Genomic DNA, 288,358 nt, shown 5'->3' on the forward strand with positions numbered 1-288,358 from the left:
ATCTCACCCCAGATGAACAGAGGTTAGCTGGGATTTATATGATTCAACAACTCATTATACTATATCGGAGTCAGCATTCGGACCCTGGTCCCTTACCTGACATATTGACTGAATTGCTTATGAATAAGTGGAGAGGTTCAGGTACTAAATTAATTAAAGAAATTCTAGAATCAAGAAAGCAGTATATTCTTTTTGTATGCTCAGAGCATGTCTCATTGCCCGTCAAGGAAAGAACCACGTATCACATGGATAGACAGAATCCCTTACGAGAAGTGCACCCAATAAAAGGCGAGGACAACGAGTTTAAGCGCGTATTTGTATATACGCCCATATCGAAAATAGAATTGCTACAAATGAAGAAAGTGGTACCCAGTCATGACAAAGATCCAGCGGGTTTTCACCGAGAAATTAAAGACATGTTACTCATGGGAGAGTATACCTATCCCGACATTATGACAATATTAAAGGTATTGATGCCTGCTGGTATTTATGAGAAACTCAGGGAAAAAGAGTGGGAGGTAGGAGACCAAAAGATAGAATGGTCAGTGTTAGAAGCGGAAGAAAAGGCCCGAACTGCAGGAGCAGGACTTGGGGATAAAACTAAAGCACTACCAGGTTTACTAGTACAGGTACTGCCACGCTTATTAACTACGAAAAAGGAAGATTGGGGTACAATTTCAGCCTGTAAGCAGAAGCAAGATGAAGACACTAGTGATTACTATGCCCGATTTGAAAAATGTTTTGGTATAAATAGTGGCATAAAAGCAAGTAGCGAATCATACCCGCATCTGTTTGTAACAAAATTAGTAGAAAATGCCCTGCCCCAAGTAAAGAATAGAGTATTAAAATTCGAGAGTACCTGGCAAGGTAACACTCCATCACAAATGTTACAAATGTTACAGTACCATCACAATAGAATTAGAGAGGAACAAGAACATGAACACAGACGAATGAAAGACACGAAAATGAAAATGCTATTTTCCCAGACAGTTCCAGCTGAAGGACATAAAAAGGGTATGACACATTCCGATTCAGCAGGACCTGTAAAAGGGACATGCAATTATTGTAAAAAGCCAGGTCATTACGTACACGATTGTCCAGTTTTAAAACATAATATCGCCATAGGTAAAACACAAGAAAGACCACGGCCATTCAGACAAGATCAGAATGAACAAGGAGCTCCGCAGCATGCACAGGCCATGCCAGCCGCACAACAGCCAATACAGTTTGTGCCAGCTGCACCACCATTGCCTGTTGCTGCCACACAGACAACAACACGACAAATGTATCAGACCGCACAGTATGAATATCCTGAGTATCAGCGTTACGCATGAAAAAGCCTAGAGAGGGAAGTTGACTTACCCCTTATTGAAATCCCAGTAGATCAAGAAGGACCTTATGTACATAGTGAATTATTAGGCCAAGATAGAAAATTTTTACTTGATACAGGGGCAAGTCGAACAACTATAAAACGTAGTGAAGTTCCAGGGGCACCCCTCTCAGGCTCTCAGAATATTTCCCTTGGTTTTTCAGGAAAACCTATTGTTAATGAAGTGTCACAGCCTCTTCCACTTACAATAGGACCTTTGACCCGAACTACAGATTTATTGCTTACTAAATCATGTCCAGAAAACTTGTTAGGAATAAAAACACTGAAAGCTCTAGGAGCCATAATATGTTGTTCTCCGGAAGGAGTAAGGTTGTTTTTACGTGATTTTAAAGGGCACTATGTGTCTAGAGACATGGATCCCCGACTGCAGACTTTACCTACACATCTATGGGCACAAGGCCCTACTGATGTTGGTTGCATGAATATTACACCATATCGAGTCACATTAAAGGCAGGAGTGGTGCTACCACGAATGCGACAATACAAGTTACCACCAGATGCTGTAGTGGCTTTACTACAAATCATTGACGAGCTCATTGCCCAAGGAGTAGTTGTGGAAACAGACTCCAATGTATGTAATTCACCGATAATTCCGATTCTTAAACGAACAGATCCAACGGCCCCGCCAGTATATCGATTGGTTATTGATCTGCGCGAGTTAAACAAATGCATTGTGCCACAATTTCCTGTGGTCCCAGATATCTCGTCATTACTGACAGCTATTGATTCCGAAGCGACATTCTTTACTGTAATCGATCTCAAGAATGCCTTTTTCAGCGTCCCAATAGATCCGGAAAGCCAATATTTGTTCGGATTTAGTTTAAATGGACGTAGCTTTAAATTCTCACGCGCACCTCAAGGATTTACAGAAAGCCCCAGCATCTATAGTCAAGCACTGAAACGAGAACTAGACAGTATCCACATGCCAGTTAACACTGCTCTGCTTCAATATGTCGATGATCTGCTGATCACCGCGAGAAGCGAACCCGAATGTGAGAAAGCATCACTGACAGTTTTACAATTTCTAGCCGAAAAGGGGCACAAGGTGTCCCCTTCTAAGCTGCAATTCTGTGTCCAGCGAGTTGTTTATCTTGGTCACTCGCTGTCCAAGGAGGGAAGGCAGCTTACACCCGACCGCATTCAGTTAATAGCTAACATGCCAATACCCAAGACACAAAAGGAGGTGCGGGCTTTCATAGGCCTCACTTCATATTGTAGGCAGTGGATCCCTCAGTACGCATTTCTAGCAAAACCACTAATTCAGTTAACAACACAGGAGGCAGCCACATCGACTGTTCTCCCTTGGACTCCGGAACATACACAAGCTTTTGAAAGCCTAAAGAAAGCTTTATGTCAAGCACCTGTTTTAGCAACGCCATGTTACAGAAAACAGTTTACACTCTTTGTTACAGAACGCGAAGGTACTGCCTTGTCAGTACTCACACAGGAACAAGCAGGAGCACACAAACCATGTGCTTATTTTTCTAGTACATTAGATCCCGTAGCTCAGGCTCTGCCTGCGTGCCTGAAATCAGTGGCAGCAACAGCTTTAGCAATCAGACAAAGCGATGCCATAGTGTTAGGACATCCATTGACAGTTCAAGTACCACACGCAGTAGAGGTTCTTGTAAATAGAACGCAAACACAACACTTGACTATAGCGCGACTTACAGGGTACGAACTTACATTGTTTCAGCCACATATAGAAATCAGACGCTGTAACACATTGAATCCTGCCACACTGTTGCCAGTAACCGGAACAGACCCACTAGCTCATGACTGTATTGAAGTTATTACTATAACGACAAAACCCAGACAAGACTTAACCGATGTCCCATTGTCAGATCCAGACCTGACGTTGTATGTAGATGGTTCATGTATGAGAACAAGTACAGGAGAGTTAGTGGCTGCTTACGCAGTCACAACAGATACTGAAGTCATTGAAACTAATCGTATAAATACTTTGTCAGCTCAAGCCGCAGAGCTTATCGCTCTGACACAAGCCTGTATTCAAGCCACGAATAAAAAGGTCAACATATACACTGATTCACGTTATGCATTCGGAGTTGTACATGACTTCGGCGTGCTGTGGCGAGAGAGAGGTTATTTAACTTCCCACGGTGCCCACATTCAGCACGGACCCCTCATTCATGCCTTATTAGATGCAATACATCTACCCACTGCAATATCAATTATGAAATGTAAGGCTCATACGAAGGTTACTGATATCATTTCCCAAGGCAATGATCTAGCCGACAGAACAGCTAAACAGACTGCTCAAACTCAAACCCCCGACATGACAAAGACAATAGTCCCGACACCGACACATTGTATGACAGTTAAAGATCCTACTCTTGACGTAATTGACATACAGACACATGCTACACCAGATGAAATAAAGAAATGGACTGAATTAGGAGGGATCCAAACGGACCAAGGATGGATGATGAAGGAAAAGTCTGTATGGTTCCTTCCTGATTCAATGGTCCAAGTTATAGTTAACACTATACATAGTCCAGCACATCTAGGAGAAAAAGCTATGCTAGACAGCATCCAACACATTTGGTTCAATAAACATTTACGAGCAGCAGCCAAACAAAAGGTCCGTACCTGTATGATCTGTTGTCAGTTTAACCCAGGAAAAAGCGTTCCCGTAGAACAGGGTGGATTTCATCCTCCTAATCACCCTTTTGAAGCCCTCCAGATGGACTATATCCAGATGGAACGATGTCGAGGATTCAAATATGTTCTCGTAGTTGTCTGCGCTCTGTCCCGTTGGACAGAGGCATACCCGGTTTCAGATTACACTGCCCCGACTACTGCCAAACAGTTGGTTCGAGAATTCTTCCCACGATACGGTTTACCACGTGTTGTCCACTCAGATAACGGCCAGCCGTTCTCATCCGAATTAATGAAACATGTTTCACTTCTGTTAGGATATCAGTGGAAATTCCACTGTGTCCGACACCCCGAGGCAGCAGGTCTCGTAGAAAGACATAACCAGATACTGAAAATCAGATTGTCCAAAATATGCAGAGAGAAAGGTGTCGACTGGGTAGTAGCATTACCAGTTGCACTCTTCTACATGAGAATGGTAGCACACTCTCGAACAGGGCTATCCCCGTATGAGGTGATCTTCGGCAGACCACCAAATATGTGGGGGACGCCTATACCACGCAAAATAACTGATATTGACTGTAATATGCTGACAGATTACTTGGCTTCCTTGATGTCTGCACTACAATCTTGTCGTTCACAGGTAGCTGCAGCCTTTCCCGACAACACTGAGGTGAAACCCCATGACGTAGTTCCGGGGGATCTCGTACTTGTGAGGAATTTCGACCGAAAGACTCAGCTGGAGCCCAGGTGGAAGTCACCCAAGTTGGTCTTGCTGACCACAAGAACAGCCGTGAAGATTGAAGGCAGGAAAGGCTGGATTCATTCAAGTCATATCAAGAAATTTCATGGACTTCCTGCAGATGTAAACAGCCCACCTCGTGTGTCTTCACCCATTGACTCAAAACTTCCTTTTGTTGAACAGAGTAACTCTGAACACTATAAACTAAAGCTTAGGCCCAACCAGTCGAGCAATTTGATTGTTTAAGTCCTCTCCAAGGTGAAGCGGTTGAATTGTCTCTGACATGTATCCCTTGGACCTGAGTAGAGAAAACACCCGGAAAATGTTGAAACGACAGGCGTATTGTAAATCACTGCGTAGCCACTGCATAGTGACATTATTAATCTTGTTTTTCTTGAGTCTTTTGATAATTACTGCAAGTATATTGTTGCACATATATTACCCTATTTCTAGACATGTTTATAATGTTACTGCTGAACATTCTTTTAGTGACTTACCTCCGCATGAATTGTCTTATAGACTTGCGCTGCGCAATAACACTTTCATTAGTATGTTACATCATTCCCATCAGACTAGTAATGCCACTAATTGTTGGGTGTGTGGCCGGCTCCCTCCCTATCAGAATTATGAAGGAGTCCTGCCTTTCTTTCCACATCCGTTTACACATAATGGCTCCTGTGGAGCATGGTTTAGTTTAATAAATTCCATAGACTCAGACACAGCAGTTTACCAAGATCATTGGGTATGGGGAAACCTGAACCTAGTTTTACTCAAGGTCTGCTACCCTGACAAGGAGGGTCGCCCCAAAAGAACAGGAACTGATCTAGAAAATGAAGTATATGGATTAGGTAATTTTACACCTAATCTCATGATTCTGAATGTCGAATCCGAAGTTGAACTAATTTTGCCCACCATGTCAGTATTCCCAGTAAAGGGTGAATTGTGTGTAAGAAAGGTTGGTTCCATACATATGGGCCATAGTAAATGCACTACTATAGTAGAATTCAGTGATCAAGGCAAATCTTCATTTAGAGCTTATCGCCACTCCTACTTTATATGTGGTCAGACTGCATATATGCGTCTACCTCTAGATTGGGATGGTACCTGCTATATTGCATTCCTTTTGCCACCTGTTTTCCTAGCTCCTCCTGATTATTACAGAAATATTCATTTAGTACACAATAGAGAGCGGAGAGATCTCCCAATTGTCGATTATACTGAGACGGCATGGGACAAGTATGTAGATTTTAATAAAGGCATCTTTCCCTATATAGGTACTGTTACTAATAGTAAGCTGATACGTAGATTAACTAGAACCCTTGAAGCAGTAGTGAAAGAGACTATTTCCGCCTTAGGCAATTTAACAGAAGAGCAGTCTGCTATGCGGATTGTTGTGCTTCAAAATCGTCTTGTCCTTGACGTCATCCTGGCTGATAGGGGCGGAGCTTGTAGGGTCATCGGACCAAGGTGCTGCGTATTCATACCAGAAAATTCGCCATCTGTATATAAAGCCATCACTCGCCTTCATAAGATTGTAAACCAGATACACCAGAACCCAGGCACTTGGACTTGGTCCAGTTGGTTTTGGAGTGTGGTATCAGCCTGGGGATGGAGAGTTTTATCCTTCCTAGGTATTGGCCTTCTCATACTATTCAGTTGCTGTCTATGTCTACAATGTGGACCAGCGATTTGTGGTCTGTGTGCCACATCGTGTATTCCACCACCAAGATTTCATTCGTCACGGAAGAAGAAAGAAGAACAAATGATGTTATATGAACAGATCAATGGATTGATGAAGATTGATATCTCTTAACGGGCAAGTAGGGGACAAGGAGGGAATGTGGAAATATGGATTTTTCTGATCAGTTATGTCCCCTATCTTGGACCCCAACGGTTCTATGTGCATGTCACAAGTACATGTATGTCCCTCCAGTTCCAGTTATGAAGACGCAAATACATGTGCGTCCACCGTCAACATGTCCTCTGTCAGATCCGCCATGAATAGGCCGGATATTCCATTCCTAAATATGAAAGGCCACCGGCTTTGTATGGTTCACTTATGCCATTTTACAGTCCAGGCAAGTAGGCCCTGATTCTGTCATCAAACTCCTCTTGCCTTCTGCCTCTGAAAACTCGAGTCTGAGCCTGCATCTGTGACCATGAACTTTGTCTCATTCTCTGCGCGGCTCACGAAGCCTGACATCAGCCTATTCTCTGCCAAGAACTGTATTTCGCCTTCGAATTATCTGTTTCACTCCTTAGCCGATGCATTCCTGTCTAGCAGTTTAAGTAAACATTCTTCCAGCTACTGAGCAAAGGCTCGGCTTCTCTGTCCTCATGCAAGTAATTCATAGCCCCGTTACCATGGAATATTCCTACCCCCTCGCATTCAGTGTAGACACTTAGACGCTTGTACACGCACGCACAGTCAGTATAGAATAGATTCTGTCCGAGAGTCCTTCTTTTGTGGATAACATAGTTCTTTAAACATAGGATGTTAGATATGATTTGGGATTAGGTTGACTTGACCCCCAGACTTTTTGTCTCCACATGTAGAGCTAAATGTCAAGTCCCCTTCACCCCCTAGTTGCACGTCAATTACACGTCATGCTGCTGCGCGCGCATCTATGCCAAGTATTATCTTATAGATCCACCTATATGTGACATCATAGCCAATTATGTTCCTTTTTACTCCTTATTACACCCATTTTCGGTTACGCATGTAAATCGTCATTTTCCTTATCAATTGTTACGCCTACTGCATTTGCTTCATTGTAATGTATGTGCTATAAAAATCATTTCTTGTCAATAAAGTATGTACTTCACTTCCTGAACCCCCGTGGTGATGGAACTTGGAGCAACCGATTATAATCGATCATTGGAATAAAGCCCATTCCGAACCTCTAATACCACGGATTCTGCCTCTTATTTTACTGAGCTATTTTATTATGTTTCTGTATCAAATTAAGTCCCGGTAAAGGAATTTTATTTACAACACTGGGGGAGCGCATGCACCACCAGGGCCCCCAGCCATGCTGGCTGTCACCTTACATCCCTCTCTGGCCTGCTCTTCTGGGACCCACACCCATTGCCCTTTAACTCCTTGCTCACTGGTCCTACCTTCCTTTCCCTTGGCTTCCTTAGATTTGGGACCCCCCACCATAGGTGGGAAAGCAGCCGTCCCCTCCCTGGCCTCGCACATGTGTCCCCACCTCTCCTCTTTCTCCTGTATGAGGTGGCACTGTTCCCGTATCCATGCCTCCAGGTCAATGCCCTGCTATCAACTTCTCTGGGTATCCCTGGGGGCAGCCGTCCTCACCCCCCACTGTGTCCTCTGCCTCGACAACTAGATACCTCATAGGGGCCCCCTCCCCAACCAGCAATCCCAGCACTTGCCCTGACATGGCCCATTTTGGCTTTTTTATTGCAGGGCCTAGTGGGCCATTTCTTTGTCTCTCAGTACTCCCGGGGAAGGGGTGCCTCACAGAGAGATCCATTTACAGGTTCCCCTCTGGTAGCTCCACTTTTTCTGGGCACTTTCCAGTGCCTGCACGAGGCAGCGCTGGCTCGGCGGTGGCAGGCCCCACCCCGCCCTCCTCTATGCTACATTCATTACCAAGGGGAGCCACGACGGGAAGCTTTTCCTCCTGTCCCCGTGCTTCATTCCCCCTGGCTCGTGTTAGCGCCACGCCCACAGACTCCTGGTGACCTCCCTGCAAGTGGCAGCTCAGGAAGGCAAGCCGCCACCGCTGCAGTGACCTCGCCTGATGTGGAAGGCATTGGGTGACACATCCTGACCCAGGCCTGGCCGAGGACGCCAGGCTGCAGTAGGTCAGCCCTACAAGGCTCGCCTAAAGTGATTAAAGGAGCAAGGACCGCATCCTCATGCCAATCTCTTTCCCACGACATGCAGCACTAAGGTAGGCCAGAGCAATAAAAAACTTTGACTAATTTTCTAAAACCCCTCCTGGTGGTCCTTGGTGTCAGCAAGAGACCAGATATTCATCTCCTGACACCAATATAGCCCTACGTAACAAACTCTCTGTAGTATCTTCATGTAAGGTTATTACTGTTCTTCTGTATCTTTTAACTAGTTACTCAGCCAGTGTGAGAGTTCCATGTGGAATGTTGATGTGACTGGAATGTTGGAGGTTGGTGTGGTGTGAGACAGTTGAGAGGATGGGCTGAGCAGCTAGCAGGCTGCTCCAGGTGGGGCTATTCTATGGACTTAATTGACTTAATAAATACGCTTAAGATCTATCCTGGCTACGTCTGCTGTGTCACATCAACCTATGGAACCAGGTCACTTCAATGGGCGGCGAGTTGGACTAAAGAAACCGTGCGTGTAACCTGAACAGATTGGTGTGTAACTAAACTGGTGTGACTTGAAGAAATTTGACTTAAAGAAAAGAAACTCCTCATTTGGCGATTCTACCTGGCAACGTGTGTCCCACCAGTGACCACAACACCGGCCGCCCAAACCTCTGTGTGCCAGGTGGAGTGAGTTGTGGAGCTGCAAGTTGTTCCCCAGTGCAGCACAGAGGTTTGCCTCAGTCCTGTGTCTACTTCGAAGTGTCGTGTCCCTGAGCTGTTTGCTGGATGTCTTCGCTACCAAGATCGGTGTTTTTGGAAGGATGCTGGCCCCTGTGACAGTCGCGTAAGAGAAATGCTAGCTGTCTCTTTGTGTTGGACTGTGGAGGGCCACTTGACGGTCGTGAGGTGAGCGTTTGGGGAGCTGTCACCGAAGAGGTGTTTCTGGTGAGGAGTGCTACTAACCCCAGATCCCTGTGGGGTACTATTAATCAACTTTTCAGCGTGTCTCTTTGCTGTGGGCGCTGTGGTATCTGCACACAACTTTATGGTGCCATTTCGTGAGCGTAAGCGGGACCATCTGCCAAGAATTCGTTATAGGTGCAACAACCAACTTCAAGGTTTCAAGTTCTAAAGGACAATGTGCCTTTGTAAATAAGGTAATTGGTGACTGCCTGTGTTTTGGGAACAAGTGCGAAGTTATTGACTCTGAACTACATAGGATGTTTGGATTCTCTGCTGACGCTTTGACTGTTGGTGCGGTTCGGTTCGCAGAGTCTCTGCAAGATGAGGTGGTCACTTGCACTGTGACCATGGAGAGTTTTAAAGACATTTTCAATGGTTTTGAGGTTGGTTGCGGGGTCAGTTGCCATGACGGTTGTGCATTGTTTAAAGATTCAAACACGGCTCGCGCACCTTACCGTGTCATTGGTGTCACGTGGAGCTGCTCGAGAAACCTTCGTGCTGAGATTTTCAATGTTGCCCATGACTTTTTGCAGCAGGAGCGCGCCGAGAGCCACTCGGCGCGCGTCTCCTGAGCGTGCCACCATTTTTGAGTTGGCGGATCCAGGCATTTTACTTTGCATATTAGTGTCTGCTTATGGTGTCCTACAGCAACCTGCCAACCATTGTTCATTTGTTCGCTCAATAAAGTTATGTCTGCGTCGCAACGTGAGAATCTCTTCCTCAAGTGTCCGCTTCTTCAATTCATTGTTCATTCAGTCAACCCAAGTCAACGGACATTCGACGCTGGGTTTTTTTGGGAGATATTGTAGTATCTTCATGTAAGGTTATTACTGGTCTTCTGTATCTTGTAACTAGTTGCTCAGTCAGTGTGAGAGTTCCATGTGGAATGTTGATGTGACTGGAATGTTGGAGGTTGGTGTGGTGTGAGACAGATGAGAGGATGGGCTGAGCAGCTAGCAGGCTGCTCCTGGTGGGGCTATTCTATGGACTTAATTGACTTAATAAATATGCTTAAGATCTATCCTGGCTATGTCTGCTGTGTCACATCAACCTATGGAACCAGGTCACTTCACTCTCCTTCCCCTAACTCGCCCTATCCCCACCTTGTACTTACGGCCCCACATGAAGCACCTCGGGGGAAGACTGTTCTGTGACCTTCACTTACCCCGGGGGCCAGCATTAAGTTGCTGTTCAGAGCAAGACATGCTGGTCTTGGTAGTCCTTCATTTTCCATAACTCCCTCCAGTAGGTACCTTTCAAATTTTATTTGTTACAGCATGCATTTGCACACAGGTCACTCTTATTTATGATATTAGAAAGCATTACCTTGTGTGTCAATGTGCCCTTCAGAGGACTAACACCCTTAATTGCTGAACTCCTTGTACCAATAAAATACTGCAACGTTACAAGCTTCTTGACTTTCAATGCAGACAGGACCAAGTGACCTTAAGTTTAGTCGGAGGCAGCAGCTCACTCACAATTATTTACTTTCAAACACAGTTTGCCATATGCAGGAATAGTAGCGTGCTTAATCGTAGTGGTATGAACTTCTTGCTGCAGGACCATGCTGCTTAACGTTCCCCAGACTCTATCACTGCAGTGACAAGACATAGAGCTGCAAACTCGTTGCATGTGCCAATATTTAATTGTTGATTGGACCGGCAGCAATTAAACCCTGCGTATTTCTGTCAACATTGGACCTTGAACACGGGTATGACTGACCCTTTTTTTTCTTTCCGTGACCATTTACTTGTGATGATTGTCAGATAATCCATTCATTTGTTGTTCAGAGCAAGGTATGCTGGTGATTTTCCATCACTTCACCCAGTGTGTAATTTTCAAATTGTATTTGTTACAGCATGCTGTTTTACACAGGTCACGTCCCTGATAAAAAAGCTACGGCCTTCTTTTTGAAAATTTGCCAGATTTTTGGGGGAAAATGACTGGTGACCACGATATAAGCCTTAAAGATAAAAAACAGAGATTGTGATAAGCTACATTAAAGTTGTACTGAATGGGAGAATACTTGTTTTCCTGAGGAAGGTGGTCAAATTTGGATTTCCACCGAAACGCTTTGAAGCTCTGTATTTACCAACTTACTGTAACGCCTAGATACAATAGATGTCAACTGAGACAACGCATCATGTATCAGGCATAATATATTGAGCAGAGTGGTACTGACTAAATAGACAAGTGTTTGTGGTCTTATGTTTCTCCTGTTTTGTATTTGTTTAGGGTATGTTTTTCCTAATATGTTTTATGCTGTATTTCAATATGCCATTATACAATGATGTTCTAATGATTTTAATTAGATTGTGAGGTTTTATTTCTTCATTTTAATCTGTGTGGGATTGAAGAAGTTATCTATGTATGGTGTCCATGGAATATCCTATTAAGAACTGAAGGTTACCATACTATAGTGGTACTACTCGGACTATTGTTTTTTGCCCCTTCCTTAGGTGCATCTAGCAAAAGGGGTAAATATGTCTATACTGATACTTAACAGGGCCCTGCCCCCCGTCTCAAAATTTTATAACACCAATCAGAAACTGCACACAGGGGACCCAACATGTGGAGCCTAAGCCCCCTATAAGTAGCAGTTTGAAAGACTTAAAGGCCTTTTTTGTTTGTCTCAATGGGTCATAGGACAGTTGCATTATAAAGCGAGATGTAAATGTCCAGATAGATATTGTAGCCCTGGGCTTCTATTACTGCTCTCTCAAACACAAAACTGCACTTTGAAGTATAATGTTGAATGGGGGAGTGCTATGACTGCAATGCATTCCTCACAATTGCCCTCCTCCCATCTGTGCTGCTGCAGAGAAAATAAACATTGTAAATTGTATGGTAGTCTGTGACAATTTAAACGTATTCCAATGTCATGTGCCCATAAGAATTCAAGCTCAGGCAGTCAAACTGCTTCTGGCTCAGGCAGCTAGATAAATAAACAAAAATACTCTCACCTCCATTGAGGAGAAACATTTATTTTTTCTGTGGAAGCACACAGCTTCTGCCTATTCAGAACATGTTCTCCTTGTTCCAGTTTGTAGGTGGAGTCCAAACACCTCTCTGTGCTACTTCTGCAAGCTATTTTTTAAATTCATCATGTCTGCTGACAACTACAATGTCAAACCAGATCTGAAAAGACACTGAACAACAGAGGTAGTATTACTTATAGTGCCACGATGTCGAAATGGGCATGTGTGCCTGTTTTCTGCGCAGACGCTTGTGTGGCCCATTCTGTAATACAGATAGCACCAGAGTACATATAACACTGACATTATCTTAAATGGGCATTCCCTCAGTTTGATTGGGTGCAGAAGCAAAGAGGGTGTCACAAGTCGCACGGACTGTGCCCCATCAAGAGATGACCAACAGTGAGTGCAGCCCTCAAGGGGCGAGTGCAGTCACTCACTGCACTGAACTGCAGGGGAATCTCTGCCTTTCCTCCCCTCAGAAGTGCAGGGCAGGCACTGCCTGCACTGTGAAAGAGGGATAAGCTGCTTCAAGCAGCTGCTCCACATTTTACTAATGCAAAAAGAAGTATTGATGGACGGAATGCAGAACAAATCAAAACATTCACCCCCAGTCAAGAGATCTGGGTTAAATCCATCATTCTTTTGCTCACCATGCCACCCCAGTTTAGACCTGGCCATATGCAAATCATTCTTGACCCTGTGCCTCATGGGAACAGTCCAGCCTGAACTGCCAAGCCAGGTCCTCCCTGGACCGAAAACAAGCATCCTAGGACCGGTTTCGGGGTTTCACCCCTCTTCAGCCAGGATAGCTTGATTCCAGTGGCATGGAGAGCACGGGACTCACGTCTGAGCATACCCGTCCCACTCGGGGTGACGAATGCAAAAAGAAGTATTGATGAACAGAATGCAGAACAAATCAAATCATTCACCCCCAGTCATGAGATCTGGGTAAAATCCATCATTCTTTTGCTCGCAATGCCACCTCAGTTTAGACCTGGCCATATGCAAATCAGTCTTGACCCTGTGCCTCATGGGAACGGTCCAGCCCGAACTACCAAGCCAGGTCCTCCCTGGACCGGAAACAAGCAACCTAGGACCGGTTTCGGGGTTTCACCCCTCTTCAGCCAGGATAGCTTGATTCCAGTGGCATGGAGAGCATGGGACTCACGTCTGAGCATACCCGTCCCACTCAGGGTGACAAATGCAAAAAGAATTATTGATGGACGGAATGCAGAACAAATCAAAACATTCACCCCCATTCAACAGATTTGGGTTAAATCCATCATTCTTTTGCTCACCGTGCCACCCCAGTTTAAACCTGGCCATATGCAAATCAGTCTTGACCCTGTGCCTCATGGGAACAGTCGAGCCCGAACTGCCAAGCCAGGTCCTCCCTGGACCGGAAACAAGCATCCTGGACCGGTTTCGGGGTTTCACCCCTCTTCAGCCAGGATAGCTTGATTCCAGTGGCATGGAGAGCACGGGACTCGCTTCTGAGCATACCCGTCCCACTCGGGGTGACAAATGCAAAAAGAAGTAAAACCTCGAAACTGTTGTTTTTGCATTTGCCACATTTTACTAATGCACGTTATATGTAATAGAGCGCACTGTCTTACTTGCGCCCAGCACCCCTCATTAAAGATGTGCTGCGGTGCAAACAAGAACAGTACAGTCTAAGAATAACATGGTCATGGGTGTTATCACCCATTTAATAGTACTCTCATTATTGAGTATCATTGACCTTGGATAGATTAAAGGCTGAGTTGGCTATCCCTGGACTGAAACACATGAAGACATACAAGATTTCAAAAGTGAACACTGAACCTTCTTCTCAAATTTAAGTCTCTCCATTAGTTTATGCTTACATTGGTTCGACCCCCTACTCTGTTCTTTGTGTAAAGTGACAAAAATAGAGGTGGGAGATGTAGGAGAGTAGGATCTGCTTCACATGGGTACCCCCACTTTTTGTTGGTGTTTCACTTTTTTTTTTACCTTAGTCTGGCTGTGGCCCTGCTAATCCAGACCACAGCCCAGCTGCTTCCTCTCTAAAATGGTTTGCATGTACATTAGGAACATGTCTAATTGGATTCTGGAGTGCCTTATAAGCCCCTGGTATATGGTATACTATGTACCTAGGCCATAGGTACCTCAGAGGTCTACCAGGGGCTGCAGCATATATTATGCCACCCCTGGGAAGCACACCAAAATGGCACCACAGGTCTGTCACTGCAGCCTGGGTAAGGGTGTGCTTGCACCCCTTACAGTGGTATAGGCTACCTATAGCCACACATATATACAGACACATATAAACCTATAAGCCACTCCTATGGCAGGCCTTGACAATCCTGAAGGCAGAGTGCTTGGTTTTATGTGAGAGGGTGCCCAAGCATGAGCTGACCCCTTCAGCAGCTTTCGGAAATACTTCCTTATGGCTGTTCTGTGATATAGCCATACCATATACTCTTAAGTGCATTATAACCTCGCTGTAAATGCTAACTTTGGAATGGCTGCATCAAAACATGTCATGTTTGGTGTCAAACGCTTTGGAATACTACCCCCCACCAGTTCTGGCGGTAGGGGTAGCATTCCACCCTTCTGGAGGGAAAGACATGTTCACACTGGCTAAACCCGGTAGGACTTTCCTGAGCCCTGGCATCACAAAATGGATGCCTCTGATACAAACACGGGTCTGTCCTCCAGCTGCTGACTGAAACTCCGGCAGGGGAGGCCTGGACAATAGGTTTCCTGTCAAAGGGAGGTGTTACCACCGCCCCAGACAGGCAGATGTGTATTGGGCAGGGCGGGAGCACTCTCTGGTGTTTTAAAGTCCTGCACTGGGGGCACGTTTGCTGTCCCTGTGCATATCCCAGTTCAAACCGGTTGCAGGGGCTACCTGCCCCTGCTCTGGCATGAAACTGGACAAAGGAAATGGTGTAACCACGCCTCTTTCCAAGCCCATACGTGGGGCCTTAGAGTTAGTCCATCCCCTAAACTTACTATATGTATAGGAATCCAGTCCCTAGGACTTTAGATTACCCTGGACGAAACTGTGCAACATATATCCTGGACCTTAAATGTTTTATCCTGACTAGAAGACTGAAGAAATCTCCCTTGGGGTCAAGGAGTGACTTGCCTGATTGGCAGGCACCAAAGAAGCAACTGATCATCTGCATCGCTGAAGCTCCCGCCGGACGCTGAAGTCTTTGCATCACCAGAGGGGGATTTCCAGACTTTCCCGAGGCTACCCTGAGTCCACAGCAAAGCTGAGGCCCGTGGCTATCATGGGTGACGTGGAACCGTGACCCATGGACACTGGGAACTTTTGCGGCAACACTATCTTCCTGGTCCTCCTCAAAGTTGTGTTTTGGGCTCCCAGTATCCCCAGCCTTGAGCATCTCCTACACCGAAGATTGTTGGCCTGCATTCCACGAGTGACCAGTGGGCCGGCTTCAAGTACGACCACTCAAGGCTCCTTCGTGATCACTAGCCCGTTGGCTAGCAGGTCCCCACGAAGGCAACTTCTTTTCTAATTGGGCTTACCTGGTTGCTTCAGATGTGCCCTGACTTACCCTTGCTGGGTGAGACCCTCAGACCTTGCTGGTCTGCACCGTAGTCCTTTCTCTGAATCCAGTGACTTGCCGTTGCCAAGGCTTGTTGGGTCCATCCTAGTCGCCGACACCGCAGCACTCAACAAACTTTGTGGGACAGCTCAAATCCGGCTCGTGGACTTCATCAACGCCTCCTGGACCTCGTGGCTAAAGAGTCAAGACACCCATCAACTCACCTGAAGCACCCAACATCTGTGGGCATTGGTCCATCCTGCCCTTGTCACTGGCTAGTGACCCAGACTCTGTCCCCTCTGCTTTCAGGTTCCTTCCATCCTTAATCCAGGGTTGGATCTCTTCGGATACTTCTCCTCTTCACGGGAGCAGCAGTTCTTTTCAGGCTCCCATTGAAATCGACGACGCAACCTAACACCAAAAGACACCTACGCACCCGGCTTCCTTTGGTGAGGTAACTCGAGTACTCCGGTGCTCTCATGGGTGCTAGCCCTAGAACTTCTTAAGTCCAAAAGGGTTTGGTCCTGACTCGATTAGAAGTGTCCCTAATCTTTAAATTTCTAACCGTGAAATTGCCCATAGAAGATAACGGGAACCCGTGGTTGTGTTTTCACACTGCATACAGTCCCCGTGGGTCCCCTGTGTCACTACCTTGTGTGGTTCCTTGGGGTCCAAGCGATTGTACAGGCTATAGGCCTAGTGTCTATTCCAGTCGTGGTTCTTATACAACATTTTTGGTATATGGTTTCGTACGCCCCAGGGCCCAAACGTGTATTTGTTCTATTACTGATAATTGCTGACTTTTAAACAAAGTACTTCGAACTCCAGTGTCATAAAGAGACTAGAGGGGTGTGTTTTTATCTTAAATACATATATTTTGAAAATATACCTGGTGTGGTTGTCTTTTCATTTGATCATTCAAGAGATTATAGACTGGTAAAACAATCTGCTTTACATTCCTTCAGCCTGACGGCTGCTCTCCATAGCTACCACTAGGATAGCTTTCAATAAAGGTTGTCTTTAACCTATCACCATAAGGGGTTGTTTGGACTGATACAAGGTGCCCACTAGAACTAGTGGACAGCATACATCAGGCCACCTTCTCACAGGAGAAACACTCTTTGGACAGGTAAAGAAGAACTGTGAAGCACGACATTTTGCCTCACATATGTCATTAAAGCAATCTAGAAAAAGCAATGGGCAACAACAAATCCTTCCTTGCATACACAGATAAGGCTCAAATAATGCATCAGTAGAGATCCTGGGTCATAATCAGGCTTGTATGACGTTAAGCACACATGCATTTACAACGCCGGCTCTAGAACGAATGCGACATTATGATGCGTTCCTTTAGCATGCAAGTCATTACAACGATTTGGCTTAGGGGGCGCTGGACTATGGAATAGTATCATCTACTCTTCAAAATCAAGTCTACTCAACAGTAGAGAAGGTGTAGGACATATAATCCAACACCACTCCACCTATGCACCCCCTTAAAGCAAGCCGTTGAAAGGACTTGCGTGCTAAATTAATGCATGCTAACTACGGGTTTGTTCTATTTATGGCATTGTGAAGGCATAGCGTGATTCCGGCTTCGGTCTAAACGGTGCTTCCCCGTAATCATGGAGCTATTTACATGTTATTCCTGACAGCTATCAAAAAAATGCATACATGAAAGTGTAAGTGGTTTTCGTGCTTTGTAATTATCCACCACAAATGCACAGAATTACTTAGCAGGAAATCCCACAAAAGGGGTGGAGAGTGTGAGTGCCAAAGAGCAGCTAGGAGTGGCAGTTTGTGAATGTTCACAAACTTAAAAGTCTGTGAGCATTCACAAAGTCCTATCTGACCATGTCCAAACCTGGATATGGTCTGAGTTTTACTTCAGGAAACAGTTGGTTTAACTCCTTTTTCAGAATGAGAATGGGAATGGATCAACCACAAACGTGGTGGGGTTGTAGAAAGGGACAAATATTATCCACTTTGAGAAAACATGTGCATATTCAAATCAGCCAGTCTTTCTGTAGTACAACTATACACTACATGAAACCCATATGGCGTTCCAGTGCCTTGCTTTTGTTTGTGAATTTGCAAAAAGTGTAAACGTATGGCAAGTGGCAGCGTCTCTTTTTTGTGAAATACGCTCTCTGTAGAAATAAGTATGCTTCTCCATTTTAATATCTTCTTCAACAGAATCCATCTACTTTAAATAAACAGTGCAACTTCTACATAGTCTAGTTCATATTTTAATAGGAATACCATAAAAAACTTTAAATGTATAAGAATATAATTCTCCCATAAACATATTTAAACATATTTTAAGTTCCTTTTACTCATTTGTTATGATAATATCTCTGTTTCCTATATTTTTCATTACAAATAACAATAAAACATTGAACTGCACTGTGTTTCTAATGATACAATGGCATCATGCATCACTTCACGTATGTTTCCCACTTTACATGAATGCCTTTGTATACAAATCTCCGTGTAATCCGGATCTGTTGGCTTTGTATGTTTAATCCTGTAAATGAATCGGTTTCCCAACTCGCTAGTCTGTGTCTTGGTTAAGACTATCAAATCTTTGTCTCATGTTCAACTGCTCACAGCCATTAACAGCCTAAGCAATGATATACATGCAGCACTGGCTAAATCATGTTCTGGATAAATATTGTAGACTTATAGGATAAAAGAAGAAAGTCCACGAGTACTAATGAAGTCAGACATTAATGTATTCTTTAAGAAGGTGCTCCTAGTGGAGAGCCGTACTCATGACCATGGCTTACATGTGGGCGTTCTGCATAGAAGAACCCATACCTCTTGGGGCTAACAAATGTTGCCTCTGAAGTTAAACCCTAAAAAGTAAAATAGTGTGCTCAGTGTTTGCTGTTCTGCTCCCGTCGTCTTTCCTCCTCCTTAAAATGCTAGGGGATAGGTTCTGTAATGAGGTGTCTGTGGCAAGTGACATGTTAATGAAAGAGTGCTCTCAATGGTTCCTTCAAGTAGTTTTCCTGTCGTCTGGAGTCTGCAGGCTTCTGCAGGCCTTAATCTCACGTGCTGACACTGTCGGTGCTGTGAAGGAATCAGAGGAGGAATTTTATTAGGAACATGGTAAGCTCAAGTGGAACACAAATTACAAGGATAACCTTTTAATTATGATTATTCTAATAATGCTTTTTTCGTCCCTGCATAGCCTCTACCTGGAATGATGCTTCTGCTATTTTTCCACACAAACCTTCAGGACCTGCTTGACAGTTTACTGATAATATGGAATCTGCAGATTGCTGGAGTATGTGCCAAAACCAGAGGTGAGTCCATCAGTGGACTTTCCGATAACATGTGCATAGTCTGGTGGAGGACAAACTTTCCCTTACCATGCAACTCTAAATAGGTAAAATTAGTAGAAGGGTCTCATGCTTTAAATACTAATTAATAAATTAGGTTGGCCATAATAAAGTGCAACAACCACCTCAAAAGGCATCTCAGTGCTAAAATCAGTTTAAGAGAAAGAAAGCCTGTCCCGCCGAGAAATGAACACAAGGCTGAGTGAAAAGCCAGGTTTTAAGATGCTTTCAAGGTAAGCCTTCATGTGAAGTTCTAACACTACACAACTCGTTTTGTGCTATATAAATGGTAGTATGACTTTCGAATGCATGTTTACCTACAATGCATACCTTTACCATATGTCCTTTACCACATATTGCCTTTACCACGCAAGCTTTCACCATGCATGTACCTTTAAAATCGATGCCTTTACAATGCAAGGTGAGCATATAAAGTGAAACCACTACTATATAGTAGTGGTCGTCTAGCTTACATTATACTTGTGGCTTTATATATATATATATATATATATATATATATATATATATATATATATATCCAACATCCAGGAAGCACCAACGAGAGAGGCCACAGGAAACAGGTATCGTTCAATTATTTTATTGATCGTCAACTTGCCAGCAGTCACCACACTAGGATAGAGCATCAAAGTACAGCCAGACGCGTTTCAGGATTATTTCCTTTCTTCAGTGGCTCATCGTAAGGGGTAAGAAGACGCGCTGCTCACGCGCAGTTTTAAAGATCGCAACCACCCGCCCCAGTGGGCGTGGCTGTCACCACAGCTTCATGGTGGTTGTAGTCCATTCACAGTATAACCTCAGTGGGTGTTCCCTTGCGCTACACAATTTAACCCCAGTGGGTGCGCATTCAGTCCTCCTTCAATAACGAAAATAAAACCCATGTGGGTTGAAGCTTTCTCGAAGCGTTGTGGCTGCCCTGCTTTGCAGTCGTAGATCTTGAACTTTGTGCAGGCTGCAACCCTGTAATGCCGCCTGACACAGATTCCTCCCGATGTGTGTAGCTCTGAGTTTGAGCCAAACCGGACCCGCAAGATTAGCAGTGGGCGTCTCTCAGCGGCTGTGCAAAGCCGTAACATATCCAACATCCAGGAAGCACCAACGAGAGAGGCCACAGGAAACAGGTATCGTTCAATTATTTTATTGATCGTCAACTTGCCAGCAGTCACCACACTAGGATAGAGCATCAAAGTACAGCCAGACGCGTTTCAGGATTATTTCCTTTCTTCAGTGGCTCATCGTAAGGGGTAAGAAGACGCGCTGCTCACGCGCAGTTTTAAAGATCGCAACCACCCGCCCCAGTGGGCGTGGCTGTCACCACAGCTTCATGGTGGTTGTAGTCCATTCACAGTATAACCTCAGTGGGTGTTCCCTTGCGCTACACAATTTAACCCCAGTGGGTGCGCATTCAGTCCTCCTTCAATAACGAAAATAAAACCCATGTGGGTTGAAGCTTTCTCGAAGCGTTGTGGCTGCCCTGCTTTGCAGTCGTAGATCTTGAACTTTGTGCAGGCTGCAACCCTGTAATGCCGCCTGACACAGATTCCTCCCGATGTGTGTAGCTCTGAGTTTGAGCCAAACCGGACCCGCAAGATTAGCAGTGGGCGTCTCTCAGCGGCTGTGCAAAGCCGTAACATATCCAACATCCAGGAAGCACCAACGAGAGAGGCCACAGGAAACAGGTATCGTTCAATTATTTTATTGATCGTCAACTTGCCAGCAGTCACCACACTAGGATAGAGCATCAAAGTACAGCCAGACGCGTTTCAGGATTATTTCCTTTCTTCAGTGGCTCATCGTAAGGGGTAAGAAGACGCGCTGCTCACGCGCAGTTTTAAAGATCGCAACCACCCGCCCCAGTGGGCGTGGCTGTCACCACAGCTTCATGGTGGTTGTAGTCCATTCACAGTATAACCTCAGTGGGTGTTCCCTTGCGCTACACAATTTAACCCCAGTGGGTGCGCATTCAGTCCTCCTTCAATAACGAAAATAAAACCCATGTGGGTTGAAGCTTTCTCGAAGCGTTGTGGCTGCCCTGCTTTGCAGTCGTAGATCTTGAACTTTGTGCAGGCTGCAACCCTGTAATGCCGCCTGACACAGATTCCTCCCGATGTGTGTAGCTCTGAGTTTGAGCCAAACCGGACCCGCAAGATTAGCAGTGGGCGTCTCTCAGCGGCTGTGCAAAGCCGTAACATATCCAACATCCAGGAAGCACCAACGAGAGAGGCCACAGGAAACAGGTATCGTTCAATTATTTTATTGATCGTCAACTTGCCAGCAGTCACCACACTAGGATAGAGCATCAAAGTACAGCCAGACGCGTTTCAGGATTATTTCCTTTCTTCAGTGGCTCATCGTAAGGGGTAAGAAGACGCGCTGCTCACGCGCAGTTTTAAAGATCGCAACCACCCGCCCCAGTGGGCGTGGCTGTCACCACAGCTTCATGGTGGTTGTAGTCCATTCACAGTATAACCTCAGTGGGTGTTCCCTTGCGCTACACAATTTAACCCCAGTGGGTGCGCATTCAGTCCTCCTTCAATAACGAAAATAAAACCCATGTGGGTTGAAGCTTTCTCGAAGCGTTGTGGCTGCCCTGCTTTGCAGTCGTAGATCTTGAACTTTGTGCAGGCTGCAACCCTGTAATGCCGCCTGACACAGATTCCTCCCGATGTGTGTAGCTCTGAGTTTGAGCCAAACCGGACCCGCAAGATTAGCAGTGGGCGTCTCTCAGCGGCTGTGCAAAGCCGTAACATATCCAACATCCAGGAAGCACCAACGAGAGAGGCCACAGGAAACAGGTATCGTTCAATTATTTTATTGATCGTCAACTTGCCAGCAGTCACCACACTAGGATAGAGCATCAAAGTACAGCCAGACGCGTTTCAGGATTATTTCCTTTCTTCAGTGGCTCATCGTAAGGGGTAAGAAGACGCGCTGCTCACGCGCAGTTTTAAAGATCGCAACCACCCGCCCCAGTGGGCGTGGCTGTCACCACAGCTTCATGGTGGTTGTAGTCCATTCACAGTATAACCTCAGTGGGTGTTCCCTTGCGCTACACAATTTAACCCCAGTGGGTGCGCATTCAGTCCTCCTTCAATAACGAAAATAAAACCCATGTGGGTTGAAGCTTTCTCGAAGCGTTGTGGCTGCCCTGCTTTGCAGTCGTAGATCTTGAACTTTGTGCAGGCTGCAACCCTGTAATGCCGCCTGACACAGATTCCTCCCGATGTGTGTAGCTCTGAGTTTGAGCCAAACCGGACCCGCAAGATTAGCAGTGGGCGTCTCTCAGCGGCTGTGCAAAGCCGTAACATATCCAACATCCAGGAAGCACCAACGAGAGAGGCCACAGGAAACAGGTATCGTTCAATTATTTTATTGATCGTCAACTTGCCAGCAGTCACCACACTAGGATAGAGCATCAAAGTACAGCCAGACGCGTTTCAGGATTATTTCCTTTCTTCAGTGGCTCATCGTAAGGGGTAAGAAGACGCGCTGCTATATATATATATATATACATATATATATATATATATCATCTTGTATGAGTCGCTCAGCCCGAGCTTCTTTTTTTTCGGCGAGCCAGCGGCAGGGTAGCGAACCCCTAAACAACAAACACGAACCTGTTCTTTATGGCTGAATTTAACTTCTTAACAGTCAAAGAAAACCAGTACTGTGGCTTCAATTTTCACCATGATTTATTTAATGTGCAGCCTGCACCAACCCAACGCGTTTCGGAGCCTCAATGCTCCTTGATCACGGGTGAGTTAAATGTTACTTCCTGCTCTAAAAAAGAACTTGCCATGTGATATGTGCTCATCATAAACAAAGAAAAAAGACTTTTGTCCATATTGTGTATCAATTCATTTTGCACCTTTCTTAGGATGTACTATTCCAGATTTACACATTAAAGTAGTATTGTTGATTTGGCTGCAACAAACGGGTGCATTAACAAAATAAACTACAATAAACAGCAATCACCGATTTGCTAAATTATCTGAACTTGCACCCATTGATAATTCAACCCCAGTGGGTTTATACTCATGTCATATTATTTTACTGTACTTGTCAGCCTCTAACACATGATAATATATATATGTTTTCTAGAAACCCGTCTAGAAACCCCTGCGCAGCCATGACCAAATAATTACCTGCTGCCACTGGAGTGTCTACCAGTGGACACTCCACATGCCCGTCAAAGTTCCGTGGGCCGGCAAATCACACATATGTCGCTGAGTCCTGAGTCATGAATGGCAGAGACCACATCAGCTTCTCCGCGGCCCGGCAGATCTCACACATATCGCTGAGTCACGAGTCATCAATGGCGGAGACCACATCAGCTTTTGGGGCCGCTAACCCGGTGCAACGCAAGTCAGCGCCACGTGGTGGTAGGCGGCTGACGGCCATACAACTTAGGGTGCGACTAACCCTGTGCAACTCAAGTCGGCGCAAAGTGGTGGTAGGCCCCTGATGACCACATCAGCTTCGGGTGGCACTAACCCTGTGCAAGTCAAGTCCGCACCACGTGGAAGTAGGTCCCTGACGGCCACGCAGCTCAGGGTGCAACTAACCCTCTACGCAACTCTTCACGGACTCTTTATGATTCAGACCCGTGGAGCGTCTGCCATCCAGTCACCACCGGCAATAAAGGATGTGACGTTGTCGATGCATTATATTTGCGTGGTCACATGGCCTGTGACGCATGTGCCGGATGGGTGTGGTGTGTGTGCAAACCTGCCCTCAGGGAGTGGCCGTGAGATGTTGACAACTAGACCACTGACCTGCACACCAACAGCGAGTACGCCTGCGACAGGTAACTATGTGGGGGGTGTGAATGGATTTCCCATAGGAAACTTTAGACAAGGCTACAGGTCAAACTGCTGAACGGAATTACGCCAAATTTGACAGGGAGAAAGGTCTTGGTCCAGAAAGCGTGCTTTTTCACATTGAGTGAAAATATAAAAGATAGGTCCCGGGGGCAATTTAATATACTGGAGCTCTGTCTGTTCGAGATAACCCTTTCACGCTCCCTCTGCCCAACATCACCACTTCGCAGCTATGTCCTTAGAAGCCAGTCCGTCGGCTTGCAGCACTCTACCTTTGCGAGCTAGTATGCTGCTTTGCCTGTAACTCTGCCAGCTACTACGCTGCTGTTCCTTTGGGAGCGGATGGTTCGTAGTACGGCATCTGTGAGTTGAGCGGACGGGCCGCAGTTGTCCCTCTGCAAGCCTGGGTGCGAACTGTTCATAAGTCACACTACATAAGCATTGAAAAGCCATTTTGTGATTCAGTCCGTCAGCTGGAATCTGTCCAAGGCATTTCTGAAAACATACCGGAGTTATTTATGTGAAAGATACCCCTTTCACGCTGCCTCTCCCCACATCAGCAGGTAACGCACCCTCTTCCCACATTACCAACATACCCCCAACAACCTTCTTGGGCCCAGAATTATCGCTGTGCAGTTGGACAAACAAGAATTTTAGTCATGTATAGATTTACATATAAAATATTTGATCTAAACATAACAGCAACAAATAAAACTGAAGGGAGTCTGGTGCTGTGGTCACTGCCACAAAGTTGGGGTTACTGTCATTCAGGACTCAGGACACAGTTCCACATGTGGGATTGGCTTGTATTGAACAGGGTTAGTGGCACCACGTGTCGCGCCTTGTGTTGTACAGGGTTAGTGGCACCACATGTCGCCGGCCTTGAATATGCAAATATGCCTGACTGTGTCATCTGCAATCGTGACTGTATCTGAATTGTGAGTCCTGCTGACCGCTGTGTAGGCCAGAGGTTGTGGTGAGCAAGGGCCCAGAGCCACATGCATAGGTTGGTGGTTGCTGCCATGAACTTGGGGTCACTGCCATTCAGGACTCAGGACACAGTTACACATGTGGGATCGGCTTGTGTTGAACAGGGTTAGTGGCACCACGTGCCACTGCCCTTGCATATGGAAATATGCCTAACTGATCAAAGGGAGTATGCTGCTGTGGTCACTGCCACAGACTTGGGGTCAGTGTCATTTAGGACTCATGACACAGTTACACATGTGGGATCGGCTTGTGTTGAACAGGGTTAGTGGCACCATGTGTTGCCGGCCTTGCATATGGAAATATGCCAAACTAATCAGAGGAAGTATGCTGCTGTGGTCGCTGCCACAGACTTGGGGTCACTGCCATTCAGGACTCAGGACACAGTTACACATATGGGATTGGCTTGTGTTGAACAGGGATAGTGGCACCATGTGTCACGGGCTTGTGTTGAACAGGGTTAGTGGCACCATGTGTTGCTGCTGGCGTTGAATTGTGCCTGAATAAGTCCACGTGGTGATGACTTATGTTGCAGTGAGTTAGTGGCACCTGAAGCACTCAGCATGTGCGCACCCTGCGATGATGCGTGGTCTGGGCGGGCCTCACTGGTAGCAATGTCTGTACATGCTTTGAAAGAATCTTCACAGCAGTCCAAAGTTCCAAGTAGTTCCATTTCACTCCTCCAAGGTTTGAAGAGTTGGAGAAGAGCTAAATACAAAAACTCTCTCTTATCTGGAGTATCACAACTAAATTTCCTGTGATTAATCACATTTCCTTTTGCATTCTTTAAGAAACATCCATCAGATCCAATTACAGCATATTTAACTTTATTTATTTTGTCTGTAACATTTTTTCTAAAACTATAATGTTGCAATATTTCATATAGACATACGTTTTCCAGGTATGGACTTCTATTTGGATAGTATGCTAGGAACAGGAATTAAGTTATCTGCAACATATTGTATGTCCATATTTGTATTCCAGATCTTCAAAATTACTGGATTGTAATCATTAATGTACTTTGATTCTTCTGTTCTTTTTATATTATAAGTATTTTTGGGTGATTTGTGAGTGATAGTATGTCCAACTATAGTTAGTTGGACATTGGACTCATATAAAACCAGAGAAATTTGCCTGTTATACTTAGTTGAGCTAACTATAACTCACGTGCCCACAATGCACTGGTGATGACATCACATATTACATCACTCATGACATGGTCAGTGACATCACTCATGACATCACTGATGACATCTCTGATGACATCATTCAGTGAATGTGTGTTTCTGTAAAGTTTAAATATTTTTCATATATATCTATGCCAAGGTCTATTGAAGAATGAGTGGATGTAGAAGTGCCTGAATGGATTATTTAGTAGATGCATGACTGACTGTATAAGTCACTGATTGAACACATGTTACTGAATGCATGGGTTAGTGACTAAACTGTGTGAATGTCTACATTAGTCTCTCAGTTGGTGTGTAAGCAGGTGCATGGGTTGGCGAGTAGCTACATCAGTGTCTATAGGGGCTATTGATTGATTGTATGAGTATCTGTATGGGTGTCTGAGTGTCTATGTGGGTGGGTGGGGGGTGTCTGACTCTGTGCATACATGTCTGAATGGCTGATTCACTGGTTGTATAGATTCAAAAGTGCATCTCGGAAGGGCTGTATGAGTAGCTGACTGTGTGTACAGGTATGTTGATTAGTGAATTGATGTCTCAGTTGTATATATGTGAGTAACTATATATGTTTTAGACAGTATATGTGAGTGTTGGGGTATATCATTGACTATACGTGATAGAGAGTGATTGCAAGAGTGTCTACATACATGAATGTGTACTTGTATTAGTGATTGTATAAGAGAGTAAGTATGTGTTAGCATCTATATAAGTAAGGGAGGTGGTGTGTGTATAAATAAGTCAGGTGGTGTGTATATATCTGAATAAGTGAGTACATGGGTGTATGATTGATGTTTGGCATGACTGGGTAGATGTGTTAGTAACTCTATGGATCAGTAGCACTGTGTGAGTGTATGTATAGGTGTATGAGTGGATATTATACTGATGTAATGATGAGTGACAGCATGCATGAGTGACTGTATGAGTGTATGTCTGGCTCACAATATATAGATAGGAATCAGTGGATGGGTATCTAGTATCTGCTATTGGTGTGTCTATGGTTTCGAAAATGGTAGTCTGTATTTTAGAGTACGTGTTTTAAAGGTTATGTTAGAGTGTGAGGAGGTGTGTCAGCCTATCATGTGAATGATGTCATCAGTGATGTTATTTGAGATGTCATCAGTGATGTCATGAGTGATGTCACTGGCCATGTCATGACTGATGTAATATGTGATGTCATCACCAGTGCATTGCGGGGGCACGAGTTATAGTTAACTCAACTAACTATAATGGGCAAATTTCTCTAGTTTTATATGAGTGCAATTTCCAACTAACTATAACGTCCCTGAAACCTATGGTTTTTTCAGTGAATTCCTAAGGTTTTTTAAATGCTAGTTTGTAAATATAACATGGCTGAAACCTATGGATTTTTCAGTGAATTTCTAAGGTTTTGTGAATGCTAATTTCTAACTATAACATCCCTGAAACCTATGGTTTTAACAGTGAATTTCTAAGGTTTTTTAAATGCTAATTTCTAACTATAACGTCCCTGAAACCTATAGTTTTTTCAGTAAATTTCAAAGGTTTTTTAAATGCCAATTTCTAACTATGCCTACAAAGGTAGGACATGTGAAGAAAGAGGAAGAAAAGCGCAGAAAGAAGCAAGACAAATGCAGAAAGAGGCAACAGAAGTTCATAAAGATGAAGAAAAGTGCAGGAAGAAGCAAGAGATGTGCAGGAAGAACCAACAGAGGAGCAGAAAGTCCTCCTGTGCCCCCAACTTTTTGCTGACGGGTACTGGTGGTAACTGACTCTGACTAACCATCCTAGAGCCAGTGCTATGCTAAAAAGACACTTAGAATACAGTGAAAACACCTACATACACTAGGGAACATTATGCATTGGGGTACGCCTGGGATTAGCATGACCTCCTCTGTATTTGCCATGAGTTAATGCCTGGGTCATTGCATGAGTACATGGGTAGTGACTGGATGATTAAAGTACTGCAAGGAAAGTGCATGGTGAAATTATAAGTGCTTATGTTTTGGTGCAGTGATTAGATAAGAACATGGAACTGGCTGGGTGATTGGTGGAGTGCATGGGTAGTGACAAGGAGATGGCTGGACTGCATCAGTAGTTCTCAGGGGATTGTAGCAGTGCATGTGTTAGTGCCTGGGCCTTTGCATGAGTACATGGGTAGTGACTGGATGATTACAGTACTACAAGGAGAGTGCATGGTGAATTTATAAGTGCTTGGGTTTTGGCGGAGTGATTGGATAAGGACATGGAACTGGCTGAGTGATTGGAGGAGTGCATGGGTAGTGACACGGAGATGGGTAGACTGCATCAGAAGTGCTCAGGGGATTGTAACAGGGCATGTGTTAGTGCCTGGGCTATTGCTTGAATACATGGGTAGACACCACAGAGCTGCGTTGCAGAGAGGTGGTCCGAGGCCACATCCCTTATTACACTTCTCTGCAACGCAACACTTTTGCACTTACTGAAGGTACCTGGTGGGCTAGTTGGCCCCCAGGGACCCTCAGGATGCAAGGAGACTTAATCCCTCAACTTAAAACATGCCAGGGAGGATGTTTGCACACTTGTCACATGAGGCCCGGCCCCCTCCCTTCACCACTGTGCAAATGTGCCCAGTGATGCCTTTTAAGTTGGGGATTAAGTCCCCTTGAATCCTGAGGGCCGCTGGGGTCCAACTAGCCCACCAGGTACCTCCAGTAAGTGCCACAGAGCTGCATTGCAGAGAGGTGTAAAAGAGGGCACAGCCTCGGACCACCTCTCTGCAAGGCAGCCATGTGGCGCTTCCTGGAGGTACCTGGTGGGCTAGTGGGCCCCCAGGGACCCTCAGGATTAAAGGCGGAATTAATTTCCCAACTTAAAATGTGGCACAGGGCGTGTTTGCAGAGTGTTGCTGGGAGGGGGCGGGGCCTCTGGCACAATGCAGGCTTTTTAAAAAAATATATATATATTTTAGAAGGGGGGCTGTGTGGCCACCCTTCCTTTCCTATTTTGTGGGCCCTGGGGACCCCATCTCCCAGGGTCTGACCCCTATTTTGTTAATTTAAAAAAAACGAAAAGAGGGGACGCGTTGCCCCACTCCCAAGGCCAATTTCGGCCTGAGGACCCCATCCCCCAGGCCATGGCCAGTATTTATTTAGTTTTTTCATCATATTTGGAGGATACTAAGTCCTAACTATAACTAACTACTGGTGAACGCCAGTAGGTAATATATATATATATATAGCATATTTTTATAAATTGTGTTATTTAATGAAATTTGCACTTTAGCACTTTCAAATCATTTAACGCAGGTGCCCTTGTTGCCAGCTCCCCGTTCCTATCCTTGCTCCAATGTATGTATATAACCTTTCTATGTCTATTGATGCAATGTTTGAATTAGCCAATGATGTCATCTTATCAATTAGCATTGTGCACTTTAAAATGCGGGATCACAACTCCCATGGCGTCATGTGATCAAGGCCTCTGGGAAGGCTGTGAAACGCGTCATGCAGGCGGTGCTGTGAACTAAATAAAGAAAAGCAACTCACTCGCTAACAGGGTCGGTCTCCGTTTGTTCCTGCTCTCCTCTTGGATTGTTGGCGTGCAGGTGTGCTCCAGGCGGATTCCCGTCATATATATATATATATATATATATATATATATATATATATATATATATATATATATATGTATTATCTACTGGCGGTCGCCAGTAGATAGTTATAGTTAGGACCATGTTTCCATAGGAAATCTGAAAATTCTTTTTTGAATAACTTTGGCACCGGTTGACGAATCCTCGCGAAATTTTCAAAAGTAATGAGGCGCTACGCTCCGCTCCTACCCTGAAAGTCTCGGGGTGATTCGTCAAGCGGGGGCTGAGAAAAAAGGGCGGTCCCAAAACGCGTTTTCCCCATGCATTTTTCCATAGGACCTTTAGACACAGCTACAGCCCGAACGGCTGAACAGAATTACTTGTAATTTGGCAGAGAGGTAGCCATAAGGTCAAGGAAGTGCCTTTTGTAGGTCTGGTGTAAATCTGTTCAGTGGTTCCTGAGAAAATAGCATTTAAATCAATATATATATCTGTGGCAGCGCTCCGTGCGCTTACCGTGCGCTTATGGTAAGCTTACCGTACGCGTACGGTGCCGTGCGCGAGCGCGTTTCTGATTGGTTGTTAGATCAAAGTAAACATTCGAATCGGTCGAAACCAGGAAGTATCGGCCGCCATTTTCTGTCTCTCGCACTGAGAAAAAAAGGTTGATAACACGAAAAGGGGGCCATGAAGAGAGTTGCAGACCCCCTAGCGTTCGTCAGGGGGTTCATGAAGGACCAAGCGCGCAAAAATTAAAAATAAATACATAACTTAGCATTTAAAAAACCGTACAAATTCACTGAAAAAACCATAGGTTTCACACACGTTATAGTTAGGAATTAGCATTTAAAAAACCTTGCAAATTCACTGAAAAAACCATAGGTTTCACACATGTTATAGTTAGCTGTACATTTTACTCATAAAAAACCAATGAAATTCCACGTTATAGTTAGATCAGGTAACTATAACTTGCGCGCCCGCAATCCACTGCTGATGACGTCAAATAATACATCACTCATGACATGGTCAGTGGCATCACTCATGACATTACTGATGACATCATCCTTGTGATAGAGTGGCGGTCGCGCAAGTTATAGTTACCTGATCTAACTATAACGTGGAATTTCATTGGTTTTTTACGAGTTCTATTTTGAATAACTTTGGCGCCGGTTGACGAATCTTTGCGAAATTGTCAAAACTAATGGGGCGCTCCTCTCAGCTCCTACCCTGAAAGTCTCGGGGGATTCGTCAAGCGGGGGCCGAGAAAAAAGGGGGGTCCCAAAATGCGTTTTCCCCATGCATTTTCCCATAGGACCTTTAGTCGAAGGTACAGCCCGAACGGCTGAACAGAATTACTTGAAATTTGGCAAAGAGGTAGTCCTCAGGTCAGGGAAGTGCCTTTTGCATATATGGAGTCAATCTGTTCAGTAGTTCCTGAGAAAATTGCAGTTAAATGCATATAAATATCTATAGCCGCGCACCGTGCACGCTCCGTGCGCGCACCGTGCGCGCACCCTAACATGCGCGAGCGTAATTCTGATTGGTAGTTACATGTCAGTCAACGTTCGAATCGGTCGAAATCAAGTGTCGGCCGCCATTTTGTTTGCTTTAAGTGCGAGAGTGAAAAAGGAAGGTGGCGAACATGAAGAGGGGGCAGGGTAGAGAGTTCTTGACCCCCTAGCCTTTGTCAGGGGGTCCCTGAAGGACCCCGAAGGCAGATAAAAACATTTTAATTTTTTTTAAAAAAATTGCGGGATGCACGCACGGTGAAAAACCATTAAAAAAAATAATAATTTTAAGACTTAGTTTATTGGAAAATAAATAAATAAAAAATATAATAATAAATACATAACTTAGCATTTAAAAAACCGTACAAATTCACTGTAAAAACCATAGGTTTCACACATGTTATAGTTAGGAATTAGCATTTAAAAAACCTTGCAAATTCACTTAAAAAACCATAGGTTTTACACATGTTATAGTTAGGTGGACATTTCACTCGTAAAAAACCAATGAAATTCCCCCGTTATAGTTAGTTGAGATAACTATAACTCGCGCGACCGCCACTCTATCACAAGGATGATGTCATCAGTGATGTCATGAGTGATGCCACTGACCATGTCATGAGTTATGTAATATGTGACGTCATGAGCAGAGGATTGCGGGTGCGCGAGTTATAGTTATCTCAAATAACTTTAACGGGGGAATTTCATTGGTTTTTTATGAGTGAAATGTCCACCTAACTATAACATGTGTGAAACCTATGGTTTTTTAAGTGAATATATATATATATATATATATATATATATATATATATGAAAGAAAAAGGTACCCTCGATTGAGGCGCACTCGCGGGAGGGTTCTTAAAAAGTCAGGGAAGATCTGTGGTTGCTGCGTCACCTGACGCGTTTCGGGCTCCGCCCTTTTTCATAGGTATACTCATCACAATTGGCCAGCATAACAAATTCCAGTACATCCCCTCACTTATTTTGTAGGATTACACTCAGGTGAGTTTTATTGCTTCGGCATTCTGGGACTGGAAGTCCTATATTACACCCGTGTGGGCTGCTGGTCAGCTGTTAAAGCACAGTTTTTAAAAACACAGCATCCGATCATATAATCTCCTCCGCTTGCCCTCCTGCTCCATGTGCCACAGTTCGCACTGCAGCGGATCCGTTACCTCACGGCGGTGCACCTCCCGACCTGGGTTTGGCCGTATTATGTGAAAGAAAAAGGTACCCTCGATTGAGGCGCACTCGCGGGAGGGTTCTTAAAAAGTCAGGGAAGATCTGTGGTTGCTGCGTCACCTGACGCATTTCGGGCTCCGCCCTTTTTCAAAGGTATGCTCATCACAATTGGCCAGCATAACGAATTCCTTTCCTATTTTGTGGGCCCTGGGGACCCCATCTCCCAGGGTCTGACCCCTATTTTGTTAATTTAAAAAAACAGAAAGAGGGGACGCGTTGCCCCACTCCCAAGGCCAATTTCGGCCTGAGGACCTGAGGACCCCATCCCCCAGGCCATGGCCAGTATTTATTTAGTTTTTTTATCATATTTGGAGGATACTAAGTCCTAACTATAACTAACTACTGGTGAACGCCAGTAGGTAATATATATATATATATATATATCCAGTACATCCCCTCACTTATTTTGCAGGATTACACTAAGGTGAGTTTTATTCCTTCGGCATTCTGGGACTGGAAGTCCTACATTACACCCGTGTGGGCTGCTGGTCAGTTGTTAAAGCACAGTTTTTAAAAACACAGCATCCAATCATATAATCTCTTCCGCTTGCCCTCCTGCTCCATGTGCCACAGTTCGCACTGCAGCGTATCCGTTACCTCACGGCGGTGCACCTCCCGACCTGGGTTTGGCCGTATTATGTGAAAGAAAAAGGTACCCTCGATTGAGGCGCACTCGCGGGAGGGTTCTTAAAAAGTCAGGGAAGATCTGTGGTTGCTGCGTCACCTGACGCATTTCCGGCTCTGCCCTTTTTCAAAGGTATGCTCATCACAATTGGCCAGCATAACGAATTCCAGTACATCCACTCACTTATTTTGCAGGATTACACTCAGGTGAGTTTTATTCCTTCGGCATTCTGGGACTGGAAGTCCTACATTACACCCGTGTGGGCTGCTGGTCAGTTGTTAAAGCACAGTTTTTAAAAACACAGCATCCGATCATATAATCTCCTCCGCTTGCCCTCCTGCTCCATGTGCCACAGTTCGCACTGCAGCGGATCCGTTACTTCACGGCGGTGCACCTCCCGACCTGGCTTTGGCCGTATTATGTGAAAGAAAAAGGTACCCTCGATTGAGGCGCACTCACGGGAGGGTTCTTAAAAAGTCAGGGAAGATCTGTGGTTGCTGCGTCACCTGATGCGTTTTGGGCTCCGCCCTTTTTCAAAGGTATGCTCATCACAATTGGCCAGCATAACGAATTCCAGTACATCCTCTCACTTATTTTGCAGGATTACACTCAGGTGAGTTTTATTCCTTCGGCATTCTGGGACTGGAAGTCCTACATTACATATATATCTTCCAAATTGTACTGCCATTAACGCCGTTCCCCTGCCCAAAGCGTCGGTGCCAGCCGTGGCGGCAGACAGCCACAAAATTTCAAACAAGGGTTGACTTCCACAAAATCCGGAAGAAAGCGGCACAACCATCCGTACTTTCTGGTACTTTTTATTAAGCTTTTTATTAGGCGAGCGGCCTTCGTCAAGTTTACTCTACTTCCCTCTAGTCGCCATTTTTAAACAACGTAATTATAGAAATAAACAAAATACTTTCCGTGATTACGTTTGGTTCCATAAATGCTCGCTTTGTGATATAATTTCTAATCATCCAATATCATTAGTTGTTGTGACATTTTCATACACTGTTGAAAATGAATAGTGACACAAACAAAACACAATTAATAAACATAAAAGAATGATGCCGATCTCATGGCTTAATGTAAGGTAAATATCGCATGTTAGTACAAATGTACGTCAAATTTCATCACTATAATCAATATCGATTCTAAGTAGTAGAAAATACTGTCCCACAATTGTGTTTATTTTTACAGTTGATTGAAATCAATCAATTCATTCCGGCTACCCATACAGAAAATTTCATATGTATGTAAAAGGAACTGTTCCTTTTCGAAGCTATTCATATGTACTGAAATACAATTTACCAATTACAATGTTATATGTCAAAAATAGAGAATTTTTTATATGGCTGCTAACGAGAAATAATTAAAGATAAAGGTGTTGATTCCCCCCTATTCATATCAAGTGAAATTTATATTCATTGTTTTAGATTTCTTTTCATTTTTCTTTATCATTCCTACATGAGTACAGACGGGCTCATATCGAATTGGAAGCATATGGTCACAATTTTGGCTACTCTATAATCCGTAAAATTGTGTTTATACCTACTAGGATGAACTACTGACCCGTAGTGGTGTGAAAGTTCTGGGTACGGAAAATATGTGAGGTATTGTCTAGAGTCTCATGGAAGGAGGAAGTGTTGGCTGCCATTTTGTTATTCCCTTGAAGCAACTAAGGGGAAAAAAGGGCGAAAAAAGCGGGAAATAGGATGGTGGGAGCACTGTAACCTCTGTGGGGTGTTTAGGGTGTGCTATAGAGGGGGTGCGAAGTGAACTAATCATACCTGCCGGTGTGAAAGTGCTAGGCTACGAAAATTAAGTGAGGTATTGCCTAGAGTGTGATACTGCTAAGGTGAAGTGGTGCGGGACTTGGGGATTAAAGCGTGAGTCTAAATTGTGTGTCTTATGCTGTGAAGTCATGTGCCGTCGCTGCTGCAGTACAGCTGTGGAAGTAGTGTCAGCATGTGTTTATAACTACTAGGACGAACTACTGACCCGTACTGGTCTGAAAGTTCTGGGGTATGGAAAGTATGTGAGGTAGTGTGTAGAGTCTCATGCTGCTAAGCTGAGCTGCTGCCGGACTCAGGGATGAAAGCGTGAGCCTAAACTGTGTGTCATATGCTGTGAAGTCATGTGCTCTGGCCGCTGTGCCACATCTGTGCAAGTAGTGTCAGCATGTAGTTATAGCTACTTGGAGTTACTTTTGTTTCAAACATTGTAACTTGTGTATGGTGCTTAGGGGGTGTTATATAGAGAGTGCAAAGGTAAATACATGTGTATGAAATTAATTTGGTATTTGGAAAGTGAAAAGCACTGACTCCTACGGGTCTGATGGCGCTGGGGGTGTAAGGTGAGGTGCTGCTGGAGTTGGGAATGAAGCTGATGAACTACTGACCCCTATTGTGAACTTTTAACGTGCACGTGACGATGAATGTTCGATAAAATGTTGCAAAAGTATATTGTTAGGTTAAAAAATAAATGATGAACTTTTAACCTGCAGGTGTCGTAGAAGGATCCTGTAAGTGTGGTGATAAAATAGGTTGAACTTGTGACCTGTATGTGGCGTGGAATATTATGTAGCTTTTCAGGAGGAAAATTCAAAATTAACCAATGGAGGTAGGTTTTGGAATGTCGTTGAAGGAATGAAGTATTCTGATTTGTTCTTTACATGAATTTATGTGTGGAGCTACAGAGAAAATGTGCCATTCCTAGTTTCATTCTTGATGAAGTCGGAGCTTTACATGTACTATGAGAGAAAGAGAGAATTGTATGCGTGTCATTTGAAATCTGGATAAGAACTACAAAGGTGAGTTAGAAATGAACAAGGTGTGTTATGTGTTTTATAGTATTGATTAAGTATTTGAGGTGATGTTTTTAATTTTGAAAGCATTTTTTATTTCAAAGTACTATAGTGTTAGTAAAGTGTGGTGTTTGATATTGGTTATGAAATATGCATAACATTTTAGCTGTTGTTATATAAGTATTTTATATATGTTTAGAAATTTTTCACAGAGAAGAAGTGTAGTTTGTCATCTTTATAGGACTGTATTTTTAAAAAAATGAGGTACAGAGTTAATTTGAGTTTGTAATGTATTTGGGGAGATAAAGAAAATGTTGCATGTTTGCAACTGATACTTTTTGAGGAAATAGTGGGGTGGGGATGGTGGTAGGAGACATATGTGTTATTAAGTTAAAAGCGATAAAACGAAATGCAGAAATATTATGTGGGCAGGTTGTGGTATTATTTTTGACACTAAGATGTAGGTTTGAATGTAAGTCAGGGTAGGTTGTTGTACAGTGGGGCCGTGTACAGTGTTTGGAGATTACATGGAGAGGACATGGACATAGGAAAAGTGATACATTCCTTTTATATGTACGCATAGTTTGAATCATGTGATCCTAATTTGAGATAAATATGAATATGGTTTCAGGTTTGAATTTGGGTATAGTGAATAGTTTTTGTAGTTTCTGACTAGTTAATAATAAAAAGATAGATATACTAAAATATATGGTAGTAAGCGTATTAATTATTATCTGTTATTATAGAATAGAAGTAGTTGGGGAGTGCTTCTTTAGAAGAGATGTTTTATAAATGTGTGAGAGATAAAAAAAATGTAAATGTGCGGTATATTTTCTGTATAACTTTGTTGACATTAGAGAACTACATGTGACTATAAGTGATACTATTTGTCAGGCTGTGTCGCTGTGGCGGATATATGTAGGTGTTGAAGTGGTTCGTGTTTTACTGATGGTGAGCTTCTCTATCACTTTTGAGACACTCATCAATGTATTCATTCCATTTAATATCTTTAATATAGAGACAGTAAAGGGACTGTATATCAAAAGTTTGGGAATTAGAACTTTGTTTACTCTCCTCATACCCTGCTATACACTCTACAGAGTGTTTAAATGACTTTCGTAACATATAGATGTCTAGCTAGTAAAGGTGGTGTAGTTCGACTGGGCCAATTTATAAACCATGCTATGGGATGGTTTATGTTTTACCCGCCAAATGTTTGAATACTTTTTGCTGATAAGTGTTCTGGCAGACACCTGTTAAAATTAACATCGCATATGGGTATAGGGGCGCTACTGGAAATGGTGGGGGTTTCTGTTTGATTTTGTACGGTTAAGCAAGGGCGGGGGTGGGAGTGGAGGAGGTGGTTAAGTTGCTGATTGAAACACAGAATACAGTAACGTGCAGATGTCGAGCTACTAAAGGTGATCTAGTACCACTGGGAGCACTTATAAAGCGCCCTATGGCATGGGATATGTTTTAGTCACAAATTTGCATGTTTTAAAACGTTTTGCTGATGAGCGTTTCAGGAGACATCTTTTGAAATTAAGCCTCTGTTTGGCTATAGTGGCGCTTCTACGTTTGCTGGGGCTCTTTCTTTTATTGCGTAAAGTTAAGCAAGGGCGGGTGTGGAGGTGGTGTTGTGGTACTGTGACTATTTATAAACCATCTTATGGTATGGTGTATGTTTGAGTTACAAAATTGCAGGTTTTAATAGGTTGTGCAGATGAGCGTTCTGGCAGACACCTGTTGACATTAAGTCTATGTATGGCTATAGTGGCGGTAACGGGAGTGCTGGGGCTTGTTGTTTCATTTCGGAAGGTTAAGCAAGGGATGGGTGGGGGTGAGGGGGGTGCGTATGTTGCTGATTATAAGACAGATATTTGTAACATGGGCATGTGTAGTTACTAAAGATAATGTAGTTTCACTTGGCCCATTTATAAACAGTGCTATGGGATGGTTTATGTTTTAGCTGCCAATTTGCATGTTTGAATAGTTTTTGCTGATAAGTGTTCCGGTAGACACATGTTAAAATTAAGCCTGTGTATGGGTATAGTGGCGCTACTAGTAATGGGGGGTTGCAGTTTGATTTCGTACTGTTAACCAAGGGCGGGGGTGGGTGTGGGGAAGGCAGTTATGTTGCTGTTTGATATACAGAATATAGTAACGTGGAGATGTGGAGCTACTAAAGTTGATGTAGTACCACTGGGAGCACTTACAAAGCACCCTAATGCATAGTATAAGTTTTACCTGCCAATGTGTATGTTTTAATACGGGGTGCTGATGAGCTTTTCAGGAGACATCTGTTGAAGTTAAGGCTGTTTATGGCTCTAGTGGCGCTTCTACATTTGCTTGGGCTCTTTCCTTTATTGCGTAAAGTTAAGCAAGGGCGGGTGTTGAGGTGGTGTAGTGGTACTGTGACTATTTATAAACTGTCTTATGGTATGGTGTATGTTTGAGTTGCAAATTGTCAGTTTTAATAGCTTTTGCTGATGAGCGTTCCGGCAGACACCTATTGACATTAAGTCTATCTATGGCTATAGTGGCGGTAACAGGACTGCATTGGCTCGTTGTTTGATTTTGTAAGGCTAAGCATGGGTATGGGTGGGGGTGGGGTATATGCGTATGTTGCTGATTATAAGACGGACATTTGTAGGCATGTGTATTTAGTAAAGGTAATGCAGTTTGAGTGGGCTTATTCATTAACCTTTCTATGGTATTGTTTATGTTTTTCCTGTGAATTTGCATGTTTGAATACTTTTTGTTGATAAGTGTTCTGGCACACACCTGTTAAAATTAAGGCTGTGTATGGGTATAGTGGCGCTACTAGGAATGGTGGGGGTTTCTGTTTGATTTCGTACGGTTAAGGAAGGGCGGGGGTGGGAGTGGGAGAGGTGGGTATGTTTCTGATTAAAACACAGAATTTAGTAATGTGCAGATATCGAGCTACTGAAGGTGATGTAGTACCACTGGGAGCACTTATAAAGTTCCCTATGGCATGGTATATGTTTTACCCACTAATTTGTATGTTTTAATACGCTTTGCTCATGAGCGTTCCGGTAGACGGTTGTTGAAATTAAGTTCTTGAATTGGTATAGTGTGTTTTCTAGGTTTGGTGTGGCTCTTTCTTTAATTTTGTGAAGTTAAGAAAGGATGGGCAAGAGGGTGGTGCAGTGGCAGTGTGCCCATTTATTAATCAGTTTATGGTACGGTACATGTTTTTCTGGCAAATTCCCATGTTTTAATACGTTTTGGTGATGAGTGTTCCAGCAGACAGGTACAGAAATTACACAACATTTCTGTGGATAAGACATCTTTGTGCTGATAGACACTCTTGTACTGTGGTAGAAGGCTGATAGCGTTGATGGAAAATTATGAAACTTGGCGCCATTGTAGATTTTAATGGAAGGTTACACTGTTTGTTTGTTACTATGGTGTAGTTAGGGTTCTAAGTGGGGGAAAAAAGTGGGGGTGCTCTAAAAGGGGGGGTAAAGCTCTTAAAGGGGTGTGGGCTATGCAAGTTAGGGCGTAGTCTAAATCAAGATAAGTATCATTGTGTGCTTTAGAAAATCCTCTCTAATTATTGTAGGTTCGGGAAAAAACATTGTTTAAAGGATTTCCCTTTCTTCTACAACGTGGGTAACCTAGCGTGATGTCACCAGTTCTCAGTAGTGAGCAAAAGAAGCATGCGTACATCGATGTGCATGCTGTCTGTGCAGTGTAATAAAAAAAGTAAAGATTGACTATCTTTGAGAGGGCCGAAAATAGAGCCTGGTAGAGAGTCGTTTGGAGGCTGTCTGAAAATAAGTGTCGGTCCCCAGACCCGGCCCAATTAAAGCGCAGTATCCATGCATCCTAAGCACTGCGCCATTCAACTATCTTGTAATTGATGCTTATATTCCTACTTATATATATATACATAAATCTGTTCATCCGCTTATCTTAAGCATCTATGAGCGCACTCGCCTATAGTAAGCACTGTGCCATCCATGCAGCGATACGCCTATATATGCATAGATATATCTGTCCCAGATTCAATTCTACGCATTTATCAGCCCACCCGTCTATCGTAAGTACTGGTCTTTGCATTCATTCATTCTTCCATCCATCCATCCATACATTGATACATATATCTATGTATCTATCCATTAATGGATCTGGCCATGCATCCACTCGCCCTTTATTCATTTAAACGTTCTTATTTCCGTGCATCGTACGCCCCCGATCTTAAATAAGACATATTATACTCATCCATCTACCATCTTAAGGCGTTGAAAAGGCTTGCGAAAAGCATTGACAGGCACATCTTTTAATAAAGAATAACAAAACTTTGAGTTACTCTTTGTGGAGCATACTTCAACACCCTTCTCTGGTGGTGTTTTAAACAAAGGTACATCTAGCGAAAGAAATGTAAAGGAGCTTTTAAGTGTAATACATTAATTTAGAAATATAACGGATTGTCGAGTTGTTTATAGGTACCCTGTTTTAAAGTGGCCATGACTGACAGATAATGAATACCTGTACTTCTTATATTTGAGAAAGCATATCAGAGAGCTAATTTGGGGTGGTGAGAACCTTGAGTTCTATATTTCCATGTGAAGTATAGCATAGAAATATAAAAGTAATTGGAAAGCTTTTATGTTCATATTAAAGAGGGGGTGTGAGAACTTAGTGAGGCAGGCAAAGTGTGTGTTTTTGTAGGACTAAAACAAGACCGTGTGTAAGGTGAGAGCAGGTTCGTGCTGGAGTTGCCTTGTTGTGGTCATTTGCAGAGGCACAACCAGAGGGAAATTTCGGGGGAGCCTAATTCTTTCAGCAATAGGCAGAGTGGGCATGTAGGGCTTGTAAAAAGGGGTGAAAAATAGCAGAGTCTGCTTTACAAAAAAATGATGTTTTGAAGACCGGCTAAGTACTCGGGTGCGGCTCTGTGTGTGCGCCCGGGAAGCTGTGTCAGAGAGTCCGGGGCAATGCGCGTTGCGCGCCTGGTGGTCTGTCTGCTAATCACCTCACGATGATGTTGCTGGTGCGTTGCAAAAAGAGAAAGGAAATACTGAGAGAAAATGGCTCTCTTTAAAGGATTTCCCTTCTCCTACAATGCGAGTCACTTGGCATGATGTTTGCAGTTCTAAGTAGTGTGCAGTGTCACTGCAGTGCAATAAAGAAAAAAAAACGGATTACGTTTGTGAGGTCGGAAAATAGAGCCCTATAAAGACCCGTTTCGAGGCTCCCGAAAATAAAGTGCTGGTGGTCACATCCCCACAGACACCCTTTCCAGTTAAAGCCCTGGGTGCAGTGTTATGTTTGGGAAGTTGTTGATAAAATTGTTAGGTAATAATGGAAATTTTTATGTGTTCTGTTTGGTTGATAATATCATTCTAAGTACATAGATTAAAATGTTTAAAAATACTATTCATAAAGTTGTGTGCGGTGGGTTGCAGAGAAAGTGGTGTGGGGTGAGGTGTGGCGGAGAGGTGAAAAGTATGAGGTAGTGCAGTTATATATAAATTGTAAAGGAGTATGTAAATAATTAAATAAATACTTGCTGTATGTTCTATGGCACTATTTGTCATCCTAGTGCTCATCTGTCGTGCTCCATCACATTGCAGCACTGGGTCTGGAAGTTGTTAGGAGAAGTTTTGCAATTGTATGTTATTATTTTACCATAGTGAAGAAATGTGAAAAATAATTGAATCTATTTTTTGTTTTTCAGAAAATTATTTTGTTTCGATTGAAATTTGGAAAGGCCTAGAAGAAAAGTGAAAAAAAAGAAAAGAGGAGAAAAATATATATTTGACGAAAAGGAAAGATCTTGAAGTAGACAAAAATGTGAGTAGTAGAGAAATTGTTTGTTTGAGTAAAAGCAAAAGACAATTTTGGAAAAAAATATTACGAACATTAATGAGAAAAACATCACACAAAGCAAAAAGAAGAAGTTTTCAACTAAGGTGAAGCAGAGCTCAATTTTAAATACGAGGAAAAGGAAAGATGATAAAGAAATAGTATCTGGTACTCTGATACAAAAACAAATTCAAGAAATTCGTCAGAAACTTTTTCGATCTAGAGTAATTCAGAATTTATTGAAAACATGCTGCAAATATAAAAGAAGAATGTTCCAAATCAAAGAGAAGCAGCGTATTGAAAGTATAGTGGATACTGCTTTCAATTTGAAACAGAAGTTGTTCATTTTGATTTTAAAGAGAATGAAAGTATTGGATAAAAAAGCCAAACTATTGAAAGACAAAAGACTTGTGAACAGGATGAGGAAAATTACTTTCAGGAAAATAGTTTATCATTTGCAGTTGATACTGGAGGTCGTTGCTGCGAAGTTCAGGATGGTGTTCCTCTTCCAAAGGAGGAAATGGTTGGTAAAAGTGCAGAAGAGTTAATAGCTGAAGAAGTGCAAGGGAAACGTCCACGAACTCCTGTGTATAAGGGGAGTTGTAGTAGCATTTGTAGTATTCGACAGGAATCCATTGATATAATGCGAAATTTGCTACGAGGATATACTCAGAAAAGTATAAAACAGAAGATCAAGGGGCATATTTACAAGCTGGCGATAAAAAATTATCACCGCTTTTGCGGCTGTTTTCGGCCGAAAAGCGGCGATAATTTTATCGCCTAATTAGCAAAGCCACGCTGACGCGTGAAGCCTTGCTTTAGCGTGGGGATTCCTAACGCCCAGCTTTGCATCTCTAATGAGATGCAAAGTGGGCGTTCCTGACCTAACCTGACAGGAGAAATGTCGCCAAGCGACATTTCTCCTATCATCAAGCCCCACGCCATGAAGCATAGCGTCAGGAAAAGTAGCGATAACCCCTGTTATCGCTACTTTCCTTACGCCTGCTTCAGGACTGACTTAGCCATGATATCCTATGGAAGGTGGATTTCATGGCTACGTTTGTGAGTCCCTATCAGCAAGCTAACGCCACATTTTGTGAGATTATCGCTGGGTTTCCAGCGATAATCTCACATTAGGCAGTTAGCGTGAGTATTTTTATCGCTGAGGAGATAAGCGTTGCTAATTGCACACTATCTCAGCGATAAAAATCCACGTTACCCGGCGATAATTATCCTCACGCTAAGAGTGCTGAGTAATCTTTGTCGCCGGTTGTTGCTGGCATGCCCCCAAGTTGTTACAAGGACTAAATCCATGTAATGTAAGAAAATATACTGAGAAGTATGGGCATTCTCTGACTTGTCTTTCAAAAAAAGTTTGTAAAAGTGTCTTTCATCATTTGAGGATGTTAGCAGTACACCATTCAGAAATGCAGAACTTTGTAAACAAACTGTACTATGTCAAAAGTCCTGCATTAGGTTTAGGTGAACTGAATGTAAGTCTTTTATATGGTTCTTTATCAGATGTTCAAAAAAAGTGTGATGATATTGACATGCAATATTTTTGTTCAGAAGAGCAGTTCATCGAAAGTGAAAGTTTGACAATTACAGATGTTGGAGAAGATGAGAAAGTGATTAGCACTAATCAGTTTGAAGAAGAAATTGGAAAGTTTATTGTAGTGTGCTCTGAAATACCAAACTATGTTTGTGTTTGTTGTCGACGTACTCATTATAAAAGTCAAAGTAGGAATGTTGATTTGTATTTGAAAAGTGAAAAGGAGAACAATGGTAAGTGGGAAGAATTTGCAACTTACTTGTTTGTTGGGTCGATTTGAGTTAGGTGATGATCAACGTATATGTAAATATTGTTACAACAAATTAGAAGAGAACAAAATGCCTGCTAGAGCAGTGCATAATAAGTTGGAGTTAGTAGCTATTCCGCAGGAGCTGGCCAAATTGAATACATATGAGTCAGTTCTAATTCAATCTGTTGATCCTTTTCAAACTATAATTCCGATGGAGCCTAAAACAGGTAAACTGCCACCAACAGACTTGCAAAGAGGGCTGAAAGGAAGAGTGGTGTACTTACCTTTAGATTTTAAGAAAAACATTGAAACTATTGCTGGAGAGAAAGAGGAAAATGTGGCAGTAGTTATTTTTGCATTCAAAAGATGTGTTAGGAAGTAGCATTGAGTTATTTCAAATGGAAAAAGCACAGGGAACTCCAATGAGTGTATGGGAGAAAAGCTTGGAAGTTCGTTGTTTTCCACAATTGTTTCCTCCTGGAGAAGGTGGACGATAGGATGACCGACCTGTGCGGATTCCAGCTTCAGAATATCGGTCAACAAGATTATATTCTGAAGATCCTAGATTTCGACAGTGCATTCCATACATATTTCACCTTTTGTTTGAAAGTGATCTGTCTTCTCTCTTGTATGCAGTGAATCATATACTTAAAACTGGAGCTCATGACTCACTTCTTTCTGCGAAAGAATTTGTGGGGAAAGTTCAAGAAACAGATGAAAATTTAGAAGCACAGTTAATCAATTTGATGGCATGTCAACGTGGAACAAATGAGTATTGGTATCGTCGTCATGGAGAACTCAAGTGTATGTTACGGAACTTAGGTACACCAACATGGTTTGTCACACTTAGCTGTGCAGAGTATGCATGGGAAGATTTGCTTGAGTTTTTAAGAGAAGCGAATTCTGATATAAAAAATGTTGAAATAAAGACTCCTGGTGAACTGTGTTCATTGGATCCTGTAAATGTGTGCAGATATTTTAATCATGTGTTTCAAGGTATGATGTCATTTATCTGTAATAAAAAGAATCCACCTCTTGGAAAAATTACCGATTTCTTTTGGAGAAAGGAGTTTCAAGCAAAAGGTGCACCTCATATACATATGCTATTATGGATCAAGGATGCACCTTAATTTGGAAATGATTCTGATGAAACAGTATTGTCTTTCATCGAACAGTATGTGACGTGAGATTCTAAGAGAAGGAGGAGAAGGAAGCTTGAGACAGCAAGTTTTACGTTTCCAAAGTCACCGTTGTGGAAAGTATTGCAGAAGAAAATACAAGTCTAAAGGAAACTTTTACACCAAATGTCGGTTTGGTTTTCCCCGTCCAGTCTTTTGTAAAGGAAGAGTAAATACTTTTCTTTCTTCTCTGAGCCACACAATAACTCGGAAATCTCCAAAGAATACCTACAACTTAAAAAGAACAGAAGTGTCAAAGTATATCAATGACTACTATCCAGTCATTTTAAAAATGTGGAATGCGAAAATGGACATCCAGTATGTTGTGTATAAATAAATTGCTGTTGCACGTTATGTTACATCGTACATAACAAAATCTGAAAAAACAGAGATGAAACAAATGTGGGAAGAAATTGCACAAGAGAATAGTCTTAGCAAAAAATGATACAGCTTTAGTTTGAAAATGCTTTCACTTTTTTATTTTTTTTTATTTATATTTTAATTTTATTCAGCAGTGTCAGCAATACATAAATATTACATATGAGCCACAATTCATACAACTCAAAACCACAGAAGATCATTTCATGGCATTACAGATATTGTCTCTATTCCCCACCAGACAGCCACTCAGTTATCGGTGCCCATAATTGCTCACCAAATTGCTTTCTACTATATCCCTTTAATTTGTATAAAGCAACTTCCATGTGGTATAGAGCGAGAATCCTGGATCTCCATTCAAAGAAGGAGGGTGAGTCCGGACTTAACCACTTCGTGGTAATACAAAGACGAATCACAGCCATACTCAAAAATAAGAGGCCCCTTTGTGGTGCCGGCCTTCTATTATTTAACCGTTCAGGCTCGGTACCAAATAACACTAAACCCGGATTAAGGATTACCGGAATTTCTAGAGAGGAGTTCAGAAAAAATTGCACTTCACCGAGAAAATGGGTCAATGAAGGGCACAAAAAGAACATTTGTACAGCCTCCGCTGCACTCTCACCACAGCGCGCACATTTGTCCCCTATTCCCACCTTCCATTTTGCAAGCTTGGCTGGAGTGTAATAGAGATCGAAAACTGACATAAAGCACTGGCTCTTTAAACTCCCTGAAAACAGGATAGTGCTTGCCATTTCTAGCGATTCCTGCAAATCTAGATTCTGAATCCCTATCTTTCTATTCCATTTAAGTTCCTGGATTTGGAGATCATCTTGCTGGCCGCGACTGGCTTCTTTGTATAGTTATGAGAGATTCGCCTTACAGCTTAACACCTTGAGTATCGGGACTCCCTCAAGTGAGCATGTACCCTCTATGATAGCTCTGTCTACATAGCTGCGTAGCTGTAGGTATTTGAAAAAATCCCCCCTTTCCAAATTAAATTTTTCACTCACAGAGGCATAAGACATTAATTGGCCATGTTCACATATATCCCCCAAAGTCCTGATGCCGGCCAGCCGCCACTTTCGAGCGACGGAGTCCATAAGAACTGTGGATACAGTCCCGGGGAGCCCGATCGGTGTATAACCATTTACTTTATTTATCCCGCACATCAAGCATATCTTTTTCCAAACAAAAATAGCTGCAGCCAAAACTTTAAATCTAGTTTTTTTGTAATAGCTAGGTTCAATAACCCTAACTAATAAGTACCGTGCTTCCGTGCCCAGGACCATTTCAAAAATAGAAGGGGTTACAGCCGGATCCAGGACAGCCCTTTCACCATAAATCAAAATACGACAGTATTGGAGCATCGAGACATAATAATACAAATGAAAATTTGGAATAGCCCACCCCCCTCGGCTAAGTGGCATAATAAGCCATTTCATGGCTCTTCTTGACCTTTTGTAGCTCCAAAGGAACCGAGAGCAAAGTCTATCTATCTTCACAAATAAGGAGTTTGGAAAAATTAACAGAATCGCCCTAAATATATACAAAAACTTTGGGAAAATCAACATTTTAATAACGTTGCTTCTTCCGTAAAGTGATAGATGCAAATGGTCCAGCCTCTCCAGGGTCCTATCAGACTCTAATACAACAGGGTCAGCATTCAGGGCTGGTATTTCCTCGACTTTCGCTGAAATTCTAATGCCCAAATATACAGCCTGATCAACCATTAGTTTAAGATCAGATGGGCGTCCCTTTTCTGAGTGCAAGACCTGAGTCTTGGTTAGATTTAACTTATATCCTGAATACCTAGCAAAATCACTCGTCAAGATCTCAATTCTATCTAGCGCTTGAACAGCATCACTAGTCAAGACTGCTATGTCGTCAGCATAGGCTAACACTTTCACATCGTGTAGCTGGGGTTTGACAGGGGCAAATAGCGAGTCACATTCCAATCTATGAATCAAAGGTTCTATATAGAGGGCGAAGAGCAAAGGCGAACAGGGACACCCTTGACGTGTGCCCCTCCACACCTTGAACTCCTCTGTTTCCACCCCTAAAACCCTTACAGCCGCCACCGGCTTTTTATACATAGTCTGTATGGCCTTCATAAATTCAGGAGGGAAGCCCTTCCATCTGAGCACTGCCCACAGGTAGGCCCAGGAGACCCTGTCAAACGCCTTCTCGGCATCCAGCAGGGCCACCCCGACCCGTTACCCAATCACCTGCGCCCAGTCTAGAAGAGATATGACCCGACTAACATGATCTGTGGTACCTCGTCCCGCGATAAACCCATGCTGACGCGGTGAGACAATTGACATATTAATTTTCGACATTCTCACAGCAAGAAGTTTTGAGTAGATCTTGCTGTCTGCATTAATCAATGAGATAGGTCGATATGAACCTAGTTGAAGCCCATCTTTCCCTTTTTTCTTAAAGACCATGATAATTGTTTTGGACCAGGACTCCGGCGGAAAGCCATTAAAAGCATTTTGCAGCAACTTCAACAGCTCTAGCCCCAGCTCGCTCCAGAACCTCCTATACAGTTCGAAAGGTATTCTATCCGTGCCCATCGCCTTGCCACAGGGAAGTGAGAAAATAGCAGTCTGTACTTCTTCTAGCGTTATTGGAGCCATCAAACTATTTCTCTGTTCTTCTGACAGAGAAGAAGAGTCAATCCCTGCTAAAAAACTCTCCGCCTTTTCAGTACCCTCATTTCGGTACAGATTCTCATAAAATATTTGAAAGGCTTTCCTCACACCATAAGGTGTTGCCTGAGTTGTTCCCTGCATGTCTTTGATCTTCAAAATTTTATTCTGAGACTCCCTTTGTCGGAGTCGATTGGCTAGGACCTTGCCCGACTGCTCGCCATGCTCATAGCATTCCCTTTTGTGGGTCTGGAACTTAGCAGCCACCTCCTCAGCAAACTGTTGATATATAACTGATCTATTAATGGCTAACTTTCTCAATATCTCCGATAGATCCCGACCTTCTTTGATATGTTTATCCAACTCGCATTCAGTATTGTTTAGATCCCTTATACGTTTATCTAGAGCAGATTTATTATTTTTACGCTTATGAGCCACAAAGCTAAGGGTCTCGCCCCTAAGTGCCGCCTTAAATGCATCCCAGACAGTTCCTACAGAGGCAGTGTTTCTATTAATCTCAAAGAAGCTGGAGATCCAGACCTTAATATGACTACAATACTCCGGATCAAGCAATACTTTCCTGTCGAAAGTCCACTCAAAATTTCGTGGGGTGACCATATCGAGCTCAATTTTATAAACTACAGGGTTATGGTCGGAAATAAACCTAGGCAAGGTAAAAACCCTCGCATTTCCAAGAAGGGAGTATGAGACGAAAAAATAGTCCAGCCGCACCAATTTTTTATGAGGGGCTGAGAAATACGTATACCCCGGCTGATTAGCATTTAATTCTATCCAGGCATCAGCTAATCCTTGATCCAAGACCAGGCTGCGCAAGCTTCTGAAAACTCTAGGTTTCCTGCCATAATAGGCCTGGCAACCTTTAGCATCAAATCCCTCATTTAAATGTATGTTCATATCCCCGCAAATTATAAACGGCTGCGCCCAAGTAGACATTTCTAGGTTAATTTTATCGAAAAATTCAGATTCGTCCAAATTTGGACCATAAACAGTACATATTGTAAGCTTTTTACTATTAACAACAACTTCGACCATTGCCCAGCGTCCCCAATTATCCTCTTTATGTTTCCTGACCATTAATACCCCCTTCTTAGATAAGATAGCCAGCCCTCTAAGGTTTACTGACTGGCGTGAGCAGGCGACCAAGTCCATTCCCAGACCCCTAAGCCACCCTCTATTCTCCCATGCTATATGCGTCTCTTGTAGACACAAAACATCCCAAGACATAGCCTGGGTTATCTTAGCTAGAACCCTTCTCTTATTAGGGTCATTTAAACCACATATGTTAAGAGAGCAAACTGTGAATTTACTCTTTTATATTACTATAGACTGCCTCATCTGAATCACTTCTCTCTCCCCGATCCTCCCAGCCCTTTACAAGCAACATAGCTTCTCTATCCAGGCTCATCATTGCATATACCTTGCAATTCCTACAAAAATAAGTTAATGAGCTCGCTCCAAACCAAAACAAAGAATATACCATCACTGCTGAAATTTTAACCCCAAGCCTACACCTACTACCCCCAAACCCCCCCACCCTGTACATACCGCCCCACCACCCCCACCCCTCCACCCCCCCCTCCCCAACACCCTACCAACCCCATGAGGCATAAGGGATCAAGTCCCTTGCGATGTAGAGTCGGGCTCCAATACCTCCCGCTCCCCTCGTCTTCTATCTCCAAACCAGACTGACTCTGCTTGACCACAAAAGGATCTAGTAATCTCAGCACAGTCACACCATAAATTACTTTAGAGTCTGCAAATACTCCTTAGCAGACAACTCATCGAAGAACATCATTGTCCGACCTTTATCAACAATCTTCAACCTTGAAGGGTTCTGTAAATATACTTGTACACCTTTGGCCTGAAACTGTGGGATCAGCTGTCGCATCCTCCAACGAAGATCAACTGTAGGCTGACAGAAGTCCGGCCTCACAAAGAAGTCACAATCCTTGGCATGACCTTTCTTGTTGGGACGCGCAATATCATAAAGGACTTCTCGAGCCAGAAAATTATTTCGCGATATAAGAATAGCACGAGGATGAAGACTCTCACTCATCTTCCTTCTCTGAACGGCTGGAAAACGATGGGCTCGCTGTAGCTCTACTCGCCAATCCCATTGTGGGAGACCTGGAAAAGCCTCCTCAAATAATTCGGCTACAAATTTTCGCACGTCCACTCCCTCTTTGCCCTCAGGGACCCCCAAAATTCTTAGATTGTTGCGCCTTACACGGTTTTCTAAATCCGTCAATTTCCAAAGTACATCATCTCGGTGAGCTTTTATGGATCCCGTAATTTCTCTCTGCTTTATAAGATCATCCTCCAAGACGGATATGCGAGTCTCAGCCTCACTGATCCTGTTGGACATATCTGTGCATGTCTTCACTACCCTCCGAATTGAATTTTGGATTTTCTTAGACGAATTTTGCATACGAATACTCTCAGCCTGTGTTTCTGCCCTATGCGCCACGATCAGGTCATAAATAGTAGCCAGTGTTACTTCACCCTTCTCTGCACTTGTGACAGCATCTCCGGCCAGAGATAATAGCTGGGTCTCTGTAGAAGGCATAGCTGTATTGGGGGAGCCCTCATAATCCCAGGAAGGTGATGCGTCTAACCCAGGTGAACTCTCAACCCCTTCTAATGCATCCACAGCGTTGCTTGTATTCTCTAGCATCTCTCGTTCCCCCTGGTTCTGGAGTTTCTGGAGTTTCTGTTGCTTGAAAGAGCTCATCATTTTATCCCCACCAGCACCTAAGCCGGATACTTCCAACCCCTCATCTAGAAAGCTCTCATCAGAAGAGTGATCAGATAAAGAGAAGAAATCATCAGCATTAGACATCATATCAGGGGGCTCGCTTGACTCTGTAAGACAATGTAAGTCCGCCTTATCAGGAGCGAATGGAGTATCGTTTGCAATCCTATGCTTTTCATCACGACTAGAGTTCTCGTTCAAGCCCTGACTGGCTCCTCCGCCATCATCCGTGATTATAATAAGAGCATTATCAGTACATAATTCCATTGCTGCTGACTGAACTTCATTTACCCACAATGCAGCAGGAGGATACATTATTACCCGGCTCTAGTGTTGGAGATATTGCTGTAGCTTCGTGCCCACCCGATTTTGCATTATCCACACTCACCGGGGCACCGACATCACTCTCCCGATCATCCACATCCATAGCTGGATTCACGCGGGGCGCTGAGTCACTTCCTTGGTTCTTTCTGTGCGCCTTTTGCGTGAACATTGCAGGTATAGTCGGTATGGGTGGAGACCGCACTTGAGGCAAGACTAAAGGCTCATCCATGACATCCTTTTGCAGCCCCTCACCCAGGCTAACCGAAGCCTCCAGCTCTCCTGCTGCATTAAATGCGGTAGGGTTCCTTTTACTTTGACCCATAGTTGAAATATTGACGGAGTTAGCGGTATTTACAGCCTTACGAGTCCTGACCGGAGAACCGGTCTGTGCGGCAGTGACTCGCGGTCTCACTGTTCTCGCAGCTCGGGACGCCGGTTTCGCTGCCATTGCTATCGCTCCGTAACCCAGGTACCTTTGTTTAAAGTGCCGGCAATCCAAATAGGTGAGTAAATAAAGGGGGTCGATGACCAGCGACAGCAGCCACAGCATCAATTCACTTTGTGTGCGCAATATCCAGCAGTTTGGTCAAAGTAGAATCAGTACATTTTCAGCAAACACTGAGGGGAGTGAGGAGCAGCCCGCTCAACCGACCAGCAACGCTTTCCCACCGAGAAATTGGATCGTATGAATGTTCAGACCGCTTGTGTTCTTCAAATTTATATTCAAAGTCACGAGGAATCATTTGGGTAAGTTTAGCTCTTGCCTGCAAACGAAGTAGAGTATTGAAATCATTGGAAGATATTGAACAATTAGCAGCAAGTGAGCCAGATAGTGTAGACATTCTTAAAACTAAGGGGCATATCAGCAACACCCGGTGATAATTATCGCTCAGCGCTCTCAGCGTGAGGATAATTATCACCGGGTAACGTGGATTTTTATCGCTGAGCTAGCGTGCTATTAACAACGCTTATCTCCTCAGCGATAAAAATCCACACGCTAACTGCCTAACGTTAGATTATCGCTGGAAACCCAGCGATAATCCCACGCAATGTGGCGTTAGATTGCTGATAGGGACTCACAAACTTAGCCATGATATCCACCCTCCATAGGATATCATGGCTAAGTCAGTCCTGAAGCAGGGGTAAGGAAAGTAGCAATAACAGGGGTTATCGCTACTTTTCCTGACACTATGCTTCATAGCGTGGGGCTTGATGATAGGAGAAATGTTGCTTAGCGACATTTCTCCTGTCATGTTAGGTCAGGAACGCCCACTTTGCATCTCATTAGAGATGCAAAGCTGGGCGTAAAGAATCCCCACGCTAAAGCAAGGTTTCACACTTTAGCGTGGCCTTGCTAATTAGGCGATAAAATGATCGCCGCTTTTCGGCTGAAAACGGCCGCAAAAGCGGCGATAATTTTTTATCGCCTGCTTGTAAATATGCCCCCAAGATGTTGGACACATACTATGAGAAAAGGAGTCAACATTTGGAACAGCTATGTCTGTATGAAGTACTTCAACATTACAGCTTCAAAAGAAATGTTAAAGAGAATTTAAAAGAAGGAAAGCTTGCAGTAATTGGATGTCATGGTTGTTTAGTAAAACATGCAAATGGTAATCTTATAAACCACAAGAAACTTAGCTGTGAAACTCCAGATAAGCAAGAATTTTACTATTTAGCACTTACTTGGAGAGTTTGACTGCTACCAAGATTCTTTTAATGCTTGTGAAGACAGCATTCGATGTCCAATTTTCCTCTCAATATTTAAAAATGTTGAATGATGAAGTTGAACAGGAAAAGACTATTATAGCTGAAATTGCTTATGAAAGTTCTCAAGATAGTCAAAGTAGTGGTGCAGGTAGTCAAGATCCTCTTGGACAACCAATGCTGGAAAACGAAGCAGCGATTGCTATGCATGAAGTGGAAATTGCAATGCAACAAGCACACAAGGAGAAGATAACATTGGAAAAGTTAGAAGAACAAGTAAATGTTGAACAGAAAAAAATATATGTGCAAGTGAGAGAACGGATAGAACATGTTTTGTTGCATGAAAAAAAGAATGTGGGTGTTTATCTTTTAAACCTCTTCTGATGTACATCAGTGGTCAAGCTGGGACAGGTAAAAGTTTTTTAATTAAAGTTTTGACCAGTTATCTTTAAAAAACTACTGGTTCACATGTATGTTGTGTGGTAACAGCTACAACTGGATTAGCTGCACACAATGTTAAAGGAGTTACTTTGCATAGATTATTGATGTTACCAGTGGAGCATGATAATAAATTAGAATATCAGAAGTTGTCTAGAGAAGCTTCTTATGAAGTGTCAAGAGTGCTGAAGAAAATGAAACTTTTAATTGTTGATGAGGTGAGCATGGTCTCAAACTTAATGCTTGCTTTTGTACACTTAAGAATGCAACAGGTATTAAAAACAGATTACAACATTCTCTTTGGGGGAAAACATTTAATTGTATTTGGAGATCTGCTACAACTAACCCCTGTAAAAGGAGAACCAGTGTTTAAAACTCTTCTACATGAAGACGCAAAGAAATCTTTGGAAAGTATTGAAAATGTGAATCTGTGGTTACATTTTGAATATAAAGAACTCACTCAAAATATGCGACAAGCAAGTGATGAAGATTATGGAAATATTCTAAAAGATGTAAGAATTGGTGTTCTAAGCAAACATGGTAAACAAGCTTTTCAAAGTCATCTACTAAAGAACTTATTTACAAATGTAAACACACAAGCAGAAGTAATGTACAAGAAAATGAAAGAAACAAAGTATATAGTTTGCCTAATGCCTACAGTGGAAGAGTGTTATACATGTAATAGAGAGCTTATGAAATTGGAAATAGTTCACATTGAAGCTATTGATTAAATAGAGCATCAATGAATAACAATTGTTCTTTCAGAGAAACAACAGACTAAATTGGATTCTGTGGAAAAGTCTGTATCAAAAACTTCTGGCTTAGAAAAAAATGTAGATAGATGTTTAAACTGTTGGGTAATTTTGAAGCGTAATCTGAATGTAGAAGAAGGTTTGGTGAATGGAGCAAAGGGGAAAGTTGTTGATTTTTTGAAATATCAAAATAGAAATGGAATTGAGTTTTTGAAAGTTAAATTTGATCAGATTGCAGAGATAAGACAGATTGCACGTTCTGCCGTACGTTTTTTGCTTGTAAAAGACTTGTATGTTCGTAGAAAACAGTCTCCCTTATGTTTAGCATATGCAATAACTATTCACAAATCACAAGGTTTAAGTGTAGATAATGCTTTGGTAAGTGTTGGAAAAACTGTGTTTAAAAAGAGGGAATGGTATATGTTGCATTTTCTCGAGATTTTGATGAGAACAAGGTTAGTGCTGATGTTAATTGTGTAAGAGAATATAATCGTTTGAGAAGGCGTTATGCTTCCCATTTAGGTGAATATCCTATTTATGAGAAACGTGTTGTGTGTTCAAAATGCAAATATGTTGAAGAGTTAACTATGGTTGAAAAGCAGAAAGAAAATCAACAGAAAAGAAAAGATGTAAAGAAGCAGAAAATACAAACAAGTGATGATGTTGGATACCAATTAAAAAATGCTTCTGGTGTCAACTGCTATGGTAATGTCATTCTAAATGTAATATTTTATCTTGAAGATGTTTGTGGTGAAATTATGGAAAGTCAGGAAAAAACTTTATGTTCTGCACTCTACACTTTATTTCAAGAATTAAGAACTGATAGAAGTAAGATTCATTCTGCTTCTGGTATTCGCCAAGTGTTGGATACATGCACTGGATCTTTGACGTTCAGTGCTAATATACAGCAAGATGCACAAGAATTTCTGATGGTTATGCTTGGAGTGCTAGAAGATGAAGGAATTCAGATCGAGAGTTTATTTGGACTCAGTTACAAATGGGAACATAAATTTGAAGAGTGTTAATGATCCCTAAGGAATATAGTTCAAGGAGAACGATTTTTATATTTAACAATACCTGACTGCAAATCTGTACCATTTTCCAAATTAGTAAAAGAAGCTGATCATGAGATGATGTGTTCTCGTTGTAAATCAAGAATGCTATCTGCATTATGCCTACAAAGTTATGGAAAATATTTGATTATAATGCTGCAACGCTGTCGATCAAATAGAAGAAAAGTGGAAACCAAAATTACATTTTTTGTTGCTAATCAAGTATCTATTTCTGGAAGAACTTTTGCAACAGTTGCTATTGTTTCCCATGCTGGAAGTAATACTACAAGTGGACATTATCCAGTTTATGTAAAGTGTAATAATGGTTGGAGTCACGTTAATGATACACACTTGGAAATGAAACCGAGATTGCCTTATGAATTACACAACTCATACTTAATTTTTCTGAAACAAAGATTTTAGATACACTATTCTGCTTTAATGGGAAGGTGTATAGATCTTTAAGGAATTCATAGTGAATGCTTTGAAAGTGAAATTTTTGATACATTATCTGGCGTATTGGGAAAATGTGCAGAGAAACTACGTAAGATCTTTAAGGAATTCATACTGGATGCTTTCAAAGCGAAGTTTTTGATACATTATCTGGTGTATTATGAAAATTGTGCGGAGAAGCTATGTAAGATCTTTAAGGAATTCATACTGGATGCTTTCAAAGCGAAATTTTTGAGATATTATTTGGCGTATTGGGTCAATTTGCAGACAATCTACGAAGTAAAGGTAAGCTTTGAATATTTGAAGTACTATTGGATGTGTTATTTGTGTTGATTTTGTATTATATGTGTGAGAATTAGGGATTTGTTTTTTTTTAACAATCTAGTTGATTGTTTTTTTCCCTACGGTTTATAATGAAACTACACTGGCATCACTGTGAATAGTGAAGTTAAGTAGTAGCTAATGACATCAAAAAAGGAAGAAAAATTGTTATTTGAATGTTAAATTGTTTTGTATTATTTAAAAACTCATTGTAATTTGTGAAATGTATTACGTTACAGAGTACTTTTGCAGTTTATTTTATATAGTTGAAAAGTTAGAAAAATTAGCATTAATAACAAATACACAATAGTAGTTCGATATTTAAAAAACCTTTGAAATTCATTGGAAAAACCATAGGTTTCAGAGACGTTATACTAAGAAATTAGCATTTAAAAAACCTTTGAAATTCACTGAAAAAAACATAAGTTTTACAGACATTATAGTTAGGAATTAGCATTTAAAATCCTTAGAAATTCACTGAAAAACCATAGGTTTCAGGGACATTATAGTTAGTTGAACATTTAACTCATATAAAACCAGAGAAATTTGCCTGTTATAGTTAGTTGAGCTAAATATAACTTGCACGCCCGCAATGCACTGCTGATGATGTCACATATTACATCACTCATGACATAGTCAGTGACATCACTGATGACATCACTGATGACATCTCAAATGACATCACTTATGACATCACTCATGACATCATCCACGTGAGAATCTGATGCACATACTGATGCTCTAATATAGACTTTGATACACCCATTGTAAAATGCTAGCTACTATTTTTGAAACCATACACAGAAGAATGCTATATACTACATAGCACTCACTATTTCCTAGGTCTACACACACATCCAGTCACTTATACATGTAGTTACTCATCAATAAAGGACTATAATATGCACTCATATATCTATACATGCAGTCACATGCTGCGACTCATCCATAGAGTTACTGACACGCTTAGTCAGTAATGCAAAGAATGAATCACATACCCATTTACTCATATATACAGTTATACACACCAACTTCATTATTTTTAGGCATGCCACATCACTTATTTATACAGATACTAACACATACTTACTGTCTTATACAATCACTGATAGAAGCAGACACTTATTTATACACCCACTCTTGAAACAACTTAGGGGCATATTATCAAGCACAGCGTTAAAATTATCACCGCTTTAGCGGCAGAAAACTGCTGCTAAAGCGGCGATAATGGGCTTGATAATATGCCGCAGAGAATTCCAATAGAAGCCCATGTTGACACCAGAACATGGGCTTCTATGGGAATTTTTAAGGGTATATTATCAAGCCCATTATCGCCGCTTTAATGGTAGTTTTCTGCCGCTAAAGTGGCGATAATTTGAATGCCATTTCTTGATAATATGCCCCTTAGTCTTACGTATACTCATTTATATACTCCAACACTCACATATAGTGACTTAAAACATATGTAGTTAGTCACAGATATACCACTGAGACACTTATTTACTCACCAACACACCCATAGACACACTAACTCTCCCATACAGCCCTTTCCAGATGCACTTTTTAATCCATACAACCACTGAATCACCTACTCAGACATCTATGCACAGACTCATACACCCACCCACCCACACAGACACTCAGGGACCCATACAGATACACAGACAACAAATCAATGACCTATATAGACTCTCATATAGTAATTCAGCAACCCATGCAGTTGCTTACACACCAATGGAGAGACTAATACAGACTTTTACACAATTTAGTCACTAACCTATACATTCAGTAAGACACGTTCAATCACTCACTTATGCAGTCAGTCACACACATCCAAAATAATTCCTTTAGGCACTTGTAAATGCATTCATTCTTCAATACACTTTGACATATATATATATAAAACATATTTACATTTTATAGAAACACACATTCATTGGATGATGTCATGAGTGATGTCATTTGAGATGTCATCAGTAACCCTGGGCATAGTACTACGCTTCACTCACAGGAGCATGCATAGTTTGCACTACTATGCACTACGTTAAATGCACGTAGCACAGTGCAAAATCTATGCTACAACACGTAGCGTAGCAGCAATATCAACAATACCCACAAATGCTTTGATAAAGCAATTTTACATACTAAAAAGCATAAAACCAACTCACAAAAGTGAACTGTGAATGAAAATGTTAGGCAATGAGAGAGGTGATGATTTTGGGGACCCCCTAACCTTGGGGGAGGACCAAGCAGATACCTTGAACACAAAGAGCATATCATGCTGGTGAACGATTCAGTGGTGGTCCTTTCCTTCTAGGACCACCCCAAGCACAGTTATGGGCAAAAATACAATCCCAACCAAAGGCCCTGCAAAGCATTATGGGACGAGATTAGCAGTGGGCAGTGAATATTATAGTGTCCAATATCAAAAAAGTTCTACAAAGAGCTGCAGTTCAACTAGTCATTACTAGATGTCCCTCATGAGTCAAATGCAAAAGCATTGAAATGATTATTACATCAAGCTGCAGTTCCACTAGGCGTTACTAGATGTCCCTCATGACTCAAATGCAAAAGCATTGAAACACTTTCATGAAGCTTTTGCATTTGACTCGTGAGGGACATCTAGTAACGACGAGTGAAACTGCAGCTTAAGTAACAATAATTTCAATGCTTTTGCATTTGACTCGTGAGGGACATCTAGTAAGGACTAGTTGAACTGCAGCTCTTTGTAGAATTATTTTGATATTGGATACTATAATATTGACTGCCCACTGCTATACTTGTCCCATAATGCTTTGCAGGGCCTTTGGTTGGGATTGTATTTTTGCCAATAACTGTGCTTGGGGTGGTCCTCAGAGGATGGGACCACCGCCGAATCGTTCAAGAAGATGTGCTTTTTGTTTTCAAGGCATCTGCTTGGTTCTCTCCCTAGTTTAGGGAGGATCCCAAAATCATCACATCTCTCACTGCTTGCTAATTTATCATTTTCACTTTTGTATAAGACTATATGCATTTTAGCATATAAAGACAGAAATACTTATTTTATCATAACTTGCACTGTGCAAGATGCTGTTTGCAATTATTGCTCAGAGCAGAGAAGCACACAGTGCTATCAGTTACGCACTACGTAGTTTGAGGAGTAGCTGAACATAGATCAAAGTGTACTCCGCGTAGCAATGTCTAGTCAGGTGGACACCCACCTCCGGGTGAGGTATGGCTTGAGGAATCCACAGGCAAAATTATCCATCAGAAGAGGAAGTTACTTACCTTTGGTAACGCTTTTTCTGGTGGATACAGTATCTGCCTGTGGATTCCTCACTGTCCCACCCACCTCCCCGTTGTCTACCTGTTTTTACCAAAAAGATGATTTTACTGTTTGGCCTGAATGTTTCTAATATGTCTTTATCACGCTTATGTTTTAATAGTGAGAGATGCTTGATCTGTTGCTATTTCTTTACTTTATGCCTTTATTGGTTATGCATTTGTACACACATATATATATATATATATATATATATATATATATATATATATATATTCACTGAAAAAAACATAGGTTTCACACACGTTATAGTTAGGAATTAGCATTTAAAAAACCTTGCAAATTCACTTAAAAAACCATAGGTTTCACACATGTTATAGTTAGCTGTACATTTCACTCGTAAAAAACCAATGAAATTCAACGTTATAGTTAGATCAGGTAACTATAACTTGCGCGCCCACAATAAACTGCTGATGACGTCACATATTACATCACTCATGACATGGTCAGTGACATCACTCTTCACATCAATGATGACATCTGAAATGACACATTGTGGATTGCGGTCGCGCAAGTTATAGTTACCTGATCTAACTATAATGTGGAATTTCATTGGTTTTTTACGAGTGAAATGTACAGCTAACTATAACATGTGTGAAACCTATGGTTTTTTAAGTGAATTTGCAAGGTTTTTTAAATGCTAATTCCTAACTATAACGTGTGTGAAACCTATGGTTTTTTCAGTGAATTTGTACGGTTTTTTAAATGCTAAGTTATGTATTTATTTTTTATTTTTTTTTCTGGTTTTTCACCGCGCACCGAGCGCCCACGTTGCACAGTTCATACCGTGCGCGCCTCGCCTTTTTTTACACAGTAACAATTTTTTTTTCTCTCTTGCGGGTCCTTCAATTTATTTAATAAATGTGATTGTTATTTTGGTTTTTTTTTTATTATTTTTTTTTGCCGTGCGCGTACGGTAAGCTTACCGTACGCGCACTCCGTGATTTTTTTTAAAAATTATTAAATGTATTTTTTGTACTTTTTGGTCCTTCGTGGACCCCCTGACAAACGCTAGGGGGTCTGCAACTCTCTTCGTTGCCCCCTTTTCACGTTATCCACCTTTGTTTTTCAGTGCGAGAGACAGAAAATGGCGGCCGACACTTTCTGATTTCGACCGATTCGAATGTTTACAGTCATGTAACCACCAATCAGAATTGAGCTCGCGCACGGCACCGTACGCGTACGGTAAGCTTACCGTAAGCGCACGGAGCGCGCTTACAGATATATATATTGATTTAAATGCTATTTTCTCAGGACCTACTGAACAGATTTACACCAGACCTACAAAAGGCACATCCTTGACCTGCGGACTACCTTTCTGCCAAATTACAAGTAATTCTGTTCAGCCGTTCGGGCTGTAGCTCGGACTAAAGGTCCTATGGAAAAATGCATGGGGAAAACGCGTTTTGGGACCCCCCCTTTTTCTCAGCCCCCGCTTGACGTATCACCCTGAGACTTTCAGGGTAGGAGCCCCATTAGTTTTGAAAATTTCGCGAGGATTCGTCAACCGGCGCCAAAGTTATTCAAAATAGAATTTTGAGATTTCCTATGGAAACACGGTCCTAACTATAACTATCTACTGGCGACCGACAGTAGATAATATATATGAGTAAATCCGTGAGCTTGCTGCGAATGCCACTCCACACCGTCACAGCATAAACGGACACGGACCAAAGTTGAGTGCTGATTATTTTATTTTGTGCCTTTCTGCCGCCATAACGTTTCGGCTCCTCCGAGCCTTGATCACATGACAACATGTACCAATAACGAGTTGGTTTATAAAGTGACTGTGCTAACATTGAACTGATCATGTGACTGCCTCTAGATGGATATAGATAACAGACTTAACTGATATAACAGTGCAAAATAACGCATTTAAAAGTAGTAAACGCACGGTAATTGAATTATAAATAATTTAAAAAACCAATGTTAGAATATACATCAAATAAATAAATATAAAATATTTAAAATCGATGTAAGTGCAAATAACAAGCAATTTTACAAAGAATAAATAAATATATATTCTTTCATTTGTGCAAAAAATCGCTGTTTTAAATGCTTTGCGTAACCACCTGAATAAATCAAGAAGACACTTTAAATTCAAAATGCATAGCCTTCCACCTTTATGTTCAAAACTGTGTTGACATATTGCGGGATAAATCCCTAAGGGTAACGCTGCAAGCAAGTCTGCTTAAATTGGAACTCATATCATATGTACAGTCACATGGAAAAAATTGTGCAAATGTGCAAAATGAAGTGAATGAACCAATGAGCCGCACCTGTGAGATAAACAAATAAAACTAAAAAAATTCAAATGTATACAAATGTGATTATAGTAGCGATGATTAACTGCTAATCACATATTAGGGGGTATATTTAAATCAAGGAACTAACTTAATTGTATAAAAGGACATGGCCCAATATACCTAGTGACTGAAATTTAAGCAAAAAACCTTGTAAAAAGCATGTAAAAAGCATGTAAAAGACACCCGGAGACCTGTAAATCTACTAAATATTTTCTGCCTCACTGAAAAAAGTGGGCAGGTCTCAAGGGAAGGTATATCCAGCAGCAATCGAAATGAGAGAAGACTGAGGGATGTTTTCTCAAGGTAAAATACTATTTGGTGAAAGCCCTCACCTTAGCGTATAATAATGTCATGAGAAAACACGTGAGAAAATAATGGAGAAGAGCACCGTATGTATAAAGGGTGCTAGAGTGACTTTAAATCAAAGACAGGTAAGTTCGGATGGCACCCTATAAAGACTAGCAGAAACCCCGGGGGTACAAATTATATGTATATCAAAAAGAGGTCATGTTTCATACACCAATTTGTAAGGCTATTTAAAATACATAAATACATTAATAGATATAAATGGATTTGAGGGGCTGTAGGTTACCTCTAAGTCCTGCCAAATGTTATAAAAATCTATGGTGAAGAAACTGCAGCCTGCCTATTGTTAGATAGTATTTAAGGTAGGCAAGTGTAAAGATCCTCTGTGATATTCAATCCCCCCGGGTGTTTCGAATCAAGCTGCAAGATGTATCGTGTTTCAAGTTGGCGGAGTCTATGCTCCCTATCTCCTCCGCGTCTGCTAGCCGTCACTGCATCAATGACAACATATTTTAAACCTTTATTGTCACTACGATGATGCTCCTTAAAATGTCTGGCCACTGGATAAGTATTATCTTCGTTTGTTATAGCCCTGAGATGCTGTAATATGCGCTTATGTACGGCAAGTTTCGTACTGCCGACATATCTAAGTTGGCAGGGGCATTGTAAAACGTATATGGCAAATTCTGTTTTACATGTTAAAACCTTGTCAATAAGGTGCTCCCTGTCACTAAAGCCATCCTTGTAAGTTTTGGTGTTAGAACCATGGATGCAAGATTTGCAGGTTTTACATTTAAAAAATCTGCTGTTGGTCTGAAGCCATGTGGTTCTTTCAATAGTTTTGGGACTAGTATTGACCAAACGGTCCTTCATGGAGGGGGCCCTGCTATAGGTGCTAGAAGCTTTGTGAGGAAGAGTAGAGCCAATGATTGGATCACTGAGGATAATGGGCCAATTTCGATTGATGATTCTATACAAGTCTGAGTGTTGTCTATTGTACCCCATGATAATCCTGAATGGACTAGCTGTTGGTGATGGCAAAGTATTATTTTTGACGGGTACCATAGAATCAGAGGTTCTATAAGTATCAAGCAGTTTTTGTCTGTCTACTTGCATACTTTTCATTATGGCACTGTTAATGACTCGTGCACTATAGCCTCTCTCCAGAAATCGGATTCTGCTTGCTTGTTGTGCGAGCTCTAGGTCAGATTGACTGCTGCATATTCTCCTTAATCTAAGCATCTCACCGTATGGAATACTGTGAATAAGATGATTAGTATGTGCACTCCCTGCGTGGAGGATGGTATTCCCTGCAGTGTGTTTTCTGTATAGCCTGGTTTGGATTGTGTTGTTAGAAATAAATACCTCAGTGTCCAGAAATGCTATACTTGATTGACTCATAGTTGCAGTGAATTTTAGATTGAATTGATTTTCATTAATCATGGAGATGAAATTCTCTGCCTGTTCTTTGCTACCCCTCCAAACCACAAAAAGATCATCGATATATCTGTACCAGGCAATGACATTGGTACTGAAGATTGACTTATGCTGGACCCTGAGGACCAGTTCTTCCCAAGCCCCCATGTGTAAACAGGCGTAGCTTGGAGAAAAACTGGCCCCCATGGCTACACCCTGCAGTTGACGGTACAGAAGATTGTTGTACATGAATATGTTATTACACAAACAAAATTCCAGCATCTGCAACAACATGGAGTTATGATCTTGATATTGTTCCGGTCTGCGTGTAAGGTAGTATTTCACTGCCGCTATGCCATCTGTGTGTATAATACTGGTATAGAGTGCAGTCACATCAAGTGCTAACATCCAATCGTCGTTCATCCATGTGATCTGTTGTATTTTGAGTAGAAAGTCACCTGTGTCCTGTATGTATGACTCGAGGGTTTTTACGTGACTTTGCAAAAAATAATCAATATACTGCGAAGCCTTTTCCAACAATCCCCCTCTTGCAGAAATGATGGGTCTGCCGGGGGGGGGTTTCTCATCTTTGTGGACTTTCGGTATGAAGTAGATCAATGGAGTAACTGGGTTGTTGTTCTTAAGGAATTTCAATTCATCCTCCGATAACAATTGTTTGTTTCTCCATCTAGTCAGTTTTTGGTAAAAATCCCGTTGTGTTGTTTTCAAAGTAGTGACGTTGATACGTTCATAACATTGTCTGTCTCCTTTAATTTGGAATGACTCAGCTTTTTTTTTTTTTGAATTTGGATAAAGTTGAACAGCATAGTTAATATCTTCTATTAACTTATATACATTTTAATTCATTCATTTTTTTTTTAAAAGGGTTTTTTTACCGTGCGCGCTCGGTGCGCGCACCCTGTACGCATGCGTACGTTTTTCATGTACTTATGCGTACGTTATCTACGTACGCATGCGTACGTCATAGTGCACGCTCGGTGCGCGCACTAAGTACGCATAAGTACGTACTCCGTGTGCGCATGCGTACGTTCTCCACGTACGCATTCGTACGTCGTGCGTGCCCTGCGCGCTACGTTCGCGCATGTGCGCGTACAACACGCGCTAAATTCGCACATGCACGTGTTCTACGCGCGCTGAGTTCGCGCATGCGCGCGTAGTACGTTCGCGCATGCGCGTGCTTCATACGCACACAACGTACGCACGTAATTCGTACGCGCATGTGCGTGTAGTGCGCATGCGCGCGTGATTCGTATGCGCACTACGTTCGCACATGCGCGCGTACTACGTGCGCTAAATTCATGCATGCACGCGTTCTACGCGCGCTGAGTTCACGCATGAGCGCGTAGTACGTTCACGCATGCGCGTGCTTCGTACGCGTGCTACGTACGCGCGCTACATACGCGCGCTACGTACGCGCGTAATTCGTACGCTCATGCGCGTGTAGTACGTTCACGCATGCGCGCGTGATTCGTATGCGCGCTCCGTACTCGCATGCGTTCGTACTCGTTCGCGCATGCGCGCTTGCTCCGCCGTGCTCGCACGGAGCGCGCACCTTAAGTCATGTGATTAAAAAACAACACTTTTCATTGGTTCATACTAGTTTCAGTTTCAGATTCTTCCAACACCACACCCACTCCCCTCATGGCAAGTCATGTGATCAAGAAACAACACTTTTCATTGGTTCAAAGTAGTTTCACTTCCAGATTCTTCCAACACCACACCCACTCCCCTTATTATTACTTCTGATTCCCTAGGAGAAGGAGCTAATCTGTTTTTGAGATACAATGGCAGAGCAGCAGCCATCTTCTGAGAGTGAACAGGATACTCTTGTGAGACAGAGACAGAGGAAGCAGAAAGGCTCCTACATATGGCAGTATTTCACTTTTCCAGAAGGCCAAAAGAAGGCGAATGCACCAAAAGTCACCTGCACTCTTTGTCACCGGACCTTATCACGTGGAAATTCTAATAAGAAATACTTTTTTAGTATTCACACAATGTTAAGACACGTTGAAAAAGTGCATCCTGTGACTTTTGCTCGAGCTGTTAGGGAAAACCCACCAGCAGCTCAGCCGAGCACATCCGCAACAGCTCAGCCGAGCACACCATTGGCAGCTCTGCCGAGCACTTCTTTTGCGGTGGTGCCTTCTCCTACTTCTACACCTCTGGATATACGCCCTTCTTTTCGGAGGCTGTATACACGGTGCATAGACTGTCATGCTCTCATTTCTCTGGGTGAGACCAGTATTGATCTCATTGAGAGGAAATTAGAGCAGCACTTATGCACCAGGCCATAGTTTTTTTCATTTTTTTGTTTTTCTCTTCCTCTGTCCCTACATTAACACAAGGGCTCTTTTTAGAGCCACCTAAAATCTAAACACAAAAACTTGTTTTTTAAATCTATTTGTCGATTTTTTTTAAGGGTGCGCGCACCCTATGATTTTTTAAAAAAAAAGTAATCATTTTTTTCACCCTTTGTGATCCTTCAGGGACTCTCTGACAAAGACTAGGGGGTCAGGAAGTCTCTACCATGCCCCCTTTCCATGTTCTCCACCTTTGTTTTAAATTTAAACACATTTTTAAATGTTTTTTTTTAATTGCAAGTAAAATGGATTACATTTCCTAAATTTTCTTTCAAGATCTGAAAAAAAGAAAAAAAGTATTAATATTCAACAATACATTTTCTTAAGCAGTACATGTTTTTTCATATTTAACAAAGCAATTTTTTGCCCTTTTTTTGCTGTTTTCAGAATGTATTGAATTTCACTGAAAATAGTGATATCAATTGTTTTCATCATTTAAAAGCGGGCAAAAAAAAAAAACAATCTGAAAGATAGTTTAAAAAAAGCCCTGAATCTCTTCTCACTAAAACAGACCTTGATAGAAATGTCACAAATATATTAAAAATACCTTCTAAGAACAATAACTATTTGCAATAAATAACGTCTGTAAATCTTGCTGCTTAAGCACGTACACCAAAATAATGTCTGTCAAACAAGTCCACAATTGTTACCTTTACCTTTCCTTGAGGCCAAATGGTAATTTTAAAATCCTTTGTAAATGAAATATCCAATGTAAATCCTATAAAATTGAAATAATGGTTTCTTCAGATGCTGGAATTTGTATCTAAAATTTTGGTTTTAGAAAAATTAAGTAAAAATTTGGTAAATCATAAGCCAAACGTTGCTTGAAAATCAATTGAGAATTATTACACAGTGTCCATCCTTTTTCACATTTAAGATAAACTGTGCAATGACCAGAAGTTATAGAAGGTCCATCATGAAAAATAATTGCAACTGCAACAAAAGTTTTACCTGATATTGATAATTGATTTTCTACAAACATCTTTAGTAAAGTTTCCATTTTAGTTCCATCTGCTCTACAACGTTGCATCATTAAAATTACATACTGTCCATATTTATGTAAAAATAACGTTGATAACATGTCTGATTTACATTGAGAACATTCCATGTTGTGATTTACATCTTTAACTAATTTACTAAAAGTCACTGTTTTACTCTCTGGTAATGTTAAATATATGAACCTTTCAGAATCAACATTACTGCTGCATGTGTTCATACAGTTTTCACAACAATGTTCCCATTTATTTGAGACACCTAATATATTTTCTATTTCTACCCCTTCATCTTCCAGTACCATAAGCATATACATCAAGAATTCCTGTGCATCTTGCTGGACATCTTGTGTAAACTGTGTACATCCAGAACATTCATCTAAAAGATTTCTAACATCAGAAGCACTTTCTATTTTAGTTTTATCATTACTCAGCTTCTCATAAAGGAGACTCAGCAGAGAACAGAATCTTTTTTCATGATTTAGTATTATCTGCTCTTGCAAAATTTGAAGATAAAATACAACATTGAGCACTACATTTGCGTAGCAGTTGACACCAGAGCTATTTTCAAAATGACAACCAACAACCTCTTCAACACTGTCCTTTTTCTTTTTGCTTGCAGTCACATCACTCTCTTTTTGTTTTCTCTTCTGTACATCCTCATTACAGATATTCTCAAATCTCCTTTTCCGACAAACAACACGTTTTTCAAACACAGGATACTGACCTAAATGAGGAGCATAGCTTCTTCTTAATCTATTATACTCCTTTACACAGTTTGCATCAGCACTAACTTTTGAGTTCATGAATAAACCAGATACTTTTTTCACGCGTGACAAAGCAACATATGCCATACCTTCTTTAAACACAGTAGATCCAATGTTTACAAATGCACTATCTACAGTTAATCCTTGAGATTTGTGAATAGTTACTGCATATGCTAGAGAAAACGGAAACTGCTTTCTACGTACATATAAGTCTTTCACAAGCAAGAAACGAACTGAACAACGACAAATGTCTTTAACCTCTTCAATCTGATCAAATTTTATTTTTAAAAATTCAATTCCAACTTTTTTCTGGTAATTAACAAAACACACAATTTTACCCATAGCTCTGTTCACTAAACCTTTCTCTACATCCAAATTACGTCTTAAAATTACTCGACAGTTCATACATACATAAAGATTCTTTTCTAAACCAGCTGTTTGAGATGTTTTTCTCTAGAGAATCCAATTTACTTGTCAATTTGTTTGTCAATATAATAGTTATTCCTTCATGTTGTATTTTATCCACAGCTTCCAGTTTGACAATCTCTTCATTTTCCAATTTCAAAAGTTCTTGATTGAATATAGAGCATTCGTGTTGGCATTAAGCAGATTACAGTATTTTTTCCAGCAATGTTCTTGTATATTTTCTCTGGAACTATTTGTTCTGTTGGAAACACATTACATAGCAATCGACTCTGTAAAGCTTTTCTGCCATGTTCTGTGAGTAGTCCAATTCTGATATCTTTGAGAATACTTGCATAATCCTCATCATTGGCTTGCCGCATATTGGTAATGAGTTCTTTATACTCAAAGTATGTCCAAATATTCACATTACCTATACTTCCTAATGACATGTTCGTGTCTTCATGTGTAAGGGTTTGAAATACTGGTTGTCCTTTAACTGGAGTAAGCTGCAGAAGATCCCCAAAAACTATAACATGTTTTCTTCCAAATAGCACGTCATAGTTTGTCTTTAGAATTTGCTGCATTCTTAAATGCACAAAGGCAAGCATTAAGTTTGATACCATGCTTACCTCATCAATGATGAGAACTTTCATTTTTTTCAATACTCTTGCAACTTCAAAACATGCTTCTCCTGTTAGCTTGTGGTATTGTATTTTGTTCTCGTGCTCTACTGGTAACATTAGCAAACGATGGAGGGTAATTCCTTTTATGTTATATGCTGCTAACCCAGTTGGAGCAGTAACAACACAAGACAAAGTTGAATCTGTTTTTTGCTGTAGGTAGCTACTAATTACTTTAATCAAGAAAGTTTTTCCAGTTCCGGCTTGTCCACTCACATACATTCTGATTGGTTGAAATGATGTGCATGAGCACTCTTTATTTTCATGTAGTAATCTGTGATCAATTTTTTTTCTGACTTCCTCATAAATTTGTTGTTGTTCATCATTCAGTTGTTGTTCCAAATTTAGTAAGTTTATTAAATCTTCCTGAGCTTGATTCATAGCTGTTTCCACTTCAGTCATGGCTATTGCAGCTTCATTTTCTACGATTGGTTGTCCTAGAGGATCTTGACTGAATGTCCCAGAACTTTGACTGTCTTGAGAACTGTCTCTAGCTACTTCAGCTGAAATTGTTGCTTCTTGTTCAATTTCTTCATTTAACATTTATACATAAGTTGTGAAAGTACTGCATTCTATGCTATCTTTGCATGCATTAAAGGAATCTTCATAGCTCTGAAAATGTCCAAGTAAATCATCCTCTGAACGCCATGGTTTAAACAACTGTAAAAGTGCTAAGTAGTATAATTCCTTTTTGTCAGTAGTGTCACAACTCAGCTTCTGGTGATTAATCAAACGTCCTTTTGTTTGTTTTACCAAACATCCTTCCTCACCAGTGACTTTATATTTTCCATTGTTGATGTCTTCTGTGGTATTCCGTTTATAAATGTAGTTCTGCAGCACTTCATATAGACACTTGTTCTCAAGATGATGACTTCTTTGTGGGTAATATGTGTCCAACATGTTTGTTCTTAAAATGTCTATACTTTCAGGTTCGTACTCTGCTAAATATTCAATTTCTCGAACAGATTTCAGTACCCGATTTCTCATTCCTGCAAGGCCTAAACTTACCCAAATTATTCTTCTGGATTTGGAGTACAGACTTGCAGATGATAACCTATCTGAGCATTCGTAGGAGTCAATTTCTCGATGCGAAAACATCTTTAAACTGAAACTGTATAGCTTTTTACTGATAGTCTTCTCGTGAGAAATCTCTTCCCACATTTCTTTCAATTCTGTTTTCTCAGATTTAGTGATGTAAGATGTGACATACCGAGCAACAGCAATAGATTTGTCAGCTACATACTGTATATCCATGTTAGCATTCCACATGGATAAAATGACTGGGTTGTAGTCATTTATATATTTTGACTCTTCTTTTCTTCTTAGGTTGTAGGTATTCTTAGGCGATTTTCTTGTAATAGTATGTCGCACAGCTGACATAAAACTGTTTACTCTTCCTTTTGAAAGAACAGGTCATGGAAATCCAAATCGACATTTTGTGTAGAATTTATCTTTACTCTTGTACTTTCGTCGACAGTATTTTCCACACCGATGTCTTTGGAAACGTAAAACTTGCTCTTTTAAGTTTTTTTCTTCTGTGCTTTTAGGTATAGCACATGTTGCATATTCTTCAATGAAAGATAAAACTGCATCATCAGAATCTGTTCCAAATTTTGGGGCATCCTTGATCCACAACAGCATATGAATATGAGGAGCACCTCTTGCTTGGTACTCTTTTCTCCAAAAGAAATCCACAACTTCTCCAAGAGGTGGATTTTTTTTATTGCAGATGAAGGACATCATAGCCTCAAATCTATGATTGAAATATCTGCAAACATTAACCGGATCCAATGAGCACAATTCTCCTGCTGTCTTGTATTGGATGTTTTCAATATTTGAATTTGCCTCTCGAAGAAAATCCAGTAAATCATCCCAAGCGTACTCAACACAGCTTAGGGTAAGGAACCATGTAGGAGTTCCTAAATTCCATAACATACATTTCAATTCTCCATGGCGTTGGTACCAATATTCATTAGTTCCTCGCTGACAAGCCATCAAATTTATCAATTGAGATTCCAAATGATCATCTCGCTTTGCACTTTGTTCATAAAATCCTTTGCAGACACATTATGTAGATGTACTCCAGTTTTTAAAATGTGATTTACTGCATACGATAGTGCAGACAACTCACTTTCAAATAAAAGATGGAACAAATATGGAATACTTTGATGAAATCTTGGATCTTCTGCATATAACCTTGTAGTCCGATACTCAGAAGCAGGAATCTGTACTGGACGTTCATCATATCGTCCACCTTTTCCTGTAGGAAACAGCTGGGGAAAACAACGAGCTTCCAAGCTCTCCTCCCATACACTCACGGGAGTTCCTTGTGCTTTTTTCATCTGAAACCGATCAATAGTGTTTCCCATAACTTCTTTAGAATGAAGAGGATGTATGCTGAAATGTTCATAAATTTCTTCTTCTTTTGACTTATCCACTTTTTCAATTTGCCCAGCTGGTATTCCTGAGTCTGCTAGTAAAACTTCTTCATCTTCATCCATATAAATTGTTTCATACCATTTATTATTTCTTTTCAAATATAAATTTGCTCTTTGTACTTTTCGTACATCTATCAGCTCCGGCCAAATTTTCTTATTCTTTGTTGGTACTCCATTAACCAGAATAACTAATGGTTCAGTTTCCAATCTATCTGCATCAATTGTTTCCATATTTTTTTTCAAATCCAATGGCAAATAGACAACTCTTCCTTTTAAACCTCTTTGTAAATCCGAAGGAGGTAATTTACCTGTTTTTGGCTCCATACGCACTATGGTCTGAAACGGATGGACACATTGAATGAGTATAGACTCATACGTATTTAAATCAGAAAGTTCTGCAGGAGTATCAACCAATTCTAAATTATTATGTACAGCTCTGGCTGGCATTCTATTTTCTTCTAACTTGTTATAACAGTATTTACAAATACGCTGATCTTCACCCAAATCAAAACTATTTTCCAGAAATATATATGTTGCAAAATCCTTCCACTTATAATTATCTTCATTTTCACTTTTTTTATATAGATCAACATTTCTTGTTTGAATTTTATAATGGCTTCTCCGGCAACAAATACAAGTAATATTTGGTCTTTCATTAGAGATGATAGCAAATTTTGTCATTTCATCTTCAAAATGTTTACTAACCGTGAGTTCTACATTCTCTTCCACATTTTCCTCAATAACTGTGTCATTTCCTGCACTTTCTTGCTCTGGACCAAAGTAACAAAACTGAATATCATCAGTAACCTTCACTACATCTGATACAGATCCACGGAACAGAGCACTATTCAACTCATTTAACTTTAGTGCTGGACTTTTAGCAAAATGCAATGTTCTCACAAACTTTCTCATTTCAGTATGATGAACAGCCAGCATCCTAAATTGGTGAAAAACACTTTGGCAAACTTTCCTAGATAGACAAGCAAGAGAATGTCCTTGCAAACCAGTATTCTCTCTCACTCTACATGGGTCTAGTCTTTGAAGCACCTTAATCTTCTGTTTAACACTCTTTTTACTATATTCTTTTAGGAAGTCACGTAATTTATCACTAGATTCCTGTTGCACAGTGCAAATACTACTACAATTCCAAGTGTACACTGGGGCTTTAGGACGTCTCACCATAACCTCATCAGCTAACACTTCTTCCTTATTTCTTGGAACCATTTTCTCCTTTTCCATTACACAACCATCTTTAACTTCATAAGCTCGACCATTGGTGTCAACTGCATGCAACAAACTATTACTTTGAAGATAACTCTCTTCATTAAAAAATGGCTCAGTACTTGAACTATGCTTCCATTCTCCTAAGAACACTTTACAAAAGTAATTTTTTTTCACTACTCTTTTCCTTTTGCTTTGTGACTTCATTGCTTTGACTAATTTTTCTAATCTACGCATCCTGTTCAAAATTAAAATGAATTGTTTTCATTTTATTTCCAAAGCCTTAGCAACAATTGTTTCAATATATTTCTTTTTTTTTATAAAATTTGGTTTTCTTCTTATATTTTTTCACCTCCTTTAGCAATCAATCAATCAATCAATTCTTGCTTTATTTCGATTGTAAATTTCAAATCATAAAAGCGTACAATAATACAATCACATATCATAACACTATTTACAAGTTAAAATGGGATTAAAAAATAACAACTAGTTAAAAGTGAAAAAAGCAAAAACTTGGGTATCCATAGTGATACATCAATCTAAAATCTTGCGGTATTTGACAATAGATTTCAAATAATTTGCTAATACGAATACCAAATACTCCCCCTCCAACAACTGTAAAATTAATAATGCTGGGCGACATTGCCTAAAACCAGTTCACTTCAGATACGGAATAAGCCATTTTTTTCTTAGATCTGTATAAATTTTACAAAAAAGGATAGTATCCAAGGTCGATTGTTGGGATTTTTGATCACAAGGACAAGAGGGGAGATGTTTGGCCCAATTATTTTGTACAGGGAATGTGACCATTCGGTGGAAAAAATTCATTCTAAATCTTACCAATAGGTAACGCTCATAGCTTGTCGTATTATAGGTAAGGTACGGCTGTAATGTAGGGACCAACTGAATCAATAAAGAATGGGTGGCAGAAGGTTTAGCAATTTCATTCGTCAGTCTTTGTTCCTCCAGATGGGCAAGGGCTTTGTTTTTTAAAGTCTTCCTAGAGATCTCACTTATTAGGGAAGGATTGTGATAGTATGTATCCCAGCCCAGATCATGGAAAAAACTTGCGATATACGAGAGCCACCTAGACCTATGAGCGTTATCCATTGAAAGGCAGTCAGACAAAATAGACTGGGAGAGGGTTGCCTTGTCAGAGGTCCAGATCTTACGCCATAATAAGAGTGGTTCGATTTTGGCTTGGTCCGAGACATGAGCAAGGCCCAACTCTATGTGGCAGGCAAAAGTGCCCGCACTCCGGGGGACTGCGAGAATGTATCTCAAAAAAGAATTTTCCACTTTTTGAATACAGTCTGTGGTCACAAAACCCCATAAACCCGCCCCGTACAGAGCCACAGATAAACATTTAGCTTTATAGATCATAAGGATTTCTGCGGGAGCTCTATTTCCCAGCTTCCTGGTAAAATTAATAAGGGCTGTAGTTGATTTTAGAAATAAAAGTTTTCTTGCTTCTACAGCCGGCTTCCAGGATAATTTATGATCTATAATAATACCTAAATAGGGATATTTTTCTGTGGTGGCTATTTTTTTTTGATCCAGGTGGATACCCCTCATTTTGGTGGTACTTTTTTTTTGGCCGAGACGTGCCCTCATTACAAACGTTTTAGAGACGTTGATCTTAAGGTCAAGGCCCGCCATAAATGTGGAGTATCTGTTCAGGTTCTTTTGCAATTCGCGGGGGGTGCGGGCTAAAATCACGGTATCGTCAGCATAAAAAAGTGCGGGTATAGGACGATTATTCACCATAGGGAGGTCCTGGGATCCCCTAGTCATCTCTTTCTCCAGACCATTTGTGTACAATGTAAAGAGAAAAGGGGCCAGGACACACCCTTGCCTAACCCCTCTTTCTACTGAAAAGGCTTCCGTCAACTCTCCCCCTACCCCATAACGTACTCTTGCGGTGGCATTGGCATAGAGTTCTCTAATAAACTTAACCAAATTTGATGGAGCCCCCATATCAGCCAATAAAGCCCAGAGCTTAGAGTGGGAGACACAGTCGAATGCGGCTGATAAGTCCACATAGACCATATAAAAATCTCCGCCTTTAATATACACATATTTGTCTATTAGAAGTGAAAGATTTAATGCCTGTTCGATGGTCCCCAGGCCCTGTCGAAACCCGTATTGCAAGTCTGAGATTATCCTGCCATCTTCCGCCCAAGCTTGTAATTGGTCTAAAATGACTCTACCCGCCGCCTTTCCCAGGGAGTCTAAGAGAGAGATTGGGCGATAGCAGGTTACTGATTCTCGATCTCCTTTTTTGAAAATAGGAACCAGTACGGATTTCGACCAAGAAGGGAGTAGGCCTATATGACAAGAAGCATTCAGAACTCTTGTTAAAAGAGGGGTCCAGAGATCTATTTGATTTTTAAACAGATCGATAGGTACACCATCTGGACCCGGTGCCTTTCCGTTTTTACTTACACTCAAGGCAAGGGCAACTTGGTCCAATGAGAACTGTAGATCAATTGGATAAATACTACCCAAATCATTCTGAGAATTGGTGTTTAAAGAATTAGAATTCTGAGATGTTAAATTCGAATGATTATTTGACTCTGTGCTAATTGAAAAAATTTTGGAAAAATGGAAAATCCATTCCTTTTCTTGTATAGCTAGGTCTAATTTAGGTTGGTGAGCATCATCATTTAGAAAAGGAGACTTGACCACTTGCCAAAAAGCAGCCGAGTTTTTTTGGGAGCAAGTTTGATGCAATTGATCCCAAAGTTGGTTTTTTAGATCCTTTTTACTTGTTTTTAGTACAGAGTTATAAATTTTTCTTAACACTGTTATCTCAGATGGGACCCTAACTGATTTTCTTAGAGCAGCCTTCAGATTTGAATAGGCGACCGTGCAGTCATGATTGAACCAACCCTTCTTTTTTTGTTTATGTTTTACTTCTACCCACAGTGCCTCGTTGATTGCTTTAACAATCAACTCAAAGCTTGTAATCACTTCTATATGGGGTGTGTGTAAATCAAGACATTTCATGATGGGAGAGTTAGCCTTCATAATCACTTTCTTTGTTACCTCCATAGGGTCTACTTTCACCCATTTAAGGGAGTAGCCATTTGTTCTGCCTAGTACCAGGTTGTTTTGTGATAAAATGGAGCCCAATCCGTACTTCAATTTGGTGGTCAGTGAAAAGGAGATACTGAGGGGATAGTGGTCACTTAGTGGAATAAGATGTATATTAAATCCTGCATCTAAAGTCCTCACACTGTTTGAGGCCAAAATGTAATCTATTGTAGTTGAACAACCTCTACCGTGAAAGGTGGGAGCCAATGTTAATTTCATATCTTTCAGGGTATTTACCTGGGACAAGTCCAACTCGAACAAAATTTCGTTTAGATAATTGCCTAGAGGAGAATGTCTAAAATGTGGAGTTGGACTACCGAGTTCGTCAAAAATGCCACAGATGCTGCCAGTTTTGGTAATAGAACATGGTCCCAGATTAAAATCCCCCCCCCCAGACAATTATCTCTTCGTTTGGGGATTTCCTTATAGTATTTTGTAATATAGAGCGGATCTTAGATACCGCGCTGATTGCCTCAAGATCAGAAAGATTGTTATAAAAATTCACTATAAGGAAACTGTCCTTGTTACTCAAAGCCAGTTTAAGAATCTGGAAGTTTAGATCCAGATTTATGACAACTGCTTCATTTAAGTTAAGGAGGTTTGAGACATAAATTGTTAGACCTCCTTTTGGTCTGTCTGAGGAGGAGGGTAAAGCGGGAGTGAAGTAAGTTTTAAAACCTTCCATATGTACCACGTCAATGGTCCAAGTCTCTTGGAGTGCGATAATATCAAATTTGGAACTAAATTCAGTCCATATTTCATTTCCAACCTTCGACCGATGGCCTGCTATGTTCCAAAATAGTACTTCAATTCGTAGCTTAGTCTTAGTCTTGTTTCCTAATTCCTGTATGTCTGACAGTCGATCAATCATGGAATTAGGGTTTAGTTCTGGCTCTGGAACCGAGACAGAATCAGTCAGACTTAGGTCTATAGTCTTAGCTAATAAATCAGTAGATATAGGGAGGGACTGGTTCAATTCTGGGTTAGATCCGTAAGATAGATGTGAGATTTTTTGGGGAGTTACTTCTGTGGGTGTAAAAGAGACCTTTGGAAAACTGTCAGCTAGTTCTTTCTTGACTCCCCAAAAGTTAAGTCAATCCACACCTTCCAAGCCTGATAATGGTGCAAAGCGGTTATAGGAGAAAAAAGATTGGTCATCCTGGTGGAAGGGTGTAAAGCCAGTATAGTCATAATTTTTAGGACGGGACCTAAAGGGACGTTCTTGATACTGAAACTGAAATGGGGACCTTAAGTACTGATTCTGATATTGATTTGAAGGAGGAAAAGAATCAGCCTGAGAGAAAAATTGAAATCCTGAAGAATAATTCTGGTTTTGACTTTGCAGTGGAAACCTACAAGTATCCCTCTGAGAACAACGTGAGGGATTACAATAATTTATCTTTCCAAGAATAAAAGAGCTGGGACAGTCCTCCGGATGTTGAGTTAAGTAGATATCTTGATAAGCTTGATGATTAATTGAGGACCTAGAGTAGCCATCCCGAGGTTGAATTAAGGGTCTGATGCATTCATCCTGCGATTGAGATAATAAATTCAAATTGCTCTCCTTTAACGGGAGTACTCTTGGGTAAAAATAGGGCAATTCAAGGGGTTTAATGATGTTGGAAGAGTTCAAGGGAACCCAATTAAGGATGTATCTAACTGCCCTTTTATCCCGAAAGTTGATTATTATAATATCCCCCGTAATATCCTTTTTCCTGTAACCCAGCCAAGGAAGACGCCTAACGTGTAGGATTTCTCAGTTTATGTCTGGGGGGAGTGGACGATTTTGTCTAAGCCAAAATATGACCTTATTTTTTAGCTGGCTGTGATCTTCTTTTGTACCAGCTTTTAGGGAAGGAACTCCCGTAAGGACTACCACGAGAGGAACTGCCTCCGGGGGCAGATCCACATTACGAATTGGAAAAACAGAAGACCTTGCATGATCTTCATTACCACTATGATTTTGAGATATTTGTTGGGAGTATGTTTTTTCACCCACCTCCACCTCTTTTTCCTTAAATGTCACAGTTAAGGGAGATTTTAGACGGGGAATTAAATTGTCAGACTTCAGTACTGGTTGATCCGTTAACTTTCCTCCCTTTCGATCGATAATGTTTAAGGCCGATGGAATGGATGGAAACGTTGGTACAAGGTTTGATCGATCCCTAATTACTTCTTTGAGTACCCCGATTGTCTGTTCTAAATTCCCCAAGTGGGAAACAATTGTTTTTAATCTTTCTAATATTGGTAAAATAAAGGATCTAATCCTTTTCTCAATATTCTCCAGTAGATGGATATCTGGGGTTTCAACCACTGGAGGATATAGAGAAACTGCCTTAGTAGATGGTAAGGGTTTTTTTGATGAAGAAATCTTAGGCTTAGCAGGCTTCGTTAATTTGGGCTTATCTCGCCTTGGTTCACTTCCCCTCTTTTTCCTTTTTTTGGGAGGTGGACCTTGAAGGCATAGAGTCTTGGAGGTCTTGGGGGTACCAATAGTTTTCCTCGCCGCCTGTGCAGGTGTATCTAATAAAGCGTCTGACTCAAATATTGCGTCAGACAAGGAAGAAGATAAAGTAGTGATTGAATCTTTATTTCGGTTAGAAGAAGGAGTGGTGTCTCGAAAAAGTAGCGGTGTGTTGTCAATAAAGGATATATCATCATGAGTCTCTGCTTCACTAGGAATATTAAATTCCGAGGACATGGCTAACTGTGGAGAAAAAAGGGATGAGGATTTATGTTTTGCCGCTTCGACAGAGCGACGTCTCTCAGCCCGTCGCTCGTCGAGAGCAAAGTCTCTATCAGATCCAGTGGGTACCCTAATCAGAAAATTATCCAAAGTCCCTCTTTTAAGTACTCCTCCCCCTAACGATGGCACTTTGGAAACAGGAAGGGTCATTTTACACACTACAATCAGTCTGAGCTTAAAATTAGAACACTATATAATTCAGCGATAAAGAAATAAGTAATAATACAATATTCACAACCAACAGTTAATGGAGAGTCTTATACAGAATGGCTTACTGTTTGTGGATCTCAAATAGGTAGTGACCGTCCAGTGTTAGATAGATTGCGTATTACGGTCGATCACGAGGACAAAAAGGGAAATAAAAAGGAGGGGGCCGACTCAACCTCTTTGTGGCTCTAAGGGCCGGCCCTTCTCCCCGCTCGCAGTCGCACAAAGCAGTAGCACCGCTGGAAATGCTGGAAAATGTAGTCCCCCTCCACACAGCGGCCGCGTTGGAGTGGCGGCGACGGGGGGGAGACAGGCAGCAAAGTCGATGATTACATCCAAGGAATACGAGTAAGATGTCACAACTAAATCAGATTTACTGTCGGAGACGTCAGAGGGAATGCCCAGCCCGGCCTCGGACGGTCCTCGACGGGCAAGGACGGGCCGGCCCTTGGCCCGGGCTTCGCCCGGCGCCCACCCGCGCGCGTCCCGCGCAGCGGGAGCGGCGAGGAGCTTTGAACCCCTTGCAGCGGTCAGCTGCGGCTAATGGACAACTTCGCAAGCCCTCCTGGGCAATGGAGTCCGAGGGATGTCCGTTCAGGCAGCCAGGAAACACTCAGCACACGAAGCGGCTCCCGCGCAGCGGGAGCGGCGAGGAGCTTTGAACCCCTTGCAGCGGTCAGCTGCGGCCAATGGACAACTTCACAAGCCCTCCTGGGCAATGGAGTCCGAGGGATGTCCGTTCAGGCAGCCAGGAAACACTCAGCACACGAAGCGGCTCCCGCGCAGCGGGAGCGGCGAGGAGCTTTGAACCCCTTGCAGCGGTCAGCTGCGGCCAATGGACAACTTCGCAAGCCCTCCTGGGCAATGGAGTCCGAGGGATGTCCGTTCAGGCAGCCAGGAAACACTCAGCACACGAAGCGGCTCCCGCGCAGCCGGAGCGGCGAGGAGCTTTGAACCCCTTGCAGCGGTCAGCTGCGGCCAATGGACAACTTCGCAAGCCCTCCTGGGCAATGGAGTCCGAGGGATGTCCGTTCAGGCAGCCAAGAAACACTCAGCACACGAAGCGGTTTTTAGTATATGTTATGTTCATATTTTCCCTAGGACATTCACCCCTCTGGTAATAATTATGACACATTCCTTCAAGACTGTGGTGCCAGTGAGCCGTCAAAGAATGATATAACCGCCTGAATCTCTGAGAAAGTGGTCAGAGTTATATCTAGAAACATGGGAATGGACGAGACATCAAGTGTTGATAACCGCCCTTCCCCGGCCCTTCACCCTCTCCTCAGACACTCAGCCTCGCCTTTCAACGCTATGAACCTCCTTTTTGGGCTGTTTGATTTTCTTCCCCCGTCTGATTGGTCGGTCTGCGGGCCCGTTCCTTACAATCCCAAGTGACCACAAACTTCCTGCAAACTCTTTTTTTTCCAAAGACTCCTTGTCCTGGGAAATGAATGAGCGCGCGCCGGTGGCCCACCGCTATCCACGCTTTTCAGTCGGCACAGAGGAGAGACAGCCCCTCAGTCCTGCCCGGGTCTCGCCCTGCTCAGGAGTTCGTCACTGCACCATTAGACGGGGGAGCTACTGAGAGACAGGGGGCGCCAGGCGGTGGGAAATCTGGGATTGCAAAAAAAAGGGAATTCGCCTGGTGCTGACTCCCGGCGGGGATGTGCACAGAGAGCTCCTTTAGCAAATTTACATCACTTTTCTCTGAAACATTTTTCTACGAATGTTTTTAAAATCAATTTTTCGTGTTAAGTCACTCTTTCTTACTTCTGATTCAACATTGGCTTTTTGTATTTTCTGTCGACTCTGTTGTTGTTTTGTACTTGAAACACTATTTGCAGTGGATATATTCTTAACATTTTTTCTTTGTTTGAAGATATTTAAAAAAAAATCCTTAGTCTGCTTACCAGAAGACTTTTTCTTTTTTCCAACATGAGGTTCTTCAGCTATTTTTTTTGGTCCAGTTTTCTTCAAATATAGATGTTGTTGCTGTTCTTTTCTCTTTCTTGAGTTTATAGGCATCTTTAATTAATTTCACTGTTGTTCAGCAATACCTGAAAGAAACTAAAAAAAAAATACCTTTATGTAATTTTAATACATTACGATCTTTTTTTTGAGCTTTTCAAATCCTATCATATGACCTGTCCCTTTCCTACAACTGCAAGTCTGACAGAACAAGAGCAACACGTATTAAATCTCTAACATCAATTCCTGTGTGCACACAGACTCATGGTGTGATTCTAGGCAAAAAACGATTTTGGTTTGGCAATTTCAAAGCACATTTACTACTGTGGAAGAGTAAGTGATAATTACTATGGCAGCCTGACACATTTTCCTTATATTTTAGAGAGGCAGAAAAGAGTACATGCCCTAACAGCTACTTGAGACCATCAGCATGTGTTACAGGGTGAGTGATTAGAGTAGAGCAAAGGAAATGAGCCTTGGTGACGTTGAATGTGTTAGCATTACACACTGCTATCTGAAATACCACACAGAGCTGAATAGTAAGCATGAGAGTGCAGGAGAAGCACCTGTCTGTGTGCTAAGAGCGTGCTTCTGGAGACCGTGTATTGTCAGGTGCAACACAGATCTGCATGTCCGCTTGCACAACTGGATGAAGACTGCAGACATGTATGTAAGACTACATGTGTGGTAAAGGTTAATTGGACTTTTGAACATGTACAAACTACCTCACCCATTGCAGGAGTGGAAGGAAAATGTACCATGCTATTTTCAAATGTGTTTGCATTTGCCTCTCATTTGTGAGAAAGTGATTTCTGCTGAATGCTAACATCACAGTTCGTGAAAACAAGCTGCCCCTTTCCTGCGAGTGCAAGGCTAACAGAGCAAGAGCAACACGGATTAAATCTCTGAGAAGAATTCCTGTGTGCACAAAGACTCATGGTGTGATTCTAGGCACAAAACAGTATCCCTGGGTGATACCAGTACACCTTAACTTATGGTGAAGACATACTCCATAATATCTGACATGTTCAAGGCAGTTAAATATCTTCCTTAACATAAAATGTAAAACACAACTTTTAAAGTGGTAGGAAAATGTACCATGCTAATTTCAAATGTGTTAGCATTTGCCTCTCATTTGTGAGAAAGTGATCTCTGCTGAATGCTAACCATCACAGTTCTTGAAAACAAGCTGCCCCTTTCCTGCGAGTGCAAGTCTAACAGAGCAAGAGCAACACAAATTAAATCTCTGTGAAAAATTCCTGTGTACAGACAGACTCATGGTGTGAATCTAGGCACAAAACAGTATTTCTGGGTGATACCAGTACACCTTAACTTATGGTGAAGACATACTCCATAATATCTTTCAAGTTCAAGGCACTTAAATATCTTCCTGAACATAAAATGTAAAACACAACTTTAAAAGTGGAAGGAAAATGTACCATGCTATTTTCAAATGTGTTTGCATTTGCCTCTCATTTGTGAGAAAGTGATTTCTGCTGAATGCTATCCGTCACAGTTCTTGAAAACAAGCTGCCCCTTTCCTGCGAGTGCAAGGCTAACAGAGCAAGAGCAACACAGATTAAATCTCTGAGAAGAATTCCTGTGTGCAGACAGACTCATGGTGTGATTCTAGGCACAAAACAGTATCCCTGGGTGATACCAGTACACCTTAACTTATGGTTTACACATACTCCATAATATCTTTCAAGTTCAAGGCACTTAAATATCTTCCTTAACATAAAATGTAAAACACAACTTTTAAAGTGGTAGTGATTCTAGGCACAAAACAGTATTTCTGGGTGATACCAGTACACCTTAACTTATGGTTTAGACATACTCCATAATATCACATTTCTATTATTTATATCCAACTACACCACATATATCCCCTCTCAAATTCATAACTCACCTTTAAAAGTAGTTAGTTGAGAAAGAAATGTGCCACTCACACAGCAGATTATCAGAGCCAGAATCTCTGAACTGTACACCTCTCAGCAGAACTAGTAAATGGCAATCTTTCCCTCTCTTTTTTCACAGATATACATGTTATCTTCAAATCACAGTGTTTCCCACATTTTGTCAAATGGAATCACACATTTCTATTGGTTGCAAATTTCAACCCTTTTCCAAATGATCCCTTCCCCCAACATCACTTCTGCCTGCTACCATAGCAACAGGTCATGGAACACTGGTGTGAGGTCAGAAGTTCAGCACACAATGTTTCAAATCCAAGGAGCAAGAGTGCTTGACTTTTCAAACCTAACAGCAAATCCAAACTAATGTTCTGTGGGAACACATTTTTCTGAACCAATACAAAACATGTTTTTAAAAATGTAATTATACAGCCTAGTTTTTAGTGTTGCATGGTCTGAAACAGCCAATGATTTCTTTTTATTTTTAAAAAAGTATGTAAGCCTCCATTTTACAACTATCTTTCTTTTCATATTGCCATTCTACTGAAAGACACCTTCTGAGTGCATCCAGATCTCCTTGGAAGATGTTCACAGTGTGGATTATAGGTCACAGCTATGTCTTCTGGAGTGAAAAGTTTGCAGAAAAAAAGAGGTATTGTGAAAGATCTTGCTTTGCCAAATGTAGACATTAAATGGATTGGTCAGAGAGGGTTAAAGTGGCACCAATTAATGCCTTTGGTGAAAACCTTTCTACATCTCCCACAGCCTAACCTTATTATTGTGCACTGTGGTGGAAATGACCTAGGCACTTTAACTGGGGTAGGTCTGGAAATGCTTATTAAGGACACCTTTCTGCAATTGATATCACTTTTTCCACAAACTGCCTTTGTATATTCTAATATATGCCAAAGGCAAAAGTGGAACTGGTCCAACCAACATTGTCCGCAGATTGACAAAGCAAGAAAGCATGTCAATAAGTCTGTTTCTGCTTTCCTCAGAGACTATGGTATGGGTTCTATATACCACAACAACTTGCGTTACAACATGCAAGGCATTTATAGAGGAGACGGTGTACATTTCAATGATGAAGGGAACAGAGTCTTCCTCTTGAACTTTAGACTCTGCATCGGTACTTACTTGTAGGTACTAAAAAACACTCAATAAACACAACGGCTCTTTTTAGAGCCACCTAATATCTAAACACTTAATCTTCTATTTTAAATCTTTTTTTTTTTTTTGCGGTGCGCGCGCGGTGCTCGCACCTCGAGAATTTTTTTTAAAAATTCAAATCTTTTTTTTGGCCCTTCGGGGTCCCACTGTGACCCCCTGACAAACGCTAGGGGGTCAGGAACTCCCTACCCTGCCCCCTTTTCACGTTCTCCTCCTTTCCTTTTCAGTGTGACAGACAAAATGGCGGCCGACACTTCCTGATTTCGACCGATTCGAATGTTTACAGACATATAACAACCAATCAGAATTTCGCTCGCACACGTTAGGGTGTGCGCACCGTGCGCTTACTGTGCGCGCACGGTACGCGCTTATAGATATTTATATGCTTTGAAATGCTATTTTCACAGGAACTACTGAACAGATTGACACCAAACCTGCAAAAGGCACTTCCCTGACCTGAGGACTACTTCTCTGCCAAATTTCAAGTAATTCTGTTCAGCCGTTCGGGCTGTACCTTCGACTAAAGGTCCTATGGAAAAATGCATGTGGAAAACGCGTTTTGGGACCCCCCTTTTTTCTCAGCCCCCGCTTGATGAATCACCCCAAGACTTTCAGGGTAGGAGCTGAGCGGAGCGCCCCATTAGTTTTGAAAAGTTCGAGAGGATTCGTCGACCGGCGCCAAAGTTATTCAAAATAGAATTTTGAGATTTCCTATGGAAACACAGTCCTAACTATAACTATCTACTGGCGACCGCCAGTAGATAATAAATATTTAGTATACTATTTATACATGTGAAAACATGTTGGTCCACCAGTTTACCTAGGTGGTACAGAAAAAATGGCTGCGACTGTCGTCAGCACGCCGACGAGGTCCTCGTATGGCTCTTATGACGTCATACGGTGTCCCAAGCAGAGCCGTGCTATTATGACATTGTCGTCGACGTGGGAGAGCTATGAAAGAATTTCCGCAGAATGCTGGCACAGAGGATATTCACCTAAGTATTCATGCTAGTCCTATGCAACTCCAGAAACCGAATCCAGTGATCCGAGGGAGATGCCCTGCAGATTTCACATGAGGTGGGGAGCCCAGTCGTGTGCACCGGCGGGGCAGCGAAGTGACAAGCACCACTACCCATAAAAAAGGTAACAAAGGCACTGAATAACACAGGATCTTCTCTTTGTATCTGGCAGGAACAACAAGGATAAAATCCCCTAGTTCCAAAATGTAGAATTTGTCACGGCTGCACACCTGACCGCTGCCCCCTTCAGGACCCTCGGGGACGAAGCCGCCCGTTGGGACCGGGCAGCGGTAACGTTCCGCGAAATGCGTGACATATGGGAGACTACCGATGATGCCACTAGACTACAGCTCCCAGCGGCCTTAGTTACGGAGACGCGCGCGCACAGGAAGTGACGCGGCGCGAAGTCCGGGAAGCCTTGAAATCCGGAGCTGAGGAAGAGAAGCTCGCAGATTATCCTGGAGCTAATCTCGGCACGTGAAGAATCCGTTGTGGTGTTTCCCGGGTGCGGTAAGGGTGTCAGTGACACCGCCAAGATTCCTTTTGTTCTGACAAACTCGTGAATTCTTCAAACCTGATAAAACTTGCGAATTAACTGCCACTTGAGACTTTAAAGGAACTACTTACCCTGCCAAAGTATTGTGCGTAGGACGCACGGAAAACGATTGAGTTACAGGTGGTATGAGAGCAATACCACGCTGTGGATATAATGTCCAAAACATTTTCTGCCTTGTCATGTGCTAACCATCATCGCTAACTGTTATACAGCTGCCATATCCATGTACAAGTGATAAATGTTTGTGTGTGTGTTTTGTCTCGTCTAATAGCTGGGTGATTATAGAGTGGCCGCTAGGCTGCAGCATAAGACCCTCTTTCCCAGTGACGCCTACAAACACACCCTTTATGGTTGGTACATGTGATAAGTCCTAAAAAGGGGGGGGGAATATTTCAAATGCAGAGTGCACTGGGGGTTTTAATATTGTTTATTTACCAACAGTCCTGCCACATGAGTTGCTTGTACCGAATTGCAGCAACCCTGCGTTAACAGCAACTAGCTGGCCTTGAAGAGGCTGTGACACACATTATTCGTCCTTCTGCTGGCAAAGCTAGAATTGGTTCTTTTTCTTTACAGGTAGACCAGTTGTTTAAGGTAGAAAGACTGGTGGGACTAGTGGTTAATGTATATGGCATAGTGTTAACAAATCGTGTGCTTCGTTTACAGATCTCCCTCCCCGCTGTTCCCTTCCTTTCCTCCCCCCGATTGACCCCCTTAAGCTTCCGTGCCTTTACGGCAACTCAGAATTAAGGTTGTCAATAGGGGGGCCCCTATTGAGCAACAATGAGGAGAGAGGAACCACGAGGAGTGAGAGGTAAGGGGGATTGGGCATGGGGTGGTGGTTACTTTTCTAGGGTTTAGGGTAGTGCAGTGGTGTTTAGGTAGTGTAGGGGGTCGTGCCGGTGTAGTGTTTTAGGGTTTAGGATAGTACAGTGGTGTTTGGGTAGTGTAGGGGGTTGGGCTAGAGTAGTGTTTTAGTGTTTAGGGTAGTGCAGTGGTGTTTCTGTAGTGTAGAGGGTCGTGCTGGTGGTTGTATTTTAGGGTTTAGGGTAGTGCAGTGGTGTTTGTGAAGTGTAGGGGGTCGTGCTTGGGGTAGTGTTTTAGGGTTTAGGGCAGTGCAGTGATATTTGTCTAGTGTAGGGGGTCGTGCTGGGTGTAGTGTTTTAGGGTTTAGGGTTTAGAATAGTGCAGTGGTGTTTGGGTAGTGTAGGGGTTCGTCCTGGGGGTTGTGTTTTAGGGTTTAGGGTAGTGCAGTGGTGTATGGGTAGTGTAGGGGGTCATGCTGGGGGTAGTGTTTTAGGGTTTAGGGTAGTGCAGTGGTGTTTGGGTAGTGTAGGGGGTCATGCTGAGGGTAGAGTTAGGGTTTAGGGTAGTGCAGTGGTGTTTGGGTAGTGTAGGGGGTTGTGATGGGGTAGATTTATGGTTTAGGGTAGTGCAGTGGTGTTTGGGTAGTGTAGGGAGTCATGCTGGGGGGAGTGCTTTAGGGTTTAGGGTAGTGCAGTGGTGTTTGGGTAGTGTAGGGGTCGTGCTGCGGGTAGTGTTTTAGGGTTTAGTGTAGTGTAGTGGTGTTTGGGTTGTGTAGGGGTTTGTGCTGGGGTTAGTGGTTTAGGGTTTAGGGTAGTGCAGTGGTGTTTGGGTAGTTTAGGGGGTACTGCTGGGGGTAGTGTTTAGGGTTTAGGGTAGTGCAGTGGTGTTTGGGTAGTGTAGGGGGTTGTGCTGGGGTAGTGTTATAGGGTTTAGGGTAGTGCAGTGGTGTTTGTGCAGTGTAGGGGGTAGTGTTTTAGGGTTTAGGGTAGTGCAGTGGTGTTTGTGTAGTGTAGGGGGTCATGCTGGGCATAGTGTTTTAGGGTTTAGTGTAGTGCAGCAGTGTTTGTGTAGTGTAGGGAGTCGTGGTTTAGGGTTTAGGGTAGTGCTGTGGTCTTTGGGTAGTGTAGGGGGTCGTGCTGCTGGTAGTTTTTTAGGGTTTAGGGTAGTGCAGTGGTGTTTAGGTAGTGTAGGGGGTCGTGCTGGTATAGTGTTTTAGGGTTTAGGATAGTACAGTGGTGTTTGGGTAGTGTAGGGGGTTGGGCTGGAATAGTGTTTTAGCGTTTAGGGTAGTGCAGTGGTGTTTGTGTAGTGTAGAGGGTCGTGCTGGTGGTAGTATTTTATAGTGCAGTGGTGTTTGTGTAGTGTAGGGGGTCGTGCTTGGGGTAGTGTTTTAGGGTTTAGGGCAGTGCAGTGATATTTGTCTAGTGTAGGGGGTCGTGCTGGTTGTAGTGTTTTATGGTTTAGGGTTTAGGATAGTGCAGTGGTGTTTGGGTAGTGTAGGGGGTCGTCCTGGGGGTAGTGTTTTAGGGTTTAGGGTAGAGCAGTGGTGTATGGGTAGTGTAGGACGTCATGCTGGGGGTAGTGTTTTAGGGTTTAGGGTAGTGCAGTGGTGTTTGGGTAGTGTAGGGGGTCATGCTGAGGGTAGAGTTAGGGTTTAGGGTAGTGCAGTGGTGTTTGGGTAGTGTAGGGGGTTGTGCTGGGGGCAGATTTATGGTTTAGGGTAGTGCAGTGGTGTTTGGGTAGTGTAGGGAGTCATGCTGGGGGGAGTGTTTTAGGGTTTAGGGTAGTGCAGTGGTGTTTGGGTAGTGTAGGGGTCGTGCTGCGGGTAGTGTTTTAGGGTTTAGTGTAGTGTAGTGGTGTTTGGGTTGTGTAGGGGTTTGTGCTGGGGTTAGTGGTTTAGGGTTTAGGGTAGTGCAGTGGTGTTTGGGTAGTGTAGGGGGTGCTGCTGGGGGTAGTGTTTTAGGGTTTAGGGTAGTGCAGTGGTGTTTGGGTAGTGTAGGGGGTTGTGCTGGGGTAGTGTTATAGGGTTTAGGGTAGTGCAGTGGTGTTTGTGCAGTGTAGGGGGTAGTGTTTTAGGGTTTAGGGTAGTGCAGTGGTGTTTGTGTAGTGTACGGGATCATGCTGGGCATAGTGTTTTAGGGTTTAGTGTAGTGAAGCAGTGTTTGTGTAGTGTAGGGAGTCGTGGTTTAGGGTTTAGGGTAGTGCTGTGGTCTTTGGGTAGTGTAAGGGGGAGTGCTGCTGGTAGTTTTTTAGGGTTTAGGGTAGTGCAGTGGTGTTTGAGTAGTGGAGGGGTCATGCTGGGGGTACTGTTTTAGGGTTTAGGGTAGTGCAGTGGTTTTGGGTAGTGTATGGGGTCATGCTGAGGGGAGATTTAGTGTTTAGGGTAGTGCAGTGTTGTTTGGGTAGTGTAGGGGGTTGTGCTGGGGTTAGATTTATGATTTAGGGAAGTGCAGTGGTGTTTGGGTAGTGTAGGGATTCATGCTGGGGGGAGTGTTTTAGGGTTTAGGGTAGTGCAGTGTTGTTTGGGTAGTATTGGGGTCGTGCTGCGGGTAGTGTTTTAGGGTTTAGGGTAGTGCAGTGGTGTTTGGGTAGTGTAGGGGGTTGTGCTGGGGTTAGTGGTTTAGGGTTTAGGGTAGTGCAGCGGTGTTTGGTATTGTAGGGGGTACTCATGAGGTAGTGTTTTAGGGTTTAGGGTAGTGCAGTGGTGTTTGGGTAGTGTAGGGGGTTGTGCTGGGGGTAGTGTTATAGGGTTTAGGGTAGTGCAGTGGTGTTTGTGCAGTGTAGGGGGTAGTAATTTAGGATTTAGGGTAGTTCAGTGGTGTTTGTGTAGTGTAGGGGGTCATGCTGGGCATAGTGGTTTAGGGTTTAGGGTAGTGCAGTGGTGTTTGTGTAGTGTAGGGAGTTGTGGTTTAGGGTTTAGGGTAGCGCAGTGGTCTTTGGGTAGTGTAGGGGGTCGTGCTGCTGGTAGTTTTTTAGGGTTTAGGATAGTGCAGTGGTGTTTGGGTAGTGGAGGTGTCATGCTGGGGTAGTGTTTTAGGGTTTAGGGTAGTGCGGAAGTGTTTGGGTAGTGTAGGGGGTCGTGCTGGGGGTAGTGGTTTAGGGTTTAGGGCAGTGCAGTGGTGTTTATCTGGTGTAGGGGGTTGTGCTGGAGGTAGTGTTTTAGGTTTTAGGGCTGTGCAGTGGTGTTCAGGTAGTGTTGGGGTCGTGCTGGAAGTAGTGTTTTAGGGTTTAGGGTAGTACAGTGGTGTTTGGGTAGTGTAGGGTGTCGTGCTGGGGTAGATTTAGGGTTTAGGACAGTGCAGTGGTGTTTGGGTAGTGTAGGGGGTCGTGCTGGGGATAGTGTTTTAGTGTTTAGGGTAGTGCAGTGGTGTTTGGGTAGTGTAGGGAGTGGTGCTGGGGAGTGTTTTAGGGTTTAGGGTAATGCAGTGGTGTTTGTGTAGTGTAGAGGTCGTGCTGGAGGTAGTGTATATGGGGATTAGTGTAGTGCAGTGGTGTTTGGGTAGTGTAGGGGGTACTGCTGGGGGTAGTGTTTTAGGATTTAGGGTAGTGCAGTGGTGTTTGGGTAGTTTAGCGGGTACTGCTGGGGGTAGTGTTTTAGTTTTTAGGGGAGTGCAGTGGTGTTTGGGTAGTGTAGCGGATACTGCTGGGGGTAGTGTTTTAGGGTTTAGGGTAGTGCAGAGGTGTGTGTGTAGAGTACGGGGTCGTGTTTTAGGGTTAAAGGTAGTGCAGTGGTCTTTGAGTAGTGTAGGGGTCGTGCTGGGGTAGTGTTTTAGGGTTTCGGGCAGTGCAGTGGTGTTCGGGTAGTGTAGGGGGTCATGCTGGGGGTGGTGTTTTAGGGTTTAGGGCAGTGTGCAGTGGTGTTCGGGTAGTGTAGGGGGTCATGCTGGGGGTGTTTTAGGGTTTACGGCAAAGCAGTTTTGTTCGGGCAGTGTAGGGGGTCATGCTGGGGGTGGTGTTTTAGGGTGTAGGGCAGAACAGTGGTGTTCAGACAGTGTAGGGTGTCATGCAGGGGTTGGTGTTTTAGGGTTTAGGGCAGTGCAGTGGTGTTTGGGCAGTGTAGGGGGTTGTGCAGGGGGTGGTGTTTTAGCATTTAGGGAAGTACAGTGGTATTCTGGCAGTGTAGAGCATGGGTACTCACAAACTTTCTATCGGGGGCCAAATTCAAGGTGCGGTTTGTGGCCGAGGGCCGCACCGTGGGGGCGGGGCTAGAGCAACAAAAAAAACTGTGACCATGAGGTGGAACACAGGCCCCTGCAGCGGACGCCTTCGTCCACTTAGCCAATGGACCTGGCATACACATATCTCTCTCTCTCTCTCTCTCTCTCTCGCTCCCCCTCTCTCTCTCTCTCCCTCTCTCTCCCTCCCTCTCTCGGTCTTCCTCCCTCTCCCTCTCTCCGTCTCCCTCCCTCCCTCTCCCTCTCTCCGTCTCCCTCTCTCTGTCTCCCTCCCTCCGTCCGTCTCCCTACCTCCCTCCGTCCATCTCCCTCCCTCTGTCTGTCTCCCTCTGTCTGTCTCTCTCTGTCTCCCTCCCTCTGTCTCCCTCCCTCTGTCTCTCCCTCTGTCTCCCTCCCTCTCTGTCCCCCTTTCTCTCTGTCCCCCTTTCTCTCTTCCCCTCTCTCTGTCTGTCCCCCTCTCTGTCTCCCTCCCTCTGTCTCCCTCTGTCTGTCTCCCCCTGACTCCCTTCCTCTGTTTCCCTCCCTCTGTCTCCGACTCTCTGTCGCCCTCCTCTCTCTGCCTGTCGCCCTCTGGCTCTCTCTGTCTCGCTCCCTTTGTCTGTTGCCCTCTGTCTCACTCCCTGTCTCCCTCTCTCTCGCTCTCTGTCCCTCCCTCTCTGTCTCCCTCCCTCTGTCACCCTCTGTCTCCCTCCCTCCCTCTCTCTCCCTCCATTTCCCTCTGTGTCTCACTCTCCATCTCTGTCTCTCTGCCTCTCTGTCTGTCTCTGCCTCTATCTGTCTAGCCCTGTCTCTGCCTCTATCTGTCTGTCTGCCCCTGTCTTTGTCCCTGTCTCTGTCTCCCTCCCTTTGTCTCCCTTTGTCGCTGTCTGTCTCTGTCTCTATCTGTCTGCCCTGTCCCTGTCTCTGCCTCTGTCTCTGTCTGTCCCTGTCTCTGTCCCTATCGGTCTCAGTCTGTCTCTGTCTGTTTCTGCCTCTGTCTGTCCCTGCCTCTGTCTGTTCCTGTCTCTATCTAGCTCTGTCTGCTCCTGTCTCTGTCTCCCTCCCTCTGTCTCTGCCTCTGTCTTCCCCGTCCCTGTCTCTGCCTTTGTCTGTCTATAGCTCTGTCTGTTTCTGCCTCTGTCTCTGCCTCTATCTGTCTCTGCCTCTATCTGTCTCTGCCCCTGTCTGTCTCTGCCTCTATCTGTCTTTGCCTCTATCTGTCTCTGCCTCTATCTGACAGTCTGTCCCTGTCTCTGTCCGTCTCTATCTGTCTCTGTCTGTTTCTGTCTCTCCCTACTGCCCTCTGTAACCCTCTGTCACCTCACCCGACTCTAAGCCCTGCTGTTCTCTGTCATTCTTTGTCACCTCACCTTCCCCCCCTCCCTCCTTGTGTTGCAGCTGAGGCAGCTTCCCTTCCCTGGCACACACACACACAGACTCACCCGAGTACTTCACTGGTCTTTAAGAGACCATTTGCATGATAACGAGGCTTTGTTGTATTTCAGCTCTTCTTAGCGCCCCTGCAGCTCCACTCGGACTATCACTTGCATCGCCCGGCCCCCACAGAGCAGGGGTTGGTGTTTTAGGGTTTAGGGCAGTGCAGTGGTGTTTGGTCAGTGTAGGGGTTTGTGCAGGGGTGGTGTTTTAGGGTTCAGGGCAGTGCAGTGCTGTTCAGGCAGTGTAGGGGGTCATGCAGGGGGGTGGTGTTTTAGGGTGCAGGGCAGTGCAGTGGGGTTAAGGCAGTGTAGGCGGTCGTGCTGCGGGTGGTGTTTTAGGGTTTAGGGCAGTGCAGTGGTGTAGAGGCAGTGTAGGGTGTCGTGCTGGGGGTGGTGTTTTAAGGTTTAAGGTAGTGCAGTTGTCTGTGGGTAGTGTAGGTGTCGTGCTGGGGGTTGTGTTTTAGGGTTTAGGTTTTACGGTAGTGCAGTGGTCTTTGGGTAGTGTAGTGGTTGTGCTGGGGGTCGTGTTTTAGGGTTTAGGTTAGTTCAGTGGTCTTTGGGTAGTGTAGGGGTCGTGCTGGGGTAGTGTTTTAGGTTTTTTAGCAGTGCAGTGGTGTTCGGGTAGTGTAGGGGGTCATGCTGGGGGTGGTGTTTTAGGGTTTAGGGCAGTGCAGTGGTGTTCGGGTAGTGTAGAGGGTCGTGCTGGGGGTGTTTTAGGTTTTCCGGCAAAGCAGTAGTGTTCGGGCAGTGTAGGGGGTCGTGCTGGGGGTGGTGTTTTAGTGTGTAAGGCAGAGCAGTGGTGTTCGGACAGTGTAGAGTGTTGTGCAGGGGGTGGTGTTTTAGGGTTTAGGGCAATGCAGTGGTGTTCGGGCTGTGTAGGGGGTTGTGCAGGGAGTGGTGTTTGAGCATTTAGGAAAGTGCAGTGGTGTTCGGGCAGTGTAGAGGGTCGTGCTGGGGGGTTGAGTTTTAGGGTTTAGGGCAGTGCAGTTGTATTCGGGCAGTGAAGGGGTCATGCAGGGGGTGGTATTTAGGGTTTAGGGCAGTGCAGTGGTGTTCGGGTAGTGTAGGGGGTCGTGCTGGGGGTGTTTTAGGTTTTCCGGCAAAGCAGTGGTGTTCGGGCAGTGTAGGGGGTCGTGCTGGGGGTGGTGTTTTAGTGTGTAAGGCAGAGCAGTGGTGTTCGGACAGTGTAGAGTGTTGTGCAGGGGGTGGTGTTTTAGGGTTTAGGGCAGTGCAGTGGTGTTCGGGCTGTGTAGGGGGTTGTGCAGGGGGTGGTGTTTGAGCATTTAGGGAAGTGCAGTGGTGTTCGGGCAGTGTAGAGGGTCATGCTGGGGGGTTGAGTTTTAGGGTTTAGGGCAGTGCAGTTGTATTCGGGCAGTGAAGGGGGTCATGCAGGGGGTGGTATTTAGGGTTTAGGGCAGTGCATTGGTGTTTGGGCAGTGTAGGGGTGTGCTGAGGGTGGTTTTTTAGTGTTTATTGTAGTGCTGTGGTCTTTGGGTAGTGTAACGGGTTGTGCAGGGCGTGGTGTTTTATGGTTTAGGACAGTGCAGTGTTGTTCGGGCAGTGTAGGGCATCGTGCAGGGGGTGGTGTTTTAGGGTTTAAGGGAGTTCAGTGGTGTTCGGGCAGTGTAGGGGGTCGTGCAGGGGGTGGTGTTTTAGGGTTTAGGGCAGCGCAGTGGTGTTTGGGCAGTGTAGGAAGTTGTGCAGGTGGGTGGTGTTTTATGGTTTAGGGCAGTGCAGTGGTTTTTGGGTCGTGCAGGGGGTGATGTTTTAGGGTTTAGGGCAGGGCAGTGGTGTTCAGGCAGTGTAGGGGTTGGTGTTTTAGGGTTTAGGGCAGTGCAGTAGTGTTCGGGCAGTGTAGGGGGTTGTGTTGGGGGTGTTGTTTTAGGTTTTACGGCAAAGCAGTGGTGTTTGGGCAGTGTAGGGAGTCGTGCTGGCTTGGTGTTTTAGGGTGTAGGGCATTGCAGTGGTGTTGGGACAGTGTAGAGTGTCGTGCAGGGGGTGGTGTTTTAGGGTTTATAGCAGAGCAGTGGTTTTTGGGCAGTGTAGGGGGTTGTGCAGGGGGGGTTAGCATTTAGGGAAGTGCAGTGGTGTTCGGGCAGTGTAGAGGGTCGTGCTGGGTGGTTGAGTTGTAGGGTTTATGGCAGTGCAGTTGTGTTCGGGCAGTGTAGGGGGTCATGCAGAGGGTGGTGTTTAGTGCAGTGCAGTGGTGTTTGGGCAGTGTAGGGGGTTGTGCTGAGGGTGGTGTTTTAGGGTTTATGGTAGTGCAGTGGTCTTTGGGTAGTGTAGGGTGTCGTGCAGGGGTGGTGTTTTAGGGTTTAGGGCAGTGCAGTGGTGTTCGGGCAGTGTAGGGGGTTGTGCAGGGGGTGGTGTTTTAGGGTGCAGTGCAGTGGTGTTCAGGCAGTGTGGGGGGTCATGCAGGGGGTGGTGTTTTAGGGTTTAGGGCAGTGTAGTGGTGTTCAGGCAGTGTAGGGGTCATGCAGGGGGTGGTGTTTTAGTTTTCAGGGCAGTGCATTGCAGTGGTGTTCGGGCAGTGTAGGGGGTCATGCAGGGGGTGGTGTTTTAGGGTTTAGGGCAGTGCAGTGGTGTTCGGGCAGTGTAGGGAGTTGTGCAGGGGGTGTTTTAGGGTTTAGGGCTTTGCAGTGCAGTGGTGTTTGGGCATTGCAAGGGGTCATGCAGGGGGTGGTGGATTAGGGTTTAGGGCAGTGCAGTGGATGTTCGGGCAGTGTAGGGGGTCGTGCAGGGGGTGGTGTTTTAGGGTTCAGGCAGTGCAGTAGTGTTCGGTCAGTGTAGGGGGTTGTGCAGGAGGTGGTGTTTTAGGGTTCAGGCAGTGCAGTAGTGTACGGGCAGTGTAGGGGGTCATGGAGGGGGTGGTGTTTTAGGGTTCAGGGCAGTGCAGTGATGTTCAGGCAATGTAGGTCGTGCTGTGGGTGGTGTTTTAGAGTTTAGGGCAGTGCAGTGGTGTACGGGCAGTGTAGGGGGTCGTGCTGGGGGTGGTGTTTTAAGGCTTAGGGCAGTGCAGTGGTGTACGGGCAGAGTAGAGAATCGTGCTTTGGTGGTGTTTTAGGGTTTAGGGCAGTGCAGTAGTGTTCGGGCAGTGTAGGGGGTCGTGCAGGGGGTCGTGTTTTAGGGTTTAGGGTAGTGAAGTGGTGTTTGTGTAGTGGACAGCGCATGCGCTGCATCGCTAGGCGAGACCTAAAAAGCATTGCACCAAGATGACTGCCAACACTTCCTGGATCGAAGTGTTGGCAGGCAATTAGAACTAAGCTTGTGCTTGTGTAGTTTGGTTCCGCCCAGATATATAAAAATGTGTGTCCTTTAATATCTCAAAAACTACTGAACGGATTTCCACCATTTCAAAAAAAGGACGCTTTCTGAACCAATCACTACCGTTTTGGCATATTTGGTGTAATTCCGTTCAGCAGTTTGAGCTGTAGCCGTGCCTAAATTTTCCTATGGGAAATTGTTTTTCAGGCCTCTATATTTTGAATTTTTCAGAAACTACTGAACGGATTTACACCATTTAACAAAAAGGGCTCTTTCTGAACCAAGGGCCACCTTTTAGCAACATTTGGTATAATTCCGTTCAGCAGTTCGGTCTGTAGCCGTGTCTAAAGTTTACTATGGAAAATAACATGGAGAAAACACGTTTTGTGACCCCCTTTTTATCACGGCCCCTGCTTGGGGAATCACCCCGAAACTTTCAAGGCGGAGCTGACCGGAGCACCCCACTAGTTTTGCAAATTTTGCGATGATTCGTCAAACGACGCCAAAGTTATTGGGAAAACAAAAAATGCCTTTCCTATGGAAAATAGGTTCTAACTATAACTACCTACTGGCGACCGCCAGTAGGTAATATGTATATATATAAACACATATATTTATATGTGTGTATGTATATATATATATTCACTGAAAACAACATAGGTTTCAGGCCTGATATAGCTAGGAATTAGCATTTAAAAAACCTTAGAAATTCACTTAAAAAACAATAAGTTTTAGGGGTGTTATAGTTAGCTGGACATTTCACCCGAACAAACCCATTGAAATTCCTCCGATATAGTTAGTTGTACTAACTACATCTTGCGCGCCCGCAATCCACTGCTGATGATGTCACATATTACATCATTCATGACATGGTCAGTGACATCACTGATGACATCTCAAATGACAACACTGATGACATCATCCAGTGAATGTGGTTTGGTTTGTTATTTAAATATGTATTATATATATATAGCAATTTGCATTGAAGAAGGGGTGGATATATAAATATAAATATCTGGATGGAGGATTTAGTAGCAGTGTGATTGACTGTTTACTTGACTAATTTATAGTGTCTCACTAAATATATTGGATAGTGACAAAACTGTGTGAATATCTGTATCACTTTGTCAGTTGTTGTGTAAACTGCTGCACCAGTTGGTTACTAGCTACGTGAAAGTCTATATTATTTATTGATTAGTTAACTGAGCATTTGTATGGGAGAGTGAATGTGTGTGTGGTTCGGTGGGGGTGTGTGACTGCCCAAAGATGTGTGAATAGTTGATTCAGAAGGTATCTGAAGTTAAAACTACATGTTATAACAGTTGTTTGGGTGAGTGAATATCTTTATGGGTGTGGCGATGAGCCAATATATGTCTCATTGGTACATGTCCAACAAACTAGAAAAATAAAAGCCAGTGTATGTGTCAGTTGTTGTATGTAAATAAGTATACATAAGACTCAGTGATTGTATGAGTGACTGTATGGATAACTGTATAGTTGTAATACTGTTTTTATAACACACTAAGTATGAGTTATGTATATGGATAGATGATGTGGTGTTTTTATAAGTGTATAGCTAAGTAAAAGTAAGTATGATCCATTGTTTGCATAAGTGAGTAGGATGACTTCATAAGTGATTAGGATGTGTGCTGGTGTGTAATGTCGATATAGGTGTATGAGTATATTTGATAGTGTTCTATTGATCATTGACAGCATGTATGAGTGAATCTATAGGTAAGTGATTCAATGTGCGTATAAAGCTAGGAATCACTGAGTGGGGGTTTAGAAACTTGTATTGGTGTGTAAATGGTTTTAAATCTGGCACTCTGTTTTACAGTGAGTGATGAAAGGTTATACTAGTGTATGATGAGGTGTATCTGATTGTCACGTGGATGATGTCATCAGTGATGTCATCAGTGATGTCATTTGAGATGTCATTGACCATGTCATGAATGATGTAATATGTGACATCATCAGCAGTGGATTGCGGGCGTGCGAGATGTAGTTAGTACAACTAACTATATCGGAGGAATTTCAATGGTTTTGTTCGAGTGAAATGTCCAGCTAACTATAACACCCCTAAAACCTATTGTTTTTTCAGTGAATTTCTAAGGTTTTTTAAATGCTAATTCCTAACTAAATCAGGCCTGAAACCTACGGTTTTTTCAGTGAATTTCAAAGGTTTTTTAAATGCTAATTCCTAACTATATCAGGCAGGAAACCTATGGTTTTTTCAGTGAATTTCAAAGGTTTTTTAAATGCTAATTCCTAACTATATCAGGCCTGAATGCTATGGTTTATTCATGGAATTTCAAAGGTTTTGTAAATGACAATTTTTAATGTATTAATTGTTATACTGATTTTTTTATACTGATTTACTACATTGTTTAAACTGTTTATTTTTAGATATTTTATTTTTTTATTTACATTATACATTACAATACAAAATATACTTTCTCAGAATGAATTACTTTAGTTTAAATACTTTGCAAATAGGCAATAGACTTTTAAGTACAGTAGTTACAGTTGTTGCTATGGGCAACACAATTTCAAACACAAAGCAACATTGAGCTCAATGTGAATTTCTATTCAAATGCAATTAGTTACTTTATGGATTACTTTTCTAACCACAGGACTGGATGCTAGATTCAGTCCTTGGACATCTACTGTAAACAGTTGAGTAAAAGCGTTTTGGTTACTGTAGTGATTTTTAAGGATTATTATTGTATTTTAAAAGTTGACACTTAGAAAATGTTTCACATAGAATCACCAATGTTATCCTAAGGCCGAAAATTCACTTAGCAGGTAAGTAGTGTTATCGTTACTTTTACTTACCCAGTGGTGGATCCTGGATCCAGCATGGGTGAATCTCCTGTAAACAGTTGAAAGAATGTATTTAAGTCATTCAGACGATTTTTTAGGAATATTTTTAGTTTGTGAAAATGGACATTAAGAAACTTTTCTACTTAAAAGCACACAATGGATTCCTATGGAAGAAAATACAAGTTACTGTTAAGTATGCTTAGAATTACTTTTCAGGGTCAGTGCTGGGCTAAAAGATGCTGCCCTGGGTTCTCTCCTGATAACAGGTGAGTAAATTGGAATTCATAGTTCGGCTGATTTTAGAGGAATATTTGTATGCTTCAAAAATGGACACTTAGAAACTTTTCTGATGAAAACCACACAATGGATTCCTATGGAAGGAAATACAAGTTATTGGTACGTACGCTTAGAATTATTTTTCAGGGTCAGTGATGGTCTAAAAGATGCAGCCCTGGGTTCTCTCCTGATAACAGGTGAGTAAATCGGAATTCGTAGTCCGGCTGATTTTTAGGGGTGGGCGAAATTTGCGTAATCGCGTTACGCAAATCTCCGCGAAACGGTAAAAAATCTCCGCGAACACGCAGAAATTCCGCGAACACGCGGAATTGCTTGTTCGCGATACTTTTTTCCTGTTCGCGATCGCTGTTTGCGTGCTCGGGGTGAAATATCTCGCGAACACGCATATTGAGAACGCGAACAAGCAAAAAATTTCGCGAAGTCGCGGAACGCAGATTTTTGGGCAATTTCGCGTTCTCCGCGGAACGCGAAATTACCCAAATTCCGCAAATTCCGCGAACGGAACGGAATTTACCGCCCAGGCCTACTGATTTTAGAGGAATATTTGTACAATGGTAAAGGAAGGGGGCGGGGCCTGAGGTGACGTGTGCAAACACGTCCTGTGGCGCGTTTTAAGTTGGGGAATTAATTCCTCTTCAATCCTGCGGTCCCCTGGGGCCCAACTAGCCCACCAGGTACCTCCAGTATGAGTCAGGGAGCTGCGTTGCAGAGCGGTGTTCAGAGGCCATGCCCCTTTTTACAACACTCTGCAATGCAGCTCCGTGGCGCTTCCTGGAGGTGCCTGGTGGGCTAGTTGGCCCCTAAGGTACCTCTGGATTGAAGAGGAATTAATTCCCCAACTTAAAATGTGCCACAGGCCGTGTTTGCACACATATCACCTCAGGCCTCGCCCCCTACCTTCACCACTGTGCAAACACGCCCCGTCAACAGGTAGATATAGTTAGGACCTATTTTCCATAGGAAATCCGCAACATTCTATTTGGAATAACGTTGGCGCCGATTGACGAATCTTCGCAAAGTTTTCCAAACTTTTGGCCAGCTCCGGTCCGCTCGTGATTCGTCAAGCGGGGGCCGAGATTAAAGGGGGTGCCCAAAACGCATTTTCCCCATGCATTTTCCCGTAGGACCTGTTGACGCAGCTACAGCCCGAACTGCTGGACGGAATTACACCAAATTTGGCAAAGAGGTAGTCCTCAGTTCAGACTCGTGCCTTTTGCTTAAATAGTGTAAATCCCTTCAGTAGTTCCTGAGAAAATTAGAGTTAAAAAGATAGATATATCTGGGCGGAGCCTAACCACACATCTTATCGTGAGATCTGATTGGCTGTCAATACTTCATCCAAGAAGTGTTGGCAGCCATCTTGGGACCAATATACATGATAGCACCTCATTAAAAAGCATGGCAGTTAATAGAAGGTTTTAAGACTTTAGTTACATTAGAAATCATTTGTTGATGGTACCATACTTATTTTAGGAATTGTGGTGTGTTCTAAGGGGATTTTACCATGTGAAAAAGCCTTCTGCTGTGATATCATGAATCATGTTTGAGAGAAAACTATTTTCTCATGCTTTTCCCACAGAGGTTTGGAAGGAAGATCTATAAGCTAAACTGAGAGCATATTTTCTGTAAATTCACATTATCTTTCTCACTCATGTGAGAATGAAGTCTGACATTCTCAGTAAAACATGTACATCCAACAAGGGCAGAGACTGTCAGTTGATTCCTTTGTGTTCTACTGCAGCTTCCCAGAGTGTTCTAAAGAACAACTAGAGCGCTAACAGTCCTACTTATGACAAACGTGTTGCACACCTGAAGCCATCTTGATTGGAATACAGTGGTAACTCTTAAAACATTTAATTTAAAAAGGAACAAAATGAGGGAGTTCATTTTGCCATAGAAAGTATGATTAGTGCTGCAGAAAGAAAAATTAGGGCACATTTTGAGTGACTTCTCAAATCCTCTTCTATGTCATAAAAAAAGTCTGACATGCAGACTGAAACATACACTTTCAATACCAGCAGCAGACTTCTGTAGTGAGCAGTAGCTTTACTACAGTGATCTAATGAGCAACTAGAGTGCTAACATTCAGAATCTATGGCAAATGTGTGACATATCTGAATACCTTCTTGATGGAATCAAAGTAAAAAACTGAAAGCATTTCCTACTGAGGGGACAGCAATAAATTAGGAAATTAGGAAACTTCATAACAAATAAATCTCCCAAGATGGCCACCAGAGACAAAAGAGCCCAAATGCAGCACAAATATCACCCTGATGTAGCCCACATTTAGCCCAATGACTGAAGTGTGCAAAACACTTATTTTTTGTGTATTTGCAGTTTTATATGGTGCAGACTTCTCAGGTATTGGACTGCTTTACATGAGCATTGGTTACATCACACAAGATCAAATTCATTTTGGTTGTAGACATGGGGAGATTAAGTGATTTGACCAGAATCACAGAATGTTGAGCTGAAGCAGAAACTCCAACCTGGTTCCCCAGTTGCAAAGTCTGCAGCTCTGGAAGCAACACCACATCCTCTCCCCTAGGTGCAACATTTAATCAAGTGGTTAACTGGATAAAAAAACATAAAGATTACAAATAATTTAAAAGTTCTTTGTCGCTATTTGAAAACTCAGAAAATATGTCCTCATTTTAGTTTTTTAGAGCACTAACCATACTTTTGATGCAAATAAGACCCTCTTGTATATGTAATTTCTAAAGGAAATGCTCTAGGTATTACAGTTTTGATTACATCAAGATGACGTCTGGCGTTCCACACTTTTGTAATAAATATAGAATGTTAGCAATCTAGTTGTTCATTGGAATACTGTTGAGAGGCAGAGGCCAGGGGCACGGACTCTGAAAATTGAAGGCAGGTAGGAGAGTGCAGAGGCAACAATTTGACCACACGGGCAAGCAGGAAGGGCAGTGGCATCACAACAGACTATGGAGGGCAGTGGAAAGGGGGGCAGGGCCAACAAACCAACAATACAGGACTGGCCAGAGAGGCTGTGGCAATATAACAGACCATTGTGGGCAGAAGGAAGAGGCAGTGGTAGCACAACCATACATGCCAACAGACCCGTTTCAGCCAGGAAACGTCCAATGTTTTTAAGCTCAAATGGGATTTATTTGATCTGTCTCCTGTCTACAATCTCCTCTTTTTTCAATGAAACTCAAAGGGGAAAATCAATACACCAGTTCTTTTTCAAAATCTCCCTCTTACCAAGTTCAAAATGTTCGCAAGTATGGTATTTTGGATCATGGTAGGCAGGAGGAATTGGGGTAGGGACATCGACTCGGATAACAGAGGACAGGAGGAACATGGAGAGGTGCACCAGACTGACCCTACAGGGCAGGCATCAGGGTTTGCAGCAGCACAATACACCACACAGGGCATGCGGGATGGGAGTGCAGCACAACAATCCATAGAAAGCAATAGGGAGGGCACAGGACCATGCACATGGACAACAGAGAACAGAGGGGAAAGAGGCAATGGTAGCTAGCTGACTATAATGGACAGACAGGAGAGAAAGCTGCAGCATAACAGACCATAAAGGGCAGGAAGGACGGATCAGGGGCATTACAATGGAACAGACAAGCCAGGAGGGAGGGAATAGAGGTCTGCACATGGAAACAGAGGGCTGGGGACAAGGGGGCAGGGCAGGAGCAGCAAGATGACCATGGAGATCAGGCAGGATGGGCACTAGAAACAAGACACACCATGGAGAGCAACAGTGAGACTATGATGGCATACACACAGACCATGGAGGGTGGGAGGGGGTCAGGGGAAGCTAGCTGACCACACAGGGAAGGTGGGAGGGGCCATGGCAGCACAGACGACCATGCATGGCAAGCGGGAGGGTTAGTGGCAGCACAATGGCTATGATGGGCAAAAAGGAGGGTGCAGGGGCATGCACAAAGGACCATGGAGGATAGAAGGGAGGGTCAGGACCTGGGCACAGACAAGAGAGTTCAGGGGAAGGGGCCTCACAACAGACCGCGCGGGGCAGGCAGGAGGAGCAGTTGCAGCACAACAGACCAGGGAGGGCAGAGGGGTGTGGCAGTAAAATGGACCATGGAGGACAGGAGGAAGGGGATAGAGGTATGGCATGTGGACAGGCAGGGTGGAGGTGGCAGGGACAGTTTACAGTCATCTGACAATGCTAGGCAGGTGGGAGGGGAGTGGCAGCTTAACAGAACACTCAGAGTAGATAGGAGTAGCAGGTCCATGGAAGATGGTGGGCAAATAGGATGGAGCAGGGGCATGCACAAAGACATTGGAGGGCAGGGGGGAGGAGAATAGGGTCAGCAAGCTAAGCACAGAGGCTAAGCAGGAAGTCAATGATGGGCCATAGAATTGGGCAATGGAGGGCAAGAGGAGTGGACTGGTACATCATGCTAAATGGAGGGCAGTGGCAGCACATCAGACCATGCATGGCAGGAGGTAGGAGGCTAGTCCATGGATTCAGACAACAGAGGATAGGGAGGAGGTGGATGGGGCAGCAAGCTAACTGTTCAGAGAAGGTGGGTAATAGGAACTTTATTGTTTTTAAAATGTGTGTCTGTGCCAACTACTTAAAATATGAACAAGTATGCAGCATAATCTCACTTTTATTCAGGAAGAAGAGGACGTTTGTGACTGTGACTCCCGGCTCACTTGGCAGAAACAGCCCCTGACCCTCCACCCCTATCGTAAAATGTAATGCCCGTGAAAAGGGTAGGTGGACGCAGTGTTATATAGAACATAGTCCTGAGAGCACGATTGAAAATGAAAACTAGATATAGTATATGGTATAAACTATGCACCAAAAAGTGTGATATAAGATGAACCGGGCGTGAAATATAATATGCAATACATTGTGCGCAATGACAGATTCATTGGAGAGCGCGAGATAGGACAGGCATTAGCACGTGCTATGCGATATGCGCCTTGGAGTGTAATATGCACAGGGCAGTGTTGTGTAACCTAACTAGTCTCTAAAGTTGTAATATAAAATATGTCCTGGGGAGTGTAACGTTGCATATGCACTGTGACAAAGATATGGATCCCAGATTGTAATATGTATGGCATAGCGCTGTGTGTTATAACATAGGCATCGAGGAAGGCACGTTAGATGGGGCAATATAACCCGTGCGAAGGCAAGTGTGGCATGACATATTCATGGGGTGGTGTTACAGTGCACATGGGCTAGAGAGTGTCATAGCATACGCACTAGCTGGTGGAATACAACACAGAGGTGTGTGGCACTCGGTGGGCAATGGTGGGTGTAACACAGCATTGGGTTCAGCCAGGAGAGTGCTGTGACTCTCAAGTGAGGTTTGTCTCCTTTCCAGAGAGTAAAATAAAATGTATTACACATCCGGCGGTGGATGTGTGTTTTATTAACCGTGAGGGGGGTTTCTTGCATAGTTTGGTAGAATTTTTGTCGAATCCCCTTTGAATGGCTTGGTGTGCGTGTATATTAAATGTGCCCATCAATAGCTACCCATGTTTGTATAAATAAACGACAAGGGTGTCTACTTGGAGAGTACCCACCGGTGGGGGCGCCGGGATTTGGCACGGTAGGGCGTCAGACACGTCAGAGCTTCACTAGCGGTGTAAATACATTCCACGTGGATTCATTGTATGCATAGTCGCCTTTTAATGAATATCACGCAAATCGTCATGGTGATACGTACATACGGTTTGTCCAGCATGTCCTAGGTGTTTCTATAAATATATATATTTTTAAAATATTAAAAAACAAAGGCCGGCCCCGGGGGATTGGGTCCCCGGGGCCATAAGAGGCCCAAGGAGGGGGGCAACGCAGTCCCCCTCCTAAAGAAATTTTTTTTAAAGGCCATGACCCGTGGGTTGGGGTCCCCGGGGCCGATAAAGGCCTTGGGAGGGCCAAATTAATTTTTTTCAACAAACAAAATTAGGGTGCAGGACCTGGGGGATGGGGTCCCCAGGGCCAATAAATCAGAAAAAGAAGGGGGGCCACACAGCGCTCCTTCATAAGAAAATAAAAAAAATAAAAGACCGGCATCGTGCCGGAGGCCACGCCCCCTCCTTGCAGCACTCTGCAAACGCGCACCCTGGCCAGTTTAAGTTGGAGAATATATTCCCCTTCAATACTGAGGGTCCCTTAGGGCCAACTAGCTCAACAGGTATCTCCAGTATGCGCCAGGGAGCTGCGTTGCAGACAGGTGTTATGAGGCCACGCCCCTTTTTACACCTCTATGCAACGCAGCTCTGTGGCGCTTACTGGAGGTACCTAGTGGGCTAGTTTGACCCTAGGGACCCTTAGGATTCAAGGGGACTTAATCTCTCAACTTAGAACGGCCACAGGGCGCGTTTACACAGTGGTGAAGGGAGGGGACGGGGCCTGAGGTGACGTGTGCAAACACGCCCTGTGGCGCGTTTTAAGTTGGGGAAATAATTCCCTTTCAATCCTGAGGGACCCTGGGGGCCAACTAGCCCACCAGGTGCTTCCAGTAAGTGCCACTGCTCTGCGTTGCAGAGAGGTGGTGCAGGCCGTGCCCCTTTTTACACCTCTATGCAATGGAGCTTACTGGACGTACCTAGTGGGCTATTTTGCCCCTAGGGACCCTCAGGATTCAAGGGGACTTAATCTCCCAACTTCAAAAACGGCCACAGGGCGTGTTTACACAGTGGAGAAGGGAAGGGACGGGGCCTGTGGTGACGTGTGCAAACACGCCCAAAGGCACGTTTTAAGTTGGGGAAATAATTCCCCTTTGATCCAAAGGGCCCCTGGGGGCTAACTAGCCCACCAGGTGCTTCCAGTAAGCGCCACTGAGCTGCGTTGCAGAGAGGTGGTCTAGGCCATGCCCCTTTTTACATCTCTCTGCAACGCAGCTCTGTGGCGCTTACTGGAGGTACCTAGTGGTCTAGTTGGACCCTAGGGACCGTCAGGATTCAAGGGGACTTAATCTCCCAACTTAAAACGGCCACAGGGCATGTTTACACAATGGGGAAGGGAGGGGACGAGGCCTGAGGTGACATGTGCAAACAAGCCCTGTGGCGCATTTTCAGAGGTAGTTTTAATTCCCTGCCCTATTATATACTAGGGGCTTACAGAGGAGGTCATGCTAATCACAGGGGGACCCCAACGCATAGTGTTCCCTAGTGTATGTAGGTGTTTTCACTGTATTCTGATGTTCTTTTAACATAGCACTGGCTCTAGGACTGGTTAGTCAGACTCAGTTACCACCAGTATCCATCTGAAAAAGTTGAGGGTACAGGATGATTTTGCAACAAGGATTCTTTCTGCTCTTCTGTTTGTTCTTTCTGCACGCTATCCTTCTTCCTGCACTTTTCTTTGTCTTTGAGGACTTCTGTTGCTTCTTTCTGCATTTCTTTTTTTTCTTTCTGTGCGTTTTTTCTTCTTTCTTCGCATGTCCTATGTCTGTAGGCATAGTTAGAAATTAGCATTTAAAAAACCTTTGGAATTCACTGTAAAAACCATAGGTTTCAGGCACGTTATTGTTAGGAATTAGCATTTACAAGACCTTAGAAACTCACTGAAAAAACCATAGGTTTCAGGGGCGTTAGAGTTAGCTGGACTTTTCACTCGTACAAAACCATTGAAATTCCCCCGTTATAGTTAGTTCAGCTAACTATAACTTGCGCGCCCGCAATGCACTGCTGATAATGTCACATATTACATCACTCATGACATAGTCAGTGACATCACTCATGACAACACTGATGACATCTCAAATGACATCACTGATGACATCATCCTTGTGATAGAGTGGCAGACCTTCTCTCCCCCTAATATATCCTTTGATACACACATTCAAAAATAGAAACTAAAATTTTTAAAACAATGGACATACCAATACCAGTTACAACAACCTATTCAGTAATTCTAAGATCACCATACACATCCACTCATTCACCAACAGTCCTATACAGTCACTCATACATGTACTCACTCATCATATGTACTCATACACCTATACATCCTGTTAAACAATGCCGCCCATCCATAGAGTTACTCACACACATAGTCACTCATGCTAATAAAGAATCAAATATCCATTTACTTGCATATACAGTTATACACACACCACCACACTTACTTCTACAGAAACTTACACGTACTTAGTCTTTTAAACAATCACTTATAGAAACACATACTTATTCATACAGGGACTCTTTCAATCTCTCACTCTCACATATACTCACTTATATACACCAATAGTCACATATACTAGTTTAAAACATATGTAATTACTCATAAACATACTATTGAGACAGTCATTCACTCACTAACACACCCATGCACACACTCATCCACCCATACAGTCCTGCACACATGCTGTCTTCAACACATACAAACAGTGAGTCACTCATTCATGCACATATGCACTACGTAATACCCCCCACCGAACCATACAGACAATCAGACACTCATAATGATACTCAAAAAAACAACTAGTAACCTATATAGACACTCATGTAGCTACTCACCAACCCATGCAGTCACTTATACACAAAGTGAGAGACTGATACAGATATTTACATATTTAAACATTACTCACTAATCCATGTATTCACTTAGAAACACATAATCAGTCAGTTATACAATCAATTTTTCAAAAACAAATCATCCATTTAGACACTTATATACCCATTTATTCTTCCATCGACCTTGAGATATAATTATATAAAACATATGTAATTTTCAGAAAAACACACATTCACTGGATGATGTCATCAGTGATGTCATCAGTGATGTCCTTTGAGATGTCATGAGGGATGTCACTGACCGTTTCATGAGTGATGTAATATGTGATGTCATCAGCAGTGCATTGCGGGCGCGCGAGTTATAGTTAGCTGAACTAACTATAACGGGGGAATTTCAATGGTTTTGTACGAGTGAAAATCCAGCTAACTATAACGCCCCTGAAACCTATGTTTTTTTCAGTGAATTTCTAAGGTTTTTTAAATGCTAATTCCTAACTATAATGTGCCTGAAACCTATGGTTTTTTCAGTGAATATATATATATATATATTACCTACTGGCGGTCGCCAGTAGGTAGTTATAGTTAGGACCACGTTTCCATAGGAAAACCTCAACATTCTATTTTGAATAACTTTGGCGCCGGTCGACGAATTCTCGCGAATTTCTCAAAATAGGTGGGGCGCTACGCTCCGCTCCTACCCTGAAAGTCTCGGGGGGATTCGTCAAGCGGGGGCTGAGATAAAAGGGGGGTCCCAAAACGCGTTTTTCCCATGCATTTTTCCATAGGACCTTTAGAACGAGCTACAGCCCGAACGGCTGAACAGAATTACTAGAAATTTGGCAGAGAGGTAGTCCCTAGGTCAAGGAAGTGCCTTTTGTAGGTTTGGTGTAAATCTGTTCAGTAGATTCTGAGAAAATAGCCTTTAAATCAATATATATATCTGAGCCAGCTTACGGTACGCTTCCGTACGCTTACGGTAAGCGTACGGTGGCGTGCGCGAGCGCGATTCTGATTGGCTCTTAGATCTTAGTAAACATTCGAATCGGCCGAAACCAGGAAGCGGCGGCCGCCATTTTGTGTATTTCACTCTGAAAAAAAAGAGTGAAAACAAAGAAAGGGGGCAATGAGGAGAGTTACAGACCCCCTAACAATTGTAAGGGGGTCAAAGAAGGACAGAAAAGTACAAAAAAAACATTTATTGATTTTAAAAAAAATCACGGGGTACGCGTACGGTAAGCTCACGGTAAGCGTACGGTAAAAAAAGTAAAAATAAATAAATGAAAATCAGATTTAAGAGTTTAGAAATTAGGGAGCTCTAAAAAGAGCTGTTGTGTTTATGGAGTCATTTTTTTAGTGGTACTTACAAGTAAGTACCGATGCAGAGTCTAAGGTTCAAGAGGAAGACTCTGTTCCCTTCATCATTGAAGTGCACACCATCTCCTCTATAAATGTCTTGCATGTCGTAACGCAAGTTGTTGTGGTAAATGGCACCCATACCATAGTCACGGAGGAAAGCAGAAACAGATTTGTTGACGTGCTTTCTTGCTTTGTCAATCTGTGGACAGAAATGATTGGACCAGTTCCATTTTTGCCTTTGGCATATGTTGGAAAACACAAAGGCAGTTTTAGGGAAAAGTGTAAACAGTTGTGCAAAGGTGTCCTTCATAAGCATTTCCAGACCTACCCCAGTCAAAGTGCCTAGGTCATTGCCACCACAGTGCACTATTATGAGGTCAGGGTGTTGGATTTGCATGAAGGATTTCACCAATGGCATCAATTGGTGCCACTTTAACCCTCTCTGACCAATCCATTTAATGTCTACATTTGGCAAAGCAAGGTCTCTCACCATATCTGTTTTCTCCGCAAACTTTTCACTCCAGAAGACATAGCTGTGCCCTACAATCCACACTGTGAACATCTTCAAAGGAGATCTGGATGCACTCAGGAGGTGTCTTTCAGTAGAATGGCAATATGAAAAGAAAGACAGTTTGGAAATGGAGGCATACATATTTTTTACAAAACAAAAAGAACTGATTGGCTGTTTCATACCATTCTAGAAAAAAAACTAGGCTGTATGTGAAAATTAATAGAAGCATGTTTTGTATTGGTACAAAAAAATGTGTAACCAAAGAACAGTACTATGGATTTGCAGTTAGGATTGAAAAGTCAAGCACTCTTGCTCTGTGGAATTGAAACATTGTGTGTCGAACTTCTGACCTAACTGCACACAGCAGTGTTCCATGAGATGTTGCTATGGTAGCAGGCAGAAGTCAAGTTGGGGGAAGGGTACTAGGCAGAAGTCAAGTTGGGGGCAGGGTACTTTTGGAAAAGGGTTGGTTTTCAACCAATAGAAATGTGTCATTACATTTGAAAAAAAGGGGGAAGCACTGAGATTTGAAACTTACATGTATATGTGTGGAAAAATAGAGGGAAAGTTTGCCATTATCTGGTTCTGCTGAGAGGAGAGAGGTGTACAGAACAGAGATCCTGGCTCTGATAATCTGCTGTTTGAGTGACACATTTCTTTCACAACTAACTAAATTTAAAGGTGAGTTTACAGTTTGAGAGGGGATGTATGTGGTAACTTAAGAAATGAATAATAGAAATGGGAATTGTTTTTGTTGTAGTTACACATGGTGGATTCATAATGTGTCAGTCTGTAAAAGAGATTTTCACTTGGCCCGAAAAAAAAAGAGCAGTAAGTGTGCTTTCAAATTGGCAAAGAAATTTCGTTTTGGGACTAATGTGAAAACATGACTCTGTGTCCATAGAAGAATTATAGGCAGAAATTTATTGCGTCTTGCTCTGGTGATTTCACAGTTGCAGTAGATGGAAAAGAGGAGCGAATTTTTGGGGGAAGAAGCAGAGGGTTAGCACACACCCATGTGCTTGCCATGTATAGTCATGCACAGTAATTAGAAGCGAGTGGGGTTTTCAGGTTTAAGTCTGTAATGCAAATACATTCAGCATCACTAAGGCTGGTTGCCCCTGCTGGAGTGTAGGCAGTCACAGAGAATACACACGGTGGTGGTCTGAAAAAAAAACAGCTTGGACATGTGCATTTAAATAAATTTTAAAAAAAGGTTTCAGAATGTGTCAGTCTGTAAAAGTGATTTCAAAGTGTAAAAAGAGATTTTTACTTGGCCCAAAAAAAAAAGAGCAGTAAGTGTGCTTTCAAATTGGCAAAGAAATTTCGTTTTGGGACTAATGTGAAAACATGACTCTGTGTCCATAGAAGAATTATAGGCAGAAATTTATTGCGTCTTGCTCTGGTGATTTCACAGTTGCAGTAGATGGAAAAGAGGAGCGAATTTTTGGGGGAAGAAGCAGAGGCTTAGCACACACCCATGTGCTTGCCATGTATAGTCATGCACAGTAATTAGAAGCGAGTGGGGTTTTCAGGTTTAGGTCTGTAATGCAAATACATTCAGCATCACTAAGGCTGGTTGCCCCTGCTGGAGTGTAGGCAGTCACAGAGAATACACACGGTGGTGGTCTGAAAAAAAAACAGCTTGGACATGTGCATTTAAATAAATTTAAAAAAAAGGTTTCAGAATGTGTCAGTCTGTAAAAGTGATTTCAAAGTGTAAAAAGAGATTTTTACTTGGCCCAAAAAAAAAAGAGCAGTAAGTGTGCTTTCAAATTGGCAAAGAAATTTCGTTTTGGCACTAATGTGAAAACATGACTCTGTGTCCATAGAAGAATTATAGGCAGAAATTTATTGCGTCTTGCTCTGGTGATTTCACAGTTGCAGTAGATGGAAAAGAGGAGCGAATTTTTGGGGGAAGAAGCAGAGGCTTAGCACACACCCATGTGCTTGCCATGTATAGTCATGCACAGTAATTAGAAGCGAGTGGGGTTTTCAGGTTTAAGTCTGTAATGCAAATACATTCAGCATCACTAAGGCTGGTTGCTCCTGCTGGAGTGTAGGCAGTCACAGAGAATACACACGGTGGTGGTCTGAAAAAAAAACAGCTTGGACATGTGCATTTAAATAAATTTAAAAAAAAGGTTTCAGAATGTGTCAGTCTGTAAAAGTGATTTCAAAGTGTAAAAAGAGATTTTCACTTGGCCCAAAAAAAAAAGAGCAGTAAGTGTGCTTTCAAATTGGCAAAGAAATTTCGTTTTGGCACTTATGTGAAAACATGACTCTGTGTGCATAGAAGAATTATAGGCAGAAATTTATTGCGTCTTGCTCTGGTGATTTCACAGTTGCAGTAGATGGAAAAGAGGAGCGAATTTTTGGGGGAAGAAGCAGAGGCTTAGCACACACCCATGTGCTTGCCATGTATAGTCATGCACAGTAATTAGAAGCGAGTGGGGTTTTCAGGTTTAAGTCTGTAATGCAAATACATTCAGCATCACTAAGGCTGGTTGCCCCTGCTGGAGTGTAGGCAGTCACAGAGAATACACACGGTGGTGGTCTGAAAAAAAAACAGCTTGGACATGTGCATTTAAATAAATTTAAAAAAAAGGTTTCAGAATGTGTCAGTCTGTAAAAGTGATTTCAAAGTGTAAAAAGAGATTTTCACTTGGCCCAAAAAAAAAAGAGCAGTAAGTGTGCTTTCAAATTGGCAAAGAAATTTCGTTTTGGCACTAATGTGAAAACATGACTCTGTGTGCATAGAAGAATTATAGGCAGAAATTTATTGCGTCTTGCTCTGGTGATTTCACAGTTGCAGTAGATGGAAAAGAGGAGCGAATTTTTGGGGGAAGAAGCAGAGGCTTAGCACACACCCATGTGCTTGCCATGTATAGTCATGCACAGTAATTAGAAGCGAGTGGGGTTTTCAGGTTTAAGTCTGTAATGCAAATACATTCAGCATCACTAAGGCTGGTTGCCCCTGCTGGAGTGTAGGCAGTCACAGAGAATACACACGGTGGTGGTCTGAAAAAAAAACAGCTTGGACATGTGCATTTAAATAAATTTAAAAAAAAGGTTTCAGAATGTGTCAGTCTGTAAAAGTGATTTCAAAGTGTAAAAAGAGATTTTCACTTGGCCCAAAAAAAAAAGAGCAGTAAGTGTGCTTTCAAATTGGCAAAGAAATTTCGTTTTGGCAATAAAGTGAAAACATGACTCTGTGTGCATAGAAGAATTATAGGCAGAAATTTATTGCGTCTTGCTCTGGTGATTTCACAGTTGCAGTAGATGGAAAAGAGGAGCGAATTTTTGGGGGAAGAAGCAGAGGCTTAGCACACACCCATGTGCTTGCCATGTATAGTCATGCACAGTAATTAGAAGCGAGTGGGGTTTTCAGGTTTAAGTCTGTAATGCAAATACATTCAGCATCACTAAGGCTGGTTGCCCCTGCTGGAGTGTAGGCAGTCACAGAGAATACACACGGTGGTGGTCTGAAAAAAAAACAGCTTGGACATGTGCATTTAAATAAATTTAAAAAAAATGTTTCAGAATGTGTCAGTCTGTAAAAGTGATTTCAAAGTGTAAAAAGAGATTTTCACTTGGCCCGAAAAAAAAAGAGCAGTAAGTGTGCTTTCAAATTGGCAAAGAAATTTCGTTTTGGCACTAATGTGAAAACATGACTCTGTGTGCATAGAAGAATTATAGGCAGAAATTTATTGCGTCTTGCTCTGGTGATTTCACAGTTGCAGTAGATGGAAAAGAGGAGCGAATTTTTGGGGGAAGAAGCAGAGGCTTAGCACACACCCATGTGCTTGCCATGTATAGTCATGCACAGTAATTAGAAGCGAGTGGGGTTTTCAGGTTTAAGTCTGTAATGCAAATACATTCAGCATCACTAAGGCTGGTTGCCCCTGCTGGAGTGTAGGCAGTCACAGAGAATACACACGGTGGTGGTCTGAAAAAAAAACAGCTTGGACATGTGCATTTAAATAAATTAAAAAAAATGTTTCAGAATGTGTCAGTCTGTAAAAGTGATTTCAAAGTGTAAAAAGAGATTTTCACTTGGCCCGAAAAAAAAAGAGCAGTAAGTGTGCTTTCAAATTGGCAAAGAAATTTCGTTTTGCCAATAAAGTGAAAACATGACTCTGTGTGCATAGAAGAATTATAGGCAGAAATTTATTGCGTCTTGCTCTGGTGATTTCACAGTTGCAGTAGATGGAAAAGAGGAGCGAATTTTTGGGGGAAGAAGCAGAGGCTTAGCACACACCCATGTGCTTGCCATGTATAGTCATGCACAGTAATTAGAAGCGAGTGGGGTTTTCAGGTTTAAGTCTGTAATGCAAATACATTCAGCATCACTAAGGCTGGTTGCCCCTGCTGGAGTGTAGGCAGTCACAGAGAATACACACGGTGGTGGTCTGAAAAAAAAACAGCTTGGACATGTGCATTTAAATAAATTTAATAAAAAGGTTTCAGAATGTGTCAGTCTGTAAAAGTGATTTCAAAGTGTAAAAAGAGATTTTCACTTGGCCCGAAAAAAAAAGAGCAGTAAGTGTGCTTTCAAATTGGCAAAGAAATTTCGTTTTGGCACTAATGTGAAAACATGACTCTGTGTGCATAGAAGAATTATAGGCAGAAATTTATTGCGTCTTGCTCTGGTGATTTCACAGTTGCAGTAGATGGAAAAGAGGAGCGAATTTTTGGGGGAAGAAGCAGAGGCTTAGCACACACCCATGTGCTTGCCATGTATAGTCATGCACAGTAATTAGAAGCGAGTGGGGTTTTCAGGTTTAAGTCTGTAATGCAAATACATTCAGCATCACTAAGGCTGGTTGCCCCTGCTGGAGTGTAGGCAGTCACAGAGAATACACACGGTGGTGGTCTGAAAAAAAAACAGCTTGGACATGTGCATTTAAATAAATTTAAAAAAAATGTTTCAGAATGTGTCAGTCTGTAAAAGTGATTTCAAAGTGTAAAAAGAGATTTTCACTTGGCCCGAAAAAAAAAGAGCAGTAAGTGTGCTTTCAAATTGGCAAAGAAATTTCGTTTTGGCACTAATGTGAAAACATGACTCTGTGTGCATAGAAGAATTATAGGCAGAAATTTATTGCGTCTTGCTCTGGTGATTTCACAGTTGCAGTAGATGGAAAAGAGGAGCGAATTTTTGGGGGAAGAAGCAGAGGCTTAGCACACACCCATGTGCTTGCCATGTATAGTCATGCACAGTAATTAGAAGCGAGTGGGGTTTTCAGGTTTAAGTCTGTAATGCAAATACATTCAGCATCACTAAGGCTGGTTGCCCCTGCTGGAGTGTAGGCAGTCACAGAGAATACACACGGTGGTGGTCTGAAAAAAAAACAGCTTGGACATGTGCATTTAAATAAATTTAAAAAAAAGGTTTCAGAATGTGTCAGTCTGTAAAAGTGATTTCAAAGTGTAAAAAGAGATTTTCACTTGGCCCAAAAAAAAAAGAGCAGTAAGTGTGCTTTCAAATTGGCAAAGAAATTTCGTTTTGGCAATAAAGTGAAAACATGACTCTGTGTGCATAGAAGAATTATAGGCAGAAATTTATTGCGTCTTGCTCTGGTGATTTCACAGTTGCAGTAGATGGAAAAGAGGAGCGAATTTTTGGGGGAAGAAGCAGAGGCTTAGCACACACCCATGTGCTTGCCATGTATAGTCATGCACAGTAATTAGAAGCGAGTGGGGTTTTCAGGTTTAAGTCTGTAATGCAAATACATTCAGCATCACTAAGGCTGGTTGCCCCTGCTGGAGTGTAGGCAGTCACAGAGAATACACACGGTGGTGGTCTGAAAAAAAAACAGCTTGGACATGTGCATTTAAATAAATTTAAAAAAAAGGTTTCAGAATGTGTCAGTCTGTAAAAGTGATTTCAAAGTGTAAAAAGAGATTTTCACTTGGCCCGAAAAAAAAAGAGCAGTAAGTGTGCTTTCAAATTGGCAAAGAAATTTCGTTTTGGCACTAATGTGAAAACATGACTCTGTGTGCATAGAAGAATTATAGGCAGAAATTTATTGCGTCTTGCTCTGGTGATTTCACAGTTGCAGTAGATGGAAAAGAGGAGCGAATTTTTGGGGGAAGAAGCAGAGGCTTAGCACACACCCATGTGCTTGCCATGTATAGTCATGCACAGTAATTAGAAGCGAGTGGGGTTTTCAGGTTTAAGTCTGTAATGCAAATACATTCAGCATCACTAAGGCTGGTTGCCCCTGCTGGAGTGTAGGCAGTCACAGAGAATACACACGGTGGTGGTCTGAAAAAAAAAAAAAAGCTTGGACATGTGCATTTAAATAAATTTAAAAAAAAGAGCAGTTTGTGTGCATTCAAAATGGCAAAGAAATTTCGTTTTGTGACTATTGTGAAAAGAAATGTAGTAATATATTTAAATACAATAAAGGATTTTTTTTTTAGTTTTTTTCAGGTATTGCTGAAGAACAGTGAACAAAATTTAAGATGCCTACAAAATCTCGAGCTCAAAAAACGCTAAAAAAAAAACTATATTTGAGGACAACTGGAGGACCAAAGTTAGTAGAAGATGCTGATGTTGGGAAAAAGAAAAAATCTTCTGGTAAGCAAAAAAAACAATTCCTAAACAAAATATTGAAAACAAACAAAAATGTACAAAATGTCTGTTCTCGGAAAAATGTAACAAAACCTACAGAACAGCAAAAAATTGAGGATTTAGTTAATGCAAATATACCTTCTGCAATTGAAAAGTTTAACATAAACAGAAAAACAGCATTTAAAGAGATACGTAGAAAAATGTTTCAGAGAAGAGTTATTTCCAATTTGATAAAGGATATAAAGAAATATAAGCAAAAGGCTAAATATTATAAGAGAAAAAAAGAAATTGAAGCCATTGCAGCAAAAGCATTAGAATTAAAAAGGAAACTATTCATATTAATTTTGAATAGGATGCGTACATTAGATAAAATGGTTAATGTACTGAAATCACAAAGCAAAAGCAAAAGAGTAGTGAACAGAACAAACTTTTGTAAAGTGTTTTTAGGAAAGTGGATGCATAGTTCAAGTAGTGAACCTTTTTTTAATGAAGAAAGCTATTTTCAAAGTAATAGTTTGCTGCATGCAGTTGACACCAGAGGTCGTTCATACGAAGTAAAAAATGGTTGCATAATGGAGAAGGAGATAATGGTTCCAAGAGATGAGGTACAAGTGATGGCAGATGAGGCAATGGGGAGACGTCCTAAAGCCCCAGTGTACACTTGGAATTGTAGTAGTATTTGCACTGTGCGTCAGGAATCTATTGACAGATTTCGAGAGTTTCTAAGAGAATATAGTAAAAAAAGTGTAAAACAAAAGATTAAGGTGCTTCAAAGTCTGGATCCATGCAGAGTGAGAGAGAATACTGGTTTGCAGGGTCATTCTCTTGCTTGTCTATCTAGAAAAGTGTGCAATAGTGTTTTCCATCATTTTAGGATGCTGGCTGTTCATCATACTGAAATGAGAAAGTTTGTGAGACGGTTGTATTTTGCCAAAAGTCCAGCAATAAAGTTAAATGAATTGAATAGGGCTCTGTTCCGAGGAACGGTATCAGATGTAGAGAAGGTTGTTGATGAAATTCAGTTTTGTTACTTTGGTCCTGAACAAAACAGTGCAGAGAAGGACACAGTAAATGAGGCAGAAGTGGAAGAGAATGTAGAACCCTCTGTAAGTAACACATTTAATGATCACATAACAAAATTTGCAATAGTCTCTAATGAAAGACCAAATGTTACTTGTATTTGTTGCCGCAGAACTCATTATAGAAAACAAACTAGGAATGTTGATCTCTACAGAAAGAGTGAAAATGAAGATAATTATAAGTGGATGGATTTTGCCACATATATATTTCTTGAAAATTGTTTTGAATTGGGTGAAGATCAGCGTATTTGCAAATACTGCTACAACAAGTTAGAGGAAAATAGAATGCCGACCAGAGCTGTACATAATAATTTAGAATTGGATGCTATTCCTGCTGAACTTTCTGAATTAAATACATATGAGTCTATACTCATTCAATGTGTTCATCCGTTCCAGACCATAGTACGTATGGAGCCCAAAACTGGTAAATTACCTCCTTCAGATTTACTGAGAGGTTTAAAAGGTAGAGTGGTGTATTTGCCCTTGGATTTGAAAAAAAATATGGAAACTATTGATGCAGATACTTTGGAAACTGAACCATTAATTATTCTGGTTAATGGTGTCCCTACAAAGAATAAGAAGATTTGGCAGGAGCTGGTAGATGTGCGGAAAGTACAAAGAGCAAATTTGTATTTGAAAAAAAATAACAAATGGTATGAATCAATTTATATAGAAGAAGAAGAAGAAGAAGAAGATTTACAAGGAGACACAGAAACACCAACTGGACAAATTGAAAAAGTGGACAAGTCAAAGGAAGAAGAAATTTATGAACATTTTAGCATACATCCTCTCCATTCGAAAGAAGTTATGGGAGACAATATTGATCTCTTTCAGATGAAGAAAGCAAAAGGAAATCCCGTGAGTGTATGGGAGGAGAGCTTGGAAGCTCGATGTTTTCCCCAGCTGTTTCCTAAAGGAAAAGGAGGACGATACGATGAACGTCCGGAACAGATTCCAGCTTCTGAGTATCGGACTACAAGACTATATGCTGAAGATCCCAGATTTCGACAAAGTATCCCTTATTTGTTCCATCTTTTATTTGAAAGCGACTTGTCTGCACTGTCTTATGCAGTAAATCACATTTTAAAAAGTGGAGTACATTTACAAAATGTGTCTGCTAAGGATTTTATGGAGAAAGTGCAGCACCGAGATGATCATTTGGAAACACAACTGATCAATCTGATGGCTTGTCAGCGTGGGACAAATGAATATTGGTACCGACGCCATGGTGAACTAAAATGCATGTTACGCAACTTAGGAACACCAACATGGTTCCTTACCCTAAGCTGCGCCGAGTACGCTTGGGATGATTTACTGGATTTTCTACGAGAGGCCAATTCAAACATTGAAAACATCGAATACAAGACAGCAGGAGAACTGTGCTCATTGGATCCGGTTAATGTTTGCAGATATTTCAATCATAGATTTGAGGCTATGATGTCCTTCATCTGCAATAAAAAAAATCCACCCCTTGGAGAAGTAGTGGATTTCTTTTGGAGAAAAGAGTACCAGGCAAGAGGTGCTCCTCATATTCATATGCTGCTGTGGATCAAGGATGCCCCAAAGTTTGGAACAGATACTGATGAAGCAGTGTTATCTTACATTGAAGAATATGCAACATGTGCTATACCTAAAAACACAGAAGAGAACAAGTTAAAGGAGCAAGTTCTACGTTTCCAAAGTCATCGGTGTGGAAAATACTGTCGACGGAAATACAAGAGCAAAGAAAAATACTACACTAAATGTCGATTTGGATTTCCTAGACCTGTTCTTACAAATGGAAGAGTCAACAGTTTTATGTCAGCTGTGAGACATACTATCACAAGAAAATCACCTAAGAATACCTACAACCTTAAAAGAAAAGAAGAATCAAAAAATATAAATGACTACAACCCAGTCATTTTATCCATGTGGAACGCTAACATGGATATACAGTATGTTGCTGACAATTCCATTGCTGTTGCTCGATATGTAACGTCTTACATTACGAAATCAGAAAAAACAGAATTGAAGGAAATGTGGGAAGAGATTTCTCACGAGAAGACTGTCAGTAAGAAGCTGTACAGTTTTAGTTTGAAGATGTTATCGCATCGAGAAATTGGATCCTACGAATGTTCAGATAGGTTATCTTCTGCAAGTCTCTACTCGAAGTCAAGAAGAATAATTTGGGCAAGTTTAGGCCTTGCAGCAATGAGAAATCGGGTACTGAAATCTGTTGGAGAAATTGAATATTTGGCTGAGAATGACCCAGAAAGTACAGACATATTGAAAACAAACATGTTGGACACATATTATCCCAAGAGAAGTCATCATCTGGAGAACATGTGTCTCTATGAAGTGCTGCAGAACTACATTTATTCACGGAAAGCTGCAGAAGACATCAACAGTGGAAAATATAAAGTTGTTGGTGAAGAAGGATGTTTGGTGAAGCAAACCAAAGGAAGTTTGATAAATCACCGGAAGCTGAGTTGCGACACTACCGACAAGAAAGAATTTTACTACTTGGCTCTTTTACAGTTGTTTAAACCATGGCGTACAGAGGATGAACTACTGGGAGAATTCCAGAGCTATGAAGATTCTTTTAATGCTTGCAAAGACAGCATACAATGCAGTACATTCTCAACTTATCTGCAAATGTTAAATGAAGAAATTGAACAGGAAACTACAATTGCAGCAGAAATAGCTAGAGACAGTTCTCAGGACAGCCAAAGTTCAGGAACATACAGTCAAGATCCCCTAGGACAACCAATCGTTGAAAATGAAGCATCAATAGCCATGAATGAAGTGGAAACGGCTATGAATCAAGCTCAAGAAGAATTTATAGACTTAGAAAATTTGGAAAGACAACTGAATCAAGAGCAGCAACAAATTTATGAAGAGATCAAAAACAAAATTGATCACGGATTTCTACATATCAAAAAAGAGTGCTCATGCACATCATTTCATCCAATCAGGATGTATGTAAGCGGACAAGCTGGCACTGGAAAAAGTTTCCTAATTAAAGTCATCAGAAGCTACCTAAAGCAAAAAACGGATTCTACTTTGTCTTGTGTGGTTACTGCTCCAACTGGGTTAGCAGCATATAACATAAAAGGAATCACCTTACATCGTTTGCTAATGTTACCAGTGGAGCATGAGAACAAAATACAATTCAACAAGCTAACTGGAGAAGCATCCTTAGAAGTGTCAAGAGTATTGAAGAAGATGCAAGTTCTCATTATTGATGAGGTGAGCATGGTATCAAACTTAATGCTTGCCTTTGTGCATTTAAGAATGCAGCAAATTTTGAAGACAGACTATGACGTGTTATTTGGTGGAAAACACGTCATAGTTTTTGGAGATCTTTTGCAACTTACTCCAGTTAAAGGACAACCAGTGTTTAATACTGTGACACATGAAGACACGAAGAAGTCATTGGGAAGCATCGGTAATACAAATATTTGGTCCTTCTTTGAGTACAAGGAACTTACAACTAATATGAGGCAAGCAAACGATGAAGAATATGGAAGTATTCTGAAAGATATCAGAATTGGACTACTCACAGAAGTTGGCAAAAAAGCATTACAGAGTCGGCTGCTACATAACTTATTTCCAAAGGAAGAAATAGTTGCAGAGAAAATATACAAGAATATTGCACAAAACAAAAGTGTCATCTGCTTAATGCCAACTCTACGTGAATGCTCAATATTTAATGAGGAGCTTTTGAAATTGGAAAATGAAGACATCATGAAATTGGAAGCAGTGGACAAAATTGAGGATGGAAGAATTACTGTCACAGTAACAGGCAAACTGAAAAATAAATTGGACTCACTAGAGAAGAATATCTCCAAAACAGCAGGATTAGAAAAAAATCTATATGTTTGCATGAACTGTAGAGTGTTTTTAAGGAGAAATTTGGATGTTGAAAAAGGCTTAGTGAATGGAGCGATGGGAAGAGTTGTGGGTTTTATTAATTATCAGAAAAAAGATGGAATTGAATGTTTAAAAATAAAATTTGATCAGATAGAGGAAGTTAAAGACATTTGTCGTTGTTCAGTTCGTTTCATGCTTGTGAAAGACTTATATGTACGTAGGAAGCAGTTTCCGTTTTCACTAGCATATGCTGTAACTATCCACAAGTCTCAAGGATTGACTGTAGATTGTGCATTTGTGAACATTGGTTCAACTGTGTTCAAAGAAGGTATGGCATATGTAGCTTTGTCACGAGTCAAAACATTATCAGGTTTATTCATGATTGACTTTGATGATTCAAAAGTTAGTGCTGATACAAACTGTGTAAAGGAGTATAATAGATTAAGAAGAACCTATGCTCCTCATTTAGGTCAGTATCCTGTGTTGGAGAAACGTGTAGTTTCTCGTAAAAGGAGAAATGAGAATATCTGTAATGAAGATGTAGAGAAGAGGAAAAAAAAGAGGAGTGATGTAATTGCAAGCAAAAAGAATAAGGAAAATGAAGAACAGGTTGTAGGATGTCATTTTGAAAATAGCTCTGGTGTCAACTGCTACGCTAATGTAGTGCTGAATGTTGTATTTTATCTGGAAAGTTTGCAAGAGCAGATAATAGTAAATCAGGGAAAAAGATTCTGTTCAGAGCTCAGTCTCCTTTTTCAAAAGCTGAGTAAAGATAAAACTCAAATCGAAAGTGCTACTGACATTAGAAAACTTTTAGATGTATGTTCAGGACGAACACAGTTTTCTCAAAATGTACAGCAAGACGCACAGGAATTCTTGTTGTTTTTTCTTCAGGTAGTGGAAGAAGAAGGAGTTCCCATTGACATTTTTTTTGGTCTCTCTTATAAATGGGAACATAGTTGTGAAAATTGTTATAATATATGTGGCTCTATTGTTGATAATGAAAGGTTTATTTATTTGACATTGCCAGAGAGTAAAACAGTCACTTTTGCAAAATTAGTTAAAGATGCTAATCATAGCATGAAATGTGGTGAGTGTAATTCTGACATGTTTTCAACATTAATTTTAAGGGAATACGGACAGTATGTAATTTTAATGATGCAACGATGTAGAGCTGATGGTTCAAAATTGGATACTTTAATAAAGAAGTTTACAGGACAGCAATTATCAATTTCAGGAAAAACTTTTGTAACTGTTGCAATAATTTTCCATGATGGACCTACTGTTACTTCTGGACATTACACAGTTTATCTTAAATGTGAAAAAGGCTGGACACTGTGTAATGATTCCCAATTGATTTTCAAACAACGTTTGCCTTTTGATTTAGCAAATTCCTATCTAATCTTTCTGAAACCTAAATTTTAGAGAGACTTGGCAAGATGTGGACAAAATAATTTTACCATTTTACTGGATTACCATTGCAATTTTGTAGAAAAAATATTTTTTAAAATTATCATTTGGCCTAAAGGAAAGATAACCAATTGTAATGTGGACTTTTTAAATTTTTAATGCAATTTTGAAAAACCAATAATTTAGAGATAATCGGTAACTTCTGCACATTTTAAATTTTGGAATGCTATTGGACTGCCATTGGAAATTTTTACAAAAATGATTTAAAAAATTACTATTTGGCCATGTGGAAAAGTAAGCAATTCTATTGTGGACTAAATAAATTATTCAAAAAATTTTTGTGAACCAAAATGTTACAGAGAATCGGTGAGATCTGGACAGATTAAACTTTAGAATTTTAATGGTTTTCCCTTGGAAATTTATTCCAGGGAAAAAAAAAAAATACAATTTGGCCTAAAGGAAATAAAATCAGATGTATTTTGGAGTTATTTGAGATATAATATTGTGATTATACTCCTGAAACAAAAATATCAGACGGTATTTTAAAGAAAAAAGTATTGTTTTTAGATGATATTTTTTTAGAATAATATGCATTTCTGTAATGATAAGTTTAAGTGAGAAGAGATTCTGGGCTTTTTTAATACAATCTTTGAGATTGTTATTTTTTTTTGCCCGCTGTAAAATGATGAATGCAATTGCTTTCACAATTTATAGTGAAATGCAATATATTCTGAAAACAGCAAAAATAAGGCAAAAATATTTTTTGGTAAAAAATGTAAATATGTGTACTGTATTATAAAATGGTTTAAAGATATTAATACTTTTTTCTTTTTTTTCAGATCGATATAGAAAATTTTCGTAAACTACAACCATTTTAAAAACTATTTTTTAAAAAAACAAATGAATAAATATTTTTTTCAGTGAGTATGGTAAGTCAATAGTAATAATTGTAGTCTCTCAAGGACCTTGTAATGTGAAAAATGATTTTTAGTGTTTTTTTTAAAAAATAAAAAAAAAGGTACGCTTACCGTACGCGTACGGTAAAAAAAAAAAAAAAGTTTTTTAAAAAAAATGTAAAAAAAAGATGAAAGATAAGGTTGGCTCTTAAAAGAACCGTTGTGTTCATGCAGGGACAGAGGAAAGGAACCATGGGAAAATCATTCAAAGCTACAAATGTGCTGATCTATTTTGTTATTCACTAGGGAAACACTGGTCTCCCTATAACAAATTAGAGCTTTACAAAATGTGCAATGAATATCAACCTTCCGAAATCGAGGGTTCATTTCCAGAGGGCCAGCAAAAGGAGATTCTCCCCCCACAGATGAAGGGCTCACCTGAGCTGCAGAAGAAGGAGTAAGCTCTGCAGGTGATGGTCCAGGCTGAGCTGCTGTGGATGTACTGGCTCGTCTTTCTGAAGAGTTACCTCCAAAAAGTAGAGCATGTGTCCTTTTGTGTACATCCTTGAGGTGCCTCATCATGGTGTGATTCCCAAAGGAATACTTCCTGTCAGGATTACCTCTAGAAAGTACACGCTGACACAGCTTGCAAGTAACTAAGGGTGCATTCACCTTTTGCTGGCCTTCTGGAAAAGTAAAATAATCCCAAACATAAGAAGGTTTTACTTTCCTCGCTCTCTGCCTCAAGACAGTGCTGCTGGTGCTAGCCTCACTCTCAGAAGAGCTCTGCTGTTCTGCCATCGTATCCCAAAGACAAACCAGCTCCTTCTCCCAAGGGATCACAAGCAGAAATGAGGGGAATGGGTGTGGTGTAGGAGAGTTCTAGAACTGAAAGTAGTTTCAACCAATCAAAAGTTGTGTTTCAAGATCACATGACCTACCGTACGCTTACGGTACGCTTACGGTACGCTTACGGCAAAAAGTACGCGTGCGCGTAAAAAAGACACGCGCTTGCGCGCATGCGCATAACAGTCATTTCCCGGCACTTCCGCGTAACGTGCGCGTGTTGCGTAAGCGCGCACGCGTCCCACGCGCAGTACGCGCGCTACGCAAAGTACGTAACTATACGCAAGCAGCGTAGATAGATTACGGACGTTGCGTAAACCGTACGCTTACCGTGAGCTTACGGTACGCGTACTATAAAAAAAAAAAAAAAAAAAAAAAAAAAATCTGGAAATAAATTTTACTTGTTTATTTTAAAAAATTTATATAAAATAAATATTTAATGATTTTAAAAAATTAAGCATAGTCTTTATAAAAGGTAAAAAATTAAATTAAAAATATGTTTGAAAAAAATGAAGAAAAAAAAAAAAAATAGCATTTAAAAAACCTTGCAAATTCACTGAAAAAAACATGGGTTTCACACACGTTATAGTTAGGAATTAGCATTTAAAAAACCTTAGAAATTCACTGAAAAAACCATAGGTTTCACACACGTTATAGTTAGGAATTAGCATTTAAAAAACCTTAGAAATTCACTGAAAAAACCATAGGTTTCACACACGTTATAGTTAGGAATTAGCATTTAAAAAACCTTAGAAATTCAGTGAAAAAACCATAGGTTTCACACACGTTATAGTTAGGAATTAGCATTTAAAAAACCTTAGAAATTCAGTGAAAAAACCATAGGTTTCACACATGTTATAGTTAGCTGGACATTTTACTCGTAAAAAACCAATGAAATTGCCCCGTTATAGTTAGTTCAGCTAACTATAACTCGCGCGCCCGCAATGCACTGCTGATGACGTCACATATTACATCACTCATGACATGGTCAGTGACATCACTCATGACATCACTGATGACATCTCAAATGACATCACTGATGACATCACTGATGACATCATCCTTGTGATAGAGTGGCAGACCTCCTCTCACCTTAATATAAGCTTTGATACACACATTCAAAAATAGAGACTAAAAATTTCAAAACAATGGACATACCAATACCAGTTACAACAACCTCTTCAGTAATTCTAAGATCCACATACACATCCACTCATTCACCAACAGTCCTATACAGTCACTCATACATGTACTCACTCATCATATGTACTCATACATCTATACATCCTGTTACACAATGCCACTCATCCATAGAGTTACTCACACACATAGTCACTCATGCTAATAAAGAATAAAACATACATTTACTTGCATATACAGTAATACACACACCACCATACTTACTTCTACGGAAACTTACACATACTTAGTCTTTTAAACAATCACTTATAGAAACACATACTTATTCATACAGGAACTCTTTCAATCTCTCCCTCTCATATATACTCACATATATACACCAATACTCACATATACTAGTTTAAAACATATGTAGTTACTCCTGAAGACACTATTGAGACAGTCATTCACTCACTAACACACCCATACACACACTCATCCACCCATACAGTCCTGCACACATGCTGTCTTCAACACATACAAACAGTGAGTCACTCATTCATGCATCTATGCACTACGTAATACCCCCCACCGTACCATACAGACACTCAGACTGATACTCAAAAAAACAACTAATAACCTATATAGACACCCATGTAGCTACTCACCAACCCATGCAGCCACTTATACACAAAGTGAGAGATACACTTAATCAGTCAGTTACACAATCAATTTTTCAAAAACAAATCATCCATTTAGACACTTATATACCCATTTATTCTTCCATCGACCTTGAGATATACATATATAAAACATATTTAATTTTCAGAATAACACACATTCACTGGATGATGTCATCAGTGATGTCATCAGTGATGTCATTTGAGATGTCATCAGTGATGTCATGAGTGATGTCACTGACCATGTCATGAGTGATGTAATATGTGACGTCATCAGCAGTGCATTGCGGGCGCGCGAGTTATAGTTAGCTGAACTAACTATAACGGGGCAATTTCATTGGTTTTTTACGAGTAAAATGTCCAGCTAACTATAACATGTGTGAAACCTATGGTTTTTTCACTGAATTTCTAAGGTTTTTTAAATGCTAATTCCTAACTATAACGTGTGTGAAACCTATGGTTTTTTCACTGAATTTCTAAGGTTTTTTAAATGCTAATTCCTAACTATAACGTGTGTGAAACCTATGGTTTTTTCAGTGAATATATATATATATATATATTATATATATCTTGGAAAATCTTGGAAGATGAAACAATGAAACACAAAGAACAGGAAGCTGTAAATAAATTCATGATGGATCTAAAAGGGAGATTAAAACGATATGAAGATGATTTAAAGCAAGGAAACAACGGAAGTTACATCGTGACTGTTGTGATTATGAAAGAAGCAGAATTTTAACTTATAGCCACAAATATGATCATCTATACGAGAAACTTGCATAAGGAGCAACACTAGAAGATGTATCAGGCTTCCCAAGTGCAGCAGTGACACAGAGGGTGAAACACCAGAAACAAGAACAAACCAAAATGAAGAAGCATATGGAATAAGGCCACAGATGAATTTGTTAGAGAAATATCGCCTCATGCGAACAGGGAGGCAAATTCCGAGAACAGTGCAACCACCCAAAACAAGAGGGAGAGGTCGAGGACAATCAAACAGAGGCAGAGGAAAAAACACGGAAGAAACTGGCGAAGAAGACACCGGATCAGACAGAGGATCAAGAAGAGGACAAGGACGTGGAAAAAGACCTATGGGAAACAAGAAGAGTGGTCCAAAACAACAACAATAATGGAAGATGAAATGGTAAACAAAACAATTGTAAATTTATCATACAGACCACTTAGCATGGAGGATAAAAGAACATTGTGTTTAGGACTTTCTTTTTGTCCCACTGGAAGTTTTAATTATCCAGAAACAAGAATTGACATATTCAAATTTGTACACAAACTTAAGCTTAAAAAATGGTACAGTAACAAATGGCTACGACCACCAGATGAGACTGGTAATAACAATATAGAAAATGAGGCAATGGAGGAAATACCCTATACTAGCATAGATGAATTCAACAGAATAACAACTCTTGTTGATCTATATGATGATCCTGAAAGTGAAGTTAACACAGGTACAGAGGAAATAGTTACTGATTGTCCAGCTCCAACTGGATTTAAACCAAAATAAATTTTTTATCCAACGACATTTCATGATAATATAGATGCTTTCCATGAGACAGTGATGAAAGATCTCATCAATTTTCGAATGAAGATTAATAAATCCACATATAAAACACCCGGAAACAACTTGTAAAAAAAAACAATTGGAATTGGTGAAATCACTAGCAGAAGATCAAAATCTAGTGATTCTTCTTGCAGACAAGGGAGGAAATGTCGTCCTTTGGGACCGTAGAATGTATATTGAGGAAGCTCTGAAACAACTCGTAGACACTAAGTACTATGTGGAAACTAACATGGAACTGTATAATGAAAGCATAATAAAAATCTGGTCTATGCTAACAACATGGAAAGATCAAGGCCTCCTACAGTGGGAGGAATTTTGTTATCTAAAAAAGGATTATCCAAAATTACCCAGTTTCAACTTATTGCCCAAGATCAATCAGAATGCCACTATTCCACCAGGACGACCAATAGTCTCATCAAGTGGATGTGTTTCTGAACACATATCGAAATATGTAGACTATTGTCGACGAGAGTATGTTCTGAATTTACCATCATATACAAATGATACTAAAGACTGCCTAGGAAAAATAAAATATATTGTTTGGGAAGATGATTACCAACTTATTACTATGGATGTTAATTCATTATATTCAATAATAGACCATGAATTAGGTTTACAATGCTGCCATCACTATCTCAAAAAGAGAAGACTTTGTTATATGGAACATAATATGATAATGTTGGAAATTATAAACTTTTGTCGATCACACAATATTTATCTGTTCAATAGGCAAATGTTTAAACAAGTCCTCTGTACAGCTATGGGGACTTTTTTTGCCCCGAGTTTTGCAAATTTGTTTCTCGGGTGTGGAAGGACGAAGTCCAAAAGAGTATGGAACATACAGGAACAGGAGAAAGTACAGTTAAATGGCTTAGATATATTGACGACCTTTTCATTATATGGAAAGGGGATGAAGAATCAGCCATATTGTTTATTGAAAAACTAAATACCAATAAATATAACCTGAAACTAACATATAACATCAGTAAGGTGTCTATTGAATTTCTAGATGTGGTAGTAGAAATACAACAGAAGAAAATATGCACCAGGCTACATAGAAAGGAAACAGCTGGGAACAGTCTTCTCCATGCTCTAAGCAGCCACCCAGAAACATTAAAATGGAGTATACCATTCGGGGAGCTGCTTAGGGCAAGGAGAAACTGTAGTACTATGGAAGACTTTCACATTGAACAGGAGACCATGTTGAGGCGATTCAGAGAAAGAGGATATCCCAAATGGGTAGTATAGAGAGCTAATGAAAAAGTGAAAAATATCCCTAGAGAACAAACTCTTGAAGAAAGATCTAAGGGAGGGGGAGAAGGTGAAAATCAACCTAGAATTATCCTCACTTTTAGCGCAGAATCTAATAACATTGCCAAAATTCTCAATAAAAACTGGAACACATTAAAATGTCAACCTGCCCTGACAAATGATTTATCCAAACGCCCCCTAATAACGTACAGAAAATGCAAAAATCTAAAGGACATTTTGATGAAAGGAGATATATCTAAAACCCAAACCAATACGCGTCTTAACTTAAAAGGGTTTTTTCCATGTGGGCACTGTAGGGCGTGCCGTAACAGCCACATGCAAAAGAAATATCTCACCACAGTAGCAGAAAAAAATATAGATCAACTTCTGACATGTGGAACCACCTATGTTATTTACATTCTCGAATGTCCATATCTTCTAAGATATGTGGGGAGTACTACTCTAGCAGCCAAGAAAAGAGTGATGGAACACATGCGGGCAATAAACAACAAAGACCCACATTATCCTGTAGCCAGGCATTTTGCCGAATACCACCTGTTAAATAGTTCATTGTTATCATTCTATGCAATAGAACACATAGAGTACAATAGAAGGGGTGGTAATAGAGAATTACAACTTAGACAAAGGGAATCTTGGCACATCATTAACCTGCAGAGTAAACATCCAGGAGGTTTAAATCAGGATGAAGAACTGAGTGTCCATTTGTGAGAATTTTAGGAGATAATAATGAGACCTATGATATATTATGAAAAAGAGTTGCCTGATCAAGAATTTTTGATAAAATTTAGAAGAACCGTACAATACAATGTGAAAATGGTATTTGGAGTGTTTTAACCTTTACTATTAGATACTAATAGTTCTTTATTGTGTTTGTATTTTTGTTTTAACTATAGGAGGAAAGGAAGGGGCCGACTCCGGAAGGGAATCGAGATTCGTCCCTACCCTTTTCTTCCTGAACGTCACATCAACATATGTGAAATCGTTCTATTACAGATAAGAGACCCTTCATGTTCCTAATAATATGTTTATGTTCTATTCTGTATATTTACATTTAGTAAAGGGAAATAGGTAGCACTTGTAATATATGTATTTACATCTATTCACTTTCTTCTTTTTTGGTGTTGGTCTTAAATTTAATTTGTGGGATAATCGTTACGTATAAGACAAAACAGGATACAGATGGCCTGAGTAAATGGCACATTAAGTTTGGCACTATGTCAAAAACATCATACTTAAAATGAGTACTGTGATTTATATCTGAGGTACAAATAGTGTGAATAAACACTATTCTTGAAGATGGCTTTAGGCATTAGACACTATGTCAAATGAATAATATGGTGAGAATACCAATGGGTAACACTATGTCAAGGAAAACATGTTCAACAATGTTATACATGGATTGAATCTACTTAGTTTTGTAAATGATTAGATTATTGTTTTTCATGGCACTATGTCGAACAAAGAATGCGAGAAATAATGCTAGTTAATTCAGAAACAGACCAAATGGAACAGAATGTATATATAACGTCTGTCTTTGACTAGCTTAAAATGGCCGCCAAAATCACATGACTGGTGTATGGACATTTCAACTGAAGTCCTTTCTCTGCCTTAATTGTTATCAGTGTATACGTAACTTTAAACCCACACTTCAGTGTGTGAACAAGCCTGCTGTGACAGGCGAAACGCGTAACTGAAATTAAAAGAGACCTGGTGATGAAAAGATAACCCCTGTGTGATCGTCATATTTACGAATTTGGGAGATATATTATATATATGTATATAGTTAAACCACTACTATATATATGTAAACACACATATATATTATTGTGGAGAGACCCACACCACACCCCATTCTTTTTTTAAAAATATTTTCTAAATAAATATTTTCTTTTTGAAGGAACCACTCAATTTCCCACTTTTTTGTAACCTTACCCTACTATTCCCTTACTCACCCCTCAACCCTTAAAACACACCTATCACCTAATACTCTTACCCGTCCGTAAATGCTTAAAACATCCTTCCCACCCAATATCCTTACCCACCCCAAACCCTTAAAAAACTCCCTTAATATCCTATACCCTTGCCCACAGCCTAAACTCTAAAAACACCCTTACCACCCTATAACCTTACCAACTCCTAAACCATAAAAACACCCATACAACCCAATAACCTTACCCGTCACATAACCCTAAAAAAAAACGTACTCCCTAATACCCTTGCGAATCCCTAAACCGTAAATATACCCTTACACGCCACTGAACTGTGGCTTGTAAACCTCCTTTTAGGTTTCGCGTCGTCCTGCATCCCCTTGCGTGACACAAGGGTAGTGCAAAACCTTTGAAAAATATGCCTCTAATTTCCCAGTATATAGGTTATATCTAGTGCTGTGTCTGATAATGTGCTTCTCTGGTTACATGCTGTTCAATTTTGGGGTGTTTTGACTCCAAGTGCAGGGCTGATTTTGTACCATCTTTCAGTTGACATTGTGCAAACGTCCTGTGCATTTATTCATATAGTTAATGTTGGCCTAAATTTCATCAAGTTCAATTTTTGATTAATTAAATATACCCTGCTTTAATAATGATAGCTTGTGCAATTCAGCCGTCTAAGAAATAATGCAAACAAGCTTGTAACGGAGGATGCACCGAGATGGCAGGCACAAGGAAGTAGGATGGAAGGACAGGGAAAGAATATGAGAAAGGAGTTAGGATGGAGGAAGAGAAAATTAAAGGTAAGACAAGTTCATGGACAGGCTGGAACAGGATTATTAAGATTGGCAGGCAGTGGAACAGAATGATTCTTGGGAGGGGCAAGGCAGGGGTGGAGGATAATGATGAAAGGATTAAGGGGTGAGTGGGAGCTGGTGGTCTTAAGGTGGGAGATAGATGTGAGGACATTATTGAACGAGGATGCTTAAGAGGTAAAAGAGAAGATGGGGAAGATTGGGATGGAAAAGGGTACTAAGCAGGTGGTGAAATAAAGCACATCGATGCTGAAGATGATGTAGGTGGAATGGAGAGGGAAAGGTAAATAGAGATAAAAGGAAAAGGTGATGGCAAAATAACTTCTCAAGGTGAGACTGAGGAAGACAGGTGTTCTAGGAGTGGGTATGAATAATTACTCACGTGCTCTCGGAGTGTCCTGAAATTGCGCCTTGGACAGGAACCTACTTTGAAGGCTGCTCACTAGAGTTAGTCTTCTCAGATTCTTCATAGTCGTTGGGAAGTGACCCTTTTTCTAATGTGCTGTTTGTATTCCCTGACCTAGGAACACACAAAAAAACGAGCTGTAGCAATGGCAGAATTAGCTGAGCTTTCTCCTCGGCTGCAGGTATCCCAATTTCCGCGCACATTCAGAACATTGTCAAATATTTTAACGAAGAGTCTGTGATTCTGTGGAGAAGTGTGGCTCAATGATCAGAGCGGCAGACCCTGATGCAGAGGTCTAGCCCGGGACCAGGGTTCAATTCCCCGCCTCGGCGGGTCTTGGCCTCAAAATTCCACGGACCTGATAATTCTCGCCTCGGTGCCATTCCAATCAAGGAGTCCCACTCTGCAACTCTGGTCAATAGCTTGCTTAATCTCTACAACGGCCCCCACAACGCTAAGGATGCCTGGCCTCCACCTTGGGGGTGCCCAGGAGTGGATGCCTCACAGGGAAAGCCAGGATGGGTTCCACAGCGGTATTCGTACAAGCGCCTTGAGACCCTTGCGGGTGAGTAGTGCGCTATACAAGTATCAATTTACATTTACATTCTTCGCGAGGATGATATACTCAGCAGTGCTGATTGCACCTTCAGCAGCCTCCCCCATTTACATATGGCGACCAAGGTACCATTCAGCATTACTGAATATAGATATTTAAAAAGATTGACCATGGGGCTAAAGCTTAGAAAATAAATGAACATGCATTGAAAAATAAAGAATGAAACCCCTGCAGTGGCTGGCTGATTAGAGATCTAAACTAATTAGTGTCCTAATTTCAAAAGGAAGCTCGAATATGTGTATTTACCTTCATAAGTCTGTGAAAGAAAGTCAAAAGTGCCTACGTAGCTGAATTGTAAACATTGTGTTCTGCCCAACCACCAAGATATTACCTTAAGTTCAGTCTTTCCACACTGCCACATATTTCAAAACATCAAACCCTCTGTTCATGGACATAAAATCATCAAAATGACAAGTGCAGCGGAAATTGACCCGGGCCGCCCGCACCTAAGGGCGTGGCGCCCTTAGTGGCATCTCGAGCGGGAGCTAGCCGTGGGCAGGGGGGCCCTGAAGTAAGTTGAGTCACGGGCGGCCCCGGTTGACGTCATAAAGCTGCGCAGGTGGCCCCCCCCCAGCACGGAGTTAAAAGCGGCGCAGGAGATGGAGAAGCCCTCGTTTGTCCTCTCCAGCAGCTCCGAAGGCAGCAGCAGACCAGCGGCAAGTTCACTGGTGTCCCGGGTCCACATTGGGGGGGGTTATTCAGTGTTCCGGAACCCCGGTGGGGTCAAGGCTTTAAGCGGTGCCTTGATGGTAGTGCCTCTGGGATAGAGGATGGAAATTGTTACTGATAAAACAGTGCAAGTTGGGGCCTGCTGGCACAGCGAGCACAGGGAGATTCATTAATGAAGTACGCGCACTGAGATCCTGTTGGCTAAGGCCATGTCCGGAATGTAAATACAATTTATGCTTAAATGTATGCTGTGAAACCTACCTTGTCTGGCTACCATGTGTGTTGTTTGGTTTTACATATGCCTGAATAAAATGGTCAAGTCAATGAGCAAGAAAAGGAAAGAGTACCTGACTGTAAGGTAATAAAGAACTACACCTTGAAGACCAACTATCTGCCTTGTCACTTTATGTGGTGTAGGTGGTGCCAGGGGATGGGGGAAGTGGGAACATTGGTCTGTTGGGGCGACTGGCACGTTGTATGCACACTATATGCCACACAAAAAGGGGAGGACGAAAAATTCAGAGGACTTTTCATACAAGCAAACATTGTCCATTTTCTTTCGCTTCCTGGGGATGTATTACAGAAAGTGCCCTGGGGGCTCAATGGCCATGTACTCCCACTTTGTGTGCCCCCGTGGCACAATTGTTTTACATAAGGGGAAACAGAGGCTTGTGTGGCACCTTCTGTAATACTGATAGTGCTGAAATACAGTAGTACAACCACTATTGTGAAAGCGCATTCCCTCATTTGCATAAGGGCATGGCCTCATGCAAATGAAGTAATCACATTGTATTTGTGTCTGTACCATATTACAAATGCGAGTGCAGAGGCAAACATGCCCTTAGGAGGCGCACTGAAAGTGTGCCACAAAAGGGTGGCACACTGTCAGTGTGCCCCCTGAGGGCAGCCCTCTCAAGGGTTGATAAGGGGTTCCATGGCCCCCCGACATCCCCCTCAGGCAAGTGCAGTCACTTTCTGCAGCTGCCAGCATCACTAATCTCTCTTCAAAGCAGAGGCAGGTTACCGCCTGCACTGTGAACCATGGAGTGACTTTGAAGCAGCTACTCAGTGCTTTACCGAATGCTGTGAGGGGAGGGCATTCATAATATTAGGGCACATTTTCCCTACTTGAGCCCTGCGTACCAGTTTAGAGGTGTGCATGGCACAAATGGGAAACGTGTGTCCTACTAATAATACGGGCCTTGGAGCAGAATTAATGTTGATACAATGCTTTGTGGGTGGAGTAAAGACCCAAGGCCAAACACACTGTGAGGAGTAGGGCGATGTTTTAAATTGAATGCTAACTCTATTGTGCTAACTAAAGTGCCCAGACCCCTGGCATTGAACTTCAAAGCAATTCTCCCAGCAGGTAAGTCTATGTGCAGTGCCTGCCTGCAGGGTCCTCCTTGCACTCTAGCAGACAGTTGCTTCGAAGAGGACTGTTAGGGGTGGGTTAGTGTTTGTAACTAATTATCATTAAGGGCATTACATTGACCAGCCCCTAGCAGGGTTGGATGGCACAATAATGTTTCCTACCATGCCTTCCTCCCTATCTGGAATGATGCATTCGAGTTATGCAGGGCATTTTGCCTCAAATCTGCTTTTTTAATCCTGGGCAGATGGATGCAAAAACAGCAGAAATGGAATTGATCAGAGTTTTGCATCACTTATCAGAGATTGAAAAATAGTATTATGCCTGCTCCACCTATGACTTCTACCCTTCAGCTTCACCATACGATTGGCCCATTAACCCACTCTCATTCCCTCTATATAATTGGCATTAAACAATGGCACTTAGCCCCTTGTAGGATCATGATCTAGTATCCTGCATTATTATGGAAAACCTGCAGCAGTAGCACTTCAAATCTAGAGGACAGAAAGTGTAGGACAGAGAAAACCAGATGCATGTTTTGTTCATGTTCACCCAGATTCACTGGATTCACAATAATAAATCATAACATACCTTTGTATTTGTAAAGCACACGTTTACCCCTAGGTATCTTAGCACTGAATAACAGATGTTATGTTAGCTAAATCTTAGTAGAGTGGTGAAGCCCAGTTAGGCATTACTAAAGAAATATGTGTTAAGCATTTCAGAATACCAGCATGAATGATAAGTTGGAATGGGCATAGAAGGGTTGAGGTAAGCAACACTGCACCTAATATCCGAGTGGTTGAGCAAAATGTAAATCTACATGTGGTGCAAAGAACCTGGAGCACAACCCATCTCTTCTCCAAATTGAAAACAAGCTTTCAAATTATTCATTCAACTCGGTAGGCAGTGAGGGCTAGGAGGTGTGCGCACTGGTGTGCAATACCGGTTAGTCGATTAGGTAGTTCATCCACGCTCAACCTTCAATGGTCCCACTGCCACTGGACCACTAATCAACAAGAATTTATAACCTATACTGAAAGGAGTGCCTTAGTTCACAATGTTCTCAAATCTACTATTCATGTAATGCTTTCCTGCAAAAAAAAGGATCATAGGCAGTCTTTGATGAATTTCAAACTCTGTGGTTTATTTGAGAAACCTTTCAAATTGTTAGATCCACACAATATAGTAACAAATCAATCAGCCAGTATGTTATGTCCACATTTGAACATCATCAGGGCTGTGAATTAAAAGAACACACAATACATCAATGAACAAATTACTGGTGTTCCTCTTTTTCAAAAACAAGAATTCATCAGTGTCCCCACAATAATTAGATTAACTCAATTCTTAAAAAGTAGTACCTGCCTATATTCAATCTTTGAATTCTCCCTGGTTCCAAGGGTATAAAATTCAGTTGTGCCAACATAACAATAATTCTATACTGTGCACCTGGTGCACATGACTGCCTCGTGAGAACATATCATGCTTTCACATGCCATCTTAATACAATTCATTATAATCACAGTTGATCAGAACACGTTCAAATATGTCTTAAAAGTCTTAATACAAATTCATTATAATTGCAGTTAGTCATAAACCTTCAATTCCATCTCCCAAAGGTGAATATTTTAATAGTCTCCCATCACTCCCCTCCTTCAATGTCAAAGGTCCTGTCTGATCCAATTCATGAATCCACCTCCCAAGCGCCAGTAACCAGTACCCTTAAAATTACCGATACTAAAAACATACCTCCAAATTATGTATTGATCACCATCTCCGAATTTCCTGTTCCACCCATCCCATTAATGAGGAATTTTACTACAAAACAATGTTGATGTTGGTGTAGGTCAGGACAACATTTCCCACAATGCACAGGATCATCTACTTCTAGGTGATCCCTGAGAGGGTCTGATGGCCAGCGATTCTTTGGTTCTGGCACAATGTTTTTACCTGCGGTGTGCAGGGGAATAGTGCCACTAGTCCAGGAGAGTCTGGAGTTGCCTTTGGTTCTCAAAAGGGTCCCTCTGTCCGGAGGAACTGAACTTTGGTCCAGGGCGAGTCACAGTCATGCAGTTTCAGGAAGGCTGCTACAGGTGCAGAGTATCCCGTCTTTGCTTTGTGCAGATCCTGTTGTCGCAGACACAGGTCCCCTAATTGTTCTAGTGTAAGTCAGTTCAGGTCTGGTGTCAGGGATGGCCCTTAGATCCTAGATGTATGGGCATTAGGTGTGTGACTGCCAGTGACCAATGGGCTACTAGCCCCAATGGCTATTCCGTCCCTGAGGTGACAACATATAGAGGTGTGTCTCCTTTTCTGCCCAGAACCCTCTATTCTGCCGCCTTTAAAAGTGGCAGCAGTCTTATTCAGCTGTATAGATCAGGTAGCCAAATATAGAGGGGCGGCTAGCCTTTTGGGGGTGTACACCTCTTGACTGCATCACTTTCCCACCTGCCTGGGTGCAAATATGGCTGGGGCGAGAGGGACAGCTGGCAGGGGGTTAGATTCCTTTTTTGGCGACAGCAGCTGTGGGTTGCCAACCAGAGCACAGAACAGGCTGGGGCAATCAGGTGGGCAACCTTTAAGGTAGCAACCTGGGTGCATGCCACATCGTCCTCAACACAGGAATCATGTCAGGGTTAATGGGGCACATTGTTTGAAAGTAAACATAACATATTTTGGCAGTAGCATAATGATGCTGGCAACCCCGAGTTTGCCCGGGTGCCAGCACATGTTATCATATGGACCTCTAATCACTTATAGTAGCCTTTAATGGGAAAGCCCACTATAGGGACATAGAAAATTGCACTTACAGGTTCACACCTTTAATATAATGTATCCTGTCTCCTGGGCTCAGGAGGCCTTCCTTAGGGGTGACTGACATATATTAAAAGCAGTGCTTTGATCTTGCCACTCATGGTGAGGGCAAAGTTGAATTGGACCAGTCTGCAATGGCAGACCTGCTGACATCAATTGAATTGGGTCTCTCAGGGCGGCGCAATCAGTGCCTGAGGCTTTGGTGACCCCTTTAACTCCCTTGTCCTGGGTACCACTGGTACCACATACTAGGGACTTATAAGGGGGTTAAAGTCCTTGCCAAATGGAGTTGCCACTTCGCATATAGCAGTTTTAGAGAGAGAGTACTGGCACTGAGGCCTGGTTAGCAGGCTTCAGTGCACTGTTAGAGTCAAAAACCAGCATCTTGTACTTCAAATGGGATTAAAAAGTGGAGGAACATCTGCAAAAAGGCTGGTTTTCTAACAGCGGGGATCCCTATTTCCTATGTCTATGCAAGTGCTACTCCCACTTCCTCTTTCTCTAAGAGCTACAGAAATGTAAAACATACACTGAAAAATAGAGTAGTTCCTCCAAGGATTTAGTAATATCTGAAAATCTGACTATATTGTAGTATTTAGCCCAACTGGTACTGCTTCTGAGGAGAAACTGTCTGAGCAGATTTTGAGTTCATCTTTTGCCTTGGAAGAGCTGTTTAGAGCTGTGTAGTGAACAACAGACTAGGGACAGATTATATTACCTGCATCCCCTGAAGGATATGGAAACATGCCCTACGGTGAAGAAAAATACCTGGTGGCTTCTGCAACCTGAAACAAGATGAGTAGGTAGGCTTCCCAGAATGTAGATACACTGATTCTATTCAGTTAAATGATTAAGGTCTAAGACTGCTGCCCACCATGGCCAAAGACTTCATTAAATCTCTGGGGTGAGGTTTGGAGACAAACAAGAAGCCATCAAGGCAAGACCACTGGTTGACCATGGTTTGACAGAGGATGCTGTCTATTCACTCTATAACTCCTAGGTAGGCGAGCCCACTTGTAGTAGAACCCCAGGAGGCTTGTTATTGCCTTCCCAACGATCTCTGCATGGTTTTCAGAGACCAAAACCACGCAAAATTAGGATCATGCCCTTAAGGTTTAAACTACCTGATTGCTGGGTCTAAACTACCACTGCAGCTGTGTCTGCACCTAGGACAGAAAAATGGAAGCTGCAAGAGCAGATCGTCTGCTGAAGCCTTCCATCAAAGAGTGCACACACTAATAAATGAAGAATACTAAAAGCAACTGACAAAAAAGCGAATTGTGAACATGCTTAAGGACAAGCAGCACACTTGGTAATTGAGTATATTTCCAGGTCTGTACCCAGGCCCAGGATTCATAAAGACACTTTTAATCCAAAAAATATAGAGAGGCAACACAAAAACTTAACAGAAAACACATTTGACAATTGATATTTGACATTGAATCAATGCTCGTAGATCTTCGTTCTAGAGATTTTTCTCATGCTTTATTGTGAGTTTTCAAAGGAGCGCAGCCAACGAGTTTCACCTTAAAAAGGCTTCATCAGGACAAGAGAACTGTACCACTGGGATACAGCAGAAGTGTTATTCTTCATGGTATGTAGTAGGCAGTGTAGCCATCAATCATAGCTAAATCCTGTTTGTCAAAATGTGTTCATCTGAAAACCCGATGTTAAACTGTCACCAGTCAGGCCAGGCCCTCCCTGGACTGAAAACAAGCCACTGGAGTCACGCTATCCTGGCTGATTAAGGCTGAAAGCCCGAAACCAGTCCTAGGATGCTTGGTTCCAGTCCAGGGAGGACCTGGCCTGGCAGATCAGGGTGGACTGTTCCCATTGGGCGCAGAGTCAAGACTGAGTTGCATATGGCTGAGTCCAAACTTCAATGGCACGGTGAGCAAAAAAACGATGAATTTAGGCCCAGATCTCTGTACTGGGGTAAATGTATGACATTGTTCTGTATTCTGTCTATCAATTGTTCTTTTTGTATTTGTCACCCCGAGTGGGACGGGTATGCCCAGACGTGGGTCCTGTGCTCTCCATGCCACTGGAGTCAAGCTATCCTGGCTGATGAGGGCTGTTTGCCCAAAACCGGTCCCAGGATGCTTGTTTCCGATCCAGGGAAGACATGGCCTGGCAGTTTGGGCTGGACGGTTCCCATGAGGCACAGGGTCAAGACTGATTTGCAATTAGCTGTGTCTGAACTGGGGTGGCAAAGTGAGCTAAAGAATGATGATGGATTCAACCCAGATCTGTGACTGGGGGTGAGTGTTTGAAAAGTTTCAGCACTCCGTCCATCATCTACTTATGTTTGCTCTGTTTGCCCTAAGTTGGCAGGGTATGCCCAGACGTCGGTCCCTTGCTCACTTTGCCACTGGATTCAAGCTAGCCTGGCTGAAGAGGGCTGTTAGCCCGAAACCGGTCCCATGATGCTTGTTTCCAGTCCAGGGAAGACTTGGCTTGGCAGTTCAGGCTGGACTGTTCCCATAAAGCACAGGGTCAAGACTGATTTGCATATAGCTGTGTCTGAACTGGGGTGGCAAAGTGAGCTAAGGAATGATGATTGATTCAACCCAGATCTGTGACTGGGTGTGAGTGTTTGAAAAGTTTCAGCACTCCGTCCATCATCTACTTGTGTTTGCTTTGTTCGCCCTAAGTTGGCAGACGTGGTTCCCTTGCTCACTTTGCCACTGGATTCAAACTCTGAAGAGGGCTGTTAGCCCGAAACCAGTCCCAGGATGCTCGTTTCCAGTCCAGGAAGACATGGCTTGGCAGTTTGGGCTGGGTTGTTCCCATGAGGCACAGGGTCAAGACTGATTTGCATATAGAGGAGTCTGAACTGGCGTGGCAAAGTGAGCCAAAGAATGATGATGGATTCAACCCAGATATGTGACTAGGGGTGAGTGTTTGAAAAGTTTCAGCACTCCGTCCATCATCTACTTGTTTTTGCTTTCTCCTCCCATTCCAGGCAGCCTCAACTTTCCCACACCCTTGCCACCGCTGACCTTATTCCAGAAGATCTCTCAGCTGTCTCTCATGTCTCTTCCGTTTTTAGTATTTTGAAACATACATACGAACATTCACCATCACTCATCTAGCTCTTACAAACCATGGGCATCAAAGCATTCCGATTTCCGAGGTATACTGAAAAGATTGAACTGTAGTAAAAACAAACATTTGCAATGCAATTGGTCGTGCCATTGGGACATTATATGTATTTAGCTTTGCAGCACATTAGCGTGAGTGCTGAGACATCTACTGTTCTTTAACATGGAGGGAAATTAAGCACCAAAATGCGTGACACTCCACTGAAAATTCTGCAACAGACAGTTCATCGTTTTACACACAACGTACTTAGTGCACATAATCACCTGGAGCACACAGAGCTCTTTATAGAACAGGCAGGTGCCTGAGGTACTTTTGAGACAAGATTACACAAAGCAGTATTTGATTAGAGCGGCGCTGAGCGCAAGTGGAGGTGAGGAGAAAGGTCACTAGGTTCACATAATAGCAAGGTATCCTCAGGTCCATTTTCAGGCACCGACTATTGTTTATGGAGGGGAGGAAAGGAAATAAAAATAAACAGGGATGGATGCATTCTGGGCAAATTACTTAATGTTCCGGTGATAAAAAAATGAATGTGCCCGTCAGTGATGCAACAGGCGCTGATGTAAAGCGCTATAATACCTTTGGGTCGCGTTTGCGCAGTATAAAACAAAAAAGTCAAAAAATACCCCTGTTGCCATCCCTATCTTCCAATGGGCGAAATAGTCGTTAAGATAGTGGTGACATTCACTTGATGAAGAGATGTTTGTAACCTCCTAATCACAGGTTCAAATCCGTCAAGGAGTGAATAAATTAGGGCCAGCAGGTTACATAATTATAAGACCTATTGTTCTGGCAGGTAGGGACCGATTAGCCTTGAAATGTGCATTACAAATATGAAATATTATTATGCATCATTTAAACACAGTGGCACCTGAGATCAGTGCTATGAAATTCCCGCGTGGTATACAGTGCTGCATCAAAAAGCATGAATAAAGAGAGCTCAGGATAGTACCTGCGGCTGGCCTCCTCTGGCTGTGATTCAGGAAGAAGGGAAGGGTGCTGGACCTGCCTTGAGAGGCAGAGGGGTCTGTGGAAACAGCCTGTACTTGTAAGGAGTGGGGGTCTTCCCTAGACAGACCCCCTCCCCCCAGAGGTGTTAAATGGTAGCGGCAGTTTCAGTCGATAACCTTTCAAGTATTGCCCGGCGGTAATCGCCTCTCATACCACTCGATAATTTACCAATGAAAGAGGCAGGCGCCGGAGACTGGAAGGCAGGAAACAAAGTTTTATTCCGTCGGAGCAGAACACATCAGATCAGACAGCAAGGTATCGTCACGAGGTGCTCTAACTGCATCTCTGAGGCCTGGCCTCTTATACACAGGTTTATTGCTTTATTACACATGGTACATTCTTATTGAGACCTTGATGTACGGAAAGACATTCCTTGGAACCCCCACTTCAAGCTCGTTCCCACACATATCTACAGTAGAAGTCCCCAGCCCACCCACAGTAGGAGATGGCTATCACGCAGCTGGATATTCCGCCAATTCCCGGGGGTGTGTGCAACCGGCCGGGTCTCAGGGGGTAGGGGCTTTGATCCACCGTAATCCCCTTGATGTGGGGTGTTTCCCTTACAGTAGGGGCAATAAACTGCATCCGCAGGGCTAGGTGATGGCCTGGGATCGGTTCGGACAATGGGGCGCAGAGGAAGGGGGTTTATCAAAGAGGGGCATGACCATGTATGGGATGTCGGTCAGGTGTGGGATGTGGTTCCATGGCAGGGTCGCGCTGAATGAGAGGGTTTATGGCCCGTGTATGAGAGAGCGGGGGTGGCCGGCGCGCGGGGGATGCTCGCAGCGCCAGGGGAAAGCGCTGGCGATCGAGAATGAGCGGGGAGAGAGTGGGGTGCCTAAAATGGCTGTCGTGTACTCGCTGTGCGTGGCGCTGGGGAGAGGCAAGATGGCGCAGATAATGTTCAGTTACAAGCTAAATTTCCACAGTCCTCCCTTTTAACATATCTCGCCAGCTTGTCTAGTTCGGATCTATCCCCATAATACTCCGAACTTCCACCTCATACAGAGCTTTCATTCGCTCTGTTTCAAAGTCCAAAGTCTTAGGGCAGATGCAGTTCATAAAAAGCGAACATAAAGGTCGCAGACACTGAATCCCCAAGCAACATCCACATAGTATCACAATTGGTATGAGGATAAATGAAAACAGCCTCCATCCCCAACTTTTAATAGTGTCCCAAAACCAACTCCCCAGTGACCATTCTTCTTGCTCTTGATGGACCTCTGCGGACAGTCTGTGGAGGTGTTCAATTGCTTTGTAGACTGAGGGTGAGTTATCCGGTACGTAGGTACAACAGCTGGACCCAATGATGCGGCATGCTCCTCCACGATCAGCCAGAACCACATCTAGAACGAGGCGGTTCTGAAGGGCCACTAAGCGGACGGCCTGGAGCTCGGCGGTGTTGTTGGCGAGGGCGCCAGCCGTAATGTTCATCGCCGTTTCGACTGCCTGGGTTAAGTGGCGGATGGCACGGCTGTTTGCCATTGGACCCCAGAGTGGAACAAGGCCTTTCACTGCGTCCATGAACTGTGCTCCGGCGGAGTCGGCTTGCACAATGTCTTTGGCCCGTTTCTGTCGGTGATGGTTTGCTGGAGCCACATATGTCGGAGGAAGGACAAAGGCGATGTAGCAGGTGCCTCCCCAACCTTTCGGAAGCCAGGTGTAGGCCTTAGTACCACAGACGAAGTACATATTCGGGGAGGCAACAAAGGAGGGTAGGTCAACTGAGTCCAATGTTCGGGTGATGAGGCAGGAGCTGTGGCCCACCAGCTGCGCCCCCAGGCCTTCGAGGCACACAAATCCAGTGATGTTGATGACGGACAGGGCCACTGTTAGGGTGGCGGCCGTCCGTTTCCGGAGGTAAGAGAAGGTGGGTCTGGCTGGGTTGTTGAACACTTGCATTTCAACTCGTTCTTTGGCAGGGATGTCCATGTGAAAGGAAGTGTTCGATCTCAGAGAGCAGAAGAGGGCAGAAGTTCTTCCAGTTTTGTTCAGCCAGAACCCATGGTAGAAGTGTGACATGGTTCTGCCGGAAGTGGCATTGTCCTTGTAGCTTTCTTGCAGGAGGATTAGCCAGGCGAGGCAGGAACCATGGACAGAAAAAGGTGAAGGGATGAAAGGGATAGAGTGTCCAGTGGCATGTGGTAGCAATCCACAGATCCAGCAATTAGTGGCGTTGGCAGCAAGATTGTGTTGGTGGAGCAACTGCACAAAAGAGTTATTCCAGAACTCCTTACGCCTTTCTCGGAGTTGGGGTGAAAGTGAGATCAGATGGTGTTCTTTCGTGGTGGTAGGTTGAACGGTGGTCAGCAATATCTTATGAGCGGGTGTGCTCTCCTCCATGATCCAGAAGGTGACCACGAGGAGAAGGCAAAAGAGAAGGGTAATGAAAAGTGCAATAGTCTTTAAGCTGTGCATTCCGTCAGTCTTTGGGTTTTTGTAGTGGATCTTCGGACGTCCGGTTGCTTCCATCATCTTCATGTCGGGGGCTTCCATCACCTTCAAGAGACTCGGTAGCGGACAGAACCACAGACTTTGTTTAGTTTCTCTCCTGGTGGCCTTTGAGGTGACTAGGCTACCGCTCTAAGATTTCCACTTAGCCTGTGGTCTGCTTAGCCGAAGTTCTCTACTTTCGTCGCAAGTTATACCCTTCCTTGGATGGCACGGTGGGATCAGGATATCTTACTAACTCGAGTGTCTCTGTATCTGGGCAGCGGCTCAGGGATGGTCGGTCTTTGTCCAGAAGTTCTTCTTGGGCGGTGATGTTGTCCGTGGTTGTCAGGGTCGGTGATACCTTCTTGCAGTGGTGTGCATGCAGCCAATTGCGTTTCCCCTCCAATCGAAGAGCTGTTCGGGTGGTGATCAGGACTTGCAGGGGGCCCGTCCACCGGGGCTCCAGTCTCTTGGTGCGCTGGAAGTTACGCACTAAGACGAAGTCACCGGGTTGGATGTCGTGTCCGGGGCCCCTGGAAACATCGGGAATGGCGTGCAGCATCTGCTGATGGATGACAGACAACGTTTTAGTTAGGTTATACAAATAGTCAGACATGAGGACGTCCGGGACGTCGTGGATGGATGTTGGCTTTGGAGCAGCCCAAAGGTTCATGGGCCGCCCGAAAATGACCTCGTAGGGGGTTAAGTGGTGTTTAGTGGGGGTGGAACGCATTGATAGCAATGCTAGCGGGAGAGCGTCTGGCCATCTCAGTCCTGTGGTGGCGACTATTTTTGCTATCTTAAGCTTCAATGTGGCGTTGTGTCGCTCAACCAAGCCTGCAGATTGGGGATGGAAGACCGCATGGAATTTCTGTTTTACACCCAACCCTTTTAAGATGAGTTGGATAACTTCGGCTACGAAGTGGGGGCCGTTGTCGCTCCACAAAATTCGACAAAGGCCGTATCGGGGGAAGAATTCCTTCAGTAGTACTTTCGCGGTAGTCATGGCGGTGTTGTCGTGGGTTGGATAGGCTTCCACCCACTTGCTGAAGGCACACACAACGACAAGTACGTACTTCAAACCTTGGCACCTTTCTAACTGGACATAGTCCATTTGTAGGACTTCAAAAGGGTGATTGGGGACCCGAACCCTCCCCGGGGTACAGCAGTTCCTTTCCCAGGGTTGTGTTGGAGGCATACTAGGCATTGTTGGACCAGACGTTTGGCTGAGTCTGGGATCTTGTCGTTGTGCCAGACTTTGGAGATGAGTTCGATCATGGGGGCAGACCCTATGTGTGCGGGGGAGTGTGCCATGGTCAGCATGGGGATCAAGTATGAGTCTGGTAGCAACCATTTGTTCGAGTCTTTAGTCCGCCAGCAACCATCATCGTCCTTCAATCCCACCCGTGCCCATTCAGTTAACTCGTGTGGTGTACTGGCTAATTGGATGTCCCTAATTGTTTCCCTAGCATCCTTCCATTTCTCAGCTTGTGACCTGGTCACGTACATACGGGTCGTGGACCTATTCTCGGCTGTGGTTCGGGCAGTAATGTCAGCTAGTGCATTTCCCTGTCCTATAATGTCTGTCACCTTCTTGTGTGCTTGGCATTTGATCACAGCCAGCCGTGTGGGGAGGAGGACCGCTTCGGTCAGGGCAGAGACTAGATCTCCATGCAGGATGGGTGTGCCATGAGAAGTCAAGAATCCCCTCTCTTTCCATAAGAGCCCAAAGTGGTGAACTACCCCGAAGGCGTACTGACTGTCTGTGTAGATGTTTGCGGTTGTCCCTGCTGCCAGGATGCAGGCTCGTGTGAGAGCAATTAGTTCCGCCGCCTGTGCGGATCGCTGTGTGATGCGGGCTGTCTCAACAACTGTTCGGTCTGTGGTGACTGCATAGGCAGCTGAGGTGGTGCCATCGGGGAGCTTGATGCATGAGCCATCCACCCACAGTTCTCCGTCAGGGTCCGGGAAGGCAGTATCTCGGAGGTCGACCCTACTCTTGGTCTGTTCGTCGGTGAGGGTCACACAGTCGTGTATAGGGGACGCATTGGGATCAGTGTCAGGGAGAGGTAGTAGAGTAGCTGGATTCAGAGTGGTGCATCGTTTCAATGTGATGTGGGGTGCAAGCAGAGTCAGTTCGTAACCGGTCAGTCGTGCGCTAGTCAGGTGTTGAGTCTTGGTTTGGTTCAGGAGGGTGTCAACCGCATGGGGTACCAATACTGTGAGGGGGTTTGAGAGTACGATCCCCTCGCTTTGCCGGATAGAGATAGCCGCGGCGGCTACTGCTCGAAGGCATGCGGGCAAAGCTCTGGCTACAGGGTCAAGAGTGGCAGAGAAGTAGGCACAAGGGCGTTGTTTAGGGCCTATGGACTGGGTTAGGACAGACAACGCACATCCCTCCCTTTCGTGGGTGTAGAGGGAGAAAGGTTTAGTGTAGTCTGGGGTTCCTAGGACTGGGGCCGAACAGAGGGCGTCTCGTAATTCTTTGAAGGAGGATTGACATTCGGGTGTCCAGGGGAGGGGGAAGGGGACATCTTTAGCCAGCAGGGAAAGCAGAGGTTTTACGATAAGACTGAAGTTTGGCAACCATTGTCGACAAAAGGAGGTGAGGCCTACTAGGGACCGCACTTGCTTCTGAGTTTTGGGAACAGGGGTTTCTAGGATGGTCTGAATTCGGTCAGGGGTAAGTTTCCTCCCGTCTTTGGATAGTAGGTTGCCTAGATACGTTACTTGGGGCTGGCAGAATTGCAATTTCTTTCTGGAGACCTTGTGACCGTTCTCCGCAAGGAAGCGGAGGAGGTGAATGGTGGCTGTGACGGCAAGTGGAGTGGTGTCAGCCGCCAAAAGAATGTCATCGACGTGCTGTATCAACACCACTCCATCGGGTAGTTGGACTGCATCTAGTTGCCTCTTGAGGGCTTGGCTATAAATACTGGGACTCTCAGTGTAGCCTTGGGGTGCCCTGCAGAATCTGTACGAACGGGCTTTTAAAGTGAAGCCGAACAGGTAGCGGCTGTCTGGGTGGATGGGGATGGAAAAGAATGCGTTTTTGAGATCAATAACAGTAAAGGTGGTGGCAGTGGATGGAATCAGGGTGAGGATGGTGGTGATGTCTGAGACCACGGGGTACTGGGGTATGACTACTTTGTTAACCTCTCGCAAATCAACAATGAAACGGTAGGCTTTCTCATCTCCCTCGCCTTGCTTCTTTACAATGGGTAGGATAGGGCTGTTGCAAACATTACTGACTACTTCTTCTACCACTCCTGCCTCGACTAGGGACTCGATGATTTCCACCAACGCCTTCTCGCCTTCGGGTGGAATCCGATACTGTGGAAGCTTTGGGAGCACTGCGTCCGGTCGGACGGTTATGTGTACCGGGTCGATCACCATGCGCTCTACATCTGAGTCGGTTTTAGCCCATAGATGTGAAGGTAATGTGTCGAGTAGGGACATGTCAGCATCGGTTATAGAGAGCATACGCCGTGTGTGACAGGGTCTGGACTGATCTGGGTTATCGTGTAGGATGACTCGAACTCCGTCTGGGGAGCATCTGATGGTAGCTCGAAAATGTTTTAGCAAATCAAGTCCCATAATAGCATCGGGGGTGTTGGAGGAGAGCAGAAAGGTCGTGTCAGTGGTGTTATCTTCTAAGTCAAAGGAGATTGGTGCTGATAAGGGGTTAGTGGAGGGCGTTCCATCGAAGCCTATTGAGGTTACATGTGAGCCAGACAAGGGTGCCCTAGGGATCAGTTGTTTGGATAACGCACTACGTGTCGCCCCAGTGTCTACCAGGAATGGAGATTTTGTGCCCAAGACCTTAGCAGTGACGTAAGGACCTTGCTGGTCAACACGGAGTTCGACTGGATCCCTCCCTTGCCCCTGGCGGTCCTATGCGAAGTCATGGGTGCTTTCGTAGTCGGACTGCTGACACTGGTTTTGTCGGGGGCGATCAAAGGTGTTTGGTCTGCCTGGCCTGTCGTTGATGGCGTCGTTCGTGTGCCCTCGTCCCTGTCCTCTATTTCTGGGGTCATATGCTGTGTCTCTGGGATCCCTATTTTTGTTCAGTTCCAGAAGGACCGGGCACTGGGATTTCCAGTGTCCGAACCCTCTACAGAATGCACATTGGTTCCCATCTAAGTCTCTCCGTCCGTTGTAGGGTGCAGGTGTATGGTCTCTAGGGGGTAGCTTTCTAGGGGCGGTTGGTTGGTAATTCCCTTTCGGGGGTTCCCTTCCTATGGTCACCCCTTGCAACTGTGCTATCATTACCCTCTCCTTCAGTTCCTTTTTCTTCCTCTCTGACGCCCTATCGTTCTCGTTCTCCTGGTTTTCGTAATATTGGGCCATCTGGAGAATTGCTGCGGGTTTGGAGGCTGCCCAACTACTCTCGCTGGTCTGTAGCTTCTGGGAAACTTCTTGTGACAGACCCTTCACATAATTCTGGACAAAGAGGTGATGTCCAGTTGCAGTGGTCATGTCCTGGCCACTATAATCGGAAAACACAGTCTCGAACCGAGAGAAATATTCAGACACATCCTCCTGCGGTTTCTGGCGACAAGCCGTCACTATTGACCAATCTACCTTTCTTTCCGGGATTAGAGTCTTCAACTTAAGTACAATCTTGTCTGGGAGCTCTAATATGGCTTTCGGGGGTTTCTGTCCAGGTTCTCGCTGTTTATCTATGGTATCGAGTTGTACCCAGGTATATCCGAACGGCTCAGCGTGGTCAACTTTCCGGATTTGCTTCCACACATCAGCCGGCAGACATAGCACAAAGAACAAGTCGATATCTGCTAAAGTCATTATCGTAGAACCTAAGGCTGTACCCAGTTCAGTGTAGAAGGCAGTCGGGTTCTTTCTCAAGTCGGGTAGAGTTTTTCTAAAGGTCAAAATTTCTTGTCGGTCCCATGGCTGGTAGACCCAATTATATACAACCCTTCCCTTCGCATCTTGGTGGTTGATGTCGTCATGTGTTCCCTGACCTCGTGGGGGGACCCAGTAGGGGGCAGCCTCTTTGATGGGCATCATGGTATCAGCCCTTCCTTCTTGGGGCTTAGTCGCTATGGGGGTTTCTGCTTTGGTGGTCTGCCTGTGTTCTCTAAGGTGTCGATAGACCTCGAGTGTACGAGTGAAGAGGTTCGTTACATCGCCCTCTCCTTCTTCCCCAATGTCTACCTTCCTATATAGGGTCGCTAAGCCTTCGGGACCTTTATCGCGGTACCTATCCTCATATGCATTTAGGGCATGATAACAAAGTCGTACGACAAAGTGTCGTCTGCGGCTGTCTGCATACGAGTTATATACGTCTGTTATATACTCCTCACTTTCCTTACGCTCCACTAGTGTCTTTACTATTTTGTCGATTCCTGCTCGTTCATCCTTCGTTAGTCGATTCATTCTGGTGGAATCTTTCTTTCTCATCTCAGGGTCATCCAACGTTATTGCCGACGTTGTGTTCAGTACAGGAGGCTCGGCCGGCGCGGAGGCCGTGAGGACCGAGGCCCCTGTACTGCTTTCGTTCGTGTTTGGGGGTTGCGGGTGTTGCACTATTGATTGGGAGGGTGCGTATGGAGGGGGCATGTAAATGATCGGGGGACCTAATAGTAATTCATCATTCGTTCGCTGCTTAGAGGATAACTCAGGGTAGAGCAAAGAAGGGGTCCTAACAGCGTACTGGCCTGATGTTTCGGGCTCCTGTCTTAGTTTAGTTTCCCTTCTCTCCTTTATTTCTTCTTCTAACTTTCTAGCGGCAAGGTGAGCTGCTTTTCGTAATTCCTTTTCTGCTTTTACTTCTTCCCTCTTTTTCCGTTGCGTTGCTTCTTTGCGCCACATGCCGATACTGTCAAGCATAGTAGGCGTCGTCTTATTGCTACGCAGAGCTATTTCTAGCACTTCTATCTTATGGTCGTCGAAGGATCCCATCAGTGGCCACTGACTCTCGGGGTCCTTCTTTGTATATTTATGCCATAGCTTGGTATAAGCTACGGCGACTAGTCCATATTTAGTGAACATGTCCTTATTAGGGGTGCCTTCCAGTGGGGCCGGATGGTCCACCTCTAATAAGCGGTCCGGGCAGAACCAACTACCAATCAGTGGGGAGAAGATAGGCATGACGGGTTTCAATGAGGACAAAAGTCAGCACTACCTATCTTTTCACTGCTTGCAAAGACTAGACAGAATATCTCTATTCCTCGTTATTTGTAAGCAGAGAATACCTCCAAAAGAATAAATATCGAACAACTAGTGTTCGGACAATCAATCAATCAATCAATGGGGAGATAAAGATAGGCACGACGGGTTACAACGGGGACAAAAGTCTGCGTTACCTACCCTTCACTATTTGCAAAGACTAGACAGAATATCTCTATTCTACGTTATTTGCAAACAGAGAATATCTCAAAGAGCACTATTCTTCAAAACAATCAATGTTCGGACAATCAATCAGTGGGGAGATAAAGATAGGCACGACGGGTTTCAACGGGGACAAAAGTCTGCGTTACCTACACTTCACTATCTGCAAAGGGAGAGAGAGAGAGTATTTCTACTCCTCCCCGTTTGTAGACAGCGAATATCTCAAAGAGAACAATCAATGAGCACAATCAATGAGCAATACTAGTATTCCAAAGCTTCAAACAATCAATCAATTATTTCCCAATTTGTCGTGTATCACGACCTTACCCGGACCACGTGGACAGTTAGCCTGATCGTCCTCTACTCTCCGTATTTGCCGCGGCACTCCTGATGGTTCCCAGTCAGGACCGTAGATCACTCGAGAGAGGTCTGCTCGGAACCAGTGAAGTTCGGATGATCGGCTGCCAGACGAGGGTCTATTGGGCAGGAGCTCTCCCGATCGTTGCAGTCGTTCACTCTGTCGTCGGGACCTCTCCCACTGGATCCACGTGTCGCTGATGGGCCCCACGTTTGGGACGCCAATTGTTAAATGGTAGCGGCAGTTTCAGTCGATAACCTTTCAAGTATTGCCCGGCGGTAATCGCCTCTCATACCACTCGATAATTTACCAATGAAAGAGGCAGGCGCCGGAGACTGGAAGGCAGGAAACAAAGTTTTATTCCGTCGGAGCAGAACACATCAGATCAGACAGCAAGGTATCGTCACGAGGTGCTCTAACTGCATCTCTGAGGCCTGGCCTCTTATACACAGGTTTATTGCTTTATTACACATGGTACATTCTTATTGAGACCTTTATGTACGGAAAGACATTCCTTGGAACCCCCACTTCAAGCTCGTTCCCACACATATCTACAGTAGAAGTCCCCACCCCACCCACAGTAGGAGATGGCTATCACACAGCTGGACATTCCGCCAATTCCCGGGGGTGTGTGCGACTGGTCGGGTCTCAGGGGGTGGGGGCCTTGATCTACTGTAATCCCTTTGATGTGGGGTGTTTCCCTTACAGTAGGGGCAATAAACTGCATCCGCAGGGCTAGGTGATGGCCTGGGATCGGTTCGGACAATGGGGCGCAGAGGAAGGGGGTTTATCAAAGAGGGGCATGACCATGTATGGGATGTCGGTCAGGTGTGGGATGTGGTTCCATGGCAGGGTCGCGCTGAATGAGAGGGTTTATGGCCCGTGTATGAGAGAGCGGGGGTGGCCGGCGCGCGGGGGATGCTCGCAGCACCAGGGGAAAGTGCTGGCGATCGAGAATGAGCGGGGAGAGAGTGGGGTGCCTAAAATGGCTGTCGTGTACTCGCTGTGCGTGGCGCTGGGGAGAAGCAAGATGGCGCAGATAATGTTCAGTTACAAGCTAAATTTCCACAGAGGCACCTCCGATATCACTGCCGCACTGATGCCTCATTTGTGCCAAGCATCCCTTTGCTGTTATCAGTGACCCCACACTCCACCTGAGTCCCGAGCACTGCTATCAAGCATTCATTCCCTGCTATTTTAAGCAAAGCAATTGAACATGAATACATTTAAAACTCGTTTATTGGTAAAAACATGATTGATTTCAGGGACGTGCTTGTTGTTGTGAATAATCCTTGCAATAAACTGCGAGATGTGCGTTGCCCTGCCACCCTGGTGGATTAAAATAAATGTGAGAACACCGAGCAGCTAGCAATAAAGTTGGCTGGCTGCTCGGTGGACAAACATATGCAAATCTATTTTTTTTTTTCAGGGGGTGGGGGAGGATGGCCCTTGGCTCTGCTGCACATGCTTTTGGCTGGGCGAAGATTTCTTCGACCTTGAGCCAGAAAGCAGATCAGTGACGACACACAGGAGGCAGGATCTGTGTATCACTGCCAAAACAGCTTTTGATTTGGGCGTTATTTGTAAAGCCCAGGGAGGAGTCAGAAGCTCCCCATTAATTCCAATGGCAGGGGGCAGGGCAGTCCGTCTTAGAGAATGACAAAGTGGGGTGTGGCCTATTCCACCAGACTCAGCAACAGTTGCTTATTGGTGTGCTGGGGTCTGGGGGAGGAGTTGTCCAAATCCAGCATTTTCCAGTCTGCAGTCACGAGGAGCCCCGCTCGAGAACGTTCCAGTGTAGGTGATAAAATGCTGCAGGACCATCGTCCGTGAAGTGTTTTCAGGTCTGCGTTTCTGTGTCGCATGTTCCAGACCGTTCAGGTGCTTTATATTCCTGTAGGTGCATGCCTGTAATGTCGGTGAGTCTGATTGGGGGCAATTGTACCTTTACGTTTTTGACACTGTTCTGTTTATTAATACACAGCCTGCAAACCTTTCCTGCCTGTTAGCCATTTCTTTTAATTTATTCCCTTGAATAAACTTTCCCTTTATTAAATCATTTTCCATCTCAGGGAGCACCGCCGGCACAGCGCGCGCAGGGCTTCCTGCAAGGTGAATTGTAAATAGAGATTAAAAAAAATAATTTTGGTGCGAGTGATAACGCTGCGAGAGAGCCACCAGGGGATGTGGTGGAGGGCGGGCGTTGAGTGCATGTAAAATAGGCCTGGATAACTTTACTGCCACCAAAGGAGTGCCTGCCTTAAAGTTAGTTAACCCATCCACTCATATAAATTATTTACATTTCTGCTGGATTGAAGCATCTGAGTAACTGCCTTTAAGTTTTTCATTGATGCAGCGCAGCGTGCAGGCTTCACCTGAAACTTTAGATTATATTTTCGCATAATTTTGCGGCCAAGTGCATGATGGTCATGATAATGATATTACACTTTACAATTGACAGAGAAAGACGAAACCCAGTTACCCGACTGACCTCCTGCCCTGAGCCTCAGATCCTGATGCGATGCCTCTCCTAGTCACAAAGTCCCGGATAGCCTTGTAGTATTAATTATGTTCAGCCACCTCCCTCTCGAGTCCCCAGGGACCAGGCCCCGTGTGCCTTTTCAACCCCTACCCCACCAGCAGACTGGCTGATCAAAACAAAACAGTGTGCACCGGGAATGCCTTTTTCATGTCAGGGAAAACGAAACAATACATGGATTCCATTAACAGCAAGGGACTGTTGTGTAACGTAAAAAAAAAAAGCAGTTTCCAATGCACATTCTTTTCTCAGTTTGCAACGGCTGTGCGTTACTTTGGACGTGGTGACTTGTATTTACTGTGTCAACGCTGCGTAGCGACTTTGTTCAATAAACCCCAAATAGTAAAATTCCATGTGAATGGTATTTATGTGCGTGTGGCAAACCTGCTCCGCCAACCCTGGAGAGGTGGAATGTTCCCTTTGGCTTCCACCCATTGCACCCCTTCTTCCTGCAGAGCCAATTCTGGGCAAGTCATTTAATCTACCGGTGCCTATCAAAAACAAAAAAGAACATATCCTTGTGTAACGTAACTGCTCTGATATAAAGTGCTCTGATACTTTCAGGCCACGTTCAGTCTATATAAAATTGCAAACAAACCTGAGAACATTGTAAAAATAGGTTTTGCATTAATAATTCAAATTAGTGATTATTTGTTTTTGTTACTTTCTCAGTAACAGCTGCCTTAAATCATGTCACAAACTGGTGAACTCAAATGTCTGTACTATGTTCTAACAGCCTTTTGTCAATCTATGTAGCGTGCCAGATAGGTGCCCGGTGACGTCCTGCCTCGCTTGAGACATCACAGATCACTGAGGCCAGTGAAGAACAGTGTGCAGATAAATCCCATTTGTACAGGAATGATGCCACCTCCAAGTACATAAACTCAGAATGGATGCCATTAATGCAATGCTAATGATGTGTGGATTATTCATTAACACCTGATAATGAGAACACGCTATTGGTAATGGCCTGAAAATGGCTAACAGCCTATGTAAAGTGGTTTGATAAAAGCAGGAGCTTCCAAATGCAAGAAATACAATGCAAGCCATGTCTCAGGACATAAACAAAAACACTAGGCCTGGTCAGAGACGTTTTAAGACATGGGCAAATTGGGCTCAGCTCTGGCCCAAGGCCTCAGAATTTCATGGGTCCCCTTATGGAGCCAGCTCTGTTATGCAGAGATTCTTGCCCTGATGACATTGAATAATTTTTACACAAACTGTTTTAAATATAATTTTCCTTCAATTTAATTTGAATGTAGGTGGTGTGAGAGGCTATCATAGATGTTTTTCAGAGAAATGCTGTCTTTGTTTTATGCAACACCAATATAAAAAGTTTCTTTTAGATCAAAAGAGGACCTCACATATGAGAAACATGAGTGTGTCACAGAGATTATTTACAGTAATATTGGTTAGCATTATTGACGTCATAACTAGAATTTAACAATTGCTTTATTAACCTTCTTGCTTTCTCAAATATGCTTGAAAATGCACCATTTGCCTGCTCTTTTTTCAAAATTTTCTTGGGGGCAACCCGGGGGGACCCACCCCAAACCCCCCTTATGGTAGTCAAGCTCGCTCACTCGCTGCGCTCGCTCGCCACCGGCCTCTACTCAAAAACATTTACGCCCTGCCACTTTCAAATGTCACCAGCCGCCACTGGCTGTCACTCCATCAACAGTAAAATGAACACTCGCCCGCGAAATGCAGGTGCATTTTTTTAACAAGGGAAGCGGTTACATACAAGAAACTTAAAAGCGCATGCTTTCATTTCAGGAAATAAAACCGTGCAACAGGAAATAAAGATTAACATTTGTACAGACTAGAAAATCAGTTAGGCTTTTGCTATCTCCGTGTTTCAGTTTGTTAAGGTGCCGGGGCGAAATTCCTTAACGGAGCCTTTTGGGCAAGGGTGGCTGCTAATAATTCAGCCACATACCAACAAAATACCACAAGTTAACAATTTTTCCACCGCTTCTTGGCAGCATTCACGGGCTATGACTCACTACCAATTCCCCTGCAGGAAAAGCCTGTTATGTCACTCTCACACAAGACTGAGGTCAAGCCAAACGATGTTTAGGGGTAGAAATAGGCTAAGCCGTCCTTCCTAAGTCACACTTGTGCACACCCAAGCACTTCTTCTTCAGGCAGACACGTCAGGGGTGAATGCGCTGAGGCTATGGGCTCCGTGTCAATAAAGTAGGACTTTGCCGTATACAACAGTCCATAATCTGGATTTTCGCAACAGGGATCCGGTAAACTGTACGTGATCACGCTTCCCATTCCACAGCTACTACATTAGACTAATGACAAAGTTGCAATGTGCGTCCACTCTGCATTTAGCAACATGGACTTCCAGTGACCAGAACACAACATGCTGCACCCCACCTTTAATGGTTACACAAACATATGTCTGTTCCTTTTACTGTAATAAAGAGGTGAATTGATTCAGTTTATATTATGCAACACAAGGGCAGACGGGGGATCCCTAAGGCTGGCATAGCACATAAAATGGCAATTGTCTGACCTGGCACCTTGGCGTGGGTCTCCCTTCCATTCTTTTGCTGTTGCCTCATATGTTTTTGCTGGTTATAGATGCTTTGGGCACTGTGCCACTGCTGTCCAGTGCCACAGTGCAAGTGCTCCCTATGGTACATTGATGTATGGATTAGTGACTCCATGATTGGATTATTTGATTTACTGGTCAGACCCTAGTTCAGTGCACTGAGTGTGCCCGGGGCTTGCAAATCAAATGCTGCTGGTGGGCTTACAGCACTCGTTGTGCCACCCACAGAAGCAGCCTGTAAAGTGTGTCTCAGGTCAGCCATTGCAGAGCCTGTGTGCAGTCTGATACTGCCATGCTGACTGGGCAAATGCACCCACTTGCCAGTCCCTAAACCTTCCCCTTTCTGCATATTAGTCACCCCTATGGTAGGCCCAAGGGCAGGGTACATTGTAAGTATAAGGTAGGACCTGCCCTGGTGTGTGTGGCATGTCCTAATAGTGAATTACAGCCATTTCCGTTTTTCACTATTGCAAGGCTACCTGGTCCCCATAGGCCAGAATGGGCAGTTTGATTATTACATCCTATAATCCTAACTGACTCAGGGAACTAGGTAGAAATTCGAGTTCAGTATGCCTAAACTCAGAATGATAAAATACATATTTTAGTGAAGTTGGTTTTAACATTCTGTGTTTGAAAATACCACTTTTAGAAAGTAGGTATTTTCTTGTCTAGCTATCCAAGCCTGCCTCTGCTAGGTTGTGTATTCATTGTCTGGAGTTTGTGTGACAGGGGCTGGGGGATTCCAGGAGACAGGGTGAGTCAGCACAGGGCTGAATAGAGAGATCTGAATGTAGATGGGAGTAATCCTGGGCATAGTACTACACTACGCTCGCGGAGCGTGCGTAGTTTGCGCTACTACGCACTACGCGAATTGCACATAGCACAGTGCAAAAACATGTAGCATAGAGTAGCGGGCATTTTTTGCTTGCTCGCGGTCCTCGGCGTCAAGTTGGCGACCGCGAGCGAGCAAAATCAATATCCCGGCGAGACTTTTTCCTCATTCGCGATCAGCAACATCAAGTTGCCAATCGCGAGCGTGGAAAATAATCCTCCCGGATGTGATTCTCAAAGCAGGGAGGTCAGGTTTCTCATTGCGAGTGGTCGCGTATGCTCGCGACCTATCGCGATGAGAAACTACCAGTCCGCGTTGAGAAAGCTGCTGCTCGAGTACAAATCTACTCGAGCGGCAGAAATTGACCGCTTGCACTGTGCAAGGTGCCATTTGCAATGATTGCACAGTGCTGGACAAGCATCCAGCACTGTGCAATCAGTGCGACCAGCATTTCCCTACTGCACTATGCAGTTCGTGTAGCTATGCGTAGTGCAAAGTGCACTTTGCGCAGCTACGCGTAGCGCTACTACGCAAACTAAGACCAGGGTTAGATGGGAGTTGCACCTGGGACCTGAATAGGGCGGTGCCTTGTCTCCACAATGCTGGCTCCACCTCCTGTGGTGCGTCTGATGTCCCTGCACCGCACTGTGAAAGGAAAGAAGGAGTCATGTAAACAGAGTGCTCCAAGACTGACCAGAACTTGTTTGGACTAGGCAAAAGCCTCTCTGCCTTCAAAGAACAAAGAGAAACTGTGTATAAAAATGGGGACCCAGAACTTTAGATCACCTTTGGGAAACATAAAGAAACCTTTGCTGAGGAGAGGAACCACAGAGACTGAGGAGAGACTATCCCAAAGCTTAAGTGCTGCTTGGGAGATTGGCCTGCAGTGGTTGCCTGACTGCCAAAGAAAGGAGAGAGGAACTTTGTGTGTATTTTCATCAACTTGTGAAGGATCTCCAAGGGCTTGAGAAAGAGCTTGCCTCCTGCTGAAGTTTCAGGGACAACAGACTTCACCCACCAGCTCCCCAAGAGTTCTTTGGAAGTGCCTGCAGTTGTGTTGGGCTTTCTGAGGGAATGCGTGTCGCAAGGACCTGGAAGCGTGATGCACGAAGAAGAAGCATGTCGCTGAACTGCCGCTGTCGCTTTACAATGCGAATGCACCTCACATCACCGGAGAAGAGGATCGACGTCGCACCAGACGCAGCCGCATCATCGGAGAAGCATGTCACCGCCACAGCCGCTGTCGTCGCATCACTGGGAAAGCGTGTCGCCACTGCAGATGTTGCATCATTGCCGAAGCTCCTCGCATTGCCGGAGAAGAGGATCGACGTCGCATCAGATGCTGCCGCATCACTGGGAAGCATGTCGCAGGGCCTGTCGTGTCTCAGAGGAATCGTTCAGTCGCCACACGGCTGTCGGGCGTGCACGCATCGTGTCGCATCAAGAAGAAAATGCCATCTTTGTCGCATTGTACCGGATCTGCATCGCATCACGGCGTTGCAGGCCGCATCACCGCGGAAGCGCAGTAAGAAACCGATGCATCACCTCCCCTCGCAGAGAAGACCCGACGCATCCCCTATGCATCAGTAGAGGCCCAACGCATCACCGTTCTTGCTTGTCAGGAACCGACGCATCACCTTCCCTGCAATACTTTCGTTGTATAGCGTTACGCCTCCTAAGGTACATTGAACTCAATTTGACGCATTTTACATCTTAAGAGAACTAAGCTATTTCTACCATTTTTAAAATACAGTATTGTGGATTTTTGTCGTTTATGGTCTTGTGGTAAGTCTATATAAATATACTTATTTTTAATATACAACTTGTGTGGTATCCATCTGTAGTGTTGTCACTGGGTTACTGTATGTGTTCACAAATGCTTTACACACTGCCTCTGAGATAAGCCTGTCTGCTCGTGCCAAGCCACCAAGGGGGTGAGCAGGGGTTATTTTAGGAGTGTACCCCCTTACCCTGACTAGACGCAAGGGTCCCTACTTGGTCAAAGGTACCTACCTCTGCCAACTAGAGACCCCCAGATCTAACAGCAATCACACCGTCTGCGTATAGGATAATCACAACAAGATTCCAAAGTCTAAGCCAGTCTATCAAACGCCTATTGCCTTGACCGCCGTTATCAGAGTTTACATGGAGACGAGATAAGATATGTGCTTCCTGAATAACCCTTGAATAGCTCACGTGAAGATACTCCACCCCGTTCATAATTAAGTTAATAAAACAATGAAATGTTACAAGCATTTGTTTGCTGCAGGCAATGTTTGTGGTAATTTCATGTAAGCCATCCTTAAAAACCGGCAAACCTGTCCATATAGAGGGTCACAAACTTCTAAAAACTGCCCTAAACACTGATCGGTCAGATATGCCCACCGGACACTGCCAGATTGCGCTATAAACCAGTCAGACTCTGGTGGGAATTCCTCCAACAACAAGGGCGTCTCACAAGCAGCAGAACCCTGTTATAGGACTGATTTGCAAAACTTTTGTTTACACTTTGTTCGTGGCCAGTCACTTTTCTCTATATAGTTCTGTGATCTGTGGACGTTCACAAAACCCAGGACTAGATACTTGGGAGAGATTTCCAAAAGTGAAAACGCACCTTAACAACTTTCAACCTTGCATGCAAACATATTCCTCAACAAAATTAGGTGAGCTATACATCCTTGAAGGGAGCATCAACACACCCCCTTACTTCCCCGAGTGACCCTATTCAGTCCTGTTCTCAGTGGTGTCAACTTCCCTCACATCCCTTACCTAATGCCTACCCACACCCCCGGGACACGTCCAACAGCAGCTGAAAAGCCCGGCAGTACATGTGCTGCACCTCCCTGAAGAATGCTTTTGTGTCTCGCAGGTTCTGCTGCAGGCAAGCACGGTACTTGTTGTAATGAATAAAGCTGGCACTCAGCTCCCTGGCCGGGCCAGGCCTCCTGCCGCCGCTAGGCTCCATCTCCAGTCTCTCCTCAGTGCTGCAAACACCACGATCGAACCCCTAGCACCTTTATCTTGCGCGACCACCAGGGGGACGGTGGGGGTGTTACAGAGCCTGCGCACCACCCTTTGGATCTGATAGCCAGTGTAGCCAGTCTTCTTTGACAGCACAGAAGAATAGACAGCTGGCACAAATGCGCACAATCTTCCTGAGACAGGTCTGCGCATGTACAACCCCCACACTGTACAACTAATCCTACCGTGAAATTTAACACATGCGTACCACCCATAAACAACAATTCTCCCTCTAGTGTCTTAATCTTGCGCCTGCGTTTTTTTCCAGAGGTTTCTGAACTGTTTTCACCAAAACAGGAGTCTAAATCTGCACCACTCGATAGGGTACTGCGTTCTTTGTAAGTTAAAATTCCTCACTCTGTAAATTTGAATACTGCCCCTCTGTGGGTGTGTCACGAGAGAAACACAGAATAGTGACTTGTGTATTTATAGTGGTGCAAAGTTCAAGCTTGAGACGATTAGAACGCACACTAAACAAGCATTGGCAATGCTATTGCATTACAAGCAGAGTGCGTGCGTGCAACAAGGCACGAAGGGGGGGCGGCCGCGAGAAGGCATTGGGAGGTGGGGGGCACGAGAGGAAAGTAGTCTGTCCAGTAAAGGGACTGATAGCTGTGAAAGGACACAAATGACGACATGGTCGTCATAAGGAGGGACTTAGAAGCTTACAACCAATAGGAAGGCAACATTTTGAAACACAAGCCAATGAAAAATGATGGGCAGAGTGGGCAGAGTTTCACGAAGCTTCCAGCTATACCGTATACTGCATGCCTCGCAAAGCGGGCAGCGCATGCGCTGCAACGCTAGGTGAGATCTAAACAGGTGATATAAATTTTAAATGGCCTAAAGACAGTTTCAGTAACATGACAGCTCTCATAATGCGAGTCATCCTTTTTAACATGTTCTGACATGGTCTGGTATGTGCCTTATTTCATATGGGATGATAGGTGACATACAGAAGCAGTATATTACACCAATGGCTATGTCACTTCCTCTCCTTCCACTGCTGATAAGATCCCTCCTGCGATGGGTATTGGGTTCAGGAAGGGGATGTTCAGGAGAGGGAGGTGTGTGCTACTCACCAGCTCGGATTGCTGAAGCTGGTCACAATCTTTTTCTCATCTGCAAAGAAGAAAGGTCAAACATTAGGCAATGAAATCCACGCATGCGCACAGCACACTCAGAGCTCAGTATCGTACATGGACATGTGGAAGCGGAAACCACCAGAACGTGCAAGCGTAATAAGTTTGAATATTTGAACTGCTCTGGAATGTAACTATGCTTCATGGACTAAATCGATCGATTGACTAATGCTGGTTGCCAGATTACCTCCAGGAACTAAAGAACAAGTTAGGAAAATGCAGGCCACATAACTGGAAACGAAGACCCTTTTCTCACTTTATTATGGACAGGGGGCATTGCCCCTCAAACAAGCATGAGTTGGTGGATGCTGGTTAACAACATCGCTCTCTTTGTTCTCTGCAGACCACAGAATCCACAGAAGGCTGGGGAAGAGGCTTCCTCTTTTCCTGTTTTCAGTTCAAAGAACCCTCCTCAATCAATCACACCGGTTAAAACTCCTCTGTTTTAGGGTTTGGATCCGCTCTCTGATGCTGCAGGCAGCTGTGCGCTATACAAATCCGAATAACATAACATTATCGCTATCCAATAACTCCTTCAAAGGTGAGTTCAGACAAAAGAAATTCCGATAGGCCTCCAGGAGTTGTTTAAATGTGAGATGGGGTGATCTCTAGACCCAACAAAGGAGTTCTAAATTGTGCCTGTTTGTCCCTTTGTATACTACCTGCAGCTCTTCCCCTCTCTGCTGTACACCTGTTCTTTTTTGCAGGACAACCTTAACTTGCTGATTTTCATTTTGCATCATGTTTGTCCCGCCTTTATTGTGTACATGTATCACAGTTTATTTTTATTGTTGTTAATTCATCTTTTCTAACGTTTTTTTTTTAATTTCTTAATAAATTAGCTTAGACTGTTTTTGAAGGTAGTGGTGGACATGCCAGTACTGATCAAAAATAAGACGTGAGAAGAAGAAAGTGTGCCCTCTGGTATAAGAGAGGTATGAGGGGTGATACCAAAGTGAAAGGGGAATGTTGGAGCACAGAACCTGGCTAGAAAGGTCACTACCTGTTAGCCCGTTTTCCATGTCCCAATCCTTACCAGGAGGACCTTTACTCCTGTCACGAAACCTATTTCCCATCCAAGCGAAAAAAATGATAAACTGCTATCCTGGCCGCCCTCTACTTCCATCTGGACATAACAGAGGCGGCCCATGACATACTTTCTGGTTTTTTATGCTCAATCACTTCAAGGTGCTTTTGAGGAGCCATCTAGACCTGATGTAGCAGTCTGGCTCAGTGGGAACTTACTGTTCTTGGGTGAGTGAGGTCGAGTCCCTGGGATCGCGCCTCTCTGCCTTGTACAGCGAGCACCTGAACCAGCGCTGTTTTTTTTTTTTATACAGATTTATATAGCGCGAACTCGACCCGATGGTTTTGGAGCGCTTTACATGAGCACCGGTTACGTTACACAAGGACACATTCAGGCATGGGGAGATTAAGTGATTTGCCCAGAATCACAGGATGTGGACGCTGGCCCAGAGGCTCGAACCTTGGTTTCCAGCACCAAAGTCGGCAATATAGCCATCAGACCACATCCTCTGTTTAAGCTGGTATTGCTCATTGTGCTATTATGGAGGCAAAGGCTGTCAGAAATTGCCACCATATAGAACCTGGATCTCCTGGGAGAGTGGTACAAGAGACTGCTCAGTCTGAGGAATAACATTGCTCTCTCTCCAATCTAGAAGTTGACATACATAGTAGCCAAAGCAGCATTTCTGGAAGGAGAGTGCTCTTCCCCTAACATGCCTAAGATATTGGTGGAGCCTGACTGGGTCATGAAGTGGATGAATACATTAGTGTCTGCCTTGTGCAGGAGCTCACCGATTTATTTAATCACGTCATAGACATTTGTGCCTTGCCCTGCATGAGTCTTCAGTTAACAGTAGATATAGATGACTTTTTCAATCTGTATCAGTGGCAAGAACCTCAGCGTTTTCCTCTTCTTTCTGCTGTTTGGAAGCTGCAGTCTAACCAATGGAAAGAGATGGACCTTTCCTAGATTACTCACACAAGGATACCATTACAGAATGTTTCTAAGGGCTTCCTGCATGTAGTCAAGGTTGATCTCCTGAAGGTGTAATTTCATCCTAGGAAGTGGTATTTCCAGATGTTGCGAACAAGAAGGTGAAGTACGCAGTAAAGTCCCTTTATTCAACCTTAAACATTCATATATGGGAAAGTGCCTATTGAATTACATAATTATCTAGGTCTTTGAGGGTCTGATTCACAAAGGTAAATTTACACTTTTGTGTAAGTTTACGTTTGTCTTGGAATTCACAAAACTATGATTTAATGATAAGCTTATGACTGCTAAGACTCTACATTCGGTGCAGAGAACCTCACACATAAAAAGATAGTCCTGTCGTACCATTTTACGTGAGGAGTTCTCTGCCCCAAATGCAGGCTTTCTGAAGTTGTAAACTTACTATTAAATTGGAGTTTTGTGAATTCAAAAACAAATGTAAAGTTACACAAAAGTGTTGCTCTATCTTTGTGAATCAGGCTCTCTAAGATTGGCAGATCAGGTGCATCAAGGAGGAGACTTCACATCAACATTAGCGTTGATGGATGTTATACCTGACAGCCTTAGGGTGGTCTTCCTCCAACCTTTTGCAAGCCTCTCTCCATTTTTCTCTACTTATTTTTGCAGTCTTTATGACTCTGGGCTTCTTACCACTGCTAATTGGTTTTAAAGTGCTTGTGTTCTCTCCCCTAAATATGGTAACATTGTCTCATACCCAATTGGTATATTTAATTTGTTTATAAGCCCCTCGTTAATGGCAATACATGTGCCCAGGGCCTGTAAATTAAATGCCACTAGTGGGCCTACAGCACTGATTGTATCACCAACATAGGGAGCCCCTTAACCATGTCTCAGGTCTGCCATTGCAGTGCTTGTGTGTGTCTGCAGTTTATTGCCACATCAACTAGGCATTCGAAACTACTGCCCATGTCTTAAACTCCCCTTTCATTGCATATATGTCACCATTAAGGAAGGCCCTTGGTAACCCAAAGGGCAGAGCACTATGTAACACAAGGCAGGACATGAACTTCCATGTTTTACATGTCCTGCTAGTGACAAACAGATGTTTTTCACTGCTGTGAGGTCTACTCCTCTCATGGACTGGAATTGAAAATTCCTTAAAATACCTTTAAGCTGTGATTCCTGATCAGTAAGGAGTAGCTTATTTATGACTCCTATCTTTGAAATGGTTTATTGGTAAGGTAGGATTTAACATTGCTATTTAAAAAATGCCACTTTTCCCAGCTTCCAACATGTTGTGGAAAGTATACAGAGACTGCTGACTGCAGCTGGGGCATTCTTCTCTGACATAATGATATCGGACAAATGTTTTTTGTTATGAGATGCCAACTTCACCAGGCATAAATATTCCACAATTTATCTGCAAGATTTTCCTCTTTAGAATTGCTTTGATTTTCATCCTAAGGAGTCTTGGATCTTCCCATAAAATATCTTGTCCTGATGATGGTCTCCTAGATTTACCTCAGAAGAGACTGAAATGTCGACACCCTAAACCCAATTTCCTTTTAGTCTCTGTTAAGATTAAATCTGGGAGATTTTGTTCCTATGTCCAGGACAGTCTCCAAATTGTATACTATTGGAAATTGGCTACTTTGCATTGATAACTAGCAAACTCTGTCGAGGATATTTTTCTGTCCTGTTATCACTGCTGTTTGAGTACCATTTTTATTTTGAACCCCTAAAGAAACCACCTTTCTATGAGTGAAATATAATCATTTAAGAGATACACGCTGCTGCATTGATTTATTTTTCCTTTTTTAAATAATATAGAATATTGTGCTCTGAATTGGTTTCTCGATCTCATGATTAGACGTCTAGTGAGTAATCAGTGATCTCTACCTAAGTATCTATTTAAATATGTCCCTTGTATGCATTATTACCCAAAACTTATTCACCCAAGCTCACAAGGTTATATTGGGGCACCCATTTATACATAAATACTTTTAGAAAGTGGATATTTTTCTGCTTGCACTACTGTGTGTGACTTACATCCTGTCTCAAAATACACACAAGGGCTAGGTGACATATCCCTTCTTGCATTTCTTCTAAACAGCCACAGACACAGGAAAGGGCTGCGGGTGAATTACATTCCGATGGGATTTCCTGGGCAGATGGGAGGAAGGAGCTCATCCTAACACTTCATAGAGCAGTGGCCTGACCCCATACAAAGGACTAATAACCCCCCACTGGTAGTCTGGAGTCAAGGCTGGGATTGAAATGGATATTGAGGCATTTTAAAACCACTCTTTGAAGTTTCCCTCACATCAGAGGCCCATTTGAGTATAGGTACTGGGTCTCAGGCCCCATCAAATCAGACACTTCTAGACCTACACTGAATCTCTGTCAGAAGAACTGCGGTGCTGCTCAAAGGACTTAACAGGAGTGCTTTCCTGGGAGGACTGCTACCTGCTTGCTGACCTGCTGCATGCAGCTCTCTGACTCTGCTGAAGTAGAGCTGAAGTCTGCCTCTCCTTCAAAGTGATCTCCTAGGGCTTTTTAACATGCCTTCTATTTCCGAAGTCTCAGGGACACAAAAGACTTCCTACAGTTCTACCGGTGCTGCTGTACTCTGCCTTCTGTGAGTTTCACCCTTTCCTGAGGTGCCTATCTGCTAGTTCTGGGCCTCAGAAGTGGGTTCTGTAGCTGAGTTTCTGCCAGGACTGACATGAAGCAGCATGAAGCCCAGCAAAGCCTTGCCACGCAGACTCCACTCCAAGGTACTGTTTTTAGCGGGCTCAAGTGGGTCCATGTAGCCGGCCTGCGCTCCATCGCGGTCGGCCTGAACTTTGGATTTTCACCAGTCCCTCGTGACCTGAAATAACCTTGTTAGCACTACCTGCTTCTAAGAGCAAGGTTGCATTTATTCTTGAAAACTTTAATATATCAAATTCTACTTGATGGATTTTGATCGTTTTGTTTTTGTTTTACTCAGATAAATATTCTACATTTTCCTACACTGTTGTGGAGTCTTTTGTGGGGCATTTACTGTGTCATTGTATGGGTTACTCTGCAGATTCTTTACACATTGCCTTCTAGGTTAATCCTATCTGCTTTGTGCCAAGCTACCAGAGGATGAGGACAGGATAATTTGGGATTGGGTTGTAATCTGCCCTGACTAGGATTGTGGTTGCTTCTTGGACAGGGTGAATACCTCTGTCAACTAGAGACCTTATTTATAACATAGAGCAATAAGTTTGCTTTCCCTCCGATTTGTCATTTTTGGGAGAAGCAGTGGCATTGTCAGGGGCTTCCATGATCACTAGAAGACATCTTTGGATGCACTCATGCAAAGCTGAAACCTTTAAGAAGATCCTACCAAGGCCTCTTCCTTCCCTGGATCCAGGCTCTTTGGACCACTGCTTGAAGAACTTATGAACTTAACTTAACTTAACTTAAGTTTAAGAGGCAGAGGAATTTCTTACAGGAGATCCTTTGATTTGAATGTTAAAGGAATGAATCCGCCCTTTTGAGGAAGGGATCGTGATCGAGAGGGGGTTCTTTGTAACAAAGCCCACTCCCATTTAGTTCAAGCAGCCACATTTGTGCTCCCCTAAAGGCATGACTAGATCAACTCAAGCAGATATTCATGTTGGGAGTTGGTAAATGTTTTTTTCTCACACAAGGGAAGAGATTATTCAAGACCATTGCCCAATAGAAATTGTTCAAACAGGACATCTCCTTCAGTTTTCAGCAAAGCCAGAAGATTTTTTTTGCCAGACACCTTCCCACTGGATTCCCTTCAGGTCAGGGGGGTTCAGGCCTGTCTTAGACCAGAAATGAGTTAACTCGTTCATCTCTTATCAAAGGTTCAAGATGATAAACAGCTTGCTGCTTATGAAAGAAGCAAGTTTCTTGGCATACATCAGTCTCTTGGATGGCTATCTACAAATGAACTCAAAGCAATTTGTACTTATTTGTGTCAAATAGAGGATTAGCAGTTCCACCATTTGATCTGTCAGCAGTCCAACAATCTTTGAGTGTTCAAGGGGACATAGCTTCCATGGTGTCATTGATTTCTTGAGCCTATCTACATGTTTATCTCTGTTACTTCTTCTTTTGAAAATGTGTAACCTGTCATCACAGATGCACAAGGAAATAGTACCAGTGTCACCGCAGGTTTTGCATATCCTTCAAGGATGGCCGGTTCTAAATAATCTGAACAACGGGGACCAATTTCATGATAAGGACTACAGACACAGGTGGTTTGGGAGCAAAATTAGATTCAAAGGAGATGCAAGGTAGATGGAATCAGCAGGATCCTTACAAGTCATCAAAGTAGGAGAAGAGGGCAGTTAGTTTAGATCTAGGACACCCGCTACTTTTTCAAGGCTCAATGTCACTTTTCCTGATCTTTGTTAGATGTGGTGATAATTCCAACCTACAAGGTATGTAGGCTAAAGTGTTCGTATATCGCAAAATTTTGCTTCCAAAAATCGTCCACAGACACATTTCCGTGCCCCGAGTAAGAGCTCTTACTCAGGCACGGAAATTCAGATTGGAACATTTCACCACACACACAACGACAGACCAAGATACCGTGTGTGTGTGTGCACAATTTTTGGAAGCAAAATTATGCGATTTAGAAACACTTTAGCCTTCGAATCTTGTGTATTGGAATTATCACCACGTGTAAAAAAAGATCAGGAAAAGGTACATTGAGCCTTAATAAAGTTGTGGGTGTATTCTCCCAATGTGACAATGAAACACGCTTTGGCTGGCTTAGAACCTGTATGAACAATAAAAGAAAGAGGAAAAGAATAAAAGAAACAAACAACCTTACTTCTATGTTCTATTTATGATGAATTTGACTTACGCATGCTACTGCAGTCATTCCTATGAATAGAGAAACGTGTGCTGAGGGTTGTATTTTGCTTTTGTTTGCAGCTCAGGCTACCTGGGTTCTCCCCACCCTACAGCACTGTGTATCTGATACAGTTCTATATATAGATATTCTGTGACATTGCCCTTGCAGCGCTACCATTATACCACTGATCACTGCTGTACTATTTTTAATTGTCATCCAGAACCAGAAGTGTCTATCTTACAAAGATCTCTTCCTGGTGGTAACTTCTTCCCGGTGAAAGATTGGAGAACTTTGCTGTGGTTTTTGCTCAAAGTACTATCCAACTTTTTATGATTAAGAGGCATTGCATCCATTGGACAGTCATTGTGCTCTTTTCATTCATATTAACAGAACATCTACCTTGAGAAAGATTGGACTGATTGACTTTTGGCATCTCAGGACAAGAATTGATACCTTCTTTTCCCACTTTATTGCATATGGCTGAAGTAGACTATCATTCTAGCTTATAAGAAGGAGGGTTCGGCTTTACCAGGGGTTGTTCTAGGCGGATGAACTCCTGCTATGTCTTTATCATGGGCCTTTTTTAAAGGAGTATCCAGGAAGGTCATCAGTATTGCAGCCACTTGGGCCACATTGCAGACGTTTATAACTCATTCCAGCTTAAAGTAGTTGGAGGTCTTTCTTCAGAATTGGAGTTAAACTAAAGGAATCTGTTGATAATTTCTACTTATGGCCAATTAGAACATGACTCGGTGTTGCATTCTTCGGACTGGTTTTAAATTCCTTTTATTGAGTTCTGGCTGATTTTCTGCTTGGGTTGGTACTCACGCTTGTAAGGACTTAGACGAGCAAGATGGTCAAGGAAGTAATGACCTAGTTACTTACTAGCCAACCTCCTGAGGGAACATAAAGAGAGTCAACCAGCAGAATATTAGGATTTTCATTACTTAGCTTTAGAACATACAGGAAACATGTCACGAACAGCCCTCTTTTATGCCCATAATCAGGAAGAAGAGGGCAGCCAAGTAATGAAAATCCTAATATTATGCGGATGGGCTCTCTATCTACCTCTTAAGTCTCAGTGGGACATTGAGGACCGTGATCTGGACTTGGAGTAATGAAGATTACTTAACATGATGGTTGGATTGGACAGGGCAGAAACACTCAGATGTGGTGAGGCGAGATGCGGTGGGTGGAGTTCGGAAGTAGGTCAAAGTGGATAACTGGCAAAGTGTTTTGGAAGAGTCTGAAATGAAACACTTTTGAATTTAAGACCCAATCACATTCCTGCTTTCAATTTCCGGGAATAAAAATAGATACTTGTATATAACACACACCAAGTGGATATTGCATGACAAAATGGCATTGACTAATTCACCATTCTATACCTTCCCCCATATCCCTTGTAGTCTTTTCACTGGTGATTAAAATGGAAATCCTTCCCCAGACAGTTCTTAATCATTGCCACTTTTGGCGCTTCATCATGAACCTGTGCGCTTGTGCGGGGCGCGGCTGTACCCCTGTCTTCATGCGTATTAGTGCATTGTATAAAGCGCATAGATTTATTTGTAAGCAGAGTAGATGAAACACTTATTACCGAATCTAAACATTACTGGGTGACTCACCATCCTCCTCTGATCTTCTGCACTTGGCGCAGCATATCAGACAACAGACTATTAGAGCAAAGACGAACAGGAGTCCCAGAAATCCACCCACGACAGGGCCAGCGATAGGAACTGCGGTGTATTCGGTCCCTGCTGCCTCTGTATTTTTTAGAGAAGAAGAAAGCTTGTGGTCAGGTACTTGCAATCACTTTCAGTGAAATTGCAGGCATTTTAATGGGCATGTGATTTTAACAAAATATAAAGTAGCTCACAAGAGTTATATTGTTTGAAAGTCTCCCATAAATCCTTATTCTCCTTTTCTATGTGCCAGATTCTGCCAATTGTCATAACCCATATGTTATTTTTAGGCTGGGAATTAATCACCCTGTATAACGATACCGAGGGTATCTCTTATTTCCATCGAAATTATGCAGTTCACAAAAGGGCTCTAGTGCAGATTTACAAGCCCCTTGCGAGACATTTACGCCGCCGTTGCGTCACTTCTGTGACGCAGTGGCGGCGTAAACCATGCGCCATGTTGTGCCTTATTTACAACGTGACGCATCTAGGGAGATGCGTCAAGTTGTAAAGCCCTGCGCCACATTAAACCTGCGTCAGGTTTAATATATGCAGGGTGGGCGTTCCGTCGGAAAAAGCCTTGAGTCACTTTTCCGACGCTGCTGCGTCAAAACCCTGCGCCTGCTTGAAGCAGGCGTAAGGCATGACGCAGCATGTTAGGTATGGGCAGCCCCTGAGCATTGCTGGAGTTGCGTCGTGCTTGCGACACGACTCCAGCAATGCGCCGCCCTTATGCCATCAGATGCGTCACGCTGATTTCCAGGGATGCGCCAGGAAACACAAATCTGCCCCTATGTGTTTTTCATACATGTATTATCAAGGCAGCATAACCAATTTTATACAAAATTACACAAAAAATGTACAAGATTTATTTTTCTAAATATATCAGCTGGTCATTTTAATTAGGGCCAGGTAAAATGTTGATTATGCATGCGTAATCGCGAGTAATGTACAGTGTTTTGCGCTATGCATCTGATGCCAATTACCTCAAATAATGAAATTATGCCATGTTGAGTTATTTCAAGACAGTTCCAGTAACAATCTTATTGCAGGAGCCAAGCAACAATACGAACAACAGCAACTAGCTGTTGTTCGTGGTTCCTAGTGTTTTATGCTCTATTGTTTACTGTGAAACACATCCTCATATGCAAGGTGAACGCAAAGGCACATTCCACGCTCCAGATTTCATTTTGCATAATTTATTTTCAGAATTTTTACGCACACCCTCAACTATGCACACGGCACAGCCTGAATTTTAATGCAAAATTTAAAATTGTGTTAAATTGTGTCCAAAGTAGAGGAGCAGGCCTTACTTGGAGAACCAGGGAGCAACTTAACTGCGTACGTAAATAAAGCCAAAGCAGGAGGTGTGGGGTACTGAGGAGCCACAGAAATCACTGCCCAACTGCTGCGGAAGCAGGCGCGCAACACCCATTGGACTGAAGCCCGGAATGAGACAGCTTCCCGGGCACACACACAGCCGTACCCGAGCACTTCACAGGTCTTTAAAATACCATTAGCATGTTAATGAGGCCTCGCTGTTGTGGCACCCCTTCTAAGAGCCCCTGCAGCTCCACTCTGCCTATAGCTTAAAGATTCAGCCCCTCTCGAAATTTTTTCTTAGCCCCCCTCCCCCACCCCGAAATTTGGCTCTAGTTGTACCTCTGTGCAAAAGTGTTTTATTATTACTTGAAAAACGTGGAAAGGTTTTATAGAAAGACAAGAATCTAAGGTTAGGGCAGTAATTGTAAATATATGGGGGGAAGGGTCAAAGAATCGTAGAAGGGGAACTCGTGGAAACGTGTTTTTTTCACATGCTACATCACAGATACTGTTTGTGCAGATTTTGGGATGCGAGATATATCAATACAGCACAATGCAAAGAGTATATATGGGGCATATTATCAAGCACGGCATTACAATTATCGCCGCTTTAGCGGCAGAAAACTGCCGCTAAAGCGGCGATAATGGGCTTGATAATATGCCGCCGAGAATTCCAATGGAAACCCTTGTTGACACCAGAACATGGACTTCTATTGGAATTCACAAGCGCATATTATCAAGCCCATTATCGCCGCTTTAGCGGCAGATTCCTGCCGCTAAAGCGGCGATAATTTTAACGCCCTTTCTTGATAATATGCCCCCAAATTCACAAGCAGTCAAAGACAAGCATTGGCTTAGCCAATAGGTCTCGGGACGTTATAAGTGTTTAGTGAGAGCTATTGGCAATGTTTTTAAGGTATGTTCTTCAGCACCTCGGGTGATAAGTGTGCTTTACAAATACATGTGTTATGTGGTATATGTAACCTTTCACACAAAAAATTCCCAATTGTAATGAGATTAATTATGTGCGTACTGTGATGAGGTTAATGGATTTTGTATGGTTTTTAAAAACATATACATTGTTTTGTTAGTTGTGTTTTATTTTTCTATATGGCTATGCAAAGGCTTTATTTGAAAGCAATTAGAATCTGAAAAAAAAGTGCAAAAAAGCTCCAAGATAGGTAGAGGGTGTATAATATTTGTAATAATGCCAGTTGGCTGGGCCAGAAAACACCTATGATACGGGGTCTGCAGAGGCGATGTAAAATGATTAGATATTATGATTATTGTTATTAATGCAATGGATTTTTCTTGTCTCCTGTACAGTGCCACGCGCAGCACCGCAGCTCTAGGTGCTCTTCACGGCTCAGGACATCAGACCAGGTGTGTGGCCGATGCCAACGGGAAGCAGCGGATACGCAGAATCACGGCACAATGCACCACGTGGGTCACACTTGCACATTTCCACAACAATGTGTTTCCTTCTCGCAGCACAGAACTGCATCTAAAGTGAACTGCGCTATACCCGAGCAAAAGGGGGCATTACCCAAGCGGATCGCACAGGACGCAACAGCAGAGCTATCTCTGAGACAGACGGGCAGGAGCAGAAGCCCCCACCCCAGGCTTAGATTGAGGCCTTGGGCAGTACAACTACCCCTGGGTAACACAGGTTTTTACAGGCTGAGCCAGCGGAGTTATCTTCCAAATGCACAGGAGTTACAGGCTGCAGCAGGGGAGCAGTTTCCCTTCGGAACGGGGTTTATAGCCCCTACCAGGAGAGAGTGCAGAGGTGTTTACAGGCTCAGGCAGCAGAGCTATCCCTCTCATTACACAGATTCCACAGACTCCTGCAGCAGATATATCCCTCGCATTACATGGATTGCACATAACAGGACAGCTGAGCTATCCCTCGCATTACATGAAATAAAGCTTTTGTTAGGTGTATCATTACAAACAGATCTGGTGACTTTGGAGCGAGGAAACGGGGGGGGGAGGGGTTGCATATTAGCAAGGGCTTCATCGCCGCTTTAGCGGCACTTTTTGGCGCTGAAGCTGCAATTTTTTTATCACCCTATCAGCAAGCTGTCGCTAACAGGTGTTAGCAACAGCTTTCTGGCGATAGCGGCTGTTTTTTTACCGCATTGCATGTCAGCGATATTTATCGCAAATGACATGCAAAGTGGGCATTCCTCACTAAAAGTAATCGGGAGAGTTGCTAACACAACTTCTCCCAATTAGCGATGCCCGCGAAGCGATAAAAAAACTCCAGCTAACCGCGATTATCATTGGATTTTAACACCTGCTAAAATCCTGACTTAGCCATTGTTTTCTATGGGAGGTGGATTCTACGGCTGAATCCTGCCTATTAGCGATCTTTTCCTTAGCGATGGGAATTCACCGCTGAAATTCCCGCGTTATTGATGGAGAATCGCCGCTATCGCTGGTTTATTATCGCCTTGGAGATAAACGTTGATAATAACGCGTTATCTCCACGATCTAAACCAGCGATAGCCGACGATAATAAATACAGCGCTAAGCTCGCTTTGCGATGATTATCGCAAGTCCTTGCTAATATGGCCCCATGTTCGAGTCCCGATGCCGGCTCAACATCCGGTGATTCTGGGCAAATCACTAAGGGGCATATCAACAACAACCGGCGATAATTATCGCTCAGCGCTCTTAGCGTGAGGATAATTATCGCCGGCTAGCGTGAATTTTTATCGCTGAGATAGCGTGCTATTAGCAACGCTTATCTCAATAGCGATAAAAATCTACACGCTAACGGGCTAACGTGAGATTATCGCTGGAAACCCAGCGATAATCACACGTTACCTTGTTGATAGGGACAGGCAAACTTAGCCATGATATCCTCCTTCCATAGGATATCATGGCTAAGTCTGAAAATTAGCAGACGTAAAAAAGCAGCGTTAACCGCGGTTAGCGCTGCTTTTTTTGTCTCTAACAGGGTTAGCGACATTCTTGATGATAGGAGAAATGTCGCTTAGCGACATTTCTCCTATTATTTTACTCTGGAACGCCCCCTTTGCATCTCATTAGAGATGCTAGGGGAAGCGTAGAGTAAAAGGGTGCTAACATGCAAATTTGCGTATTAGCACCCTGTTGTTGATAGGGTGCTAGTTTTATCTCTGCTTTTTTGGCTTTTAAAGCCAAAAAAGCAGAGATAAAGCCCTTGTTGATATGCCCCTTAATCTGCCTGTGCATAAAACATCAATTTTACCTCTTCCATTACATTTTAATGTTAGGATGTACGACGTCTATATACAGATGACTTAGCGATGCCCGCGAAGCGATAAAAAAACTCCCGCTAACCGCGATTATCATTGGATTTTAACACCTGCTAAAATCCTGATTTAGCCATTTTTTTCTATGGGAGGTGGATTCTACGGCTGAATCCTCACCTGCCTATTAGCGATCTTTTCCTTAGCGATGGGAATTCATCGCTGAAATTCCCGCGTTATTGATGGAGAATCGCCGCTATCGCTGGTTTATTATCGCCTTGGAGATAAACGTTGATAATAACGTGTTATCTCCACGATCTAAACCAGCCAGAGCCGACGATAATAAATACAGCGCTAAGCTCGCTATGCGATGATTATCGCAAGTCCTTGCTAATATGGCCCCATGTTCGAGTCCCGATGCCGGCTCAACATCCGGTGATTCTGGGCAAATCACTTAATCTGCCTGTGCATAAAACATCAATTTTACCTCTTCCATTACATTTTAATGTTAGGATGTACGACGTCTATATACAGATGACTTAGCGATGCCCGCGAAGCGATAAAAAAACTCCCGCTAACCGCGATTATCATTGGATTTTAACACCTGCTAAAATCCTGACTTAGCCATTGTTTTCTATGGGAGGTGGATTCTACGGCTGAATCCTCACCTGCCTATTAGCGATCTTTTCCTTAGCGATGGGAATTCATCGCTGAAATTCCCGCGTTATTGATGGAGAATCGCCGCTATCGCTGGTTTATTATCGCCTTGAAGATAAACGTTGATAATAACGCGTTATCTCCACGATCTAAACCAGCGAGAGCCGACGATAATAAATACAGCGCTCAGCTCGCTTTGCGATGATTATCGCAAGTCCTTGCTAATATGGCCCCATGTTCGAGTCCCGATGCCGGCTCAACATCCGGTGATTCTGGGCAAATCACTTAATCTGCCTGTGCATAAACCATCAATTTTACCTCTTCCATTACATTTTAATGTTAGGATGTACGACGTCTATATACAGATGACTTAGCGATGCCCGCGAAGCGATAAAAAAACTCCTGCTAACCGCGATTATCATTGGATTTTAACACCTGCTAAAATCCTGACTTAGCCATTGTTTTCTATGGGAGGTGGATTCTACGGCTGAATCCTCAAATGCCTATTAGCGATCTTTTCCTTAGCGATGGGAATTCATCGCTGAAATTCCCGCGTTATTGATGGAGAATCGCCGCTATCGCTGGTTTATTATCGCCTTGGAGATAAACGTTGATAATAACGCGTTATCTCCACGATCTAAACCAGCGATAGCCGACGATAATAAATACAGCGCTAACCTCGCTTTGCGATGATTATCGCAAGTCCTTGCTAATATGCCCCATGTTCGAGTCCCGATGCCGGCTCAACATCCGGTGATTCTGGGCAAATCACTTAATCTGCCTGTGCATAAAACATCAATTTTACCTCTTCCATTGCATTTTAATGTTAGGATGTACGACGTCTATATACAGATGACTTAGCGATGCCCGCGAAGCGATAAAAAAACTCCCGCTAACCGCGATTATCATTGGATTTTAACACCTGCTAAAATCCTGACTTAGCCATTGTTTTCTATGGGAGGTGGATTCTACGGCTGAATCCTCACTTGCCTATTAGCGATCTTTTCCTCATCGCTGAAATTCCCGCGTTATTGATGGAGAATCGCCGCTATCGCTGGTTTATTATCGCCTTGGAGATAAACGTTGATAATAACGCGTTATCTCCACGATCTAAACCAGCGATAGCCGACGATAATAAATACAGCGCTAACCTCGCTTTGCGATGATTATCGCAAGTCCTTGCTAATATGGCCCCATGTTCGAGTCCCGATGCCGGCTCAACATCCGGCGAATCTGGGCAAATCACTTAATCTGCCTGTGCATAAAACATCAATTTTACCTCTTCCATTACATTTTAATGTTAGGATGTACGACGTCTATATACAGATTACTTAGCGATGCCCGCGAAGCGATAAAAAAACTCCCGCTAACCGCGATTATCATTGGATTTTAACACCTGCTAAAATCCTGACTTAGCCATTGTTTTCTATGGGAGGTGGATTCTACGGCTGAATCCTGCCTATTAGCGATCTTTTCCTTAGCGATGGGAATTCACCGCTGAAATTCCCGCGTTATTGATGGAGAATCGCCGCTATCGCTGGTTTATTATCGCCTTGGAGATAAACGTTGATAATAACGCGTTATCTCCACGATCTAAACCAGCGATAGCCGACGATAATAAATACAGCGCTAAGCTTGCTTTGCGATGATTATCGCAAGTCCTTGCTAATATGGCCCCATGTTCGAGTCCCGATGCCGGCTCAACATCCGGTGATTCTGGGCAAATCACTTAATCTGCCTGTGCATAAAACATCAATTTTACCTCTTCCATTACATTTTAATGTTAGGATGTACGACGTCTATATACAGATGACTTAGCGATGCCCGCGAAGCGATAAAAAAACTCCCGCTAACCGCGATTATCATTGGATTTTAACACCTGCTAAAATCCTGATTTAGCCATTTTTTTCTATGGTAGGTGGATTCTACGGCTGAATCCTCACCTGCCTATTAGCGATCTTTTCCTTAGCGATGGGAATTCATCGCTGAAATTCCCGCGTTATTGATGGAGAATCGCCGCTATCGCTGGTTTATTATCGCCTTGGAGATAAACGTTGATAATAACGTGTTATCTCCACGATCTAAACCAGCCAGAGCCGACGATAATAAATACAGCGCTAAGCTCGCTATGCGATGATTATCGCAAGTCCTTGCTAATATGGCCCCATGTTCGAGTCCCGATGCCGGCTCAACATCCGGTGATTCTGGGCAAATCACTTAATCTGCCTGTGCATAAAACATCAATTTTACCTCTTCCATTACATTTTAATGTTAGGATGTACGACGTCTATATACAGATGACTTAGCGATGCCCGCGAAGCGATAAAAAAACTCCCGCTAACCGCGATTATCATTGGATTTTAACACCTGCTAAAATCCTGACTTAGCCATTGTTTTCTATGGGAGGTGGATTCTACGGCTGAATCCTCACCTGCCTATTAGCGATCTTTTCCTTAGCGATGGGAATTCATCGCTGAAATTCCCGCGTTATTGATGGAGAATCGCCGCTATCGCTGGTTTATTATCGCCTTGAAGATAAACGTTGATAATAACGCGTTATCTCCACGATCTAAACCAGCGAGAGCCGACGATAATAAATACAGCGCTCAGCTCGCTTTGCGATGATTATCGCAAGTCCTTGCTAATATGGCCCCATGTTCGAGTCCCGATGCCGGCTCAACATCCGGTGATTCTGGGCAAATCACTTAATCTGCCTGTGCATAAAACATCAATTTTACCTCTTCCATTACATTTTAATGTTAGGATGTACGACGTCTATATAAAGATGACTTAGCGATGCCCGCGAAGCGATAAAAAAACTCCTGCTAACCGCGATTATCATTGGATTTTAACACCTGCTAAAATCCTGACTTAGCCATTGTTTTCTATGGGAGGTGGATTCTACGGCTGAATCCTCACCTGCCTATTAGCGATCTTTTCCTTAGCGATGGGAATTCATCGCTGAAATTCCAGCGTTATTGATGGAGAATCGCCGCTATCGCTGGTTTATTATCGCCTTGGAGATAAACGTTGATAATAACGCGTTATCTCCACGATCTAAACCAGCGATAGCCGACGATAATAAATACAGCGCTAACCTCGCTTTGCGATGATTATCGCAAGTCCTTGCTAATATGCCCCATGTTCGAGTCCCGATGCCGGCTCAACATCCGGTGATTCTGGGCAAATCACTTAATCTGCCTGTGCATAAAACATCAATTTTACCTCTTCTATTGCATTTTAATGTTAGGATGTACGACGTCTATATACAGATGACTTAGCGATGCCCGCGAAGCGATAAAAAAACTCCCGCTAACCGCGATTATCATTGGATTTTAACACCTGCTAAAATCCTGACTTAGCCATTGTTTTCTATGGGAGGTGGATTCTACGGCTGAATCCTCACTTGCCTATTAGCGATCTTTTCCTCATCGCTGAAATTCCCGCGTTATTGATGGAGAATCGCCGCTATCGCTGGTTTATTATCGCCTTGGAGATAAACGTTGATAATAACGCGTTATTTCCACGATCTAAACCAGCGATAGCCGACGATAATAAATACAGCGCTAACCTCGCTTTGCGATGATTATCGCAAGTCCTTGCTAATATGGCCCCATGTTCGAGTCCCGATGCCGGCTCAACATCCGGTGAATCTGGGCAAATCACTTAATCTGCCTGTGCATAAAACATCAATTTTACCTCTTCCATTACATTTTAATGTTAGGATGTACGACGTCTATATACAGATTACTTAGCGATGCCCGCGAAGCGATAAAAAAACTCCCGCTAACCGCGATTATCATTGGATTTTAACACCTGCTAAAATCCTGACTTAGCCATTGTTTTCTATGGGAGGTGGATTCTACGGCTGAATCCTGCCTATTAGCGATCTTTTCCTTAGCGATGGGAATTCACCGCTGAAATTCCCGCGTTATTGATGGAGAATCGCCGCTATCGCTGGTTTATTATCGCCTTGGAGATAAACGTTGATAATAACGCGTTATCTCCACGATCTAAACCAGCGATAGCCGACGATAATAAATACAGCGCTAAGCTTGCTTTGCGATGATTATCGCAAGTCCTTGCTAATATGGCCCCATGTTCGAGTCCCGATGCCGGCTCAACATCCGGTGATTCTGGGCAAATCACTTAATCTGCCTGTGCATAAAACATCAATTTTACCTCTTCCATTACATTTTAATGTTAGGATGTACGACGTCTATATACAGATGACTTAGCGATGCCCGCGAAGCGATAAAAAAACTCCCGCTAACCGCGATTATCATTGGATTTTAACACCTGCTAAAATCCTGATTTATCCATTTTTTTCTATGGGAGGTGGATTCTACGGCTGAATCCTCACCTGCCTATTAGCGATCTTTTCCTTAGCGATGGGAATTCATCGCTGAAATTCCCGCGTTATTGATGGAGAATCGCTGCTATCGCTGGTTTATTATCACCTTGGAGATAAACGTTGATAATAACGCGTTATCTCCATGATCTAAACCAGCGATAGCCGACGATAATAAATACAGCGCTAACCTCGCTTTGCGATGATTATCGCAAGTCCTTGCTAATATGGCCCCATGTTCGAGTCCCGATGCTGGCTCAACATCCGGTGAATCTGGGCAAATCACTTAATCTGCCTGTGCATAAAACATCAATTTTACCTCTTCCATTACATTTTAATGTTAGGATGTACGACGTCTATATACAGATGACTTAGCGATGCCCGCGAAGCGATAAAAAAACTCCCGCTAACCGCGATTATCATTGGATTTTAACACCTGCTAAAATCCTGACTTAGCCATTGTTTTCTATGGGAGGTGGATTCTACGGCTGAATCCTCACTTGCCTATTAGCGATCTTTTCCTTAGCGATGGGAATTCATCGCTGAAATTCCCACGTTATTGATGGAGAATCGCCGCTATCGCTGGTTTATTATCGCCTTGGAGATAAACGTTGATAATAACGCGTTATCTCCACGATCTAAACCAGCGATAGCCGACGATAATAAATACAGCGCTCAGCTCGCTTTGCGATGATTATCGCAAGTCCTTGCTAATATGTCCCCATGTTCGAGTCCCGATGCCGGCTCAACATCCGGTGATTCTGGGCAAATCACTTAATCTGCCTGTGCATAAAACATCAATTTTACCTCTTCCATTACATTTTAATGTTAGGATGTACGACGTCTATATACAGAGGACTAATAGTAAGAAAATGACACATAATGATCATAAAAATGAAGGACATTGTTGTCACTGCGTGCACAAATTTAAGCGTATGTATAATTGTTCAAATAAATCTTTAGCCTTTGTCATAAACGCCAAACATTCGAAGGGCTGTTATTGTCACAGAAAAGTCATTTAGCACTGGCGCCACGTCACTGGTGTCCTGTTCGTGCCTCTGAACGGGTAGGGGAGAGTCCGTCGCTCGCCCAGCCAATTAAAAGCCAATTAAAAGCTTTTCGTGTCAGTTGCAGCACATTCTTGTGGCAATGAGAGGCCCGTTGGCAGCACTGCGCAGCCACTCATATGTTAGTGTAGCATCTGTGGAAGGTATGTAGGTTAAGGGCGGAGTCAGTAGGTGTCAAGAGCTGCCGTAAAATTCCTGGAGGATTGGGGTAGAGAGTATTGTGCCTAGATGGCGTTTGTAAAAAGGAGACAACGATAGTGAATCATTTGTCAGACTGGAGCAGAGTTAGTTGAAGGGAAGATGCCGTCTATAAAAAGGCATATATTGCACTGGACAGTCAGTCACATGTCCAGCTGCTGCCTACGAAAAATAGTAGGGATTGGGCAGAGTCTGTGTCCAGTTAGTCTAAGGCCAATGTATTGAGCAAACGCTTGAAGAAAAGTGAGTCACATTGGGCCCGAGCCCCTAAAAGAGTAAGGAGTGTCAAGTCAAGCTGCTATCCATGAAAGGCTGGTAGGGCTGGGCAGAGTTGGTCACAAGTCACGACAGTTCTTGTGAAAGGCTAGTTTTGTGGGGGATGGGTGGATCACACCCCATGTTACGTGTGAAAGGCGGCACTAGCAGTAAAAGACCAGATTGCAAGCAAAAGAGAAAGCACGGTAACTTGACCCACGAGGAATGCAGCTACCGCCCTGCGCACCGCTGCTCGCGCCCAGGAGCAAAACGCCATGGAAGTGAACATTAAAAAAGAGTTGGGACATGCGCCCACCTTTAGCCATTTGCATGCTTTCATTATTGAAAGACACACGCAAAAGTCAACCACATGCGTGGAGGGAGTCAGACCCACACAAAGTAGTTTAGAGTACTTCCAAGAAGCCTCGCAGTGCAGCGCATGTGCGGTGCGCTAGGGTCGACCTAAAAAAACAGCTTCATGACCATTAATGAGGCAGGGGGCATTTTTTAAAATGCATGTGGATGCGCTGTGGATGCAGAGAAAGAGGTGTGCAATGGATTGGAGACATTGATTTCTGCAACTTCCGCCATAGAGTCTTCCCCCATAAAGATACAGGTGTTACCAAAACATAAGGACTGGTCCTGCTCCCCAAGTGCATTCAATACAGTGCTCTGTTCCTAATACCGGTTAGGATCTACGTAGAAGAAACTGCTGTTCTAGAGGGCTTCGGTAACCTAGAAAATATTAGACCATCCTTTGACAATGCTCTAATAATCTACTTGCAGGAGTCATGGTCTGCAAAGGATTTTGATATAAATACTTATAAATTATTTTCTTGCCCAGGAAGTCAGTCTGCAAACAAAGGCGAATGAGTGACTTAAGCATTGGAAGTTTGAAATGAAAACCACGTACTAGTTGGTTCTTTTCATCTTACTCTGATTATGTATTGCTTTTTTTATGTTCAGATGTTATTTCATTTGAATTTATTATTTGTGGTGTTTATTTCTGTTCTTGTAACTTTGAATCTTCATTGTCTAGGTTATTTATTCTGGATTGAAACCACCGATGAAATTTGAAATTAATCCAATTACCTAAAGTGATCCTCATCAACTCTGTGCTGCCCGGCGGCAGCTCCTTCACTATGGCGGAGGAGCGTGCCCCCCCCCCCCCTGCTGAGAGCCAGCTGAGGGAAACAGGAAAAATAAAATTGTAATAAAACAATTTTATTACCATTTCATTTTTCTTCCCGCCTAGAGCCCGCCAAGCGTGGGTGCGACGTTGCCATGAGGACAGAGCTGGAGGAGTAGTGCACATTGTAAGTGCGCATGACAGTATGGCCGGCTGTCTAAGGCGAACCAAACCGCATGCGCACTTGGAACTCTTTCCATCCGAGCTGTACTGCACAGCCCGGTGGAGAAGACGCAAGAAGAGGCACAGGCTCCAGGACCAGAGTGAAAGTCAAACCAGACTGCTCAGGCCAATCACTACGCTTCTCTCATGCTGTATTAACAGTATGAGAGCTGTTTCTGGATTGGCGTCTTGGAGCCTGCGCAGTGTGAACCGGCCTGTGGGGAATCGGAGTAAGGACTGGAGGAGAAGAACCCTGAGACGGGGGCTGGCGATGCTTTTTATGTGTTATTTACCTGCACCTCTGACACCTCCCTCCCCCCCTCCCCACCACTTGTTATGAAGAGCAGCTGATACTGATGTTACCTAACGATCACTTAAATTACAATGTCACTCAAGTCGTTTATATATGTGGATTAAAGATTGTTGTTATGATGTGATATTATGGTCACAGTAATCTATTGATGATGTCATTAATCTTAAGAACATTGACATCTTTGATGATTTCTATGTCCTCTGTTGGAAATGTGTCCTTCTTACAGGTTCACTCCAGATTTTTTCCCTCTTTAGCTGAAACTGGTTTTGTTGGCTTCTGTCCACTTTACTCATACTACCCAGTGGTAAAGTGATTATGCTCTCCCTTCCAAAGATGGTACAATTGGTATATACCTGACTGGTACATATAAGTCTCTAGTATATGGTACTAACTGTACCCAGCACCTGTAAATTGAATGCTATTAGTGGGGTGCAGCTCACATTGTGCCACCCACTAAGGTAGCACAGTAAAGCATGTCTCAGGTTTGTCATTGCAGTATGCAGTGCAATTTAAAACTGCCATTTCGATCTGAGGGAAAAAATATTTTTTCCAGGCCTAAACTTTCCTTTGAAATACTTTAAATCACCCCTCGGGTTGGCCTTGAAAGCCCACAGGGCAGGGTGCATGGCATTTAAAATATAGGACATGTTTATTTATGAAATTACATGTCCTAACAGTGAAAAACCTACTCTCATAGAAAAGCGCTGGGTTACACTATAGCTCCTTTTAATACATAGCTCCAGGTTGGGACTAGCTAGAAAAATGTTTCGAGGACTTTTTGTAATATGAATTTTAAATCCAATGTAATGGTCATATCTGATATGAGATTACTATTTTGAAATGTGAAATTTTCCTGCCTAAGTAAACAGGACCTTTCTGCTAATGCCCAGTGTCACATAACTGCTAATGACTCCCCTGTGGTGGTTTGATTTATATTGCTCACAGACAGTAGGTAAAGGGCTTGAGTGCAGGGAAATGTTTGTATTCCTTGGGCAGCATGGTCTTGGGGCTGTGCCTTGAGTTTCAAGAGATTCAAAGGATGCCTACCCTGTCACTAGCATATGTAGCTCACACCTGTGCCTACTCCCTCTATTGTCCTTGTGAGAAATGTGATTGTTGGTTGACGGGGTGTGAGCCCTGGTCAATCAGCAACCACACCCTTGCCAGGATAAGATACAAACAAACTCCAAATTAACTAGTGCTCAAACCCCTGGTAGCTTGGCACAGAGCACTCAGGCTTAACTTAGAGGCAACAGGTAAAATATGTGTGCTACACTTCAAACAGTAAATCTGTGAAAACTCCATACAAAAAGATCCCACACCAGGTTAGAAAAATAGAGCTGAATTTAAAAACTACAGCAAGACCAAAATGACAACTTTTCAATCAGTAGACCTGGAGTTATGAATACTTAAAGAATAAAGTGTACAATAGCACCTTAGAAGCACAAAGCTCCAACCATGGCTATCTAGTCAAGCTGGACAGGTCAAAGTCAAATTTCCAGGCCGACCATAATAGATTGCAGGTCAGATACAATTGCAGGTCAGTCCCGCTGAAAGGTTACCTTCTTAGGCTAATGCTAAGAGTCCTGTTCACATTGCAGAGGGCTGCGAGGAGCAGAGAGAGCATTGCAGGATGCTGTTGACGAAGCATGAGGAACCAGCCAGCATTGCAGGAAGGCATTGCTGAAGCTTTGCGATGGTGGCACCCACGAGCAGTCAATGCTGCAGTGTGAGGAGTCAGACTGAAAGAGCTCCATGCTGATTTGTGGCGCAAGCGATGAGGTCTTCATGTGAACAGGCCCATATGTTGTTGCAAATAGCCCAGATGATTGATTTCAGTGCCCTTGAGCCACTCCAAGGGTCCAGGATCGGAGAGGCACCACTTCGGGGTCAGGAAACCAACAGACTTGCCCTCTGAGTCACTCGGGGTCCTGGGTTCAAATGAAGTTACAGGTCTAGTTCTCGTTCCCCAGGCAAACTGCTGTAGGCAGCAGGTCAGCATAGCTGGGCAGCAGTTCCTTTGGAGCAGCAGTCCAGCAGAGTGGCAGTCATTGTAGCAGCACAACATTGTCACCCAAGACGACCGCCAAGGGGAACCTCTGGTGAACTCAGCTCTGCACGCTGCAGTGACTGCCAGCAACAACTGGTAATATGAGATTTGCACTTCACACTACTGCATTGATAGCCTGCAGTGAAACTCCAGCAATAACCATTCACTGTGCCTGACTGGATCTTCCTGCTACAGGGACAGCCGTCCACGACACCCAGCCTGCTCTTTGAGCTACAGTGACTGCCATACAAAAAGGTCACCCTGCTCCACGCGGCTGCCTCTACAGCAGGAACTTTAGAAGATAGAATTTTCAGCGGGACTAGCCTGGTCCCTGTATGTAGCCTGAACTCTATCATGGCCAACATGAACTTGTGCTTTTCCCTGGGTTCATACGGCCAGAAAACCACAAGTGAGGCTTTGTTATTTTGACTGCTATACTTAACTTAAATTCTTGAAATTGCAGATCTCTTTTTATACTGATTGGATTTTTATTGTTTTGGGGTCAAATAATGTATTACATTTTACTCTATTTTTCTAAATTAGTGTGGGATTTTTCTTGTGTTGTGTTATCACTTTATTACTGTTTAAGCACTGCATCAATATTTTACACCTTGCCTCCAAGTTAAGCCTGATTTCTTTTGTGCAAAGCTATCAGAGGGTCAAGCACAGGCTAATTTAGTGACTTTTGTGGTTCACCCTGACAAGGTCTGTGGCTGTTACTTGAAAAGACCTGACACCCCCACAACCAATAGCCCAATTTCTCACAGTTATGTACTATGTTGAAATATTTTACTTCATCTTCAGAAAAGATAAACAGATTAACGTTACAAAAAAAATGATGTACACAATTGCAAAAGAAACTATTAATAAGCAACATGGTTGCAAAATATTGGCTTCCTTGCATGCTGCTGTTATATATGGCAACATATGCAAATATGGTATTTAATTTAAGTAGGGATTATCTTAAAAATCCCAAAGGTAAAGAGCAATGACGTTACCACTACACAAAACAACATAATTTGACAAAAATAACATCAATATATACTTCAGTTTTCATTGCTTCTAGTTCCTCCTGGGATGGGACGAGATGGCAAACATAATTCTGGGACTTAATAACTCCTAGGCACAAGATCCTGATGGTATAACTGCCAATATACTCAAAACTGGAACATTCTTCTGAACAAAAATTCTTAAACCGTTTGTTGGATTATTGTTTAAGGGCTGATTTGATTCCTCAAACCTTGATGGGCAACCACAAACTATGCTTAAGTATGGGTAAAAAATATGTTTTTCAACACAAAATGATGCTCTGTGTGGCTTTTGCAGATTTTATTAGCGCTCTCGACTGTGTCAACCATGCCACATTGTGGCATAAATTAATCAAATTTGGCATTCCATTTGAGATATTAATGCCATTGCTGAATTTTCACTCAGAATATTAGATAATAGTACTTCTGGGGTAGGAAAATTAGTACTGTGGAAAATTTGACATTAAAAATGGTTTAAAACAAGGCTGTATAGAAACCAGGAATGTGTGTACTATAATCCTACTGTGGGGAAACCAGGTCCTCTTGTCTATGCCATCTTTTGTGACATTTCAGACCATTCAAAGCACTGAGCAACTGCGGCCTGGAAGAGGGTTGGGAAAGAAATACATCTTTGAGTGATGTACCTCAGATTTACTTTAACAAGCCAAGTGGAATGGGTGGACAAAAGTAAATGAGTAAACTATTCAGCTAATAATAAAACCCCCAATTATTAGACTGTAAGGTAACTCCATAATTACAAAAAAGAGACCTCTGTTTTATCTGTCAATTCTGTGGAAACCTTGGGGCATATTTATTAATAATCATGAAGCACAGCAAGTCAAATTGCTGTGCTGAGCTGCATGATAGGATTGAAACCGGTCCTAGGATGCTTGTTTCCAGTCCAGGGAGGACCTGGCCAGGCAGTTCGGGCTGGACTGTTCCCATTGGGCGCAAGGTCAAGACTTATTTTCATTTGGCTGGGTCCAAACTGGCATGGCATAGTGAGCAAAAAACGATGGATTTAGTCCCAGATCTCTGAACTGGGGTGAATGTATGACATTGTTCTGCATTCGGTCCATCAATTGTTCTTTAGGAAAAGAGCAGGAATGCACCATGCTTAAGAATATACAACACATTCCTGTCATTTTCCAGTGCTGTTGGACAATGCACTGCCTAGCACCAACGCAGATGCAAGGGTGTCTGCGTTGTAGGAAGGATTGCTTTTGTGCTAGAAAGATAACCTTCCTGAGCAAAAACAGTCCTCTGAGTAATGCTCTTCTTTCTCTGTGTGCTGCATAATACAGGACACAACAACTGAGGAAGTGCACCCTCGTTTCACCCATGGAACGCCTCCCTGGGGCAGAGTAACACAACACAGTGATTTGTGCTGCATTGAGTTACTTTACATTTATCAAGCCACGCAAGGCCAAGCAAGTTGATCCTCCTTGGCTTAAAAAAATCATACCTGAGAGTTGTGTCTCTCTTGCACCCTGTTGCATTATGCAAAAGCAATGCAGCCCTTTGCTAAATTTGCCCCTTTGTATTTTCAGGGTGAACACAACAGTGAATTTCACGGTGAAAAGGATGTCAACCCAGTTATGTCATAATGATGTAGAAAGTAAAGATTTGCACCAATTTACTGCTCTAGCTATAAAGTATAAGAACCCTTTTCTGTTCCTGGAGGAAAAAACTGCTATTTTCCTTCCTATAAATGAAGAAGGCGGCATCTGATTTCATTGTATTTGTACATACCTGAAATTGATCAACTAGCCCAAAAAGTGCTTGGCTTTAAATGATTTTGAATAATAATCATCTTTCCAGTCAATACAAGCTGTTTATGGGGTGCCCAGAGCAGCAGCTAATCAGGGCTCTTGAACCTACCCCTACTACCACTCATCCTGTAGTTCAGTAGTGCTGAAAAAGATTCGGTAGAGTGAGGGACTTTACACAGAGTGACCAATAGCCCAGGATATCCCTGCATAGTTCTGCATTCATGAGTGAAATCAGTTGTCTGCTACGGATCCTTTAACAAACATATTGTGTACTAAATTATCATAATAGGACCCTTGTCATGGGTTGGGTCAAACATCCTGCACTCTGTAATGGCCCACAGCATGGTGTTAGAAAACTCAGGAACGTAAACATTAAATTTGTGGGTTTGTATGATACTAATTCAGGCACAAATTCCTGTTTCTCCAGAAATCACGATTTTCTTCAAACTGGTAATGAGAGCCTTGATGCTGCATTGCACTTGTGTAGCCGGTGCGTGACTTGCAACAAAGTAAGTGTAGGTGCCCCACATATTTAGGTCCAGCCTAGGTAGCGTGTATGCGCTGATACAAGTGTAATCCCACCTGCTGCTTGCCATTGATTAACTCCTCTGTCCATCTTCTTTCCTGTCTCCTTGTTGGTTGGCACTCCTGATTGATCCCTTCCATTTTATCGCAAGGAGCACCGGCCAGCTACTGTTTTATTACACTGTAAGTGTTTGCGTGATTAGTTTAGGGACTAGGGGGCATATTATCAAGAAACGGCGTCAACATTATTGCCCATAGATATGTTCTGGTGTCAACATGGGCTTCTATTGGAATTCTCTGCGGCATATCATCAAGCCCATTATCGCCTGTTTAACGCCGTGCTTGATAATATGCACCTACTTCTTTTATTTTGTGATGGTGATATTCTATCACCACAGAGCCCAGTATCATGTTTTCTTTTTGACTTCACGGTCCCCATGCACACAACTTACATATGCATGGATGCCGAACTTTATATTTTAGCACTGCGCCCACTCTCATCATTATTTGTGCATTGCAAATGCTTTTTTCCCTTTATGTTGGTGTGGCCTGAGACAGCCTGACACATTTTACTGCCGCATTCACTTCGTAGGAGAGGAAGGGGAAGCCTCCCCAGCATCTGAGGTGAGCCACAAAAATGATAATGATAAACCGTATACGTATATTTGTGGACTTTAAGGGATGGGGTGGGAAAGGAGTGGGGAGTCTTAAGAAAAAAGCGTGCATCTTCCTGCTTTCGTGTTTCCTATCTATTCCCCTCTTGCCACACTGGGTTCTGTCCGTTTGTGCTATGTGGTTTTTCCCCTCAGTTTTCCGGCCATTCTTGGCCACAGTTCACAGCATGTCCAATGTGGGTTCATCAGTTGTGCATCTGCAAAGTTTTTTTGCCCATCCTTAGAGAGGGTGGTTGGGTTGGTGGTGGTTTCGCTGAAGTCGTCAGTTGGCTCTTTCCCTACCTCTCTTCTCCCCGTGACTCCCTCCTCCTCCCGGAAGTGTTTATTTTTCTTTCTTCCTTTTCTGGCAGATCTGTGCTCGCCTCCCTCTGTGTATTACCCTTTGTGGGGACTCGGAGAGCCAAATGCTGTTTCCTCGTATTCACCTTTTTAAAAAAATCAAAGCAAACACATTTCTAACGTTTCCCCTTTGAAATGTCAGCGATTTCCAGATAACACATCATCTTCTGGCAGAGACCATTCTGCTTACACAGGGTCCTAACAGTTCAGTTTTAGCACTCCCCATTTGTTTCTTGCTTCAACCACAAACTATAAAACATTAGCTATAAAAATGCTGTTGCCCAGGGGTTACGTCTCTTCGCTATAGCTATCTGGGGGTGTAAGGTACTGTAACGTGCACAGTAAGCAAGCCTTAAAGACCTCTGAAAGCTCTCTACCTTCCAACTAGCTACACAGTCACTGCTGTTACTGAATAAGGAGTGGTGGGAAGTAGGGATAAAAAAGAATTCCACTTACCTAGTATGGCCACCAACTCTCCTCCATCGCTGTCTCTTGCCCGGTTCAGTCCAGCCAGAACAGGAAACACACAGCCTCCCCTAGGCCATGGCTCAGTGCGCAGACAAGCAGTGGGAGCCTGTGTGTGTTCCTCACCAGGCTGTGCCTTACACTCAGGTGGGGAACATGCTAACTGTGCATGACTGTTTAGCCAGCCCAAGAGGTCCGTCCATACATTCATGCACACTTAAGTGCACATATTTCTTCCTCCTCCTGCTGGCTGCGATGACAGCCAAGCCCCGCCCCAAAACCTGATTCAGCACGGATAAATAAAATAACATTCTGTTGTTATGATTTTATTTTACCTTCTTTGCACTGTCGAAAAGCAGTGGGGCGACGTTTCTCTGCCTTGACTGAGGAGCCGCCAGTGGAGCTATAAGGACACCCCTAACTCTCCCTCTCTCTCTCAAACACACACAGTTTTTTACACAGTTGATTTATTTTAAAACAGATTTATTATTTACTTATATAGGAGCTTTGCCTCTGAAGTCTTTTCTGTTATGAGATGTGTGTTTTTTAGGTGAACCCTCCTCTCCTCCTCGGATTTCTCCTGCTGGTTTCCCTATGTTTTTTTTTCTTCTTGTTCCACCTTTTGTAATTTAAGGCGGGCGCCTTTATTTGCTTGAGTACAGCCCCCTCTTTCATATTTTAAAAAGCAATAGCCTTAAGTGTCTCAAATGCAAAACACATTGGGGGAGATTTACAAAAAAGTTTTGCAATGCAGCGCAGCCCCCCGCGAGGCTGCGCTGCGTTGCGCAACAGGGAGCGGAGGAGGGGAGTGCCATATCTTCGGAGATATCGCTCTCTCCTCCCCTTTCCCTTGTGCCGGCGCTGATTACAGCTGCTGTGTGCCATGCACACACATTAGCACCGCAGCGCCAGGGTGTGTGCATGAGTCCAGCATAGGGTTTGTACAGGACGGGGTACCCTTCCTCTACAAAATACTATGCTCGACACAAGGGAAATCTTTTCCCCCTTTGTATGTGTGCTGCACAGTGCAGCACTCATGCAAAGTCAGGAAAGGAAGGCGAAATGAAAGCATTTACCCTTCCTTGCGCCTAGTTTAACCCCTTGCATGCCCGCCCCTTTCCCCGCCCAGTGCCGCGCCTTCCATTAGCGGGCGGAGTTCATGACGAGCTGGACTCGTCATGGGCACAGCGCCACCGCAGCCCATGACGAGTCCAGCTCGTCATGGGCACTGAAGGGGTTAAAAGGGAGCAGTTTTCTCACGCTATACCCAATCAACAGTTTTTAGTAAATTGGGTTTAGCGGGAGTAACCTTGGGTGGTTGCATGGGAACGCCCATGCACCACCCTTGGGACGCCCTCATGACGCAAAGTAATGTGCATTACTTTACGTTATTTCCAGTTAGCGCTGGGAAGTAAATTACAAAAAAAAGATTTTGCTTAGTAAATTCCCCCACTGTATTGCAAATGCTTGTTTTAGGAGGCACCGTTCGCCTCCAATACTACCATTTTGGTCTATTTACGCATGGATGTTCCTGTTTCATGTCAATCCCTAACCGTTTCTTAAGTCTAAGCTGCAGTTTTGTATTCTGCCACAAGATGGTGGAAGGCTCTCATAAAAGAACCCAGATGCGTTCCCTTTGCTTATTAGTCGAGTGTCCCAGTGCCCTTAAGTACGAGCCCGTACAACTGAGATCATGTTCCTGGAGGTGTTGGTAGGTACATTTTAATACTGAAAGCTGCGCTTTTCCTTCTTAATTAAATTGAACAATATCACCATCCCAGAAACAGGCACCCCTCTATCACTGCTGCATTGTCCTGTTTGCCTTGAAGCAGTGCTTTAAATGGGAAAAAATAAGTGCAGGTACTCATCATAATGAGTTAGAGGTGTGGCAAATGGGCGGGGCTAGGGGTGGGGCTAAGGGCAAGATATAATGATACATAATGACTTCTGTACCAGTTGTAGCATATATCAAAACGGCTTGAGAAATGCGTTTATGTAAACAAATCAGGTTAACGCAAAATGAAAGCCAAACAGGACGATATGTTAACATTTCCTTGTTTTGTAATATTTGCTGCTTCTTAATGCAATATGTTATTTGGTGTTGTTTGGCACAATACTATATATTCTCATGCGAGCACACACACAGAGAGCGAAACAAGCTGAGATGAACACAAAAGCATCGCACCCATTCCCTTTAAAAGATCTCCCGAGAGTGTCCTGATTCTCTCACTCTTTCTCTCTCTTTTCTCTAACACAAAAATAGGCACACAGGTCGGCAAGCACACAGACATATAAATATGTATGTTTAAACGATTATTAAATTTAACAAGAAATGCACAGGATTTTGTACACAAATGTGTTTACCATTTCAAAGCGCATTCATGATTTCAGAACTCAACAAATACCTGGTATTTTTATGTGAAAAAAGTGGCATACCTAACTTCACCTGTCACCTCACTTCTATACAGTCATCCCTCCCCCTTCCTTCTATATTCATCCTTACTTACCCTCAACCAAACCCATTTGCCAGTTGTCCTGGAGCTCATTCCTGGAGTGCTGCAGCGCTCCCTGCTGTTCATTTCTCTATGGGAAGGGCCAGTACTTAATTTGTAAAAAAATAAGTGCCAGGGCTCAAAGTTTTATCCCAGAACCTCCTTTCCAGCGCTGCCGAATGCGAGGTTGACATTTGTTTAATCTACCACCTGAAACTCTCTCCCTCTTTATCTCAGTTTTGCAGGTACTTTTCAGTCCTACTTTTTCCCCTTGTCTCTATTTTCTAGTTGTTAACTTCTTGCATCTTTACCCATTTTTGCCTTTCTCTCTCGTTCTGACCCAATCCCTAAAAATAAGTACTACTGCGCATCACCTGCAAACACCAGCTAAAATTAAGCACTGGAAATTGGATTTGTGGTGGTAGTGTGGCTCTAGACGTTGGCTCTCTGGGCCTGTCTTGATTTTTTAATGGGAAAAAAGCATGCTCGTATTTGTTACCGAGGCTAAGTTGACAATAATCAGTTATTGAAAGGCTTCTCTCTTTCTGTGTAGCCGAGCATGTTCAACAAGGCCCGGTACAGGAGGAGGCAGAAACAGACATTCATTGGCAGATTCACAGTGAAGTGCATCCCAGCGGTCCCATCCAGCCCAGCTCCAGCAATGAAGTGCCCACGAGGCTGACCCAGTAATTAGATATATGCAATGGCAGGTCACCACTGCACAAGACGGTGAACGAAACAAGAGGTCCACAGTTAAGGCACTATTCGTAATTGAAAAAACAAGGCACAGTGGTATTTATCAGCCTACCTACCTTCACCCACTACGTACATTTCTGTAGCACTCATGACACAGGCAGTGTCTGAGGGGTGAGAACTGTGGGCTCTGCCCTACTGCCGGCTTCGCTGAGGAGACACAGTCCTAGGCCTCTGTGCAATATTTTATTACTAGGCGCTAAGCACACAGGCTAGTGTAATGTACACATTTTCGTGCGTTTGTCACGTTCCTTCATTGTCCTCGGCTTGCTGTTTCCAAGCTTGCCTCGCCCCAGCTGAGTCACGAGCCAGCCCCTAGCAATAATTATTCCCAATTAGAGACTCGGGCAGGGTGCAGGCCTTTTGATGAAAAGGATAAAAGTGAAAACAGCTCGGAGGATGATTTAGGAAAATACAGCAAACCTGCTGCGTGCATTCCTCTTTTAAAATTCATCTGCACAACCGCTGCCCACATAAAAGATAGCCATAGTGCCGGCCCTGGAAAATAAATGCCGGTGCTGAGCACTGGAAACCACAGGCACAAATTAAGCACTGAAGGGCTAACTTTACACCCATGGAGCCAGAACCCATGTTGTCATGCAAAGGCAGTGATTAGTGTTGGAGGGGCACACAAAGGAAAGCAGACTCTGTGCTGAACAAAATGATGGGAAAAAAACGGCTTTGGGGAAGGTAGAGGATTGTGTGGCGCTGCCGCTTACTTTAGTGCATTTCCCTAAATGGGACAGGATTACTGACTGGCAACCCCAGCCCATTTCACACGCCTGATGGAGGAAGGGGCTGGGGGGGGGGGGCTTAACACTTTAAGGCTAATAGCCTTTGCGCACCTGATCAACAGTGCAGGGTCTGTCTAGACCCTGCACTGTTTATCACAGCATGACGTAATGCAAGCCCTCTAAGTCCCCTGCAGTCTGGGGCCATTCAGGTGAGCGCTGCTGAAATCTGCAACAGCGACTCTGCAAAAGGCCACTGAGGGGCTCAGTGACTTGCAAGCTCCTCCGAAGCAGAGCGGCGTCTGTCCAGAGCTGGAGGACATACCTAACCGGAGCCTGCTGTGCTCTCAATGAGGGTACCGGTACTCTCCTGACCTAAGAAAAGTGCCGGTACTGAGGGCCAGAAAATTCGGAAGTGCCGGTACTCAGTACCGGTGAGTACCGGCCCATTTAAAGCACTACCTTGAAGCCATTCAAACAATTCATTAGCCGATGCACCAGAAAATGTAACGGGTCTCAAAGCGAATTCACTCATAGAAGGGCAAGTCGGAAGTTTTCAGAGTTAGCAAAGAAATTCAAGACAGCATTTCCGTGCATCAGTGTTCGAGGGTAGTAGATATGCATGACAGCAGAGAATTAGAATAAACGTGAAGAAATAGAAAAATAACAGTAACATGCAATTTTAAATCAACAATACAAACAAATCCTGTTACCAGGGGTCATACAATGAGGGAGTGTGTCATAAGAGGGGCACCCTTGTATTCCAGGGCACCTGGGTGATCAGGACTCATCGTATTCAATGCAAGCACTCGAGTTAGCACCTGTAGGGCGGGCATAAAGGAGAGAGTGGATTATTACCTTCCACAATTAGGAATGACGTCATGTTCTTCTGCCCCTCAGCACTGCAGATCACCTGGGCTCTGTTGTCCAGCTTGGCCACATCCTTGATGGTCCAGGTGGCCCTCAGTCCATCTTTTGCTTCCGGGTAGCAGGCTGCCTCTATCCTGGGGTCGGGTACCACCGGTGAAGTTCCAGGGCACGTGATGTCCGTGCTGATGCTGTTCGTGAAGATGAAGAAGACAACTGGGGTCTTCTTCTGCGTGACACAGTGAAAGGTGACCGTCTGTCCTATCTGGGCAGTAATGTTCTCGGGGGTGAAGATGCCTTGAGGACCTACGAATAAAGGACAAATAAAGTGAGCAGCAGTGAAATGTGGCAGCCCAGCTCCTGCAGTGACCAGTAGACGTGGAGAAAGACCACCGATCTCACCTACTGACCACTCAGTCACATGTTTATTTTTCTTCAGCTTTATATAGCGAGAACTCAACTTGAAGGTACTGGAGCGCTTTTCATGAGCACTAGTTCCATGCACAAGAACACCTTCAGGGCTTTATTTGTGGTCTTTTGCTGAGGGGAAGCGCCGCGGGCCTCCCTGCTGCGCAGCCCTATGGCAAAAGGAAAGGGCAGGAATGAGCTGTATCTATATTATACTCTTGTCCTTCTCCCCTGCGCTGGTGCACAATGGTCTGCTGTGCGCCAACGCAGGCATCTTTGCACCATGGTGCAAGGGTGCCTGCATTGCGGGGATGATTGATTTTGTACAGAAAGGGACCCTTCCTGCACAAAATCAATCCATTCAGGCGCTTTCCCTTTTCTATGTGTGCAAGAAAAATGAAAGCATGAGGAGAAATGGGTTCTCTTCGTTGTGCATTAGGTTCTGACACATTCCCAACTTTACGATGCCTCGTAAATCTGGGAATGTATAGGTTCCATGGGTGCTGCGTGGGACCACCCACAGCAACACCCATGGAACGATCCTTTCACACAGTTTTCTGCATGAAAGGGGTACATATTTATAAGACTATGAAAAGCCACTAAAGTGGCTTTATGTGGCCTTATAAATATACAGTGGCACATTGCGCCACCAGAACGTCCAAAAAGTGGCGTTCCAAGGCCCTCAGTTTTTGTAGGCACTCGAGGTTAAGTGATTTGCCAGAATCACAGGATGTTGATCCATGCCGCGACTCGAACCTCGGTCCCAGCCCCAATGTCAGCAGATCTGCCTATTATACCACGTCCTCTCTGTATGTTGCATAGGGAACAACATATAACCGCTGTCTCTATCTCAGCCGCAGAGTCAGCTGTCATTTCTGCCTCTAGTGCATAGAGAGACATTCCTACATGCAGTGAATGATGGGCAGACACATTACCACCACCACAATCGATACAACTGACTCGACCTGTACCCTGCTGAGGGTGAGGGTTTCGCGGTTTGTGCTGGAGTGGGTACCTGTGCATTGGTACATGGCTACTTGGGTTAATGTCTGCTTGTACAGACTTATACATTGCTAACAACCTGGCCTCCAGGGGCACTGTGCTGATAAGGAGTACTAATGAAAGTGTCAGGAGACATGAAGGGGATGCTGTTGGTTGAGTGCAATGAAGGCGAGCCTGCTGATTGAACAGCATCTGTGTATGGTGTGCCAGCTGCTAATTCAACTGGATTGATCAAGGGTAGGAATGAGGTTGCTTGAATGTTTATTCTGCTTGTGTGATTGGACGGCTGGCATATTTAGCATCTACAATGACGACTGGGCAGGGACAGATAATGTTGGAGACCTTCGAATGAACTAGACAAGTGTGTGTGTGTGTGTGTGAGAGAGAGAGAGTGTGCGTACCAGGCATATGTGTTTAAAAAGGATTTATTAGTGGTTAGAAGAGGAAGGTGAGAATAGGAATAGGAAAGTGTTGGACTTGGCCCTTTTTGCAGGGTCATCCCTAAACTTTTTGCCTTTCTCCTAGCCTTTTTCTGACATGGTGTTGGTGGTTTTAGGACTCTGGGCACTTTAGCACTGCTGTCCAGTGTAAAGTGTTTGTGCTCTCTGTGGTAAACATGGTAAGATTGGTCTACACCTGTTCGGCCTATTTAATTTACCTGTCAGTCGCTTGTAAAGTGGTTTCTCATATACCCAGGGCTAGTAAATTAAATGCTACTGGTGGGCTTGCAGCTCTGATTGCGCCACCCACCAAATTAGCCTTTCAAACCTATCTCAGGCCTCTGCAATCGCAGGGCCTGTGCACGCAGTGTCACTGCCGATGTGACGTGGCACCTAAAGTGTGTGCACTGTCCGTGACCCTCCTTTTACTACATATCAGTCCCCCCTAAGGTAGGCCCTAGCTAGCCCTATGGGCAGGGTGCATTGTAGGTAAAAGATAGGACTTGTACCTTTAGTGTGTGACATGTCCTGGTAGTGACAAACAGCCATTGTGGTTTCTCACTACTGTGCAGCTGCCCTCCCATAGGAATGCATTGGGGATTCCCTGATAAGTGTTTCAGTGGTAATTCCTGATATCAGAGGCGCAGTGTGGTCAAGTTTGGTATGTTTGGAATAGTGATAAAAAATGCTAAGCAATGGTGTGCGCAGGTTTATATTAACTATTTTAGAAATGCCACTTTTAGAAGTTGGCATTTCTGTGTGCTATATGTCTGCCTGCCTGATGTGCGTTGCATGTCTGGCTTTTGAGTGACAGGGGCTGGTGAGGTGTGTGTGGCTCCAGGAGGGGCAGGGTGAGTCAGCACTAGGCTGAATGGGACAGCTGCATTTGGAATGGTGGGAGAAGTCCCTGGTCCCTGAATAGGATGGTGCCTGCCCAAGTGAATGCTGGCTCCACCCCCCTGTGGTGTGTCTGATGATGAGCCCCCACCTAACAAGAGGAGCCTGGTAAACAGAGTGCTCCAGAACCAGTTAGAACTGGTTTCCCCAAGCCCTGTACTTTGCGGACAAAGGGGAAAAGTACTATAAAAGTAGGGGCTGTGACCCCATGAAATATGTTGTTCCTGTGCTTGTTCTGACGCTGGTGGCTGCTGCTGCTGGGCTCCAGGAGGAACCGCCACAAGGGAGTGCCTCCCTGCTGGAGGACCCTGTGTGCTGGCCTGCCTGAGCCCAGCCTTGTGCCCCCTGACCTTTGCCGAGAACCTAGCGCCTCGTGTAGCGCTTTTGTTGTGGACTTGCAGCACTGAGCTGCAACCTGGAACTTCCCCTGCGCAGCGTGGGTAGCGGGTGCCCACCCCGCATTTTTGGCAGGTTCTAGCAGGAGCCCACCCCGCTGTTTTGTGCCACTGTGACGTGGATGCCTACCTGGCTTTGTGCATTACTGGGCAGCGGGTGCCCACTCCGCAGTGTGTGCAAAGCGGGAGCCCACCTCGTACTTTAAAATTGCTAGATGCTTAAAAAACAAGCTGGAGCCCACCCCGCATCGGTGCCTCTAGAGCGGTTGCCCACCCCGCATCGTGTGGTTCACAGGAGCCCACCCCGCACTCTGAAATACTCTGAGAGCCGCCGCTCCGGGAGCGACCTGGAAGCCAGGCGGCCGTGCCTGGTTGTAAGGGGCTGCGAAACAACAATGAAAGAAGTCTTCGCCTGCTCGAGCAGGGCTCCTTGGTGCCGGTGGGAGCCCTACGTGTCACTCAAGGAGTTCCAAGGACAGCGCATCACTGAACGGGGCTCCCGCATCGGTGGAGAGAACCCCGCATGCTGCCAAGCCTGCCTACTGACGAGGAGGCTCCTTGAGGGCTGGCGGGAGTCGGGAGCAGCCCAGAGGAGACCAGCAAGTCCCCAAAGAAGCACCGGTGAGTGGTGCTTGAGGCCGGTTTTGTTGGTGCCTTGAAGTGGTACTGGAAGGGCCCTAGTGTACCAAAAGGGCACTTTTTGGTTTACAGTCCCGGAGAGGGACCCAAGTGGAACGGTGCTGCCCGTGCCTCTTTGTTTGGTTCCCAGCTGTATCGCCGTGGCGGACAGCTGCAACGTTGGCCACATTTGTTTTTCAAGAGTCCTGAAAATAAACCTCCCGGCGAGATTCCCAACGCGAGGAGGTCAGGTTTCTCATTGCGAGTGGTCGCGTATGCTCGCGACCGCTCGCGATGAGAAACTACCAGTTCGCATTGAGAAAGCTGCAGCTCGAGTAAAAATCTACTCGAGCAGCAGAAAACTACAGCTCGTACTGTACAAGATGCCATTTTCAATGATTGCACAGTGCCGGTTGCTTGTCCGCACTGTGCAATAATTGAAAACGACATCTGGCACAGTGCGAACAAGGTACTACGCAGTTCGCGAAGTGCTACGCGTAGCTCGCGTAATGCGAACTTCACTTTGCGTAGCTTCGCGAAGTGCTACTTCGCGAACTACACCCAGGCCTAGTTATAATCTGTTGATATTGGCAAGACCTTGGATAGAGTGATAATCTGTCAGTATGACTACAAATGAGCATTATATCTTTGCTCCTAGTTTACTGCTGCAAATGTTTAAAAATACTCTTTAGCTTTATAGCAAGTCCAAATGAAACACATCAAGAGATTTAGAGGCATATTTACAACAAAGTGGCGCAGCATTTCGTTAAGCCTAGAAGGCTAACGACACGCTCCGCCACTTTCAAACCGTAGGGCTGCACCATATTCACAAGAATATGGTGCAGCCTTGTGCTTCCCTCTGCGCTGGTGCTAAATTTAGCAGCCCAGCGCCCACAAAGGAACACTTGCACCATAGTGAAAGGGTGTCTGCGTTCAGTGGAAGATTGATTATGTGCAGGAAGGTGTCCCTTCCTGCACATAAACAATTGTTAAAGGCCGTTTTGTAACTTCTATGTGTGCTGCTCAATGCAGCACACATAGAAGTTGAAACACTTAATTTATTTTAAATGATTGTTTACGTGCAGGAAGGGTCACCTTCCTGCACATACACAATCATTGGCATTTTGCTGTTTCATGTGTGCTGCACAACGCAGCACACAAGGAAACAGCAAAAATGAGAAAATAATAATTTCTCCTCATTTTGCCAGGGTTAGACCAGGTTTTCCCTGGTCTTAATTTTGGCACTGCCTCCTTTATACGCAGTCCTTGTATAAAATCAATGTCAAAATCAATGGGTGTTGCGGTGGAACGCCCACCCCAACACCCACTGCACTCCCCTTTCACGCTAAGTACAGCATGAAAAGGTAGCTTATTTACAAGGCAGCGTTAATTAACATTGCCTTGTGAATAAGGAGAAGCACATATTGCCTCCGGAACGTCACTTAAAGTGACATTCCTATGGAGATAGGGGCTTGTAAATATGCCCCAAAGTGTTTGAATTCTATATCAGGGAAAATGCTACTGAGAAAAATGGGAAGAACAGAATACATTATTTACACTGCAAAATGTGTAAATGTCATTTATTTGTGAACTCTCTGAACCAAGTACACATCAGAACCCAAAAATATAAAGTCAGTTGTACGACGAAATGAAAGTTCTGTTGCCCAAGATACAATCAGTTTAGCAGGGTGCAGGTAGAGCATTGGTACAATGTTCCCCATCCCAAATGCATCCACCTCAGTTTCTACTGTGAATGATGGGGCCAGAGACTCTGAAGGGCAGACTGTAAGGGAGGGTCAACAAGACAGTCTATTCTTCAGGAGGAATGTTCTGTTCCAAGCACAGAGGTGAGGTCCTAGGGGGTGATACATGAACTAATAAACAGGATGGAGAAGCCGAGAGAGGACAGGAAGAGATAGGCGGCTGTTCCTTAAGCATGGGTGACAGACGCAGTGGAAGACAGTGGATGTGGCAAAAGTAGAACATATACCTGAGGGAATTGATAGTTTTATGTGACTATTAATGTCCCAAATAATGTTTCAGCACAAAGATGCAAGAATGCACCCCCACAGCAGGATGTATTCAGTTACCATCCTATTGATATGTTTCTCTACATGGGTTCAACAAAGTAATGCTGTTTGAAGGTTTGAATATCCTACAGAAAACTGGAAATAAACTGTGCAGCAACTAAGCTGCCTTGCCTGAATCATGGAACAATGATTGACAGTTCAGCTTGCTTGGTACATGCAACTATTATGTTTGGATGGTTTTATTACACACAATGCAGCAACATAAACACCCAAATTATGAGACACATTCTGTGGATGCATTATTGTAGTTTATATAAGCTAGAAGCAACAGTGTTTTGTGAAATCTGCAAAGTATGAATATTATGTGGCAAATAATGTGGAAAATGCGATCCATCAATAATTATGCAGTAAATACTCCAGTTACAGAACCTAATAAATCCACAAACACTCACTATTAGCCATTATTTTAGTAACAAGATATTCATGATAGGCAAAGAAAATCTAACTTCATTGAGTGTATTCATTCGGTGCTCATTGATAGCTGTACTTTAACAAAAACATTTTTGGAAAGCTAAGAACCCCAAAATAAACATGTGACAAACATTCATAACTGATAACTTGTAATATGCCATCTCAGTGTTTTGCGATATTTATAAACCACTTGTCCCTTGGCCTCATGGTACATGATATAAACAGAAACAGTAGGGACTTAGCTGGCCATGCATGTTTAGGTGCACATTGGGGGTTGGTAGACCAGGCTCCGTGGCCAATAACACCCTGTGTACAGCCAAAGGTCGTGTGTGGTGGGAGGTTGTCTGCCGCAGGTGGTTGGGTGCACTCAAATTCTCCATATGCATATTTCATTCAAAAAACGTGCAAACCATAACTCATACACCAAATGCAATGCTCATGACTGCAATTACAAGTGTCAAAATAACCTTGAGGTGAGATTACAAATCTCATTATCATGAGACTATTATTGTGATGACAATGAATATATTGTTATTTGGATCAACACTAGATGCATGGCCCACGAGTTTCGAAACAGAGAACATTGAAGCCTCAGCAGAGGATATCACATGTATTATCAAAGCACAGCTATTATTTCCCTTACACCCTAAAGCGTACCATGGTTCCACCTCTACTTAAAAAACAAATCTAAATGCCTCCTGACCATGCAACTACTGTCCCCTCTATACTCAACGTCTCCGGTCAAATATCATTGAAACCAAAGTAGCCAATCAACTTGAGTCCTACATAGAATCCAACAAATTTAGCTGTGTGTGAATCTTGCATAATTTGCTGTAGCATAATTACTCACAATTACAGCAAACTAAGTGCAAATACACATAAGAATGCAAAATGCATCTCACATTAAAAAAATTACGCAGACAGTCCATTTGGGTAAAGAATCAACTCAATAATTTAGTTTTGAGATGATTCCCGGTCACTCACATTCAAAACACTGCAGTTCGCCTTAGGATTTGTAGTTTCCCGCTCACAAATTACTCTGAGGTTCGCTCAGATAAAACATTTACCTGAAATGTTTGTTTACAGCCCTCATTAAAAGAACTGCTGTTCATAGTTAGTTCAATGAAAAATCTACCTGACTGCAATAAGGTAATTGCTGCTCATGTTGAAAGCAGTGCCACTCGCGCAAAAAAATTATCCAAGAGTACATCCTGCTTTACAATTTTTTATCCAAATGGGAAACTCATTAAGTGATGAAACGTAATGGTAAAATGGGGAAATCTCTGTAGTTCTGCATACACAAAATTACCAAACTTTTTACCCAGGCCTACTAACTATTTGCTTGCTGGTACTTAATCCAGATTCAGCCCTCTAAGAGGTACTGAAACAATATGAAGAGCAGAACAGAAACAAGCATTTGTATTGCAATAGATCTCGTATTTGCAAGAGTTTGAGCTAGTGGCATTGGAAATGACAATGCCTTTTATTTCTGCGTTTTGAAAACCTGCAAGTGGTGCATAAAAACGAGTTGTTGCTTAGGAGAAGCAAGGCAGGCAGTAACTGAGCCTCTTTTACTGCCAGCTTTGCTTCTCATAAGAAAAGACTATAGGTACAAAGTGCATATTTATGCACCGCTTGCAGGTTTTCAAAACACATAAATTAAAGGCATTGTCATTAACTATGTCAATAGCTCAAATTCTCGTAAATGTGAGACCTGTTGCATTGCAAATGCTTGTATGGACTGCACGGTGGAAGGGTGAGAAGACCAGCTTTTGGGAGTGGTCAGTTTTCATGAGGATCATGGTCAGCCTGGTTCTGCATCATGTGGGCCTCTGTCTAGAATGTCACAGTGGGTGAAAGACAATGTGTTGGAAAGCTACACCGAGTGACTGTTACTGGTTAGACTATTCAAGCATTCAGCACATCACCTTTTGGGTGTTTGCTTGCCAAGTACTCTGTCTGGATACGTGAGGCTGGCATAGCCTACCACTGCCAATGTTTATAAATTCAAAAAGGTACTACATTTCCATGCATTCAGTTACTACTTCTTTAGGTGTCGATTTACTACTTTTTTTTTTGGTAAACCTGTCAGTAAATATATTTAAGATCCTGATCCAAACAAGCATTTGCAATGCAATAGGTCTCGCATTTGCGAGAGTTTGAGCTATTGGCATTGTAAATGACAATGCCTTTTATTTATGTGTTTTGAAATCCTGCAAGCAGTGTGTAAACACGCACATTTTACTATAGTCCTTCCTTACCAGAAGCAACATTGGCAGTAAAAAAAGAGGTGCAGTTACTGCCAGTCCTGCTTCTGGTGAGCAACTACTATAAGTACAAAGTGCGCGGGCAGTCATTTACAATGCCAATAGATCAAACTCTCGCAAATCTGAGACCTATTGCATTGAAAATGCTTATTTACTCCATGATGAAAATCCGCATTCGCTGCTGTTTTTAGGGCTGGGTGGAAAATGAGGGAGGGGGGTCGTTGATCAATACAGTGTTTACAGAGTTGAGGCAAGATGCATATTTCCGGTGGAATCTGGTATAAATTGGATGTGAAGAGAATTATTCCACTCATTTTGGGATTCTGTTTTTATCCGTAACTTGGGAGTCAATAATTCGGGAAGGGGTGGATGGTCACATGGCGCCTGATGATTATTTTAAAAAAATGAAAAGCAATACGGATTGGAGAAATGTGATTGGGGCCACAGAAACGTACGTTCTCCAAACCTAGAGTAAAGCCCTAAAAATGGCAGAGCAGTGTTTTTTTCTAGCTCGTATTGTTCACACATCTGGACTGCAGAGTCACATAGCTTTCAAACTAAACGAAATCCTGCCTTGTTTATTTTGCAACTTGTATTCTTTGCCCTAATAGAAGGGGGCGTGATGATTATACTTTGTGCTGGGGTACAGAAATGCGCAATCTGTTGATTCTCCATCTGAAGCAAACACAAGCCGTCAAAAGAATGACAATATTTATTTCACTTGACACCCCGAGCCACGAGACGAATACACAGCTCTCCCAAGTGTAATTGAAAAGAAATCGCGTTCAGTATTATTATGAAATAAAGAGAGGGAAACACCCAAACACGGGTGCATTATATGTTGTTTTAATTATCAAACGAATGGAAACGCCTGCTAGAGGAGGCTGTTTGCAGGGTGGGTGGTATTTTTGGAGGTATTAATTATCAGTCTGAGCTGATTTTACATTATTTGCAGAGCCTGTGCTCTATTGTAGCTCCCCTTTCAGAGACCACGCCGCTTCCGGTGTCTGGCGGAGGTTTGATTGGCCAGGAAGCGAGCCTAGAGGTGTTGTCATCATTCTGGAGGTCCATTCATCTGTGTACTTGGTCGCTTGACTCCGCATCTTAATAACGGCTGGAGATTTCTCCATTTCCCCCTTGTTCGCTTGTTTGTATTTGCAGCACGCCATGCGCGCTTTAACTTTAAAGAACAGTGTGTGGGACAGGCAGATATTGGTGAAGTGCAAGCGCACATGGCACACTGCAAATTCAAATAAGCGGCCTTACAAACTATCCATCAACCATAGCTAAAGGTCAGAGGGCACTACACCTGCACTCTGCCGATGACTCCCCAGTGTACACGCAATCACGAAGTCTCATAAGTCATCTAAAATGCTGCCTTTATCCACTGACAGCACAGGAAATATGTGGCCGCCTCTTCTTTGCAGAAATCTTTAATTTCCACATCTGCAAGATAAATTGATCACACAAGTACATTGGCCAAGAAGATGAAGCCCACTTCACGGCCTTTTCTCCGCTGCTCTTCAAAACAAATCACACCACTAACTCAACTAACATCCGTAGTGAGAGATGGTAGCAGGTAGGGACAACACGGGCGTCACCGTGCCTACTCTAACACGCACGCCAGTTTTTTTTCCCCTAATCCTGCTTCCCTGCAGTTCCACAGGTCAACCCCATCCGATTAACGCCTCACCCAATCTAAGTGTGTAAACCGGGCCTTGTGCGGACCACACACTGTAAGACCACCACCAGGTAAGAGAGCATTGCTGTACCCTCATACTTGCACAGCCGCGTCCAGCTTTCCCTCGAACGTAAAGTCCACCAGGTCGGGCCGCAGGCATAGCGCAAAGTTGAGAGGTCGTATGTCTGCCGGGAGTTCCTTGAAAGGCTGCCTCTCTGTCATATTGCGGGCCTGGAGGAACTAGCGTGTGGAGAAGGAGATTTGACAGGAGCAGGCGGGATGGAGTGACGATGGAGAACACCCTGCGGACCGACAGCCTCCAGCCTAGGAAGAGAGGCAGACCCGTCAACGACCTATCACATAGGAGGCGCGAGGACTTCGTCATGGCGTCAACCGACGCTCCCCCTACAACAGCGACAGTGTGCTGAACACTAACCTGGCCACCATCTTGAAATGTACCAATGTCGACTGGGAAGCCCGCCGTCCGTCCTTAATCTATAAAATATCGAGAAAAATATAAGATTGATATATTGCTAATGGTGAACGATTCCGATATTTGCATGATTTTAAAAAAATGTTCCCGGTCTTAAAAGTAAGATCTTAATACCAAAATGGATGTAAATCTGATTTTTTTAAAGTATTTTAAATTGGGACCCATCAATGTTATTCGTTTTCCATAGTAGTACTCATTACGTTACTTCGATATGCCATCCCTAGCCTCATGCCTTGGCTGACTTTTCTAGTTTCTTAAACATGCACTCGCCATTGCGTTGTCCTCCCCAGTGCAAAAATAACAACGAGCGACGAGAGTGAGGTAGCGCTTTACTGATCCTGACCCCGAGAGTTTAGACGTGATGGGATAGCCTTGCGCATGCACCGCTGCCATGTTAACGTCAGGCAGAGATGCGGGACACCAAAAGAAAGTGCGATCTGGCGGAAAAAAACTGTAGTTAGTGACCGCTGCTTCCGGACTACACGGAAGTCAGTTTAACATGAACAGCCACTAAAAAGCCAGCTAACAGGAGCTGTGCCAACATTCAGCAAATGGCAAGCGGCAGGAGAAAATACCGGCCGCTTGCCAACATATAGAGATTACTTCATGCCTCGTAGAGGCAGCGCATGCGCTGCCCTTTGCGAGACCTAAAAATGAAGAAGATAAAACTACTTCGTGAAAAAAAGATTGATGAGAAAAACTGACAAACCGGACACAAGGCCCCCAGGCCAACTACCAAGTTAAGCATGCATTAGAGCGGTGTCACACCCCAAACACCCTTGCTGAAGCAACGCTCATTGCTCCTGGACTTAGTACTTTCCCATGGGTATACTGCAGTACGGTCACTTACAACACAGCGGCCTAGAATCCCTGTTCTATGATCACTTATTTTAAATGTATTTTTACTGTGTGAATTCTTCATCTTTCCTACAAGAAGTCTTGATGGCAGAGTGGTCAAATCGGTGCATGTCGGGTCAAACTTTCTAGTTGTCACCTTTTACAAATAATTGTATGAAGTGACTGATGGCCCCCTGCACTAAGCCTGAGTCACAAGCAGAGGAGGGTGTGCAGGCAAATTAACAGCTGAGCGAGAGCCGAGCCATGGGCTTGGCTTGACTCTAAGAGTCCGTGCATGAGTAGAGATATGAAAATGTTCAGCATGTAGATTGTGCAGCAAACATAATGTAAAAATATGATACAATCTCTGATGAATACAAGCCCCAGCTAGGCCCGCAAGAGACAAGGGTTCGCTCTTCTGTAACGAAATCTATAAGGAAGTTGGCACGGAAACTGCAAAGTACAAAAACAACGTTTATTAACCCTTAAGGGTGGTCCTACAATCCACACAACACTCTTCAGTATTGCAAGGAGTAGCACAAAGAACTTGCATACACAGTCCCCTTTTATACACAGCGAAGGGGCTCATGAGTGGGTGGATACCACAGAGTTGAGGAACATTACCATTTAGGGTCATTCTCGATACCGAATCAATACATGGGCGGAGCTAACACACTCCTTGGGCCCGCGAAAACACATGGTCAAGCAAAGCTAATTATAACAGATGTGGTCAAGTCTGGGCATGCGCCAGACGGACAAGGGAGAGCTATTTATAACCTGTTGCTAGGCAGATTACAAGAGCAACTAACACAGAAGTCGGACTGTCCTCGTGGCGAACACATGGCAGCATGTCAATACAAAATGGAGTCCGGACTTCGGCCAACATAATAGGGAAAACACGATGAAAGGGAAACACTAATGTTTTCAGTAAATGCTTAATCACATTCTGCCTTAATTTACAACAGACGACCCTTTCAGCATTTACTGAAGACATCTGGCTTCCAAGAATAATCATCGTATATGTCAATTATCATCATTCCTTTAACCTCTTTAGCTAGACCCTTCTGGCGGGCAACATCGGAAATAGCTTTCTTATCTGGAATGCAGGATGAAATGCATACAGAACAGCACAATGGTCCACATTGGATACACATACAGAGAAAGAACAGAATTGCTATAATAATGCAGAGACCAGTTAAGACCTTCCATCCCCAGGCAGTAACCAACGCCCAAAACCATCCAGAAAAGGACCAAGTGCCGTTTTCCGTGTGGATTTCAGCTGCTATTTTATGCAGCTTATTAATGGCGTTATAAACGGATGGCGTATGATCAGGAATGAACACACAGCAGCTACTTCCAATAATTTTACAGGCTCCTCCTCGATCAGCTAGCATTACATCCAATACCATACGGTTCTGTAATGCAACAATTCTGGTAATCTGTAACTCTTCCGTAAGATTCCCAAGAGCAGCAGCAGTCTGATTTGTCAAGCTTCTACCACTCTTGTTAATCTTCGGATCTTCCTACTATTCAAAGCGGCTCCGACAAAGAAAAACAATCCTAAATTAAAATCAATATACTGTTGCAAACTGGTATCAGTTTGATCCACATCATCGATCGATAACGTACGTTTATACCTATTTACAGTCACATTATTCAACAATTTCAAGTCTTTATGATACGATGCAGGTGCTAGGAATACAGGAGGTAATAGGAATGATACATAGCATACCCCAGACCACCCAGCTGGCAGACGGTAATAACCTTTATTTCCACACACAAAATAGGTATTATGGGACGCTAGGAAGGTGCTGTTGTTCAACCCATCAATGTTTAGAACCGTAAGGCAATCACTGACACCAACAGGGATGAAACCCACACTCTGGACACACAGGTCCGCTTGAGCTTGTGCTACTTGAATTACAAATTTCTCTCTTCCCATAGTGTCTCTGGTGTTCGTGAAGATATAGGGAATGGATTCATTGTCCGGTCGGTATTCTTCCCATTCCCAAATTGTCCCATTCGCTTGTGGGTATCCATTCTTGTCCTGATGGCATTCTTTATTAAGTCTGAAAAGCAATCGTCCCACTGTCGGTTTTCGAGTGGCAAACAACAGAGTATACCATGCTCTACAGGAGCCATTGTGAGAGAAAGGAAGTGGTATGAATGGCGTACCTCCTTTCTTCTGATGAGCTGGCATCATCCCACATATCCAACAGTTCGTAGCGTTTGTAGCAACGTGGGTGTGATGCAGCATCTGGATGAAAGTGTTATTCAAATAGGATTGCCGATGCTTCAACTCTTGGTATGGCAATGTGTAAAAATAGTGCTCCGCAGGCACTGGAGTCGTCAACACAAGTGTCTCTCGGGCTGGAGTTGCCTCCTCCACAAACCATGTGGTTATACCAACAATAGCTACTGTTAGCATGAACCCCAACGCACAAAGAATTTTCTTCTTCTCCATGTCAAAGGAAATAATACCCTGATATCTTCCTGAAACTAAAAGTCTGTCAGAACTCTTCCCCTTGGGCAGCGGTTGATTTCTTCACCAGCGGGCCAAGACGGGTGTCGCTACACTAATGCAGGGCTGATCCCCCCCCCTTGCCTCATCGGCTCTCCGTTTCACTAACCCAAGGGCCGTTCTGACAGTATGTCCCGGTACTGGAAACCTCACTTCCTTGGTCGCAGATGATATCGCCTTCCTCCAGAAGTCGTATGGTCCGGAAAAAGCTCCTCAGTGTCGTTTGGCTCTGCAGCACGGCCTGTCTCTGCTGCTAAGATGTCTCGTTGATCGGTCAGCACGGCAGACTCCACCAATCCGGGCGGTACCTTTCGACAGTGCAAGGAATGGATCCAATTCTTCCTGTTCGAGACTCGCACTGCCGTCCTCGTTGCCAGAAGGACTTGCTCAGGTCCGACCCATCTCGGCTCCAAACTGTTCGTTCTGTCGAAGACCTTCAGCATGACATGATCCCCAGGGCGGAGACCATGTCCTTCACCGGTAGACCGATCAGGGAGCGCCTCTCGGACCTGTTGATGAATAGAAACCAAGTTATCCGTTAACTGTGCCAGATAATCACCCATCATCACACAAGGTACATCATACACAGCCTTAGGCCTTGGTGGACCCCAAATATTCATTGGGCGTCCAAATACAATCTCATAGGGTGTAAGGCCGGTTCGAGAGTGTGGCACCGACCTAATTGACAATAACGCCAGTGGCAAGGCGTCCGGCCAAGTCAAAGATGTTGAAGCTTGAATTTTGGCGATCTTAAGCTTCAGTGTACCATTATATTTCTCGACTAGTCCTGCAGACTGAGGGTGGAACACGGCGTGGAACTTCTGGGTGATGCCTAGGCCCTTCAAGACATACTTTATAACATCTGCTACAAAGTGAGGGCCATTATCACTCCACAGAAGTCTACAGACGCCGTATCGGGGGAAAAACTCTTTCAGCAATAGCTTCGCTGTAGTCATTGCAGTATTGTCTTTCGCAGGGTACGCCTCAACCCACTTACTGAAGGCGCAAACCACTACTAGAACATACTTCAAATTGTTACAGCGCTCAAGCTGGATGTAATCCATCTGCAGAACCTCAAAGGGTGCAGTGGGTGTCGCAAATCCTCCTGCTGGAGTTCGCGTGCCTTTCCCTGGGTTGTACTTCAGACAAATCATACAGGTCTGCACCACCCTCTTTGCTGTGCTAGCAATCTCTGGATGCTCCCAGACTTGGGTAAGCAATTTCACAATTGCGGAAGCTCCAACATGTGCTAGCCCATGTGCCATCTGAACCATAGGTTGTACAAAAGCCGTGGGTAATTTCCATCTATCCATCTGCTTATTTCTCCAGCAACCCTCGTCATCCAGTTCTCCTTCGCTAACCCATTGTTCCCGCTCTTTGTCAGAAGCGGTCTTTTGTATTTCTCGCACTTGCTCCTTCGCATCATGCCATCTCTCCACCTGTGACTTCACTACATACATGGCAGTAGTGCCGGGCTGCATCGCAGTCTCCCGTGCTACTCGATCCGCTAACGCATTCCCTTCTCCAACCTTATCAACCACTTTCCTATGGGCGCTACACTTAACAATGGCGATTTTCTTTGGGTATGTCAATGCAGTTAAAAGGTTGTGAACTAACTCCCCATGCATTATCTGTACCCCATGTGACGTTAGAAACCCTCTCTCCTTCCAGAGTAGGCCGAAATCGTGCGCTACTCCGAAGGCATAGCGGCTGTCTGTGTAAACATTCACACACAATCCTGTACTGAGCTCACACGCTCGTGTTAACGCTATCAGTTCCGCTGCTTGAGCTGATTTCTGTGGTATGCGTGCTGTCTCCACTATCGTCTGTAACGTGGTAATTGCATACGCTGCTGAAGTCGTACCATCTGGTAGCTTCAGGCATGATCCATCCACCCACAACTCTCCATCTACATCTGAAAAGGGCGTATCCTGGAGATCAATACGACCCTTTGTTTGTTCCTCAGTCACAAGAATACAATCATGCGCTTTCTGTGCCTCAGGCTGGGTCTCGGGGTATGGCAACAATGTGGCCGGGTTTAACGTCACGCACCTTTTTAACGTAATGTGAGGAGCTAAAAGCGTCAACTCATATCCCGTTAAACGGGCACTGGTCAAATGCTGCGTCTTTGTTTGATTAAGCAGGGCATCAACGGCGTGGGGAACTAACACCAACAGTTTATGAGACAATACAATTCCCTCACTTTGGCGTATTGACACAGCTGTCGCCGCAACCGAGCGAAAACACCCCGGCAATGCTCGGGCGACAGGATCAAGTACAGCCGAAAAGTATGCACAAGGGCGCTGCTTATCGCCGTGCATCTGCACTAAGACTGATAATGCACATCCATCTTTCTCATGCACATACAACGAAAAGGGTTTTGCATAATCAGGGGTCCCTAACACTGGTGCTGAACAAAGGGCCTGTCTTAATTGCTGAAAAGCAGCGTCACATTCATCTGACCAGGGGATCGGGATGGGCGTGTCTTTTGTCAAGAGCGCTAGTAATGGCTTAGCTATGTGTGAAAACCCCAATATCCACTGTCTACAAAAAGAAACAAGACCCAAAAATGCACGCACATCCTTCTGCGTGGATGGCCTTGGTGTGTCCAAAATTACTTGGATACGATCTGGTGTGAGTGCACGCCCCTCCTTAGACAAAAGGTGACCCAAATAAATCACCTTTGGTCTACAGAATTGCAATTTCTTCCTAGAGACCTTATGATTGTGGGACGCTAAAAAGGAAAGTAAGGCTATCGTACTTTTCTCACACAACTCCAGGGTGTCAGCCGCCAACAGGATGTCATCAACATATTGAATGAGGGCGACCCCCTCGAGTAAGGCAAAGGAATCCAACTGTCGCTTCAAAGCCTGACTGTAAATACTAGGGCTTTCTGTATAGCCTTGGGGAATTCTACAAAAACGATAAGATCTATTGTTTAATGTGAACCCAAAAAGAAATCGGCTATCAGGGTGAATGGGAATAGAGAAGAAGGCATTTTTCAAATCAATCACTGAGAACACGGTCGCCGTAGGCGGGACCAAGGTAAGCAACGTCGTGATATCGGAAACCACCGGATACTGAGGTATCACGATCTTGTTCACCTCCCTCAAATCAATTATGAACCGATAAACCTTTGCATCCGTGTCCTTTTTCAGAATAGGGAGAATCGGACTGTTACAGATATTATAGGGAACTTCTTCCACTACCCCCACTGCAATCAAGTCTTGCACAATCTGTATGAGAGCCTCCTCGCCCTCCTGGGAAATACGATACTGTGGGAGGCGCGGTAGTACCGCCCCCTCCTGGACACTAATGTGGACCGGAGGAATCACCATTTGTCCGACATCTGTGTCCGATGTTGCCCATAAAGTTTGGGGGAGGGTAGCCAACAACGCATCCTCTGAGATCGTACACATCCGCCCAGATCGGGGGTAGTTGTCATTTAATATCACCCTCACACCCTCAGGGGAACAGCGAATTGTAGCCCTAAAATGCTTTAACATATCAAGGCCCATAATGTTATCCGGTGTGTACGGAGCAAGCAGAAACGGACAAGGCGCAGAAAAACAATCAACTTTAAATGCAAGGGGCTGTGAAAGAGGGCTTCGGGAAAGTGTACCGTCAAACCCTACCGATGTAACTATTGAGCCGGATGGGGGAGCCCCCGGAACCAAGTACCTAGACAATGCACTACGTGTCGCTCCTGTATCCACTAGGAACTGATCAGTAGAACCTAAAACCTCAGCCGATACATAAGGACCCGTCTGATCGACCGGCACCTCAACTGATTCGGACCCCCATCCTACGCATTCCTATGCATGCTGAGAATCATGATATCCTGAGCGATCGATGTCCGATACATGATACTGATGCTGGCGATCAAAAACATTTGAGCTATCTCGGTGCTGTCCGGCAGTATCGAAACGGACATTATCGTTGGAATTCCCTCTAAAGTTCGAGAAGCCCCCTCTACCTCTCTGGCCACCCGGAGCATGCCCCTGACGCGAAGCACGCAACGCTGGGCAATCCCTGGCCCAATGGCCCAACTGCTTGCAATACGCACACTGGTTCCTATTCAAATCAGATCGGCCCGAAGGGGGACCATAAGATCCGCCCCTTCCCCTATTATTATTACCCCGGCGGGGCGGGCCATATACTTGTGCTAACATCACTTTGGTTTTAAGATCTTTCGATTTCTTCTCCTCCTGGCCCTTCGCCTCGTGCTCCTGACGCTCATAATACTGGGCGATGGTCAGAAGGGCCGTCGGTGTCGCGGAGGACCAAGAACTCTCACTCGCTTTTAACCGGGCCGCAACTGCCGGCAGCAGATTAGCCACATATTTGTCCGCGAAAAGGTGGCGGCCCGTGTCGTCAGTAAGCGACTGGCCACTAAAATCATGGAACGTTTCCTCAAAACGCGTAAAGAAGTCCGCGACTGACTCGTCAACTTTCTGTTTACAGGCTGCTAACATATTCCAGTCAATCTTTTTAGGGGGGATAATCGTCTTCAACTTAGCCACAATAGCCGCAGGGAGATCTAAAATATTCTGGGGTGGTTTCTGTGCGGGCTTCCGTTCCCTATCCTCATCCTCAAGGTCAGACCACCGGGCCTTGAAGGCAACCGCATCATCTACCTTCCGGACAGAGCGCCACGTATCCGGCGGTAGGATAAGGCCAAAGAACAGGTCTATATCCGCCAAGGTCATAATGCAAGAATTCAAGGCACCCTCGACTTCTTCATAGAAGGCCGCTGGATTCTTGCGGGGGTCAGGCAATGCATTCTTTAACGCCATAACATCGGCTCTATGCCATGGAGTATAGACCCAATTATACACGAAATATCCCTTAGCATCGACGGAGTTAATATCGGAGCTAGTCCCCGCTCCTTTAGGAGGAACGTACAAAGGCGCTGCCTCTCGCATTGGTTTAACATGCACTATGTCATCCTTATCTGACTGGGAGGCGGATGGGTGGCCCCCTGCTGCAACCGAATCCGACTGCTTCTCCGTTTCCGCTCGTTGGCGTGCTTTCTCTCGAAGGGCCAGCACCTCGTCCCGCAAGGCGAACAGCCGCCGAGCCGCCTCAGGAGCCTTAGAGGGAGAAAAAGCACCGTTACGTATTGCTCTGGCATCCGAAGACACTTCGTCAGGCTCAAAAACATGAGAATATTTTCGGAAAGCATTAATCACTTCATCCGCGAAATGACCCAAAAAATACACTTTATCTCTCTCCTGCCATGGCCCCCAAATTTGAAATAATTCCTCCTGGGATACTTTGCCTTTCAACGCACGGAAGGAAATTTGCCGAAGCTCAGCCATTTGCTCGGCTGGCAACATGGACCGCGTGTCTACCTTACCCGAAGCCGGGTCAGAATCTTGCGTCCGTGGAGCAGATGCGCCAACATAAGGGGGCGGAGAGCGATCTAGTAAATAAAAATCGTCATCAGGATTATTAAGGACAGGATAAAGCGGCTGACGAACAACATATTGACCCGAAACTTGTAGCCTACGCTCTTTCTCTTGTCTGTCCGTTTGCTCTTTATCCTCCCGACGCTTCGCTTCCTGCGCTCGCACATGATCATTCTTTCGCTGCTCCTTATCAAACAGCGCTTTCTCACGTTTCTCTCGCTCACGCACTTCCTTCACCCATAATCGCACACACTCAAACATATCCTGACGAGCACGTCGCTTACACATACACTGTTCCACATACTCAATCTTACGTATATCAAACGATCCATACAAAGGCCATCGCAACTCAGGATCCTTCCTAGTATATTTCCTCCATAACGTGCTGTACATTATGGAAGAAAGACCATGCTTCACATACATATCCCTATTAGGAGTCCCCTCTGGGGGAGCTGGAGCAGATTCCTCGAGGTTCAACCGGTTCCCAAGACAGCAACACCACTTACGGAGTGCGCTGAAAGCAGGCATGCTAGGAATAATGCAAAATATGCAGTATTATCAAGAAAAATGGCACTTAATCGTTGCGCCGTTCAAAGTTTACACAGCTCCGGAGAAATTTCTCCACATTACCTGCCTATATGTGTTGCAACGCATATATTTTCACAAAGACAAATTCAAAATATGACTAGTCACCATCAATCAAAACTCAAATAGCCAGACCAGGCTTCAAAACTCGGAGCAAGTACCGTACAACGGTTCTTACCAATCAAGAGTCCAGGTTCCAACTGCCAAGCTCCACAATCGCAAAAACAACAATTGATGGACAGAATGCAGAACAATGTCATACATTCACCCCAGTACAGAGATCTGGGCCTAAATCCATCGTTTTTTTGCTCACCATGCCATTCCAGTTTGAACCCAGCCATATGCAAATCAGTCTTGACCCTGTGCCCCATGGGAACAGTCCAGCCCGAACTGCCAAGCCAGGTCCTCCCTGGACTGGAAACAAGCATCCTAGGACCGGTTTCGGGCTTTCAGCCCTCGTCAGCCAGGATAGCTTGATTCCAGTGGCATGGAGAGCAAGGGACTCACGTCTGAGCATACCCTTCCCACTCGGGGTGACAAATGCAAAAACAACAATTGATGGACAGAATGCAGAACAATGTCATACATTCACCCCAGTACAGAGATCTGGGCCTAAATCCATCGTTTTTTTGCTCACCATGCCATTCCAGTTTGAACCCAGCCATATGCAAATCAGTCTTGACCCTGTGCCCCATGGGAACAGTCCAGCCCGAACTGCCAAGCCAGGTCCTCCCTGGACTGGAAACAAGCATCCTAGGACCGGTTTCGGGCTTTCAGCCCTCGTCAGCCAGGATAGCTTGATTCCAGTGGCATGGAGAGCAAGGGACTCACGTCTGAGCACATTTATTAACAGTGATTTTTTTTTTAGAAATATTCATGACTCGTCTCCCAGCGACAAAGAAGTTAGTGAGCTAGGAGGCCAGTCAGTAGTCATGTAAACCCTAAACCCGGTCTAGATACTTATAGATGAAACAATATTGCAGTCTGTTACATCACATATAAGATGCGATTTACACCATATACTCTGAACTGAAGTACTTAAAAGTGTGCTCATGAAGAAATGGGAGGCTATGTGAAGTAAAATATTTGCGGAGGATAAAACTATTTGGACAAACAGGAATAATCGATATTGATTTGGTTATCTGGTTTGACATTTTAAAAGTCAGCTACCAGATGAGTCTGTCCCCTGTTTACTTCAAAGCTCACTGTTTTGTTGTTCATTCATGGTTCACAGCGAGAAAAACAGACACAAAGATAACAGACCCGACTCAGGACCCTGCAGACCCAACTACTCAGCCAAGAATGCATTTATTTAGGGGGCATTTAGTGGCCATTAAATCAAAAGAGTGTTGCAACCAGATGAACTACGTACCTCAGCTTAGTGATGCACATTGTTGTGTCCTGCTGGACACAGTCTAGTGTTTCTGCCAGCCACTTCCCCGAGGGCTGGCCCACACACACCCCCTCACCCATCCAACACGGGTGTCACCAGTCAGGTGACCCCGCTAATAAAAGGGCCCGAGTGCACGTGCTCGTGGCTAGTCATCGGTACCACCTATCCATGTGTCCGTGTGGTCGTTCAACAATTATGTGGGCCTAGGGCCCAGAACATAACACTGGCGACGAGGCGGGTCTGATCCCGCGTGCCTGAGACGGGGTAGACAGCTTGGCCGGAGCACCGCTGTGGTCGTTTTTCCTGAAGGGGGATCGGAGGCTCCCATGCTGCCGCAGTTTTGCCCTGAGGAAGTGGCCACACCACACCGCATGAAAGGAGATCCCTGCTCTTGCCCCACTGTTTTCCCTGGTCCCTGACGGTGGTGCAGTCACGAGAAAGTGGTGAGGAGCTGCGCAATCGCGGAGAGAATGAGCTCCACTACAGGCGGCGATCACGCTATGCCCCGCGGATCAGATGTACGTAAGTGATCCTTGCCCTACACCAGGTAGCCCCAGCAGTAGGAGCGCCGCTCAGCGGGGAGGCACGTCTATACCGCGCCGGGTGTGGGCGGACAATGAAGGGGGCACCCCGCTAGCAGCAAGGGGCGAAATACGCCCATACGAGAAAGGAAAGAACCCGACTGCTCGGGCATGAGGTGGCGCCTGCGGCATACGTGGGAGCGAGAAGGCCGCCACCCGGCCAGCGAGAGAGACATCCGAAGCGGTGAACGAGCGGCATGAAGCCTGTGTGATCTGTGTGGCGCGGAGAAATGCTGGCAGTGAACTCCGTGTTAAAGATGCCTCCTTCACTGCCAGCAAGCTGCACTGAAGACACCCCCAGTAACGCCAAGCAAGCAGAAGAGAAAAAGTGAGCCCCTGTGCGCTGCCCTACTGTGCCCCATTACCTCGATGGTGAAGTCCAGAGATAGGCGCGTGGCTGTGGTTGCCGGCAGAAGTCTGGGCCCAGCTCCAGGTGTCGCCGCAGAATGGCTCCGATTTTCAGCAGCGGATAGGGAGAAGCGTGGCAGCCCATGACCGGTTAAGCGAGGCCCGCAGCATTTGCAAAGCTGCTGAGGCCGATCCATGCTCGGAAAAGCATCTCAGGCAGCATTCGCCAAATAACGAAAGTGTCTGCAGCGTGAAGGCACCCACCACAAATTGCCTGCCCTCCATTCCCCAGTCCCTGCGCCGTCCGTTTTTGTCAAGTAAAAGGGTCCCAGGCCGCGAGACTGCAGAGAAACGACCTGCGGCATGCAAAGAGTGGCTGCACCTAGTGGTCAGGAGTGGTACCGCACTTAAAGGACGAACTAGTTTTTCAAAACCAATGGACCCAAGGAAACGGACACTGGCACAATCATTTCTACAGCCATACAATTATCTATCAGGTAGCGACTCCAAAAGAGCTCTCCTTTTTTTTGAAAGAAGACGAGCTGCCCAGCACAAAAAAATATATAGCTGGACACCTCTGGCAAACAGTAAAAGCACACCAAGAGATAACAGAGTGCTACACCCTTACTCCAGAATTGATGAGAGAAGTTGAATAAGCGCATTCAAGGCAGTGCAGCCGAGGGGAGCCAAAACAACTAAGCATAAGGAAAGGCAGCTCTGAAAAGAAAACAAGACTAATCCGGAGAGCATTCTGCACCTTTCTCCCTCACTAGACCCAGGTACCCTGAAATATACTTTCACAGTAGCGCAGAGAGCGCAAAGAAACAGAGAGGGTGAGGAGAGCGTCGTGCACGCCACCTGTCATTGGTCTGCCACCCACCCACGATAAAGTTACCAAGTGTCCCATTCTCAAGAGCAGCCATCTCGTAAATCCTAAGGAGAACCAATGCACGACTGCACCAGAGTGAGACAACTCAGACTATTTTTCTAACAGAGAGGCGGTGCAGATGAGCTCAGGTGGAGTCTCAATAGAGACTACTAACTCTCACGCCTGACTGCTAGGCCCAACGTTGACAGCCAAGAAAGCTGTCCTAGCAGTGAAAAGGAAACTTAAAAACTCTCCCTCCTACACGAGGGGAAGACCATTTTCATGCTCCTGATAGCAGGACGTCATTACTGCAACAAAGACCAAACTGAGCAAAAGTGCATATAGACAAGGGAAGTATCGAAGGGCCAAACAAGGTCCAGTGCAGGTGACAGCACGGTGAAACAATAAAGCCCAAGCAGACACGGTGCACAGGAGAAGAGACCCCCCAGGCGGGTGGAGAGAGAAGAAGAGACCCCCAGGCTGTTGGCGAGAGAAGAGACCCCACAGACCAGTGGAGAGAGAAGAAGAGACCCCCAGGCTGGTGGAGATAAGAAGAGACCCCCATGCCGGTGAAGAGAGTGAGAGACCCCCCCCAGGCCAGTGGAGTGAGTGAGAGACCCCTCAGGCTGGTGGAGAGAGAAGAAGAGACCCCACAGACCAGTGGAGAGAGAAGAAGAGACCCCCAGGCTGGTGGAGAGAAAAAGAGACCCCCAGGCCGGTGGAGAGAGTGAGAGACCCCCCAGGCCAGTGGAGTGAGTGAGAGCCCCCCAGGCTGGTGGAGAGAAGAAGAGAATCCCCAGGCCGGTGGAGAGAGAGAGACCCCCGACCAGGAGAGAGAGAGACACCCTGATGCCACTACCAATGCATCCCGTCGCAGTAAAGAGAACCTGGCTGATATTTCTCAGAAAAGTAAGAAACAAGCATATACACTAGTTGTGGCAAGTGACCACCACAGAAAGAAAAAGCAAGTGGACAGCACCACTGCTGCCAGAGCGGAGGCAAGGAAAAGAGGAGACGGAAGGGCGATTACCCGCCATCTGCAAAGCACCAAGGAAATTCCCAGAAGGGAGAGGGGCCCTGTGTGGTCCGAAAGCAGGAGGAAGGGAGATTGTAATCACCCAACCTGCATCAAAATCGCCCAGCAGGGAGCTAGTGATTATTCAGGGAGTGCCCCCGCTATTGCCTTAAAGACTGTGGTGTGCAACGGTCCATTTGCAGGCAGGAGGAGAATCCAGCACTCCGAGTGGCGCGTCACCACTACTGACGCAAGAAAAGGGAGATAATTACCGCCCACAGCAACCCTAAATCACAGCCGGACTATACGGATCCCTCAAAGCACGCCTACTTCCACTACCATCCCTGAAATTGGCGGGCGCACCTGAGAAGACGCCCTATCCTACCTGACCGGACCGGTGAGAGATCGGTGGCGGGAGCAAATGTATAGCCCAGAGAACACAACGGAGTGAGCAGGAGGTCCCTGTGAGATTTCGTGGCCCTATCGCCACATTTCAGAGCAGGTGTAGAAGCGACTTGCATTGCGCGGCTACTGCAACACGATGCCACTGCAACACTATGCCATTGCAGCACGATGCCACTGCAACACAATGCCATTGCAGCACGATGCCACTGCAACACGATGTCATTGCAGCAAGATGCCACTGCAGCAAAATGTCACTGCAGCAAGAAGCGACCTGCATTACAAGTCTGTCGACACATTTTAGAGAAGATAAGGAGTGGCGAGATATAGGACAGTGAAAGTCCTATTCCAGGAAAACGGACGACAACAAGTGAGCAGTGGGAATCAACGAAAGGGGACTAGAACAAGTACTCGCACGATCACCTGAGTGCACCTTCTAAGATACGACAGCCACTGGGGTGGGGTGACATCATTCTTCATAGTGACCGTCATCCACCTGTCGCCGGCTGCTTAAAGGAAAGGGCATCCCTGTTCTACTTACACAAATGCCAAATCAGAAGAACTGCACCAAGTGTCCGACGAGTATCATGACTGCCAAGATTCGCCAGTCATCCCTACTCACTGCTAGTTATCACCAGATGTGGTGCGAGTCGTCTCATGGCATCCACTCCATATCCGTCATGTGCATCACTACCATCCTTGGAGCTTCAAGTACAACAACTGGAGTCCCACACCACTTGCCAGAACAATCGACGATCCGAAAATGCAGTGACCATCTGTTTAACCGGCGCATGTTCTGATCCTGGTAGCGAGAGCATGTTTCTGACCAAGACACATCCACCCCTGAAGTTTGCACGAGTGACGAGGCAGTGGCTCCAGAGTCAGAGCCCATATGCAGTCCCAGGGCAACTCATCCAAGGGGCCTCCCAGAGCGTGAGAGATGGACTTTGCTGTGCCCCACCAATGGATTCCAGGAAGTAGCCAGGCCATCTAACCGAGAATTTCAACAGGTCACGGAATGCCAAGTCTGTCGTCAAAGGATCAAGCGACGCAATCGTCCGGTGTGGCAGTGGACTCATCTATACGCTCCTGATGCACCCATGTTGAACAATAAAACACTAATCGCCTCACAGCAAGAGTATGCTGGACTGATGAACATCTCGTAGGTGGACCATTCCTCAAATGAAGCGAAGTCGAAAGGTCCGGATATCATCAGCACTGTGTTCGTCCCCAGATATACCTGGTTAAAGTATGGACATGTGCCAAGATGTCTTGATGCTCACAGCTGCACCTGTCCACCGCTGTCCTGCGAACTACATCTCTGAACTGTGAGGCTCCCATTTCTTTTAGTTTTGTTTTTCTCATTTTCTTTCCATAGGTTGGACGCTTTTGTTTGTTGTCTTTTCGTTTTATTAAAATTTGGGAGGAATGTTGTGTCCTGCTGGACACAGTCTATTGTTTCTGCCAGCCACTTCCCCGAGGGCTGGCCCACACACACCCCCTCACCCATCCAACACGGGTGTCACCAGTCAGGTGACCCCGCTAATAAAAGGGCCCGAGTGCACGTGCTCGTGGCTAGTCATCGGTACCACCTATCCATGTGTCCGTGTGGTCGTTCAACAATTATGTGGGCCTAGGGCCCAGAACATAACACACATGTAGTCAGGTGATCTGCTTGTTTTGGTGCGTAAATATACTTTTAATGCTGTTATGTACCTTACTACACAGATTTATTTGCACACGGTATACTTTTGATGGCAACTTTCCACTGTCCATATTAAACTTTGAATTCTAAAAAAAGCATGCTAGGATGCTTGGAACGAGACGGAGAAGGTGACATTGCTGTCTGCATTCAGTTTTCTGGTGGTGCATCTGCAGTACAACCAGAGCTACCACTCCTGGTGAGGTGAAACGTTGACGATGAGTCATCCTCCACTGAAAAGAACCTGGGAAAGGCAGTGCCGAGATGCAATCTACCTCAGGTAATCTGAAAGATAACTATATTCTATTCAAAACAAAGTATACGCACCACAGAAACAGTGCCAGGATCAGTGCATCAAAAACTCACACATTTTCAATCTCATTCTGACATAAACCCCTCTCATTCAGTGGGGCCTAATTACAAGAAACTGATGCATCTGTAGGGATGTGTCAGTTTCCGTGCGCCAGTCCGCAAAACCCTTGCGCCACCATGGATGCGCTGTATTTACAAAAAGGTGCACCATGGCACAAGAATTGACAGATGCATCAGAAATTCTGACGCATCTGTTGGCACAAAAGTTACACATTGCTGGAGTTGTGTCGCAAGCACAACGCTACTTCAGCAATGCTTGAGGGAGTCCTATACTTAATACACTGCGTCACTCCTTACGCCTGCTCCAAGCAGGCATAAGGTTTTGACGCAGTGGCATCCTACAAGTGGCGCAGTGAAATCTTGTTGATCACGAAACACTACTAAATCAATCATACAGCCAAGCGTTATACAGCCAAGCGTGAAGAGCAACATAATCAATTAAGCAGGATTTGCAAAGCGTAACTAATCACCCGTGAGGATTTCCTGGCACTATGAACCCTATGGTGGAGGGGGTTCATTGGAACAGCCAGGTCTTGAGTCCCTTCCTGAATTCCAGCAGGCGAGGATAATGTTCGAAGGTGTAGAGGGAGGTTGTTCCAGGACGTTGCCACAAGATAGAGAAGGAACGACCTCCACTGTTGCTATAGTGGTGTGCGCGAGAGAGAAGGTGGTGAAGCGAAGGTTTCTGGTGGTTGGTGGAAGTTGAAGCAGTGGTGATGTATGCTGGTCCCTGGTTATGGAGGGCTTTGTAGTTGTGGACCAACATTTTAAAATGGCATCTCTTCTCAATGGGCAGCCAGTAAAGTTTCCTGAAGTGGGGGTGATGTGTGTTCATCTGGAAGGTCGAGGATGAGTCGGACTGCTGAGCTCTGCATGGTCTGCAGTCTTTCCAGACGGTGTGTGGTGATTCCCACATAGAATACGTTGCCCTAGTCAAGCCGGCTGGTGACAAGTTCCTAAGTGACGGTTCTTCCAGTTTTGACGGGAGCCATTTGAAGATCAAACCACTTGAAACTCTGATTTCATATTACAGTAAAATTCTGAGACTGGTTCAAATCTTTCCTACAGGAATAAAGTAGCAACAAAAGCTGGATCTTCAATGTCTCAGATACCAGCTAGTTTATCTTGTGGCTTCACAGGTCAATATTCTCCCCCCTCGATATCAACATATACATGTGTCTACAAGTTCAACTAATTGACAAGCAAAGCCTCACATATCCATATATGCTAAGAAAACCCAACTCCTAGTAGATGTAAGTAACATACTCCAATGTGGAAACACTTACTAACTTTCTCCTCTCTGTCGACCATTGGATGAACATCAATGGGCTCAAAACAATGACAAAACTCCCCTATCTGACAGCTTCCTTTTCTAATACCAGCCCCACCTCTCCCCACCAATAAACATGGTCCATAACCAATTATCTTTCAACGCCCAATGCCATGCAACCCTCATCAGCACATTAGCACTTTTATGCCATTTTCACAATCAGCCCTCTTCTATCCATCCAACACAGAAATTAGCTGATCTAGCCAGTCAGTCATCCTGTTCAGGCAGCATTACTGCATTGCTATATACATTACAAAACTACAGTTTGTACACTATGGAGACATATGGATCCTCTTTGGTTTAAAAACAAATTACAATTTGTTTTGTTTCAGGTCACAGCTACCCTGACTAACCGGTGGGCACAAAATACAACACAGGTTCCTACATCTATATTTATGGAAAACCAGCACCACAAAAAACACCTTCATTCCTACCAGACCTACATTCCAACTCTGGCAACAAGCTGATGATATCAAAATGTAAACTCGCAAGATCTGGAGGTAAAATCTTGAAAGTTGAAGGCGAAAAATGTCAGAACAATCTACACAAAGAACTCCGGACACTGAGCGAATTCTTTGAAAAAAATCCCGAAACAACTGCTACTCTTCTGACAAAAATAGTGCCACAGACTTTCCATTATCAAAAAAAAAGGACGTTATCAGGTCTACCCTCAAAGTCAAAGCTAAATCTTTCTTTCTCCTTATATCTGTACTGTATTGTTCAGACCAGTGTGTTTATTCATGTTTCATACTGGACTGTGCCTAGAAGCTGGAATCCAGAAATTGATGAACATTAAAATATGAATAAATGAATATGTATTTGTTTTAGTATGCGCTATATTGTAATAACACTGTCCTAGGTGTTGTTACTTATGGATATAAATTTTGTGAGGTGGTTAAGTGATATAAAGTTAATAAAAACTAATATTATGAGATACAGAGTGGACTATGCGATATAGATACAGTGTTATTTTTTTCTGAATGCTTTAGTGGTTTCATACATTTTCACATTCATATTGCACTTCAACACTTAGGGCCCGATTAGGATGTTGGGCTGGTCACCACCTACAGGCCGTCAGTGGTGGTGCGCCCGACATCTGAGGCTGCGGTCTGACCACCGCATAATGATGTGTCCAGCCAGGGCACAGCAGGTAGAGGGACCGACCAAGGCCAGCAACTAGCTCAAGGAGCCCGTCAGAGCGTCAGTCGGAGTGTAATTCCTGCAATGGGGTGGTAGGGATTACAATGTCCCTTTTCCCTCTGCCTTTACTTGGGGTCTGAATACCATGTAAAGGCAGACGGAATGGGACTTTGGACCCGCCATTATTTTTTTTATCTACATTTTAGAGGACGTCAGTGTACTTTAATTGGGAAAGGCATGTAGTTTAATAAACATATATTATTGTGGGGTCACAGAAACTTATATACCACTCACAAAGCATCACATTTGCTTCAGAGAGCTTGTTGTTGAACAGCTCATTTTTTCACTTCCAAGGTTATCAATATCTATGAGGAATTCATTCTGTTTTTCCTTGTATTTGTTCATTTATAAATTATCATTCAGAAGAAGCCTGTATATTTATTTTCTGAGCACTGACTTCCACACAACCATGATAAAACATCACAATGCATGAAATTGAGGGGGTCTTTTATAGTTACCCAAATAGACATCCCCACTAGTTTTCTTGTGCTGTATCACCAACATATGCACATGGTACAGTGTGCACCAGTGCTGAGTCTCATTGTGTGCAACCAGCAGCCCCTGAGAAAGCCTACTAATTTGCACAAAATTCACTCTGTCTGGCGCAGACTGGAACACTGGGATATTGTCCTTGGGCTGTATGTGTGTATGATACAAAATACAACTTGAATACAATTGTTCTGACAAATCTTTTTTTTCACAACTAGCCCTTCTTGCTGATTGGATTTTCTTTCAGGTTGCCTGTTCGGCCCAGTTTTTATTGGGCCAGTTTTCCTACTTAGCCCCATGACACAACACCTCTCCACCTTCACTTAGCTTACCTTTTTTTCGTCTATTTACAGATGGGATGTTCTACCTCTTGTATCCCCCAGCCCCTTTCCTCTGCCTTTTAACCCCCTCGAGCACCTCCCATTACCTCATAGAATACTGGAATGTTTTTGTTTAAAAAAAGCCTTCCTATGTTTTGTTATGCTGTGTAGATTTGTGGGACCTATTGGAATAAATCTAAAAGCCAGATGTCCAGCTTCCCATGGAATTCAAAAAGTGAGGCGGAGGGTCTTATGTGTATATGCGCGTCCTTCCATGCATTAGGAGTGATGTAGGATAAAGATCTACTTTCAGGTCTGGTGTTCTGTATGGGAGGGATGTGTTTGAGTAAGAGTCTGGATAAGTAGAGGTGACTGACAGGCCGGTGAAAGCAGATGTGACTGTTGAGGCATGCTGGGCCAGTGTTATGTTGAGAGTGTGGGGGAGGGGTATGAATTGTGCTCATTTGTGTATGGAAAGGCAAAGTGATTCTGGCCCCGTAGTTCTTAATAGTCTGCAGCCATCTGATGATTGTTTCGTTGATTCCAGCATAGAGGGCAATCCCATAGTGCAGATTGCTTCTGACCAGGGCATGTGTGACCATTTTCCGGGTGCGGATTGGAAGCTACTTGAATAATCATTCTAAGCATCCTCAGAGTATGGAAGCATAAGGCGGTGAGGAGTTGACTTGGTTATTCATGTCGAGTTTGGTGTCGATGACGATCCTGAGGATCTTGGTGGGTTGTCAGTCCTAGCTCTGTTGCCTACCAGGCGGAGTCCCACTGTGAAGTGCTCTTCTAAAAGATAACAATTTTAGTCTTATCAGTGTTCCACTTTAAACAGTTGGGGACATGTTTATTATAAAGTCATGCAGCTTAGTCAAGCAAGCCACCTTGCTATGCTGAGTGACAGGGTAAGGGCAGGAATGTACCATATTTAACATAATACTTTGCATGCCTGTCTTTTCCCAGTGCTGGTGCACAATGTGCTGCTAGCTCGAACGCAGGCACCCTTCCACAATGGTGCAAGGGTGTCTGCATTGTAATGAGGATTGTTTTAGTGCAGGATGGGATACCTTGCTACACAAAAACAATCCACTGACGTATTTTCCTCTTTCTATGTGTACTACAGAATGCAGCACACATAGAAAGATGAATAAACTAGGAGAAATAAAGATATTTCTTATTGTTACAACTCCCCTGGGGATGCATAGCATTTGGATGCATTCCCAGGTCTCCCAGTAATGGTAAATCTGGGAATGCACCAAAACCCACGGGTGTTGCATGGAGATACCCACACAACGCCCATGGAACACATCCCTGCAGCAGAGCAATGCAATGCCGCGATTTGCTCTGCGTTACTCTAAATTTGTCAATCCACTCAAGGACATGCAAGGTGGCCTTACATGGCTTGATAAATCTAACTTAAGAGTTGAGTCGCTCTTGTGCCCCGTTGCATGTGCAAGGATGACACAATCATTTGTTAAATATGCCCCAGTTGGTCTTCATTCAGTGGGCAACATCTGCATGCAAGCATTGAACTTGATCTCGGTACTGAGTCCATGACAGAGAGAATGAGTTGCATGTCATCAGTGTAGAAGAGAACCTTGTTGATGTGAGAGTAAATGATGATGCTAAAGGGATAAAGTGTGCTTTGAAGAGGGTCAGACTCAGGAAGGAATACAGGGAGGAACTCCGAAGATGAGGTGGCGATGAGCATTTGAGGTGTACGATGCCAGCTGACAGACCGGGTCCTTCCAGTCAGGAAGAAGAAAATCCATCAGAGTGCGTGTCCTTGGATTCAGATGTTGTGTGTGCATTGGATGAAGATGGGATGGGAGACCATGTCATATGCTATGGAAAGTTCCAGAAGGATGATTGCCACTGTGTCCCATCTGTCCAGAGTCATGTGGATGTCATCTGTAGTAGTGATGATGGTTTTTTACCTGCTGTGATTGGGTCTGAACCTGACTGAGTGGTGTTGAAAAGCAGGTGGTCATTGAGATATTCTGTGAGACATCTGTTGATTTTCTTTAAGAACTTGGACGGAATGTAAGAAGGGAGATCAGTCTGTAGTTGGTGAGCATTAAAGGGACCTTAGAGGTTTTCCTCAGTAGTGGCAGGACAGTTGCATGTTTCCAAGCATCTGGGAAGGTCACGGAAGAGGTGGACGCATTCAGAATGGGTGTGAGCATGGCGCTGATAGGCTGCAGTTCTCTAGATTAGGCGCGGTGGGGGGAGGGAACTCGTGGGCCCCTGGCTGGATTGACTTCATGGTGGTGACAGTTTCTTTGGAGGTGATAATGGGTCATGTGATTAGCATTAGTTCTCTGGATAAGATCAGGAGGTGTTTGACAAACACTGCCAGGTCCTTAGGCGGGTTGCATTTGCTGTAAATGACAGTGTATGTTTTGATGAAGAATTGAGAGAGAAAGTTGCCGAGGTCTTAGGAGGGGGTTAATTAAGTCAGTGGCGGCCTCTGGTTAGGTGAAATCTTTCCAAATGGCAAACATTATTTGTTTCTTTGGAGCTGGCTTCAATGCTGCCCTCCAGAGCGGTGCATTTCATGGTCCGGATTACAATTTACTCCTGTAGCTGCTCCAGTAATATAGACCAGGCAAAGCTGTTCCCTAATTGTCATGGAGTCCGTCCCATACAAATGAAGCACATCCACATGTCATTGTGTTTTTGCTGAGTGTGTCCCTGCATAGTACCCATTACAGATAGGGGTGTGCCACAGTGCAACCCCATCCCTATTGCAGACGTGGCACAGGAATACAAAAAGCTGCAGCAGATGTCCATTGAACTTGCATGGACACTTCTGTAATTTCTGTAATTCGGATCCTCAAATTGGGAGTCATGCATGGGGTGATGCACTTATAATTCACAAACTATGAATTAAACCACCTTTAGGTACTGTGGGACCCAGCTGCAGGAAGTTCCTACTAAACATATATGAGCAGCGCATGAACCACAGAGGAAGCTATTCAAGGCTTTCAGAAAGCTAACACACGTTGTGGTCTCGGAAAGTGACTGGACATTCAGTAGCTGAGCCTCACGGGAAGGAAGGCCCATATTTGCATGTTTCTCCACAAAAATGGCTAAAAGAAGAAGGTTCTCCATAGGTGTTTGTACTGGATTTAGTTCAGGACCGTTGTCTGATCTTTGAAGAGTCCCTTTGACTGCCCAGATATCCCTGGACTAAAGTAAAATCTTAGTGACTCAATAGATGAATGCTAAGATTTATCGCTGAATGTCTCGGTATATGATTTCCTGGGTTTGTCTCGTCATCAGAGTGTTACAGCATATATTTAGGTTTTTCATAAATTTCTGAAATATTTCTTAAACTGATGCTTGTCTTTGTTTATGCAAAGCACCAAGACACATGGAAAGGGCGCATCTTGAAAGTTCCTGTATTGCGTAATCACTCTAAGGAATTCACCATTGCAGGTGAAATAAACAGACTGCAGTGGAAAGTGGCTAATTTCTTCATCAAGAAAGACCAAAGAGCATTTTACAGCTCCCTCCTGTAACCTGCTCTTCCTTCCCCTTCAAAGGTGTAGACTTCGAGACACCATCCACATATTTCACCAATGAGATCATCTTGGCAACATTGCAACTAGATTAGGGATTGTTAAATTATTATTTGACTTCTTACATAAAATATAAAGCCATTGTTTTTAGGCTACTGGAACTTTGAATGTCTTTCCATTTTGACCTAATGATTCTGTAACTAGGCTCTAAAGAAGATATGAAATCATAGAGGCACTTTATTGTTTATTTGCACAATAGTTCAGAATGTCTAAAGCTCTCACACTTAGGCAATTTATAGCTTATTTACACCATGTTATGTAATGTCTATAGTTCTTAATGTATATTTATGGGAACTTGACTGTTATATGTTATATGATTAATGATGGTACATAATGTCTAAAGCTCTCGCACTTAGGCACTTTATAGCTCATTTGCACCATTTTATGCAATGTCTATTGTTTTGAATGTATATTTCTGGGAACTTTACCATTATATGTACAGGAAGGTCGCCCTTCCTGTACATAAACAATCTTCAAAAAAATTCAATTTTGTGACTTTCACGAGTGCAGCATTGAGCAGTACACGTGAAAGTGACAAAATGGCATTTCAGGATTGTTTATGTGCAGGAATGGACACCTTCCTACACATAAACAATCCTCCCCTGCACACAGACACCCATGCACTAAGGGTGCCTGTGTTGGCGCTATACCCCTAAGTGTAGCGCCATCGCAGGGGGAACTGCAAGGCTACACCATATCATTGTAAATATGGAGCAGCCTAGCGTTTCATAAGTGGCAGAGTGAGGTGTTAAGCCATCACTTCATTGTACATATCCCCCTAAGATTGTTAGTTAAGCCTAAATCAATATTTACTTTAATACATAAGAATTTTTTACCTTTTTTAATTAAGTTATTTAGATTGAAACAACAACACATAAAGTCAATGGAAGAACATTGGGTATGAAGTGAAATATAGTGGTAAATTAGATACCAATGTTCTGAACTGAGTATATTTAAATGTAGCAGGCGAGTGGGTGACAGGTGGGATGTGTTCGAAGGTGGTTCTGACACTATGGGCTGCCCGCATTTTTCGCTTTTTGAGCACCTAATTGTTGAGCTTTTACTGTGGGGGAGCCTCATAAGTTGGGACTCACCCACAGTAAACTCATGATGGGAGAGACTGCATGTGGATTTTACTTGCGTCCCCCTGCCTTGACATGCCACTGTGCAGCAGCTGGAGTAAGGGGCACCGGGCTGGTTACATGCAGACACATGTGTACATGCGTGTGCACACATGTATGGGCTGCGCAGGGGAAATTCCTGGCGTGCACAGTCCAGGAGCAGCTACAAAGTGAATGGTGTGGCAGGACTTATGCAGAATTGGGTGGTGACATGGAATAGGCTTTATACACTGGGAACAAACATGCCAGGGAAAGTCAGTGGGGCAGATTTATGTTGCCTGGCGCATCCCTGCAAATCAGCAAGGATGCGCCAGGAATGATGCGTCACGCAAGTTTACCCTTGCGCCACACATGATGCGCCGCATTTACAATGCGGCGCATCATGGCGCAGGAATAAACAGATGCGTGACGCATCCGATGGCGTAAGGTTGGCGCAGTGCTTCAGTTGCGTTGCAAGCGCGACGCAACTCCAGCACTGTTCCAACCTACCCTATCCCTAACATGGTGCGTCAAGCCTTACGCCTGCTTCAAGCAGGCGCAGGGTTTTGGCGCATCAGCGTTGGGAAAGTGACTCAGTCAAATCTTATAGATTTGACTGAGTCACTTTTCAGGGGCGTTCCTGCGACGGAACGCCCCCCCCTCCGTCGACACGCCCACGTGAAACCTGACGCAGGTTTTACGTGGCGCAGGGCTTTACATCGTGACGCATCTCCATAGATGCGTCACGATGTAAATATGGCGCAACGTGGCGCAGGGTTTACACCGCCGCTGCGTCACAAAAGTGACGCAACGGCGGCGTAAAAGTGGCGCATCTCCGACATAGATCTGCCCCAGTGTGTTTTACTGTGTTTTTCACTTCATTATTCCCCTATGGGGATGTGGAGCCCATGGGCTAGTGTCACTTTCCAAAGGCCTACAAATTCCAGACGCGCACTAAAGTCCACTGTAACGGGTGTGAGAAGAAATATTCTGCAGTCCAAAGTCATATTTGTACTGCTTTTGGGTCATCCAGAAATGTCATATTTCTCGGAGTCAGCTCATAACCAGGGCCTGGCTGGGGTCTGGCCTGGTCAGTTTAGATTAATGTCCCTTTCTCCAAGAATGAAGGCCTCCTCTCCAAAGAAGAGAAGATGGGTGGAGCTACAGGCTAATCCATCAGCAGCTGTCACTAGGTGCCAGGCACCAGGCTGCACAAGGGAGAAGGCAGCACTGGGGGGAAGGGGCTTTTTCAGAGACCATGTGGCAGGAGACCCCTGGATGATGCCATTTTGAACAAACCCAGAGGCCTGAGCAGGAAGGCGGTAGCAGGGTCAGAGAAGTGATGCGTCGCTGTGTGATAGGGCAAACAGAGACTTCCTGCCAGCCCCCTCCCCAACTTCTTAAAAGAACTTGCACAGGAAGAGGAGCTCTCTCTGGGGTGTGGTCTGCTGAGGCAGAAGGTGCTGGAGCCTGGCGCAATGGGCAGTTGGAAGGAGGAACCCCCTGACTATCCCAGGATCCTGAACAGCGCCAGGAGAAGAGACCAGGACCACTGCACAGAAGCAGGGGCCTCTGCGCAGGGAGAAGAGAGGCCCAGGAGGAGAGCCAGGCGAAAGCCTGGTGCGGGGAGTCAGTGAAGACAGTTCCCTGATCAATCCCCTCTCTGAGAGGCCCAGAGGGCGAAGGAGAGTGCTCCCAGTGGATGGGGAGCACCACCAGGAGCAAAAAGAGGCCAAAACCAGGAAGATCGGACCCCTGGGGGATGAGATAGGCCCCCCCAGAAGGTAGGTGACCTTTGACCTGTGGCCAACCGACGACGAAGTGCATGGGGCTCCACGGCCGGTCCACAGGATGCCCCCGGGGTGGGTCAGGTCCCGGGGGCTGCCCCCACAAGAAGAAAAGTCTGGGAGCGCCTACGCGCTCCCCGTGAAAAATGCCCTCGCGGGATGCCAGGAGCCCACCCTGGCACCTTTTGAAACTGGATGCAGGGGAAAGCCGTCGTGCTCCCTGTGAAAAATGCCCATGTGAGGAGGAGGTGGGGTAGCGCTGTCGCGCCCCCCCTGCGAAGATGAAAGTCGGGGAGCACCATCGTGCTCCCCGTGAAGATGTTGCAAAGGGGCCCGGGACCCCAGCCCCGAACTAGAAGAAGTGGTACGCGTGGGGTGCCAGGAACTCACCCTGGCCCCTGCAGAAGTGGCAAGTCGTGAAGCTTGTTCGGGGGCCCGGGAACCCATCTCGGGGCGCAGAGTGCTGGAAGCAGGAGTGCTGTTGCACTCCCCTGCGGCCCCGCCTGAACAGCGGTAACTGGCAGGTCTGCCCGCAGGAGCGGGCAGACCAGAAGAGATGTGCCGGCTCCCGCAGCAGCACGCGAGGGTGCTGGCCGGGCGGGTAGCCGGCGGGGGCAGCCGGGGGGTGGGCTCCCCGGGCTGCCCTCCAACCATGTCTCAATGCGGGTTGCCCGAGTGGGACCGGGCCCCGGTGAAGTGAGGCAGGTTCTTCCCCGAGCAGCGGGCGAGCACCTGCTCTAATATGCGGGAGCGCCCATAATGCCTTGCAAGACCGGACCGGCCTGCAGTGAAAACTCATCGTTTTTTCTGCTTGTGGTAGCCCCAGGAGAACAGGGTCACCACCACATGTGTGCCAAGGTGCAGGGGGATCTGCAGGAGCAACGCAGTCTCCCCAGTACGAAAATGGAAGTCCCTCCCTAAATCTCATGGGGACTTGAGAAGAATAACCCCTCAAGGGCTCAGCTTGCATTTTAACACCTCTTGGGCTGGAACGTTTGTTCTACAGCTGGGGGTGTATTGAGAAGTGCACCAATTGATGAAGAACTGAGTTGGTGATATCTGAAGAAGAGCATCTCTTGGAGGTGAATAGGTGTAATTGCACCACAAATGCATTAACCACGTTATTTCTTTTAGGGCGACAGAAAGTCACATGTGTAATGTGAAGGACCTGTGTAAGGTGATGTCATAAGCAAAGTGGGGTTATGTTGCCAGACTTTCCTGCTAGGGTGTCTGGCTGTATATGCGTAATCCTGTGATTTCATCTGTGATGCCTTTAGGGGCTGTAATTGCAATGCATTCTAATGATCCACAAATGTGATGAGTACTGTCATTCTAAAGTGATGCTTAAACATGCATTCTTGCTGCCGCGCTTAGGTGAAGACCCCAGACTGCTAGCCCTTAAGATGTAGAGGGGTATACTTCATGGTCAGTAGGAAATGCTCAGTCAGGGTTATGTTTCACCAGGGCAGGGTTACCCATTTTTAAGGCTTGCTGAGATAATGAGGTGGGTCGCCACTGGGATGGTGCCAGTGGGCAGGGCCCTCACTCCAGATTATGTTCAACTAACTGCATTGGGGGCAAGATGATGTGCATACATGGGAGTGGTGGTACTAGACCCCCTCCGGGTGGAGAGGTTATGCAATGTCACAAAGTAATTCCAACAGCTTATGTATATTTGTAAATTGGTGCATAGTATTGCGTAGTGTGTGTGTTTAATAAATGTACTCTTACTTTTATAAAGCAAAGTACAGACTGGACAATCAATTATTGAGTGTTATTTCTGCGCACCTGCAAATGGCGATTACTAGCCCACACCACCTCCCTTGAGTAAGCCTCAGACTGCTCTGCAACGCTACCCTCTGAGAGTCAGGCGCTACAATTGGGTGTTTGGTTCCCAGTGAAGGACAAATGCAGTCATGTTATTTGTGCAGGCCTCACAGATGCTGAAATGAAAATAAAAGGAAGGTTTATATAGCGCAACTGTCACTCCTAACGGAGCCTTCTGGCGCTGCAGATAACTAGACTAACTGTTGCTGTACAAACTAAATCAAGGCCAGAGAGCAGGCATCTGTGAGGCCAAAGATCCAGGTCTTAAGGGCTCGTCTGAACAGATCTTCACGTTGAATTGCCCTCAGTTCCTTTGGCAGATTATTCCATGCTTTTGCTCCCAGTATCGTAGCTGATTTCCCTCCTTTTGATGACAATTTAAACCTTCCTTGGGCCAAAAGATTAGCAGAGCTTGATCGTAATGTCCTGGTAGTGGTGTAAGGTTAAATCTGACAGAGAGATAAGCAGGGCCGACTCCCCTTACAGCTCTAAAAGTTGTCAGAAGTAGTTTGAAGAGGATTCTTTTAGGAATTGAGAGCCAATGCAGGGTCTTCAATGCAGCCGAAGCAGATGATTTACGGGGGAGTCCCAAAGCCAATCTAGCTGCCTCGTTTTCCAACAGGATGCATATGTCTTTCTGGTGTCAGCGTGCAGCCGGGTAACACAAGGGTTGGTTCGCACCATAGAACTCGGACCCATGCTCCTTTTTGTGAAATTATGTCGGATTTGCTACTCGTAGGTTGGAGCGAATACGTGATCCCTATTTTTGGCTAAACCCCCTCTATTTCAAGATGCTCTACTGTCTTAATGCAGGTGGGTTTGACTGTCAAAAGAACAATCTATGAATATAAAACAGGGGGAAAAGGCAGTTTTATTCAGATCTGTGGTCGTGGGAGGGCTCAGTTTGACAACGCATCTCTAGTGAATCAGACGTGAACAACAGATGCACATGTTGTACCATTACTACAGGTTGCAAGAAACATTCCACTCATCGTGGAGCCAGCAGTCCCGGTCTGCCAACAAAGATGTGCCATCCCGCGAGGGTGCAGTGGCAGCGCTCTAGATCCACACGTGGGCTGTGGTGTTTGCATTGTGTGTGTGCGCCTTACCGTGCGACGCTGGGGAAGCAGGAAAGGATTACGATGTCGGTTCGTTCTGACTGTGGCTCTGATCAGGTTGGCCGTGCTGCATCACCCACATTAGGAAGAAAGCGCCACGAAATAAATGATAAACGTGGCCTTCGGGATGCCGCGCCTTCAGACAGTAGCAGGCAATCCCAGGACAAGAAACGTAGAGCACACGCCACCACCCAGCTGGTTGTCGGCACCGCAAGCATTAAGCAGTGACATCGCAGATTCGTTTACACAACAATTTGGACTATAGCGCACAGCGCCGTGCCAGTCCTGAGTCATGCGCCAGGGAGCAGGCAGAGCCTAATTTTGGCATGGTCACGGGCAGTGTGCACTACACTGCAAGAATTTGCAGGAGTGGTAGTCAGCAGTGCTACCCTCATAGCATAAAATGGCACCGCAGAATTACTTTTCAGCCGCAAGGCGCACATGGCGTTAAAATGAACTTATGGCTTACTTTCTTCCGCTTCATCAGAGCGTCCAAGGAGCACTTGGCAGGCGAGAAGAAGGCCGAAGACCCACATGGGTGCAGCCCTTGCCATCTCTTCTGCAGCAGGCAGGAGGCTTGCCACCGGTCTGAGTCACTCACAATTCAGTAGCGCTGCGAAGCCCAGGCACACAGTCAGTACTGCTCGTGACTGTGCTTTACCTCCCGCTTATCAACTTCTGAGGCAGGAATGTCAACCATGTCTTGAAAGGTGCGTCACTAAACCTGTCCTTCCAGCCAGCTCTAAAAATAGCCTAAATGCCCTAACTATAGAGCAGAGAGGCAGCTCACCCCCGGGGCACCAGCAGGAGGAGTGCAATGAATGTCACTCCCACAAAGACAATAGTTCACTCTTGGCAGCGAAGGAGAACACGCTTGATAAAACATTATCCTGGCAGGACTGACAAAGAAACCAGGGAAAAGAAAAAGAAATGGCCCTAGTATTAAGTGAAAAAGGCAGGAGGAATGTGTTATTGTCCCTAGAGGTCGTTGCGCTTCTCCCATCTGCACGCCCATGTTACACTCGTGGTAATCCATGCCCCAGGACATCACCCGCCGCCAAGAACTTTTCGGACTATCCCTATAGAAAGACTTTGCATTCATTTCTCAGCTCATTCCCGATTCTCATTTACATGAAATAAAAATGTTTACAGTACGTCTCTGGCTTGATTGAGGTGTAGTGATGGGAAACAGTCTTTATAGCACAGGCATTGTCAGGCAATGCCTTTACCATGCATCATTTACTCTGAATTGCCTTTCCAACTCAATGTTTTACCGTGCATGCCTTTACAATGCAAGGTAAGTGTGTCTATCTATCTATCTATCTATCTATCTATCTATCTATCTATCTATCTATCTATCTATCTATCTATCTATCTATCTATCTATCTATCTATCTATCTATCTATCTATCTATCTATCTATCTATCTATCTATCTATCTATCTATCTATCTATCTATTCACTTAAAAAAACCATAGGTTTCACACGTTATAGTTAGCTGGACATTTCACTCGTGAAAAACCATTGAAATTCCCCCGTTATAGTTAGTGCAGGCAACTATAACTCACGCGACCGCAATCCTCTGCTGATGACGTCAGATATTACATCACTGTATTTAGACACTTATTTACCCATGTCTTCTTCCATTAATCTTTAGCTATACATATATTACAAATATTTATTTTTCAGAAAGACACATATGTCATCAGTGATGTAATATCTGACGTCATCAGCAGAGGATTGCGGTCGCGTGAGTTATAGTTGCCTGCACTAACTATAACGGGGTTTTTTAAGTGAATTTGCAAGGTTTTTTAAATGCTAATTCCTAATTTTAACGTGTGTGAAACCTATGGTTTTTTCAGTGAATTTGTACGTTTTTTTAAATGCTAAGTTATGTTTATTTTTTTTTATTTTTTTAAGGTTTTTCACCGTGCGCCCACGTTACGCAGTTCGCGGAATTTTTCCGTTTCTACCGTACGCGCACGCTACGCGTACCCCGTGATTTTTTGCAAAAAAATTAAAGGAAATTTTGGCCCTTGTGGGTCCTTCTGGGACCCCCTGACAAAGGCTAGGGGGTCAGGAACTGTCCACCATGCCCCCTTTTCACGTTCTCCACCTTTGTTTTTCACCCCCTCAGACTGCGAGAGACAAAATGGCGGCCGACACTTCCTGGTTTCGACCGATTCGAATGTTTACTAAGATCTAACAACCTATCAGAATCGCGCTCGCGCTCGCGCACGACAGCGTGCGCGTACGGTAAGTTTTACCGTACGCGCACGGTGCGCGCTTATAGATATATATATTGATTTAAATGCTATTTTCTCAGGAAATACTGAACAGATTTACACCAGACCTGCAAAAGGCACATCCCTGACCTAAGGACTACCTCTCTGCCAAATTTCAAGTAATTCTGTTCAGCCTTTCGGGCTGTAGCTTGGACTAAAGGTCCTATGGAAAAATGCATGGGGAAAACGCGTTTTGGGACCCCCCCTTTTTCTCAGCCCCCGCTTGACTAATCCCCCCGAGACTTTCAGGGAAGGAGCGGAGCGGAGCGCCCCACCTATTTTGAAAATTTTGCGAGGATTCGTCAATCGGCGCAAAAGTTATTCCAAATAGAATGTTGCGGATTTCCTATGGAAACACGGTCCTAACTCTAACTATCTACTGGCGACCGCCAGTAGATAATATACATATATACATATACACACACAAGCATACACACACACACACATATAAGTATATATATATATATATTTTTTTTTTTAGGGTGGTAAGGGTGTTTTAAGTGTTTAGTGGTGGCTAAGAGTATAGGGTGTTTTTTTAGGGTTTAAGGGTGGGTAGCAGTATAGAGCGGAAAGGGCACTCCAGGCTTTAGAGGTGGGTGGGGGTAAGGGGTGGTAAAGGTATTTTTAGGGTTTAGGGATTGTTAGGGGTATAGGGTGATAAAGGTATTTTTAAGGTTTACGGTTGGGTAGGGGTATAGGGTGGTAAGGGTGTTTTTAGGGTTTAGAGGTGGGTAAGGCTATAGGGAGGTAAGGGGATTTTTAAGGTGTAGGGGTGGGTGGTACTATAGAGTGGCAAGGGTGTGTTTAGTATTTAGGGGTGGGTAGGGGTATAGGGTGGTACGGGTATGTTTAGGGTTGAGGGGTTAGGTGCGGGTAGGGGTATAGTGTGGTAAGGTTATTTTTGGGTTGAGGGGTGGGTAGGGATATTGTGTAGTATGGTTAAAAAAGGGGAAATAAAAATGATTAAAAAAATGGGAGATATGAGGAGTCTGCCCAAATAAAGAAAAAAAATAGAGAGGGGGTGACAATTATAAACTATAACCTACTGGCAATAACCAGTAGTTATGGTTAGGACAATAGGAAAAGCGTTTTTGACTTGCTCATAACTTTGGTGCGGTTGGATGAATTGACAAAAAATGTTCCCGAAAAAGTGACCTCCCCAATCTAGTCATGCATGGAAAGGTTTAGGGGGATACGTCAAGAGGTGGCAGAGATAAAGGAAGGGGGGCTAAAAAATAGTGAAAATAATTGCCACAGAAATTTTAGACATGGCTACAGCCGGAACTGCTGGACAGAATTATATTAAGTTTGTCAGAAAACTCGATCTTCGTACAGAAAGTGCCCTTCTTCTAATTTTGTGTAAATCCATTCAATAGTTTTGAAGTTGTTGGAGGAAAAAAGAAAAATAAATATCTATAGGAGCTGACCCTTAGCAAATCCAACAGATTTCATGCTGCGTGCTCATTGGCTGCCAATTCAATCAGGTAGTGTTGACAGCCATCTTGGGACTTCGACTCAAAATGAATAAAAATAAAACAGAGAAGGAGGCAAGGCCAAAACAATTGTCACGAAAATCTTGAAGGTTCCCGAACCCCACCCACCCCCCCCCCCAATAAAAAGCTCATTTGAGCCTCCAGGTATTATTATATGTATTATGAGGAGGGGGCACATGCAGCCATGGCCAATACTGGCCACCTCCCCGGGGCTTCATTGCTAAATTGGTGGGGTCCATCATCCCCCTCAATTGTGCTTAAGAGCCCCCAGGGACCACCACCTCCCTGGGGCCACAAACTCAATTTAAAGGAGCAGGAGGCCACGCGGCCCACCTACTGGCCATATTCGGCCCAGTGGATTACCACCTCCCCAGGACATGGCCAAATTTAAACTAGAAGGGGGATGTGTGGACCCCTCCTGAGCCGTTTTCTTCCCTGGGGACCACCACCTCCCTGGGGCAAGCCCAGGAGCCATTAATGACCTTGGGAACCGCCATCCCCCAGGGACAGCTCCATATGTCCTGGGGTGCCGACCCCCAGGACATAGCTGTTCTCAAACTTTACGCCTGCCTCATGGAGGCATACATTTTTGGCGCAAAGCCATATCTACTAAAAAGGTTATACAAGGCTTTGCATCAAAGATACATTGTTAGTTGCCTGGGAACACTCATGTACCACCCATTAAGTAGCACATAGCACTGCTTTGCGTGACTTAGGTCTACTTTCTAGCGCAAATCAAGATTTGAACGGGAAAGTGAATCTCAATTCAGGACTTTGTAGTGCTTTGCCTCACTGGACCAACGCAACGCCTTGTTTAATCTGACCCTGTGTGTTTAACACCCTAAAGTGGCTGCCAGGCACTTAAATATATAGATGAATAAGTAAAAAGCAATAAGATATCAGAAAGGCATTTCAAAGTAAGCATTGGGGATTCTAAAATACAAAGCCAAGGTGCCCTGCTGCCTCTGGTTCCTGAGAATGTTAGGATACAGGTTGTACCTGAACAGCAGGGTGCCATACGTTGCCAGATATGCAAATAAGGGCTGGTGCTAAAAATACATGCATTGTTTCCGAAGGAAGTGAACCCTGCCATGACTGACCTGGTGACAACGGAGCCCCAACCTCCCAGCCGCAGATCAAATTTCCAAACACTCCGGATTCTGCACATATATTTCTTTGTGCTGTGCCCACACCGTGTTGTGCATTATGAAGAGTTCAGATGCCTTCTTTGTACACCTAGCATGGTAACGTCGTGAAGCTTGTGGTTTTTAAAGTAATGGAAAAAGTGCAGGCATGCAACTAACTACATAATGATTAGCCGGCACTTTAAGCAGGCTGCTGGGTGAACGTTGCCCATCATGAACACAAAGATCCTAGAATCACAGAATATTTATGGAGGCTACTTGGGTAAAAGCCCTTGTCTAAATTGTGGTGATTTTTCAAACAAGCATTTGCAATGCAATAGGCCTCGCATTTATAAGAGTTTGAGCTATTGGCATTGTAAATCAGAATGCCGTTTATTTATGTGTTTTTTTTAAAACAGATAAATAAAAACTTTATGTTCACATGTCGCCTTGGCTTTTATGATTTTGCCTCAAAATCATAATTATCCCCACCTTGGGTGTTCTATTCTCTTATATATCCATTAACCTTTTTTATGTTGCATCTTTCCTGGTATCCAGTGAGTTTATTGCAATATTTTGTACTTCATGTTGTCTCTGCATATTTTTCTTTCTTCAAATAAAAGCATTTTTCTAACATTTTGCACCACATAAACAAGCGTTTTCTTTCTTTTCTCTACTCCTTTACTACACATATATAGATAACACTGAGGCGCTGCTGCCTCTCTGTAATTAACTTTGACACTTCACTTCATGAGAAATCTAATGTTTGCACCCCAAATACCTTCCTGGTACCAATATTGGTGAAAAAATATTTTGCAAAACCTCTAGTAGACTATATAGGGAGTGGGGCTCCCAAATACATTTTTTTCGTTGACAATATAAAGGAACTTTCACCAGGAACGTTTTGTTCGGTAATAGTTGCACAACCACTGCAGGGATGGTCATCAATTTTTTTATGGCAAGTAAGACTTTCAGTTATTCAGTGTGTTACTCTGGTTTGGTGAAAATCGGTTCAACCGTTTTTGAGATATGAAGACAAAATGTAAGCAACCAGTGCGAATGTCAAAGTATGTCTATTTTAATAAAAACTTTCTTTAAAAAAATCTTTACAAGTTCCATCTAGGCTGCACAAAAACTTAGAAGAAAACACAAGAAACAAAGAGAATTTTTTTTACATTATTCATAACTAGTTGGAGGAGCCCCGGTCTTATTATTTCTCTCTCACCCTTATACCAGGTGAGGGGTCTTCATTCAATTTCTGGAACGTTTTTAAACAGATATTATAATGATATGATATGCTTCAACCATAGCTTTTCTCTAACTGTGTTTTTCCCAATTATTATATGATTTACTGCTATCAGCTTCGGTGTTAATGTCAATTATACACCTGGGTGACTTCCCTTTATCAGTTTCCTGAACAGTAACTGAACTGAAATTGAAACTGACATTGAAACTGATATGAAATTTGAAGCACATGGCGACTCATCATAGGTTAAACCTTCACTTTTTTTGGGCAAAGTGTACTTGATGAGTTTATATTCTACTCTTTTTTTATTGCCTCTCCGCAATGAAGTGTTTGCCGTGTTGCATCAATCTTAGTAAGTCCATCCTCATTTATCTTAGAGGTACCCTGTACTGTAATATCATTGTTTTCCTCTTCCCTTCTCCATGAATTTTGGAGCAGCATCAGGTTTGTATTTGAGTGACTGGTGCTCATGGGCAGTGGTGCAGCTAGCGGTGGTGCTGCAGGTGCCCAGGCACCAAAGATCAAAAGTGATACCTGGTGATACTATGTCGGCCTTTGGCTAACCAACCAGAAGAGCGGACATTTCCCTCACTTGCGCCAGGGACTTTGACACCCATACTACTCCACCTTTCACTGGTGCACTGGTTTTCCAGTCACTGCTATTGGGTTCCATGATAATAAAGCCTCTTACTGTTACTATAGTACGCCTGCTTCTTCTTTACAAAAAAAGCCCTGCTTTCAGCAAGTCCTGGCGTCGGTGGACACGCTGCATGTGTGTGTGTTTTTTTTTTTTTTTTTAAGTCCGATGGTCAGTGCGAATACACTGCATCTTCACTATTTTCCAGAACTCGCTGCCTGTTTTTGTAAGATGGCGATTATCTCATTATTTATAAAGAAAAAAAATAACGTAGAACGCTGTACTTATTCTTTAATTTAATAATCAGCCGACTACACCACAATCATAAACAGAAAACAGGTCAAAATGACAACGCAATCAAAATGTCAGGGGCGCTTAAATGATGACACGTGTAACTGTAACTAACATGGGTGAAGATGAGGAGTGTCACTGGGCCTGCACATCACAGTATCACCCTGCGGCGTGAGGGGGAGGGGTTTATTTTAAGGAACCCCTTCACTGATCCTAAATCCTGTGACACGGTTCAGAGCTTCAGGGCTTTTGACTTCACTTAACACTGGTCTAATCTGGACCTATAATACAGCCATGCAGTCTGTTCAAAGCCCTTCAGGTGTTACAGAAAAGGCTAGTGCGAGGCATCAGTAATGCGCTGTTTTACAGGCTTCTTTGTCGGGGATGGACAGCAACAAAGTACCCCCAGATCAAAGGTTTTGACTGAGGGAGGGGGCAAAACTCCCTACACAGGAGGGGATGGAGACAGGACATTCGGCACATGTGGAAGGAGGGGCAGGACATTTGGTTTGTTTTGCACAGGGGCCGGGACACCGGAGCCCGAGTCCACAACCTCTGACCTGTGTGCAGGGTTGGTGGAACAGAAGGGGGTCTTTGGCAATACACAAGGAGAGCCCACTCACTCTCTGCAGATGCTCCTCATGGACACTCCATCGCTTGCCCGAAGGCAAACGAGGGAATCTCAGTAGCCCGGTCCCAAGCTTGCATTAGTGGAGCATGCGCTACAAGCCAAGATGGCCCACAGGGGGCCACACTCAATATCTGCACATGAGCAGCCTTCTCGGTCTAAGAGGGAGGTCCCGAAGTCCCTCACAAGGGTGGGTGCAGTCTGTGTAGAGCCACCTTCATGGTGGCCATCACTGTACCCCTCAAGAGTCAAGGACAACAGACTCAGACCTCGGGTTCAATCATGTCATATCCTGACAGCTACACACTTCCTGCCCACGGCTTACTTTATATGTGCTCAAAGGACTGCATTTTTGTTACCTGGTGGGATTATTTACAAGCACGGTGCGCTGCCGGAGCATTACTTTTTTTGATGCTCCGTGGCGCAGAGTGCAAATCCATATCTACAAGGCCACTCAAAGTCACCCTGCTTGGCTTTTCTTTGCCTCGTAGATATGTTGTAAAGAAATGTTGTGCTGCGTTGCCTCACACTGCATCAGAGAGGTGTGCCATGGCATACGGGTGGGTGCAAATATATATGGGTCTGCACTCTGCACCGCTGGAGGATCCAAAAAACTAACACTCCAGCGGTGGAAAGGGCTAGTAAATAACATATCTGCCAACTCACAGGGTGTCACCCGATTTCGGTTCCCTTCACACTGTGGCAGAGAAAACGAGCCCCCGAGAGAAAGTTTGTGAGTACCCATGAACTAAAGGGACAGCAACTCACCTCCGATGACCGCCAGGAGAGCTGCAATAACAAAGAGTAAAGCAGCTGCCAGTAGCAGGTATTTCGGGGCAGATTTATGTTGCACTTGCGCCACTTTTGCGCCGCCGTTGCGTCACTTTTGTGACGCAGCAGCGGCGCAAATCCTGCGCCATGGTGCGGGGTATTTACAACGTGACGCATCTGGGAGATGCGTCACGTTGTAAAGCCCTGCGCCACATGTAGGCGTTCCAGGGCAGGTGGGGGCGTTCCGGCGCAGGAACGCCTCCTAAAAGTGGCTGAGTGAAATCTACAAGATTTCACTCAGTCACTTTTAGGCCCATGCTGCGTCAAAACCCTGCGCCTGCTTGAAGCAGGCGTAAGGATTGACGCAGCATTGTACAGATAGGGCCCCCCAGAGCATTGCTGGAGCTGCGTCGCGCTTGCGACGCAACTCCAGCAATGCGCCACTTTTACGGCACAGATGCGTCACGCATCTGTGCCGTTTTTGCCCCATGGTGCGCCGCATTATAAATGCGGCGCATCCATGGTGGCGCAGCTGTGGCGCATAGTAATTGGCGCATCCCTGCTGATATGCAGGGATGCGCCAGTTAACATAAATCTGCCCCTTCGTCTTTTCTTTCCACACACATTTCAGACAGACAGTCCGCCCGTGATCTACAAAACAAAGATATGCATCCAGGTAAAGCAACGGAGAAGTCTGTATTTAGATCTATATGTTATTGTCCAGACCAGATCTTCGACAACAGAAACCAAATACATAAGAAGTTTCCATGGTGTGTTTGAAGCACGCAGACAAGGGGCGTTAATTCTGAAAATTGAATCGCGCTGTGCTGTGTAATTGTAACAAGCGGGACAGATTTCAACGCCGTACTTTGTTCTTTTCTTCTCTTGAGGTGACCGTTTCGGGCTAAACTTTGAGGATACTAAATCATCCCTAATCGAACAGTTAATTATAAAGTGCGATTATTACCTGAGACAAGCTCATGTATTGAAAGTTATATTACATATTAATAATGTATTTTATATGTACGCAAACATTATTTTTTTACTTCCGGCGTTTAACGTACATTCAATGACTATATTTCAAATGTGTTAATCTTAAATGTAAGGAGCAGACAGGTGTTGATAACATGAGATGTGTAAACTATTGTGACTTGGCCACATGTGAAAGTGTGAAATCCTCCAGAAGGTCGCACAGTTCCGTGCAGCCTTCGGCCCAACGACAAGAAACAGAGCATGCATGCACCACAACCCTCCCACCCCCGCGCACAATATAGGAGGGGAGGGGGCACTTACTGTAGTCCGAGGTTCTCTCTGGATTCCTCTGCTTTGCTTCAGGGAGCCCTAGGTCCTCAGACCCCCCTAGGAGAGGCTGGCCAGGCACGTGTCCCGTCTCTTGGGCCCTCCTTTCTGCCCCCCGTTTCCGAACCCATGGTAAGATCTCACTAAGGACGCAGGAAAAAATAGTGCTTCATGCGCAGGAGCGTCTGTTTAGCAGCTGCTGGACGACGCATGCGTAATATAGCCGGCTGGACAGGTCAGGCAAAATAAAGTGCGCGACTAAGTCAGCCAATCCGATAAGAAAACAAGCATTTCTAAATGCAATAGGACTCGTATTACGCGAGCCCTATTGCATTATAAACAAAAGTGCGTGCCTCCAAGACGGCATGATCGGGAGTGGGGGGAGTGGGAGGGGGGCAGAGAAGTTACAGACTGCGGGAGGGAAGGGTGGGGCAGAGGAACAAAACAGTTTGTAAAATAAAGGGGCCGCTAGCCATGGAAGGATTAAAATGACGATATGGCCATCAGGAGGAGGGACAACCAAGCCAAAAACAAATCAGAATGCAGCATTTCTGATTAAGGCCAATGAAAAACATGGACGGAAAGTGGGCGGAGCTTCCCCCACTATACTGTATACTGCATGTCTCGCAAAGTGAACAGCGCGTTGCGCTGCAACGCTATGCGAGACCTAGAAAGGAAATGGTTTTGGTCAATGTCAAAGCCCATTTCAATCAACGAAACGGAAGTATGTTGACTATGCAATATAGATAAGTGGTTAACATCAATCAGCTCTTTGCAGCAGCTGGGGTAGCCAAACAGCTGAAGACCCAGGCTTGTCTGTGATATGGAAGGAAAAACTATTTTACTGATTACTGGACAGCATATCTCAAATATAGCAAGGACAAATGTGTCTTCCACATCTCTGTGGGATTCGAACCCCAATCATCCACTGAACCTAATATTTGATCACCCCAAAATTTTAACTAAGCAACTCAGATCCACCATTTCTCCAGTTGATCTAGTGTTTAAAGACTGTGCTCCTTATCAATATAACACAATTTAGCAGACTTAAACAGAAATACATTTTGGAAGTGTAAAGAATTGAGAGTTCCAAGCTGTAAAATTATGCAAAAAGTCCAGGAAAAGTAAATGTGATAGAGAGAAAATATGCATGAAGTGCCATAAAGGCACAAAATACAGATTTCTAGACTAAAGACGAAATCATAGAACACTCAATTAACAGAGTTAAAGTAAGTATCCTAAGTGGCATATTCATAAAGAGTGTAGTCACATCCCATAGAGACTCTAAGTCAAATAGATATAGAAAAATAGTCTCCAGTAACAGCAGTCTCAATGACAGCTGTAAAATACAACAGAACCCGAAAACGATCAGCCTAATGAAGCTAAGGGCCTGATATAGATTTTGACGGTCTGATCTCTCAGTTGCTCGAGCAGCAATCTTCCCACACACCGACTTTGTGGTCCGCCCGCTCAATTTAGATGTTGGCTGGTCACTAAAGGGGAGATGTCACAGTCTCGCTGCTTTCGACAGAATCTTTCTCCTGCGTCAACAGAGTCAGAGGCAGAAGCAGTTGTCGGAGGGGGTCCAACCAAGATTCCCTCCATCCAGATTATGGTGTGCCTTTCCATCGAGGCAACTGTGGCAGGGAAACCTCCAAGCTCAAGATGGCAGAATGGAAGAAAATGATGTGAAAACTCACATTTTTTCTGGGTTCAACCACCAATTCTGTCTTAAACGCTATTGGGCAAATCCTTCTAGTGCCCCGGCTACTTGACCATGACGTTCAGCCATCCCGTTGTCACCGGGTTCTGAGGTAGGCTTGTGTGGTGGGTGTGGGTGTATATTCAATAGTGTGTGTATGTTGTTGGTGTGCAATGCTATATGTGAAAATATGGGCAGTACACATTACCTACATATACATATTGACACATCCACAGCATATATTGGTATTGAGATGATAATAAGTAGTACTTATCTGTCTCCACACCACCATGGCCTCACTCCATCAGGACTCTGCTGTCAGAACACCGCCAGCACAATTGGAACATCTAAATTAGTTCAGTGCAAGTCCGCCAGCCTGACAGTGACGGAGTACTGCTAGCCAGCAGAGAAGATAGCCACCATGGCAGGACAATGCCTATTGACGCAACATCTAAATACGGCAGGCAGGCCACTGCCAGCTCAACGAAGTACTTGGAACCGACGCTGCAGCGGGGCAACAGCAATACCGCCAACATCTAAACCAGGCCCTAAGACTAAACTTGAATAGCTAGAGTCCAGAGTTTTTATACATAAATCAAACTTGCTAAACATAGATTCTGCAAATTCAGCATAGCACGATCATGATCATTGTACCTTGAAAGCAAGCATAAATTGTTTTACCTGAGTTGACCACCAGCTTGCATTTTTATACTCCGAATTGGATATATCGTCTCAAATGAATTGTTGGGTTATATGACTCAAATATCATGTGACAATATCCTGATTGAAATAGGTTTTAGTTGATATTGTCAATAACAATAGTCTGGTTGAATTTCACGACATTTGGTGCATTAATTGCATGCTGTTTAATCATCATGTAAACATTGTTAAAGGGCATTTTCGTTGATGGGTATGTTTTACAGGTGACCATGGAGTGTCACCATTCTTCTAAATGGTATTGTAATATCTTTATGCAGCCTTGAAAAAGCCCAGGGGGGTGAAACGTACGTCGGCTGCCATTGTTGTTCATTCCATTGTGAACTGACAATTAAATATAAAGAAGAACCTGATTCAAGACCTTCTTTACCTTCTTTTCTTCAATTGAAAGGACATTTCAATTTGTGGCATATAGGACTAATGCTTCGCTCGAGTGTCATTAATCTTCGTTCTCACTTTGTGACGGTTGCTCTTTGGATTATAGATATAGTGATTTGGTGTGCCCAGGTGTATTTGTGATTCCATTTTGCTATAGATTTCTTTGAATCTTAGTATTTTTATACCTTGGTGGGTAGGTATATCAACGTCATAGGAGCACCCGCAATACATGCTTTTTATTATATAAGTTAGAGACTACTAATTCAAATGGATGTGCAGGTCATTTAGCATACCCATGTTCTCTTAGTAATGAATACAAGTATGTTAGAAAGCATTAAAACCAACCCACTTCATAAAAGTAGCAAAATCTTCCATTTTCTCCCTCAGCAACCAGACTCCAGAGATGATCAACACAACATGAAACATACCTCTAACAATGGTGCATAGAATCTGCACGTCCTTACCAACACTTCCAGCTGAAGTCCTTGAAAATAATACTTTGGGTACATGCTGGAAGGTTTTTCACAATACAGGCCTTCTAATAAAGTTGTACATCACTATTACATTTAGGGCATTCACTTGGTGTTCTGCAGAGAAAAAGGGAGAGATGACTTTGCAACGGTCCACTGAGTAGGAGGGGAGAATGAGCAGGAGCAGGTTGAACAATCATCAGAAACTACAACCGTATTAGAAATAATGTTGTTTTGTCAAAAAATTTGACATACCTATTCGTCTCATTATCTATCCTTCTAAATGACCTATGAAACTTATTTCAGGAGCAACATCATTAGCTCTTCATTTATAACCAAAACTATGAGAAAATATTTTGCTCACAATTTGCACATTTTTCATATTTTTGAAAATATCATAACACCTCCAAAAAAAGCAATGAACTACAGGGTCATGAAAGATAGCAACGAACAAAAGAACAGATTTAACACAAATCAATTTCTTATGAATTATCTAGGAAGGGAGTTCCTCTAAATACTTATACTTATCACTAAATCTAGTAACATTCTATAGCTATTACATAAATGAATGCAAAAAGCTTGTGGAGCCAGCTGACTCTTTTGGTTAACAATGGATTTGAGCCAGCGTTTTCTGGGCCCACACTTTACCCACACTTTGTCCTCCGACAGACCTTTCTTGTCACACTGAGGGAAAAGGGAGTTCGCATTTAATCATTTCAATCAGATTTGATTTGGCTACACAATAAGGACCTGGAATCGCTAGGCAAGTTTAAAAAGGTTTATTCCAAATTAGTAATTAGGTTCAAATACATCACTCTCAATTCCATGCTATGGCGATACAGTATTACAACTGGTTAGAGCAAGTCTCCTAAAATTGAGGATGACCAGAATCAAACAGACAAGCAACTCCGCAGCAATGATACAGAACAGCAGCACCAGTACCTAATGCTCAGAAAATAATCTTAAAGTCTGTTGTCTATACGTTAGTAATCTAAATATCCCAAACACAGTCCATAGGGGAGAATGGTTCAGTTAACTGGAAAGCCTCAGATAGCAAAGAGTTCCATGTAAGGACCAAAGGCAAGGCAAGCAATGGTAGTAGAATAATTGTTAGCATCTCAAAAGCTCGGTTAGAGGCTTGCAGCGGGTTGGGAATACGTCACAGCTTAATCCAAATTTAGGGCAGGATCTAAGGGAAGCATACAGGCATTAATCTCTCAAAGTCCATTCAAACGTGGTGGGGAATCACGGAAAGGGTCTGCAAGGAGTGGAAGGGAAGTTCTGCATAGAGTCTGCAAAAAGGAGGGGGTCAGTAAAGAAGTCCAGTAAGAAGTTACAAAGAGGTCTGCTGAAAGGAAGGTCTGGGGGTTGCTATGAATAGATCTGAGGAAGCAGTTTGTCGAAAAGGAAGGTCCGAAGTTAAACGGGGTGATCAGTATATTATAATGCCTAAAGTCCATAGGCAACACCCCTTTGGTTGCATCATCATAGGACGTCCATTGTCCATAGTGTTCACACTTTGCAGACTGCAACATTTGCTAAATGTTCCACACTAGACATGGGAACAGCATTCTTTTCTCATACCCAGGTTAGTAAATAATAGTCCTTTCATTAGAGCTCTGATTTCTTGTGTGCTTTCATCAAGGTCTGCTTATCAGACTATGGGACCGATTCAAAGAACTAACTTAAGACAAAATCCTAAACTTACTACTTTTGGTATTCACAGAAGTTAGGATTTTGTCCTAAGTTTGACTTAAGACAAACTTAAGACAGACTTAAGACAAACTTAAGACAAACTTAAGACAAACTTAAGACAGACTTAAGACAAACATAAGACAGACTTAAGACAAACTTAAGACAAACTTAAGACAAACTTAAGACAAAATCATAACTTAAGTCTGTCTTAAGTCTGTCTTAAGTTTGTCTTAAGTCTGTCTTAAGTCTGTCTTAAGTCTGTCTTAAGTCTGTCTTAAGTTTGTCTTAAGTTTGTCTTAAGTTAGTCTTAAGACAAACTTAAGACAAAATCCTAACTTCTGTGAATACCAAAAGTAGTAAGTTTAGGATTTTGTCTTAAGTTAGTTTTGTGAATCGGGCCCTATGTATCTATCTCTAGTACAGAATTGTATCTATTCAAAACTAGCAATACATGTGAATACCTGCAGGAAAGCCACGTTAGCAGTAATTGACATACAGCAATTTATGAAAGGCAGCATGGTAAAATATAGGCCTACAGCATTGTCAACTTAAACGTTTAATTCAATGGTACACATTTATTTTGCATGTACACAATTAAACATGAACAAATATAATTTATTTGGTATCTTAGTTCATATTGCATGAGCATTCAGTAAATAATCACATTACTTAAAGATAAGCATGACTGAGAGCTACGTTTGAAAGTACAAACATGTAACATTAATGCATACATTGCATGAGTTTTGCATTTAACTTGCAACAACATTCTACACATATGAGGATAGTTGAGAACTGATATTTAAATCTTTGAATGTTACTCAGACAATATAGCACACGTTTAACCCCTTGGATGCTCATGACGGAGCGGTTCCGTCATGAGCATCAGTTGGGCTGTGCTCATGACGGAACCGCTCCGTCATGAGGACAGCCCCTGGGGGAAGCGCTGGCGCTCCCCCCCTGGGGCATCGATCGTGCCCCCACAGACGGGGATGGCAGCGGAAGAGTTTCCGCTGCCACCTCCGAGCCCCCCCACGCTTCCTGGTGACGTCAGCGCGCACAGCGCACGCCGGCGTCATCAGGAAGTGCTCGGACGCCTGGAAGCCATTTGCTTCCAGGCGTCCACAGCGAGTAGGTGAGTCTTGTGTGTTCCGGTGGGGTGGCGGGGGCCTTTCAGAGCATATTGAGGCATCGGGGGAGAGTATTTCCTCTCCCCTGATGTCTCAATACAGGGCATTCCTGCTCCACGATCGTGCACAGCGTCGCGATCGTGGAGCAGGGATGCCCCACTAGACACCAGGGATGTGTTTTATTTTATTTTGGAAGCGACCCCTTGGGTAAGGGTCGCTTCCTGGGGGCCATATATAATTATAAGACTTTTCTGCCCCCTCTGGGGGCAGATCGGTGGGTTTTTTTCGCCGTTTCTGCTCCCAGGGGGGGCATAAAAGCCCACTAGACACCAGGGATATCATTATTTATGTAGGAAGCGACCCCTTGAGCAAGGGTCGCTTCCTTGGGGCCCTAAATTGTTGGAAGACTTTTCTGCCCCATCGGTGTCATTTGTTTTGCCGTTTCTGCTCCCAGGGGGGGCAGAAAAGCCCACTAGACACCAGGGATCTTATTATTATTGTAGGAAGGGACCCCTTGGGCAAGGGTCACTTCCTTGGGCCCACAAATTTTTGAAAGACTTTTCTGCCCCCTCTGGGGGCAGATCGGTGTCATTATTTTGCCGTTTCTGCTCCTAGGGGGGGCAGAAAAGCCCACTAGACACCAGGGATCTTATTATTATTGTAGGAAGCGACCCCTTGGGCAAGGGTCGCTTCCTTGGGCCCCTAAATTTTTTGAAGACTTTTCTGCCCCCTCTGGGGGCAGATCGGTGTTATTTTTTTGCCGTTTCTGCTCCCAGGGGGGGGGCAGAAAAGCCCACTAGACACCAGGGATCTAATTTTTGTTGTAGGAAGCGACCCCTTGGGCAAGGGTTCCTTCCTTGGGCCCCTAATTATTTTGTATATTTTTCTGCCCCCTCTGGGGGCAGATCGGTTTTATTTTTTCGCCGTTTCTGCTCCCAGGGGGGGCAGAAAAGGCCACTAGACACCAGGGAATTAGTTCAAATAAAAATAGAAGTGACCCCTCGCTTCCAGGGTGTAATTTGTTTTCTGGCACACAACCCGATTGACCATTTGGGTAGTGACATAGCATGTTATAATGTTTATTGTTATATTTTTTGTGAATTCCAATTGTAATGTTTTTTTTTTGTTTACTTTTTTGTTCTAGGTGAAGGCTTTTCTTCATTTCACGTTGCAGTTTTGTGACTGGTGGTTCTGCTGTTTGTGTAGTTTGGTAAGAGACTTATTTTTGTACAATGTAAATGTGTTTGATTTCTCTGCCTGTTTTGCAAATGGTGTAATAATAGCAGTATGTTTGGTTTTTGAGTGTCAAAAACTTTTTGCGTTGGTGCTCGATGTGTATTTTGTTGTCTTGTGAGTAATTTGTTTTTTTTTCTTCTTTCTAGTTTGATATCGTTGGTTTTTGATGTGTCACTGCAGAGTTGGTTTCTGGTGAGTGCAGCTGTCTCTTGTAATTGGATTGTATAGTTTTTGAGTACATTGATCTTTGTGATAAAGGTACACATTTCTTTACTTACTTGGTTTGCACATTGTTGGTTGTTGTTGACTTGTTTGTGCAGTCTTCTATCTTAGTAAGTATAATGGCTAGCCGCAGGATTACTGCTCAGCAGGTTGTTGGTTTGCTGTTTGAGTCTTCCTCTGACCATGGTTCAGAGACTGACTCTGCATCTGAGGGAGAGGAGGCAGGGGACGATCCTGGCAGTGAGTTTTCTCTCCGTATGGGGTCATCGGATGATGAAGATACTCTTAGTGCGGATGAAGTGCCTGTGTTAGAGGAGGAGACTGATGTGCCGATAGTGCGGCAAGAGGCATCTGGGCTGCAGCCTGCGGCTGCAAGGCTTCCCGTTGGTGTAGTGCGGCAAGAGGCTTCTGGGCTGAAGCCTGCTGCTGCAAGGCTTCCCGTTGGTGTAGTGCGGCAAGAGGCTTCTGAGCTGCAGCCTGCGGCTGCAAGGCTTCCCGTTGGTGTAGTGCGGCAAGAGGCATCTGGGCTGCAGGCTGGGGCTGCAAGGCTTCCCGTTGAAAGTGATGACCTCTGGGTTGCCCCTGGCATGGTGCAGCCGGCATTGCCAGAGTTTACTGGTGTTCCAGGGCCTAGAGTGAATACTGAAAACTTTTTGCCGGTAAATTTTTTTCAGTTGTTTATGGACGATGTGTTTTTGGCAGAGATTGTTGAGCAGACTAATTTGTATGCCGAACAGTTTTTGAGGGACAACAGTGCCAGTCTTAAGCCACACTCTAGAGCTACCCGGTGGACTCCCACAAATGTTGAAGAGATGAAGAAGTTCTTGGGTTTAACTTTTTTGATGGGCTTGCTAAGGAAGCCATCAATGTCTTCATATTGGTCTAGCAGTCCCTTGATGGCAACGTCTATTTTTCCGGCAGTCATGAGTCGTGACAGGTATTTGCTTCTGCTTCGGATGATGCACTTTGTTGATAATGGTTTAGCGTTGCCACGAGATCACCCTGATTGTGACCGTCTTTTTAAGATTAGGCCTGTCCTTGATCACTTTGTTGATCGATTTTCTGAGATTTATGCCCCTGGTAGAGAAATTGCAGTGGATGAGTCTTTGGTGTTGTTCAAGGGCCGCTTGGTTTTTAGGCAATACATTCCTAGTAAGAGGGCACGCTATGGAATAAAGCTGTATATGCTGTGTGACAGTAGGACTGGATATGTCTCTAATTTCAGGGTGTACACCGGTAAGGAATCTAGGTTTAACCTCCCTGGTTGTCCGTCCACTTTTGGAGTGACTGAGAAAATTGTTTGGGAACTTGGTAGAGGAATTTTAACAAAGGCCACCATTTATATGTAGATAACTTCTACACTGGTGTGCGGTTGTTCAGGGAATTGGCCAAAGTGGACACTGTTGCTTGTGGCACAATCCGCTCTAACCGTAAAGGTTTCCCGAAAGAACTTGTTTGTCAAAAGCTTGTGCGGGGACAGTGCAGTGCGTTGCGTTGCCAGGAGCTTCTTGCTGTGAAGTTTACAGACAGGAGAGATGTCTACATGCTGACTTCCATCCATGATGAAAGCACTGCACCTGTGACTGTTTGGGGTCAGGTCGCTGAAGCGCGCAAACCTGTGTGCATTTTAGACTATAATAGGCACATGGGTGGTGTTGACAGAGTAGATCAGAGGTTGGAACCTTACACTGCTCTTCGTAAGGCTTACATTTGGTACAAGAAGTTGGCTATCCATCTTTTCCACTTGGCAATGTTTAATGCTTTTGTTGTGTTCCAGGATTCTTGCCCTGAGTCAAAGATGACTTTTGCTAAGTTTCAGGAGTCTGTAATAGGCAGCCTTGTTGTAGTGGAACAGGCAATTGTTCCTAGAGTTGGAGTGGTGGAGGATGTTGCTAGATTGAAAGAACGCCACTTTCCAGATCACATTCCTCCCACACCCGCAAAAGATTTTCCCAGTAGGAGATGTAGAGTCTGTTGGCGAAGAGGTTTGCGGAAGGAGAGTCGTATGTACTGCCCCGATTGTCCCTCTCATCCTGCACTGTGTCTCCCTGCTTGTTTCAGAGCGTACCACACGCGAAAAAACTTTTGGGAACATTCATGAGTGGTAAAGTGAACTGGCTGGTCTGTATTCTTTGGAAAATATGATTCTGTTTCAAGGTTGGTGTTAGTGCAATGTATTTAGTCGCTGATTTTCTGTTAGAAGATTTGTATCTATTTGCAATTTGTTTGTGTTTTTATTTTTTTCAAAAAAAATCCTAAATGTGATGGCGGTGTGTGTAGGCTTGCGCTTGGCTGTTGGCGTGTGTGGTCTGGCACTTGGTTGGTGGTGTGCGTGGAATGGTGCTTGGCTGGCGGTGCGCGTGGACTGGCGGTGCGCGTGGACTGGCGGTGTGCATGGACTGGCGGTGTGCGTGGACTGGTGCGTGGCTGGTGGTGTGCGTGGAATGGTGCTTGGCTGGCGGTGTGCGTGGAATGGTGCTTGGCTGGCGGTGTGCGTGGAATGGTGCTTGGCTGGCGGTGTGCGTGGACTGGTACTTGGCTGGCGGTGTGCGTGGACTGGTGGTGTGTGCGGACTGGTGTTTGGCTGGTGGTGTCCGTGGACTGGAGCTTGGCTGGTGGTGTGCGTGGACTGGAGCTTGGCTGACGGTGTGCGTGGAATGGTGCTTGGCTGGCGGTGTGCGTGGACTGGTACTTGGCTGGCGGTGTGCGTGGACTGGTGGTGTGTGCGGACTGGTGCTTGGCTGGTGGTGTCCGTGGACTGGAGCTTGGCTGGTGGTGTAGGTGGATTGGCGATTGGCTGGCGGTGTGCCTGGACTGGCGATTGGCTGGCGGTGTGCCTGGACTGGGGCTTGGCTAGCGGTGTGCGTGGACTGGCGTTTGGCTTGCGGTGTGTGTGGACTGGTGCTCGGCTGGCTGTGTGTGAGTAGTGACTTTCTGCTGGTCACTACACACACTGCTAGCTGAGTGCCACTCCACGCAATCCATCAGCCTGTGTAGTTGCTGTGTCTGGATTGTGGGCGTGTGAAAGTGATGGGCCCTTGAATGGCGCTGTGTGCTGGTGTGAGTTTTGTTATGTGATGGGCCCGCGGCTGGCGGTGTGAATGGTTTTGTATGTCTCACACGTATGAAAGGTGTATGAATGGCCTGTAAAGAGGTTGGTGCCTTGTCGTGGCTTTACAGCTCACGAGCTGTGAGTCAATGGTTCAGTTTCTCGCCCTTTCAATTATTACCAGTGCATTTCATGTTTTGTGAAATCACTTGCTAATACAATTTTATCTACTGAACCATCACTCACCCTCGTGCCAAATCCAACCAGTATGTGTGTGTGCTTGCGGATTAGATGGCTGTGCAGTAATATTTGTCTTTCTGAAGCAGGGTGTACCTTGTCCCTTTTTGGTGATTTTTGTACTGTGTTGCTTTTGTACCTGGTGGTGCGAATGGTCTTGTTTGTATCACGTATGAAAGGTGTGTGAATGGCCTGTAAAGTGGTTGGTGCCTTGACGTGGCTTTACAGCTCACGAGCTGCGAGTCATTGGTTTGGTTTTTTGTGAATTTAATTATTGACAGTGCATTTCATTTTTGTGAAATCTCTTGTTAATAAAATTGAATACACTGAACCATGACTCGCCCTCGTGCCAAATCCAACCAGTATGTGTGTGTGTTTGAGGAATAGATGGTTGTGCAGGAATCTTTGTCTTTAGTTTCTCTGCCAAGGTACACTTTCCATGCAAGAATAACCCACCAACTGTAGATATTGTCGAAAACCCTTGGGAGTTCATGGTGATGTCTCTCTAGTGAATTGAAAATTATTTTTTATCCCCATTGTCCTGTAAACCTCAAACTGTCTGCCACATTTTCTTTGCAGTATTATTCCAAAATTCTCACGCTGTAGTAACAATAGTTAATCTGGTTTTGCAAGGGGGGTTACTTTGGTTTTTGGCCCGGTGCTCGGCGGCCATCTAGGGAAACCTACCAAACCCACGCATTTCTGAAAACTAGACACCCGGCGGTTTCCAGGGAGGTATGGCTTGCGTGGATCCCCCAACGTTTCCTTACCTAGATTCCCCTGCAAACCTCAATTTTTGCTCAAAAAATCACTTTTTTCACACATTTTGGGGTGGGAAAGTAGTGGCATCACTGGGCTCACACAAATTTACCACCACCCAGCGTTCCCCCAGGTCTCCCGGTAAAAATGGTGCCTCACTTGTGTGGGAGGCCCAAGTACCGGCGGCAGGCAAGGGCCCAAAACGTAGTGAGGCGACATTTGGGATAGGCAATGTTGATGTCGCCTCACTACGTTTTGGGCCCTTGCCTGCCGCGGGTACTTGGGCCTTCCACACAAGTGAGGCACCATTTTTACCGGGAGACCAAGGGGAACGCTGGGTGGTGGTAAATTTGTGTGAGCCCGGTGATGCCACTACTTTCCCACCCCAAAATGTGTGAAAAAAGTGATTTTTTGAGCAAAAATTGAGGTTTGCAGGGGATTCTGGGTAAGGAAACGTTGGGGGATCCATGCAAGCCATACCTCCCTGGAAGCCGCCGGGTGTCTAGTTTTCAGAAATGCGTGGGTTTGGTAGGTTTCCCTAGATGGCCGCCGAGCACCGGGCCAAAAACCAAAGTGACCCCCCTTGCAAAACCAGGTGGTTTTGCGATGGGCCATTTTGATGTCGCCTCACTACGTTTTGGGCCCTTGCCTGCCGCGGGTACTTGGGCCTCCCACACAAGTGAGGCACCATTTTTACCGGGAGACCTGGGGTAACGCTGGGTGGTGGTAAATTTGTGTGAGCCCGGTGATGCCACTACTTTCCCACCCCAAAATGTGTGAAAAAAGTGATTTTTTGAGCAAAAATTGAGGTTTGCAGGGGATTCTGGGTAATGAAACGTTGGGGGATCCACGCAAGCCATACCTCCCTGGAAGCCGCCGGGTGTCTAGTTTTCAGAAATGCGTGGGTTTGGTAGGTTTCCCTAGATGGCCGCCGAGCACCGGGCCAAAAACCAAAGTGACCCCCCTTGCAAAACCAGGTGGTTTTGCGATAGGCCATTTTGATGTCGCCTCACTATGTTTTGGGCCCTTGCCTGCCGCGGGTACTTGGGCCTCCCACACAAGTGAGGCACCATTTTTACCGGGAGACCTGGGGGAACGCTGGGTGGTGGTAAATTTGTGTGAGCCCGGTGATGCCACTACTTTCCCACCCCAAAATGTGTGAAAAAAGGGATTTTTTGAGCAAAAATTGAGGTTTGCAGGGGATTCTGGGTAAGGAAACGTTGGGGGATCCACGCAAGCCATACCTCCCTGGAAGCCGCCCGGTGTCTAGTTTTCAGAAATGCGTGGGTTTGGTAGGTTTCCCTAGATGGCCGCCGAGCACCGGGCCAAAAACCAAAGTGACCCCCCTTGCAAAACCAGGTGGTTTTGCGATAGGCCATTTTGATGTCGCCTCACTACGTTTTGGGCCCTTGCCTGCCGCGGGTACTTGGGCCTCCCACACAAGTGAGGCACCATTTTTACCGGGAGACCTGGGGGAACGCTGGGTGGTGGTAAATTTGTGTGAGCCCAGTGATGCCACTACTTTCCCACCCCAAAATGTGTGAAAAAAGTGATTTTTTGAGCAAAAATTGAAGTTTGCAGGGGATTCTGGGTAAGGAAACGTTGGGGGATCCACGCAAGCCATACCTCTCTGGAAGCCGCCGGGTGTCTAGTTTTCAGATATGCGTGGGTTTGGTAGGTTTCCCTAGATGGCCGCCGAGCACCGGGCCAAAAACCAAAGTGACCCCCCTTGCAAAACCAGGTGGTTTTGCGATAGGCCATTTTGTTGTCGCCTCACTACGTTTTGGGCCCTTGCCTGCCGCGGGTACTTGGGCCTCCCACACAAGTGAGGCACCATTTTTACCGGGAGACCTCGGGGAACGCTGGGTGGTGGTAAATTTGTGTGAGGCCGGTGATGCCACTACTTTCCCACCCCAAAATGTGTGAAAAAAGTGATTTTTTGAGCAAAAATTGAGGTTTGCAGGGGATTCTGGGTAAGGAAACGTTGGGGGATCCACGCAAGCCATACCTCCCTGGAAGCCGCCGGGTGTCTAGTTTTCAGAAATGCGTGGGTTTGGTAGGTTTCCCTAGATGGCCGCCGAGCACCGGGCCAAAAACCAAAGTGACCCCCCTTGCAAAACCAGGTGGTTTTGCGATGGGCCATTTTGATGTCGCCTCACTACGTTTTGGGCCCTTGCCTGCCGCGGGTACTTGGGCCTCCCACACAAGTGAGGCACCATTTTTACCGGGAGACCTGGGGTAACGCTGGGTGGTGGTAAATTTGTGTGAGCCCGGTGATGCCACTACTTTCCCACCCCAAAATGTGTGAAAAAAGTGATTTTTTGAGCAAAAATTGAGGTTTGCAGGGGATTCTGGGTAATGAAACGTTGGGGGATCCACGCAAGCCATACCTCCCTGGAAGCCGCCGGGTGTCTAGTTTTCAGAAATGCGTGGGTTTGGTAGGTTTCCCTAGATGGCCGCCGAGCACCGGGCCAAAAACCAAAGTGACCCCCCTTGCAAAACCAGGTGGTTTTGCGATAGGCCATTTTGATGTCGCCTCACTATGTTTTGGGCCCTTGCCTGCCGCGGGTACTTGGGCCTCCCACACAAGTGAGGCACCATTTTTACCGGGAGACCTGGGGGAACGCTGGGTGGTGGTAAATTTGTGTGAGCCCGGTGATGCCACTACTTTCCCACCCCAAAATGTGTGAAAAAAGGGATTTTTTGAGCAAAAATTGAGGTTTGCAGGGGATTCTGGGTAAGGAAACGTTGGGGGATCCACGCAAGCCATACCTCCCTGGAAGCCGCCGGGTGTCTAGTTTTCAGAAATGCGTGGGTTTGGTAGGTTTCCCTAGATGGCCGCCGAGCACCGGGCCAAAAACCAAAGTGACCCCCCTTGCAAAACCAGGTGGTTTTGCGATAGGCCATTTTGATGTCGCCTCACTACGTTTTGGGCCCTTGCCTGCCGCGGGTACTTGGGCCTCCCACACAAGTGAGGCACCATTTTTACCGGGAGACCTGGGGGAACGCTGGGTGGTGGTAAATTTGTGTGAGCCCGGTGATGCCACTACTTTCCCACCCCAAAATGTGTGAAAAAAGTGATTTTTTGAGCAAAAATTGAGGTTTGCAGGGGATTCTGGGTAAGGAAACGTTGGGGGATCCACGCAAGCCATACCTCTCTGGAAGCCGCCGGGTGTCTAGTTTTCAGATATGCGTGGGTTTGGTAGGTTTCCCTAGATGGCCGCCGAGCACCGGGCCAAAAACCAAAGTGACCCCCCTTGCAAAACCAGGTGGTTTTGCGATAGGCCATTTTGTTGTCGCCTCACTACGTTTTGGGCCCTTGCCTGCCGCGGGTACTTGGGCCTCCCACACAAGTGTGGCACCATTTTTACCGGGAGACCTCGGGGAACGCTGGGTGGTGGTAAATTTGTGTGAGGCCGGTGATGCCACTACTTTCCCACCCCAAAATGTGTGAAAAAAGTGATTTTTTGAGCAAAAATTGAGGTTTGCAGGGGATTCTGGGTAAGGAAACGTTGGGGGATCCACGCAAGCCATACCTCCCTGGAAGCCGCCGGGTGTCTAGTTTTCAGAAATGTGTGGGTTTGGTAGGTTTCCCTAGATGGCCGCCGAGCACCGGGCCAAAAACCAAAGTGACCCCCCTTGCAAAACCAGGTGGTTTTGCGATAGGCCATTTTGATGTCGCCTCACTACGTTTTGGGCCCTTGCCTGCCGCGGGTACTTGGGCCTCCCACACAAGTGAGGCACCATTTTTACCGGGAGACCTGGGGGAACGCTGGGTGGTGGTAAATTTGTGTGAGCCCGGTGATGCCACTACTTTCCCACCCCAAAATGTGTGAAAAAAGTGATTTTTTGAGCAAAAATTGAGGTTTGCAGGGGATGCTGGGTAAGGAAACGTTGGGGGATCCACGCAAGCCATACCTCCCTGGAAGCCGCCGGGTGTCTAGTTTTCAGAAATGCGTGGGTTTGGTAGGTTTCCCTAGATGGCCGCCGAGCACCGGGCCAAAAACCAAAGTGACCCCCCTTGCAAAACCAGGTGGTTTTGCGATAGGCCATTTTGATGTCGCCTCACTACGTTTTGGGCCCTTGCCTGCCGCGGGTACTTGGGCCTCCCACACAAGTGAGGCACCATTTTTACCGGGAGACCTGGGGGAACGCTGGGTGGTGGTAAATTTGTGTGAGGCCGGTGATGCCACTACTTTCCCACCCCAAAATGTGTGAAAAAAGTGATTTTTTGAGCAAAAATTGAGGTTTGCAGGGGATGCTGGGTAAGGAAACGTTGGGGGATCCACGCAAGCCATACCTCCCTGGAAGCCGCCGGGTGTCTAGTTTTTAGAAATGCGTGGGTTTGGTAGGTTTCCCTAGATGGCCGCCGAGCACCGGGCCAAAAACCAAAGTGACCCCCTTGTGGATCCACGCAGATTCCAGAACTTTCCATCCCAGAAATGTGGGGAAAATGTGTTTTTTTTGTCAATTTTTTACGTTTGCAAGGGATTCTGGGTAACAGACCATGGTGGGAGGCAGTCATGTCACCCCATCCTGGATTCCCCTGGGTGTCTAGTTTTCAAAAATGTATAGGTTTGCTAGGTTTCCCTAGGTGCCGGCAGGGCTAGGGTTCAAAATCTACAGCTAGTCACTTTGCCAAAAAAAGGGTCATTTTTCACTGCAAAACCACGTTGCGTTTTGCGCCGTTTCCTGTCGCGGGCACTAGGCCGACCCGCACAAGTGAGGTACCATTTTTCTCGTAGGACTTTGGGGAACGCGGGGTGGGTGGAAATTTGTGGATCCACGCAGATTCCAGAACTTTCCATCACAGAAATGTGGGGAAAATGTGTTTTTTTTGTCAATTTTTTACGTTTGCAAGGGATTCTGGGTAACAGACCATGGTGGGAGGCAGTCAAGTCACCCCATCCTGGATTCCCCTGGGTGTCTAGTTTTCAAAAATGTATAGGTGTGCTAGGTTTCCCTAGGTGCCGGCAGGGCTAGGGTTCAAAAACTACAGCTAGTCACTTTGCCAAAAAAGGGTCATTTTTCACTGCAAAATTGAGGTGTGACCACGTTGCGTTTTGCGCCATTTCCTGTCGCGGGCACTAGGCCGACCCGCACAAGTGAGGTACCATTTTTCTTGTAGGACTTTGGGGAACGCGGGGTGGGTGGAAGTTTGTGGATCCACGCAGATTCCAGAACTTTCCATCCCAGAAATGTGGGGAAAATGTGTGTTTTTTGTCAATTTTTTACGTTTGCAAGGGATTCTGGGTAACAGACCATGGTGGGAGGCAGTCAAGTCACTCCATCCTGGATTCCCCTGGGTGTCTAGTTTTCAAAAATGTATAGGTTTGCTAGGTTTCCCTAGGTGCCGGCAGGGCTAGAGTTCAAAATCTACAGCTAGTCACTTTGCCAAAAAAAAGGGTCATTTTTCACTGCAAAACCATGTTGCGTTTTGCGCCGTTTCCTGTCGCGGGCACTAGGCCGACCCGCACAAGTGAGGTACCATTTTTCTCGTAGGACTTTGGGGAACGCGGGGTGGGTGGAAATTTGTGGATCCACGCAGATTCCAGAACTTTCCATCACAGAAATGTGGGGAAAATGTGTTTTTTTTGTCAATTTTTTACGTTTGCAAGGGATTCTGGGTAACAGACCATGGTGGGAGGCAGTCAAGTCACCCCATCCTGGATTCCCCTGGGTGTCTAGTTTTCAAAAATGTATAGGTTTGCTATGTTTCCTTAGGTGCCGGCAGGGCTAGGGTTCAAAAACTACAGCTAGTCACTTTGCCAAAAAAGGGTAATTTTTCACTGCAAAATTGAGGTGTGACCACGTTGCGTTTTGCGCCATTTCCTGTCGCGGGCACTAGGCCGACCCGCACAAGTGAGGTACCATTTTTCTCGTAGGACTTTGGGGAACGCGGGGTGGGTGGAAATTTGTGGATCCACGCAGATTCCAGAACTTTCCATCCCAGAAATGTGGGGAAAATGTGTGTTTTTTGTCAATTTTTTACGTTTGCAAGGGATTCTGGGTAACAGACCATGGTGGGAGGCAGTCAAGTCACCCCATCCTGGATTCCCCTGGGTGTCTAGTTTTCAAAAATGTATAGGTTTGCTAGGTTTCCCTAGGTGCCGGCAGGGCTAGGGTTCAAAATCTACAGCTAGTCACTTTGCCAAAAAAAGGGTCATTTTTCACTGCAAAACCACATTGCGTTTTGCGCCGTTTCCTGTCGCGGGCACTAGGCCGACCCGCACAAGTGAGGTACCATTTTTCTCGTAGGACTTTGGGGAACGCGGGGTCGGTAGAAATTTGTGGATCCACATAGATTCCAGAACTTTCCATCACAGAAATGTGGGGAAAATGTGGTTTTTTTGTCAATTTTTTACGTTTGCAAGGGATTCTGGGTAACAGACCATGGTGGGAGGCAGTCAAGTCACCCCATCCTGGATTCCCCTGGGTGTCTAGTTTTCAAAAATGTATAGGTTTGCTAGGTTTCCCTAGGTGCCGGCAGGGCTAGGGTTCAAAATCTACAGCTAGTCACTTTGCCAAAAAAAGGGTCATTTTTCACTGCAAAACCACGTTGCGTTTTGCGCCGTTTCCTGTCGCGGGCACTATGCCGACCCGCACAAGTGAGGTACCATTTTTCTCGTAGGACTTTGGGGAATGCGGGGTGGGTGGAAATTTGTGGATCCACGCAGATTCCAGAACTTTCCATCACAGAAATGTGGGGAAAATGTGTTTTTTTGTCAATTTTTTACGTTTGCAAGGGATTCTGGGTAACAGACCATGGTGGGAGGCAGTCAAGTCACCCCATCCTGGATTCCCCTGGGTGTCTAGTTTTCAAAAATGTATAGGTTTGCTAGGTTTCCCTAGGTGCCGGCAGGGCTAGGGTTCAAAATCTACAGCTAGTCACTTTGCCAAAAAAAGGGTCATTTTTCACTGCAAAACCACGTTGCGTTTTGCGCCGTTTCCTGTCGCGGGCACTATGCCGACCCGCACAAGTGAGGTACCATTTTTCTCGTAGGACTTTGGGGAACGCGGGGTGATTGGAAATTTGTGGATCCACGCAGATTCCAGAACTTTCCATCACAGAAATGTGGGGAAAATGTGTTTTTTTTGTCAATTTTTTACGTTTGCAAGGGATTCTGGGTAACAGACCATGGTGGGAGGCAGTCAAGTCACCCCATCCTGGATTCCCCTGGGTGTCTAGTTTTCAAAAATGTATAGGTTTGCTAGGTTTCCCTAGGTGCCGGCAGGGCTAGGGTTCAAAATCTACAGCTAGTCACTTTGCCAAAAAAAGGGTCATTTTTCACTGCAAAACCACGTTGCGTTTTGCGCCGTTTCCTGTCGCGGGCACTAGGCCGACCCGCACAAGTGAGGTACCATTTTTCTCGTAGGACTTTGGGGAACGTGGGGTGGGTGGAAATTTGTGGATCCACGCAGATTCCAGAACTTTCCATCACAGAAATGTGGGGAAAATGTGTTTTTGTTGTCAATTTTTTACGTTTGCAAGGGATTCTTGGTAACAGACCATGGTGGGAGGCAGTCAAGTCACCCCATCCTGGATTCCCCTGGGTGTCTAGTTTTCAAAAATGTATAGGTGTGCTAGGTTTCCCTAGGTGCCGGCAGGGCTAGGGTTCAAAAACTACAGCTAGTCACTTTGCCAAAAAAGGGTCATTTTTCACTGCAAAATTGAGGTGTGACCACGTTGCGTTTTGCGCCATTTCCTGTCGCGGGCACTAGGCCGACCCGCACAAGTGAGGTACCATTTTTCTTGTAGGACTTTGGGGAACGCGGGGTGGGTGGAAGTTTGTGGATCCACGCAGATTCCAGAACTTTCCATCCCAGAAATGTGGGGAAAATGTGTGTTTTTTGTCAATTTTTTACGTTTGCAAGGGATTCTGGGTAACAGACCATGGTGGGAGGCAGTCAAGTCACTCCATCCTGGATTCCCCTGGGTGTCTAGTTTTCAAAAATGTATAGGTTTGCTAGGTTTCCCTAGGTGCCGGCAGGGCTAGAGTTCAAAATCTACAGCTAGTCACTTTGCCAAAAAAAAGGGTCATTTTTCACTGCAAAACCACGTTGCGTTTTGCGCCGTTTCCTGTCGCGGGCACTAGGCCGACCCGCACAAGTGAGGTACCATTTTTCTCGTAGGACTTTGGGGAACGCGGGGTCGGTAGAAATTTGTGGATCCACATAGATTCCAGAACTTTCCATCACAGAAATGTGGGGAAAATGTGTTTTTTTTGTCAATTTTTTACGTTTGCAAGGGATTCTGGGTAACAGACCATGGTGGGAGGCAGTCAAGTCACCCCATCCTGGATTCCCCTGGGTGTCTAGTTTTCAAAAATGTATAGGTTTGCTAGGTTTCCCTAGGTGCCGGCAGGGCTAGGGTTCAAAATCTACAGCTAGTCACGTTGCCAAAAAAAGGGTCATTTTTCACTGCAAAACCACGTTGCGTTTTGCGCCGTTTCCTGTCGCGGGCACTATGCCGACCCGCACAAGTGAGGTACCATTTTTCTCGTAGGACTTTGGGGAACGCGGGGTGGGTGGAAATTTGTGGATCCACGCAGATTCCAGAACTTTCCATCACAGAAATGTGGGGAAAATGTGTTTTTTTGTCAATTTTTTACGTTTGCAAGGGATTCTGGGTAACAGACCATGGTGGGAGGCAGTCAAGTCACCCCATCCTGGATTCCCCTGGGTGTCTAGTTTTCAAAAATGTATAGGTTTGCTAGGTTTCCCTAGGTGCCGGCAGGGCTAGGGTTCAAAATCTACAGCTAGTCACTTTGCCAAAAAAAGGGTCATTTTTCACTGCAAAACCACGTTGCGTTTTGCGCCGTTTCCTGTCGCGGGCACTATGCCGACCCGCACAAGTGAGGTACCATTTTTCTCGTAGGACTTTGGGGAACGCGGGGTGATTGGAAATTTGTGGATCCACGCAGATTCCAGAACTTTCCATCACAGAAATGTGGGGAAAATGTGTTTTTTTTGTCAATTTTTTACGTTTGCAAGGGATTCTGGGTAACAGACCATGGTGGGAGGCAGTCAAGTCACCCCATCCTGGATTCCCCTGGGTGTCTAGTTTTCAAAAATGTATAGGTTTGCTAGGTTTCCCTAGGTGCCGGCAGGGCTAGGGTTCAAAATCTACAGCTAGTCACTTTGCCAAAAAAAGGGTCATTTTTCACTGCAAAACCACGTTGTGTTTTGCGCCGTTTCCTGTCGCGGGCACTATGCCGACCCGCACAAGTGAGGTACCATTTTTCTCGTAGGACTTTGGGGAACGCGGGGTGGGTGGAAATTTGTGGATCCACGCAGATTCCAGAACTTTCCATCACAGAAATGTGGGGAAAATGTGTTTTTTTTGTCAATTTTTTACGTTTGCAAGGGATTCTGGGTAACAGACCATGGTGGGAGGCAGTCAAGTCACCCCATCCTGGATTCCCCTGGGTGTCTAGTTTTCAAAAATGTATAGGTTTGCTAGGTTTCCCTAGGTGCCGGCAGGGCTAGGGTTCAAAAACTACAGCTAGACTCTTCGCAAATAAAGTGTAAATTTTCAGTGTGAAAATGTGGTGCGTTCACCTTAGGTTTTGAGCCACTTCCTGTCGTGGGCACTATGCCTACCCACACAAGTGAGGTACCATTTTTATCGGGAGCCTTAGGGTAGTTCAAATTTGTAAAGCAACTGTTATTACCTATTGATTTTTGGTGCATTTCTCCCTTCCAAATGAAAGACATTGTGTAAAAAAAAAGTCATTTTGAAAAATGACCAATAATTGTCATGCAAATATGAGTATTCCCAATTTCGAAAATGTGCAAATATGCACTGTTTCTAAACTCTGTAATTTGTTCCCATTTCAGAAATACATAGGTGACTTTCATACCGATTTTTCCATGTATACATTTTCCCACAATAATTGCTATATACCCTGAACAAAAAAAAAAAACATTACAAAATGCTGCTCAGTTTTCTACTCTGGGTTCGTTGGGCTCTTGGTGAACCTACAAGTCCTATATGTCCCCACAACCAGGAAGGTCCACCGGATGTAACGATATATTGCTTTCAAAGAGATGTCATAATTCGAAGAAGTTACAGGTGAAAAGGTTGACTCAAAATGCTGCTTTTTTCAACAAATTTTTAATTTTTCCTATATTTACCTGTAAGTTTCTATAAAGAAACCTTGATGGATCTACACAAATGACCCCTTGCTGAATTCCGAATTTTGTCTACTTTTCAAAAATGTATAGCTTTCCAGGATCCATTATTGTTTTTGTACCCATTTCTACCGTTAACTGGAAGGAGGTTGAAAGCACAAAAAGTAGCAAAAATAGGGTATGTCCCAGAAAAATGCCAAAACTGTGTGAAAAATGTTGGTTTTCTGACAAAATTCTGTCATTCCCTAAAAGCTGGAGAAATGGTGATTTCAGCCCCACAAACCCTTTTTTGATACCATTTGCAGAGAAAAACCCAAAAGCTTTCATTTGCAGCCCGTTTTTCCAATTTGTCACAAAAAAACAAAATGTTGCTGTATTTTGACTAATTTCTGGGAACCCTGTAGGAGAATCCACAAACCCTGGGTACCTTTAGAATCCCCAAGATGTTGGAAGAAAAGGACGCAAATTTGGCATGGATACCTAATGTGGTCAAAAAGTTACAAGGGCCTAAGCGCGCACTACCCCAAATAGCCCAAAAGAGGCTTAGCACAGGAGGGGAAAAGGCCTAGCAGCGAAGGGGTTAAGAATCATGGGTCATGTATTAGCACAAGCACAATAACATGAAGAGGATGATTCTTTTCAGTACATCAAATGATTATTTCTAAGTCATCTATATCAAATTCATGTCCACTAATGGAGGGTGTTTTCTTGGACTAAGTATTTCAATTAACATGGGTAAACACACTATGTGAGTAAATTCTCAATTTCTACAGTAAAGGCATCCTTTGATACCAATGTCGAACACATTTTTTTCATTTATGGTTGTGTCAAGTAAGAAATATGTGCAAAGTGCACATTAATTATGTGTGCCTGTGAACATTCTTGTTAGATATATAACATGTAAAGAGTGGGCAACTTGGAGCTGCACCAGGTTTATATTTTCACTCGCCACCATTATCCTAGAAAATTATGAGACACAATTGTTTTTTTATTTCAATCATTTTTAGCTCTCGCATAGCAGTGCAGCGCATGCGCTGCTCACTTTGCGAGGCATGCAGTATACACTATATGTGAGGTGTTGGACTTGGCCCTTTTTGCAGGGTCATCCCTAAACTTTTTGCCTTCCTCCTATATTTTTTCTGACCTGTTGTTGGCTGTTTTATGACTCTGGGCACTTTACCACTGCTGATCAGTGCTAAAGTGCATATGCTCTCCCTATTGTAAATTAATGTATGAAATTGTGATTCCATGATTGGTTAGTTTGGTTTACCTGTCAGACCCTGGTACAGTGCACCAGGAGTGCCCAGGGCTTGTAAATCCAAATGCTGCTGGTGGGCTTGCAGCACTGGTTGTGCCACCTACAGAAGCAGCCTGTAAAAGGGTGTCTAAGGTCTTCCATTGCAGAGCCTGCGTGCAGTCTGGTACTGTCATGCTGACTGGGCAAGTGCACCCACTTGACAGTCCTTAAACCTTCCCTTTTCTTCATATCAGACACCCCTATGGCAGGCCCAAGGGCAGAGTGCATTGTAAGTATAAGGTAGGACATGCCCTGATGTGTGTGGCATGTCCTAATAGTGAATTACTGCCATTTTCGTTTTTAACTATTGCAAGGCTACCTGTTCTCCATAGGCCAGAATGGGCTGTTAGATTATTACATGTTTATAATCTTAACTGACTCAGAGATCATGGTAGAAATTCGAGTTTAGTATGCCTGAACTCAGAATGATAAAATACACCTTTTAGTGAAGGTGGTTTTAACATTCTGTGTTTGAAAATACCACTTTTAGAAAGTAGGTATTTTCTTGCCTAATCTTTCAAGCCTGCCCCTGCTAGGTTGTGTATTCCTTTGTCTGGTTTCTGTGAGTGACAGGGCTGGGGAATTCCAGGAGACAGGGTGAGTTCGCCCAGTGGTAAATAGAGAGATCTGCATCTAGATGGGAGGGAGGAGTTGTACCTGGGACCAGAATAGGGCAGTGCCTGCCCCCCACAGTGCTGGCTCCACCCCCTGTGGAGCGGCTGATGTCTCTGCCCTGCACAGTGAATGAAGAGAAGGGTTTCCTGTCAACAAAGTGCTCCAGAGCTGTACATGCCTTCCACAATGCTGGCTCCACCTCCTGTGGGGCATCTGATGCTTCTGCCCTACACTGTGAAAGGAAAGGAGAAGTCTGGTAAACAGAGTGCTTAGGAACTGGTTTGGACCAGGCAAAGGCCCCTCTCCCCTCAGAGAACAAAGGATTTTGGGGTATAAGTAGTGGGACCCTGATCCCAAGAAAATAGATCACTTTTGGACTACAAGAAGAAACCTTTACTGAGGAGCAGAACCTGAAGAAACTAAGGAGAGTCTATCCCTAAGCTGAAGTGCTGCTTGAGGGATTGGCCTGCAGTGGTTTGCCTGACTGCCAAAGGAAGGAGAAGAGACTTTGTGTGCTTATTTCAACTTGTAAGGATCTCCAAGGGCTTGGAACAGAGCTTGCCTCCTGCTGAAGTCTCAGGGACAACAGACTTCAACTCCCAGCTCCCCAGGGTTCTTTGGAAGTGCCTACTGCTGTTTTGGGCCTTCTGAGGGACTGCGTGTCGCAAGGAGCTGGAAGCACGACTTAACGAAGCCAAAGCGTGTCGCCGTCACTGCTGCTGCCGTCGCACTTCCGAACAAGGGTGTCGCCGCTGGAGTTGTCGCACTGCACCACATCGAGAGAAGGGTCTCGCAACGAGGAAGAAGCGTGTCGCTGTTGCTGCCATCGCACTTCTGAACAAGGGTGTCGCCGCTGGAACTGTTGCCTTGCACCACATCGAGGAAAGCGCCTCGCATCCCAAGAGAAGCTGGCTGCCGTAGAAGCTGCTGCTGTCGCATTTCTGAACAAGGATGTCGCCGCTGTAGTTGTCGCATTGTGCGGAAGCTTCACGCAAACTGGGAGAAGAGTGCCGCAGCTGAAGCTGTTGCCGTTGCACTTCTGAACAAGGGTATCGCCGCTGCAGTCCACACATCGAACCGAGAACTTCTCGCATCCCCGGAGAAGCTTGCCGCATCTGGAAGATCTTCACGTCTTTATTTCTTTGCACCAGAACCTTGCCGCATTTCCATCGCTGCGACATTGCTTATCGTGGAAGCGCAATGCATCGTAAGGTACATTGACGCAAAGTGTCACATCTTAAGAAATGAACTGAACTAAGCTAAAAACTACCATCTTAAAGTAATAGTATTGTGTATTTTTGTCGTTTATGGTCTTGTGGTAAATCTATATAAAGTATACTTATTTTTGATATAAAATCTGTGTGATGTCCATTTGTAGTGTTGTCACTGGATTACTGTACGTGGTCACAAATGCTTTACACACTGCCTCTGAGATAAGCCTGTCTGCTTGTGCCAAGCTACCAAGGGGGTGAGTAAGGGTTATTGTAGGAGTGTACCCCCTTACACTGACTAGAGGCAAGGGTCCCTATTTGTCACAAGTACCTACCTGTGCCAACTAGAGTCCCCCAAATCTAACATTGGTGGTCAGCGGTGAGGATTTCGGACTTGCATTTGTGATCTATGTACAGTAATTGGTGAACACTACTTAGTGAGTGCAGACCATAAGGCAACCACATACTTTTTGGTAGATTTCTTTTTGGGATTTTCTATTTTTGCCAAGTAACCACCATGAGTAAAGCAGCATCCATAGCATCAGTTGAATTTTATTGGGAGGACAGAGAGAGATGTAGGATGCATGAAATGGAGCTGGCCAAGCTCAAGTGGAGTGGAGAACTGGAGTTGGAGTATAGGAAATTGGCCCTAGAAGAAAAGAAAATGCAAATGGAGCATGACTTGATAATGAGGAAGCTTGATATGGAGCTCGAGAGGCTTGAGGCCATGAGTGTCTCAGCCCAGCAAAAAGAAATGTGTGTAGCTCAGAGAGCGAGCTTTGCTGAGTTGGAGGTGGAATCCAGCTCAGATGGTGGCAGCAATATTCAGTTATCTAGTGCTGGGAGTGTAGTACACACACCCAGAGACATGGCACCTGACTTGAAGGAGGGGGTTAACATACACCAGGAGGTTCAAGGACATGAGGTAGCTCCAGTAGTGCGCAGTGTCCCTGAGGGGAATAGGGTTACTGGCGCAGGGTTTCATGGTCCTAGTGGTGGGAGGGACACTCCACTGGCTCTAGATGAGAGGTGCAGGGAGAGGGTTCCCCCAAAGTGGAAGTCCTGGTATGTGAGTTTGAAGACCGCCCAGAAGAGTGTGGGTTGTGTGACAGAGACAGTCAGATACTGTCTTGTCAGTCTCAGGAAAGTGGTGTGGAGTATGTGTGCAAGGCACTGGATGGTGGGGTGAAGGATAGTTTGGTTAACCCCTGTAGGGGGCTGTGTTATCCAATTGTGGGAGAGCATATTTCAAGTCCCTGTTTTCCAGAGCTATGCCAACACCTGTTGGAGAGTGAGTTCTCTGACCTCAGGGAGCTCACATTGGAGGCAGACCTTTTGGTGGATTCCAGAGGGTCTGGAGAGGCATGGGGGAATGACACTGTGGGGAGTGGTTCAGGTATCCTCAAACCCAGTGTGGTGGAAGTGGCTCAGAGTAGCCCAGCTAGATCCTGTAATAGTGAGAGGGGTGTAGGGCCTCACATCCTGTCTTTAAGTGGAAGGAGTGAGAATGGGTTATGTCCCGGTAGTGCCCAACCTCAGTCTCAGAGCCTGGATGGTTCTTTAAGGGAACACCAGATGGGGAGCCTAGTCTGTCCTGTGGGGCTGTCCGTTGTGCGGGATCCCCTAGTGTCTGGTGAACTGGGAGGGTCTGTAAGCAGGCCTCCATCAGTTCTGGTGTCTGGAAGTGCCACTCCAGTTGGGAGGGTGCAGAAGTCAAGAGTGAGGTGTGAGAGGGGGAAAGAGTCCCCAGTGGAAGAAACAGTGGGTCAGGGGCCAGCCAGAAGGACCGCGTCACCAGAGAATGACCATGGTGACACCACTTCTGTCCTGGGGGATCTTCGCGCACTGTCAGATGGACAGGGGTCGGGAGATCTGCACCAGGCAGACTGTCACACGACACATTAGTTATGTGTCACCCTCAGGGGGGGCATGCGTGCTCCCCAGGAAGTCATGGGGTGCCAGGCGATCATTCAACCGCATGGGTTGGTCCCAGGGTTGGGAAGCCAGGTTCAGGTGTTGTTGGACCTGGAGGGTGGGACAACTGTAATCAGTGTCCTGACCCATGTTGCTTCTAGGGGTACCACTCCAGTTGGGAGTGTGCAGCACTCTGGAAGGGGGTGCAGAGGGAGGGAGTCCTTGCCTCTGACCCTGGTGCAGCCTGAGGGTTTAGACCCTAGTTCAGAGAGCTAGGTTAAGGTGTTGTCTGACGTGGAGGGAGGGACATCTGTAATCAGTGTCCCTACCAGTCTGTCTTCTTGGTGAACCACTCCAGGGGAGGGGTACAGCCATCTGGAAGGGGGTGCATAGGGAGGGAGGCCTCGCCTCTGACCCCAGTTCAACTGAAGGGTTTAGACCCTAGGTTGAAGGGCCAGGTTCAGGGTGTCCCCCCTGACCTGGAAGCCCAGTTGCAGGATAGAACCCCTGAACTGGTGGGCAAATTGCGCAGGACACCTGCCACAGGTGCCCTGGCAATTCTGGAAGGGGGGACCACTTCAGGTGGGAGGGTACAGAGCCCCAACAAGGAGGGGGGAGGACCGGGTGTGAGAAAGCCCACCCCAGTCTCCTGTCCAGCCGCCGGGTCCAGGCCTGGGGCTGGTGGGTCAGTGCCAGGATGTCATACCTGACCTGACAGGAGGGAGAATGGACAAAGGGTGCCAAGCACCTGGGGCTACTGCCCCCCGCTCCCTGACGCCACGGAGGTTTGAGAGCCCTGAGAGGCGTAAGGCCTGGTTCTCATCCCTTCCTACTGTCAGTGGCCACTGTTGCATTTTGCTGTTTATCTGTTGGGACACACTTGTGAGCAAGTTAAGGTTAGGTGCTGCACAGGTGGTGTCCACAGATGAGGAGAAGGGTTCCCCATGACTTAGCTTGGTGGGCCCTGAGAGTATGGACAGAGGGATTCCAATAGGTTCAGATTGGAGTAGAACTGGAGTCTGCCCCTGCAGTTGCAGGCCAAGTCCAGGTTCTATCGCCCAAAGCAGGGAAGCCCATCAAGGTAGTGATTGGTCTACCCTGCGTTTTGGCTGGAATGGGGTTGTGTTGGACTTGGCCCTTTTTTCAGGGTCATCTCTGAACTTTTTGCCTTCCTCCTATATTTTTTCTGACCTGTTGTTGGCTGTTTTATGACTCTGGGCACTTTACCACTGCTGATCAGTGCTAAAGTGCATATGCTATCCCTATTGTAAATTAATGTATGAAATTGTGATTCCATGGTTGGTTAGTTTGGTTTACCTGTCAGACCCTAGCACAGTGCACCAGGAGTGCCCAGGGCTTGTAAATCCAAATGCTGCTGTTGGGCTTGCAGCACTGGTTGTGCCACCCACAGAAGCAGCCTGTAAAAGGGTGTCTAAGGTCTGCCATTGCAGAGCCTGCGTGCAGTCTGGTACTGTCATGCTGACTGGGCAAGTGCACCCACTTGCCAGTCCTTAAACCTTCCCTTTTCTTCATATCAGACACCCCTATGGCAGGCCCAAGGGCAGAGTGCATTGTAAGTATAAGATAGGACATGCCCTGGTGTGTGTGGCATGTCCTTGTTGTAGGGATTCTGCGTATGCACAGAACTATGCGCAGGAAACCAGAACCTTAGAGAATTGTGGTGTACCAGAAACTCCCCTCAGAACCAAGAACCCCTTATCCGACTAGCTTAGTGTCCCATTCGTTATCCGAGATTTAGCTCGGCGGTCCCAATGTATAGACAACCCAGAACATGCGACTTAGTTATTCTCAGGAATGGTGGGAACCCGAAATACCCGTTTGCACATATATATCAGTCCACAACAGAATAACTAAGACACTGTAAAGTTTAAAGAATTTATTCATAAACCTCGAGTCCTGTTATACAGTACTTTGGCTAACATAAGCTGACAAATGGTTAAGATCATTACCATTAGCATTGTTACAATTCCATAGAAAATGAAAGGAGTGATCATATTAATAATGACAGTGGAAAACAACCACCCTCCTTTCTCTAGCAACTAATAAAATATTATTAGACTATTAGAAGGTCTCATAGGCTTGCATAGGGGACCCCATACCGTATAGATCAGCTTAGGTGTATCACATCACAGGATCAGCTCAGTGTTCTCTGCTTCAGCTCTTCTATCGAATGTGTCTAAAAACCTGCTGCGCTGTAATATTAAAGCCTACGACTTTCTGGTATTTGCAGCTGCGTGCATGTTATGACTAAACAGTGGTACGATCACCCTGAACACAATCAGCCGGCACCGTCTAGTGTCCTAGAACAGTTCTTTACTCGATGTATAGACCAAGGGCACTAGCAACTGTTAACGATGTATAAATAACATTCACTTGAGACAAGAGCGAGTCTGCATTTCTCAAATGAATAACATGTAACAATAGTGTCGGGTGCAAAGGCAGCAAAAGCAGCAAGATGGCTGTCTAACAGCTAACGTGATTGAGCTAACTTAGCACTGTAAATAGGGAGTGGCCTAAAACCACATGACATCCCCCCTTGATCGAACCACGGGACTACCAGGGGCGTATTTTTTAATAGAATGCAGAGTTCAAAGTCAACGATGCAGACTAAATGAGCTCGAAATGTGATTTTCAGAAAATGAGAGAAAAAAATTCGAAAAAGAAAAAATATATAAAAACACAAGCCATCGTCCATAGAAGCCAACGATCGTTTGTGAAGAGAAAAAAAAAAAATGCAACTCCACCTTACTCGCCACCAGACATTGTGAGCACAAATGTTAGTCTAGGAAAGTATAAGCAGCATATGCAGCCGCAGCTTCCAGTAGAAAATCATTGGAGTCATCCGCAAAATTGTCTGTCATCCAATTCAGCAACGAAAAAGAACACACGTGTTCCACAGGGAAATGAGTATCAAGCACTCCACATGGACAAGAAGCAGGCATCTCGATGTAACTTCGTGCCAGGAAGTCAACTGCTGCCTTCTCGATATCCCATAAACCAAGGACTCCATGCGCCGCACCCAAGGCCATAAACCCGACTCCAGAACAGTCAAACTCATGAACCACTAAGGGATACATTAGTCGATCAAAATCCAGGTCAGTTGACACCAAGTTTGACAAACACATATCAGGAGCCCATTGGAACGGACATTCGAGACAGTGAAAAACAGGCTGTACACAAGTGGGGAACCGGAAGGATAATCCATAAGCGACACTCAAGGTAGCCAGTGGTAAAGTCCCATAGGATTCCCACATCCGGCTACGCAGATGGAACAGACTGAATCCGTGGTCGAGTAGCGCAAGTCGTGCATCCATAGCGTAGAGCGCAGACCAACAGGAGTATGCCAGCAATTAAAGCGAGAATCAGAGGAAACCCTCCGAAAACACCAGAAAAAATAGAATGAAAAATAGCTGGTATTATACCAAAGATAGACTGGAAAGACGTCACAAGGCCAGAGCGCACAATTTTAAAAAAATGTACCAGACCAGTCGTGGAAGAAGCATTGAAGATAGTGTGTATTAATATGCCAAAATGTAGGGGGAGGTCAGTATTCAAAAGAGCTTGAACTTCTGTGCGAGTGTTCGCCACTTGAAGGAGAAATGTTTCTCGGGACGAAGTCAACGCAACCTCCTTTTGAGACAAAAGAGCCCTTATTCTGCTCATCCTATTGAACTCTGCTTTCAAGGTTGGAATCGTCGGCCAGATGGATATATCAAGCCGGCCTTGCGGGGGTGGGAAAAGCACGTTATTATAGCAAATTACCCTCCGTGAAACTGAAACAATATAGGGAATTCCAGCTAACATCCCACAGCAAGCCTCACTATTTAAAAGCAAATAACTACCATTTGCAAGCAGCGTAAATGATGGCGTTATAACTGGCACAGGAATGCCCTTCAACACGCAAGCTAAATTAGGGGCATTCATATTACACGATCCATGTAATTGGATATGTCTACATACTACGGAATGATCAGGAGCAGACGTACACTCCTCACCCTTCAAATAAACTTCCTTGCCTTCTCTCTCACATCTATATGTAAATGGGAGAGACCAGACTTCATGCAAGAAGGCAGAACCAAGTTTTTCATATCTGCCCAAGGCGTAATGTTTCATGCACGAACTAAACCTATACATAGAAATCGGGAGAGTGACCATACCATGGATGAGCCACACTGCATAATCAGACTCAGCCACTGAAAAAGGCAAAGGCTCTAACTTTTCTATATGTAGTATTGAATACGTAGCATCTTTCATGGACATGAATTGCTGCTTTGCTGTCAGATTGAATGGGCGGAATAAAGAAGAAATATTCATGTAATCCCAAGGTACTTTCCCCGCCTTTAACGTCTGCAAAGTCCAAGCAAATTGCATAATCGATCGTAATTGATTTTGACCATGATATAACACAGACACATCCTCCTGGACAATATCTACAACAGATGAAACAATGTTATCTAATGTATATATTCTCGATGATAAGGTGTTAATACTATTATCTATTACTGCCAATACTTTTTCCATATTGGCCTGGTCAATAGCACGGAGCCTGGAAGCAGCCTCAATCTGCGACAACTTCCAAACCTCGTTGTAAACAGCATACACCCACCTTTTTGATCTTCCCAATGCGGGACCTTTAACAAAATCATTCAAATCTATTTTGTCATGTAAACGGGACAAGTGAATTTTTACAGAATCCAATGTGGAATGTTGCAGCCATGTCTGGCACAATTTGCCTACCGAGTAGGTCGTGACAGTGTGTGAGGACACAAAACGAGGGTCTACTCTATCCTGTATGTATCCCGGAACCAACCCCAAAAATCTGCGTTGACAGGTATCCGAACTTCTCTGCCATACCAACCAACCTTCAGGGTCAAATGCACTAATATTGAAGGTGGAATTCGAAAGAAAAGACTGCAACATAGCAAGGGACAGATCTGTGTGATTCTCCCAATCAGGATAAGCATTCAGATCTGGGATCGATGGATAAGTGAATTTTTTAGATATCGCCAATCCAAGACAGGTTGTCTGAAAAATTGTGGAATTTAAAAATTACATGTGGTTTGGGATGAGGCAGGCACGATGTAAAGCTTCTGTTCCTTGTACTTGCCAAGACTTAGTGCCCCAAACCGATTTGAGATCAATAGTATCTTTCCAAACGTCATACCCTCCAATTGCCAAATCGTCCATAAAGGACTTAGAGAACAACAATTTAGTGTGAGTCAAACGCACCTTTGAAAGAGGTTCGTCCTTAATTTTAAAATAAAAGGATGCATTATTGGACACACTGAAATCTGAAAAATATGAAAATTTGTTGACCAAAGTCTTTGAACTACCAATCATCGGGGCAGGGCAATGTTCCCACTGAGTAAAGTTGACTAAACTACGAAATGTGTTAGCCCTATGAAGAAAATGAGTACCATAATGTTGATAACAAAACTTCTCTGCATAGTTTTCAGTATTCAAATACAAATCCTCAGCATCAAATGCGGCATAGTATTTTAAATCAGAAAACAGTGTCTCTATAGTTTGTACATCCCAATCATCAGATCGAATGTTCTGTTTTACCACATCCCCCATAGAAACACGATATACAGATGGTACATTAATCACTTCCGTGGGCCCATGAATTTGAAATTTCACCGCATCCCATGCTATTCCATCACGGACAGGCCAGGCGGTGATGTTCACAAAAGTCTGGTCCCTCTTCATGATGTGTGACGATGAATGTGGGGCCAAAGTTCCATTAATGAATCTAATAGTAGAACGTTCATTTAGGTAGTGTCCATTTATAAGTCTAAAAAACACCACCACAAAGCCAATGGACATGAACAAAAAAATGCAAATGAGCACCAGCCAAATGTAAATCCAGGGGGGAACCAAAAATTGTCTCTTGAACCAGGCAAAAAATTGTGAAAATTTAGAAGGGGCAGTGGAAGTCAATGATTCAGTTCCAAAGGAAGAATTAGACCGGGGAATTTCCGATGAATGCAAAAGGGGCAATGGAACATCAGCAGGATAAGAATACTCAGCATCATCGGGCAAATCACCATCCGCAGGCGATACAGCAGAATCAGAAAGTACTTGCATTTCAATGGCAACCTCAGGCACGATGTCAGATGGTGGCACCACAACAGAACTGCGCATCATTGAAGGGCAAGAAACTGAAGGTGTCAGACTATGGAGTATCGGCCACCCTGTGTAACTTGACATTGTCAACTGAAATGTACCTGTTGTCTCTGTGACCAGGAAGTGGAGGCAAAACAACTGTACGTGTACCCTCAACTCCAAGCACCGGCACAGGTGCACTCTTTCTTCTTCTCTACCTTCTCACGGACCAGATCACCAACTCTGGGTAGCCAGCCGACTACCGGAATCTGTAGTCCAGCTTCGGATGCAGAGGATATGTGCTCTTTTGCTAGAGTGTCTCTTGCTTCTTGAAGATTCTGTAAGACAGTTCAGTGGTCATCTAAGTCAAAAGGCGCGGCGGCCGCCGCCATGTCTAGACCTTCAAGGTCTGGGACAAACATTCGAACCCCGAAGAGCATCATGTACGGGGTCCTCCCACCCAGAGACCTTCTAGGGAGATTATTAAGTGCACGTTGGACGTCATACAAATGAGCTAGCCAGTTTTTGCCAGTACCTAACACCCTGGCTGTCAATGATTGCTTTAGGTCACGGTTCATTCGTTCCACAACACTATTGCCCTCAGGCCGGTATGGAGACGAAAATTTGACTTGGACCCCCAAACTTCTCATAGCTTCTTTGTACGCCTTAGAGGCGAACGCAGGGCCCTGATCAGAGTGAAGGGTTCCACATGCAAAACTCCCTATAAAGACACGCAATGCTTTGATGACAGTCCGGGCGTCAGCACTCCTGTGTGGCCACACCCAAAGAAAACGTGTGCACGAATCCACTGCAACCAAGATATACTTGTACGCAGTGTCAGAGGAAAAAGGACCGCAGTGATCTAAATAAACACACGCTAGTGGTTGATTAGATATATGCAGCTGCGTTTGTGGTGGACGCGCCACAGAAGACGGCTTTATTTGTTGGCAAATACCACAATTGAGGACATAAGTCCGCGTATGTTTGTACAAACCGTACCACCAATAACGCTGCTGCAACAGTGACACAGTTGCGGACACTCCGGCGTGCGCAGACGCAACACCCTCGTGCGCAGCTTGCACCAAAGCAGGCCTGCAGTCTGCATTGGGAATTACTCTATCCCCAACATCATTTATCCTCACTAACGGGACGTTATCAGGACTTAAGTGATAATGGTATCGAGAAGGGAAACCTCTAGGGAAGTCTGTCCCAGTCTCTGAAGCAGCAATGGCTGCCAAGATGTCATCATCGATCTTACTTTTGGATCTTGTAACTGCTGCTACCAAGTATGTTGCCACTGCTGTTTTAGCTGCCTCGTCAGCCAAACTGTTACCGACAGCATGGACGCCAACTCGTTGGTGACCAAGAGTGTGAATAACATTCACAAGGGGCCGACTTCCTTTTAGTTCAGCCACCCTAGCCCAAAGCGTTTTATGCTTCACTGTGCTACCTTTTGAATCACGAAATCCATTCGCGATCCAAAACATCAGATTGTCGTTGTAAGACTGAACACAATAGTAAGAATCACTCACTATAAGAGTTGTGACTCTATAATCAGCAAACTCCAGTGCAAGCACCAGAGCACGAAGCTCCGCCAATTGTGCGGTACAATCACCCAAAGTCTGGGTATGCACCGCATCCTGTATGAATTCTCCATTCACGAAAGTACCAACAACAATTGCGCAAGCCGCTGAATAAGCGTGCCTTGATCCAGTTGCGGGCTGCGCGGACCCATCAGTGTATATGACACAATGGAACTCCTCCAACGGGCGCAATGTAAGTGGAGCCGGATAAACTAATTCATACTCCAAACTCTCCTGAGTCTGTAGCCCTGCGTCAAAGATGTATTCGACGTCAGGCGAGGCTAAAGAGGTCGCCCATTGTATCCACCTTGGATGCAAAGCTTTAGAATTCGGCACACTTGCTTTAGTGACTGCCTCTAGGGCAGGAAATGGTGTCACCAATATCATGCGTTTCCCCTGTGATAGCGCTCGTTCTTTCAGGATTGCCATCTGAACTGCTGTCAAAACCTTTTCGACAGTGGAGAAACGCATTTCAGCCGAAGTATATTAATGAGACTTGTAAGCAATGGGGACTGTGTCGCCCTCATTGTAGGTTAAGTACGTGAACCCCTCCACACCCGGTACAATTCTTATGACCAGGTTTGTGTGGTTATCACGAGTTTGTAAATATTTCGCAGTAAGAAGGTCAGACTGCAAAGAGTGCAATGCAGCTGAATGCTCTGGCAGCCAGCAAGATTTGGTAAAAGTTGGTTGTACCAAGGCATATAGTGTCTTGATACGCTGGGCATATTCAGGAATATAGGTACGACCGAAATTCAGAAAGCCCAGCAATGATTGTAGTTGTTTCAATGTTGCAGGGATACGAAGGCGTGCGCATTTCTCAAGGAACTGCGGAGCCAAGCCGCGGCCCTCACTGTTGAGTTCGTACCCCAAGAACAATACTGTGTACTCAGCAATGTGGGACTTCTTAAAGTTAAACTTGTAACCAAAGTCCGCAAACATAGTAATTATGTTGTCCACGCGAGCAAGGTGTGGAAGCAACTCGTCGTCTGTTAAGTATATGTCATCAACGTACGAGTATGCCTCCGGGTCTACCATCTCTAAGAGAGAGACCACACGGGCAGCAAATACCCCAGGACTATTCTTATAGCCCATAGGAAGCCTTTTGAACACTTTTTGTTTACCACCCGAAGTAAAGGCGGTCCACTCATAACTATGAGGGGATATGTTATGGCAATAAAAGCCATTGGACAAGTCGAGTGTGGTTTTGAACCTCTTTCTCACAAGACTATCGACGAGAGCCGAACTATGTGTATTTTGCACCGCACAATTCCGGCAGTGCGAGTTTAAGTGCCGGTAATCCACAACTAGGCGGTACGATCCGTCAGGCTTCGTCACAGTGAATAAAGGATTATTCATGGGTGACACACATGTTTCAATTACTCCCTGATATTCCAATTGTTCAAGGATAGACGCGACGTGAGACCTAGCTTCCCGACGCATAGGGTATTGAGGTTGTGGCTGGGGGTCGGACCGCAATGGAATTTCGTGGAGGGCAGAACATTTATCCCACCCCACCTGATTACGATACAACGCAGGTGCTAGCACCCGTGCCCACTCCTCGGCTAACTTCCCAGACTCCTCCTTGGGCACTACGTGTCCAAAAGAAGGAAGAATGACTTCTTCCCCCCTTGGAGCGTTTAGAACGAAAGCCGGGGGCCAATCTTTCTCCGCCAATAGTATATCATAGGTGGTCGTCAGATTATCCCAAAATACCGCGTTAATTTTTCGTTGTATGTCACCCTCAATTATGAGGACTACTTCAAATAATCTCTCAGGGGGGCTACGCGAGTATCAGCAGTTTCTACTGTCACATAGATTTTAGTTGCTGTCGCCTCCAGAAATGGACGCAGTGCTCCCCGCACTACTGTAACTTCCGCCGCGCTGTCTAGCAGCGTCAGCGCCCATTTCATGTTCAGAAGCTGTGTCCGTACCATCTAAGGCATACTTCGCTGAGATTGCAGCAACTTTCTTTTTCTGAAACGGAGGACGTGGACGTGCAGAATCTTCTTGCTTGCCTTTTCCGTCCGCCTGTCGGGGCTGGTCTCGACCTTGATCACCCCGGCCTCTCCCACGGTCTCCGCCACCAAAGTGTGAAGCCGTTGTTTCCTGTGAAGAACGAGGAGAGCGCTGGTCAGGAACCTGAAATCTATCAGGTGACTTAATACGAGAACGATCACGCAAATCATAAGTGCGTTCAACATACGCCTGAACAGGAGAGGCAGGACGAGTATCCTGTTTCTGTTGCTGTTTATCTTGTTTCTTAGCTCGCCAATTTTGTTTTGGAAAGTTGGGTTTATCGTCTTTTGTAGACGAACTCACTTTAGTGTGCTGTACTACATCAGGAATTTTGATGGTGGGTTTCACGCCTAGTGCACTACGTCCAACCATCCTATAGGCTTTTGCAATAACTTTTGCAAACTCCCTCGGCTTATCTTCTTCTGCAATTAGTTCCATCATGTTTCCCACTTGAAACTGCATGGCATCTCCTTTGAGATTTCCCATAATCATGGAACATACCACATCGAAGCTGTCGATAAGTCGCATTCCCAACTCAATAGCTGCTTCCGCACCATGATCCTCCTGGACTTTTTTGATAACGGAAGGTAGTACCGACATAGACGTAGTGCCGAAGCACTTTGAATAGGTCGCGGCAAAGACCTTGCCCCAATTGTCACAATCGACAATGTCTGGGACTAGTTCTTTCGGCAAAGTAATAGTGAGTATCCTGTGTTTTTCCACAGGACTAGTGTTAGGAAACACGGCTTCTAGTTGATCGAATTTTTCTGCAAGCCAATAAGGAAACTCATTCTTATTCTGGGGGCGCTTGCCAACAACCGCGTTTACCATAACAGGACTGATTACCACCGCATGATGGTGATCAGCCCCGTGTCCCGCAACTGCAGGTGCCCCCACCTGCACAGTGTGCGACACATACTGCACTAAAGCCCTATGGACCGTAGTCAGGGTTGTGTGTAGTATACGTAAGCTATCCACACCTACAGTCAGGTAGCGTGGATGAGGTGTATGTCCGGCCAGCACCGGCCAAGTAGCTCCTTCAATTGATAAAGGACCCAGTCTCGCCAGGGTGACCGTGTGGGGAAGGGCGCCATTAAACCAAATAGTGTGCTGCCAGGTAGAAATAGGAATTTCTAAAGCCATATATGGGGTATAATGAAGAGGCACCTGCGTAGCAGTGTATTTGTGGAACGTTTTATCGGTATCTTCCACAGCCTCAAAGGTAACCCAAGAGTAAAACAACTCATAAGGGTAAGTGGCACTTGCACTAACTACAAACACCACTGCCATCCCGTCATCAGGCACCCCATACGTCCTCAAATGAACACGTAGAGACACCCTACTATGAGCGGGAATTTCTACCGCCATTAGGACGAAAAAGAAGATACAACGAGATCTTCAGTAGCACTTGGGCTTAGATTAGTGTAACCTTTTTTATTATCAAGCTTGAAAGAACCTATAGCCTAAAACCTAGGTAGGTTAAACCGTCACTCCCGTTATCCGGAAACCAGAGTGAGGGCGTTGTGGACTAATAAAAGCACTACTAAGGCATCTCAGATATTAAGACCAAACGTTAGGTGTGCCATGTTGTAGGGATTCTGCGTATGCACAGAACTATGCGCAGGAAACCAGAACCTTAGAGAATTGTGGTGTACCAGAAACTCCCCTCAGAACCAAGAACCCCTTATCCGACTAGCTTAGTGTCCCATTCGTTATCCGAGATTTAGCTCGGCGGTCCCAATGTATAGACAACCCAGAACATGCGACTTAGTTATTCTCAGGAATGGTGGGAACCCGAAATACCCGTTTGCACATATATATCAGTCCACAACAGAATAACTAAGACACTGTAAAGTTTAAAGAATTTATTCATAAACCTCGAGTCCTGTTATACAGTACTTTGGCTAACATAAGCAGACAAATGGTTAAGATCATTACCATTAGCATTGTTACAATTCCATAGAAAATGAAAGGAGCGATCATATTAATAATGACAGTGGAAAACAACCACCCTCCTTTCTCTAGCAACTAATAAAATATTATTAGACTATTAGAAGGTCTCATAGGCTTGCATAGGGGACCCCATACCGTATAGATCAGCTTAGGTGTATCACATCACAGGATCAGCTCAGTGTTCTCTGCTTCAGCTCTTCTATCGAATGTGTCTAAAAACCTGCTGCGCTGTAATATTAAAGCCTACGACTTTCTGGTATTTGCAGCTGCGTGCATGTTATAACTAAACAGTGGTACGATCACCCTGAACACAATCAGCCGGCACCGTCTAGTGTCCTAGAACAGTTCTTTACTCGATGTACAGACCAAGGGCACTAGCAACTGTTAACGATGTATAAATAACATTCACTTGAGACAAGAGCGAGTCTGCGTTTCTCAAATGAATAACATGTAACAATAGTGTCGGGTGCAAAGGCAGCAAAAGCAGCAAGATGGCTGTCTAACAGCTAACGTGATTGAGCTAACTTAGCACTGTAAATAGGGAGTGGCCTAAAACCACGTGACATCCTAATAGTGAATTACAGCCATTTTCGTTTTTAACTATTGCAAGGCTACCTGTTCTCCATAGGCCAGAATGGGCTGTTAGATTATTACATGTTTATAATCTTAACTGACTCAGAGATCATGGTAGAAATTCGAGTTTAGTATGCCTGAACTCAGAATGATAAAATACACCTTTTAGTGAAGGTGGTTTTAACATACTGTGTTTGAAAATACCACTTTTAGAAAGTAGGTATTTTCTTGCCTAATCTTTCAAGCCTGCCTCTGCTAGGTTGTGTATTCCTTTGTCTGGTTTCTGTGAGTGACAGGGCTGGGGAATTCCAGGAGACAGGGTGAGTTCGCCCAGTGGTAAATAGAGAGATCTGCATCTAGATGGAAGTTGTACCTGGGACCTGAATAGGACAGTGCCTGCCCCCCACAGTGCTGGCTCCACCCCCTGTGGATCGGCTGATGTCTCTGCCCTGCACAGTGAATGAAGAGAAGGGTTTCCTGTCAACAAAGTGCTCCAGAGCTGTACTTGCCTTCCACAATGCTGGCTCCACCTCCTGTGGGGCGTCTGATGTTTCTGCCCTGCACTGTGAAAGGAAAGAAGGAGTCATGTCAACAGAGTGCTCCAGAACTGGTTTGGACTGGGAAAAGGCCCCTCTGCCCTCAGAGGACAAAGGATTTTGGGGTATAAGTAGTGGGACCCTGATTCCAAGAATTTAGATCACTTTTGGAACAAGAAGAGACCTTTACTGAGGAGCGGACCCTGAAGAAACTGAGGAGAGACTATACCTAAGCTGAAGTGCTGCTTGGGGGATTGGCCTGCAGCGGTTTGCCTGACAGCCAAAGGAAGGAGAAGAGACTTTGTGTGCTTATTTCAACTTGTAAGGATCTCCAAGGGCTTGGAACAGAGCGTGCCTCCTGCTGAAGTCTCAGGGACAACAGACTTCAACCCCCAGCTCCCCAGAGTTTTTTGGAAGTGCCTGCTGCTGTTTTGGGCCTTCTGAGGGACTGCGTGTCGCAAGGAGCTGCCGTCACACTTCTGAACAAGGGTGTTGTCGCTGGTGTTGTCGCACTGCACCGCATTGAGAGAAGGGTCTTGCAACGAGGAAGAAGCGTGTTGCCATCGCTCTTGCTGCCGTCGCACTTCTGAACAAGGGTGTCGCTGCTGGAACTGTCGCATTGCATCACATTGAGGAAAGCACCTCGCATCCCACGAGAAGCGCGCCGCCATCGGAGCTGCTGCCGTCGCATTTCTGAACAAGGATTTCACCGCTATAGTTGTCGCATTGTGCGGAAGCTTCACGCAAACTGGGAGAAGAGTGTCGCAGCTGAAGCTGTTGCCGTCGCACTTCTGAACAAGGGTGTCGCCGCTGCCGTCCATGCATCGAACCGAGAACTTCTCGCATCCCCGGAGAAGCGTGCCGCATCTGGAAGATCTTCACGTCTTTATTTCTTTGTGCCAGAACTTTGCCGCATTTCCATCGCTGCGACACTACTTGTCGTGGAAGCGCAACGCATCGTAAGGTACATTGATGCAAAGTGTCGCATCTTAAGAACTGAACTGAACTAAGCTAAAAACTACCATCTTATAGTAATAGTATTGTGTATTTTTGTCATTTATGGTCTTGTGGTAAATCTATATATAATATACTTATTTTTTATATAAAATCTGTGTGGTGTTCATTTGTAGTGTTTTCACTGGATTATTGTATGTGGTCACAAATGCTTTACACACTGCCTCTGAGATAAGCCTGTGTGCTCGTGCCAAGCTACCAAGGGGGTGAGCAGGGGTTATTTTAGGAGTGTAACCCCTTACCCTGACTCGAGGCAAGGGTCCCTATTTGTCACAAGTACCTACCTGTGCCAACTAGAGAACCCCAAATCTAACACACATGTGTTGTATTCATAGAACGAGGAAAACGCCTCTTGTGATAGTTGTTTTGCAGGAAGGTGCCCTTTCCTGCACAAAAACAATCATGCCAACAACAAACCTTCTGTACCTCACAGCCAGTTCTGCTGGTGCCTGGAAATACAAGAGGTGAACTGCATCATCATGTGGCTGAAATTATTGTGCAATCCCTTGCTTTTTGCTTCTGTTGACTATTCTGCTGTTTCTTTCCTGTTAATGTATTTGGAAATCCAGCTCAGAAGGTGACGAAAAACATGCTAAGCTTGCAGTGCCTATAACCGATCACCTGATACTATAATTACCACTTTGAAAAGCCAACAGCACCCTTCCTGAGCCATCAAAGTGAAGGTTTGTGACCTTTAAATTGAAGGGTACTTTTGTCACAGAGGAACACTTTGTGGATTAAAAAGCTTCAAAAGTTTCCACGCGTCACTGGTGGGTCTGGCAGTGCGACGGCATTTTCAGACACCCAGCCCGTGTCCTTGCTCCTCAAAGAGGTCTTCAAGCTTCACAGCCCTTGTTTGGACTTTTACACTAGCATGTGAACTTGAGACTCCTGTATGTCTCAATATTCAGGAGAATAGCTCTGAGATGACGCAGAAGGGATGGAGGAAGTTCGTGTTGATGCCCTTCATCTGAGCCAGCATCCTAGCAGCAGTTATAGCAGCATCTCCAAAGACTGTTGGCACTTTTACTTCGCATTACCATACAACATCTTCGAAAGCCAGATCTATTTGCATTGCGAATGCTTGTTCGAAAGATAAATTCCATACATCAAAGACAAATTCACCCTATAGCTTGGTGTGCATCGTAAAGTTTGAGCAATTTGTAATTATTGTTTTAGTTAGCCATTTACAAGAAATGCTCCTGATTGTTATGAGCATGGCTACACTGAAACATAGATACCCCAATGATTGACTAGTCATGTACACTGTGCGAAAGAGACATCAACCGAAATCTTTTATCAGAGTGACCTTTATACTACTTAATATTCACATTCAGATAAGCTGAGAATCATCTGAACAGTGGCATGTCACCCGCCTTGATTTCTGCCCATTATTAGTATCATACCAATGGTGAACAATTGCCTGGTATTCACTATTGGCATAATTAAACAAGCAATGGAAAAGTCAATAGGTCTGTTGGCTTTGTCAATGTTTTTTTAAATGTTGCACAGCGGTGAGAGCTACTGAAATACATAGCTAAAAGTTCAAGAAAAAAAACACCATGATGTGGCCATACCGTGGCATATAGTTTGATTTTACTTTAAGCTATGCACTTAAAAACAAGTTAAAATTGTTGTTTTCCCTATAATTAAAATGCAATTTATATTCTTGAACAAATGTCCATTACAGTTACCAGCATGTCAAAGATTAGCTGGCTCGAACACTGAGCATGGAGAGGCTGTGGCCAGAGCTGCTTGCCTTTGGAGTTGGAAACCAGGGGGCTCATTACGATGGCGGCGGACTTTGTCCGCTCGCTACCGTAGCGGTGATTGGGTCCGACCGCCATGCGTGCGGCGGTCTCGCATTTAAAATTATGATGGGACTGCCACTGCTGCGGTTGGATTCCACACGTTTAACATTTCGGCAGTGGCTGTTGACAGCAGCACCGTCGCAATGTTAAATAGAGCATGCTGTGCATTTCACTGCACTATGTGGCAGGCACTACACTGTGCCTGTCACTTGGTGCCGTGAAATGTAGGGGGGTACCACGGGTACCCCCCCCAGTGCACCCACACCTCCTCCCAACAAAAGGGGGGCCCGCAACGGGCTCCTGAAGACATTCTCTGCCAGCCTTTTAATGGCGGTTCAACCGCAAAGGAAAGTCTGGCTTCCACCGGCATCATAATTGTGCCGGCGGAGTTTGCTAGGCTCCGCCGCCATTGTGAGGATGCTGACCACTCCTCCAGGCAATCATGACGATAGCTACCGGCAGAAAAGAGGTGAACAGACTTTCTGTCCGCTGCAATACCCACTGCCATCATAATGTGGCAGGGGGTAAATCTCATGATGATAGGAAATGATCACCACCGCCGAAGCGGCGGTGGATATTTTTCTGCCATCGTAATGAGCCTCCAGGTAAGGGTCTCAGTGCTGGCTCAACATCCTGCGATTCCAGGCAAGTCACTTACACTCCTCCTGCCTGTAAAAATTAATGTGTCCTTGTATAATATAACTAGCGCTCATGTAAAGCCTCTAAGTCCTTCTAGTTGACTTCGCTCTACATAAAACCAGCTATATGGGATGGGGAAGGGCATGCAGTGACAGAAGTGAGGTAATAGGAGGAAAAGGCCAGCAGTCAAGAGAATTCGGACATTGGAATGTTAACAATGTTTGCACGTACAAACAAGTTAAAATAGTTATTTTCCCTATACTTTTTGTTGAACAAGTGCCCATTGCAGTTACCATGATGTCAAAGTGTGGCTAGAATAGAAAAGTTGCAGCATTACAGCCAGAGCTGCACACTTTTTAGCTGGGGATCAATGTCTAGTCTCTGCACCGGCTCAACATCTGGGCAAATCACTTAATCTCCCTGTGCCTGTAAAAATGTATGTGTCCTTGTGTAATGTAGCTAGCACTCATGGTAAGCACTCCAACCCATTCCCGTCAACTTCACGCTATATAAAACAAGCTATGCCCTATGTGCTGTGCCAGAATATTTCCATTAATGCCATTGATATACCATAGGGGACCCATATCTCAATGGGAAACAGCATTTACAATGTCAATACCACGCAGGTAGGTAACAATGTGGTTGTTACAACAACCGCATTGTTACCACGTGTGGCAATACATCGCAAGACATTTCAACGACTTGCGCTAGGTGGCGTGCAACACCAGGGAATGTGTTGGATTTTAAATCCAACAACTTCCCTGCTGTTGCACTAACTGGAGTAGGTATAGTAATTAACACTATTACTAAGTCCAGCACGCCACCTAGCGCAAGTCATTGAAACGACTTGCGATGTAATGCCACGCGTGGTAACAACACGGTCGTTGTAACAACCGCGTTGTTACCTACCGCGTGGTATAAGCACACATTGCAATGTGCTACATTCATCTCCATAATTACCTCTAAAATGTCAGTAATAGTCATTCATATGGATAACCCTTATACATCTTGATAGGGCTCACCCATGACAACATTTTAGCTATGGACAAAGAGGGTAAATATTAGCATATGAATTGCCCATTTTGAAACAAATTGGGACAACTCCTGAGAAGCTTCATGCTTCATTGGCTGGGCACACTGTGAACGTACTTCAATATTTAACATGCAGCGAATCAGACCCTGTCGCTCTTATATCTCTACTTGTTGCCATTTGCCCCGTGCCATGTGTGTGCCTCTTGGCATGTACATGGTGTTTGAAGATGATGTCCACAAATGTTTCCCTTTCTCCTGGTTTCCCCTGACTCCTATGATCTATATCTTGTACTTCCTCGGTTTCCCTTGCTGCAGTTGACTCCCATTTGTATCCTGATCCTGTTAAGCAATGTCCCAACCCTACTCCAAGTTTCACCAGCGCAAGTTGCTTGGACCAGCCATTGCTGATACTATGGTTGTCGAATTTGGAAGGTACAACATCAAACAGCAGCCAGCTTGGTTGCTTAGTCAGTTTAATGATCTCCACTGACATCTGCTATGACCTGCAGTCACAAGTGTGGAATACCAGCAAGGTTTTGTAAAGAAACTTGCTCACAGAGGACTTTAAAAACGTTTTTAGCAGGAAACGTCCTCAATGTGGTGCTCCCTCCCCACCCATCAGACATCTGACTAGTATGGCACTCCCACGCAAGGCATAGGACATTAGAACAATAGAACATTAAAATATGACAACAGGTACCTTCTAAAGTAGGAGCAAACTAACAGAAGCTCAGGATGTAACACATCCTCTCCCTTTATTAACTAACAGAAACATAAAAAAACATTTATAACATCATCACACCAAACTTGATGATGTTATCTGACATAGGGGTATATTTACAAAGGGATATCACCACCAGAACGGCACTTTTAGTGACATTCTGGTGGCAATATCCCCTTCTCCTTATTTACAAAGCGGCATTAAGCCACTTGATGTGGCTTAACGCCAACTTGTAAATAGGGCCCCTTTTCATGCTTCTCCTAGCATGAAAGGGAAGTGCAATGCATGTTGCAGTGGGCGTTCCGCAGAAAACACCCATTGCTTTTTGACGCTGCCCCATATTTACAGAGATGGGGCAGCACCAAAAACGGTAAACAGACATAATATTGAGTTGCAAATATTGACTAACACTAATATCGAGTCCAACATATCGACATACTTAAATATCTACAGTCAGAATATCGTTGTCAATAATATCGAGTTGAAGGTTATATCGTTTTCCCAAATATCGAAGTAATGAATATCGTTTGCAAAAATATCGTTGTTAAAAATATCGTTGTTTTATTTAGTGTTATGTATTTTAGTGTGTATTTTTAATGTACGTGTTCTATTTTTTTGTTCTATTTTTTTGTGGACGTATTCCATTTATTTTTTGAATATATGTGTTACATTTTTAAAAGTTACTAATTTTTTTTTTTAAGTAAATTTTGCGTTTTAGTTAAATGTAAATGTAAATGTAAATGTAAATGTTTTAGTTCTGTCAAGTGTGTCATTTTTTGGGAGCGGGTTGTGGGTTTATAGGAGAGTAGGGTGGAAGTATTTTAATAATAATTAATTAATTTATATTTTTTAATATTTATGTATTTAATATTTTATATTGTTAATTGTGGTAAAACATTAATTATTTATTAATTGTTTATTGATAATTAATTATGTAATGTGTGTTATTTTTTTTAAGAGTGGGTTCTGGGTTGTTATATTTATACAGTTTTTTCATATAAAAGCTATTTTCTGTTTGTTTTTGTTATTTGTGTGAATTAATTTATTATTGATTGTTTTTAGACTGCTTGTTAATTATTATTAATTAATAAATTAATTGTTAATAATTATGTTAACCCCTTCGCTGCTAGGCCTTTCCCCCGCCCCTCCTGTGCTAAGCCTTTTTTTAGTTATTTGGTGTAGTTCGCCCTTAGGCCCCCGTAACATCTTGACTACATAAGGTATCCACGCCAAATTTGCGTCCTTTTCTTCCAACGCCATGGGGATTCTAAAGGTACCCAGGGTTTGTGGATTCCCCTGGAGGGGACCCAGAAATTAGCCAAAATATAGCTAAACGTTTTTTCGGCAAAAAAAGTGCTGCAAATGAAAGTGTCTGTTTTTTTCCCTGCAAATGTTATCAACAAAGGGTTTGTGGGGATGAAATCACCATTTTCACAAATTTTAGGGACAAGCAGACTTTTGTCAGAAAACCAATATTTTTTGCACCGTTTTGTCATTTTGCTGGGATATAGTCAATTTTTACTATTTTTTGTGCTTTCAACCTTCTTCCAGTTAATGGTAGAAATGGGTATGAAAGCAATAATGGATCCTGGAAAGCTATACATTTTAGAAAAGTATACAAACTTCTGAATCCAGCAAGGGGTCATTTGTGTAGATCCTTCAAGGTTTCTTTATAGAAACTAACAGTTGAATATTGGATACATTGAAAATTAGTTGAAAAAAACATCCTTTGGTGCCAACGTTTTCACCTGTAACTTCTAATTGTGACAGCTGTTTGAGAGCAATATACTGTTACATCCGCTGGACCTTTCTGGTTGTGGGGATATATAGGACTTGTAGGCTCACCAAGAACCCGACGAACCCAGAGCCAATAACTGTGCAGCGTCTTGTAATGGTTTTTTATTATTATGTACCGGGAATATAGTAATTAATTTGGGAAAATATGTACATGGAAAAATCTATATGAAAGATACCTATGTATTTCTGAAATTGGAACAAAATATAGAGTTTAGTAACAGTAGATATTTGCACATTTCAAAAATTGGGAGTACCCATACTAGCATGAGAATTATAGGTCATTTTTCAAAATGACTTCTTTTTTACACATTGTCTTTCATTTGGAAGGCAGAAATGCATTGCAAGTCAATAAGTAATAACAGTTGCTCTACAATTCTGTGTTACCCTAAGTCTTCCAAGAAAAATGGTACCTCAC

General features: G+C 44.2%; 1 protein-coding gene across 2 annotated transcripts; it reads right to left on the bottom strand.

Moving 5' to 3' along the window:
• Positions 1-18,295: 18,295 nt before the first annotated feature.
• Positions 18,296-232,335, bottom strand: LOC146809183 (uncharacterized). Of its 2 annotated transcripts, XM_085614302.1 has the most exons (6): positions 232,072-232,335; positions 192,096-192,410; positions 167,598-167,735; positions 159,068-159,107; positions 130,272-130,409; positions 18,296-19,134 (listed from the first exon to the last, which is right to left on the bottom strand). In XM_085614302.1, exons 1-5 carry the CDS (start codon positions 232,154-232,156, stop codon positions 130,313-130,315), a joined length of 675 nt encoding a protein of 224 aa, XP_085470428.1. In that variant the 5' UTR covers positions 232,157-232,335; the 3' UTR covers positions 18,296-19,134; positions 130,272-130,312. The 2 variants fall into 2 exon arrangements, with proteins under 2 accessions (XP_085470428.1, XP_085470429.1); XM_085614303.1 differs by lacking the exon at positions 130,272-130,409 and having other exon boundaries at positions 232,072-232,287.
• Positions 232,336-288,358: the final 56,023 nt, after the last annotated feature.

This window comes from Triturus cristatus, chromosome 7, assembly GCF_964204655.1.
Source record: "Triturus cristatus chromosome 7, aTriCri1.1, whole genome shotgun sequence".
Classification (NCBI taxonomy): domain Eukaryota; kingdom Metazoa; phylum Chordata; class Amphibia; order Caudata; family Salamandridae; genus Triturus; species Triturus cristatus.

Coding starts and splice junctions, on each gene's coding strand:
- LOC146809183 (XM_085614302.1), bottom strand. CDS start 232,156: ATGGCAAGGGCTGCACCCATGTGGGTCTTCGGCCTTCTTCTCGCCTGC. Junction 159,108..167,597: donor CAGAAGATCAGAGGAGGATG/GTGAGTCACCCA, acceptor TCTTCTTTGCAG/ATGAGAAAAAGATTGTGACC. Junction 130,410..159,067: donor AGCTTCAGCAATCCGAGCTG/GTGAGTAGCACA, acceptor GTGTGTTCCTAG/GTCAGGGAATACAAACAGCA.